We start from the raw sequence: 288,358 nt of genomic DNA, 5'->3' as shown, positions 1-288,358 counted from the left end.
ACACTTGACTACTAACCAAGAGGTTGGCACTTTGAGCCCAGAGGTGCCTTGGAAGAAAGGCCTGGCAGTCTGCTTACAAAAGATCACAGCCCTGAAGACCCTATGGAGTGGTCCTGGTCTATACACATGGGGTTACCATGACTTGAAATTGACTTGAGGACAACTGGTTCAGGTTGGTTTGGGTTTCCCTAGGCCTGTAGTCCCTGGGTATCACAAAAGGTTAACGTGCTCAGCTGCTAACCAAAACGTTAGAGTCCACACAGCACTGCCTTAGAAGAAAGGCCCAGTGATTGACTTTTCCAAAACTTGGCCATTGAAAACACTATGGAGCGCAGTTCTCCTCTAACACACATGGGCTCACACTGTGAATGAATGATATTCCCCCAGCACCAATCACACTGACTTTAAGGACAAGCTAGTTATTTACTTGCCTCTTAATAGCCACGCCAGTAGTTACTGGTACTTCACTTAGACACGAGGGCCACTTTTACAGCTTTCCCAGAAACCATCTACCCTATTCCAGAAGTGTCCACTTTGATGAGGCATCAAACCACAGCCAATGCCTGGCACACATTGTTATTGTTAGGTGCCATCGAGTCAGTTCCAGCTCATAGTGACCCTATGTTCAACAGAACGAAACACTGCCCGGTCCTTGTGCCATCCTCACAATCATTGTTACGCTCGAGCCCATTGTTGCAGCCACTGTGTCATTCCGTCTCACTGAGGACCATCTTCTTTTTCACTGACCCTCTACCAAGCATGATGTCCTTCTCCAGGCACTGATCCCTCCTGATAACATGCCCAAAGTATGTGAGACGTAGTCTCGCCATTCTTGCTTGTAAGGAGCATTCTGGTTGTACTTCTTCCAAGGCAGCTTTGTTCATTCTTTTGGCAGTCCATGGTTTATTCAATATTGTCTGCCAGCTCCACAATTCAAAGGTGTCAATTCTTCTTCAGTCTTCCTTATTCATCATCCAGCTTTCGCATACATATGAGGTGATTGAAACACCAAGGTTTGGGTCAGGTGGACCTTAGTCTTGAAGGTGACATACACCTTTCTTGACTTTAAACCATGCCGTATCCCCTTGTTTTGTTCAAATGACTGCCTCTTGGTCTACGTACAGGTTCCATATGAGCACAATTAAGTGTTCTGGAATTCCTATTCTTCAAAATACCTGTGGTTATAATCCTGTTTGGAAACCCTGGTGGCATAGTGGTTAAGTGCTACAGCTGCTAACCAAAGGGTCAGCAGTTTGAATCCACCAGGCACTCCTTGGAAACTCTATGGGGCAGTTCTACTCTGTCCTATAGGGTTGCTATGAGTTGGAATTGACTCGACGGCACTGGGTTTGGTTTTTTGGTTTTATAATCCCATTTGAGAATGGGTTTTCTTTTTTATGTTCATGAGACAGTATTAGCGTCGGGTATGTTTCCAGTTGATGTCTTTTCAAATATAAAAGAAGATTAAATAAGCAGAGATGCAGGAAGATAGATGTCACAGCAGATGAAGATCACCAAGGAACCAAGAAACAAGGACCTTTCCCCAAAGCCAACAATGAGAGAGAGCCTTTCTCTAGAGCTGGAGCCCTGCCACTTGATCTATGTTCAGGTTCCACAATGAGCACCATTAAGTGTTCTGGCATTCCCAGTCTTTGCAATGTTACACATAGTATATTATGATCCACACAGTCGAATACGTTTGCATAGTCAGCAAAACACAGGTAAACATCTTTCTGGTATTCTCTGCTTTCAGCCAAGATCCATCTGACATCAGCAATGATATCCCTTGTTCCACATTCTCTTCTGAATCCAGCTTGAATTTCTGTCAGTTCCATTTTGATGTACTGCTGCAATCATTTTTGAATTATCTTCAACATAATTTTACTTGCCTGTGATATTAATGGTATTGTGCAATACTTTCCACATTCCATTGGATCATCTTTTTTTTGAAATAGGCGTATATATGGATCTCTCCCAGTCAGTTGACCAGATAGCTGCCTTCTAAATTTCTTGGCATAGATGAGTGACCACCTCCTGTGTTGCATCTGTTTGTTGAAACATTTCAGTTGGTATCCGTCAATTCCTGGAGCTTTGTTTTTCACCAGTGCCTTCAATGCAGCTTGGACTTCTTCCTTCAGTGCCATTGGTTCTTAATCATACGCTACCTCCTGAAATGCTTGAACGTCGACCGATTCTTTTTGGTACAGTGACTTTGTGTATTCCTTCTATTTTTTTAGATGCTTCCTACATTGTTCAATTTTTTGCACACATTGTTGTTAGGTGCAGTCAAGTCAGTTCTGACTCATAATGACCCTGTGTACAACAGAAGGAACCCCTGCCCAGTCACGCACTATCCTCACGATCATTGTTATGCTTGAGCCCATTGTTGCAGAAACTGTATCAATCCATCTTGTTGAGGGTCTTGCTCTTTTTCACTGAGCCTCTACTGCACCAAGCTTGATGTCCTTCTCTAGGGACCGATCCCTCCTGATAACATGTCGAAACTATGTGAGATAAAGTCTCACCATCCTCACTTCTACGGAACACTCTGGTTATACTTCTTCCAAGACAGATTTGTTCTTTGTTTTGGCAGTCCGTGGTATATTCAATACTCTTCTTCAACACCATAATTCAAAGGCATCAATTCTTCTTTGGTCTTCCGTGTTCATTGTCCAGCTTTCATATGCATGTGAGGCTATTGAAAACACCATGGCTTGGGTCAGGCACACCTTAGTCCTTAAAATGGCATCTTGCTTTTTAACACTTTAAAGAGGTCTTTTGCAGCAGATTTGCCCAGTGCAATGCATGGTCTGATTTCTTGACTGCTGCTTCCATGGGTGTTGATTGTGGATCCAAGTAAAATGAAGTCCTTGACAACTTCAGTCTTTTCTCCACTTGTCATGATGTTGCTTATTGGTCCTATTGTGAGGATTTTTATTTTCTTTATGTTGATGTACAATCCATACTGAGGGCTATGGTCTTTTCTCTTCAGCAGTAAGTGCCTCAAGCCCTCCTCAGTTTCAGCAAGCAAGGTTGTGTCGTCTGCATAATGCAGGTTGTTAATGAGGCTTCCTCCAATTCTGGTGCTCCATTCTTCTTCATATAGTCTAGTTTCTTAGATTATTTGAATAAGTGTACAGATTGCATAAGTATGGTGAAAAGATACAACCCTGACACACACCTTTCCTGACTTTAAACCGTGCAGTAACCCCTTGTTCTGTTCGAATGATGGTCACTTGATCTATGTTCATGTTCCTCTTGAGCAGAATTAAGTGTTCTGGAATTCTCATTCTTCTCAATGTTATCTGTAATTTGTTATGATCCACACAGTCGAATACCTTTGCGTAGTCAATAACCACACATAAACATCTTTCTGGTATTCTCTGCTTTCAGCCAGATGAATGATGTTGGATTCATCATCAAAAAGTATATTTCAAGATCTATTCTGAAGTACAACACTGTTAGTGATAGGAAAATTTCCATATGCCTACAAAGAAGATCTGTTAACATGACAATTATTCAACTTTACACACCAACTACCAAGGTCAAAGATGAAGAAACTGAAGATTTTTACAACTTCTGCAGTCTGAAATTTATCAGTCATGCAGTCAGGATGCATCCATAATTACTGGCTATTGGAATCCAAAAGTTGGAAACAAAGAATGATTGGTAGTTGGAAAATATGGCCTTGGTGATAGAAACGATGCCATAGATCGTTTGATAGAATTTTGCAAGACCGACAACTTCTTCATTGTAAATACCTTTTTTCACCAACGTAAACAGTGACTATACACATGGACCTCACCAGATGGAATACACAGGAATCAGATTGACTACATCTGTGGAAATAGACGATGGAAAAGCTTAATATCAGAACAAGGACAGGGGCCAATTGTGAAACAGACTATCAATTACTCATATGCAAGTTCATGTCAAAGAAAATTAGAACAAGTCCACAAGAGCCAAAATACGACCTCAAGTATATCCCACCTGAATTTAGATTAAGACCATCTCAAGAATAGTTTTGATGCTGTGAACACTAATGAACACTAATGACAGAAGACCAGATGCGTTTTACTATAGAATTCTTCAATATTCTAACTGAGGCTGGAATTTTTTCTTCAGCTCTTTCTACTTGAGAAATGCTGAGTGTGTTCTTCCCTTTTTATTTTCCAACTCCAGGTCTTTGCACATTTCATTATAATACTTTGTGTTCTCGAACCATCCTTTGAATTCTTCTGGTCAGCTCTTTTACTTCAGCATTTCTTCCTTTTGCTTTTGCTACTCTGTGTTCAAGAGCAAGTTTCAGAGGCTCTTCTGACATCCATTTTGGTCTTTTCTTTCTTTGCTGTCTTTTTAATGACCTTTCGATTTCTCTACATATGATGTTCTTCATGTCACTGCACAACTTGTCTGGTCGTTGGTCATTAGAGTTCAATGCATCGAATCTGTTCTTGAGATGGTCTCTAAATTCAGGTTGAATGTTCTCAAGATTGTAGTCTGGCTCTCATGGGCTTGTTCTAATTTTGTTCAGCTTCATCTTGAACTTGCAAAGGAGCGATTGATACTCTGTTCTGCAGTCAACACCTGCCCTTGTTCTGACTCATAATATTGAGCTTTTCCATCGTCTCTTTCCACGGATGTAGTTGATTTGATTCCTGTGTATTCCATCCAGTGAGGTCCACATGTGTGGTCGCTGTTTATGCTGTTGAAAAAGTTATTTCCACTGCAAAGGTCATCGGTCTTGCAAAATTCAATCATGTGATTTCTGGCATCGTTTTTAGCAGCAGCACCGTATTTTCCAACTACTGATCCTGCTTCTTTGTTTCCAACTTTTGCATTCCAATCACCAGTAATTATCAATGAAACCTCCAATAAAAGCTCTGAACACAGAAGCTCTAGGCGTAAGAGACAACCAAACTTGTTAAACCAGTAATTCAACATTACACATAGTACATAAATTGGTTCGTGGTAAAATCAGATGAAGCCTAATAAAATGCATAGGCTTTTGAAAACAATTTTCCTTGCTTTGCACTTCATGTTTGGAGTTGTGATCCACATGGTTGAGCCTGTCCTCAACTAGGTATTTTACTGTCTCTTAAATGAGTGACATGTTTTAGCAGACTTTTTGGCTTAATCTGAACTCGGTTATGATAAACTCCTTGTCAGAGTTCCTTTTCTCCATTTTCAATAGCCTCCTTTTTGTAATGCAATTCCCTTGCACTGCATCACACAAGCATTCCAATATGAATTTCATCCAAAGAGATGGTCGTATTCTCATGTACAGATTGCTTAGCACCTGGAAAATCTGGTAACACTATTTCCATTCTCAGATGATTCATGTGAAATGTTGGGTCAGTTGGTACTTCATATCAATGTTTAATAACACGGTTTCAAAAATATTATGGAGACACATACACACATGTAAATGAAAGGATCCCATCTCCTTCCTTAGTTAACCCCCCAAAAAACCCAGTGCTGTTGAGTCAATTCCGACTCATTAGCAATCCTATAGGACAGAGTAGAACTGCCCCCATAGAGTTTCCAAGGAGCGCCTGGAGGATTCGAACTGCCGACCCTTTGGTGGGCAGCCATAGCACTTAACCACTACGCCACCAGGGTTTTCCCTTCCCTAGTTATGTTCCAATATATCAAAGAAAACTTGATTTGCTTATTTCTGGGCAAAGTCCACATCTCTGATTTTTTCTCCTCCAATAAACCAAACCAAAACCAAACCCAGTGCCGTCGAGTCGTTTCCGACTCATAGCAACCAATATCTTACTGTAAAGGAAAAATAAAAAAGGCGGGATAGTTTCACCAGCCATCTGTCAGTTTCTTGTACTATGGTGGCTTGCGTGTTGCTGTAATGCTGGAAGCTGTGACACCAGGATCACCCATGATGGGCAGGTTTCAGTGGCACTTCCAGACTAGAACAGACTAGGAAGAGAGGTCTAGCAATATGTTTCTAAAAAGTAGCCCATGTAAACCCTATACACCACAAAAGCATATGGTCTAATACGGTGCTGGAAGATGAGCCCCCTAGGTTGGAAAGTACTCAAAATACACAACGGTGGCAACAATGGACTCAAGCATACCGACCATAGTGAAAATGGTGCAGGACCAGGCAGTGTTTTGTTCTGTTATACATGGGGTCACCATGAGTTGGAGCCAACTTGACAGCAACAACATTGGGGTAATTAGATGTTGGGTTCTCCTCTTCCCCTCCGTTACAACAAGCTCTATCCAAGCTTCTTACCTCCCCCAGCAGGTCCAGGCTGGGTGAAGCTTCAATCACTGGGCGACCCTTAGAATGAGGGGTACTGTCAGGACAGCTGCTGAGGACTTGGATTGCCAGATTTCACATACATGACCTTTTGTGTGAAAAGACATTCCCAAGGAAAGAAGCCTTTATGAGAACATGAGGATAACTTACCATAAAATAGTGACGAGACGAGAGATATCAGTAAACAGTAAGAGGTAAGGTGGTAGTGCTTATCCTAGAGACAGCTAAGACAGTGGCTGGAGGAAGAGAGATCAGGAAGAACAGAACAAGAGCTGAACATATTCCAGTAGAAACGAGGGAATGGGCAAGAAGGTAGGTGATCAGAAGACAAACAGGAGATCCAAGCAACCATCTACCAATTGGACCATCAAAGGGACAGAGAAAAAGAAATAGCCAAGGCAGTCATGTGCTCAGGAAGGACTCAATGCCCTGCCTCACCCCTCTGACCCCCAAGCCTAGTGTTCACTGGTCAGTTCTGGTGGGGAGGAGGCTGGAAAAGGGGAAAGGCAATTGAAGGGCAAGACTATAGTCTGCACTTCCTTCCCAGAAAGAGTCACCTGGTGGTTATATAGCTTGGTTTCTTCTCCAACATGTCCAGAGAAATCTTCCCTTCAGCAGGGGAGACTGTAACCTTGCAGGGTCTGGGGCTGTGCCTCAAGCTGTCCAAACCACTGTGAAAAGTCTCCTGTTTTCTCTTTAAAATTCGCAGAAATTTTGCATGTTATATCATGACACAACCATGTTTGTTTTAGTAAAAAGAAATTATACTTTTCTCCTGGATCTCTCAGCAAGACCTGACCCTCCGCTGTGATGAGAGCTGTTTATCCTGCAGCTCTGCCTGTTCCCTAGTACACAGCCAAAGGGATGCCTGGATGCGCAGGCCTTGGTCCATTAGTGTCCTGTGGCTGCCATGACAAAGCATCACAAACTGGGTGAGGGGGTGGGCTTGGAACAACAGCAGTGTATTCTCTCACAGTTCAGGAGGCTAGGAGTCCAAGCCGGGGCTTGGCAGTGTTGGTTCCTTCCGGAGCTGTGAGGGAGTCTGCTCCATGCTTCTCACCCAGCTTCCAGTGGTTTCCTTGGTGCTCCTTAGCTTTCGGCAGCATTACTCCAGTCTCTGCTCCCGTCGTCACATGGCGTCTTCCCCCTGCATCTCTTTACCTTCATGGCTTTCTCCTTCTGTTTCTTTCTGGCTCTGTGTCTGTTCTTATAATGCAGGACACCACTGAGATTGGATCAGGACCCACTCAACTCCAGTGTGATCTCGTGTTAACTTAAGTAGTCACATCTGCAAAGACCCTACTTCCAAATAGGGTAAGGGGAGGTTAGGACTTTAACATATCTCTTGGGGGGACACAAATCAGCCCGTGACACTTGGTTTTAGAAGTTTGCATCCACCTGTTGACCAGGTCAGGAAACTAACTAAGCCCACACTTACTTAGACATAGGATGTCCACACAATTTCCCAGTACGTATTGCATCGGGCAAATCTGCTGCAAAAGACCTCTTTAAAGTGTTAAAAAGCAAAGATGTCACTTTGAAGACTAAGGTGCACCTGACCCAAGCCCGTGGTATTTTCAGTCACCTCACATGCATGCAAAAGCTGGACAGTGAATAAAAAAGACCAAAGAAGAATTGACATCTTTGAAATGTGGTGTGGGCAAAGAATATTGACTATACCATGGACTGCCAGAAGAACAAACAAATCTTGGAAGAAGTACAGCCAGAATGCTCTCTAAAAGCAGGGATAGTGAGACTTCATCTCACATACTTTAGACATGTTATCAGGAGGGACCAGTCCCTGGAGAAGGACATCATGCTTGTTAAAGTAGAGGGTCAGCGAAAAAGAGGAAGACCCTCGATGAGATAGATTGACATAGTGGCTGCAACAATGGGCTCAAGCTTAACAATGATCGTGAGAATGGTACAGGACCAGGCAGTGTTTTGTTCTGTTGTACATAGGCTTGTTATGAGTCAGAACCGACTCAACAGCACCTAACAACAACAACATGAGAGACAACACAGAGGGCAGTGGTAGAATTCTCACTCTCCATGCAGGAAACCTAGGTTCTACTCCCAGCCAATGTGTCTCATTCGTAGTCTGTCAGTGGAGGCTTGTGTGTTACTATAATGCTGAACAGGTTTCAGCAGAGCTTCTAGACTAAGACAGGCTGGAAAGAAAGTCCTGGGGATCTACTTCCAAAAATCAGCCAGTGAAAACCCTGTGGATCTCAACAGTCCAACCTGTAACCAATCATGGGGATGGTGCAAGACCAGGGAGTATTTGGATCCATTGTGCATGAGGTCTCCATGAGTTGGGGGCTGACTCAGTGGCAGCTAACAACAACAACACAGGGACAACACTGACCAAGAGATGATCGCTGGTGTCAAGGAACAAGGAGTCAAGGGAACATGAAGAATAAGTGGCCATGGGGCTACCTTCACCTCTTGAAAGACCCTCCATCTCCCACTGCCCAGAGGAGGGTCCAGAGCAGGAGGCCAAGCAATACCTCCAGGTTCTCCTGAGTTAAATGTTCATACCGCCTTTGACAAGGTTTAGCTATCTGTCCTGCCTCACCCTGCCCTGAGAGACGAGCACAGTAGGGACACGGGGTGGAGCCCTTATTAGGAAATGCTACTGGAGGTCTGCCAGGCATCCACAGGACACAGCTGGGGTTCCACACTGTGAGGCATATGTTTAGGAAGAAACTCTCCATGGGGAGTCAAGCCAGAGGGTGCTGTCGGAGACCCACTCTTAAAGACAGGGTTCAGCAGTGTGAGAAGACAGGAGGAGTGGGAGGGGGAAAATAAGTCTTGATTTGGCAAAATTGGAACCAATATAAATAACTAAAATAATCGGTCACCTCTTAAAATTTTGGGGTCCTCTCTCCCCACCTCTCCTACTTAAACTTTAAACCCCAGTATTCCTCCAGAAGTTGTCAAGAATTTCATTTTGCTTGGAGCCACAAGCAACGCCCATGAAAGCAGCAGCCAAGAAATCAAGAGACACGTCGCATCAGGCAAACCTGCTGCAAAAGACCTCTTTAAAGTGTTAAAAAGCAAAGATGTCACTTGAAGACCAAGATATGCCTGACCCAAACCATAGTATTTTCAATTGCTTCATATGCATGTGAAAGCTGGATAAGGAAGACCAAAGAAGAATTGATGCCTTTGAATTATGGTGCTGGTGAAGAATACTGAATATACCACAGACTGCCAAAAGAATGAACAAATCTGTCTTGGAAGAAGTACAGCCAGAATGCCCCTGAGAAGCAAGGATGGCGAGACTATGTCTCACATACTTCGGACTTGTTATCAGGAGGGACCAATCTCTGGAGAAGGACATAATGCTTGGTAAAGTAGAGGGTCAGTGAAAAAGAGGAAGACCCTCAACAAGATGGGCTGATACAGTGGCTGCAACAATGGACTGAAACATAGCAATGACTGTGAGAATGGCATAGGACCAGTGTTTCGTTCTGTTGTACACTATGAGTCACACTCAATGGCACCTAACGATAATAGCATTACTTAATGCCAACTCCAGCCCCTTATTCTGAGGTCGGCTAATATCAGGGGGTGGTCTTTCTGGCCGAACCAGCCCCTCTTCCCTGCAGGTGGTTGGTAACACAAATCAAAGATGCTTGAATTCCAAGGTTTGAATTGCAACGTTTTCTTTTTCTTTTTTTTTTTAGAGATTATCTCTCACAAACCAAGGACAAAGGCCAAATCACTTTATGTATGTCTCACAGAAGGCTGCTTCCTGCCGCAGGCCACAAGCAACTTTGACTCACACCTATAGCAGCCCTCTTCCTTTCTATGGAACTGGGAGAACAGTGTTTGGAATGAGAGAATTTTCTGAAAAGTTGAAATTTTAACCTGAATTGCTAAAATATAAATCATAAACACTTTTGTTTTTGATGACAATCTTCCCACGTGTCCTTACAGACTTTCCTGCCTTAGTGAATAGTATAGATGGCCGCCAGAAGTAGCTCTTGAGCTACTGCTAACGTGTAAAGATGAACATTTTACACTATACAGCCCCTAAGGTGTTCAATATTCATGATTACATATTACAAGAATGCAGCTAGAAGCAAAAAATCTACTTCATAATTACAGAGAAAAGGAACATAGGTGACAAAACCAATAGCAGGAAATCCTTTACCCCTGGTTTTGTTTGTTTGTTTGTTTCTAACACCTCTCGGGTTTTTCTAAGTGGTGTGGTAGAAAATTATGGTAGAAAAAGCCTGGAAGGTTCTATCGTCCCTGACTAAAGTTAAATTATTGAGTTTTCCTACATCAAATATAGCTGAGTAACACTACATTATTAGCTAGATTTATTGAAAGTAAAAAATTCCACCCTTATAAAGTCTTTGCTTTGCTACTGATGGTATCTATGATATGTGTGCAGTATAGCTGAGACTTTCCACTGTCATTATGGCCGAGTTATTAATAAGCCATAGGCTGAGCATTGTTCTGGAACAGAGTGGGGCGGATATGACTGACCATTCGATTCATTCATTTTATGAATATTTATTAACCATCCACCACGAGCCAGATCCATGCTGAATACTGTGGATATAATGACAAAAACCACTTTAGCGCCTAAGGAATTTAGTCTTGTGGGAAGGTAGACATATACACAAAGGGAAATAACATTTATTGATGTTATATGGCCTAGGTACTGCACTGAATTTTTTATATTATTCGTCTCATTTATGTGGACTGCCAGAAGAACAAACAAATCAGTCTTAGAAGAAATACAATCAGAATGCTCCTTAGAAGCGAGGATGGTGAGACTTTGGCTTACTTTCTTTGGACCCGTCATCAGGAAAGACCAGTCTCTAGAAAGGGACATCATACTTGGGAAATTAGAGGATCAGTGAAAATGAGGGAAGCCGCTAATGAGATTGATTGGCACAATAGCCACAGCAATGGTCTCCAGCATACCAATGATCGTAAAGGTCGTACGAGACTGGGCAAAGTTTTGTTCTGTTATATAAGGTTGCCATGAGTCAGAGCCAACTCCACGGCGACTGATAACAACAAGAACACATGCAGTAAGTAATCATTACCCCACAGTGGTTAAATTCTATAACAGTGAACAGGACAGTGAATATAGAAGTGACAATGAGAAGACAAGGACAGATGCAGCCAGCCAATTGGCAGAGGCAGGAAGGTGGCACAAGCTTCAGCAGGTATTTGTAGAATGAACACACACTGGGCAAGTCATCAGGGAGGAAAGGGGCAGGGGAGGGCATCGGGCAGGTGGAACAAAATGGAGAGGGGCTCAGAAGCATGAAAGTGAATACTGTTTAGGAAATCCCAACAGCTGGGTAGGTCTGAAGGTCAAGACTCAGCTCAAGTGTGACCTCTGCTCAGGCGAGTTCCTGCCTGGTCGGGTAGGCACCCCCTCTCGTGCTCTTGTGTTCTGGAAGCATGCTGAACATTCTGGGATAGTAGCAGTTGGATTTCTGCTTTATAATTTGAATTGTTTTATGTTTCTAATAGTAGACCCAGCTTCTAGAGGCTGTTCAGTATCCTGGCTCTTCAGGATGATGACTCAGTAAATATTTGCTGAAGGAATGAAATGTATGCTCTGAGGAAGGCTAAGAGAAAATGGTCCTCACAGGGAGAGATCGCTCACCCATAATACCAGCAGTTCAACCAAAGTCGGAAGTGCATCATAGCAACAAGCTGCCAGATCAGATGGGCTTCTGTTAAAGAGGAGACTAAATCTCTTTCCCTGCATGCTTTTCTTCTATTTGTTAGAGAGGTGGGTATGCAGCTGAATACCAGACACTTACCAGTCTCAAACATTTACAAGTGAACTTGAACCTGTTTCACAGTGGAACTCCTGGGCATGTCTGATAACCATTATAAGAAACCTGGTGTAACGCACGGTTAAACTCTTGCCAGCCCTGAGAGGGTACTTCACAAGTATATGTAGTCGATTCTCATAACTCGCAGATTCCATGTTTGCAAATATGCTCACTCGCTAAAATTTATTTGTAACCCCCAAATCAATACTTGTGGCACTTTTGCAGTGATTTGTGAACAATATGCAGAGTGGCAAAAAATTTGAGTCCCCAGTGCGCATGCTCCTAGTTGAGGTCCAACAAGGTGAGGCTCCATCTTCTTGTTTCAGCTCTCATATGTAAAGAAGTGTTCTTTTCATGGTCTATTTAGTGGCACATGTTTTGCATTTTTGCACTTTTCATTGGTGATTTCACTTTTTAAAATGGCCCCAAGCTTAGTGCTGAAGTGTTGTCTGGTGTTTCTAAGCGCAAGAAAGCTGTGCTGTGCCTTATGCCTTATGCTTGGAGAAAATTCGTATGTTAGATAAGCTTCATTCAGACACAAGTTATAGTGCTGTTAGTTGTGAGTTCAATGTTAATGAATCAACAATATATATAAAAGTATCTTTAAGCAGAAACACGCATAAAACAAGTTTATGTATTAATCAGTAAACAAAAATATGCTTAGAGGCTCACGGGAACCTAACCTTGTGTTTCACCTGGAGCAATAGCTCAGTATTTGCTAACTCAGTGTTTGAGGCAACTTTATAGAACATAACTACTATGAATAATGAGGAAAGGATGTACTATTGGGCCAGCAACTGACTTATTTTTTACTCAGTGCCTTTTCAGGAGATTTTTGTTTACTTTCTGGCAAATATTAAATGTCTTCCTGAGTTGTACAGATTTGATGGTTTGCCTCATTGGTGAGATCATGGTGCCATTGAGTCCAGATGGTTTCTTGGGCATGTAAACTGTGAAGTCACAAAGGACCCCACACTTGGTTTTGTGCTCTGCTCTCACCGTCTTGAAATTCTTAATAATTTTTAAGCCAGGGGCTCTGTATTCTCATTTTGCACTGGGCCCCACAAATGATGTAGTTGGCCTACACTGAGTCCGGGGAAGTTTAGTGAGTCTTCACATAGGCCAGTTATCTTGTATAACTACATTCCCCTCCCACCCCCCAGCTCTGGACAGCTCTTCAAAAGCAGCACTGTGTGAGACACAGTGAAGATGTAAAACTAAATCCATCATCACCAGCAATTTATCAATGGCCAGTGTAGTAGTGGTATCATCTGAGCATATAAAGGGCAGTACATTACTGGTAATTGTCTCAGAAATAGTCTCAATTTTCTCCTTTGTATTGCTCAGTATATTCCATTAAGTGGATATACCACATCTTGTTTAGTCATCACCGGTTGATGGACACTTGGATAGTTTCAGTGTTTGTCATGGATTGAATTGTGTCCCCCCAAAATATCTGTCAGTGTGGCTAGGTCATGATTCCGTTGTATGATTATATGATTGTCTACCATTTTATCTTATGATGTGATTTCTCTGTGTGTTATAAATCCTGTCACTATGATGTAATACAATGGATTAGTGGCAGTTATACTGCTGAGTTCTACAAGATTTAACAGTGTCTTAAGCCAATCTCTTTTGAGATATAAAAGAGAGAAGCAAGCAGAGAGACATAAGGACCTCATACCATCAAGAAAGCAGTGCCAGGAGCAGAGCACATCCTTTGGACCTGAGGTTCCTGTGCTGAGATGCTCCCAGACCAAGGGAAGACTGAGTACAAGGACCTTCTTCCAGAGCTGACAGAGAGAGAGAGCAAGCCTACCCCTGGAGCCAACACCCTGAATTCGGACTTCTAGGCTACTGAACTGTAACAGAATAAACTTTTTGTTAAAGCCATCCACTTGTGGTATTTCTGTTATAGCAGCACTAGATGACTAAGACAGTATTCATCTAATTTTAAGTTTTAAAGAGCAAAGATGTCACTTTGATGACAAAGGTGCACCTGTGACTCAGGCCATGCCATTTTCAATCAACTTATATCCGTGTGAAACCTGGACAATGAAAAAGAAAAACTAAAGAATTGATGCATTTGAATTATGGTGTTGGTGAAGAACACTGAATATATCACACACTGCCAAAAAAACAAACAGTTCTGTCTAGGAGTACCTACAGCCAGATGCTTCTCAGAAGTGAGGATGGCGAGACTTAGTCTCACTGACTTTGGACTTGTAATCAGGAGGGACCACTCCCTGGAGAAGGACATTATACCTGGTAAAGTAGAGCGTCCGCAAAAATGAAGAAGACTCTCAACAAGATGAATTGACACAGTGGCTACAACAGTGGGCTCAAGCATTACAACGGTTCTGATGATGGACCAGGACCAGGCAACGTTTTGTTTTGTTGTATATAAAGTTGCTATTAGTCAGAGCCAACCTGACACCACCTAACAACAACAACTTAGTCCTGTTACCACTATATAATAGAAATAGATCCCATATTCCTTGCCACTCTACACCATCCCTGGCATCCCACTGGGGGGACAAGAATGTTCCCAATAAGGGCTTTGAGGAACAGCCAAGACAGCTGCCTCCACTGGCCCTGGCTGGGGTGGTAAGTCTGAAAAGATAGTACAACAACTGCTTTGAATTTAATACTGTCACTTAATCAAATTAACAACTCCAACTTTTAGAAAAAGAGCCAGTCTCCCAGACCTACAACTGGAGAAAAAGGGACATAAACTCTTGACTTCTCTCTTATTGTCTGTGTCTTCTAGCCAGAAAAAGTGAAAATTCCAGTATTGCTGACCTGATGAATCCATTTCTCTTATTTCAATTATGTATCTCCCCACTGATTTCATTGACTAAAAGAAGCTTTTGTCACTTCATCAGGTTTCATTGAAAAATGATTTTTTGTGAGTGTGCAGGCACTGCTCGGGGTGCTGGGTCCAGAGTGAGCACAGGCTCACCCAGCTCACAGACATCTGCTTTGAGGAGGACTCGGTTCTGGACGCCATTGCTGGCTGGTCATTAAAGCAGCCGATTTTATAGCTCCAGTATCATTCCTCTCTCATGTTTGAGCCCTGAGATTTCATCCCAATTTAAATGCAGGGAGTCTGCTTTAGCAAATACATTCATGTGTTCCACACGTTTAGTGAGTAGTGTTGATAGTAGTGAACGTAAGCAAAGTGTTGAGTCTTAGGTATTTGAAGCAGCCTTAAAAGAAGAGAGAGAGAGGAAAAAAACAAACAAACCTTTTGTTCACGGAAGATTTTCTCTGGATCCTACGCACAAAGCCCTGCTCTTCAGATGGTGGCAACCATTCCTGTTGGCAGGTGTGCCTTCGCTCTTGGAGACTGCCTGGAATTCTTAGGGACGGCTAAAAAACCGGTTGCTGTGGTGTCGATTCCAACTCGTGGCCACCTCATGTGTGTCAGAGTAGAGCTCTGCTCCCTAGGATTTTCAGTGACTGACTTTCTGGATGTAGATCATTAGGCCTTTCTTCTGAGGAGCCTCTGGGTGGACTTGAACCTCCAGCCTTTCAGTTAGCAGGCGAGCACTTAACCATTTGCACCACCCGGAGACTCTAGCCAGTTTTGTTGTTGTTGAGAATATACTCAGCAAAGCATATACAATGTACAATTGAGTGACATTGATTACATTCTTTGAGTTGGGCAAACATTCTCACCCTCCTTTTCTGAGTTGTTCCTACCATTAACATAAACTCGTTGCCCCCTAAATTTCTTATCCAATCTTTTGAGCATCTAGCCAGTTCTTAATGTCCAACGGGCTTTGCTCATAGGCTATACTTAGGATCCGAGGTGGCGTCCAGTCCTCCCTTTGCTTGTGGCCGAGTCTCACGGGGATCATAGCAGTTTAGGCGAAGGCGAGACCAGGTTCCAACCCTAGAGAGCCCGGGCAGCAAAACATCATCCAGCAGTTCCGGGATGGACTTCTTTAGGCTCTATGTGAGGCAGAGTGCCCCTTCTCTGCAGGCTGAAAGCTCCCCTGGCTTCCCTTCCACTCTATTCTCATTCCTTTTCCTAGTTTAAACAAGATGCCAGAGGTGTGCGACTGCACCCTCTATATGGACGGAAAAGCCTTCTGTCGGGTGGTGGTGTTTTCTTAAAAAAGAGCTTTATTGAGATCTAGTCGACACGCCATAACGTTCTCCCACCTCAAGTGGACTATTCAGTGGCTTTTAGTGTATTCACAAGGCTGTGCGGCCATCGCCACTATCTAGTTTTAGAACGTTTTTATCACCTCAGAAAGAAACCCTGTACCCCTTAGGAGTCACTCTTCATACCCCACGCCTTCTGGCCCTGTTGTTGTTGTTGTTAGGTGCCATCGAGTTGGTTCCAACTCATAGCAGACCCTGTGTACGACAGAACGAAACACCGCCCCGTCCCGCACCATTCTCTCAATCATTGTTGTGCTTGAGCCCATTGTTGTAGCCACTGTGTCGATCCATTTCCTTGAGGGTTTTCTTTTTTTTTTTTTTGCTGACCCTCTACTTTACCAAACATGTTGTCCTTCTCCAGGGACTTATCCCTCCCGACAACATGTCCAAAGTATGTGAGACACAGTCTCGCCATCCTTGCTTCTAAGGAACATCCTGGTTGAACTTCTTCCAAGACACATTTGTTCGTTCTTCTGGCAGTCCATGGTATATTCAATATTCTTCGCCAACACCACAATTCAAAGGCATCAATTCTGCTTCAGTCTTTCTTGTTCATCATCTAGCTTTCAAATGAATATGAGGGGATTGAAAACTCCAGGGCCTGGGTCAGGCGCACCTTAGTCTTTAAGGTGATATCTTTGCATTTTAACACTTTAAAGAGGTCTTTTGCAGCAGATTTGCCCAATGCAATGTGTCTTTTGATTTCTTGACTTCTGCTTCCATGGGTGTGGATTGAGGATTTAAGTAAAATGTCATTGGTAGCTGTTGTCAGGTCAGCCCCTGACTCATGGTGATCGCAAGCCCAACCAAACAAAGCTCTGCCCAGTCCTATTCTATTTGCATGATCCGTTGCAGATCAGACTGTTGTCATCCACGGGATTCTCAAGACAACCACTAATCTATTCTCTGTCTCTGTGGATTTGCCTATTCTGGACATTTCGTCTAAATGGAATTGCACAATTTTGCCTCTGGCTTCTTTCACTTAACATAATGTTTTTGAGGTTCATCCATGTTGGAGCATGTATCGGTACTTCACTCTTTCTTATGGCTGCATAATATTCCATTGTATATGGATATGTCCCTTTGTTTATCCACTCATTAGTTGATGGACATTTGAGCTGTTTCCTCTTTTTAGCTATTGTGCATATGCTGCTATGGACATTGGTGGACAAATTTTTGTGTGGACTGTTTTTTTTTTCCCCCCTCTGGGTAGATTTTGAGGAGTGTAATTGCTGGATCGCATGGTAACTCTGTGTTATAACATCTGAAGAACTAGGGCTGAGTGTTTCTCATTCACTTCCCCAAACCTTTTCTGAGGCAAGGAAGCAGTGATACTTTGCATAGATGCCATGTATTTTCCAATGCAAGTCTCTTTGTTATTCAGACCTATGTCAAAATATTATTATAGAATTAATGAAGGCAAATTTTATGCATGCGATGCCAAAATACAGGAAGGAATAACTGTCAGAAGGGCTGCCTGTTCAACCTATAATCATATAGCAGTGATTAGATGGTTGTCACAGAGACAGAGGCTGTGTGCCACCCAGGCAGAGTGTCGCTTTGGATTAGAAATAGCATTAGCTGGTTCTGTTCTGCCCTTGGAAGAGTAAAAGTGGTCTGCTGGTTTATTCTGAGTGTTTGAGCCTTTCTCTTAACAGCTTTGGGACATTCGCTTTTCTGAGCCAGGCATTATATTCCTAAAGATCTCCCACTCTGCCAAAATCTGCGTTCTTGGAAACTTGGAAGTCTTGTGAAGAGCTGTATCTGCAAACGTCTCTGGCCATTGAATCCATTTTCTGTTCTCCCATTTGAGTCAGTATCTACTGATCTTTAAGAATTAAATTGCTGCTGGAGTGAAACTTAGGTCCCAGGATTAAAGAGATAAGTTACCCAGTAATGAACCACCCTTATTTTCCCAGGAAAGGACCAGGCGAAATGGCATCCTGAGGTTTTGTAAGAACATATGTTTTTCCTGTATTCCCCAATACTTAAGTTATTTCTTACTCTCAACAGAGGAGTGAAGGAGATAGAAAGAACACAAGCAGGAAAAAGGTAGCCAATATTAGCTGAGTGGACGTATTATGTGTATAAGTTACTTTAATATTCTTTCAGTTGTCTTATTCTTTGCCTTCAATAGTTTTGTTAGTTACGTGTAAGTACAGCCAGAATGGCGAGACTTTATCTCACGTACTTTGGACATGTTATCAGGAGGGACCAGTCCCTGGAGAAGGACATCATACTTGGTAAAGTAGAGGGTCAGCGAAAATGAGGAAGACCCTCAATGAGATGGATTGACACAGTGGTTGCAGCAATGGGCTCAAGCATAACAATGATTGTGGGGATGGCACAGGCAGTGTTTCATTCATTGTACATAGGGTTGGCAAGGAGTCGGAACTGACTCGACAGCACCTAACAATAGAAGAGGAAACTAAGGCTCAGAGAAGGTAGAGAGCTTATCAGGTTAGTGACCAAACTAAACCAAGTCATAGAACTACCTTGAGCTTCCATTTCCTTGTCTGTAGAATGAGTGTACTAATAAACCGGTGGTCTACTTTATATAATAAAATGATGTACTATATGTTAACATACTTATGTAATCTGAAAAATGCAGTACAAAAGTTTGGTTTTTTTTTTCTTAAATATATTACTGGAGTAATAAGTACTCATGGTAGAATAATTAGAAAATACAGAGCAGCATAAAGAAGAAAATGGATATTTCCCCTAATCTTAGTACCCCAAAACATCCTCCTGAACTGTTCATTTGTTCCACCATTTTTGGAAAGCCATTTGTAAATAGCTAGTATAGGGTCACTATGAGTTGCAGCGGAAGCCCTGGTGGCATAGTGGTTCAGAGCTGGGCTGCTAACCAAAAGATCGTGATTCAAATCCACCAGGCGCTCCTTGGAAACCCTATGGGGCAGTTCTACTTTGTCCTGTAGGGTCACTATGAGCCGGAACTGACTCGAAGGCAACGGATTTGGGTTTTTTGTATGAGTCGCAATCGACTTGACAGAGAGCAATGGGTATTTTTTTTTTTTGGGAAATGGTAAAGGCTTGCATGTGAGAATGGTGCAGCAGCCCCCAGTCCACATTCACTGCCGCATGGTCTAATCGAGAAAAGAAGCAGAAATACCATAAATGTCCATCACTGTGGGTATAGATCAGCATTTGGTGTAGTTATACAAAAGAATACCCATGCATAATTAAAATGACTCAACTAAATGTATGGAACCTCCAAAAACACAGTGTTGAATGTAAAAAGGAAGTCACGAAAGGATACATATATTTGAGCATTATTTATGCACATTTTGAAAACAAAAACATTATACATTGTTGGTGGATACATATACATTAAAAAAAAAGAATAAAAATATAACTGGGGACACTCTAATTTCAAATTCACATTGACAGGTGGTTTCGCTAACTATAAGGAGCCCTGGTGGTACAGTGGTTAAGTGCTTGGCTGCAAACCAAAGGGTCAGTGGTTTGAACCCACCAGCTGCTTGGCGGAAGATGTGGGAGCCTGCTTCTGTAAAGATTTAAAAAAAAAAAAAAAAAGTTGTTGTCGAGTTGATTCTGACTCATAGCGACCCTATAGGACAGAGCAGAACTGCCCCATAGGGTTTCCAAGGAGCAGCTGGTGGATTCAAACTGCTGACCTTTTGGTTAGCAGCTGAGTTCTCAATCACTGTCCTACGAGGTCTCCTCCATAAACGTTACAGCCTTGGAAACCCTGTGGGGCAGGTCTTCTCTGTTCTCTAGGAATCCACTTGATGGCAATGGGTTTAGTTTTTCGTTTGCACTAACTATACTATTTTATTTCTTAAGCAAAGCATGACCAGATATCAGTGTGGTGAAACACATTCAATGTATTTAAAATATTTCGGAAACTTAAAACAAACTTTGATATCTAACCATCCAGGCTTCTTCCATTGTTTTTTGTCTTATAAAAGTTGGCTCATACCATGTATAGCTTTATTGACTTTGTATATTATGAACATTTCTAAATATACTTCCATAGTGTTGTGTTCACTGACCTGTCAGTTTTTTTGTCCTGCCTTAATTATTTTTCAAAGAAAAATTCTTAGAAGACGCAAGACTGCTGGAGTTGCATTTAAAATTTTTATAATTACTTTCAGTTTAGTCATGGATATTTTTTTTCTTTTCTAACCAGTATTTGGTCCCTGACACTGAATGAGCTCATAACTTAAAAAACAGAAACAAAATTAAAGTCTGGTTTAGTCAAGACACTCAGAATCCAATTAAGTTTGTTAGGGAATTCCACAGAGCTTGGAAATTCACAATGGAAGACTTTTTTTTTTAATCAGCTTTATTGAGATATAGTTCATGTACCATACAATTCACCCAATTAAAGTGTACAATTCAGTGTTTGTAGTGTGTTCACAGAGTTGTGTGACCATCATCACAATTAATTTTAGGACATTTTCATTACCCCAAAATGAAATCCTATATCCATTAGTAGTCACTCCCCATTTCCTTCACCCACAGCCCTAGGCAGCCACTAATCCACTTTCTGTCTCTGTTGATGTGCTTATTCCGGACATTTTATATAAATGGAATTATTTACAATATACAGTCATTTGTGATGATGTCTTTCACTTAGCATAATGTTTTCAACCTTTACTCATGTTGTAACAGTTCTTCATTTCTTTTTACTGCTGAATAATATTCCATTGCATGGCTATGCCATATTTTGTTTATTCATCGGTTGATAGGTGTTTGAGTTATTTCCACTTTTTTGTTTTGTTTTGTTTTGTTTAACTTTTATTGAGCTTCAAGTAAACGTTTACAAATCAAGTCAAACTGTCACATATAAGTTTATATACACCTTACTCCTTACTCCCACTTGTTCTCTCCCTAATGAGTCAACCGTTCCAGTCTCTCCTTTCGTGACAATTTTGCCAGCTTCCAACTCTCTCTATCCTCCCATCCCCCCTCCAGACAGGAGATGCCAACACAGTCTCAAGTGTCCATCTGATACAAATAGCTCACTCTTCATCAGCATCTCTCTCCTACCCACCGTCCAGTCCCTTCCATGTCTGATAAGTTGTCTTCGGGAATGGTTCCTGTCCTGGGCCAATAGAAGGTTTGGGGACCATGACCGCCGGGATTCCTCTAGTCTCAGTCAGACCATTAAGTATGGTCTTTTTGTGAGAATTTGGGGTCTGCATCCCACTGATCTCCTGCTCCCTCGGGGGTTCTCTGTTGTGTTCCCTGTCAGGGCAGTCACCGGTTGTGGCCGGGCACCAACTAGTTCTTCTGGTCTCAGGATGCTGTAGGTCTCTGGTTCATGTGGCCCTTTCTGTCTCTTGGGCTCTTAGTTATCGTGTGACCTTGGTGTTCTTCATTCTCCTTTGATCCAGGTGGGTTGAGACCAATTGATGCATCTTAGATGGCCGCTTGTTAGCATTTAAGACCCCAGACGCCACATTTCAAAGTGGGATGCAGAATGTTTTCATAATAGAATTATTTTGCCAATTGACTTAGAAGTCCCCTTAAACCGTGGTCCCCAAACCCCCGCTCTTGCTCCGCTGACCTTTGAAGCATTCAGTTTATCCTGGAAACTTCTCTGCTTTTGGTCCAGTCCAGTTGAGCTGACCTTCCATGTATTGAGTACACAATGGAAGACTTTTACTGCAAATGAATTTGTATCCAGTTTCACCCAAAATGAATTTGTGTTCACCTGTACCTGAAATTAATTTTAAAAAAGAGGATTCCCTCATTTCCATTGCAAGAACTCAGCCACAGGCTGCTGCCCATGGCTACCTTTGACTTTTCCTCAGTCACAGGGCACAGGTCCTTCACGGGGAAGTGGTCCAGGGGCCTCCTGAGGCTTTGACATACTCTATTCCTGTACCCATTCCTGCCTGGGTGCCTGGGACATGTCAGCTAACAAGATAGTTAAAAGTCTCTGGCCTCGGAGGACTTCTGTTCCCTAATTTCTGACAGTCATGTGTCCTTTTATAAACCCTAAAATACTTCCCTTGTCTGCCTTTTCTTCCTCCCGCAGAAACCATCTGATAGGTAGGTGTATAAAATATCAGCGCTTGCAGTGCCCTCATGAGTACCAAGATTACTTCCCTGATCTCTGGATGGTAAAAAGAAGGTCCAGGAGGGGCTTCTGCATCCCCACCTTGGTTTCCCTTGGTCCCACCTGGGATTACAGTGCCTTGAATTAGATTGCAGTTGTTCTAAGGCACGGCCTCCTGATTTTCCATTTGGGTCCTTAACCAATGACTGGGAAAGGCTGATCTGTAGCACACAGCAACATTTTACTACCTCCAAGATCGAAGCAGGTAGGAGGGCCAACAGAACAAGGCAAAGGGAAGAAAGAGCTCTCTCAGCTGGGAGTGCTCAGAGCAGAGCTAGAGCCTTCCTTTGCCACTAACCAGCTGAGCGATGGGACTACTTACTCGACTCCCTAGGAGCCAGTTTTCTATAAAACAAGCTGTTAGAGTACTAATCCTTTGATTCACTTCACATCTTTTTATTAGTATGTAATGTATGATAATGTACTATGAATGAAAGGAGTAGGGAAGGATCTTTCAATATATGCCTTGGATGTTGCTGTTATTAGGTGTCGTCTAGTCAGTTCCAACTCATAGCAACCCTGTGTACAACAGAATGAAAACTGCCCAGTCCCGTGCCATCCTCACAATTGTTGCTATGTTTGAGCCCCTTGTCACAGCCACTGTGTCAATCCATCTTATTAAGGATCTTCTTATTTTTTGCTGACCTTCTACTTTACCAAGCATGATGTCCTTCTTCAAGTACTTGTCCCCTCTGATAACATATCCAAAGTACTTGAGACGGAGTCTCACCATCCTCGCTTCCAAGGAGCACTCTGGCTGTGCTTCCAAGACAGACTTGTTCATTCTTTTGGCAGTCCATGGTATATTCAATATTCTTCACCAAAACCATAATTCAAAGGCGTCAATTTTTCAGTCTTCCTTATTCATTGTCCAGCTTTCACCTGCATACGAGACGACTGGAAATATCATGACTTGGGTAAGGCTTACCTTAGTCCTCAAAGTGACATCTTTGCTTTTTAACACTTTAAAGAGTTCTTTTGCAGCAGATTTGTCCAGTGCAATATGCCATTTGATTTCTTGACTGCTGCTTCCAAGGGGGTTAATTGTGGATCCAAGTAAAATGAAATCCTTGAGAGCTTCAATATTTTCTCCATTTATCATTATGTTGCTTATAGGTCCAGTTGTAAGGATTTGTGTTTTCTTTATGTTGAGGTGTAATCCATACTGATGGCTATAGCTTTTGATCTTCATCAGTAAGTGCCATCTGCATAACGCAGGTTGTTAATGAGTCTTCCTCTAATCCCGATGCCCCTTTCTTCTTCATATAGTCTAGCTTCTTGGATTATTTGCTCAGCATAAAGATTGAATAATTATGGTGAAAGGAAACAATCTTGACACACACCTTTCTTGATTTAAATCATGCAGTATGACCTTGTTCTGTTTGAACGACTGCCACTTGGTCTACGTACAGGTTTAAGTGTTCTGGAATTCCCATTCTTCTCAGTGTTATCCATAATTTGTTTTGATCTACACAGTCAAATGCCTTTGCATAGTCAATATAACACAAGTAAACTTCTTTCTGGTATTCTCTGCTTTCAGCCAAGATCCATCTGACATCAGCAATGTTTTGTTTGTTCTTTTTTGAATCCGACTTGAATATCTGGCAGTTCCCTGTCAATATACTGGCATAACCATTTGTGAATTATCTTCAGCAAAATTTTACTTGTGTGTGATATGAATGGTATTGTTTGATAACTTCCGCTTTCTGTTGGATCACCTTTCTTTGGAATGGGCATGTATTTGGATCTCTTCCAGTCGGTTGGCCAGGTAGTTGCCTTCAAATTTCTTGGCATAGATGAATGAGCACCTCCTGTGCTGCATCCATTTGTCGAAACATTTCTATTAGTATTCCATCAGTTCCTGAAGCCTTATTTTTCACTAATGCCTTCATTGAAGCTTGGACTTCTTCCTTCGATACCATCAGTTCTTAATCATATGCTATCTCCTGAAATGGTTGAACGTCAACTTTCCATCTAAGGAAGATGTATTCCTTCCAACTTCTGATGCTTCCTGCGTTTCAATTTTTTGCCCATAGAATCCTTCAAAATTGCAACTTGAGGCTTGAATTTTTTTCTTTGGTTCTTTCAGTTTGAGAAATGCTGAGCATGTTCTTCCCTTTTGGTTTTCTAACTCTAGGTCTTTGCACATTTCGTTGTAATACTTTATTTTCTGGAGTCACCCTTTGAAACCTCTTGTTCAGCTTTTCTACTGCATCACTTCTTTTCACTTTAGCTACTCTATGTTCAAGAGCAATTTCAGAGTCTCTTCTGACATCCATTTTGGTCTTTTCTTTCTTTCCTGTCTTTTTCATGACCTTTTGCTTCCTTCATATATGATATCATCCCACAATCCATCTGGTCTTCAGTCATTAGTGTTCAATGCATCAAATCTATTCTTGAGATGGTCTTCAAATTCAAAGGTCCTATTTTGGCTCTCGTGGACTTGTTTTAATTTTCTTCAGCTTCAGCTTGAACTTGCATATGAGCAACTGATGGTCTGTTTCACGGTCGTCCACTGGCCTTGTTCTGACTCATGACGTTGAGCTTTTCCATCTTCTCTTTCCACAGATGTAGTCAGTTTGATTCCTGTGTTTTCCATTTGGTAAGATCGACATGTATATTCACCATTTATGAAGTTCAAAAATGGTATTTGCAATGAATAAGTCATTGGTCTTGCAAAATTCTATCATGCGATCTCGATGTTGTTTCTATCATCAAGGCCATATTTTCCAACTACTGATCCTTCTTTTTTCTTTCCGATTCTCACATTTCAATCACCAGTAATTATCAATGCATCTTGATTGCATGCTTGATCAATTTTGGACTGCAGAAGTTGGTAAAAAATCTTCAGTTTCTTCATCCTCGGCATTAGTGGTTGGTGCCAAAATTTGAATAATAGTTGTATTTACTGGTCTTCCTTGTGGGCATGTGGATATTATCCAATCACTGACAGCACTGTACTTCAGGATAGAATGCCTTGGATACAGTTGGTTAAATATTTGGAAGTAAATCCATTTGGGTCCTCACAGAGCACATAGCCAAAAATAAATTTCAGGTAGATCAAATAGTTAAAGATAAAATTTAAACTACAGAAAAACTGGAAGAAATAAGTGAATGTCTACCAGTTTCCCACAGGATGAGAAGTGAGGGTAGAAGGAAGATCTTTCTAAGCTTAGACATCTTGAAAGAAATCGTGGTTCTACATAGTAATTTAATGCTCCATAGCTAAAAATAAAAGCAACCAAATCGGAAAAATTGGTCGTTCTAAATGAAATAAATAGGTAAGATGTTATTCAATATGAAGAGCTCACGCAAGTTGATATGCAAGAGGTGAACGGGCAATAGGTAAAATAAATCTTAAAGGAGAAGCAGTTGCTTAGTTGTTGTTGTTAGTTGCTGTCAAGGCAATTCCAATTCACGGTGGCCCATGAGTTGTTTAAAACCAAAACCAAACCTGCTACCATTGAGTCGATTCTGACTAATAGAGACCCTACAGGACAGAATAGAACTGCCCCATAGGGTCCTTAAGGAGTGCCTGGTGGATTTGAACTGCTGAACTTTTGGTTAGCAACCATTGCTCTTAACCGCTACGCTACCAGGGTTTCCGTGAGTTGTTTAGTAAGTGTTAAAAAAAAATTCCATTTCACTAGTCATCCAAAAAATACAAATTAAAACAATGAGATATGACTTTTAATGTATGAAGAATTGGTTTAGCTCTTTTGTAATGAGAATTCTTATTGCTGAGGAATATTCATTGAAATGCATATTTTTGTATATTGCTTGTAAGAATGTAAATCGCTAAAAACCTTTTGGAAAGCAATTCAGATGGCTTAAAATGTCTATTCCTTGAACCTGAATCTGGGAATTTATTCTAAAGAAATAACCTGATATCAAAAGAAAATTTTATGCCCCAAATTGTTCATTGCTGCATTGTTTATTCTTGCAGGAAAAAAAAAAGAATCTAAATACATAACAATGAGACAGTTGAGTAATAGTTATGTCCAGTATAACTATTCAAATGATATTTATATTTGTAATAAGGATATTGAATGAGGACTGAGAATTTGCATTTACACCCCAGATAGGCTGAATCAGAATCTACGTTGTAACAAGATCCCAGGTGGTCCTTATGTATAACTTCCTGGGAACTTGTCAGAAATGCAAATTTTCAGCAGGGGTTTGAAGCCGGAAGGAACTGGTTTGAAGCCCTGCATTGACTATGATCTCACAATAAATGTTACAAAAAGGAGATATAAAATTGATTTAGCATAAGATTGCAACTATATTTTAAAAAGACTTTATTGGATAGTTTTATCTAATAAAGAAGAAAAAAAAAAGCCTATGCATTCACTGGAGGCTAGAAGACAATGAACCAGATGTTCACAGTGGCCATTATAGGTGGTAAAATGTCTACATTTTAGAACTTTACAAATTTCTTATAATGAATATGCATTACTGTTAAAAGTGTTACCATGGGGGAAATTAGCTTCCTAAGCGACTTAGACAGTGAGTTTAATTTCCCTTAGAGTACTAGATTGGTGTTTTAATAGAACATTCACTGTTGAGGGGAAAAAAAAGGCGCCTCTGTTTCCCAAGCCACATCTCAGCTCTCCTGCTGGGGTTTAAGCAGGTAATTTGCTTCCATTTTAGCTATTTTCCTGTCAGTTTGATATATGCCCTCACGCAATTTCAGTGTTGGTGGGAAGACAATTTGACGCTGGTCATAGAATGTGACTGTTCAGAGCAATCCTGTGAGTTTCTCTGCACGGCTTTTGCTGGGGGGATCAATTGCCGGATTGTCTGCCCTGGGCTTATTGTAGTGGGAAAGGACCTAGGACTTTATCAGTTCATACTCTCACTTTTGTTTTTGATGATTCAAAGTTTTGTTTTGTTTTTTCCACAATTTACACAGCTTTATTCTATTTCTTTGAGGGAAGAAATGATAGTCCAGAATCTAATTGCAAACTATACTGGGATTAGTTACACTGATAGTCTGTGATTGTTATCACAGATTCAGTTCATTCAGTTCTTCACATACTCATTCAAAAATTAAGTATTAAGTGCCTATCATCTCTTGGAAGTGGAGGATCTAAGAGTGACTTAAACAATAGAAAAAAACCTTGCCCCGGAAAACAAGAAGCCTGGAGGCAGATAGTTCCAGGAGGTTTAACCCTCTTCTATTCCATCATCCTAATAATGTTGGCTTGTCGTCCTCGGCTTGTTGCCTTATGGTCACAAGATGGTAGCTGCCACTTCAAGGATGAGAGGTAATTCACAGTTATTGGTAGGGACATTATAGTATTTCATTTACACATTCAGATTGAATAAATGTAAGAGGTTGTGGGGATGGGGTGGTCTCAGGCCTGGAAATATTACTGAGCAAGTATATTAGTTTATTGGGCATGGTTCTGACCCATATAAAACCTAGAGAAGGGCTCAGTAGGAATCTCCCATGCTTACATCCTTACACCTGAATGTGAAAAAAAATGGAAATCCTCACATCTGAGCCCATAAACATCATGATAAATGGTGAAGAAATTGAAGCTCTCAAGGATTTCATTCTACTTGGATCCACGATCAATGCCCGTGGAAGAGCAGTCAAGAAATCAAACAACGTACTGCATTGGGAAAAATCTGCAGCAAAAGACCTCTTTAAAATCTTAAAAAGCAAAGATATCACTTTGAGGACTAAGGTGCACCTGACCCAAGCCATGGTATCTTCAATCACTTCGTATGCATGCGAGAGCTCAACAATGAATAAGGAAGACCAAAGAAGAATTGATGCATTCAAATTGTAGTGTTGGTGAAGAATATTGAATATACCATGGACTGCCAGAAGAATGAACAAATTAATCTTAGAAGGAATACAACCAGAATGCTGCCCACAAGCAAGGAGGGAGTGTTTTCATCTCTTACTTTGGGTATGTCATCAGGAGGAACCAATCGCTGGAGAAGGACATCATGCTTGGCAAAGCAGAGGGTCATCGAAAACGAGGGAGACCCTCACTGAGATAGATTGACACAGTGTCTGCAACAATGGGCTCGAACATAACAATGATTGTGAGGATAGTGCAGGACTGGGTAACATTTCATTCTGTTGTACATAAAGTTGCTATGAGTTGGCACCTAACAATGACACAATAGTCTTGTGTCCAGAAGTCTAATGCAGTGTTGTGTAGACAGCTGTATTCATAAATATGAATCAATTAATTTTTAACTTAATGAATGAATGAGTAGCTCAATGGGCAGACAACCTAATGAATGAATTAACTTATCAATGGGTGAATGAATGAATGCATGAATTTAAGTACACTTGTCCTTGATTCTACTGAACAGAAACCGGGAAGAACAGCACTGTGTTCACCAGCCATCCTCTGTTCCTGAGTGTTGGGACCGAGCAGAAAAAGAAAGGGAGAGAGAAGGCTCCATTTCATGCATTATCACTGCTTGTTATTAATGAAACTTTTCGAGGAATAGCCAGTCCATAATGACCCCAAAAGCATCGTTCATCTCTGAGTACTTCGATATTCTTGTGGCTATGTTTCAGAGCTCTCTAGAAACAAGGATACTGTAAGTCAACTTATTTTGAGCACTCACAGCCAGCAGTTCTGCCTTCAATCAATGATTCATGTCAGGAAAGCATTTAAGTGCATTTGTTTTCTAATAAGTCTCCTCCAGGTCCATTATGCGTGAGTCAAGTCAGAGAAATTGCCTGGGTTCATCTGGCTTCCCTTTATGAAAATCAAAGAAATAAAAAATTTAAAACCTAGCTTTATTGATCTCCCACCTTCCCCACACTCCTTGCCAGAAAAAAAACAATTGGCAGTGACTGGGTCTCCAGGAGCCTCGGAGTCAAGAGTGCTTAGCGGACATAGAGGAGGAGAGAAAGGGATCCACCAGAGAGAAAAGAGCCAGTTACTTATGTCTGAGCACAGAAGAAAAAGCAAGGCCACTTGCTCATTGCCCTCCCCACCCATCACAAAGTACCCGTCTAAGCAGGCTGTCATTGAACCACCCCACTTAAAGTAGGCTCATGTGACAGAGTTTGCCCTCCAAGCTCTGTAAAAAAAAAAAACTAAAAAACTAAACCTGTTGCTGTCAAGTCAATTCTGACTCATAGCGACCCTATAGGACAGAGTAAACTGCCCCATAGAGTTTCCAAGGAGCACCTGGTGGATTCGAACTGCCTAAGCTCTACTCCCCAGTAAATACTCCAGGGGTATGGAATGCTGTGTTGTTGTTTGCTGCTATGGAGTTGGACCCTGATTCATGGCGACCTCATTCACAAAGGAACAAAATGCTGCCTGGCCCTGCACTGTCCCCATGATCAGCTGTGATGGATCCATAGCGTACTCACTGGCTGATTTTCTTCCTAGTCTGTCCTAGTCTGGAAGCTGTGCCCAAACCTGTTCAGCATCATAACAACACACAAACTTCCACTGACAGACAAATGGTGGCTGTGCTTGAGATGCACTGGCTGGGAATTGAACCCAAGTCACCCTCATGGAAGGCGAGAATTCTACTACTGAACCACCAAGGCTGTGTTAGTTTCCATGAATCAGAAGCTGCTGTGGTCGAGGACATGTGAACAAGCTGCTTCATTTCCCATTTTCCAGGTCATAAAGTTGGGACTGGACCTAGATGCCTAAGCATCTGCCCAACAGAGCCCTCACAATGAGGAAGAGGCCCTGGGCTTAATGCCAGAAAGAGAGGCTGAGAAGGGCTAGAGTTCAGAACTGCATTCTCATGGAAAGTGGCTTTGGTTGCAGTAGTTAAGTCTCTAACAGTAGAGACTGGGCCAGGACCAGGCTTAGAAGAAGGCCAGGTCTCAGTGGACATCTGGGAATCCTGACCCAGCCCTGGTGCAAAAAGCCTGGCAGCCAGCCTCCTGCCAGATTCTAGAACTCATTTATTGTCGTTTTTGTTGTTGTTGTTAGGTGCCATCAAGTTGGTTCCAACTCAAAGCAACCCTATGTACCACAGAACGAAACACTGCCCAGTCCTAAGCCATCCTCACAATCGTTGTTATGCTTGAGTCCATTGTTGCAGCCACTGTGTCAATCTATCTCAGTGAGGGTCTTCCTCTTTTCCGCTGACCCTCTACTTTACCAAGCACGATGTCCTTCTCCAGGGACTGCTCCCTCCTGACAGCGTGTCCAAAGCATGTGAGACAAAGTCTCGCTATCCTCGCTTCTATTGAGCATTCTGTCTGTGCTTCATCCAAGACTTTCTTTTAGGGAGGAAATAAGGACAACATCATTTAACTAAAACTTGCGAGTCAACTTTGAGGGTCTTATGAGTCAGTTTGGAGGGCCTGGGTGATACAAATGGTAAAGGCACTCGACTGCTAACCAAAACGTTGGAGGTTTGAGTGCACATGAGGCACCTCTGAAGAAAGGCTTGGTGATCTACTCCTGAAAAATCGACCACGGAAAACCCTACAGAGCACAGTTCTACTCTGACACACGTGAAGTCACCGTGAGTTGGAATCAACTCGACAGCAACTGGTTACAGGGTCATCCTGGAGTTGAGTGGCCATCAGAAAACACATGTAAGTTCAGACCAGAAAAATATTATTAAAACAAAGAAACTCATCATTAGAGACGCAAGTAGAAAAGTTAGTAAGAAAAGATGGTGGAAGATTTGGGGCGGGGGGTGGGTAGAGGTGGGAGAGGCCATCAAAGGAGGAGGAGATGCCCACAGGCAGCTGGAGAGTGAGGTAGGGTCTCGTCTGAGAATGTTCTCTGGGCAGGGCCTTGAGCTAGGTGCTCCCCATGCATGGAAGCTCAGAAATGAGGATGCCTTACTTGTCCAAGATGGCACAGTTGGTAAATGGCGATTCGAAGCCAGTGTCTAAGAGATTCTCCACACTCACTTCTGCCCTGCTGCCTACTTGAAGGCTGTGTGGGAAGGAGAGAAGTAGGCCCTGTTGTAAGGCTGCCAGTCCTCACCACGTCGCCTTGGTGATGGTAGGAGGAGAGGAGGAGGGGTGTATATGCTGAATAAAACTGTCTTCTTTTTTAGCACCATCTGGTGGTGCCATGAGGCCCTGGTGGCACAGTAGTTAAGCGTTTGCCTGCTAATCAAAAGGTCACTGGTTTGAATCCACCAGCCACTCTTTGGAAACCCTATGGGGCTGTTCTACTGTGTCCTATAAGGGTCGCTATGAGTCCGAATTGACTTGATGGCAACGGGTTTGATTTTGGTTTGGTGGTGCATGTAACTCACGCCTGTTCCTATAGACCGAGATCTGGGCCAGTTCCCCACCTTGATATGCCTAAGCGGATAGCTGCCCCCCAGGTATTCTTCAGCTCCCATAGGTTTCCATTCTTTATGAGGATATAAGGTCACTATGAGTCATAACTCCACAGCACACAGCAACAATGGGGATATTGCTGAATTGATGGCCACTGCCCCATGGCCTTAGTAATGATAATGAAGATCACAACAGCAGAGTCAGTTTGCTGTGCATCCTGCTTGCTGTTCATTTTGAAAAGTTTTCCGTACCAATTGGAACATACCCATTTAAAACAGAAAGGTGGAAGTTTCTCCATTTGGAAGATTAATTTTCCTTATTTTATTTCAGCTTTCGGTTTCATGATATTGGGTTTTTCATCAGGACTTGACATAACTTTTTGGAAACTTCCAAAGATTGAACATAATTAAAAAAAAAATCTTCAGAGTATCTTTTAAAATAGCTCACACACTTTTGGTAGTTGGAAATACAACTAGCGAGCTGCTGCCCTCTGACCATGCACAGACACTGTGAGGTACAGGGTCCTCCAGCCCCCGATGGTCACAACCCACCATGACCCTGAGGAGAGCTGGATGTGGGCCTGGAGAGGGTGGACAGTCTGCCTGGGAAGAGGGCAGGGCTGAGGCATCTATGGGCTGCTTGGCAAGCACGCTCAGACTCACAGTCACCTCAAGAGTCAGAAATGGGACCATAGACTGGCATATAGAATGGTCCTCTGAAGTCCAAGGAGCTCTGGTAGTGCAATGGTTAAGCACTTGGCTGCTAACTGAAAGGTTGGCAGTTTACACTGCCAGCAGCAACATGGGACAAAGACCTGGCAATCTGCTCCCATAAAGACTGTGTTGTTGTTAGGTGCCATCAAGTCAGTTCTGACTCATAGTGACCTTATGTATAACAGAACAAAACGTTGCCTTCAACGATGGTCCTTCACCATCACAATCGTTGCTGTGTTTGAGCCCATTGTTGCAGCCACTGTGTCAATCCATCTTGTTGAGGGTCTTCTTCTTTTTCTCTGACCCACTACTAAGCATGATGTCCTTTTCCAGGGACTGGTCCTTCCTCATAACACGTCCACAGTCAGTGGGACAAAGTCTCACCATCCTTGCTTCTAAGGAGCATTCTTCTGTACTTCCTCCCAGATTTGTTTGTTTCTTCTGGCAGTCCATGGAATATTCAGTGTTCTTCACCAACACCACAATTCAAAGGCGTCAGTTCTTCTTTGACCTTTACTTTTCATTGTCCAGCTTTCACATAAACATAAGGTAATCGGGTCAGGCGTACTTAGTCCTCAAAATGACATCTTTGCTTTTAACACTTTAAAGAGGTCTTTTGCAGCAGATTTGCCCAATGCAATACATCGTCTGATTTCTTGACTGCTGTTGCCATGGGCATTGATTATGGATTCAAATAAAATGAAATCCCAACAACCTTAAACCCTACAGGGCAGTTCTTCTCTGTCACATGGAGTCGATATGAGTCAGAATCAACTTGATGGCACACAACAACTGAAGTCCAAGCTCATGGGGAAGTCTAGCCACCTTGGGCTTCTTCTCTCCTCGTAGGCAGCATGATAGTGGCTAAGAGCATGAGCTCAGGTTGCAGACAGATCTGATCCATTGCCAGCTTCCACATTTACTTGTTGTGTGACCTTGTGCACATTACCCACTTCAACGTAACCTCGGTTTCTACATCTACAAAATGGGGGTAACAATACCTTTGGTAGTGGGTTTTTGTGAAGGTTAATGAGATAGTGTACATAACCTACTGCTGCTTGCTATTCAAAAAACCTGTGATGTTTAACTGCAGGTTTTAATCTCGTAGATTCCCCTTCCATCTTTGTTTTTTCTCATGACAGAAAAAGTTATCTAAGTTATCCATCTGTGTTTGCCTCTGAGTCTTGGTTTCCTTGGATTAGATAGATATAAAAGCCCTTCAGAATGTTTTTCTCTTACCAGCTCCTCAGAACCAACTATGAAATATAAACTTAGAAGCATCCATTTTCTATAGACTTAAGTTTTTAATCATTCTAGAATTGGACTTTGGAGAGGGACAAAGGGTTATTTATTACAGGACAAGATGAAAAAGTTGAGTATGACTCATGGCTGTCTTCAGAGTTTGGTTTGTTTTAATGGACACCATGTACCGTACGGGGATATTGGACAAAGGACTGTTCTATAAAATTTTAAAATCAGCTAATTTTATATAGGCTTCTGCCAAACCATTAGATGATTTTCTGATTGAGTAATGTTCTCATTAGAGATGGTTCCAAAGACCGTTCAAGTCAGTCTAGAATACTTTCTCTCCTGTTACGTTTTGGGTCATGGGCCAAACTACCTCCAATGGATCCCAAAGCTAACCTTACATATCAGGACTAAGTGACAGTCTCATGCTTCCACAAGTTAGTTTCCACCCGTGGAGACTTTTGCTAGATTCATGTAACCTAAAGTGTTGCTGGGTGCTGTCGAGTTGATTCTGATTCACAGCGGCCCCATGTGACAGAGTAGAACTGCCTCATAGGGTTCCCTAGGCCATAGTCTTTATGGAAGCAGATCACCAGGTCTTTCTTCTGCAGGGCTGCTGGGTGAGTTCTAACCACCAACCTTTCAGTTAGCAGCTGTCTTAGTTATCCAGTGCTGCTATAACAGAAATACGACATGTGGATGACTTTAACAAAGAAAAATTAATTTCTTTACAGTAAAATAGGCTGAAAGTCCACATTCAGGGTGTCAGCTCCAGGGGAAGGCTTTCACTCTCTGTTGGCCTTTTTGTCAATCTTCCCCTGGACTAGGAGCTTTTCTGTGCAGGAATCCCAGGACCAAAGGACACACTCTGCTCCTGGCACTGCTTTCTTGGTGGTATGAAGTCCCCAACTCTCTGCTTGCTTCCCTTTCCTTTTATCTCTTAAGAGATAAAAGGTGGTGCAGGCCACACCCCAGGTAAGCTTCCTTCCCCTTGGATCAGGGAGGTGACCTGAGTAAGGGTGGTGTTACAATCTTACCCTAATCCTCTCAACATACAATTATAATCACAAAATGAAGGACAACCACAGAATACTGGGAATCATGGCCTAACCAAGTTGATACACACATTTGGTGGGGGACATAATTCAATCTATGACAGCAGCCAAGCACTGAACCATTGCACCACCAGGCCTCTTTAACCTAAAGTAAACCCTAGATCTGAACATTGTAAGATCGGAGCTCCTCACTCATTGCACCCAGGACTGCATCCACTTCCCCTTCCTCTGGGGGCAGCATTGTCCCCACGCCTTGTCTGCCCTGCAGACCAAAACTGGTGGCCCAGAAACAAAATGGACCACGTTACCTCCACGCTAGCCATGCTACTCTCTCAGCTAATGGCTGCAGAGTTTTCCTTTTCTTTTATTCATCTGGTGAAACTAGCCAATTTGGGACCCGTGTTTGTGGATGGGAGTTGGGGAAGAATCAATACTGAGAAAGATGACATTGAAGTAGAAGGAAAGGCTGCCTTGTGAGGCCATCCATTTTCTATATTAGAATCACAGACTATTAGATTTGGAAAGGATCTTGGAGATCACTGTATTGGTCTCCTTGGGCCACTGTAAGAAAGTACTGTAAGTTGGGTGGCTTCAAACAACAGAAATGTATTCTCTCACAGATCTGGAGGCCAGGAGTCTGATGTTAGGATGTGAACATGGCCATCTTCTTTCAAAGGCTCTAGGAGATCCTTTCTTTTCTCTCCCAGCTTCTGGTAGCCTCGGGTGTTCCATGGCTTCTGGCAGCATCTTCACGCTTGTCTTCCCTCTGTCTCTCTCTCAGCGTCTCTTCTCCTCTTTGATAAGGATATCACTCATAGTGGACTGGGACCCCCCCTCCTGCAGTATGATCTCATGTTAACTGGTAACATCTCCAAAGACCCGATTTCCAACCAAGGTCACATTCACAGGTGCAGGGGGTTAGGATTTCAAAGTGTATTTTTAGGGGACACAATTCAATCCATAACAATCACCTGGTCAATTTCTTCCTGAGGATGAGGACACCGCAGTGACTTGCTATTTGTGGTAGTCTTTTGGATCAGGTCTAAACTCCAGGTATTGGGCTGGTGTGCAAAAATGTGTGTGCTTACAAAGATAATGACTATTAATGTTTTGGTAAGCTTTATTTTCTTCCAGTTATCTTTTTCTAGACACAGTTTTAGAATTGTGATTATTGTACGTGTATAATTTCGTGAACTTTGTCGCTTAACATCATGATAAAAATTTATCAATTTTACTACAAACCTCTTATAGTGATACCTTATCTGCTCAATGTGTGTGTTTCCTGTAACTCACTTTATGACTTCCTCATGTCACCAACGTAACTTATCTCTAATTTTTGGTGTTTATCAATAATACTTGTTGAATGTTTTTGTGCATAGAGACTTTTCTGAAAGCTAATTTTGTCCTTAAGATAGTCAGAAGTTGGTTTACTAGATTAACTGGACTGAACACATTTGAGGTCCTCGTATGTGTGGCAAATTGCTTTCTAAAAAGATTATGTGGGTTTGCACTCACACTGGGATTAAAAGAAAAAAAAATTTTAAGGCAAAGAAAAAGCCTAGTTTGGAATATAAAAAATAATATTACTTTAATCTGCATTTCTTTTGTCCCTTTTGTGTGTTTATGAACTGTTCTAGTTTTGGGGGGACCAAAAGAGCCTAAATAAGGTGTTGTTTAGATTTCGACGATGGTATGCAATTGGACATTGGTATTGTTTTAGCAATTGCATTTGGAATGATTTCTTTGGAAGAACGAACATTTTTGCTTCTTCTAAAACCTTGACCTGGCTTAGTGCTGTAAAGTGAATATAAAAAAATAACTTTAAAAATGAGCTAGTGAAAGAGTTAATCCCATTTCAGGGTTAGTCCTTTCTTCTTGGGTGTGAGTGGAGTTCACGCTTATTTAATAAATAGTTTCAGAATATTCCACAAAGCAGACTAGGTAGTCTTAACTAAGGTTCTCTTGTTTGTAGCCTAATTAGATGCTGTAAGCTGACAGCTCTGTGTGTGTATTTAGAGAAGGGCTCAGTTTGAATTCCCTCTTGGGTAGGTTCTGAGCTTGCTATTATTTGCTTATGTTTCCACTCATGGAGGCATGGCAACATATGGTACCATCTGCTTTACCGTACGTAACTCTCTTCAGGAGTAGATCAAAAGCTCTGCCAACGTGTGTACGTCTGCTTCTCTGCATCTGTACAGTTTCACGCCTGAAACGCTACGTGCAAAATACAATGCTGCTGGGAGCATTCTGCTACCTTGCACTTTAAGCTTCTTCTCAAGTCCACATCTTCACCTGCCCGCTTTGAACAGACGGTTACATAGTTAAGAACACAGCACGTGAGTTTTTGTGAACGCATCGGTTCCCATTCTGAGTTGCTAGCACAGCAGTGTAACCTACAGTAGTGTAGGTTAGAAGGAAAACAAATAGGGGGAGGGGAATGGTTTAACATGCTTAAAGGTAAATCAACGAAAACGTCAGGGTCTGAATATGTAGTCAGAAGGAAAACCGAGTCCCTTTAAATCTCATTGGCTGTCCCAGAAATGCCAAAGTAATATATCTTGTCTACTTTCTCGTGGAAGAAGTACAATCAGAAGCTCCTTAGAAGCAGGGATGGGGAGACTATGTCTCACGTACTTTAGACATGTTATCAGGATGTGGATGATAGAGATATACAAATTATTATTTTACAAATCAGAATCATGCTTCTTTTGGGCCTTTTCCCACTCAGTATATTCTAATATATTGAAGAACATCATGCTTGGTAAAGTAGAGGGTCAGCAAAAAAGAGGAAGACCTTCAATGCGAAGGACTGACACAGTGGCTGCAACCATGGGCTCAAACACAGCAACGATTGTGAAGCTAATGCAGGACCGGGCAATGTTTCGTTTGTTGTGAGTTGAAACCAACTCAACAGCACCGAACAACAACAGCATACATATTCTAATAACCTTTAAGGCTCTGTACTAGCTGATTCAGCCCCTTGTTTCCCTGTTTGCTTAGAGTAATTCAACATCCCCTGTGTGGGTAGTCCCCATGTCTCTCCTCTCCTTGTTGGAACAATTCGTATTTTGCATCCAGTGGCGCACAGGGAGGCTCCTGCTGGCTTTCAAAAAGAACCCTCCCAGTATTAATGACCATCTCAGTCATCTAGTGCTGCTATAACAGAAATACCATGAGTGGATGGCTTTAACAAACAGGAGTTTATTCTCTCACAGTCTAGTGGGCTAGCTCCAGGGAAAGGCTTTCTCTCTCTGTTGGCTCTGGAGGAAGGTCCTTGTCATCAAAGGATGCACTGTACCCCCAGTGCTTCTTTCCTGGGGTGGTATAATGTCCCCCTGTCTGTCTGCTTGAATCTCTCTTTTATATGTCAAAGGAGATCAGTTTAAGACACAACCTAATCCTGTGGATTGAGTCCTGCCTCATTAACATAACTGCCTCTAATCCTGCCTCATTAACATCATAGAGGTAGGAGTTACAACACACAGGAAAAGCACATCAGATGACAAAATAGTGGACAATCACACAATACTGGGAATCATGGCCTAGCCAAGTTAACACACATTTTGGGGGGACACAATTCAATCCATAACAATGACAGTTGCCTGTTTTTTCCAACAGCTCTGAACTGGTTTAACATAGACTCATGAAGCTAACGTTTCTCACTGTGCCCATGAGGACCACCAAAGACTGAGTCCAATGGTATTGAAACTCAAAATCTTTAACTGTCAGTAGCCTGGGAAATAGTGGTAGTTTGGAGTAAATTATCCGCCTTGACCCTATTATGATTTCTAGTGACAACTGCTTTTTATCTAAGTTAAAAATGCCGCTTCAATAATTGTCAGGTCATAGGTCTGACTCCACCTTTTGGAAAATTCAGATAATGTATTGTATTGAGCTTTCTTGCATTTTTTCCTATTCTTCTGTTTTCTCTTAGAAGTGCCTTCATGTTTGGGCCATCCCTTCTGCATGTTGCCTTCGTTTGCTGAGTTGTGATGAGCTGTGTGGGAAAAGCTCTTCCTGGGATTTCCACCCCAGAGCCATCCTGTGCTTCAGGCCCCAGTTGTGCCATCTCTCCCCAGCCCCAAAGCTGACTTGTGCTGGTCACCGTAGGCGGATTTCCCCGAATGAACCTGTTGGGAGAGAACACCTACATTTCCCTTCCCCAGGGCTGGTTCTCAAGATCATGTGTCTAAGTTTTGGGAAGAAGAGTAATGAAGGTTAAATGCCACTTCAGAGCTGCCTGTAAGCACCAAAAAAAAGACACACAAAAAAAGCCTGATACCCTTCCGGGACTGATCCCTCCTGATAACACGTCCAAAATATGTGAGACGAAAGTCTCACCATCCTTGCTTCTAAGGAGCATTCTTGCTGTTCTTCTGCTCGTTCTTTTGGCAGTCTGATATTTTTCGTCAATACCAGAATTCAAAGGCATCAATTCTTCTGCAGTCTTCCTTATTCATTGCCCAGCTTTCACATGCATACGAGGTGATTGAAAACGCCTGGCCCACCCAGGGGCGCACCAGCATTTGGAAACCCTGGTGGAGTAGTGGTTAAGAGCTACTACCGCTGCTAACCAAAATGTTGGCGGTCTGAATGCACCAGACACTCCTTGGAAACCTTCGGGGGCAGTTCTACCCTGTGCTTTAGGGTCACTTTGAGTCGGAATCCACTCTACAGCAACGGTTTTTTTGTGGGAGGATCAGGCGCACCTTAGTCCTTAAAGTGACATCTTTGCTTTTTAATGCTTTAAAGAGGTCCTTTGCGGCAGATTTACCCAATGCAATGTGTTGTTTGATTTCTCGACTGCTGCTTCCATGGGCATTGATTATGAGTCTAAGTAAAATGAAATCCATGACAACTTCAGTCTTTTCTCCATTTATCATGATGTTGCTTTTTGGTCCAGTTGTGAGGATTTTTGTTTTCTTTATGTTAAGGTGCAGTCTATACTGAAGGCTGTAGTCTTTGATCTCCATCAGTAAGTGCTTCAAGTTCTCTTCGCTTTTGGCAAACTAAGTTGTGTCATCTGCATATCTCAGGTTATTAATGAGTCTTCCTCCAATCCTGATGCCCCGGTCTTCTTCATATAGTGCAGCTTCTCCGATTATTTGCTCAGCATATAGGCTGAATAAGTATGGTGCAAGGATACAACCCCTGACTCACACCTTTCCTGATTTTAAACCACACAGTATTCCCTTGTTCTGTTTGAACGACTTCCTCTTAATCTGTGTAAAGGTTCCTCATGAGCATAATTAAGTGTTCTGGAATTCCCACTCTTCACAATGTTATCCACAATGTTTTGTGACCCACACAGTTAAATGACTTTGCATAATCAATAAAACACAGGTAAACACCTTTCTGGTATTCTCTGCTTTCAGCCAAGATCCATCTGACATCAGCAATGACACCCCTGGTTCCACGTCTTTTTCTGAATCCGGCTTGAAGTGCTGGCAGTACCTGTCAATGTACTGATGCAGCCACTTTTGGAGGATATTCAGGAAAATTTGGAAACTTTGGTGGCGTAGTGGTTAAGTGCTACAGGTGCTAACCAAAAGGTCGGCAGTTCAAATCCACCAGGTGCTCCTTAGAAACTCTGTGGGGCAGTTCTACTCTGTCCTATAGGGTCGCTATGAGTCAGAATTGACAGCAATAGGTTTTGTTTTTTCAGCACAATTTTACTTGTGTATATTTTTATGATATTAATGTTATAGGGTCACTATGAAGGGCCTGTTTAAGAGGCACAAAAATGGGCCAGCCACTTCAAAGGCAAATTTCTGGAATAGGAAAGATGCCAGATAGCAGAGTAACTTAAATGGAATCCTTTCTTTGGAATAGGCATAATATGGATCTTTTCCAGTGGGTTGGCCAGGTAGCTGTCTTCCGTATTTCTTGGCATAGATGAGTGAGCACCTCCAGCACTGCATCCATTTGTTGAAACATCTCAACTGGTATTCCGTCAGTTCCTGGAGTCTTGTTTTTGTGCCAGTGTCTTCAGTGCAGCTTAGACTTCTTCCATGAGTACCATCGGTTCTTGTTCATATGCTACCTCCTGAAGTGACTGAACATCGATTCTTTGTGGTTCAGTGACTCTGTGTATTCCTTCCATCTCGTTTTGATGCTTTCTGCGTAGTTCAGTATTTTGACCATAGAATCCTTCACTATTGCAACTCGAGGCTTGAATTTTTTCTTCAGCTCTTTCAGTTTGAGAAATGCAGAGCATGTTCTTCCCTTTTGGTTTTCTAGCTCCTGGTCTTTGCACATGTCATTATAATACTTCATCTTCTTGAGCCGCCCTTTGAAACATTCTCTTCAGCTCTTTTACTTCCTCATTTCTTTTTTTTTTTTTTTGGTAAAAATCTAAGACTCAAAAAAACCCAAGGCTACTAGTCTGTCTGATTCCCCTGAAGGCTTGTCTGTCTGTGATCTCCCTTAAACATCAGCAATATTCTGTCGACCCTTGGTTCATTCAGTACTAGCGAGGGATTTATGCACGGGCATGGAGGTTCTCGGGATTTTATAAAGAAAAAAAAGTTAATTTTTCTTCACAATGCCCTACTGAATGCCCTAATAATGGACTGGAACCCGAGGGAAGCAACACTTAAATCCCTGCACTTCTGATAGGAGGCAGTTCTCTTTTTCACTTATTTCATTTAGTGTTGGATCAGCAAAGCAAGGATTCGTCCAAATGCTTTGCAGATGCTGGATGCCAGAAACTTCATGGGGAATTAAGCTTCTTTTGGCCGGATTGTCTTCTCGAAGCTGATCATGGCTCATCAAGACACAATGATTAAACGGCCTCAATATTTAACATCAATCGGGCCTACAGCCACATTGTCAGCCCTGTTCCTGTGGTTCCTGAAAGTCAAGAGCACTGACAGAGGAGCTGCTCCTTGTTCTCTGCCTGTTCCTTAGAGAGAAGCTGGCCACACTGAAACTGAGGGAAGACTTTTACAACCTACAAACGTCCATGGGAAATGCAGTCTGTCAGGGTCCCACTTATCCCTCGGGAATGAGGTTTTTCGGTCCCTGCAGGTTCTGGGTCTGGTGCCAGAGAGCCAGCCACTGGGATAGAGATGATGGGAAGATGTGGCTAAGCCAAGGCAGTTCCAGAGAAATCAGCCCTCAGGCCACTTCCCATTTTCTTCCTGTTAGAAATGTGTCAGAATAACACAGGAATCCAGTATACCTGCAAGGTAGTCTGAGCCAACTGTAAACCTTCTGGAAGAGTGCGCCTTGAGACTGTCCTTTTGCCTGAGTTGGTATTGTTAGCTGCCGAGTCAGCTCTGAGAGTTAGGAGCTGGGGGTTAAGGCTGAGTCATAGGGCTGTTACCGATTGTGGAGACCTTAGGCAAGTCCCCCAGGCTATGAATTGCCTCAGTTTCTTAATCTGAAAAATGGGATGATAATCATACCCATCTCATGCAATGCATGTGGGGCTTAAAAGGAGACAATATACATGAAGCCATTATGCAGATCATTCTTTTTGGGAGGTATTATTAACAAAGATTATAACAAAGCAAGGGTGTCTCAGCATTGCTGTTGAGGAGCTCATCCTGCAGTTTGAGTTTTCCCTGGGGTAGTTAGCAGCCATATTCCAGGGGGCACTGAATCGTCCTCCCTCAGCTCTCGCTCATCAGGGTGTCAGAACCTCCTGCCTTTAACATGTCCTGCAAGCCTTTGTCTGCCAAATCGTAAGGTCAGTTATTATTCCATTTTGGGTTTAGAGACTGATTTCTGGACGGTGGGTCTGGCTATGTTTGCTTTGAGATTCTTTTTGATTTTACAACTCATGAATGTGTGTTAGTGTGAGAGTGTGTGTGAGTATGAGTGTGTGTGTTAAGAATGTGTGTTTGAGAGTGTGTGAGTATGAGAGTGTGTGTTGACAGTGTGTGCGTGTGTGTGAATGAGTTTGAGAGTGGGTGTGTGTGAGCGTATATGAGTGTGAGTATGTGAGTTTGTGAGTGTAAGAAAATGAGTGATTGTGACCGTGTGTGAGAATATGTGTGAAAGTGGGCAAGTGTAAGAGTATGAGTGGGTGAGAGTTGCTTGAGTGTGTGTGACTGTAAGAGTATGAGTGTGCATGTATGTGACTGAGAGTGTGTGGATGTGACAGTGTGTGAGAGAGTGTGGTAGTGTGTGTGTGAGTGTGAGTGGGTAAGTGTAAGAGTATGAGTGTGTGGATGTGTGTGGGTGTGAGAACGTGTGTGGGTATGAGTGTATGTGCGAGTGGGTGAGCATAAGAGTGTAAATGTGTATGTGAATGTAAGAGTGTGTGTGGGTGTGTGTGAGAATGTGTTAGTGTGACGGTGCGTAAGTGTAAGAGTGTGTGTATATGAGTGTTAGAGTGTGTGTTAGAATGTGTAGGTGTGTCAGTGGGTGTATGAGTGTGTGGGTATGTGTGAGAGTGTGTATGACAGTGAGTGCACGAGTGTGAGTGTAAGAAAATGAGTGTGTGTGAGAGTATGTGAGTGTGAAAGTGGGTGAGTGTAAGAGTATGAGTGTGAGAATGTGAGTGTGTGTGGGTGAGAGTGTGTGTGACTGTAAGAGTATGAGTCTGAGTGTGTGAGTGTATGAGTGTGTGTGAGTGTGAGAGTGGGTGAGTGTAAGAGTATGAGTGTGAGAATGTGAGTGCATGTGAGTGTGTATGGGTGAGTGTGTGACTGTAAGAGTATGAGTCTGTGTGAGTGTGTGTGTGATAGAGTGTGTGTGTGTGAGTGGGTGAGTGTATGAGTGTGTGAGCGTGTGTATGTGAGTGCGAGTGTGTATGAGAATGTGTGTGTCGGTGTGAATGTGTGTGAGTGTGAAAGTGGGTGAGTGTAAGAGTATGAGTGTGTGTGTGAGTGTGTGTAAGTGTAAGAGTGGGTGAGTGTAAGAGTATGAGTGTGAGAATGTGAGTGCACGTGAGTGTGTGTGGGTGAGTGTGACTGTAAGAGTATAAGTCTGAGTGTGTGTGTGTGAGTGTGAGAGTAGGTGAGTGTATAAGTGTCAGAATGTGAGAGTGGGTGAGTGTATGAGTGTGTGAGCATGTGTATGTGAGTGCAAGTGTGAGAATGTGTGTGTGGATGTGAAAGTGTGTGTGAGTGTGAGAATGGGTGAGTGTAAGGGTATGAGTGTGTGTATGTGACTGAGAGTGTGTGGGTGTGTGTGGGTTTGTGAGTGTGTGTGTGTTGACAGTGGGTGAGTGTAAGAGTATGAGTGTGTGTGTGTGGGTGTACGAGTATGTGAGTGTGAGAGTAGGTAAGTGTAAAAGTATGAGTATGTGAATGTGACTGTGTGGGTGTGTGAGTATTGAGAATGTATGTATGAGTGTGTGTGAGTGTGATAGTGGATGAGTGTAAGAGTATGAGTGTGTATGTGTGGGTGTGAGTGTGTGTGAGAATGTGTGTGTGGGTGTGTGAGTGGGTGAGTGTGAGTATGTGTGTGAGTGTGAGAGTGTGCGTGTATTGTGGGGAGGGCTCTCTTTGCCTTTATCGTTGATCATTTATGTTTACCGCCGTTCTCGAAGTTCAGAACTTGACCACTGCGTTCATGAAACCACTCCACAAATACTCATTAGTTCCGGCAAGGCGTCAACAGGTGTTCTAGGTTCTGGGGAGACAATGGCTGACTTCAGGATAACCATGGTCCCTGCCCTAGAGAGGCCGACCACCCCGTGGAGGAACCAGAACGTTAAGCGGGCAGTGACAGAGTACAGAATGAGCCTCCCAGGGCTGCAGTGACTGAGTACCACAGACCGGGGGGCTGAGACAGCAGAATCTATTGTCTCTTCAAAGTTCTGGGCCCGAGCTGTCTGAAGTCAGGTGCTGGCAGGACCTAGCTCTCTCCGAAGGTTCTAGGGGAAGACTCTTCCTTGTCTCTCCCAGCTTCTGGTAGCCCCAGGCATTCCCGCAGCATAACTGACCTCACATGGCCTGGCCGTCTTCCCTCCGTGTCTTTTATTAAGATGCCACTCAGATTGGATTAGGGCCACCCCACTCCAGTATGAGCTCATGTTAAGTGATAACATCTGCAAAGACCCTATTTCCAAACAAGGTCATGTTCATAGGTTCTGGGGGTTAGAACTTACCTTCAGCGACACAATTCAGTTCATAACAACAGCACGGGGTGCTTGGGGAGGCAGAGCCCATCACAGGGATAATCTAGGCAGGGCAGGCGGGAGTTGGGGCAAGTCCTGGCGGAAGAAGTGAAGTTTAACCTGAGGCCTGGAGGAGGAGTGCGAGTGGAGGCAGGGGGAGAAGGGTCGGGTGGGGAGATCATTCAGAAACATGCACTCCAACATGGCCACTGGACACAAGAGGCAGCAAAGTCGGGGAGAATGGGAACTTTGGAGCCAGCTAATTAGCGGTGGAAGCTAGAAAACACTGGTTGTGGTTGAGTCAACGTCAACCCGTAACAACACTGTGACAGAGTACAACTGCCCCACAGGGTTTTCTAGGCCATATTGGAGCCCTGGAGGTGCAGTGGTTAAGCTCTTGGCTGCTAAGCAAAAGTTTGGCAGTTCAAATCCACCAGCTGCACCTTAGAGACCTTATGGGGCAGTTCTATTCCATCCTATAAGGTCGATATGAGACAGAATTGGCTCGATGGCAACAGGCTTGTTTTTTTAACCTTTACGGGAGCAGATAACCACATCTTTCTCCTGTGGAGTGAGTGGCTGGTGGGTTCCAAGCTCCAGTCTTTTGGTTAGCAGCCAAGCGCTTAACCATTGTACCACCAGGGCCCCTTGGAGGATATCCAAGTGCTTAATTAACCCCCTGGGCCTTTGGTCTCTCACTTGTAAAATAGGATAATAGTACAAATCTCATAGTGTGTTTAAGGGATTATTATTTGTGAAGGGTTTAAAGCATGCCCAGCCTGCAGTAAACAGTGTATAAATGTCCGATAAATAAAAATAAATCAACACATGTTCAGTGTGTTTCAAGTGGATATTTTTCTCTCAAGAGTTTATTTATTTTTTTCTGAAAACAAAAGCACGTGCTATTTTTCTAACCTTTGGCATTGGTTTCTGTTGTAGACACTGTCCTGGGCGCTGGCCGTTTTTCCCCTCTGGAGATCCACCGCTGTGGTTATTTATTTACTTTCCAACAAAAGCAGCCCCTCGCCATGGACCTCGCTGGATTGCTGAAGTCCCAGTTCCCCTGCCACCTCATCTTCTGTTACGTATTTATCGCCTCGGGGTTGATAATAAACAGCATTCAGGTCTGCACACTTCTCCTCTGGCCCGTCAGCAAGCAGCTCTTCAGGAGGATTAACTGCAGGCTGTCCTACTGTATCTCCAGCCGTAAGACCCTCCTCTGCAATTCCCTGTTGTCACCTGAACGACAGCTGTGCACCCCAGAAGCATGGCTTTCTGTAGCGGTCCGCGAGGCTTTCCTTTAGAGGCGGAGCTTTTGGGGTTTGGTTTGTTTGATGTTTGAAATCACTTCACTTCGTCTTCACTTGTAAAAGTTATTTTTTGAATGATTCATGCAAATGGCACAAAATTCAACAGGCACAGTAGGTATATTAGGAAAAGGACATGTGCGTTCTGTCCCTGTTTCCCTAGTTTTCCTCCCCAGAAGCAACCAGTGTTAACCATTTCTTGGTTGTCCTTACAGTAATAGTACACACACACACACACATATACACCAAGGTCCCTAGGTGGTGCAAACAGTTTGTGTTCGACTACTATATGTATGTACTGTACTGTACAGGTGTGTATTATATATCTAAACATTTACACAGACTCGCACGCATACACGTACACACATAAGAGCCTTGTGTATAAAAAAAATGTATATTAAAAAAAAAAACAACCATTGTCCTTGAGTCAGTTCCGACTCCTGGCAACCTCACGTGAGCTGAGGAGAACTGCTCCGTAGAGTTTCCAAGGCTGTACTACCTTTCAGAAGTAGATCACCAGTCCTGTTTTCCAAGGTGCCTCTGGACGGGTTCACACTAGCAATCCTTCGGCTAGTAGTCAAGTGCTTAACTGTTTGGGCTGCCAAGCAGGGTGTCTCTGTCTCTCTCTCCCTCCTGCTCGACTGTGTTCTCTCTCTGTCTCTCCATATCTATGAATATATTTCAAAATATGACTCTTCCAAATTAAGCAATTTAAAAACCTCAGCTACCTTAGATTATGCCAAGAGTCTAAAAATTATCAGTATCTTTGTGAAAACCTTTAAATGAAGCAATCAAATTTGAATTTGAATCAAAACAATACAAGCTGTGTACGGTTCTCCACCTGGATCACTGCTGAGCCAGAAAGAAAGACAGACATCCTTCTTTGATTTCTTTCACCAAACCTTAACTCACAAGTATGTCTGATATTGTCTGAGGGCTCGAGCTACTGTGTCTTGTATTAGAGTGTTTTACAGAAACATGTCTTGAAAATGCTCATATCATAAAGCTGATTCATAACTGCAAAACAAACAAACTTTAACCTCTGTGCCTGTGGCCTACTGGGGGCAACCGCAGTTTTGTCTGCTCATGCATATTTCCTCATCCTCCAAACTTGCTCCCCTGGTATTTCTGCTTGTACAGTGCTATAGAAAGAAGGAACACACATCAGAGCAGTGCAGAGACAGGAGGAGATGGCCCCAAGGTCGCCACAGGGCCTGTGTCACAGCTGTTTGGAGAGAGAACAATTTGCATAATTGATGGCAGGCGGCAGTTGACTGAGATTTACCTTATAATTTTAAACGCCTTTTACACTCTACTAGTAGGCTTCTGCTTAAGCAGAATTGAACTTTAACAGTGCAATGCCAAGTGCCCTTTTCATTTGAACCTGTGTTTATATGGTTTGCATGCACCTACAGAGATTCTAAAATCTATGTTGTCCTTTTGCAACGTGAAGTCATGTATCTTTGTACTGTCATAGCCCCCATCCAGACTGCAAACAGATGGTTAGAACTGATTTGGAGTTAAGAAGTAAGAAACAGGATCAGGGTCTGAGTTTCTCAGAGTACTCTATCTTGCTTGGGTAGGCAATAGAGAGGCACTGGTGGCTCGGTGGTAGAATTCTTGCCTTCCACGTATTGTTGTTAGGTGCTCTCCAGCTGGTTCCGACTCATAGCAACCCCATATACAACAGAACGAAACACTGCACTGTCTTGCGCCATCCTCACAATCATTGCTATTTTTGAGCCCATTGTTTTGCAGCCACTGTGTCAGTCCATCTCGTGGAAGGTCTTCCTGTTTTTCACCGACCCTCTACTTCACCAAGCATGATGTCTTTCTCCAGGGACTGGTCCCTGCTGATAATATGTCCAAAGTATGTAAGACAAAGTCTCGCCACCCTTGCTTCTAAGGAGCATTCTGGCTCTACTTCTTCCAAGACAGATTTGTTCCTTCTTCTGGCAGTCCATGGTGTATTCAGTATTCTTTGCCAGCACAATTCAAAGGCGTCAGTTCTTCTTGGGTCTTCCTTATTCATTGTCCAGCTTTCACATTCAAATGAGGTGACCGAAAAAGACTAAGGTCAAGCACAGGGTAGTCCTCAAAGTGACACCTTTGCTTTTTAACCCTTTAAAGCGATTTTTTTGCAGCAGATTTCCCTAATCCAAATCTGTATGAGATACTAGCAAACTCCCTTCAAAATGCTCACTTTACACCCCCCGAAAAAAAAATTTTTTTTTCTTCCACTGCAGTACACGAGGGCCTGCTGCTCCACTGTCTCTATGGGTAAAATTTAGAATTTTTCTAATTGATGGGTGAGAAGTGGTATCTCACGGTGATTTTCATTTGTATTTTTCACTCAAAGGTTGAACATTCTTTTCATGTGTTTAAAGACCATTTGCTTTCCTTTTTCTTGTGTGTTCTTGACTTCTGCACTTTTCATCTGTAGGGTGTTTTTCCACCTCAATGTTTAGGTCTCCTCATTAGCTCTTTGGGCTGTACTATACAAACTTTCCCAAGTTTGCTCTTTGTCTTTTAATTTTTCTTTAATCTCTTTTTCTTCCCATTTATCTTTAGCAAAATCAGTGTGTTTGCAGTTGTCAAGGTCAAAGAGAAAAGCTTTAAGAAAATTTTTTACAACTCTGAGTCTTGCTTAGCTTCAGATTGCTAATTGATCCTTTCTTTTTTTTTGAGTGTCCTTGAACATGGCTTAATAAAATAAATTCTCTTTCCAGCATTGAATTTTTCTAACAAGGGAAGAAAGGCTCCGAAAAGGAGAATAATAATAATAATGACAAGTCCCTTGGTGGGACAAATGGTTAACACACTAACTGAAAGGTTGGAGGTTTGAGTCCACCCAGAGGCAGAAGAAAGTTCTGGAATTTACTTCTAAAAAAATCAGCCACTGAAAACCCCAGGGAGCAAGTTTTACTCTGACACACCTGGGGTCACCATGAGTTGGAATTGACTTCATGGCAACTGGTGGTAACACCAAAAAGCAAACAGCTCTTACAGAATTTGAAATTCTATTCACACAGGTAAACTAATAATGCTGGTTGTAACAGGGAGCTTGACCGCCACCACTTGCTGGGCCCTGTGTTAAATGCCTCGTGTGTCTGTCAGAGCTGAGCCTCATAGTGACCCTCTGAGTTAGGTGCTATCATTCTCTCCATTTATGGTTAGGAATTTGAGCCTGAGAGGAAAAACGAGTTGTCTAAAGCCACGCAAAATCGAATGAAACTAGGATTTAATTCCAGGCTGTTTTGACCTTAAACTCCATGATCTCAACTGCTGAACACATGAATAAATGAATGAACAACCGTGCGAATGACACCCCTCAGAGGCCCTGCCTTAGACAGAACCTCCTTCAGGGTTTGACATTAAATCTCCAAACCATTCAGAAAGTCAGAAACCAAGTATCATGTGAGATTTTCCGGTTCACAACCTTGAAATGTAAATTTGCCAGTGATGGCTGTTGTCGATAGCTGCAGTGGAGCCGGCCCCTAACTCATGGTGACCCCGTGCACCACGGACCCAGAGAGTGCCCAGTCCTGTGACATCTACATGATCGGCTGCAGATCAGATTGTCGTGGTCCATGGAGTTTCCATTGCCTGATTTTCTGAAGTAGATGACTGGGCATTTCTTCCCGGTCTGTCTTAGTCCAGAAGCTCCACTGACACCTGTTCGGCAGCACAGCAACATGCTAGGCTCCATTGACGGATGGGTGGTAGCTGCACACGAGGTGCCCTGGCCAGGAATCAAACCTGGATCTCCTGCGTGGAAGACGAGAGTTCTGCCCTCTTCTCCTGCTGAGTGGACCACCACTGCCCCCATCCTCCTCTTTACAGATAGGAAAGTGGCTGCCTCTCTTCCTCCCCCACCCCCTCTACCCTTGTCTTTTGTCCATCTACTTCTTCTTTCCTGATTGTGATTATCCTATGCTGAGCACCACAAAAGCAAAAAAAAAAACGTTGCCATCAAGTCAATTCTGACTCATGGTGACCCCACGTGTGTCAGAGTAGAACTGTGTTCCACAGGGTTTTCAATGGCTGAGTTTTCAAAAGTAGATTGCCAGGCCTTTCTTCCCAGGTGCCCCTGGGTGGACTCCAACCTCCAACCTTTTGGTTAGCAACTGAGCACCTTAACTATTGCACCACCAGGGCCTCCAAACACAAATATAACAAAACCAGAGCTTTACTTCAGGGCATGTGCCTTCACAGCCACCTGGATGTTATTCTTAAATTGGCCTCTGAAACATAGGTGCTAATTTGGAATTTTCCAATGAAGGTCATTTATTGTGCTACCCCCGCCCCCACCTCAAGTAACTGGGCATCAGCTCCACTGAGTCACCAAATCGAGTTTTCAAAACCGGCAGCAACAGCTGGCTAGACCTGCCTGTGACCCACCCTAGCCAAAACCAGGCCAGGCTGCACTCTGGGCAAAGCTGGGCCGAAAGAACATTGATACCCTTCCCTGAGTGGCCAGCAGGGGCCAAAGTGGAGACCACAGACGCTAGCAAACTGAAACTTACAAATGACACAGGGTTTTCAAAGCTGCTGGATTATGTTAAAGAATCCCTGGCTGCAAACCCATCTGAGTTTCTGAGCCTCAGAAGGGCCTGGTGCCTGGCAGGACGTGGGACCTGCCAGCACCCTGCCCTGGAATTCTCAGGTGAACGTGCAGGGGCAGAGGATGTGGGTAAAGTACATGTCAGTCCCAATCAGGGCAGCAGTGGGGTGGGGTGGGGTGGGGGGCGTGGGTAAAGTACCATCAGTCCCCAACAGGCCGCAGAGGGGCGGGGTCAGGTTTTCAGCGCTGCACCCAAGCACCCAGACACCCACCTGGTGGTATACAGTTGGTGGGCCAGGAAGCCCAACTGGCCTCCTCTGTTTACCTTGGCAGTGTGGCATTTCACCTCTTGAGGGTGGGTGGCCCTCCCTTTGCTGTCTTGGGCGCTGGGCATCTGCCTCCACCGTCTGTTCTGAGCACACACAGCCCTGCACCTATAAGCCTGGTCTCAGCTCTGAATAGCGCGGCTCCAGGGTGGGGGCAGAGGTGTACGCGGGGACAGGGTCCACAGCGCACAGGGCACTGGGCCAGTCTGCTTCTGACGCTAACATGGGATGTTCCAGGAGGCCGGAGACAGCCAAAAGAGCCCTGAAGACAGAACTCGGCTAAAATGTGTGTTCTGGAATCCCTCAAACCACTTATGTTATTTATTTTAACCTCATCTGTGTTATTCAGCCCAAGAGGAAAGGAGGCTGAGAGAGGAGGCGAGGTGGGACAGTGGGGGCTCGTGGGTGACACCCAGTAGGGTCCTTCCCAGGGATTCTAAGTCCCCAGCGTCTGTGGCTCCCCTGCCTGGGGGCGCAGCTGGGGTAGAGTGAAGTCAGGGGTAGAGCCAAGGGCATTCTTGGTTGGGGATGGTTTCTTGGGGGGTGGGGGGGATGTTAGGAAGAGGGAAGGATGGCCCCCAGGTTGCTTCTTGGGTAAGGGAACAGAGGTCTTTCTTTGCTGCCAATAGAAGCTGACCTAAGCGATAAAAGTGGGGTTTTCTGAAGAACGCTGGAAGTTCATACAAAGTACCCAAGGACAAGGCCTTGGCGGGGGGGGATGGGTGGCTCCAGAGGTCTAAGGATGTGGAATGAGGATGACTCGATGGCTGTGTATTTCTCACTTTTGGCCTCTCCCAGCCACAAGTGTACCCACTTAGATTCCTGTTCCCAGGAGGGGAGCTGATGGACCAGGCTGGGTCACACACCCCAGCCAAGGGGGCAGGGTGCAGTGTTTCCAACCCACCCCCAGCTCTTGGCCTGGAAGGACCCAGGGAGGTCAAGTAATTTCCAGTTAAGGGGGTTAGATAGCTGTCATCCTCACAAAGACCAGGAATTACGGACTGATGGAGAAGCAGCTAGGCTATCACCTAAATGCTATGGCTGACCCCCGTCTGTCAGTGTGTCGTACGGTGGTGGTTACGTGTTGCTAGAGCCCTGGTGGCACAGTGGTTAAGAGCTCTGCTACTAACCAAAAGGTCGGTACGTCAAATCCAACAGGTGCTCCTTGAAAACCCTATGGGGAAGTTCTGCTCTGTCCTGCGGGGTTGCTATGAGTGGAAATCGACTCAACAGCAATGAGTTTGGGGTTTTTTGGTGTGATGCTGGAAGCTATCCACTGGTATTTCAAATACCTGCAGTCACCCATGGTGGACAGGTTTTGGCAGAGCCTCCAGACTAAGACTGAAGAGGAAGAAAGGCCTGGCAATCTACTTCCAGAACTGCCAGTGAAAACCATATGGATCACAAGAGAACAGTCTCCAATACAGTGCTGGAAGATGAGCCTCCTAGGTTGGAAAGTACCTAGAATACATAGTGGCCACCACAAGGGGCTGGAGCAAACCCGTGATTGTGCAGATGGATCAGGACTGGGCAGAATTTCGTTCTGTTGTGCATGGGGTTGCCATGAGTCAGAGCCGACTTGACAGCAGCTAACAACAACAATATTACCCTTGAAAAGTTCTCAGGAAGGGATGGCCGTTTGGGGAATGACTAGGTAAGTCAACAGATCACCAACAACGTGTGAGCCACACAATGGCAGCTGTTGTCCCAACGCCCCCAGGTCTCCCAAGAAAGTTCCCATGGCCACCCTAACCATAAACCTACAAGAAACGATATTCTGCGAAGGCCGTTCACCCAGCCCACTTAGCACATCGCAAAGCCATTCCGGGGAATTTCAAATTTTCCTCTATATACTTCTGATTGTTTGCACTCTTTTACAATGTGACTGTATTAATGTAGTTCTTGTGAATTAAAAAAAAAATGTTTTTGAAATTGTTTCATGAAAAAACAGGATTACAAAGGAAAGCAAGCTCTCTGGCCAGTGAGACTTTGTGCAGCTGTTTAGTTGGAAACAGCTGTTAAGGGAGAAACCAGGTCCCTCCCCACCATGTCCCACCTGCTCTCTGTACTGGCCCCTCTCGCCTGGGCTCTGTGGTCGCTCTAACTGGCCCTGCCCCTGCCTGGCCTCATTCCACCCTATGTCCACCTCAGCCAGAGTGATCTTTTCAATCTGGGAATCGGGTCCTGGTGGGTTCCTACTTGATCATGCCCCTGTGACTTCTCACCGCCTCTAGGATGAAGCCATATATCCTAACTCCTTGTCCTGGCCCTAAGGCTTGAATGGTGAGCCCTGCACGGCCTCGCGCCTCCCTTTCCTGGCAGCTCTGCTGTGACCTCAGGAGCCTTGTTTCCTTTTCTCTAACTCACCTGGCTCTATCCTGCTTCAGGGCCTTTACACACCCACACACCCACACCCATACCCATACACACACACACACACACGCACACACACTTCTTGCCTGAATTGAAATGTCACTTTCCCAGAGGGGACTTCTCTTATTCCCCAAATTAAATCATGCCCGCCCCCTGCCCCCCGCCACCCTGCTCTCCCCTTACAACCCTCTGTCAGGAGTATGCTCTTGCTCTTGACTTCCTTGGCAGGAACCCTGGGAGATGGGTCCTTGGCTGCTCTTCCTGTTTTGTCAGGAGCCGACAGGGAGCCCCTAGTCCTCAAAGGCGGTTTTGTTTACTTTTAAAGCTTATTTAAAACCAAAAAACTAAACCCGCAGTCCCCAAGTAGATTCCAATGCACAGTGACCGTATAGGACGGAGTAGAACTGCCCCATAGAGTTTCCAAGGAGCAGCTAGTGGATTTGAACTGCCAACCTTTTGATTATCAGTCATGCTCTTAACCACTGTGCCACCAGGGCTCCAAACTTATTTAAAGTAGCCAAGAAATTACCCAGGAAACGCCCACAAGCTGAGGGTATCTGTGTGAGTTCCAAAGGCCTCCAAAGATTTCCCACAAGGAACATTCTGGAATATTGCCGGAGCAGTTTAAACAGGACGTGCTGGGGTTAAGGTGAGGGTGAGGATGAAGCAGGAGAAAACCTCAGGCTGTACACCCAGGGGTGCTGAGTGCTAGGGAGGGTGCAGAGAACGTGTGGCCTGGGCACTGTCTGGGGGAGGAGTCGGCTCAAGAGGCTTCCCCAGGATGCCAGCACCATACCATGGACGAGATGGCGACTTCATCTCAGGACTCCCCTGGAGCTCTTTTTGGTGCTCCATTACCTTGGCCAGTAATGGGCTCAGACTGACCTTACCCATCCTGTGTCTTAGGAGAACATCTTAATCACTTCTAGAAAGCTTTTCCCTTCATCTTCCTGACCTGGGCTGCAGTAGCGGCATCTCTCTAACCAGCCATAATCAACGGTGCCTTGGTCCGGGCGGCAGCTGTCTGGGGGCACATGTGCTCCCGCCCTCCCTGCTGCTCTTAACATTTACCTTTGTCCTTTGACTTGTCACTTCTGGCTCCCACCGCTGTCATTAGCTGGTGAGACAACTGAGTGGAGATTGGTATGTTCTCAACTCCTGAAAACAGGCAGATGCTTTTTATTTTTCACTTCTGGGAGTGTAAGGGGCATGTTTTGTTTATTTTTCACAATACTGATAGAAACCATTAACTCGCATTTACTGAGCAAGTCTACTTTCTGTCTGCCAGTTGGTCACACCATGGTGGTTTGCCCGTTGCTGTGATGCTGGAAAATGTCACCAGTATTTCAAATACCAGCTTGGTGGACAGGTTCCAGGGAAGCTTCAGACTAAGACAGACTAGGAAGAAAGGCTTGACAATTTGCTTCTGAAAATGAGCCAATGAAAACCCTGTGGATCACAGCAGAATATTGTTGGATAGAGTGCTGGAATATGAGCCCCCTAGGCTGGAAGGCACTCAGAATACACAGTGGCTGCAACAAAGCACACCGATGATCACAAAGATAGCACGTTTTGTTCTGTCACACACGGGGTCGCCATGATTTGGAGCCAACTTGATGACAAGTAACAACAACAACAATGTGCTCTGTACTTTAATTCTTACCAAACCCCACTAGACATTGCCATTTTAAAGGTTAGGATACCGAGGCGCCGCCAGGTTAGCCTGTCCACTGTCACACAGTGCTCACTGCTTAGACCCTACACCATGGTGCCTTCTGGAGGGTCCTGGTGCTCCGGTTCAAGGCATCCAGCTTCCAGCACTGAGGAGGAAGGCTCCCAGGGGCAGCTCCTCAAGCCTTTGCAGCTGAGGCTTGGCTCCCAGGGGTTAAGGTCCCCCACTCATCTTGGTTTTAGGGGCTGGGGAACGAGTCCTCAGCCAACCAGTGATTAAGAAGGGGCACGACCTCAGCGGAGGTTTCACGTGCACACCCATCCACCTGCCCAGCATCTTCAGCTTTAAAAGTAAATGAATGAAGCTGAAAAGTCAGTTTCAAAGCTGATTTCAATAGTTCATTTCAGAGCTCACTGCAGCTTTAATCACTGACATCCAGCTATTTTTTCTGGAAAATGCCTATCATTTCTTCCTGAGCCCTGAGCAGGTTGGGAACGCTCACCTGGGTTAGAGGCAGCACTGAAGAATACTCTTAAATTGGTCATTATTCCCTGAAGAAAGAACCTTGATATTTTTCACAAGCCTCTAAAGTACACCCTAACGTTTTATATTTGGGCCTACGGTACAATGATGCGAATTTGTCCTGCCTCCAGGTGCAGGTCCTTTTGCCTCCCTGCTCCAATGCACTCCATCATTCCTGGTGCACTCAAGGGTGGCGCACCGAAGAGAAAGATCTGGCATTTAGTGTTCTGTGATGGAGTTGCTAAGTATCCCAATTAGTCACGTCCCAGGATATTAAGAATTCTGCTCATCGACTCTCGTTGCTGTTCCCAGCACTATAGACACAAGGGCCCTCGTTCTTGGTAGATTCAGGTTTTCTGATTTATTTTCCCCCAAGGTACTTAATCAAGGAATGCAAGCCATTTGCTTTCCCCAGGCTTCCTCTTCTAATCTGGAGATGGTGGTGGAATCTTGTTTTCCTTCTGCCTCTAAACACTTCCAAGGAGTGGGGTCCAGGGGACATGGCCCCGAGGACCGAGAGGCCCAGGGGACATGGCCCAGAGGACCAAGGGGCCCAGGGGACATGGCTCAGAGGACCGAGTGGCCCAGGAGACATGGCCCAGAGGACCAAGGGGCCCAGGGGACATGGCCCAGAGGACCGAGGGGCCCTCTCCCCCACAGAGTTGCCCCCAGCACCATGGCCCATGTACCCCCTGCCACCATGAAGGATGTGGACTAAACATGTCTGTCCTGTGGTTGCTTCCAGAGTTGGTGATGCTGCTGGAGTGGTGGTCAGGGACAGAGTGCACCCTCTACACAGACCCCCGTGACTACCCCAAGTACGGAAAGGAGAGCGCCATTGTGGTTCTGAACCACAAGTTTGAAATTGACTTTCTCTGTGGCTGGACCTTGGCCGAACGATTTGGGCTCCTACCGGTAAGTTGGATTCCACTTACCTGCCTCACACCTTTCTCTTGCTCAGGACTGTAACTGGCCTTCTCACTCTCGTTCATTCAGAATTCGTAGAAGCATCGACAAAATTTCTAACCAACTGTCTTTCATCCTTGCTTGGCATTGGGATTAACATCCTCCTGTGAGCAGTAATAACAGTTATTCAACAATTATTACCTGCAGGCATTTTACAACCAATTATTTAATCCTTACAGAAATAGTTATGAGTAGATAATACTACCCACCTAGCCCCCTTTTTGAAACTAAGTTATAGAGAGTTGAAATATTTTCCTGAAGGACACACTGCTATCAATGAGGTGTGGGTTTGAACTCATGCCCAGCTGGAGTCTGCTTCATAAACTTCATTACTAGCCTTTACTGCTCCCGTGCCTAACAGGCAGAATTCATCTCTCCGTTTTAGTCTTCATAGACTTAAGAACACTGACTCCATAAATGAGAGCTTGAATTCCAGAATTTAGAATTAAATATGAAATTCTGTTTTTCTCCAACTAGCTTGACTTCTTACAGGTAGCATGCAAATGATTAAACTACATAAAAGGTGTAACTATCTTATACCTTTTGTGCTGTTATCTGTGTTAATATTGTTTATAAATATATCCATAAAGTTCAGGGCGATGTACGTAATAAATGGCATAGTCCACATTGTTTAAAAAAGCCCTGGCGGTGCCAGCGGTTAAGCATTCTGCTGCTAACCGAAAGGTTGGCAGTTCAAATCCACCAGCCGATCCTTGGTAACCCTATGGGACAGTTCTATAGGGTTGCTATGAGTTGGAATTGACTCAATGGCAACGGGTTTTTATATTGTTTAAAACTTTGCAAGAGCAGAGTAGTAACACATTTTTTTTTAATAAAATCATATTTTATGTGGAAAAATATTTGGAACTAGGTCTTTTAATTTGACGTTTGTTATCTGTAACAAGCAGAAAAGTGTTTAGTGGTTGAACCTGTGTCATCTAACTGAATCAGAGCTCTCAAGACAGTGAACTATGCCAACGGGAATCAGCATATGTGGTCTAGGAAAGGCTATGACCATGTACCCTGGAAGTTGGAGACGCTGCTTTGCACCTGGGAACAATCCCACACAGACAGAGGGCTGTTCACATGACAGCTGGTTTTGGCGGCCTCTGTAGACAAAGTCATAATGTTTAGAATGTAGAAGACTGAAGATGGACTTGGAGAGAACAGACAGGGCTAGGGGATCCAGCAGCTCTGATCCCCAGGGCGGGTGGCCACAGCCTCTCTGGTCTCAGTCCTGGTCAGCCTGTGGAGTCTCAGAGTGGGGCAACAAAACTTGGGGCCGTGCTGGACTCTGCCCTGTTTGGAAGACCCTAGCTAAGAATGACTAGCTAACCTTGGGATGCCTTTTGTATGTCCTTTTAAACATTTATGTATTTTTTAATTGGGGGCAGAAGGAGAGAGAAGGAAATGTGCTTGGAAACATGTCCTGTTAATGTCTTTAGGATAAATGATGGTGGTGGCCATGCACTTAAACTACCAAAAGGCACCTAAGGTCTTTAGCGTGTTTTCCAGAGATAGACATGATGAGTGAAATCACTGTTGTTGCCTTAAGACTTCTAGAAAATTGTACTGACCGTGGGTGAATGTGCTAAAGGAATTCTTGGAAAATGAAAGGTTCTCCTGCCAATGGTTTTCTCCTTTGTTTTCCTATTCATGCTTCCAGTGCTGACTTGATATTTGCATGTGTGTGTGTGCATATGTGTGCCCGTGTGTGTGTGTGTGCCCACCTGTGTGTGCATGCGCAAATATATTTCCAGGAATGAAAGCAAAGTGTGGTATCTACCTTTCCCTGTTTTAGAGACCCTGTGCAGGGGTCTAAGTTTTGTGGGTTTACTCTCTCTGAGAGGACATTGTTTGTTGTCAGGCTTTGTCAAGTTGGTTCCACCCTATTTACGACGGAACGAAACACTGCCTGGTCCTGCACCATCCTCACAATGGTTGTTATGCTTGAACCCATTGTTCCATCTATCGTGTCAATCTATCTCATTGAGGGTCTTCGTCTTTTTTGCTGACCCTCTACTTTACCAAGCCTGATGTCGTTCACCAGGGACTGATTCCTCCTGATAACATGTCCAAAGTACGTGAAACAAAATCTCGCCATCCTTGCTTCTAAGGAACATTCTGGCTGTACTTCTTCTAAGACAGACATGTTCATTCTTCTGGCAGTCCATGTTATATTCAATATTCCTTACCAATACCATAATCTGAAGGCATAAATTCTTCTTCCAACTTCCTTATTCATATGTCTAGCTTTTGCATGCATATGAGGCAATTGAAAACACCAAAGGTTGGGTCAGACACACCTTAGCCTTCAAGGTGACATCTTTCTTTACTTTTGAACACTTTAAAGAGGTTTTTTGCAGCATATTTGCCCAATGCATGCATTGTTTGATTTCTTGACTGCTGCTTCCGTGAGTGTTGATTGTGGATCCAAGTAAAATGAAATCCTTGACAACTTCATTCTTTCTCCATTTATCATGATGTTGCTTATTGGTCCAGTTGTGAGGATTTTTGTTTTCTTTACATTGAGGTGTAATCCATACTGAAGTCTGTAGTCTTTGATCTTCATCCGTAAGCGCTTCAAGTCCTCTTCACTTTCTGCAAACAAGGTTGTGTCATCTACATAACGCAGGTTGTTAATGAGTCTTCTTCCTCCAATCCTGGTGCCCCATTCTTCTTCATATAGTCCATTTACTGGGATTATTTGCCCAGCATACAGATTGAGTAGGTATAGTGAAAGGATACAACCCTGACGCACACCTTTCCTGACTTTAAACCACGCAGTATCCCCTTGTTCTGTTCAAACAACTGCCTCTTGGTCTATATACAGGTTCCTCGGAAGCACAATTAAGTGTTCTGGAATTCCATTCTTTGCAATGTTATCCATAATTCGTTATGATCCACTCAGTCGAATGCCTTTGCATAGTCGATAAAACACAGGTAAACATCCTTCTGGTATTCTCTGCTTTCAGCCATGACCCATCTGACATCAGCAATGATATCCCTGGTTCCACATCTTCTTCTGAATCTGGCTTGAATTATTGAAGTTCCCTGTTGATGTACTGCCGCAGCCACTTTTGAATGATCTTCAGCAAAATTTTACTTTTGTGTGATATTATTCATATTGGTCAATAATATCCTCATTCAGTTAAATCACCTTTTTCTTTTTTTTTTTTTTAAGTTTTGTGTGAGTGTGTGCTTTAGGTGAAAGTTTACATCTCGTTAGTTTCTCATACAAAAACTTATACGCACATTGTTATGTGACTCTAGTTCCTATCCTTGTAATGTGACAGCACACTTCCCCTTTCTACCCCGGATTTCCCATGTCCATTCAAACATCTCCTGTTCCTTTCTGCCTTCTCATTTTGCCTTCAGACAGGAGCTACCCATTTAGTCTCGTGTATCTACTTGAAATCAGAAGCACCCTCTTCACAAGTATTATTTTATGTGTTATAGTCCAGTCTAATCTTTGTCTGAAGAGTTGGCTTCAGGAATGGTTTTAGTTCTGGGTTAACAGAGAGTTCCAGGGCCATGTCTTCTGGGGTTCCTCTAGTCTCAGTCAGACCATTAAGTCTGAATGAATTTGAGTTCTGCATCCCTTACTTTTCTCCTGCCTTGTCAGGGACTCTCTGTTGAGTTCCCTGTCAGGGCAGTCATTGGTGGTATCCAGGCACCATCTAGTTCATCTGGTCTCAGGCTGGTGGAGTCTCTGGTTTATGTGGCCTTTTTTGTCTCTTGGGCTACTATTTTCCTTGCATCTTTGGTGTTCTTCATTCTCCTTTGCTCCAGGTGGGTTGAGACCAATGGATGAATTTTAGATGACTGCCCACTACCTTTTAAGACCCCAGACATCACTCACCAAAGTGGGATGGAGAACATTTTTTTTTAATAATTTTTACTGTGCTTTAAGTGAAAATTTACATATCAAGTCAGTCTCTCACATATAAACTTACATACACCTTACTACATACTCCCATTTACTCTCCCCCTAATGAGTCAGCCCGCTCCCTCCTTCCAGTCTCTCCTTTCATGACGATTTTGCCAGTTTCTAACCCTCTCTACCCTCCCATCTCCCCTCTAGACAGGAGATGCCAACACAGTCTCAAGTGTCCACCTGATACAAGTAGCTCACACCTCATCAGCATCTCTCTCCAACCCATTGTCCAGTCCAATCCATGTCTGATGAGTTGTCTTCGGGAATGGTTCCTGTCCTGGGCCAACAGAAGGTTTGGGGACAATGATCACCGGGATTCTTCTAGTCTCAGTCAGACCATTAAGTCTGATCTTTTTATGAGAATTTGGGGTCTACTTCCCACTATTCTCCTGCTCCCTCAGGGGTTCTCTGTTGTGCTCCCTGTCAGGGCAGTCATCGGTTGTGGCCAGGCACCATATAGTTCTTCTGGTCTCAGGATGATGTAAGTCTCTAGTTCATGTGGCCCTTTCTGTCTCTTGGGCTCATAATTCTCTTGTGACCATGGTTCTTCATTCTCCTTTGATCCAGGCGGGTTGAGACCAATTGATGCATCTTAGATGGCCGCTTATCAGCATTTAAGACCCCAGACGCCACACTTCAAAGTGGGATGCAGAAGGTTTTCTTAATAGAATTTATTTTGCCAATTGACTTAGATGTCCCCTGAAGCCATAGTCCCCAACCCCTGCCCTTGCTCTGCTGACCTTCGAAGCATTCAGTTTATTCAGGAAACTTCTTTGCCTTTGGTCCAGTCCAGTTGAGCTCACCTTCCCTGTATTGAGTGTTGTCCTTCCCTTCACCTAATCCTATCTACTATCTATTCAGTAAATAACCCTTCTCTCACCCTCCTTTCTTCCCCTCTCTCATAACCACAAAAGAATGTGTTCTTCTCAGTTTAAACTATTTCTCAAGATCTTATAATAGTGGTCTTATACAATATATGTCCTTTTGCATCTGACTAATTTCACTCAGCATAATGCCTTCCAGTTTCCTCCATGTTATGAAATGTTTCACAGAGTCATCACTGTTCTTTATCGTTGCGTAGTATTCCATTGTGTGAATATACCATAATTTATTTATCCGTTCATCCGTTGATGGACACCTTGGTTGCTTCCAGCTTTTTTGCTATTGTAAACAGTGGCTGGGTCTGCATATATCTGTTCGTGTAAAGGCTCTTATTTCTCTAGGACGTATTCCGAGGAGTGGGATTTCTGGGTTGTGTGATAGTTCTATTTCTAACTTTTTAAGGAAATGCCAGATAGATTTCCAAAGTGATTGTACCATTTTACATTCCCACAAGCAGTGTATAAGAGTTCCAATCTCTCCACAGCCTCTCCAACATTTATTCTTTTGTGTTTTTTGGATTAATGCCAGCCTTGTTGGAGTGAGATGGAATCTCATTGTAGTTTTAATTTGCATTTCTCTAATAGCTAATGATCGAGAGCATTTTCTCATGTATCTGTTAGCTGCCTGAATATCTTCTTTAGTGAAGTGTGTGTTCATATCCTTTGCCCAGTTTTTAATTGGGTTGTTGTTTGTCTTTTTGTGGTTGAGTTTTAACAGAATCATATAGATTTTAGAGATCAGGTGCTGGTCGGAGATGTCATAGCTGAAAATTTTTTCCCAATCTGTAGTTGCCCTTTTTACTCTTTTGGTGAAGTCTTTAGATGAGCACAGATGTTTGATTTTTAGGAGCTCCCAGTTATCTGGTTTCTCTTTGTCGTTTTTAGTAATATTTTGTGTTCTGTTTATGCCTTGTATTAGGACTCCTAACATTGTCCCTATTTTTTCTTCCATAATCTTTATCGTTTTAGTCTTTATGTTTAGATCTTTGATCCACTTGGAGTTAGTTTTTGTGCATGGTGTGAGGTATGGATCCTGTTTCATTTTTTTGCAAGTGGATATCCAGTTATGCCAGCACCATTTGTTAAAAAGACTATCTTTTCCCCAATTAAATGACACTGGGCCTTTGTCAAATATCGGCTGCTCATATGTGGATGGATTTATATCTGATTTCTCAATTCTGTTCCATTGGTCTATGTGCCTGTTGTTGTACCAGTACCAGGCTGTTTTGACTACCGTGGCTGTATAATATGTTCTAAATTCAGGTAAAGTGAGGCCTCCCACTTTCTTCTTCTTTTTCAGTAATGCTTTATTTATCTGAGGCTTCTTTCCCTTCCATATGAAGTTGGTGATTTGTTTCTCCATCACATAAAACAATGTCATTGGAATTTGGATCTGAAGTGCATTTATATATAGATGGCTTTTGGTAGAATAGACATTTTTACTATGCTAAGTCTTCCTATCCATGAGCAAGGTATGTTTTTCCACTTATTTAGGTCCCTTTTACTTTCTTGCATTAGTACTTTGTAGTTTTCTTTGTATAGGTCTTTTACATCTTTGGTAAGATTTATTCCTAAGTATTTTATCTTCTTGGGGGCTGCTGTGAATGGTATTGAATTGGTGATTTCCTCTTCAATGTTCTTTTTGTTGATGTAGAGGAATCCAAGTGATTTTTGTATGCTTATCTTATAACCTGAAACTCTGCCGAACTCTTCTATTAGTTTCAGTAGTTTTCTGGAGGATTCCTTAGGGTTTTCTGTGTAGAAGATCATGTCATCTGCAAATAGAGATAATTTTACTCCTTCTTTGCCAATCCGGATGCCCTTTATTTCTTTGTCTAGCCTAATTGCTCTGGCTAGGACCTCTAGCACAATGTTGAATAAGAGCGGTGATAAAGGGCATCCTTGTCTGGTTCCCGTTCTCAAGGGAAATGCTTTCAGGCTCTCTCCATTTAGAATGATGTCGGCTGTTGGCTTTGTATAGATGCCCTTTATTATGTTGAGGAATTTTCCTTCAATTCCTATTTTGCTGAGAGTTTTTATCATGAATGGGTGTTGGACTTTGCCAAATGCCTTTTCTACATCAATTGATAAGATCATGTGGTTTTTGTCTTTTGTTTTATTTATATGGTGGACTACATTAATGGTTTTTCTAATATTGAACCAACCTTGCATACCTGGTATAAATCCCACTTGGTAGTGGTGGATTATTTTTTTGATATGTTCTTGAATTCTATTGGCTAGAATTTTGTTGAGGACTTTTGCATCTATGTTCATGAGGGATATAGGTCTGTAATTTTTTCTTTTTTTATGATGCCTTTACCTGGTTTTGGTATCAGGGATATGCTGGCTTCATAGAATGAATTAGGTAGTATTCCATCATTTTCTATGCTTTGAAATACCTTTAGTAGTAGTGGTGTTAACTCTTCTCGGAAAGCTTGGTAGTACTCTGCAGTGAAGCTGTCCTGGCCAGGGCTTTTTTTTGTTGGCAGTTTTTTGGTTACCTTTTCAATCTCTTTTTTTGTTATGGGTCTATTTAGTTGTTCTACTTCTGATTGTGTTAAAGTAGGTAGTGTTTTTCTAGGAATTCATCCATTTCTTCTAGGTTTGCAAATTTGTTAGAGTACAATTCTTTGTAATAATCTGATATGATTCTTTTAAATTTAGTTGGGTCTGTTGTGATATGGCCCATCTCATTTCTTGTTTGGGTTATTTGTTTCCTTTCCCGTATTTCTTATTCAGTCTGGCCAATGGTTTATCAATTTTGTTAATTTTTCAAAGAACCAGCTTTTGGCTTGGTTAATTCTTTCAATTGTTTTTCTGTTCTCTAATTCATTTAGTTCAGCTCTAATTTTTATTATTTGTTTTCTTCTGGTGCCTGATGGATTCTTTTGTTGCTCACTTTCTATTTGTTCAAGTTGTAGGGACAGTTCTCTGATTTTGGCTCTTTCTTCTTTATGTATGTGTGCATTTATCTATATAAATTGACCTCTGAGCACTGCTTTTGCTGTGTCCCAGAGGTTTTGATAGGAAGTGTTTTCATCCTCATTGCATTCTATGAATTTCTTTATTCCCTCTTTAATGTCTTCTATAACCCAGTCTTTTTTGAGCAAGGTATTGTTCAGTTTCCAAGTATTTGATTTCTTTTCCCTAATTTTTCTGTTATTGATATCTACTTTTATGGCCTTGTGGTCTGAGAAGATGCTTTGTAATATTTTGATGTTTTGGATTCTGCAAAGGTTTGTTTTATGACCTAACGTGATCTATTCTAGAGAATGTTCTATGTGCACTAGAAAAAAAAGTATACTTTGCAGCTGTTGGGCGGAGTGTTCTGTATAAGTCTATGAGGTCGAGTTGGTTGATTGTATCAATTAGATCTTCCGTGTCTCTACTGAGCTTCTTACTGGAAGTCCTATCCTTCTCCAAAAGTGGTGTGTTGAAGTCTCCTGCTGTAATTGTGGAGGTGTCTGTCTCACTTTTCAATTCTGTTAAAGTTTGTTTTACGTATCTTGCAGCCCTGTCATTGGGTGCATAAATATTTAATATGGTTATATCTTCCTGGTCAATTGTCCCTTTAATCATTATGTAGTGTCCTTCTTTATACTTTGTGGTGGATTTAACTTTAAAGTCTATTTTGTCAGAAATTAATATTGCCACTCCTGCTCTTTTTTGATTGTTGTTTTTTTGATATATTTTTTTCCATCCTTTGAGTTTTAGTTTATTTGTGTCTCTAAGTCTAAGTTGTGTCTCTTGTAGGCAGCATATAGACAGATCATGTTTCTTTATCCAGTCTGAAACTCTCTTTCTCTTTATTGGTGCATTTAGTCCATTTACATTCAGAGTAATTATAGATGAGTTTAGTGCTGTCATTTTGATGCCTTTTTGTGTGTGTTGTTGACAATTTCATTTTTCCACTTACTTTTTTGTGCTGAGTTTTTCTTTGTAAATTGTGTGTTCCGCATTTTCATAGTAGTTGAATTTGTTTGCTGAGTCGTTATGTTTTTCTTGGTTTTTATTTTGAATTATGGAATTGTTAGACCTCTTTGTGGTTACCTTAATATTTACCCCTGTGTTTCTAAGTCAAAACCTAACTTATATCATCATATATTGCCTTGTTTTCCTCTCCATATGGAAGATCTATGCTTCCTATATTAAGTCTCTCTTTTTGATTATTGTGATCTTTTACATAATGACTTCAATGCTTCCCTATTTTGAGCGTTTTTTTCTTTTTAAAATTAATCTTAATTTGTTTTTGTGATTTTCCTATTTGAGTTGATATCAGGATGTTCTGTTCTGTGACCTTGTGTTGTGTTGGTATCTGATATTATTGATTTTCTGACCAAACAATTTCTTTTAGTAATTCTTGTAGCTTTGGTTTGGTTTTTGCAAATTCTGTAAGCTTGTGTTTATCTGTAAATGTTTTAATTTCACCTTCATATTTGAGAGAGAGTTTTGCTGGATATATGATCCTTGGCTGGCAGTTTTTCTCCTTCAGTGCTCTATATATGTCATCCCATTGCCTTCTTGCCTGCATGGTTTCTGCTGAGTAGTCTGAACTTATTGATTCTCCTTTGTAGGTGGCTTTTCTTTTATCCCTGGCAGTTTTTAAAATTTTCTCTTTATCTTTGGTTTTGGCAAGTTTGATGATAATGTGTCTTGGTGGTTTTCTTTTTGGATCAATCTTGTATGGGGTTCAATAAGCATCTTGGAGGATATCCTTTCATCTTTCATGATGCCAGGGAAGTTTTCTGTCAACAGGTGTTCGACTATTCTCTCTGTATATTCTGTTATCCCTCCCTGTTCTGGGACTCCAATCACACGCAAGTTATCCTTCTTGATAGAGTCCCACATGATTCTTAGGGTTTCTTCATTTTTTTTAATTCTTTTATCTGATTTTTCTTCAACTGTATTGGTGTCAATTGCCTTATCCTCCAACTCCCCCACTCTGCATTCCAATTGCTCGATTCTGCTCCTCTGACTTCCTATTGACTTGTCTAATTCTGTAATTTTATTGTTAATCTTTCCGATTTCTGAATGCTGTCTCTCTATGGATTCTTGCAGCTATTAACTTTTCCACTATGCTCTTGAATAATCTTTTTGATTTCTTCAACTGCTTTATCAATGTGTTCCTTGGCTTTTTCTGTAGATTGCCTTATTTCATTTCTGAGGTCATCCCTGATGTCTTGAAGCATTCTGTATATTAGTTTTTTATATTCTGCATCTGGCAACTCCAGGATTGTATCTTCATTTGGGAAAGATTTTGATTGTTTAATTTGGGGAGTTGTAGAAGCAATCGTGGTCTGCTTCTTTATATGGTTTGATATCGACTGCTGTCTCTGAGCCATCTATAAGATATTGTAATGATTTATTTTATATTTGCTCACTGAGTCTTATCTTGTTTTGTTTTCTTTCAATATACCCAAATGGGCTATTAGATTGCACTGTCTTGATTGTTGTAGCCTTTGAATCACTTATGTCCTATTACCAGGTGTTTTGGGCTGTTACCAGATATATAAGCCTAAGAGTCCATTCACTATCCTCGAATAGAATCAGCTTAGGTGTTCTGATTTTGGGTCACCAAGTGTATGGTGTAGACTGTCACCTATTAACTTAGAGGACTAGTGGTGATAGTTGTGTGCAACAGATTCTAGTAGCGGCAGGGGGTCACACTCCAGGGAGGGCAGGATACTGATAGCCTTCCCCCACGTGCTGGTGAGGTAAGTGTGTCTCTATTCCTAAAGCACTTTGGTGGGTGGGCTCTGCAGCTGTACCTTAGGCACCCAATGCTTGTACCTCTAAAGACTGGTAGGCGTCAGTATCCTCAGACCCCTTTGGCAGGTGTCTAGGTGGTTTGGTTGGAGCTTCAGCCCTCAGTTCCCCATTGTGGATCAGTGAGGGCTCTGTTTAATAGGTAGAGATATCAGACCTGGAAAACTTATTTTTCCAGTGATCTGCTAAAACAATTACAGTCAGATCTCTATCAGAATTGCCTTTGCATTATAATAGCCACCTTGTTCCCCGTAGGGATGAAAGCCAAAGACTGTGGATCTCATGTGCTTGGCTGGAGCTGATTCTATATTTTTATTCCAGTTTAGGGAAGTCAGGGAAGGATTTTTCATCCCTGGGTTGTTAGTAGCTGCTTCTCTCAAGCCAGGAGAATGGGTTAGGAAAAACAAAAAACCATGGAGCACTTCACTCCCTGGCCCAGGAAATTCCAATGTTAATGAAGCCACCTGGGGCAGGGAGGGGAGATATCAGATAGATAGGAGAGAGTAAGCACCCAACAATATAGACAAAGTTACTTATATTGCTTGGTGATGAGTGTTTTATCTGAGATTCCCGAGGGGCCTGTAGCCTGTGTAGACTGGCTGGGTTGAGATTGCCCCCGAGGGTCAGACCCGTGTCCTGTGCTCGTGCTATCTCAGAAGCCATGGTCAGCTCGTCCACTCCCAGTCCAAAGCCCAGCGCTGAGGTTCCCCAGCTGGGACGCCACACTCCAGGCTCCAAAACCAGTTGCTGCCTCCCAGTTGCTTCTCCTCCTGTCAGCCACGTCATTGCGCTGCCTGCATGTGCTGGCTGGGCTTCCCCCAAGGTCACTTCAGGGGGGCTAGTGCTATGTCCTGTGTTTGCGCTGTCTCAGGAAGCTGTGCTCAGCTGCCCTGTGCCCAGTCCAAAGCCCGGCACCAGGGTTTTCTGACTGGGATGCTGGCCCCAGGCTCTGAAAACAGTCGCTGCTTCCCCGTGGTTGCTCTTTCTCTCGTTAGCCGTGTCAGTGTGCAGCCTGCTTGCACTAGCTGAGTTTCTACCGAGGTTACCCCCCGGGGCTAGGGGTTAGGGCTGTGCCCATGCCTGCCCCACCTCAGCAAGCCGCAATCAGCCCCGCCACTCGGCACCAGGGAACTGGTAGGGCTCAAGGCTGTGGAGCGGGACGCCGGTTCCAGAAGCAGTCGCTGCTTCAGGGCGCAGCTTTTCACTCCCCTGTCACTCAGGTCAACTCTTTAGATCTGTGTTTGATGGTAAGGGTTTGTAGATTGTCATGTATGTGATCGGTTCACTTGTTTTTCTGAGTCTTTGTTGCAAGAGGGATCCGCGGTAGCTTCTCTACCTTATCAGCCATCTCGGCCCCACCTTGAGAACATTTTTTAAATAAACTTTGTTATGCCAATTGACTTAGATGTGCCCTGAAACCATGGACCCCAGGCTTCCTCCCCTTCTACTGTGTCCCTCAAAGTGTTTGGTTGTGTTCAGGAAACTTCCTAGCTTTTGCTTTAGTCCAGTTGTGCTGATTTCCCCTGTACTGTGTGTTGTCCTACCCTTCACCTAAGATAATTCTTATCTACAATGTAGCTAGTGAATTTCCCTCTCCCTCCCTCCCCACCCTCATAACCATCAAAGAATGTTTGCTTCTGTGTTTAAACTTTTTCTTGACTTCTCATAATAGTGATTTCATGCAATATTTGTCCTTTCGCGATTGACTAATTTCATTCAGCATAATGCCTTCCAGATTCATCCATGAGATGTTTCGTGAATTCATCATTGTTCTTTCTTGTTGCAAAGTACTCCATTGTGTGAACATACCATAATTTGTTTATCCATTCATCAGTTGATAAGCACCTAGGTTATTTCCATCTTTTTACTATTGTGAACAGTGCTGCAGTGAACATGGGTGTGCATATATCTATTTGTGTGACAGCTCTTATTTCTCTAGGATATATTCCAAAGAGTGAGATTGCTGGATCGTATGGTACTTTTATTTCTAGCTTTTTAAGGAAGCGCCAAATCGATTTCCAAAGTGGTTGTACCATTTTACATTCCCATCAGCAGTATATAAATGTTCCAGTCTCTCCACAACCTCGCCAAATTTTTTATTTTGTGTGTTTTGGATTAATGCTAGCTGTGTTGGGGTAAGACTGTATTGCATTGTAGTTCTGATTTGCATTTCTCTAATGGCTAATGATTGTGAGCATTCCCTCATGTATCCGTTAGCCACCTGAATGTCTTCTTTGATGAAATGTCTGTTCATATCCTTTGCTCATTTTTTAATTGGGTTGTCTTTTTGTTGTTGAAGTTTTGCAGTATCTTGTAGATTTTAGAGATTAGTCTTTGATTGGAGATGTCATAGCCAAAATTTCTTTTTCCAGTCTGTAGGTTGTCTTTTTACCCTTTTGGTGCTAAGTCTTTTGATGCACATAAGTGTTTGATTTTTAAGAGCTCCGAGTTATCTAGTTTCTCTTCTGGTGTTGGTGCATTGTTAGTTATGTTTTGTATTCTGTTTACGCTATGTATGAGGGCTCCTAGCATTACCCCTATTTTTTCTTCCATGATCTTTATCATTTTAGATTTTATATCTAGGTCTTTGACAGAATCACATTTCTTTGGAAAATGTATGAATATGGATCTCTTCCAGCCCGTTGGCCAGGTAGCTGTATTCCAAAATTCTTGGCATAGGAAAGTGAGCACTTCCAGTGCTGTGTCTGTTTGTTGAAACATCTCAATGGATATTCTGTCCATTCCTGGAGCCTTTTTTTTGCCAGTGTCTTCAGGGCAGCTTGGATTTCTTCCTTTAGTACCATTGGTTTCTGATCATATACTACCTCCTGATATGGTTGAACATCAACCAATTGTTTTTGGTACAGTGACTCTGTGTATTCTTTGCATCTTCTTTTGATGCTTCCTGTGTCATTTAATTTCTTCCCTGTATTGTAACTCAAAGCCTAATTTTTTTCTTCAATTGTCTCAGCTTGAAAAATGCCAAGCGTGTTCTTCCCTTTTGGTTTTTTAACTCCAAGTCTTTGCATATGTCATTGTAATACTTTGTCTTCTCGAGCTGCTCTTTGAAGTCTTCTGTTCAGCTCTTTTACTTCTTTTCTTCTGTTTTCTTTAGTTACTCGATGTTCAAGAGCAAGTTTCAGAGTCTCTTCTGACATCCATTTTGGTCTTTTCTTTCTTTCCTGTCTTTTTAATGAACTTTTGATTTCTTTAAATATGATGTCCTTGGTGTCATCCCACAACTCATCTGGTCTTTGGTCATTAGTGTTCAATGTGTCAAATCTATTCTTGAGATGGTCTCTAAATTCGGGTGGGATATACTCAAGATCATATTTTGGCTCTCGTGGACTTGTTCTAATTTTCTCCAGCTTCAACTTGAACTTGCATACGAACAATTGATGGTCTGTTTCATAGTTAGCCCCTGGACTTGATCTGACTGATGATATTGAGCTTTTCCATTGTCTCTTTCTACAGATGTAGATGATTTGATTCCTGTGTATTCCATCTGGTGGGGTCCATGTGTATAGTAACCGTTTATGTTGTTGAAAAACGGTATTTGCGATGAAGAAGTCACTGGTCTTGCAAAATTCTATCATGCGATCTCTGCCATCATTTCTATCACCCAGGCCATACTTTCCAACTACTGATCCTTCTTTGTTTCCAATTTTCGCATTCCAATTACCAGTGATTATCAGTGCATCCTGATTGCATGTTTGATCAATTTCAGACTGCAGAAGTTGGTAAAAATCTTCAATTTCTTCGTCTTTGGCCTTAGTGGTTGGTGTGTAAATTTGAATAGTAGTCGTATTAACTGGTCTTCTTGTAAACATATGGATATTATCCTATCACTGACAGCACTGTACTTCAGGATAGATCTTGAAATGTTCTTTTTGATGATCAATGTGATACCACTCCTCTTCAAGTTGACATTCCCAGCATAGTAGACCATATGATTGTCTGATTCAAAATGTCCAATACCAGTCCATTTCAGCTTACTAATGCCTAGGATATCTATGTTTAGGCATTTCATTTTTGACAATTTCTAATTTTCCTGGATTCATACTTCGTACATTCTGTGTTCTGATTATTAATGGATGTTTGAAGCTGTTTCTTCTCATTTTGAGTCATGCCACATCAGCAAACGAAAGTCCTGAAAGCTTGACTCCATCTGCATCTTTAAGGTCGATTCTACTTTGAGGAGACAGCTCTTTCCCAGTCGTCTTTTGAGTGCCTTCCAACCTGAGGGGCTCATCTTCCGGCACTATCAGATAATGTTCTGCTGCTATTCACAAGGTTTTCACTGGCTAATTCCTTTCAGAAGTAAACCACTACAGCTCTTTCTTTCTAGTCTGTCTTAGTCTGGAAGCTCAGCTGAAACCTGTCTGCAATGGGTGAACATGCCAGTATTGGAATACCAGAGGCATAGCTTCCAGAATCACAGCAACATGTGTGGGGGCTGAAAGGAGAAGCCCCCTCAAAATACCTTAATCCTTACCCCATCATAGACACCCGTGATTAATGATAAGATCATTCTTCTGTTACAGGAGAAAGGGCATGTGGTGCCTTTCCATCTTGACTATGACAACACCGGCTTTATCACCTTAGATCTAGACTTTTCTGACATGCCAGCCTCTCCTGGAACATCGGCTCTCAAAGTGTATTTAAGGGTCGGTGGTGATTTTTCCGGGGCTTTCCAAGTGGTTTATCATAGTGTTCATGCTTACAATGTGAGAATGTTTACAGTTTGTGGGACAGGAGTCCCTGTGGTATAGCATAAAGTCTACTGGACTTGGAGTCACTTTAAATTCCAGCTCAAGTCCTTGGTGACTTTATGACCATGAGCAATCACACCAGCCACTCTTTCTGTGTGCTCCCACCTGAGTGAGGCTATGTCTAAGCCTTATGATATTGTTATCCGCAATTTATAAGTAAGCTCCAGAGCCTCGTTTTGGTTAAACAGTTTTCCCCAGGATGGTTGTTAGCAAGTCTGATTCCCAAGCCTCTGCTCTTGCCCCTGGAAGGTGTTGGGAGGAAAAGTTGCAGAGAAGCCGAGCTCGAGACCTGCTGCAGAGATGGGCCTGGCATTAGCATCATCAGACAGTGGGATACATGACAGGCGACAAGCTTCCAACACCCCTTCCAAGCTAGAGATGTGCAGGGCTCAGTCTCAGGGAGAAAGTCACCAGGGCCTTCTTCTGGCCAGGGATGGAGCAGGAAGGAACCAACCAAGTAGAGAAGCTTGGAGAAGCCCACAGGAAGTCCAGAGTCTGATGGTGGAGGGGAGACAGACACAAATAAGCAAAAAAGATGAAGCCTGGCAATCAACATGGAGGAGAAGTAGTACATGGAGAGGAAGGGAGTGACACACAGTGCTAACTCCATCCCAGAACCATCTGGGCTTTCACTACCGAAGACTTTGAAATCTGGGGTCATTTTACAACTATGAGCCCAATGGAATATTGTCTCTTTTTATATGTGCTGGTAAACGAATCACTACTGAGCAGAAGGGCCTATGGCAGATTTTCTCATCTCCAACATTAATTTCTTAAATGAATACATTTCTAGAATCTATAAGATTATTATTAAAAAACAACTAATGTTGAGTGTAAAGGGGTATGAGCATTCCCATTTATTTTGGAGAATTTGTCTATAACCTGCTCAGAGGTGGGTCTCAAAACCTTTGCCCAGACTGATGTGTGTCCCACCCTCACTGGGATTTTGAGGGCTAAAATGCTTCCTGAGCCCCATTGGCCTCAGGGGTCCTCCTGGGGGTGGGGAGGGTGAACAGGAGGGTGGTTCACTTTTCCATTTTCTTCACACACTACAGACACATCCAGAGCTGTTGCCCTACACTTTCTAATGAAGTGAAGTGCTGGCAGAGAACAGGCACCCAGGAGAGAGTGAGGGGTGGGAGCCACCAACCTTTTTGGGGAGGTGGGCCAACTCTGGCTGAAGTGACCAGACTGTGGCCTCCCAGGGAATGTCCTCTATATGTAGCAGGGGACGGTGCTGCCGTCTGTGTAGCACTCCTAAAGGAGTCAGGTCCACTGATTGTAGGTGACGTCGTGAGATCCCTGGCCTCTTTCCAAAGTGACCAGTTAATTTCTATTCCCCTTGAAAGACCAAGAAGTGGCTTCCTGTCATAGTAATTGTTCAGCAGTATTTTTTGTCTTAAATTGCTTTCAAACACATACATACATACACCTTATCCATTTTCTTCCTTTTTTAAAAAAATAATACGTGATGTTGAGATCCTCCTGGACCCCGAGGATTTTGCTTTTAAAAGAAGAGAGTAAAAGAGCATTCCTGACCAGTCACTTTTCATCTGCACATGTAACTGCCCAAGAGGAAATGAGTCTAAGTTGAAAGAAATGGGTTTATTAAATGTCAATTTTGGGGGGGAGGGGTGGCAGGAGGGAGCGGTGGGATTTGAAAAAAAAGGCAGCTTTCTGCCTTGAACCCCTGGGGTCCAGTCGCCGGAGGCTATTCCCAAGGCCTTTCCCAGGATGCTCTCGTTGTCCTCAGAGGTGGTACTTGATGCACGACCAGTGCACCGAGGCTGGGTCATGATGCTTGAGCTGTGCACTCACTCTTAATCTACAGGGTGAGGGTCACCTGCAGACAGTGTGTGCTACTAAGTGCTGAAGAGATTTGGGCATAAAATCCAAGAGCCAAGATTCCTGAAGCTTCCAGTCCCTGCTTACTTATCTGTTGCCTCAGTGAAAGATGTCTGTCACTTATCAGTGGCTTCAGAAGGTTTCTTAAGATCCTGCTTGTCAAGCCTCTGAGCTATGCCAGGCCTGTGGTAAACACGCCCTGCACAGTGGCTGTTATCATCCATAGTTATCTGTTGGGGGAACTGTGGCTCGAAGGTCAGTGCTGAGGCCATACGATCCTTCAAGAAGCCATATGCATTAGTCATCTATTGGTGTGTGGCAAGCCCTAAAACTCAGCAGCTTAAGACAGCAAACATGTGTCATCTCAGTTTCTGTGGCATCTCACCTGAAGGTCTGACTTGGGGTTAGGAGGGGGGTATGCTTCCAAGCTCACGCACGTGTTCCTGGTGAGGTTTGCCTTCATTTCCTAGGGTCACCATAACAAAATACCACAAAGGGGTAACTTTAAAGAAAACTTTAAAGAGCAGGAACATAATGTCTCACAGTTCTGGAGGTTGGCAGTCTAAGTTTATGGTGTTGGCCATGTCGATTCCTTCTGAGGGCTCTGAGAGAGGAACTGTTCCATGCCCCTGTCCTAGCTTCTAGTGGCTCCCAGCAATCCTTGGTGCTCCTTTGGGACTTGTACATGAATCTTCACATCATGGCATCTTCCTCCATGTCTTTCTCTCTCTCTGTCCTGATTTATAATACACCACTCAGAAGGGGTTAGGACTAGGACTCATCCGATGCTGGTATTTCCCCAAACAAGGTCACATTCACAGGAAATGTTTCCTTAGGCCTTTGGAGTCTGTGCTTACTCATCTAGTAAGTTCTCCAACAGCCAAGGCAGGTGACCAATCAATTCTGATCATGACCCCTGTGGCCCCTCGCTCTCTTTCAGGCCTCCAAAGTTCTGGCCAAGAAGGAGCTGGCATACGTCCCCATCATCGGCTGGATGTGGTACTTCCTCGAGATGGTCTTCTGCAAGCGCAAGTGGGAGGAAGACCGCAAGACAGTCCTGAAGAGCCTGCTCAATCTCCGTGATTACCCTGAGAAATTTTTTGTACGTAAGATTCCACACCACCTCACTGGCCCCCAATATCACTCACTCCCACTAGGGGCACATCCTTACACGCTCCTAACACCTTCCTTGCCCACCTGTGTCCTCTCTAACTAAGCATAAACCAAACCCACTGCTGTCGAGTCGATTTCGACTCATAGCGACCCTGTAGGGCAGACTAGAACTGCCCCACAGTTTCCAAGGAGCGCCTGGCAGATTCATACTGCTGACCTTTTGGTTAGCAGCCATAGCACTTAACCACCAAGCCACCAGGGTTTCCACCTAACTAAGCATATTGGCTTAAAAGTAAATCCTCGGTGTGCTCCTCTCTCTCCCATCACACACACACTCACTCTCTCTCACACTCCAGTCTCCCTCTCTCACACACAGTCTCACAGTCTCTCACACTCCAGTCTTCCTCTCTTACACACCCGTCTCTCTCTCAACACGCAGTCCTTCTCACACAGTCGCTCTCTCACATGCCAGTCTCTCTCAGTCTCTTTCTCCCACACCAATCTCTCTCAGAGTCTCTCTCAGAGTCTCTCTCTGATGCACAGCCTCACATGATCTCTCTCCCACAGCCTCTCTCCCACATGTCAGTCCCTCTCTTGCACACAAGACCCTCTCGCACACCAGTCCCTCTCACACACCAGTCCCTCTCACACACCAGTCCCTCTCACACACCAATGTCTCTCTCGCACACCAGTCTCTCTCTCACACACACAATCTCACAGTCTCTCACACACATACACTCTGCCTCACACACTCCTCTACTTTTCATGTACCAGCAGATGGGAAGCGCAGTGTGTACAGCTCCTAACAATCTTGAACACATGAAGCACCAGGCTGCCAGAAGGGCCTGCCCTGGGAAGAGCAGCTGGTTACAGAGGAAGCCCTGACCTCTGGGCGGGCGCGCGCAGAGAGGGGCCCGGGCGGGCATAGAGGGGACGGGGCGGGCGCCCGCATAGAGGGGGCGGGGTGGGCATGTGCATAGAGGGGACGGGGCGGGTGCCCGCACAGAGGGGGCGGGGCGGGCATAGAGGGGGTGGGGTTGGCATAGAGGGGGCGGGGCGGGCGAGCATAGAGGGGACGGGGCGGGCGCGTATAGACGGGGTCGGAAGAGCGCGCAAGGAGGGAGGCCGGCGCCCCGTGCCTCGTTGACTCAGCCCCTGTCCCCGCAGTTCCTGATCCACTGCGAGGGCACTCGCTTCACGGAGAAGAAGCACCAGATCAGCATGCAGGTGGCCAAGGCCAAGGGGCTGCCCAGCCTCAAGTACCACCTGCTGCCGCGCACCAAGGGCTTCGCTGTCACCGTGCGGAGTTTGAGAAATGTAGGTAAGGAACACCCCGCGCCTCCCTGTCCCCGCGCCGGAAAGGCAGGACCCACCTGATACTAACAGCTTTTACTTGGCAGTGGCCCCCTGGCACATAGCAAGTAGCCAGGAGAGGCTGCTAAGTTAGGTCCGAGGGAACCTGAAGCGGGGACAGTGTCACACGCGCACACCCGTCCCCCGGGGACCGGCCCGCCGCGCCGATTCCGCTCTTCCGGGCCAACACTGCCCTCTGCTGCCCAGCGCAGGTACTGCAGGGCTGGGGGGCGAAGGTGCTGGAATCGGGCTGAGCACCTGGGCTGGGCCCGGCCCTCACCTGCAGACCCTCACCTGCAGGCCCTCACCTGCAGACCCGCGTTAGCCGTCCCTCCGCCCCCCACACGTCTTTGCAATGGCTGCCGAGCTGTCGGCCTCAGCTGCTTCCAGATGATGAACTCTTTGGCCTTGTGATCTGTTGCAGCGGCCCCTGAGTTTGGAGCCCTAAATTACTACAGATAAAATAAGACTACAACAGAAAATAGCTGTTAGAACAGCAACATCCAGCCTCCTTCCTCGTGGAATGGTTTTCTCCGTCTTATTTCTAACCTCTCTTTAGTTCAGAAACACCACTCTTGCCCCGCATGCAGTCAGCCCTCCTCCCACGGCCCCTGCCCCCATTGTCTCTAAAGGGGCTTGACCCTCGTGCGTCCTAGCTGTAGGGACTCCATGTAGCTTTGAAGCCCTGGAGCCGCCCCATGGGTTAACGGGCCTCCCTCGCCCTGGGCCAGCGCTGGCTGGGAGGGTGGTGGTGGAGGCTGAGTCTCTGCAGAAGCGCCCCTCATTCTCCTTACGGCAGAGAGGAGGGAAGCCCCTAAAGAATCGACTTCTGCACGCACAAGGTTGTCTTTGCCCTGATCCTCAGCCCTCCGCTCCTGAGGCCAGAAGAACAAGCATCAACAGAAGCCTGTCTACAGCAAACAAAACCTGTGGCAATTAGTTTTAACCCTTTCAAGACCCAGTTATTTTCTCCTTCGAACTTTTTGATACTATGTGTTTTCACCAACCAAGGCATGCTGGGTAAATTGCTGAATGATCTCACAGCTGGTGATGCAAACGGTGAGAGCCAGTAGAAGCTGCTGGTTGGAACCCTCCTCAATCTCGCCTAGGCCCCCACTCAACCTGCCTGCCATACCTAAGTGAGTCTCTGGACGGGACAGGGGGCTGCCAGCCCTTCCTCCTCTCTCCCTGGGCCTTGGCAGCATCAGAGATTTAGGAAGGAAGGAAGGGCTAGCAAGGTGTCTTCTGCTGCCCCCTTGAGCTGTCAGAAGCAGGAGGGAGGTTTGTGAGCAGTGGCCCAGTCCCACGCAGCCCACTGGCCCTCAGCAGGCCCACAAAATGAGCCTCTAGAGAGGGGCCTAGACTCTTCACCTTCCACTGTCCCCAGGTGAGTGACCCACATCCACAACCACTGCACTTGGTGGGTTCAGAGCCCACAGTCAGTGCTCCCTGCCCAGCCCCTTAGCCCCCACCCACCCTCAGCCCCTAGGCCTGGAACCAACCCTGCTAGTCTGGCTTCAGGAGCCCCAGGCAGGCTGCCGGTGCTCCAGCCCACTCTCCCTCAGGGTCAGGCTCTGGCCGTATCCTGGTTGCTGGTTGCCTGCCTTCCTCTTGCCCACATTCTACTTTGCTTCCTTGCCCCAGCCCCACCTTCTGTGTCACTGTCGCTCCTGCCTGCTTCTCACTGGCATAGGCCTGGTGCTGCACACAGATAGTATCTACTGTCGGCTAGCTCTCGCTCACAGGCAGAGCCGGAAGGTTCTGGAGAGGCAGCAGCTCACTCAGCTTGCAGGACCTCTGCCCACCAGATGTGGCTGCCTCCAAGCTCCTCCTATTCTGCAGGTGTCTCCCAGGGGGAACCATGTTCCAAAGACCCCTGTTGTCTGCAAGCCTGTTTGGCTTTGGATTGAACCCAGGGGCCAGAAGCCACCCAGCTGCCCCAGCCTCCACTCCTCACCCCAACAACCAGGTCCAAGGATATTCACTTGCCTCTTGTCCTCATCTGCCCTCCCAGACACAAACCATTTCCCTTCCAGATGTACAATAGAGTCAAGGATAGCTTGGGCTGTCAATTCAGAAGATCTAGCATTGAATCTCGCTTCACCCTCACCTGCTGTGTGACCCTGGGCAAGTTACTTCACCTCTCTGATCCTCGGTTTGCTCTTCTGTAAAACCTCTTAGGGGTGCAATGAGGATTAAATGACAAAGTACGATACGTGTGAACCATGCAGCATAAGGCCTGGAACACAATCAGCATTTAATAAGATAGTGGCTGTTATTACCAGCCATCTACTGACCCCAGGTTTATCTTACCTTTTCTCCCTCTCCCCCAGGGGGTGGGTATCCAACTTTCAGCTCTGATTTTCCTGTTCTGATCCATCTCGCCTGGGGTGACAGATGAGACGCCATGGCTGATGTTGGCCTGTGAGCAGCAGTGAGGAAGGCTTCCGGCCTCAGCAGGCTGCCCCCCACATCCCAACTGCCCTCACGGAGGGAATAAAAATGTCCAAGAACAATTTGGGCTGACAGGCATAGGGCTCTTCTGATGGACCAGGCGGTCCTATACACACTAGACATACAGTATCCCCTCACCACACCAATGCTGTAGATTCTGTTTTACTTCCAGTCTATAGGGAACGAAATTCGGCTCAGAAGTTAAGCAGCTTAGCTGAGGTCGCTCAGCTACTACATAGCAAGCCGGGATCCAGGCTGCCTGGCTGTCAGGAGCAAGGGCACCCTGTCCTGCTGACGGGCTCTGCAGGCATGCCCAGCGGGATCACTTTGACACACTTCTTGGGGTTTTTCCTCTGGAAAGTTAGAAAATAAAATTTTTTTTTAATATTTATTTATTTATTTTTAGGGAAGGGACAAATCACTGGTTTGTCTTCTGTTCCCAGGGAATCCCCAGGGGCTGTCCCCAGCCTTGTCAACCAAAGCAGCTCCACATCTGTCTCTTTTATGGTCTGCACACCTGGATAAGAGTAGGGTGCAGGAAAGATGTTTAGGAAACCCCAAAGTAGATGATCCCTATGGCCCTTATTGCTCTCAAGCATTATAACTGTAGTCCAGCCCCTCATAGCCTGAATGGCTTTTCCTCTATGGATGTAAAACATTGTGCTTAAAAACACCTGCAAAGTGTAATAAACACCAAGGTTATTTCCCAACAGCCCTGACCGGGCAGCTCCTCGCTCATGGCAGAGGGTGAGGCCTGTCCCTACAGCGAGGACAGCCCTAGCAGCAGTTCCTGGCCCAGGACAGGGGAGCAGGTCTCGGGTGCCCAGGACCCAGCTCCCAGACTCCCTGCCAGCCCATATGGCTGTGATGCCCCAGAGCTGTGGCAGCACCCCTAGCATAGCATCCATGGTGGTCGAGCCACAGGTGGAAGACATGGACAGTGGTCTTTGAATCTTGGTGCTTCATATTCCCAAACGGACAAGGTGCCTCTCCTGGTGTCCTCCCACTCCTTGTATTAATGTAACTGAACGTACATGAAGTGCGCAGCAGTGTCAGCACAGAATTTTCAGAGCACACACAGGCCCTAGGTTCATGCCGGCCACCATCTCAGACCAGGTGGAGAAGGTAAGAGTCCCACTTCATAGGAGAGGAACTCGGCCCGGGGGGGCTGAGTGTGGCCAAGGGGAGACCATCTGTGTCCACTGCAAACTTCTCTTCTGCTCTTCTTTCATTTATTCACTCATGCACTTTTCATGCATTCATGCAATAAGCGTTTACTGAGCCATGGGCTCAGGCTCACCCCTGACTGTGAAATTGTGGCACACCTTCAGTATGCTCACAGGCAGGGCCGGAGTACCCAACAAGCGAGGGACGCACCGGCCCAATTGTGCTTCCCACCAGTCTGCAGTACGCTGTTTCACTGTCCCCACCACATCACCGACGTGGTGAAACCCATGTGAAATTGCCCAGCACAGATTAGCAAGGAAACACAATTAAGCCTATGCGTACCTTGCGCAGTGCAAACTGGTACATACCGTGCTTGCTGGCTAATCCGCCCCTGGTCACAGCCTGACTCACCACGTGGTAAACCCACTGATCACAGAGTCTGTTTGTTTCTCAGCCACATTTCAACTGGCTACAGTTCAGTTCCTTATGGAATTTCCAGCCAGTGTCTTACCCTAGTTGTGTAGCAGTCTTATTTTTCTAGAGGAAAAAAATGCTCACGGAATGGTTATGGTGCTGTAACTTAGACACATCTTTAGCTAGCATTAAAAAAAAAAAACACCAAACCCATTGTCGTCGAGTCCATTCTGACTTATAGCGACCCTGCTTTAGACTAACAGATCTCTCTGTGAATACTTATTTGAATATCAGTATTTGTTGACCGAGATAGGCTGTGCATATCAGAAAGCTGTGACTCATGATTGTAGTATATCGAGACTGGACATTGCCGTATTGCTTCAGATTGGTCTGGCCTCAGTAATAACTCGGTTTTCAGTTACTGACTTACAGTGTGACTTTCTGATTACAAAAGGTAACACGTGTCCAATATGGAACATTTGGACAATACAGAAAAGCACGAAGACGAAATCCGTAATCCCACCATCCCACAATATGCAGTTAGCAATCTGATAACTGTGTTCCAATGTGTGTATCTACAAGACAAAATTGGGTTCACACGCTATATACTGCTTTGTATTTGTTTTATTTTTTATAGTTTCAGCTGTATATGACTGTACACTCAATTTCAGAAACAATGAAAACCCAACACTGCTGGGAGTCCTAAATGGAAAGAAATACCATTCGGATTTATATGTGAGGTAAGCCAGCTCATTTTCTTCCAGAAAACAGGGTGCACATCTCAAAGCAAATAAATCACAAATGGCCCCCGCCCCCCAGAGGCCAGGGCTTCAAAAGGGTTCACTCTGGTTCAAAACCCTGTCGAAAACTTGCGTTTCTACCAAGTTCCCCCCGCAAAGGAAAATTGCTTTCAAGTTCTCGTAGCAACCCTATAGGGCACAGTAGAACTGTCTGTCCCACAGGTTTTCCAAGGAGTGGCTGATGGATTCCAACTACTGACCTTTTGGTTAACAGCTGTAGCTCTTAACCGCTGCACTACCAGAGCGCCAACAAGTTCCCAGGCAACGTTAATACAGTTGGTTAGGGACTAATTCTGGGAACCATTAGTACAGCAGTGGTTCTCAAATTTTGTTATACATAAGGATCACTTGAGGATCTTGTGAAAATGTAGATTCTGATTCAGTATATCTGGGATGGAAAGGCAAATTCTCAGCAGGGGTCCAAACTGGAATGAACTGGTTAGAAGCCCTGCCTCAGACCTCCCTCCAGGGAAGACTGGTTCATGTCTTCTTGTTTACAGTCTGTATCAGGCTTGGTAAAGTACAGGGTCAGTGAAAAAGAGGAAAACCCTCAACAAGATGGACTGACACAGTGACTGCAACAATGAGGTCAAGTATAACAACAATTATGAGGATGGCCCAGGACCAGGCAGTGTTTCCTTCTGTTGTACATGGGGGTCGCTATGAGTCAGAACCGACTTGATGGCACCTAACAACAACAACTGAGTCATTTGTATCATGCCCAAGAGACATGTCCCTCATTTGAATAATCAGGGGAGCCTCCTTTCCTCTCAGCTGCTTCCTGGTCCTCTTAGACCAGCTTGTGCTTAAAATAGAGCTCGAGCTGGATGCATGGAAGGCAATATTTTGCCACCATTTTGAGGTTAAGTGTGAAGAGCTTTTTAATTGACCCCCTTTCTTGGAAGATGGGTCTGCTATGTAGCAATATATTCAGATAATATACACCTTTTGCAGCATCTCATTTATGTGTTATATTCCAGGGGATTATTGATTTTATTGAAAACACTTTCATAAGATACTAGACAAACCTATTAGCCCTGCCTGTTTACTGAGAGAACCGGTCTAACAGCTCGTCCTCCAGGATGCCATAAAGCTCAGGGGAAGCAGAACTGAAAGGTGCTGCAGATGGTAAACATAATGGCACCTGCCGCACTGAAACCCAGTGTGGCACGGGGTCGGAATGGCATTGGTGTCTTATGCCCTGCACCGTCTTTGCTGAAGGCTCACAGAAAGAGTCTGAAATGCCCGCTAATGGGGACCTAGTGAAGCGGTGTAGAACTTTCTGATTTTTTTTAAGACTTCACGGATGCCCGTGAAACTTCAGTGGCTGAATGAAAAGCCTGGATCCTCCTGGAAGGCATCTTGTGGACTGACAAAATTAAATAGAGCCTTTTCTACCTGAAACTCTTCTGGCTTCCCTATAAAATGTGGGAAAGCAGCATCATGATTGTTAATTGTTTCCTCTCCTAACGGACACATTGCAGTGGGCAAATCTGCTGCAAAGGACCTCTTTAAAGTGTTACAGAGCAAAGATGTCACCTTGAAGACTAAGGTGCGCCTAACCCAAGCCATGGTGTTTTCAATCACCTCATACGCATGCGAAAGCTGCACAATGAATAAGGAAGACCAAAAACTGACGCCTTAGAATGTGGTATTGGCGAAGAATACTGAATATGCCACGGACTGCCAAAAGAAGGAACAAATCTGTCTTGGAAGAAGTACAACCAGAATGCTCCTTAGAAGCAAGGATGGCGAGACTATGTCTCACATACTACGGACATGTTAGCAGAAGGGACCAGTCCCTGGAGAAGAACATCATGCTTGGTAAAGTAGAGGGTCGGCAAAAAAGCAGAAGACCCTCAACAAGATGAATTGACACAGTGGCTGCAACAATGGGCTCAAGCATAACAACGATTGTGAGAATGGTGCAGGACGGGGCAGTGTTTCATTCTGTTGTACAAGGCGTCACTATGAGTTGGAACCGACTGGATGGCGGCACCTAACAACAGCACCAATGGCACAGCCAACAGTCTGCCTATGACTCAATTACACCGCAGAGGAGAAGGAAAATGTCCCACCTTCCCAAAGAAGACCTGTCCCAGAAGCAAAGCCAGGTTCTGTCCCCTGAGTTCCTGCAACTTTGGCAATGGCTCCACCTGTTGCCGGCTGGGCCCGAGTATCTGGGGAAACCCTGGGCAGTGTGCAAGATTATTTTCCTACTACAGGTTACTTATCAGGTGACTTGAACTCTCTGGAGTGTATATGAGAATTAGGGAGTAAACAGCCAAAAAAAATCGTATTGTCAAGTTCACCCACTAAAAAGAGCTTCCTCTCCCTTTCTTACAGAGAGATTACATACATCTTCTCATTACCATTAAAAATATTGAGGCATTTTTCTGTACAGGCCATCCATCAATACAAAGCGTTAAGACATTAAGGGCAATCATGGTAAACGAGTTACTGAGAAGAGCAAAATCCCACTACCCACATAAAGAAAGAGCACGCAGGCTTTTGAACCCTTTTCAGGAAATACATCTGGAGATCTGGTTTCCAAGGCAAAGTCCATCAGAAAGAGCAAAGAAGCAGAGGGAGCAAGGAAGAGTACGAAGAATGGGAAGGTGGACGAGTGTGGCCAGAGGTGCCTACGTAAGAACCAGCTGTAGATTTTTCTGTGAGTTTTAATTCTCACGGCATTGTGTTTTAGCTATGCAGAAAACACACCTTTGTACCACTCTGCCTCTGAAAGGAACCTCTTATTTAAATGGAGACGGCTCATTATAATCTATTGTAAGATTATATCCCAGTTTACTGTTCATTCTCTTAACAGGTTACGGTGTGACGGATACATACTAGATACGCATCTTCTTAGGGTCTCAGGGTTCTTCTCCAGAGAAACAGAGCCAGTGATACACAAACAGAGAGAGAGATTTAGTCTAAGGAACTGGCTCACACAACGGTGGGAGCTGGCAAATTCAGACGGAGATCAGGCAAGAGGCTGGAGGCAGAGTCTTTCTCCCTCAGGAAACCTCTTTATTTTTGCTCTGAAGGCCTTTTGACTGACTGGATGAGGCCCAACCCCACTGTGGAATGAACCTACTTGAACACTAATCACATATAAACACCTTCACAGCAACATCTAGACAGCGTTTGACCAAACAGCTGGAAACAAATGCAGGCCAGCCAAGTTGACACCTAGAACGAACCATCACAGGAACGTGTTCCTGGGGCACAGTGGGGAGGGAAATGGCAAGAGGACAGCGGTGACAGGTACAGAATTTTACCTGGACATTCTCTGACCTCACCAAAGCCAGCCACCTGGGACCACACAGAAATGAATGGGAACTGGCAGCACTGCACGTGACTTCTCCCCTTGTCCAGGATGGTGCGGCACACGAAGGAGCCTAAGCCCTTGCCAGCCCAGCCCAAGCCCCTCTTCCAATCTCTGCTCCACCCCTGGTGAGGGAGGTGAGGCTCAGGGAAGCTCCCCCAGACGTGATCCCTTCATTTGATGCAGAAAGTGCTGCTTACCAGGCCGAAGGAGTCGCTGGTGGGGACACTTTGCTGTTGACATGAAGTCATATCTCCTGGGCATTCGTGCTGTGTGCTGGGTTGTCTCAGCTGGAAACTGACCATGGTGGGCAGTGAGCAAGGAAACTGCCAGGTCTGGGAGCGTGGGGCAGGAGGACAGAGAAGCAGGTGTCCTGTCTCCAGGGGCCCTTTGCACTCGGGCTCTGCTTCCCCAGTGTGGATGTGGGGAACCCCCTCCCCCCATCCTCTCAGGTCAGTGGCCCCGGTCACTGCACGTTATTTCTGCTCCCTAAGTACCGGCTGAAAAGCCGCCAGCAAGTTGCTACTTTGGAACGATCTGTCGGGCACCTGAGTTTGCCTCTCCCTGCCAGCTGCTGTCTTGCAGGCGGATTCCCCTGGAAGACGTCCCCGAGGACGAGGACAAGTGCGCTGCCTGGCTGCACAAGCTCTACCAGGAGAAGGTAAGTGCGCGGGAGGGGGGCGGGGGGCGGGGCGCTCTGGTGGGGGCCGCTGTGTGGGAGAGGGGTGCTGGGGGCGGGTGTGCGGGGGAGGAACGCGGGGGGGGGCCGGTGTGCGGGGGAGGGGCGCTGGGGTAAGGTGTGAGGGGGATGGGCAGGGGGAAGGGTGTGCAGGGGATGGGTGCTGGGAGCGGGGCGCTCCAGTGGGGGCCGCTGTGCCGGGGAGGGGTGCTGGGGGCTGGTGTGTGGGGGAGGGGCGCTGGGGGCGGGGTGCTCGGGTGGGGGCCGCTGTGCGGGAGAGGGGTGCTGGGGGGCGGGTGTGTGGGGGGGCTATGGGGGCGGGTGTGCTGGGGAGAAACGCAGGGGTGGGGTGGGTGTGCGGGAGATGGGCGCTCCCCTTCCAAGATTTTCGTGGCCCATACCGCCTGCGCTGGTGGAGCAGTGGTTAAGCGCTGGCTGCTAACGGAGAGGTTGGTGGTTCGAACCCACCCAGCGGCTCAGCAGAAAAGCCTGGCGAACTGCTCCCCGGAAGCTGACAGGCTATGAAAACCTATGAGGCAGTTCTGCTGTGTCACAGGGGTGGCCATGAGTCGGAATGAACTCCAGGGCACACAATTACGGACCCACTGCGGGCGTGTGGGCTTGCAGAGCGGTGCCAGCCGGTCCCATCTGGTGAGAGCACACAGCTACCACCGATCCCGCAGATGGCGCTGCCCTGGGCGATAGAGGAAGGAACGGAGCCGAGTATTTTTACAGCGGCTAACGGAAGGAATGAAACCCTTTTGTGGGTGAACAGGACGAGAGGAAGTAACCCCTTCCCGTAGCCCGTGCCCCTGTTTTCCAGCCTGCCTTAAGGCACCACATCCCTGGGGGTTCCGGCTGAATTCAAAGGGGTCCCCCACCTGCTCTGACCTCCCCTTAAGGCGGCAGCCTCCTCGGGAGGGCAGGTCCGCATGCCCACCTCCGTCTGTGGCGAGGACCCCAGGCTCCCTTCTGTCCCCCCAGGACGCCTTCCAGGAGGAGTACTACAGGAGAGGCGTCTTCCCGGAGACCCCCATGGCGCCACCCCGGCGGCCCTGGACGTTGCTTAACTGGCTGTTCTGGGCCTCGCTGCTGCTCTACCCTTTCTTCCGGTTCCTGGTCAGCATGGTCAGCAGCGGGTCCTCCCTGACGCTGGCCAGCTTCGTCCTCGTCTTCTTCGTGGGTGAGTGGGGGCGGCGGTCAGGACTGGGGGTCAGTGCACCACGGCTGCTGTGCCGTCCCGACGAGGAAAGCTAGATTCTAGGACGCAGGGCGGATGTGGCTGAGACGGCCTTGCGCTGGCCGGAGCCGCCTCCCTCTCAGGCCTGACCGCTCCTCACCATCCTCCCGTCCTCAGCCTGAGGAAAACCTGCCAACTGGTAGGACGCCAACCCCCTGCGAAGTCCCAGCGGGAGCTAAGGAAGGACTCAGTGCCCAGCAGGTCCAGGCCCGGGGAGAGCTGTCAGCTTCTGCCTTATTGCTGGACTGCAGCTGAGTGGACGCGCTGCCTGCATTCGTTTTTTGTTTTTTTCATTAATTCACACTGGCTGTGTTTGACCAGTGATTTCAAACTGTTGCTGCTTCTTTATGGCACACAGGCTTTCCTGCACTTTGCCACTTATTTTTTGAAGTGGGGAAGCTAGGTGTCATTGCTCAGCGTCCTGCCCTACAGATTGGGGAAACCTGCGAGGTCCCCCTGTGAGAGGAAGTCCCCTCAGGCCCCTCTCAGGGACCCTGTCTCCTGAGTCTTTGCACGGTGTGGGCAGAGTCTAAACTACCTTTCCGAGTCTGAGGAGAAGGCGTGTGGTCAAAGACACGTGGTTACCTGTGTACTTGATTCAAATGGACATATCTTGATTATGTTTGCAAAAAGTAACAATTATGCTCATTGTAAAAGACTCAAGCAATGTAAACACATGTAAAATTTTAAGTGTCTCAGGGCAAAATCCTCCTCCTTCCCAGAAAGAACCATTATTAGCAGCCTGGTGCCTGTTCTTCTGGCCTCAGGTATATACACATATAGAGATCTACGCACATGGAGTTTCTCTAACTTACTGTTTTTCACCTAATAAATTGTGGCCACCTAAGCACGTCACAGCACATAAACCTACCTCATTCTTTTGGATCGAGGCAACCAGTTCTAGACAATTGGGCTACAATAGGCAACCCCAGGCCCTGTTCCAGTTCAGGAACTGGCCCTCGTTCCTGTAAGAGGCCCTAGTGCAGTCTTGTTTAAAATTAAGAAATACACTTTAATGTTAAAGAAATAAAATATTAAAACAAACCCCACTCCTGGACGGGAAAGAAAAGAACAGAAAGAATAAAACGAGAAGAAGCCATCCTCATCTAAGAATTCCATTCCCCAAAGACAAGGCCTACACAGACCCCGATCCTGGCCTTTCCAGGGGAGACTGTAGGTGTGTGGGGTTGGCTGGGCCAAGGGGGCAGGAACAAATGCAGCCTTTCTGCCTTAAATAGCCTGGTACCCAGTAGAAGACTTTCTGCTAGAAGGAGACCCTTGGCAGGAAGGCAAACGGAGACTAGTGTCCACCTGGAGCACACGGGCAGCTCCTTAGAGCTGAGAAAGTTGGGGATAGGGCCTGCCTGGGTGTGTACTGAGGCCCAAAAGACCTGATAGCGCTCCACTCAGGAGACACAGATGGCATCTCCAGGAGCCTTTGAGGAACCTGCTACCCTGGGTCACCCTGAGCACAAGGCTCACATTTTGCCCTGAGTTACTTACTTTGTGTGTGCGTGCGTTGTCTCTCATTCCAAGGTCTTGGAGGAGTGGAGTCTGCATTTCCTCCCCTGCTGAGGACCCACTCTATGGAAGTTCTCCTGTCGGGGCAGCTGTTCGCCTCCAAGCCTCCTTAGGTTTAGCCCCAAGAAGTGCACCCATTTTTACATGACTGTGGGATGTGGGATCTTGGCACCCCAGGCTGCCCCACTGCTGCCTCTGAGGTCTGAGGAGCAGATTACAGACCGCAGTGCTAACGTTTTGTCAACACGCAGGTCTGATTTGGGAGTTTTCATTCATTTATCCACCTGCCCATTCTCGAACATTCCTGCCAAAATGGCTGTTTGCCAGGCATTGTGGTTGGTGCTGGGTGCAACAGGACAACAAAGACATGGTCCCTTTCCCCAGAAGCTCACAGAGCCCACCCTCCCCAGAGGGAGTAGCTAGCTTAGATTCTAGTTCTGGGCGTCAGGCTCCAGTTTCTACTTTTTATTAGTTTCTCATTAAACAATACACATTTTTTTTTGTGACACTGGTGGCCAACCCCACAACATGTCAACACTCTTCCCCCTCTTGACCTTAGGTTCCCCAATACCAGCTTTCCTGTCCCCTCTTGCTTTCTTGTCCTTACCCCTGGGTTGATATGTCCGTTTGGTCTTGTTTTGTTTTATGGGCTTGTCTAATCTTTGGCTGAAGGGTGAACCTCAGGAATGACTTCAGTACTGAGGGTTTCTCCAGTCTCTGCCAGACCAGTAAGTCTGGTCTTTTTTTGTGAGTTAGAAGTTTGTTCTGCACTTTTCTCCAGCTCTGTCCAGGAACCTCTATTGTGTTCCCCATCAGAGCAGTTGGTGGTGGTAGCTGGGCACCATCTAGTTGTACTGGACTCAGTCTGGTGGGGGCTGTGGTAGTTGTGGTCCATTAGTCCTTTGGACTAATCTTTCCCTTATGTCTTTGGTTTTCTTAATTCTCCCTTGCTCCCAGCATGGGATCAGTGGAGCATCTTAGATGGCTGCTCACAAGCTTTTAACATCTCAGATGATACCACAGTAGAATGTAGAACATTTTCTTTATAAACTATGTTATGCCAATTGATAGGCGCCAGTTTCTAGTTCCCCAGAGGTAAACCAGGCTCACATGCTGCCCGAGCTTCCTCTGCTGTGGGTCAAATCCCGCTGCTGGAGAACAGGCTGACAGTGAGGCAGGGACTTCATTTTGCTCACAGATACTTGCACTAAAGCAGCATGGGAAAACACTGGGCACTAAGCAGATGTTTGTGCCCTCGCACTGTGCAGACTCCTGCTGCGTTCTGTGTCATTACTGCAGGGTGTCTGGAAGTTCCTTCCCCCACCCACAGAGGAGTCTTCTGAGCCTTGGGGGCTGGCAGAGGAACCAGAAGGATTTTCTGAGTCCTCATGTACAGCTGGGTACAGCTTACCAAGTTCTGCTTGCCTCCGAGTGTCAAAGGGCTAAACTCCCGGCAGAGCAGCCTTGGTCTATTCATTTTAATGCCAGTTAGTCCAGTAAGTCCCCTGCCATAAAGCTGGGGTGATGACACCAGACACTGGCTGGCGCTGTCAGCTGGCTCAGTGGTGAGCGTCAACAGCCACCTCCCGCTTCTCTGTGGGTCTGCACAGGCTCCCCCTAACACTGCCCTCCCGTGTCCCCTTTCTGCAGCGTCCGTGGGAGTGCGATGGATGATTGGTGTGACAGAAATCGACAAGGGCTCGGCCTATGGCAACGCCGACAACAAGCAAAAACCATGACTGCTAAGGCATCTTCAGAGGGACCTTGGGGACTGGTGACTGTGTGTGAATCTGCTTGTAGGGCACGGTGACACAGCCGGCCGACCTCCGCTGAGAAGAGCCACGTCAGGACCTGGAGCAGCCTGGTCTCACAGCCCAAGGGGAGCAAGATGTGCGGCGTCTCTTGTGCCCACTCGCTTTCCTGGGTTTAGGTTTTCTTCCTTTTCCTGTGTGTGTAAGTGTGTTTGCGTGCGCGTGCCCGCAAATGTGACGGGAGTGAGTGTGTGCTGAGTGTGAGCCTTGTTTAGTGAAAATCCACAGGGATTTAGGCCACAGGGGGAGGGCAGGGATGGGGAGCGAAGGGGGAAAGGGTTCCCCTTCGTCCTTGGTGCTGAGTTTTCTGTAACCCTTGACTGCCAGGAGAATGAGGAGCGTGCTTTAGGTGAGACGGCAAAATTACACCTCCAAAAAAATTAAAGTCTTTGTCTGGCTCATCTGTGATGTGTGTTTACACAGACTGCCCATCCTTCTATCCTGTCCTTCCTCCAGGTGTTTGGTGTCCTTGATGGGAGTGACTGGACAGTGGCCACATGGAGAGAGCAGCCAGGTGAATGGCAGGGAGCCTGTGGGCTGAGGGGGACCGTGCATGCCAGTGGGGGAGCAGCAGCAGTCGTGACCCCCTGGCAACAAAGATGTGCGAGCCTGCCAGCATCTGTGTAGGGAAGTCAGGTTGGGACACAACACAGGGAAAAGCCCTCGGAAGGCAGCTCTTACATCTCAGCCTTTGCTTTGCCCAGTCCTGCGGCAGTGGCAGCCTCCCCTGCATACATCTTGAGGATGAGCCCAACTCCCTGAAGAAACAGATCTTGAAAGTGGACATAAAAAATGTACAAAGCAAGCCTGGGAATCCGATAACAAGCTGAGGGGTGGTCTTACACCTTCTTTGACCTCGGCAGTAAGAGAAGTCAGTTCCCCCAAAATGCAGTTGTACTTTATGAAGACACGGTGTCCTTTCCCCAGCACTCACTGAGATGGCCGGGGCCAGGGTCTACTGGGGCAGACATCCACTGCAGGAGAAAGCCCTGGGCTGTTACTTCAGGTTCCTAAACCACTGGAGAGTCCTGCACGTTAAAGTCTAGAGTGGCCTCTGGATAATAGCCACGATGGAGGACTTCTGCAGACTTGCTAGTCATCAGAGGCCAAATGCCAAAAAAAGGGGGACATTAATACTCACTATTCAAATGAGAACAATTCAGTACCAGACACTATCATCTTAGGCTGAAATGCCACATCAGTTGCCTTGATGGTATCTGTGGGCATGACAGCAGAGGGAAAGATGTCTCCTCCCCTGTGCCCGGTGGTGTCTGTGAGCAGGAGTGTGGAGGGGGGCATTGCCTCCGCTGTGACGGGTGGTGTCTGTAAACAGGAGTGTGGAGGGAAGGCATCGTCACCCCTGTGGTTGGTGGTGTCTGTGGGCATGAGTGTGGAGACATTGTCTCCTCCCCTGTGCTTGGTGGTGTCTGTGGGCATGACTGTGGAGGAGGTGTCTCCTCCCCTGAGCATGGTGGCGTCTGTGAGCATCAGTGTGGAGACGGTGTCTTCTCCTCCTGAGCTTGGTGGTGTCTGTGGGCATGAGTGTGAAGAAGGTGTCTTCTCGTCCTGTGCTTGGTGGTCTCTGTGCACATGAGTGTGGAGACTGTGTCTCCTCCTCTGAGCTTGGCGGTGTCTGTGGGGATGAGTGTGGAGACGGTGTCTTCTCCTCCTATGCTTGGTGGTGTCTCTGAGCATAAGTGTGGAGACTGTGTCTCATCCCCTGAGCTTGGCGGTGTCTGTGGGAATGAGTGTGGAGACGATGTCTTCTCCTCCTATGCTTGGTGGTGTCTTTGGGCATGAGTATGCAGATGGTGTCTCCTCTCCTGAGCTTGGTGTCTGTAAGCATGAGTGTGGAGACAGTGTCTCCTCCCCTGAGCTTCGTAGTGTCTGTGGGCATGAGTATGGAGGAGGTGTCTCCTCCCCTGAGCTGGGTGCTGTCTGTGAGCATAAGTGTGGAGACGGTGTCTCCTCCCCTGAGGTTGGTGGTGTCTGTGGGCATGAGTGTGGAGGAAGTGTCTCCTCCCCTGAGCTTGGTGCTCTCTGTGAGCATGAGTGTGGAGATGGTGTCTTCTCCTCCTCAGCTTGGTGGTGTCTATGGGCATGAGTGTGGAGACGGTGTCTCCTCCCCTGAGCTTGAAGGTGTCTGTGCGCATGAGTGAGGAGATGGTGTCTCCACCCTGAGCTTGGTGGTGTCTGTGGGCTTGAGTGTGGAGGAGGTGTCTCCTCCCCTGAGCTTGGTGGTGTCTGTGAGCATGAGTGTGCAGATGGTGTCCTCTTCCTGACCTTGGTGGTGTCTGTGGGCATGAGTGTGGAGGAGGTGTCTCCTCCCCTGAGCTTGGTGGTGTCTGTGAGCATGAGTGTGCAGATGGTGTCCTCCTCCTGACCTTGGTGGTGTCTGTGGGCATAAGTGTGGAGACGGAGTTTTCTCCTCCTTTATATATGTGCTTGGTGGTGTCTGTGGGCTTGAGTGTGGAGATGGTGTCTCCTCCCCTGAGCTTGGTGGTGTCTATGGCCATGAGTGTGGAAACGGTGTCTCCTCCCCTGAGCTTGGTGGTGTCTGTAAGCATGAGTGTGGAGGAGGGGTCTCCTCCCCTAAACTTGGTGGTGTCTGTGACCATGAGTGTGGAGATGGTGTCTTCTCCTTCTGAGCTTGGTGGTGTCTGTGGGCATGAGTGTGGAGGAGGTGCCTCCTCCCCTAAGCTTGCTGGTGTCTGTGGGCATGAGTATAGATACAGTGTCTCCTCCTATGCTTGGTGGTGTCTGTGGGCATGAGTGTGGAGGAGGCGTCTGCTCCCCTACCCTTAGTGGTATTTGTTAGCATGAGTGTGGAGACAGTGTCTTCTCCCCTGAGCTTGGTGGTGTCTGTGGGCATGAGTGTGGAGAAGGTGTCTGCTCCCTTGAGCTTGGTGGTGTCTGTGGGCATGAGTGTGGAGAAGGTGTCTCCTCCCCTGACCTTGGTGGTGTCTGTAAGCAGGAGTGTGGAGGGGAAGGCATCATCTCACCTGAGCTTGGTGGTGCCTCTGGGCATCAGTGTGAAGAAGGTGCCTTCTGCTGTGCTTGGTGGTGTCTGTTGGCAAGCCTATGGAGGAAGTGTCTCCTCCCTGAGCTTGGTGGTGTCTGTGGGCATGAGTATGGAGGAAGTGTCTCCTCCCCTGAGCTTGGTGGTATCTGTGGACAAGAGTGTGGAGACAGTGTCTCCTCCCCTGAGCTTGACGTTGTCTGTGAGCATGAGTGTTTAGAAGGTGTCTCCTCCCCTGAGCTTGCTGGTGTCTGTGAGCATGAGTTTGGAGACGGTATCTTCTCCTCCTGTGTTTGGTGATGTCTGAGCATGAGTGTGGAGACAGTGTCTCCTCCCCTTAGCTTGGTGGTATCTGTGGACATGAGTGTGGAGACGGAGTCTTCTCCTCTTGTGCTTGGCGGTGTCTGAGCATGTGTGTGGAGACAGTGTCTCCTTCCCTGAGCTTGGTGGTATTTGTGGGCATGAGTGTGGAAAAGGTGTCTTCTCCTCCTGTGCTTCGTGGTGTCTGTGGGCATGAGTGTGGAGACAGTGTTTCCTCCCCCGAGCTGTGTGGTTTCGGTGGGCATGAGTGTGGAGGTAGTGTCCCCTCCCCTTGCTTGGTGGTGTCAGTGAGCATGAGTATGAAGGATGTGTCCTTCCTTGAGCTTGGTGGTGTCTATGGACATGAGTGTGGAGAAGGTGTCTCCTTCCCTGAGCTTGGTGGTATCTGTAGGCATGAGTGTGGAGACGGTGACTTCTCATCCTGTGCTTTTGGTGTCTCTGAGCATGAGTGTGGAGATGGTGTCTCCTCCCCTGAGCTTGGTGGTGTCTTTGGGCATGAGGGTGCAGGAGTTGTCTCCTCACCAGTGCTTTTTTTATCTGTGCACATGAGTGTGCAGCAGGTGTCTCCTCCCCTGAGCTTGGTGGTGTCTGTGGGCCTGAGTGTGGAGGAGGTGTCTTCCTTCCTGTGCTTGGAAGTGTCTGTGGGCATGAATATGGAGGAAGTGTCTCCTCCCCTGGGCTTGGTAGTGTCTGAGGCATGAGTATGGAGGAAGTGTCTTCTCCCCTGAGCTTGGTGGTGTCTGTAAGCATGAGTGTGGAGACGGTGTCTCCTCCCCTGAGCTTAGTGGTATCTGTGAGCAGGACTGTGGAAGGGAAGGTAGCTTCTCCCACAAACTTGGTGTTGTCTGTGGGCATGAGTGTGGAGATGGTGTATCCTCCCCTGAGCCTGGTGGTGTCTGTGGGCATGAATGTGGAGAAGGTGTGTTCTCCTCCTGTGCTTGGTGGTGTCTGTGGGCATGAGTGTGGAGGAGGTGTCCCCTCCCCTGAGCTTGGTGGTGTCTATGGGCATGAGTATGGAGGAGGTGTCTCCTCGCCTGAGCTTGGTGGTGCCTGTGGGCATGAGTGTGCAGACGGTGTCTCCTCCCCTGAGCTTGGTGCTGTCTGTGGGCATGAGTGTGGAGACGGTTTCTACTCCCCTGAGCTTGGTGGTGTCTGTGGGAATGAGTGTAGAGACAGTGTCTTCTCCCCTGAGTTTGGTACTGTCTGTGAACAGGAGTCTGAAGGGGAAGGCGTCATCTCCCCTGAGCTTGGTGGTTTCTGTGAGCATGAGTGTAGAGAAAGTGTCTCCTCCCCTGAGCTTGGAGGTATCTGTGGCCATGAGTGTGGAGACGGTGTCTTCTCCTCCTGTGCTTGATGGTGTCTGTGAGCAAGAGTGTGCAGAAAGTGTCTCCTCCCTTGAGTTTGGTGGTATCTGTGGGCATGAGTGTGGAGGAGGTGTCTCCACCCTGAGCTTGGTGGTGTCTGTGGACATGAGTGTAGAGACAGTGTCTCCTCCTGTGCTTCACAATGTCTGTGGGCATGTGTGTGGAGGAGGCGTCTCCTCCCCTGAGCTTTCTGGTGTCTGTGGGCATGAGTATGGAGGAAGCTTCTCCTCCCCTGACCTTGGTCTTGTCTGTGGACTTGAGTGTGGAGGTTGTGTCTCCTCCCCTTATCTTGGTGATCCCTGTGGGCAAGAGCGTGGAGAAGGTGTCTCCTCCTCTGAGCTTGGTGGTGTCTGTGAGCATGAGTCTGGAGGAGGTGTCTTCTCCCCTGAGCTTGGTGGTGTCTGTGAGTGTGAGTGTGGAGATGGTGTCTTCTCCTCCTCAGCTTGGGGGTGTCTGTGGGCATGAGTGTGGAGAAGGTGTCTCCTCTATTGAGCTTGGTGGTATCTGTGGGCATGAGTGTAGAGACAGTGTCTCCTCCTGTGCTCCATGATGTCTGTGGGCATGAGTGTAGAAGAGGCACCTCCTCCCCAGAGCTTAGTGGTGTCTGTGGGCATGAATATGGAGGAGGCGTCTCCTCCTCTAACCTTGGTGGTGTCTGTGGAGTTCAGTGTGGAGACGGTGTCTCCTCCCCTGAGCTTGGTGGTGTCTGTGGGCATGAGTGTGGAGAAGGTGTCTTCTCGTCCTGTGCCTGGTGGTGTCTCTGGATATGAGTGTGGAGACGGTTTCTCCTCCCCTGAGCTTGGTGGTTTCTATGGGCTTAAGTGTGGAGACGGTGTCTTCTCCTCCTGTGCTTGGTGGTGTCTGTGAGCATTAGTGTGGAGAAGGTGTCTCCTACCCTGAGCTTGGTGGTGTCTGTGGCCATGAGTGTAGAGACAGAGTCACCTCCCCTGAGCTTGGTGGTGTCTGTGGGCATAAGTGTGGAGACGGGGTTTTCTCTTCCTGTGCTTGGTGGTGTCTGTGGGCTTGAGTGTGGAGGTGGTGTCTCCTCCCCTGAGCTTGGTGGTATCTGTGAGCATGAGTGTGGAGAATATGTCTCCACCCCTTAGCTTGGTGGTGTCTGTGGGCATGAGTGTGGTGACTATTTCTCCTCCCCTGAGCTTGGTGGTGTCTGTGGGCATGAGTGTAGAGACAGCGTCTTCTCGTCCTGTGCTTGGTGGTGTCTGTGAGCATGAGTGTGGAGATGGTGTCTCCTCCCCTGAGCTTGGGGATGTCTGTTAGCATGAGTATGGATACCGTATCTCCTCTCCTGAGCTTGGAGGTGTCTGTGAGCCGGATTGTGGAGGGGAAGGCAACATCTCCCCTGTGCTTGGTAGTGTCTGCGGGAATGAGTGTGGAGATGGTGTCTCCTCTCCTGTGCTTGGTAGTGTCTGGGGGCATGAGTGTGGAGAAGGTGTGTTCTCCTCCTGTGCTTGTTGGTGCCTGTGGCATGAGTGTTCAGACAGTGTCTCCTCCCCAGAACGTGGTGCTGTCTGTGAGCAAGAGTGTGCAGGGGAAGGCAGTATCTCCCCTATGCTTGGTGGTGTCTGTGGGCATGAGTGTGGAGAAGGTGTCTTCTCCTGTGCTTGGTGTTTGTGGGTATGAATGTGAAGACGGTGTCTCCTCCCCTGAGCTTGGTGGTATCTGTTGGCATGAGTGTGGAGAAGGTGTCTACTCCCCTTAGCTTGGTGGTGTCTGTGGACATGAGTGTGGAGATGGTGTCTTCTCCTCCTGTGCTTGGTGGTGTTTGTGGGCATGAATGTGAAGATGGTGTCTCCTCCCCTGAGCTTGGTGGTGTCTGTGAGCATGAGTGTGGAGACAGTGTCTCCTCCCCTGAGCTTGGTGGTGTCTGTGGGCATGAGTATGGAGACGGTTTCTCCTCTCCTGAGCTTGGAGGTGGCTGTGAGCAGGATTGTGGAGCAGAAGGCATCATCTCCTTTGTGCTTGGTGGTGTCTGTGGGCATGAGTGTGGAGACAGTGTCTCCACCCTTGAGCTTGCTGGTATCTTTGGGCATGAGTGTGGAGAAGATGTCTTCTCTTCTGAGCTTGGTGGTGTCTGTGGGCATGAGTGTGGAGGAGGTGTCTCCTCCCCTTAGCTTGGTGGTTTCTGTGAGCATGAGTGTGGAAAAGGTGTCTTCTCCTCCTGTCCTTGGTGGTGTCTGTGGACATGAGTGTGGAGACAGTGTCTGCTCCCCTGTGCTTGGTAGTGTCTGTGGGCTTGAGTGTGGAGACGGTGTCTTCTCCTCCGCTGCTTCGTGGTGTCTGTGAGCATGAGTGTGGAGAAGGTGTCCCCTCCCCTGAGCTTGGTGGTATCTCTGGCCATGAATGTGCAGACGGTGTCTCCTTCCCTGTGCTTGGTGGTGCCTGTGGGCATGAGTGTGAAGGAGGTGTCTCCTCCCCTGTGCTTGCTGGTGACTGTGGGTATGAGTGTGGAGGAGGTGTCTCCTCCCCTGAGCTTGGTGGTGTCTGTAAGCAGGAGTATGGAGGGGAAGGCATCATCTCACCTGAGCTTGGTGGTGCCTCTGGGCATGAGTGTGAAGAAGGTGCCTTCTCCTCCTGTGCTTGGTGGTGTCTGTTGGCAAGATTATGGAGGAAGTGTCTCCTCCCTGAGCTTGGTGGTGTCTGTGGGCATGAGTATGGAGGAAGTGTCTCCTCCCCTGAGCTTGATGGTGTCTGTGAGCCATGAGTGTTTAGAAGGTGTCTCCTCCCCTGAGCCTGCTGGTGTCTGTGAGCATGAGTTTGGAGATGGTGTCTTCTCCTCCTGTGCTTGGCGGTGTCTGAGCATGAGTGTGGAGACAGTGTCTCCTTCCCTGAGCTTGGTGTTATCTGTGGGCATAAGTGTGGAAAAGGTGTCTTCTCCTCTGTGCTTTATGGTGTCTGTGGGCATGAGTGTGGAGACGGTGTTTCCTCCCCTGAATTTGGTGGTTTCTGTGGGCATGAGTGTGGAGGTAGTGTCCCCTCCCCTTAGCTTGGTGATGTCTGTGAGCATGAGTATGGAGGAGGTGTCTCCTTTCTTGAGCTTGGTGGTGTCTGTGGGCATGAGCGTGGAGACGGTGTCTCCTCCCCTGCACTTGGTTGTGTCTGTGTGCAGGAGTGTGGACGGGAAGACATCATCTCCCCTGTGATTGGTGGTGTCTGTTGGCATGCGTGTGGAGATGGCGTCTCCTCCCCTGAGGTTGGTGAAGTCTGTGGGCATAAGTGTGGAGACAGTGTCTCCTCCTCTTAGCTTGGTGGAGTGCGTGTGCATGAGTGTGGAGAAGGTGTCTCCTCCCCTGAGTTTGCTGGTGTCTGTGGGCAAGAGTGTAGATACAGTGTCTCCTCCTGTGCTTGGTGGTGTCTGTGGGCATGAGTGTGAAGGAGGCATGTCCTCCCCTGAGCTTAGTGGTGTTTGTGAGCATGAGTGTGGAGATGGTGTCTCCTCCCCTGAGCTTGGTGTCTCGGAGCATGAGTGTGGAGACAGTTTCTCCATCCCTGAGCTTGGTGGTGTCTGTGGGCATGAGTGTGGTACGCTGTCTCCACCCCTGAACTTGGTGATGACTGTGCGCAGGAGTGTGGAGATGGTTTCTCCTCCCCTGAGCTTTGTGGAATCTGTGGACAGGAGTGTGGAGGAGGTGTCTCCTCCCGTTAGCTTGTTGCTGTCTGTAGGCATGAGTGTAGAGACAGTGTCTTATCATGCTGTGCTTGGTGGTGTCTGTGAGCATGATTGTAGAAATGGTGTCTCTTCCCCTGTGCTTGGATGTGTCTGTGAACATGAGTGTGGAGACAGTGTCTCCTGCCCTGAGCTTGGTGGTGTCTGTGGGCATGAGTGTGGAGAAGATGTCTTCTCGTCCTGTGCTGGGTGGTCTCTATGCACATGAGTGTGGAGACGGTGTCTCCTCTCCTGAGCTTGGTGGTGTCTCTGGGTATAAGTGTGGAGATGGTGTCTCCTCCACGAGCTTGGTGGTGTCTGTGTGCATGAGTGTGGAGGAAGTGTCTCCTCCCTTCTGCTTGGTGGTGTCTGTGGGCATGAGTGTGGAGGAGGTGTCTTCCTCCCCTGAGCTTGGTGGTGTGTGTAAGCAGGAGCATGGAGGGGAAGGCATCATCTCCCCTGAGCTTTCTGGTGCCTTTGGGCATGAGTATGGAGAAGGTGTCTTCTCCTCCTGTGCTTGATGGTATCTGTGGGAATGAGTATGGAGGAAGTGTCTCCTCCCCTGAGCTTGGTGGTTTCTGTGGGCATGAGTGTGGAGACAGTGTCTCCTCCCCTGAGCTTGGTGGTGTCTGTGGGCATGAGTGTGGAGATGGTGTCTCCTCCCCTGAGCTTGGTGGTGTCTGTGAGCAGGAGTGTGGACTGGAAGGCATCATCTCCCCTGTGATTGGTGGTGTCTGTGAGCATGAGTGTGGAGAATGTGTCTCCTCCCTTGAGCTTGGTGGTGTCTCTGGGTATGAGTGTGGAGATGGTGTCTCCTCCTCTGAGCTTGGTTTATTTTGTGGGCATGAGTGTGGAGAAGTTGTCTCCTTCCCTGAGCTTGCTGGTGTCTGTTAGCATGAGTGTGGAGGAGGTTTCTCCTCCCCTGAGCTTGGTGGTGTCTGTACGGATGAGTGTGGAGACGGTGTCTTCTCCTCCTGAGCTTGGTGGTGTCTGTGGGCATGAGTGTGGAGGTGTCTTCTCGTCCTGTGCCTGGTGGTTTCTGTGAGCATGAGTGTGGAGATGGTGTCTCCTGCCTTGAGCTTGGTTGTGTTTTTGGGTATGAGTGTGGAGACAGTGTCTCCTCTCCTGAGCTCGGTGGTGTCTGTGGGCATGAGTATGGAGACAGTGTCTCCTCTCCTGAGATTGGAGGTGTCTCTGAGCAGGAGTGCGGAGGGGAAGATATCATCTCCCCTATGCTTGGTGGTGTCTGTGGGAATGAGTGTGGAGACGGTGTCTCCTCCCCTGAGATTGGTGGTGTCTGTGGGCATGAGTGTGGAGAAGGTGTCTCCTCCCCTGAGCTTGGTGGTGTCAGTGGGCATGAGTGTGGAGAGGCTGTCTCCTCCCCTGAGCTTGGTGGTGTCTGTGGGCATGAGTGTGGAGACGGTGTCTTCTCCTCCTGTGCTTGGTGGTGTCTCTGAGTATGAGTGTGGAGGAGGCATCTCATCCCCAGCGTTTGGTGCTGTCTGTGAGCATGAATGTGGAGACGGTGTCTTTTCCTCCTCAGCTTGGTGGTGTCTGTGGGCGTTAACGTAGAGAAGGTGTCTTCTCGTCCTGTGCTTGGTGCTGTCTATACACATGAGTGTGGAGACTGTGTATTCTCCCCTGAGCTTGGTGGTGTCTGTGGGCATGAGCGTGGAGACAGTTTCTTCTCCTCTTGTGCTTGGTGGTGTCTGTGATCATGAGTGTGGAGACGGTGTCTCCTCCCCTGAGCTTGCAGGTGTCCCTGGGCATGAGTGTGGAAAGGTGTCTTCTCCTCCTGTGCTTGTTGGTGTCTGTGGGCATGAGCGTGGAGACAATGTCTCCTCCCCTGAGGTTCTGGTGTCTGTGAGCAGGAGTGTGGAGGGGAAGACATCATCTCCCCTGTGCTTAGTGGTGTTTGTGGCCATGAGTGTGGAGACGGTGTCTCCTCTCCTGTGCTTGGTGGTGTCTGGGGGCATGAGTGTGGAGAAGGTGTGCTCTCCTCCTGTGCTTGGTGGTGTCTGTGGGCATGAGTTTGGAGAAGGTGTCTTCTCCTCCTGTGCTTGGTGTTGTGTGTGGGCATGAGTATGGAGACATTGTCTCCTCCCCTGAGCTTGGTGTTATCTGTGGGCATGAGTGTGGAGGAGGCATCTCCTCCGCTGAGCTTGGTGTCTCTGAACATGACTGTGGAGAAGATGTCTCCTCCCCTGAGCTTGGTGGTGTCTGTGGGCATGAGTGTGGAGGAGGTGCTTCCTCCCCTGAGCTTGGTGTTGTCTATGAGGATGAGTGTGGTGACGATCTCTTATCCTCCTCAGCTTGGTTGTGTGTGTGGACATGAATGTGGAGAAGGTGTCTTCTCGTTTTGTGCTTGGAGTTGTCTGTGCACATAAGTGTGGAGACTGTATCCTTCCCTGAGCTTGGTGGTGTCTGTGGGCATGAGTGTAGACACAGTGTCTTATCATGCTGTGCTTGGTGGTTTCTGTGAGCATGAGTGTGGAGATGGTGTCTTCTCGCCCTGTCCTTGGTGGTGTCTGTGCACATGAGGATGGAGACGGTGTCTCCTCCCCTGAGCTTGGTGGTGTCTATGGGCATGAGTGTGGAGACGGTTTCTTCTCCTCTTGTGCTTGGTGGTGTCTGTGAGCATGAGTGTGGAGGAGGTGTCTCCTCCCCTGACCTTGGTGGTGTCTGTGGGCGTTAGTGTGGAGACAGTGTCTCCTCCCCCGAGCTTGCTGGTGTCCCTGGGCATGAGTGTGGAGAAGGTGTCTTTTCCTCCTGTGCTTGGTGTTGTGTGTGGACATGAGTGTGGAGACGGTGTCTCCTCCCCTGAGCTTGGTGGTGTCTGTGAGCAGGAGTGTGGAGGGGAAGGCATCATCTCCCGTGTGCTTGGTGGTGTCTGTGGTCATGAGTGTGGAGGAGGTGTCTCCTCCCCTGAGCTTGGTGGTGTCTGTGAGCATCAGTGTAGACACAGCGTCTCTTCCTGTGTTTGCTGGTGTCTGTGGCCATGAGTGTGGAGGAGGCATTTTCTCCCCTGAGCTTAGTGGTGTCTGTGGGCATGAGTGTGGAGGAGGCGTTTTCTCCCCTGAGCTTAGTGGTGTCTGTGGGCATGAGTGTGCAGACGGTGTCTCCTCCCCTGAACTTGGTGTCTCTGAGCAGGAGTGTGGAGGCAGTGTCTCCTCCCCTGAGTTTGGTAGTGTCTGTGAGCAGGAGTCTGGAGGGCAAGGCATCATCTCCCCTGTGCTTGGTGGTGTTTTTGGGCATGAGTGTGGAGACGGTGTCTCCTCCCCTGAGCTTGGTGGTATCTGTGGGTATGAGTGTCAAGACGCTGTTTACTCCCCTGAGCTTGGTGGTGTCTCTTGGTATGAGTGTGGAGACGGTGTCTCCTCCCTTGAGTTTGGTGGTGTCTTTGAGCGTGAGTGTGGAGAAGGGGTCTCCTCCGCTGAGCTTGGTGGTGTCTGTGAGCATGAGTGTGGAGGAGATGTCTAGTCCCCTGAGCTTGGTGCTGTCTGTGAGGATGTGTGGAGACGATGTCTTATCCTCCTGAGCTTGGTGGTGTGTGTGGGCGTAAGTGTGGAGAAGGTGTCTTCTTGTCCTGTTCTTGGAGTTGTCTGTGCACATGAGTGTGGCTACTGTGTCTCAACCCTGAGCTTGGTGATGTTTGTGGGCAGGAGTGTAGAGATGGTGTCTTCTCCTCCTGTGCATGTGGTGTCAGTGAGCATGAGTGTTGAGATGGTGTCTCCTCTCCTGAGCTGGGTGGTGTCTGTGGCCTTGAGTGTGAAGCCCGTGTCTCCTTCCCTGAGCTTGGTGGTGTCTGTGGGCCGAGTGTGGAAACGGTGTCTCCTCCACTGAGCTTGGTGGTATCTGTGGGCATGAGTGTGGAGAAGGTGTCTTCTCCTCCTGTGCTTGGTGGTGTCTGTGGCCATGAGTGTGGAGACGTTGTCTCCTTCCCTGTGCTTGGTGGTATATGTGGGCATCAGTGTAGAGGAGGCGTCTTCCCCTGTGCACAGCTGCAGTTGTCCAGCACATACCTAATGTTCTGCTGTGGAGATAGCAGAAGGGATGGGCTGTTTCAGATACAATTTGGCCAAATATTACTTAAAGACATATTGTACTCATGGTTTCATGTGTTTTCTCATTTAGTCAGTAAATGTTTACCAAGCACAACGGAACTCGTTAAGCCACGGCGTCGTAAAGAAGGTTGAAGAAAAGCTGCCTCTGTTGAAAGGGGAGTAATGTACAGCAGATAAAAGTCAGTTTGGGTCTGCAGACGTAGAGGGACCAGCGTGGCTGACTTGTGAGGAGAGCACAGTGAGCTGGTTTGTAAAGGTTCCCTTGACCCTGAGTGCCGTGGTGCTAGGTTACTGTTCCCCCGCCTCAGGCCCATGTTCCCATTTCAAAGCAGTCTTTCAGCTTGTACAAGCACAGGGGTTAGGGGACAACAGCCTGGGACCACGACCTAAGCCACATAGGGGCCCTGGTAGGAGCTTAGGTAGGCATACACGACCCATAGGCTGCTCTGAAGTAGCGCAGTGTACCATCACCAGGCGCTGAGGCAAATCTGCTGTGAGAGGTTGGGCAAACCTGTTCCTGCCCCTGCAAAGTGGAGATGGTAATTCCTGCCTTGGGGACACACTGAGGATCCTCATGCAGGAGATAGGTGAGGGTGGGAGAGCAGGACGCCGCCTCCGTGCTGCCCCTTCTCAGAAACGCTCAGCAATTAGCTCGAGCTTCTACAGCCGTGTTGTGTCCTCGTTGTCACTCTTCCTCTGGATAAGGTGGTCCTCTGAGGTCTAAACCTGCACCCTCCTCCCACCCTGCTCTTGAACGCAGCCTGCAGACATGTAGTTTTCTGAATTGGCCCTGGCGCTGAAAACCAAACACAACCAGCAAACAAAGCAAAACTAAGCAGGGGAACAGAGGCAAAGGAATTCTGTGAGGTAACCGGGCGCTAGGCTTTGAAACTGCCTGAGAACAAGACTGTGGTGCTGGGAGAGATCCCTTCTCATCAGCGTGAGGAAGCCTGCCCCCTGCCTGGGGACCTGCTGCTCCTTTGATCCTAATTCAGACCTTGGGGTGCAGAGCCAAGCACTGGTGCACCTGGACAGATGCCCACCCTCCTGTAGTCTGTGACTTGAGTTCAGGGCTCCAAAATGCTGCAATCACATCAGCAAAGAACTGTTTTGGCTCCCAGGGTACTGATTTTCCTAAGAATTGAAAGTCTATGGTGTGTAAGCCCCCTCCCCGCATTAGTGCAGCGAGGACGAGGAGGAGCTCACTTCCTGTCTGCCCAGCACTTCCGTCTCATCACCTAGGTCGCCTCTGAGAGCCTGTCCTGAGCTTATCGTGGCAGGGAAACGCGCACACGCTCACTCAGCTGGCATTGCAGGGTCCTCGGGCTGAGGGGCTTGAAGGCCGGCCCAGCCCTGTCTGTCTGAGAAGATGCATCGAGGATTGGGAAGGCAGACTCTTGGTCAGGTCTGTTCATAGAAGGATTCACCGTGGGAGAAGAACCACCGTGCTCACGTTTAGTCTACGTCCTTGTTTGTCTCCAGGGAGCCCACGGATGTCTCCTGTGACCAGAGTGACAATGGAATCTCCCTTGAACACCGAATTCTCTAAGTGCATGGAAAACCTTATGCAGTGTAGCTGATGATGCTTAAAAAAAAAAAAAAGTTTAATATATTCATAAGTGGACCTGAAAGAACTGACAAGTAAAATCCAATGCCAATTAGATGTCTAGCCCAAACTTAGACACAGTGTGTGACAGACACAAAGGGGGCCCAGGCAGCTCTTGGTTACCTCTCCTAGTTGGGGGGCAGTGGTCTCGTTAGTCCTGGTTACCTCTCCCAGTGGAGGGGGCAGCGGTCTGGTTAGTCCTGGCTACCTCTCCCAGTGTAGAGGACAGTGGTCTGGTTAGTCCTGGCTACCTCTCCCAGTGTAGAGGACAGTGGTCTGGTTAGTCCTGGCTACCTCTCCCAGTGTAGAGGGCAGTGGTCTGGTTAGTCCTGGCTACCTCTCCCAGTGGAGGGGGGGCAGTGGTCTGGTTAGTCCTGGCTACCTCTCCCAGTGGAGGGGGGGCAGTGGTCTGGTTAGTCCTGGCTACCTCTCCCAGTGGAGGGGGGGCAGTGGTCTGGTTAGTCCTGGCTACCTCTCCCAGTGGAGGGGGGGCAGTGGTCTGGTTAGTCCTGGTTACCTCTCCCAGTGGAGGGGGCAGTGGTCTGGTTAGTCCTGGCTACCTCTCCCAGTGGAGGGGGGGCAGTGGTCTGGTTAGTCCTGGTTACCTCTCCCAGTGGAGGGGGCAGAGGTCTGGTTAGTCCTGGCTACCTCTCCCAGTGGAGGGGGAGGCAGTGGTCTGGTTAGTCCTGGCTACCTCTCCCAGTGGAGGGGGGGCAGTGGTCTGGTTACTCCTGGTTACCTCTCCCAGTGGAGGGGGCAGCGGTCTGGTTAGTCCTGGCTATCTCTCCCAGTGGAGGGGGGCAGTGGTCTGGTTAGTCCTGGCTACCTCTCCCCGTGGAGGGGGGGCAGTGGTCTGGTTAGTCCTGGTTACCTCTCCCAGTGGAGGGGGCAGCGGTCTGGTTAGTCCTGGCTACCTCTCCCAGTGGAGGGGGGCAGTGGTCTGGTTAGTCCTGGCTACCTCTCCCAGTGGAGGGGGGGCAGTGGTCTGGTTAGTCCTGGCTACCTCTCTCAGTGGAGGGGGCAGTGGTCTGGTTAGTCCTGGCTACCTCTCCCAGTGGAGGGGGCAGTGGTCTGATTAGTCCTGGTTACCTCTGTGTTGGGGGCAGTGGTCTGGTTAGTCCTGCTTACCTCTCCCAGTGCAGGGGAGCAGTGGTCTGGTTAGTCCCCGAGCAAATACACAGGGCTTTGCAGAGGACAAAGTGGTGAATAAAGGTAACTGGGGCAGATTCTCTAGTCTGCCTATTCCCTACCCAAAACGAGACTACTCCAGCTCGCTCTCAAGCACTGGTGCAGACTTTTCACAGATTTTCTAGGTTAAAGCTGAAGTAAGGAAAAATAGCAGTCTGGGTTGGACAGGTCTCCTGGGCGACCGACCGCAAGCTGTCTGGGGGTGTATTTAGCGCTACCACCACCTGCTCTGTGTGCTTCCAGGAGCTGGGACGCAGGCCCTGCCACAATTCTGCCGTGTCTGCAGCCCCCAGAAAGGCAGCTGCCAAAGTGTAACCCTCGGTTTACCGTCCTCTCAGGTACCGGTGTTCACCCCCCACTGCAGTTGTGTTCTACAGTGCTTCAACTAGTCCTTGAGTTTTGTCTACAGACTAAAATAAAGGAAACGTAAACATTCAACTTGCTGGCTGGTGTTGGCCTTGTCTCACTTTCTGACACCTCGAGTCTGGGTTGTGACACAGCTCCGTGGGCAGAGGAGACACTGAGCTGGGGTGACAGGTGCCAAAGCGCATCCCTTCAGTATTCAGTAAAGTCACTGATGGAGTCTCAGGAATGCCGTTCTATCCGTATCTTAGCAAATGGTGAGGAAGGAAAGAGGTAGAGAAAATTAATAAAGCTGACCTGAAGTAGAGGGTAGCTGAGATTTTTAGTGGATACAAAATAAGATCACAGAACTACAAAACCCTCAGACTGGTAACAAGTGTCAAAATGGACCTCTGCACCTAAAATGAGCTATTGCTCAAGCAAGGGAACCCCTTTAGTTGCCCTGAGGCAAAGAGCAAGACCGGCCAAGGCCTCCCATGTGTCAGACAGCTGTTCATGGAGACAGAGCAACCCCTCTTTTGCTTTCATCTTGTTTATCAGGAGGATGGAAAATGGGAACTGGCAGAACCAACCCCGTTATAGCTGGGTAATGAGTTGCTCTAAGCGAAATGCCCACCTCTCAGCATCAATCGGTGCCGCAGTTCAGAAGATTACTGCGAGCCACTGGGACGGGGGGCAGAGATTGGTGAGGAAACAGACTTGGAGGGGGGTGACTTACAGAGGGAAGATGGGTGCACTTTATGAGCTGTTCTGGAACAGATCACTAAGTGGGTGGTTTTGGAGTACAGAGAATAAAGCAGCAATGGTAGGAGACAGCCCAGACGCCCCAGGAGTGATGCAGACTGACTAAACCTGCCTTCTCAGATGAGCTGCGAGAACCAGTGGTTCCGAACTTCAACAAGGTGGGTGGCAGGCCCAGGCCAGTCTGACAGATGGGGAGGTGTGGTCTGAGGAGTGGGAGCTTTTCAGTGCAGCAGGACAGAGCGCTGACAACGGGCTGCGAAGTCAGACTGGGTCCTGTCTCTCCGTCATGCTGTGTAGCAATCCCTTCATATTTCTACTGATGGTCTGAACAAAGGAAGATAAAATAGTGTGGTTGACACCAGTAAGGCCCAGCTTAATGGACGGGGTGAACTAAAACACGGAACCTTAATGTGGGGAAAGCAGCTCTCTCCAGCAGCTGCCCATGGTCTTGAGGGAGAGAAGGCCCTGCAGCCACCCTGCCACCCCTGTGGCCTCATCGTGGCCAGGGGTCCTTTGCTGCCAGTGCCCCACGTCACCCACCCCCATGCCTCATCGTGGGCCAGGGGTCCTTTGTTGCCAGTGTCCCACATCTCCCGCCCCTGTGCCTTGTCATGGGCCAGGGTCCTTTGCTGCCAGTGCCCCACGTCTCCCACCCCCGTGCCTCGTTGTGGGCCAGGGGTCCTTTGCTACCATTGCCCCACGTCTCCTACCTGAACACACGTGTGCACTCCTTCACTCTCCTCTATCCTAGCTTACTACTCCATTCCCAGGTCAACTATCACTTCCTCGGATGGGCTTTCCCTTCACTTCCCTAACAGGTCATCTCCCCCATGGAAGCCCCCAAGATGAGAGGCAGACACACTTTCTTACATGTGACCACTTGTTCTGATCAGGCCACATGTGCCACGAACACTGGGCAGACCTGTTTTGCTGCTCTCACGTCAGTACAGATCTCCAACATGGCACATGACATTCCTGCCAGTCAGATCGCACGCAGAATCACAATCAGTTCCGACACTCTTTAAAGGGGCTGTTGACAAACCACAGTGGGGTCTGGGAGAGGCGAGATGGTTTTAGAATTAGAAACTATTACAGAAGGAACCTGAGAGGCTTAGCCTAGAGATGAAGGGCTTGAGAGTGGGGAGGGGGGAGACGTGGCTATGTTCAAACATGTGCAGGAACCGTTGTGTACGTACGGCATAAATTAGCAACAGGAAGAGGTTGATTTTAGATCAAAGTAAGTATTTTTTAGTAATTAAAATGATCCTGAAATGGAAAGGGGTGATCAGGGAAGATGACAACTGAAGAAGAGAGGACACTGCAAACAGTGCCTCCTGGAGCTGTGCCACACGGCCACCTGGCACCTGGAGGAGCAGAGATGATGCAAAAGGGAAGGTGGTGAGAAAATCACCAAAGCTGCGCATGGACAAAGCCAGCGTTACCCTGATGCTAAAACCAAAGACGTCACAGCAGCACATCGACAGGGAGCGGCCCCAAATTCAGGCCGGATTCAGAAGAGGACGAGGAACCACAGCTATCACTGCTGATGTCAGATGGATCCTGGCTGAAAGCAGAGAGTACCAGAAAGATGTTTACCTGTGCTTTACTGACCATGCAAAGGCATTCGACTGTGTGGATCATAATAAATTATGGATAACACTGCAAAGAATGAGAATTCCAGAACACTCAATTGTGCTCATGAGGAACCTGTACACAGAGCAAGAGGCAGCTGTTCAGACAGAACAAGGGGATACTGCATGGCTTAAAGTCAGGAAAGGTGTGCATCGGGGCTGTATCCTTTCACCATACTTATTCAATCTGTATGCTGAGCAAAAAATCCAAGAAGCAGGGCTATATGAAGAAGAATGTGGCATCAGGACTGGAGGAAGACCCATTAACAACTTGCCATATGCAGATGACACAACCTTGCCTGCTGAAAGTGAAGAGGATTTGAAGCACTTACAGATGAAGATCAAAGACCACAGCCTTCAGTATGGATTGCACCTCCATATAAAGAAAACTAAAATCCTCACAACTGGACCAATAAGCAACATCATGATAAACGGAGAAAAGACAGAACTTGTCAAGGATTTCATTTTACTTGTATCCACAATCAACAGCCATGGAAGCAGCAGTCAGGAAATCAAAAGATGCAGTACGGTAGTGTCTTAGCCATCTAGTGCTGCCGTAACAGAAATACCGCAAGTGGATGGCTTTAACAGAGGAACATTTATATTCTCACAGTCTAGTAGGTTACAAGTCCAAATTCAGGGCTTTAGCTCCAGGGGAGGGTTTTCTGTCTCTGTTGGCTCTGGAGCAACGTCCTTGTCCTCAATCTTCCCCTGTCTCCCCCCTCCCCACTCTCAAGCCCTTCATCTCTAGGCTAAGCCTCTCAGGTTCCTTCTGTAATAGTTTCTAATTCGAGGAGCTTATCAGGAGCAGGGACCCTGTGTCCAAAGGAGGCGCTCTGCTCCTCGTGCTGCTTTCTTGGTGGTATGAGGTCCCCAACTCTCTGCTTGGTTCCTTTTCATCTCTTGAGAGATAAAAGGTGGTGCAAGGCCACACCCCAGGGAAAACCCCTTTACATTCGATCAGGAATGTGACCTGGTAAGGCGTTACAATCCCACACTAATCCTAACATAAAATTACAATCACAAAATGGAGGACAACCACAGAATACTGGGAATCATGACCTAACCAAGTAGATACACATTTTTTGAGGGAGATAATTCAACCCGTGACAAGTGGGAAAATCTGCTGCAAAAGACCTCTCTGAAGTATTAAAAAGCAAAGATGTCACTTTAAGGTCCAAAGTGTACCTGTTCCAACCCACGGTGTTTTCAATCACCTCATATGCATGCAAAAGCTGGACAATGAATAAGAAAGACCAAAGACGAGCTGATGCCTTTGAATTATGGCGTTAGCAAAGAGTATTGAATATACCATGGGCTGCCGAAAGAACAAACAAATCTGTCTTGGAAAAAGTACAGCCAAAATGCTCCTTAGAAGCAAGGGTGGCAAGACTTCAACTCTCATAATTTGGACATGCTATCAGGAGGCACCAGTCCCTGGAGAAGGACATCATGCTTGGTAAAGTAGAGGGTCAGTGAAAAAGAGGAAGACCCCCAACGAGATGGACTGACACAGTGGCTGCAACATTGGGCTCAACCCTAACAATCGTGAGGATGGCGCAGGACCAGGCAGTGTTTCATTCTGTTGTGTACAGGGTCGCTATGAGGTGGGACCAACTCAATGGCACCTAACAACAACAACAAATGAAAGAAGCCAAATATATAAAAGATTATCCTATAAGATTCTATTTATATGAAAGGTCTAGAAGAGGCCAGCTTACAGACACAGAGAGTTTAGCGATTGCCTAAGGTGGAGGGTAGGAATGGGAGGTGACTGAAGATGGACGTGAGGTTTCTTTTTAGGGTGACGGGATCTTCCAGTTTGTGTGTGGTGGTGGTTGCACAACTCCATAAACACACTGAAAGTCATTAAACTATACAATTAAAGTATGTAAATTATATCTCAAAAAGTTGTTAAAAATCTTGAAAAAATTCTAGGTGTTCCTAATAGCCCTACTGTGACACCCACATTCCCTGAACACTGATTTCTTGGGTGCACGGTCCACTGCACTGGAGGGAAGGTGAACAGAAACCTGCTTGAGAAATGACTTGCCCACCGTCGGCTGCTGTGTGTAAGGAGTGAGGCAGTAGTCTTCTAATAAGACTTCAGGAAGCCTTGATGTCAATCGTTAGAAAAACCTAATAAAAAATAGCAAACACTAAATAAACAAAAACAAAGGAATACCAATAACGTAGCATTTGGACTATTTAGAAGGCTATGTGCTAAAATGTTTACATTCTGAAAAAGATGCTTTCTTATCAACGCGGCAGCACTTATATTTACCTAGCACCTATCCATTGGGGCTTAAAAATAAACTGAGCTGCAATATGTGACAGCAAGGCCTAACTTTTGTCTGCTAGGCTGTGCTGGTTAACGTAAGAGAACTAAAGAGGTACCTTATATCACCAGTGCTGCGTCATCTCCTCCTTCCCTCCTTGAGGAGCCTGCGGCTGAGGCGCCCGCGTCCAGTGCCTGCTGTGAGCACAAGTCCTTGGGCTCCTCTGTTGAGGAGGATATGACTGACCATGACAGACCGCCACACGATCTGGTGTGTTGGCTTATAAGCTGACAACCATTGAAAGACACTATCACCCAGCTTTCCTAAAATAAACCATTTATTGAAAAAAGAACCTTTTTCTTAAATTTCATGAATCGGCCTTTCGAATAACAAATCTGAAGCTTGCCAACAACAACAAGGGAAGGTATCACAGTCAGTGCACTCGACAAACATTAAAAAACAAGGTCCGGAACACCTGATAACACTACGACGTCTTTTGAACCTAAGAAGGTCAAAAATACTACAATGATGGTACAGTTCTCGTCACACGAGAAACCGAGGACAAGGCGATGGTCCGTGTACAGTAGTAATGGCACTTAACATGCAGCTTCTTCAACCTCGAAGACACCCTCGCACAGGAGGGCCCCGTGCCAAGGAAAACAAACAGGAGCAGCAGGAGAAGGGACGCGTGTCACCTGTGCAGTCTTCAGTCTTGGAAGGTTAAAAAGGCTTATGCTGCTTCTCAGAACAGTCTTTATGTAAATATTACATACAGTAGTGATTAAGAGAATTTTCCGAGTACATACACTACCAGGCCACACACTGATTAGCTTCATTCTTCATCTGTGCAAACCTGTGAGAAGGGATGAGAGAGCTGAACCCTGCTGATACTACACAGCAGACAGACTTACAGATAATCCAGTCATCTTGACCTTCACAGCACTATGACTGGCACGGAAGAAAAAAGCTAAATAAATGAGTAATGTCAGTGCTGTGTTACTGCTCTGAAGTTAAGCCTACAAACTGACTACTGATGACATTTTTAAAACTTGTGTGTACAGCCACAGGTCAATATAATTGTTTATATACTTTATAACTAAGAAATAAAATTTTTATGTAATAACAAATCCCTGGTATCTATGGAGTAAATGCAGTGGTTTGTTCCTGAATGTCCCTCAGCCAAGAACAGCACTACCCTGCTCTTACCAGTAGCTCTGGGCTGGGCCTTTCCATGCTGTTTTCCCCAGGGCTCCCTCCTCGCCCACCTCACCCACCTCGCCTCTCTATACCATCCCAGCGGCAGGTCTGCCTGCCGAATCTGCTACCCCAGCCCAATTCTCTCTCATGAGTGCCGGTCCAAAATACCCACACGTCCGTCTGAAATCTCCAAGCAGATGCTGCAAACATACCTCAAACCTAACCTCTCCAGAGGACGCCATCGTCTCAATGGCCCACACCTCAGCCAGCTGACCTTCTCACCTCCCAATCTGGTGAATGAAATCCCGGAACTCGTGGCTCAGCCAGAAACCCAGGGCCATCCCAGATGCCTCCCACACTCCCTTTCAGATCCAATCAGTTACCCAGTCAAAGCCATTCTAAGTCCTAAATATCTCTGACAACTCACCCTGACCTCCCATTCCTGATCCTTGGCTATGGCAGCAGATTCCCAAACTAGTCTCTTGTCTCCACTGCAATCTTTCTAAAATGCAAATGAAATTCCTTTGTGTGGCTCCTGCCTACTTTTGCAGCCTGACCTTTTGCCACTTTCCACACTGTGTGCTCCCTCAGTATCTAGTATGTACAGTCCTGGAACGCTGCACCCTCTCCTGACTGAGCCTGTTCCTGTCTTTTGTGTGTGTCTACCATTCCCTTACCCCATTCCCAGCCTGGCTAACCCCTCTCTAACAGCTCAGACATCTCATGCTATAGGAAGTACTATCTGAGGTGACCTGACTGGATTAAACTCCTCAGTGACTCTCACGTGGCCTTATCACAGGATTGAACATAACAGTGAGTGGTAACTAGCCTGCCTCGACCCTCCAAATAGACTCTACACTTCCACGAGTAGAAACTATGTCTGTCACTCAATCCCGCTTAAAATTCCATTTAACTATCCCAGGTGTCCCTCAAACTTAACTTATCCAAAATGGAGCAAGGAGGAAAATCCCCGGAACATTTTCTGAATGAAAATATATAAATCCCTGACATAAAACATTATGCATCCTTCCATTTCGGAGATAAACTTTCAGACTTTGTATCGAAGTTTCAAAATTTCCTGAAGTGCTAGTTGCAGAACAAAGTCCCAACAGTGAACATGAGAAGACTAGAGAGCATTTGGCAAACCTTGACAAACGAGTGGTCGAGGAGCTGGCTGGCCGTCCATCTCATCTTTGGGTCACTTTCAAGGCAGTGAGAAAGGAAGTCCTTTCCTTCAGGGCTTAATTTTTCAGGGATTGGTGGCTTATGTCCCATTCCCACTTTATACATAATTTGAAAGTTGTGTTCATACTCATGCCAAGGCCTCTAAAGAGACAGATAAAAATCGGGTTGTTCCCACTTTATACATAATTTGAAAGTTGTGTTCATACTCATGCCAAGGCCTCTAAAGAGACAGATAAAAATCGGGTTTTAATACTACGTGTCAATTACAAACTGCAAACATGCATTCTCTTTTTAGACACCTCAATGTCAATCAATAACAGGAACTGACCAACTTTTTCTTAAAGGGCCCAGACAGGAAATGTTTTAGGCTTTGCAGGTTATATGGTTTTTGTCACAACTATTCAATTCCCCCACTGTAGCATGAAAGTAGCCATAGAAAATGTATAACTCAGTGGGAATGGCTGTTTTCCAATAAATCTTTATTTACAAAAACAGATGGCTTGCACAGTTTGCCTACTCCACTTAGAATGTTCTATTAGTCCAGCGTTATCTAGAAGTCATCAACGTGGCACAGTGGTTAAGAGCTACAGCTGCTAACCAAAAGGTCAGCAGTTCAAATCTACCAGCTGCTCCCTGGAAACCCTATGAGGCAGTCCTACTCTGTCCTATAGGGTCGCTATGAGTTGGAATGGACTCGACAGCAATGGGTTTGGTTTGGTTTTTGGTTTATCATCATGTAAATTAAAAATGTTATGCATAAAAGAATATGAAAATATTAATAAAGCATATAAAATTTAACAGTTATCTTATGGGGACATTTAACACACTACCTGTATTGTTGAATAAGCAGCATCAAACCCTATGACTGCAAAGCTCAGCCTCTTTTAGCAAGATCCCAGAAACAGTGAGAGCCACCGGGGACAGCGTTAGCTTGCACGGCTCTCTGAGCTGTGCGCCACAGCTCAGCTACTGCGGTGTGTGTTCTTCAGCGTGAGACCGCATTCTTTCTCCGACGCATGACTTGACGGAAATAACAGATATCACGGCCACCTTTCCATTTTAATACTAATAGAAATGTTAGCTAATATTCATTGAAGGAGTCCTAGTGCCTCGACAGTTAAACACTCGGCTGCTAACCAAAAGGTTGGCAGTTTGAACCCACCGAGGGTCTCCGCAGGAGAAAGTCCTGGCAATCTGTTACCATAAAGATTATAGCCTAGGGAACCCTATGAGGCAGTCCTGCTCTGTCACGTGGGGTTACTATGAGTCAAAAATCGACTCAACAACATGCAACAATGGCAGGAATATTTTCTGAGCAACGATTCTGTGTGTTCTTTTTCAGCAGCTGCGTGGTAGAGCTGTACGATCATTTACTTAACCGATTTCCTACCACTGACCACGGAAGCGGCTTCTACATTTCTCGCTTCATAAATGATGCTACACACATACACACTACACAAGTGCATGTGTGTGCATTTATACACTGGCCCAACTGTTCGTGAGTAGCATCTTCATCAGAAGATAACTTTCCAGAAATAGGAATTTCTTAGTTTAAGGGCTGTACACATGTAAATTTTTGGAATTATCCAGTTAAAGCTGGAAATGGTCCTCCAGAGCAGTTCTGCCATTTTCAATTTTCATCCACAAGGCTCTTCGGTTTCCCTATGACCTCCTGAACGCTATTACCAATATTTAAAAATGTGACCCTTATATAAATAAATAAATAAAATTTTATTTTTCAATGTATAATTTTGATTAGTGAGTCTCTTTTCCTGTCATTTTTGTAACTGCTTCTCCATGTTGTAATTCAAGCTTCATGCTTTTTTATTTACTTTTAAGCTTCTGACACATCCCTGTTTAAGTATCTCGCTCCCAGGGTGTCGTCTATCTTAGCTTGACTGCCCCTTTCCCCAGGCCACATTCGCATCTTTAGCTCTCTGTTCAGCAGGAACGTGTCAGCAGCGCTGCATCAGTACCACCACGGCTGCTGCTCTGTGCGGGGAGGGCTGGATTCCGCTTACCTTCCCGGTGACCATTTCTATGACGACACAGCCCAGACTCCAGATATCAGCAGCACGTCCGTGTCCTTCCCCTTTAGCTCGGGTGATGACTTCGGGAGCCATGTAAGCTTTAACAGGCACAGACAAAAGGTTCAGTGTGTTACGGACACTGCGCCACACGGTCACAGTGTCAATGGAGAAACTGATACTCTATGTCTGTGGCCCCAGAGGTTTTTTTTTTTTTAAAGGGAAAGCAGCTCTCCTTTTATTACTTTCTGTAATGGTTTTAAAGTCCCCAAGCCCCCACCATGAACGAGCAGCAGGGCTCCAGGGCACATCCCAATCCCCACAGAGTCTTCTCCTCTGTCTCCTCGTCCTCCTTCCCATCCTCCTGGCCTCATTCACTCCCCAGGAGCTGTGCAGCCATTTACTCCGGCACAGGGCACAGCTTTCCACGGCTCCTCCGCTCCTGCCACAGGCGCTGGTGGGGGCGCTGGGCAGGCCTGGGGCGCTGGTGGGGGCACTGGGCAGGCCTGGGGCGCTGGTGGGGGTGCTGGGCAGGCCTGGGGCGCTGGTGGGGGCGCTGGGCAGGCCTGGGGCGCTGGTGGGGGTGCTGGGCAGGCCTGGGGCGCTAGTGGGCTCCCTGCTCCGGAGGCTGGGGCACCTGCACATGATCAGGAAGCAGCACACCAACAGGGTGGCAGCAGCCAGGGCTGCCACCACCAGCTGCACTCCTGGCACCCACATAGCTGCTCCTGCCGCCACCTCTCTGCACTCGGAGTTTACCCCCAGCCCTGTGCCCAGACATGCACAAAGTCCCAATCCGGCTTTGGGCAAGCAGGCCCTGCCCAGCCCACAGCCACACGGCCAGCAAAGCCCACCTCCTATATCCAGTGGATACACAGCTCTCAGGCTTTGCTTGTTGGGCAGGTGGCAGCGGGGAGTGTGGGGGCTGGGCTGCTCCTGCTCCTCAGGCGGGAGGAACAGCAGGCGGGGCTGAGCAACCTGTGACTGCCTGTACATACTGTAATACGGTGTCCACACAAAGTCTAAATCACTTAACGTCCCATTTCAGAGAATGTATCGTGGACACTAAGTGACATATGACTGTAATAGTCTGCACAGAAGAAATGATTTGTTGAGGGGAAAAAATTTCCCTAAGTTATGTAGTATGAGATGTTGAAAACCTGTAGAGGTTTCAAATCAACTTGTTAAATGGATGTCATAGTGTAGAATTCTCTTTTAAAAGACAATTTTTGAATGTGCAAATATACAGATAAACTGCATTCGCAACAAACGTGAAATTCAACCTGCAAAGAAGAATGTGCAATTATGACCCTAGATGATTAAAACAAGTAATTATCATTTAAACCAGAATTTTGTTTCAGCTACAACAGTTTTAACCAACCCAATGCAAACAACAAAATCAGTTCTTCCGGAGGGAAAACTGGCTTTTCCTCCCCACTCCGTCACGGGAACAATTTCACTGACCAACATTACTGCTGGTTTCAGAGAAGCCCAGCGCCCGAGGGGTGGTCACTTTCAGGACAGGAACCCTCACCTGCTTTCCGAGTCTCTGTGGATGGAGGAAAGCTGAACGGAGCCCAGTACCCAGGCCTGTTGTGCCAAGCGACAGAGCAAAGACAGGCCGAGTGACTCCTACCTGCTGTCCCCAGTGTGCTATTCACTTCGCCAGGCATGGTCTGTGCGTTGTTCTTGAGCTTCACTGAGCACCCGAAATCTCCCAGTTTGATGAGTCCAGATGAGGTAAGGAAGATATTGGCACCTAGCAAGAAACGAGCAGCTGTTAAACAGCCTCTGAAACAAAACGTGGGCGTCTGAAAGACTGCGTGGTAATCTGAAGTACCAGGAGCTTTATGCACTAACCTTCATAACACTGAGATTTACGCAACGTTCCTTACAAGGTGTACTGATGTAAAGATTTGTGAGCTCTAGTCACAAACTCTAATAACACAAAGCGAAGAAATTTTCACATCGGTGCAAACAGCTTTGACCAGTGAAGGCTGGACTGAAATATCTGTATAAATTCTACTATTAGAAACCTTCATGGCTGTTTCTAGGAAGCAGCATGGAGACACAAACCGGCACACACACTGCTGTTCTTCAGAGCCGTTCCTGAGGCTGTCACTGGGTTTACTTTAGACTGTGACTGAGAAGAACATTGCCGCTTTGTATGTCTACAAGCTATACACATGCCTAACTGGTACTCTGGCAGGAAGCTGGGGTCACTGCTCGTCTGTCAGGGAAGCTCTGCCTTTGACCATGGCTACAAGATGTCATCACTCCACCTGAGTCCAGTCTGTGGCATTGTGTCTCCTTCAGAAAGCCATGCAGAGCCACTCAAGCGAGACAAACAGCCACAAGCTACACTGAAGTCTAACAGCTAACCCTCAGAGCTTGAGTGCTCCCAGCGTAGATGGGCCCCGCAGTGGGGGCTTCGTATTCTGGAGCTCATCTACGTCTGCGCATCCTTAAGCAGCTGACTCACAAAGAACAGAACAGGGATGCTGGTGAGCTGACTGAGTGAAGGGCTCTGAGGGGTTTTCTTTATACCCATGTGAAGGTGCCACTTTGTGACACTGGACAGAGACCAAATGTGTTGCCTGTGGCTGAACGGCTGGTAACGGGTAGTGCCTGCTGAAGGGCTAAGCAAGCAAAGGCCCAGCCAGCAAAGCAGTGTGGTGGACAGGCAGGCACCCAAGACACTGGCACATGCTGGGTTGACTCAGCGACAACTCCCAGACCCGTATCAAAGCAGACTCGGGTATAATCCAGAACAGCCCCCAGGCTCGGTCCAGTCCCCAGCCTGATGACTTGAAGGAAGGCAGGTCAATTCTACAGTAAATGAGCTCCGGTTGGGCTCAGACCGCACGACAGAATGAAACGCTTCATTCTAGTGCCAATGAGACATAAAAATACTTTCCCACTTCAATTATCTACAAGACTCCCAGATGCAAATGTCAGGGGCATGGTGTGGCTAGGGCTGAGCCGCACAGGCAGTTCTGAGACCGAAGCACGACTCTTCCCCTCATGCCAGGCGGGACAAGTACTTTAATCAACCAGCATGGCCAAATCAATATTGAGCAGAACTCTAATTTGGAGGAGGCTGGTATAAATACACCCTGTCCTTGTGTCAAAGGAGCCCTGGTGGCACAGTGGTTGAGTGCTTGGCTGCTAACTGAAAGGTCGGTAGTTCGAACCCAGCAGCCACCCTGTGGGAGAAGACGTAGCGGTCTGCTTCCATAAAGATCTACAGCCCTGGAAACCCTGTGGGGCAATTCTACTCTGTCCTGTCGGGTTGCTGTGAGTTGGAATTGAGTCAGCGGCAACGGGTTTGGTTTGATCCTTGTCTCCAAAAACGTGAGCTGCACATTAGGACTTAAAATGGTATTTCTAATTGACCGTCCCTTTACTTAATCACAAAATGCAGACACAGGTGCATGAGGACCTTGTCAAGGGGCAAAGAAAAGTTGCTATGATCAGGTGCATACCTTAGGTACACAGAGTATGCCAAATCAGCCTACAAAAACAGCAAATGTTGCTTTGGGGAGATGGACTTCTCCAGAAGCACTCCTGAGGGGATGGGGCAGCTGTAGCTACTCAGGGATGAAAACGTGGGTCCTACAAGGTTCCTTAACACTGAGTTCTTACAGAAGGATAGTTGAAGTAAAGGCATTTCTCAGGTTTAAGAGCTACAGTGTAGGAGTGGGCACTACATCTTCGGAGCACCTATGTGCTGGACACCCTCAGGGGAGCCCAGGGCCTACCTTTGATGTCACGATGAACTATGCCATGCTCGTGGAGAACGTTGATTGCGATGGTGATCTGCTTTGAGTACAGCCTGATGACGTGTTCCTGAAGGCCCAGCCGTGACACCTCCTCCAGCGTGCCCTCGTCACAGTACTCCATAAAGATGTACATTTCTTCCTGCGGAGGAATAAAACACGGCCCTGTGCTTAACGCTTCCCTTGGGTGTATGCGAAGAGAAAAACCTGCAACATGTCACAGGCCACACCCCAAAGGAATCTGCTTTCTAATGGTACACTGTACTTTGTCGTCCTGAACGCTGCAAGTTTTCTTACAGCCATTTCCAGCTCTTCTCTAAGGTGTCTGCCTGCCTTCTCTGTCTGGAACTATACGGCCTGGAGGTGCTGTAACACTACCTCCAAATCAAAGGTGATACGTTTCTGTAATCACGTCTCCTATATAATCTCAGACAGAGACCGACAGGGATGTCCCTATATATTATTAAGTACTGAAACACATCCTTTTCAAATATGAATTTATTTGTAAAAACGTAAAAAAAATAAATCAATATCCAACTTCCCCTGGAAGCGCATGCTCGGACCATGACGCTCAAGTTACACTTTTCCCTCACGGTGTTTATCTCTGAACACCAGGGGGGAACGAATGGGAAGTTCTCATTTTCTCTCATTTCACGATGGTTCCTTAAATACACGTAAAAGAAAAGCCAACTTTACTTAGCAGCATGCTCAATGGTGCTTCAGCAAAAGATGGGGGGAAGGTAGGAAGAGGCTGCATAAGGGACATTGGAGAAGACTCTTCCGGTTGGCAGGATGGGTTTCAGTGCTTTATAATGTCGGGTTAGTGACTACAGTCTACAACTTACATGTCAGGAAGAACTCCTCTAGTTTCAGAGAGAAGGCAGAAATGGTGTAACTCATGGAGATTTCCTGAGAATTAGGCAAAGTTACAGTGCTCTGAAATGAGAAGACCTGTGATGTAGAACAGGACTCCGCTGTGTGCCCTCACTGAGCCCTCACACAGAGTAGTGTGATCAAAGGTGGCTTACTCTGTGAAGCTCCACACCAAAATACCGAACCAGATTGGGATGCTTGATGCCTTCAAATATTTTCAGTTCGTCTGCAGTTTCCTTGATGGTTTTGTGGTCGTTGGGCTGAAATCGGATCTGTGAAAGGAGAATTGTTGATTACTGTTGGTACTGGCACAGGCTCGAAGCACCGCGGCTCATGGAGAAGGCTGAACGCTCTCCAGACACCACCCTTGTGCAGAGCCCCAGGGCTAGGGCCACTGGGTTTGTGACCTAACTTCCAGATTTTCTGTCACTTGTTGTTCTAAGTGAATGAAACATGCCAGCTTTTGAATTTTTGGTGAAACAACTGCTAATGTAGTTATTTTCACAACTGAAAACGAAACTATCAAAAACATTAAATGTTTAGTGAGCAACCTCTTATGTTTAGGTTCTGGGCAAGATAAAAATATACGATTTTGCCCTTAACAAGCTTACGGTCAAGTTGGAGAGCGGACAGAGAAGTGGGGGGTGAGTGCCACACAGGCAGGGCCAGCAAATGCTGCAGGAGTCCTAGTGGGGGAACAGCCCCAGGCGTGGGCAGGACGCGGCCCTCGACAGCAAGAGCACTGGCCCTGTGCACTCCTATTTCCCACACAGCCTCTCCAGATGCCAGTGTCTAAACATCTCCACCCTCCTCTGCCCTCCCCAGCCACATCAGCTGTCCCTCAGAAGGCGACAACAGCCTCTGTCTCCTGGCCTCAGCCCTTCCCGCTTGCTCTTCCTCACTCTCACCTCCAGTGTCAAAACGCTACTCATTTTCTGAAGCTCATGACAGAAGTTTTCTCCTCCCCCAGCAACAGCCCCAGCTCCCAGCCTTCACTTTATTTCTGTCTCCTTCTAAGGCACACATACCTGTGCTGTCTTAGAATCACCTGTTCTCCAGTTTGCACCATCCCTACTGGGATAGCAAGCACCTTTACCTTCCACACAAGATCCGTTTTAAATGCCTCCTCACCACATCTGCTGGGTTGGTCCTATCTGCCTAAATGTTAAAAAGCAGGGCTTATGCCTAGACTGGAAACCCTGGTGGCGTAGTAGTTAGGTGCTATGGCTGCTAACCAAAAAATGTCGGCAGTTCGAGTCCACCAGGCGCTCCTTGGAAACTCTATAAGGCAGTTCTACTCTGTCCTATAGGGTCGCTATGAGTCGAAATCGACTCGACAGCAATGGGTTTAAGCCTGGACCACTCCGTATGGATAGCTCCAAACCAGCCTGGTGCAACAAGAACTTGAACCGCAAACTCATTAGTCCCAAACGTCACTATCAAGTCTATCAGAGGCTGACTTACCTCCTTCATAGCCATCAGTTCACCAGTGTCAACGCTGATGCAAGTATAGACCTTCCCGTACTGCCCTTCCCCTGTGAACATAACAGGCAGATCTTACAATCACCTACGGTGGGTGTCCAAGTAATTCTTGATGTATATTTATATACCTAGAATTATGTTTGCTATATTTATAGGCTCCTATGGCCAGACCCACAATATTTCTGAATGTTGCCTAATAAGTGAAGTCTTAGATAGTAATAAGCAGCGCACCTCTGAGCCTTTGGGCTCCTCAAGGGGGTCGGGGCTGGGGCTGGGAGGCTGCAGGGGGCAGTCAGGGTGAGCCTGGTCTCACGGCTGCATATCCACGAGTGTGTGGAGTGGACATTCACCAACCTTTTGGGACATTAACTAAGGGGATGGATGGCTGAGCAAGATGGACAGCAATAACGAACACAATTTATAAACAATTTATAAGCAGCTGATCGTCTCCAGTGTTCCTCCGCCATCACCGACGGGGCTGACCTTGGAGTCCCCCGAGTCCTCCTTTCAACTGCATTTGCCTATTCAGACCTCAGTGCTGAAAGGCTGACGCATTTAGAAGGGGACGATCTGAGACAGTCGGGCCTCTTCCCTCACATAATCTACTACCAGTTATTTTACTAGACGCAGTTTCACCTGGAAATTGATTACTTAGGCAATGTTTTAGAAAAGGTTTTGCTTTCCCTATCTATATCCAGTCTCTCTTTACATAACATTCTTGTGGGGGGAGAATAAAAAGGTCACAAAAAGGTCACAGACAAGAACAAATGCAGACAATTTTGCAGTTCTCCGCTGGTAAATTCTGGAGTTACCAACCCAAACCATCCAACTTAGGGAACTATTTAAAAATCTCTCTCTAAAAAGGTCACTTTTTACTGCTCTTCTAAGACATTTTACAAATTAAACCAAAAAAGAGAGCCCTCTGCAAAAAGATACAGTGTATTGCCAGGCCTATAAGGGAAAAGGACCAAATATACAGTATTTAACCTAAAGAAGTGTTAACAACTCATCGTAACAGAGAAAACTCTGCTTCATGTTTCTTCATGTCCTTACCAATTTTGTTTCCTCTCTGCCATTTGAAGGTGACCTTCCTCAAGCCAACATGCATGACGTTATCATAGGACTTGGGGGTGTCACAAACTTGACCAATGATATTCTTTCTCCTCATTTCTCGATACCGCTTTTCTTCAAACAATCGAACTGACTTCTGAATAGCTTCAATGGGTCCTTGCTTAGAAGCAGTATCTACAGGGGGAACCGCAAACTCATTAGTCCCAAATGTCACTACCAAGTCCATTTCCAGTAAATAATACATACAGACCAATACACATTAGCACTCCATGATAGCAAGACCTGTTCTTATCTGTTTAGATACAAAGCAGGTGAATTAATAACATCCATGAAACTCTCCTAACTGCAGAGTGTACCACCCATTACACAATGTTGCTGTTGTTGTTGTGTGTCGTCAAGTCAATTCTGACTCATAGCGACCCTATAGAACAGAGTAAACTGCTCCATAGGGGTTTCCAAGGAGCAGCTGGTAGATGTGAACTGCCAACCTTTTGGTTAGCAGCTGAGCTCTTAACCACTGTGCACCAGGGCTCCCCATTACACAACACACACATGGAAACACAGGCTGCTCGGGCAAAAATGATTTCCTCTCCCAAGGTTGCTGAAAGACTACTGCCATCACCTCTCACCTGCCTGTGTCTTCTCTCTGCAATCCACTCTCTTGTCTGCCAGAATTTTCTCACTCAAACGTACAATCTGATCATGCTGCTTTCCTATGTAAATTTGCTTCCTGGTTCCACAGCCTATTAGCAAACTGCAAGCCTATTCATGTGGGACTCCTGGCCCTTCCACGGCTGGACCTGGTTTGTCTTTCCTGGTTCCCTTCTCTGCTCCTATTTCACTGGTACTCGGGGGAACACCCAAAGTCCCCACGTCCACACCTTGGTCTACACTCGTCCACTGGTGACAGCCCACAGCGTCTAGTGAGTACATCTCATTTGTCCCAGCTCAACTTAAATGCCGCCCCCTTCTAGGAAGCCATCTAGGATGAGAGGGGCATTAATTTTTCCCTACCCTGGCAACAACAGAGAGTAAAGCTCTGGAATCAGAAAGCTGGGCTAAAATCCTGCCCTTACCACTGACTAGGTGCTTGACAAAGGGCACGGGAGTTCACTTCTCTACACCAAATCCTGACCTGTGACACGAAGGCAGTGAGGCCTAGTTCCCACAGCTACTGGGAGGACGTGGTCAAATAATGTGTGCGAGGCAGCCAGCCCGGTACCTGGCACATAGGAACACACAGCAACTCCTAGCTGTTATTGACATTATTCCTTCTTTTCCCATTAGACTTCGTATCTTTTTTTATCATGACCAACAGTAGGAAATACTTTTATATACAGATATCTAAAGCCAAAATTTCATGACCTATTACTCTGTATGAGTCCGATTCCCTACTATTCTTCACTAAGCTGATTTTACACCCGCTAATGGGTTTTTTTTTTTTTTTTTAATGGGTTACAACCTGGAACCTGAAGAGGGCTGCTTTGTAAACATCTCTGTTATAGCACTTACCAGACTGTGTCCTAAGTAGCTCACTAAGAGTCTGCTTTTCTGGAAGACAGAGAGCTTCTTGAGGACTGGGACGGCTGGAAGGTGATTTTGGGAAGAGAAATTCCCAAAGATGTACAATGCTCTAATTTCAGTTTCTTAAGACATTTTCTACACACACAGATACTGTTTGTTCCCTGTACCTCTGTCTAGGACATCAAGCCTATCTAGCACTGAACAGATTTAAACAGCTGTAAGGCCAAGGATTCCACTGTCAGATACTTCTGGGAAAGACTGGGTTTGTCTGTGTGTGTGTTTTTTCTTAAACTGTAAGACTCTCTCAAGACTGCTTGGTCTTTAATATGTCGATGAGAGCTGTACCTATCCCCACAGGAACACAGTCCCAAATGGTTGCCACAGGGGCGTGACCACGTGCGTGTTTTGAAAAGCATCCCAAGGACCTGGTCTTCCTGGAAAATGACTGGTACTTGTCAGCCACCGGAGAGATCACTTTCCCTGTCACCCAGGCTCCCGTCTAGAAAATCTCCCTGGCCGAAAGCCCTCTTCACAAGCCCTGACAATTACTGTGTCAAAGTTCTTCCTTGTCTCCATTTCTCTCTCCCTCTTTTTAATCCAGTATCATTATTTTACACTGAATTATCCTACCTGTTTTCAGCACTCCCTCCCCATTTCAGGCTACCAGGTTAATGTACCTCACAGGGTCTTACCTCTCCCTACCCGCCCGCTCCCCACAAACACAGATCAGCTGCTCCAGAGCCTTCTAGCACTGATTCACTCAGCTGGTCACTGAAGACAGCTGCCCTCTACCCTCAGTTGTACCTCTGTGAACTTTTCCACCCCTCAGCCCAGCAGGGCTGGCCTAGTCCTCTCTCTCTCTCCTTTTCCTCTCGGCGTCATGCAGACCTGCCTTTCCCTGGAGGGCCAGCTCACACCTCACCCCTCCACGAAGCCCCTTCTGACCACTCTAGGCCTGGGGGACAGACGCTCTTCTGACCGGGGGCGCAGGTCTCACAGGGTGCTGGGGTAATCACAGCGCAGAACTCAGAGACAGTGTGTGTTCCAGTTGCAGTGCTGCCATGTACTAGCCTGGCCCAATGACAGAACCTCTCTGAAAGGGGTTTATATTTATGAACGGAGAACAAGGGCCATTCCACATGTTGCATGGGATTTCGTGCAACAAAGAAAAACGCAGATGTGTTCTGCAGATCATGAACTGATCAACCAGGGAGTTTCCTATGTATTCTTTTGATGACTCTACTGTTTGCCTGCTGTGCGCCTGGCACTGCACAAGGTGCTGTGTTTGGAGAACCAGTCACAGCTGCAGGAAGATGTCACAGAAGCTCCCATGGGGGCGGGGAGTACGTGGCTGGGACTGCCGGCTCCTCACCTCCCGCTTTAACCAGAAGGGCTCTGCTTTTTTAGTTTTATGTACACAGGCTTCTCCACGTATAACCCTGCCACTTCCAAACTTCCACAGCTACGGACCAAGTTCCATGTTGGAGAAAAGTGTATTACTACACGACTCATGGTGGGAGCTGCTGATAGGGTCACTTTGGATTCACCTACCCTGTAATTAAAGGCACTTCTCAGGGCCTTCAAAGAGTTTGTTTATAAAAAACGAAAAAGAGCTCCTTTGTTGGAAAATAAAAGCTTAAAAATCACTGTGCCAAACAACTGCAAGCATCAGGTCATATATTATCTCATGCATTAATTAGTATTTTAGATGAAAAAGTCTTTTCTCCCCATTTCTCATATCTCTATGGACCACTGCCATTTATTTCTCATATCAGGAACAGTTTCTTGCATCTCTAAGCCCACTGCTGTGGAGTCCACTCAACTCATGGAGACCTCGCATCTCTGCTGCTGTTAGGTGCCATCATGTCAGTTTCGACTCACAGCGACCCTACATACAATAGAATAAAACACTGCCCCGGTCCTGTGCCATCCTCACAATCGTTATGCCTGAGCCCACTGTTGCAGCCACTGTGTCAGTCCATCTCGTTGCGGGCCTTCCTCTTTTTCGCTGACCCTCTACTTTACCAAGCATGACGTCCTTCTCCAGGGACTGGTCCCTCCTGACAACTTGTCCAAAGTGTGTGAGATGAAGTTGCACCATCCTTGCTTCTACAGAGCATCTTGGCAGTACTTCTTCCAAGACAGATTTCTTTGTTCTTCTGGCAGTTCACAGTATATTCAATATTCTTTGCCAACACCATAATTCAAAGGCATCAATAGTTCTTCAGTCTCCCTTTTTCATTTTCCAGCTTTTGCGTGCATGAGGTGACTGAAAATACCATGGCTTGGCTCAGGTGCACCTTAGTCTTCAGGGTGACATCTTTGCTTTTTAACACCTTAAAGAGGTCTTTTGCAGCAGATCTGCTCAATGTAATACATCAGTTGATGTCCTGACTGCTGCTTCCCTGGGCTCACAGCTCTACCGCTCCTAAAATGCCCTTCATATTTTAAATGTCAGATTAGTATCTGACTTGTACAAGTGGAAAAAATGAATAAATGATATAGAACCTTTATACACTCATACAATTAATGTATATTATTACATTATATGAAATGATATACTATGTATCTGTCATGGATTGAATTCTGTCTCCCAAAAAATGTGTCAACTTGGTTAGGCCATGATTCCCAGAATTGTGTAGTTGTCCTCCATTTTATGATTATATGTTAAGAGGATTAGGGAGGGATTGTAACACCACCCTCACTCAGGTCACCTCCCTGATTCAAGGTAAAGGGAGTTTCCCTGGGGTGTGGCCTGCACCACCTTTTATCTCTCAAGAGATGAAAGGGAATCAAGCAGAAAGCAGCACCAGGAGCAGAGCCCTGTGCCCGAGAAGCTCCTTGACCATGGGAAGACTGATGACAAGGACCTTCCTCCAGAGCCAACAGAAAGAGAAAGCCTTCCCCTGAAGATGAAGCCCTGAATTTGGGCTTGTAACCTACTACGCTGTGAAAAAATAAATTTCTCCTTGTTAAAGCCGTCCTCTTGTGGTATTTCTGTTATGGGAGCACTAGATGACTAAGACGATATCATATAATTATCTATTATATAATAGTACATAATGTACAGTATATATATTAATCATTTATGATTAATGCTTTCCTTCAACTTCTTTGCGTAACAAATGAATAATCATTTCACAGATGTTATGTTCCTACCATGTACAAAGAATTTTTAAGCTGCTTCCTGATCCAAGGAAGTCTGTAATTTGTTACAAGACAGATGAAATGTATAATAACACGACACATGATACAAAGTGACATGTCAGGGTCATGAAGGAGATGAGAAAACATGAGCAGGTCTAATAATTCCGAAGCCAAAGCTGAAGGTGCCCTCCTGGTGCGTCACCCTGCGTAAGCCCCACGTCCTCGTTCTTACCCTTCGTCTGGCTGATGAGGGTCCGCAGCTCCCAGCTTCTTCGCGCTGATGCACTTGAATCACCTTTCGGATATGCGGGTTCTGAAGGAAGTATTTTTTCACATGAATTAAGACTTATGAAATAAATATATTTATGTAACTGGAAACACTGAAATGGTGAATGGCTATGGTGAGTTACCATCAACCTGTCCTTTCTGGTGATTAATTTCTAAAGTCTGCTGTGGATGTGAGGAACTGAAGAGAAATCAGATTACCTGGGGATGCCATTTGTGAGGTTCTGCTCCAGAAGACCCAGCGCTACTATAACACAAGTGATTACAGTACTCCTAAGCAAAGACTCCCTAAAAAATTAAAACCCATTGCCTTTGGGTCGATTACAACTCCTAGTGACCCTCTAGGACAGAGCAGAATAGCTCCATAGGGTTTTCAAGGCTGTTATCTTTACAGAAGCAGGCTGCCACATCTTTCTCCTGCAGAGCAGCTGGTGGGTTCGAAATGCCGAGCTTCCAATTAACACCCAAACACTTAACCACTGTGCCACCAGGACGTCTTAAAGACTCCCTAGCTCTGGATTAAATCTCAGCATGTCATCAGCAAACACTGTGTCACTGTTGTATATTTAAAGTGAATAGGAGTACCATGATAAAGTATCAGGAAAAATAATTTTTTTTTAAATAATAAAAGCAGAGGCAGAAAAAGCAGCTGTAGTTTAAAAAAAAGCACCTACATGAAAAACCAACATATTCGGCACTAAGTCTACTCAGAAAGCTATCGCTTTCTTACTCTTTTTTCCTTTTAGGAGGCATTTGCAATAAAAACTGGTGGGCTGAGACAAACGACTGGCAGCTGGAGAACCAGTCAACACCTGAACACTCACCATCACGCTCCTCGGTGGGGCTGGAGTGCCGACTCAGGGACCTGAACTGCAGCTCAGCAGCTATGGAGGCCAGTCGATCGTTCTCTGGGACGCTGGAACCCCTGTTTTAATATTTTTTTTTAATCGAGCTATCAATTCAGTGGAAGTGAAAATGAAAAATCTACGAGATTCCTCTAGAGCAGTGATTCTCAACTGAGGGTAATTTTGTCCCCAGAGGGCATTTGGCAATGACTAGAGACATTTTTGTCACGGCTGGGGGGGTGCCACTGGCGTCTGGTGGGTAGAGGCCAGGGATGCTGCTAAACCTCCTACTGCACACAGTACAGTCCCCACAACAAAGAACTTTCTACCCAAACGGACAGTGCTGCTGCTGAGAGGCCCTTCTCTCGAACGTGGAAGGACTCTGTATTATATCTCAGCCAACACGTGAAAGCTGGGTCATCTCACTGTATGAGACATTGCTTTATGTTAGAAACAACAAAAGCAAAATGGTATTTATATAAGCATTATTAACATGGTGGAAATCTCTATAATTTAAGTCCAGAATGGATAAAAACGTATTAGCCAAATCTGTTTAATACTTAAAATTACCATCAAATTATGTTTATGTACTTAATTCTACTTAAAATACTATAATAATTACATGATCCAAGATTTCAAATCTCAGTAATAAGAAAATGGGAGTATATACCTGACAATTTCTCAAACAGTAGCCAAGCAAGAGTGCAGAAGAGCAGAAAGCTTGATATGTTAAAGAATAAAGTTAGTTGCTTTCCAGAATAAAGTTAAATGTTCAGCAACCCAGAATGAACCCATAAAGAGAAAAACGCAGTATTACAAGGGAGTGTTAACGCTGTAATTCCAGTCATCAAAGAACCCAAAATAAACAGGACATTAGTTTGCTGCTTTTTCAAGAGTTACTTAGTGGGTATTTTCTGAATGAACAACATAATGAAGTATGGTAGCATTTATGCTCTTATCTGCCACCCACTGAATAGATGTAAGATGGTATGGTCCACCGAAGAGACGTTCACAAGTTATGAGGCACGCAACGTTTGCTTTCCTAAGCCTTCCAATCTAATATAGTACCTGTAAGGTCTTAATAGGAGGGTGCTGGCACTGTTTCACAACCTACTTCTCTCCTGAGTAGTACCAAAGACGGTGGGCCTGTGGAAAATCACTTAACACCTCTGTTTTCCCGATTTCCTAAGGAAATTAGCCAATTCCACTTCCTTCTGAAGATTTTTGCAAGGTAAAAGGCAAGAAATATACTAAATCTTTTAGAAAATATAGCTCCAGGGATGGGGGACAAGGGAGGGGGCTGTTCCCGGATCGCAGAATTTGTCAATTCCTGTGGTGTAACACCTGGCTTGCAAAATTCCTGAAACATTAACACTCAGCTCTTGTGAGCTGGTGAGAGCCAGCTCCACAAAGACGCTTTTGGAACAACAGCGAGGCAATTGCACCCAGAACAGATAGTTACTAAGTGGAATGAAGTAAAAAGTATTTATCAAATGCTTTGGGACAAAGTGAAGTTTAATTTGGCTGATGCATCTCTAAGACAGGCAGGGGCTCCACGTGCATGGCTATGAGTCCACGTTTACATCTGAGGTTGTAGGTGGTGTTCTGTGCCCGCGTGGCACGCTCACAAGCCCATGGCCATGTACGAGACTGGCATCTGGGTGTGCACAATGCACCCTGGGATTCAGGAATCTTGATGAGAGCTGTGCATTGTCAGAAGTGACACACAGGTCCCTTACATGGAGTCAGGGTATATTTGCTGAGGCCGAGGTGAAACCAAACATGTGCAAAGTGTGAGCGCAGGGGTGAGTTACACCAGCACCCGCCATCTTAATGTGCTTTGCACACACATTATCAAAGAGTAAAGAGACTGCATTCCTTCGTGAATAGTGGCCTCCAGCACGGCACACTATCGGGGTGTTTTTCTGGGGTGCTGGAGGTGGGGGCTGCACAGCACTGTGAAGGCACAAGTGCCACGGGGCTGTCACCTTAGCACCGTTAGTTGTATGTTACGTGAATTCCACCTCAGTAATAACAACAGCCTGTTATGATGGCATTACATTTCCTAAATATTAAGGACCTTTCTAGAGTATATATGAATTTAAGATGAAAAATATTTATGAAATGTTACTTATGCTGAGAAACTGCTTATGCAAAGCATAGGACGGAATGCATGAAAGGCCAACTGCAGGTACTGAACTCTTATATTAAAATACGTTTAATGTACCATACCATCAGCTTCTGAAGGCCTTAAACAACAGGACAGGAACCTTTAAAAAATGTGATGTTACTACTCCCCATTTTCTAGTCCTGGAGAAACCTCATGTAAACAGATGTGGGGAGCAGGCAAAACAGTTTCAGTTAAGAGTCTCCTCAACTGTGACTGTGTCCTAGGGCTCTTCCCTTCCCGTCACCTCTACACTGCCATTTATAGAAAAAGATGTTTCCATAGTTTGTACAGGGATAGGAAACATACGTGGGAATATTTGCCAAAAAGCAAACAAGGTAAGTGGGACCTTGTTCCAAGTTAACTGTTAATTTTTCAGTTGACTGCCTTAGCTGTAAAATACTTCTGTATTTTGAGGTTACAGACATTTATTACTAAAAATTGGGAATATTATTTATTTTAATGAATCAGAAGACTGGAAGTGTTTTAGAAATTATACACTGTTATAAAGCAAGAAGAAAACATTTTAGTCTGTTTTGAATTCTAAAGCCACAGTCGTCTTTCTGCCAGTGTTATACTAATATGCTTTCAAAGGGGCTTTCGCTAGAGCACTGTGCTCCTTAACGATTTCACCTTTTTTGATCAGATCATTCCCAACCAAAATACTTTTGTTTGACTCTACCGCCTTCCTCACAGTGAGATGGGAACCCTGATAGTGTCCTGCCAGGGAGCTGAAGGGCAACCAGCAGTCCTTCTCCATCGAGTTCATGAGAACCTGATGGAATCTTTGGCCACAAAAGAACTAGAATGGAAGAGACGGCCAGGCTCACCCTCCTAGCCAACTGACACACACACAAAAAAACTAGAATGGGGGAAATGGCCAGACTCACCCCCCTAGCTAACTGACACACACACACAAAAAAAAACTACAACAGGGGAAGCAGCCAGACTCACCCTCCTAGATAAGTGATGCAAAAGGCTGCCCTTTTTTCTGGAGCCTGAAGCATCCCTGATGTCTCTCTGGTCAAGACCTACTCTCACATAAGACACAAATCCCATGAACTCATCTTTGCAATTTTGTAAACTACTTCTAATCAACATGGTTTAAAATTAGGAAATTTGCTTGGAAAACGGATCCTCCTTACCAAAACAAAACCACCCCCTAAGTTATCAGCTAGAAGTCATCTTTGAACTACCTTGTGACTCACCGGGAAAGGCACTGCTTGCTGGTCAAGCAATCAGGGCCCCTTCTATTGTGGAACAGGCTCTTCCCTGAGATACTTTCTCCAAACAGTTGCTATTAGCTCTAAAGAAATAAGTTAAATCTGGCAAATGACTGACTCCTGCTGGCAGGAACTACAGCTCGGTGACTGGCACCCCAGGAGGCCCTGGTATTACTCACATCCCCAGGGCAGGAAGCCCGGCCACGTTCTGTGACCCCTCCTATAGCTCAGCTGGCTGCATAGTGTACCTGAGGTGGCAAGCAAACATGGCACTGGTGGAGGGTGACTACCTGGTCTCAGGGGCACTGCTGGTGAGTTTGGGTGGCGCAGAGTCGCTGCCAGAGGGGCTGGGGCGCCCGGCGGTGGCGGTAGCAGTAGCAGCAGCAGCAGGGCTGCCGTGGCTCCGCGCATCCGAAGGCACGCTCCGAGTGCTAAGGCGAGAAGAAAAGCTTCAGGAACACAGCGGGGAAAAGGGATGGATGGACTCAAAAGCGGCTTTCAACTTAAAATAAAACAAGGCAGTGAAGTGAAAAAAAAAAGTTTAAATATAAAATGCAAATTTTCTTTGATTGAGATTCAAGTCTACTCATTAAAAAAAACTATAAAGCTTTGAAAAAAATTTTGCAGTTCTTTCCTTGCAAATATCGTCAAAGAAAATGAACTTTTTCAAAAGAGAATATACACGGGAAGCCCTCCATTAAATGCAGAAATGCCACCACATTCAAGATGATGAGTTCGAACGTACTATAGTTTCTGAGCTCACGCTGTATCAAGGTTGCTTCTTAATTACATACACATGTGAAAGTCAGGACTAGCCCATCATTCCAGTTTTTGCCCCACTTTTAAACTGATATTTAGTATTGCTTTCTAAATGTTTATCACACTATGCAAACTCAAATTTGTTTTCTTAAGGTGATTTTTCAAAGCAAGAAAAAGAATTACTCCAAAGCTAGAAAGCGTTTAGTAGCTTGCAGTTATAAATAAGCTGAGAAACGAAGTTATCTTGACAGGTACACATCTGTTTTAAATTTTCAATTCAGGCACTGTGATACATCTTCAAGATATCACAAACAGGAGCTTTTGAAACTGTATGCACAAGGACACAGAAAAGGCCCTGAGTTATCAGAAGCAAGCACCCAGTAGGTCTGACAGTATTAGCATGCACATCGAGAAGAATCCATAAGGCAGAAAGCTAATAAGCACCAAATACCTGAACCCCTCTGGAGTGGGGATAATGAGGTGGGGGTTAGGAGGGTCACTGTGGCATCGAGGCACCTTCACAGGACGGGGACTGTTCCGATGGAGAGCTGCCAGTGAAAATGGCAACAAACGTAGCTTGTTAAAGGGTCAACAGAAGACTGTCACAACAGGCAAGTCAGTGTAAATGGGATGTGACCAAATGTTGCCAGTGACCAAAATAAATCCATTTATATACATAAAGGTCACATTACACGTACATGTTACAAAAAATCTATCACTTCTTAAAGGTTAATAAAGTTATATTAAGCATTCAAACTTTTCTCCATCAAAACCATTTTTTTTAAGAATCTTTACCTGCAGTATTCACCCAGTTTTCACTGGGTTTTGGGTATACACAGTGTACGCTAAGAAACAGCCATGCCCATCTTAGCAATAGATATAAATGTGGCTTATCTACATCTCTCTAATACAAACAAGCTCTTTACGTTCTGGGCACCTTGAAACATTCCAGTAAATTATATCTGACAGTTGGCCCAGTCCTGAGGGGTACACTGAGTACACTGAGCTTCCCTTCATGCTTTTAACCCAGGGCAGGTGCACGGGGCATGGCTTTAACTGGACGGTTCTGTCAGCAGAGCAGGTTTTCTTCTCCTCTTTTAAAACTTCTGGGAGGAGGTAAACATGGTACTAGATAAAATGTAAAAAAACAGACATCTTGCTTAGCTGATTACAAAAATGGTGCCAACATCACTCTCCCAGTAACTATATGACGTCGTAACAGACAGGCGTGTTCCGTTTTGTCTACTTCTCCCTACCATGTCTGTCTCTTCTTCTACTTTCAACTTATTGCTTAACATCAATTCAGTTTTTCTTTTTAATGACATATTTTCCCTTCCCTTCTATAATCATTGTAGTGTCCATATATCTGATCCTAAACAGAAACTCCTTCTTCCTGGCAGTTTCTCTTTGTTTGTTTGCTCTTAACATTTCACGGGCGAGGCAGAAGTACCAAAAATGGAGAGACCTGAGGCGAAAACTCACAAAACAAACACTGGGTAGTGGATATCATGCACGTTAACAAAAATTTCAGGGAATTTGTGTCCCCCAACCATGACAGTGCCAAGTGGAAAAAACCCAATAGCAATAAAATGTAGGGAAAAAAAAAAATGATTTAGCAAGACTGGCGATATCTTTGCCTCAACAAAGTTACTGGAAATGACTGAGTCAAAAACTACTACGAAATTTTCCTATGACGATATAAAGACATTCTGTTAAAAACAAAGCACACATGTTTAATACTCGCCATGCATGAAACAGTGAGATAAAGTATTTAAGAGTATGTACATTTAACGCTGTAAAACCGTGATACTTCTCTGGGAGGAGAACCAAATGGCCAATGAGCGTAACATAGATGTTAGTGATGAACATTTATGACAGAGATTTTTTCAAGGCAAAAACAAACAAAACAACCGCTTGGGAGGACAAAATGAAAAAGTTCACATTCTGAACATCTTTAGGATCTGTTGGAATTAATGGGGATAACAGTAAGAATATTCAACAACTGGTGTAAGGAAATGGGACATCCGTAAAGAACACCATTCAGCTGCTAAAAAGAACAAGTTTGGCCTACACCTGTTGACATGGAGGAATTTCCACGTCAGATGACAAGAGCAAGAGAATTACATCCAATGTGGTCTCATTTTTATACTGCAAACCAGATCAGAGAGACACAGAAGAAGGCATCTGTGTGGCTACATGAGCATGTAGAAAGCACACAAGCTTCAACGCCAGGCTGTTATCATTAGTCGCATGGGTAGTGCAGAGGGGAGAGAGAAAGCAAGCAAAAAAAAAAAAAAGGACAGCTGATGTGCTCTCACTCTCATTTACTTTTAGGAAAAAAGCACACAACTGATGACAACTGCCATTTGTAGAACGCTACGGTGTACAAAATGTTACTACTGTGTTTGGTCCTAATTAGGATCTGATTTTAAGCATCAGGAATGGAGGTTCACAGATGCTAAATGATCACCCAACTGCCAGGCAGCCTGCAGTCTGTCTGCACCACAGCCCAACATGAGGATCAGTGACAAAGCAGCAGACAGAGAGCGCCATGAACTCACTGGGTGCGTCACCAGCATTTTGGAGAGGTGGGCGTACTGAAAGATGAGCCCATTCCAAAGCTGGCAGTGAGGACTTCTGAATTGTGGGATTATGAGCAGTGTTATTACTTGGTAATTTTTTCCACATTTGAAGCTTTTCTGTATGTATATGCTTTCTACATTTTTCAACATCTTCACATTATAACTTTTCTACAATCAAAATGATTTCTTATGTAAAAAAATATTTAAAATTATTTTTACTGGATTATTAATAACATAAGGAAATATTTTAGGAGATCAAAGAACCAAAGTCAATTGGTGATAAAATTTTGATAGAAAAAGAATGCCTTGTACAAAATGCTCAAATAATTTTCAGACGGTAACTTTCATTTTCATAACAGCCTTAAGGCAAAAAAGAGGTATAAACTGAGTTTACTTTAAAGATAAAGAAAACCAGTGACTAAAACCCAGTCTACTAAATTTTCTGTAGCTAACAAGAAATATTGTTGGTGCTCAGTAAATTTACCATCTATGAATTATTTTATTTTGTAATTTAAATTGTATAAAATTTCTAATTTTTCTTTTTTGGGTGTTTATTACATATAAATACAACTTTGTTTAATGTGCAGACTATCTCAAGAATGCAGGAAGACACAGCTAATGGAAAAATATTCTTTGGTGCTTAGATATTTTCCCCGATATGTATTTTGTTTTTAAAACTCCAAGATACACACTGAAAAGTATAATTAAGGGGACTGTTATATATTTATGTGATATAAATCCTAACATCTACGCCTGTGGTTAAAATCCCATTTGGTAATGGACTGTCCTTGTTATGATAATGAAGCAGGATTAATACAGGATGTATCTTGAGTCAATCTCTTTTGAAATAAAGAGATTAAACAAGTGAGCAGAGCAGAGATGGGGGAAGAAAGATGCCATGGCACAAGAAGATTGCTCAGGAGCCGAAGTGGAAGACCTTCCTTCAGAGTAAACAGAAAAAGAAAGCCTTCCCCTAGAACTGGCACTCTGAATTCAGACTTCTAGCCTCCTAAACTGTGAGAAAATTAATTTGTTTGTTAAAGCCATCCATTTGTGGTATTTGTCACAGTGGCACTAGATAACCAAGTCAGAATTTGGTATCGGAAGAGTGGGGTGCGGCAGCTCTAATAGATACCTAGAATATGGGAGCAATTTTGCAGCTGGGTAATAGGTAGAAACTAGAAGGGTTCTAAGGGGCGTAACAGTAAAATGCTAGGTTGCACTGAAGAGATTACTGGCAGAATTACGGACGTTAAAGGCAATTCTGCGGAGGGCTCGGAGGGAAGTGAGGAGAGTTACGGAGAACGCCTCTATCGTCTTAGAGAACACGTATGGTGCTGGTAACAGAATGCTGCTAGAAATGTGGGCATTAAATGTGCATCTGGGGAGGCTTTAAAAGAAAATGATGCACGTGTGATTGGACAATGGAGGAGGGGCAATGCTTTTTATGCAGTGGCAAAGAACTTGTCTGAATATGTTCAAATGTTTGGTGGAAGGTAGAACTTGTAAGTGATGAACTTGGATATCTGCCAAATTAGATTTCTAGGCAAGGTCTTAAAGAGGCCTCGAGGTTTCTCCTTGCTGCTTATAGTAAAATGTGAGAGGAAACAGATGGGCTTTAAAATGAACTGTACAAAATGAAATCAGAATCTAAAGATTTGGAAAATTCTGCTGGACAAACTAAGGACAAATGTCCTAGAATCTTCACCAAGGACAAGGCTACACAATCTTTTGTTAAGAGATTAGTCTGTAACTGAAGAAACTAACCAACTACATCGCAGAAAACCCATCAGTACTGACCGAAGGGGACAGAGAAAGAATGAAAGGAAAGAACACTGTTTGCCTCTTGGAATTCTACAGGAAGGAAACAGGCCAAAGAAGCTACATTTGTTGTCCTCCAAGAAAAGAAAAGCACCACCCCTGGAGCATCTCGGAGATCAGCAGAACTGCTGGGAGGAGCACTGGAAGCAGGGCCTTCTCCGTTTCAAAGGGTGGGGCCATGGTCTCCTGGATCTCAAAAGGCGAGACCACAGGCTCCTAGGTTTCAAAGAGTCGATTCTTCACCAACTTGGTTCCAGAGTGTGGGACTGCCATTAAGGTGTGCCAGGGGAATGGGGCTGCCACCCAAAGCTGAGGGGGGTAGGCTGCCATGCCCAAGGGGCAGAAGAATGGGGCCTGCCAGGTCCAAGGGAGTGGTGTTGGACTAGGAGAATGGGATCACCTAAAGTCAGGGGTACAGAGTTGCCATTTCATAGGGCCTGAAGTGGGGCTGAAGCCCAAGGCTGAGGGCCCTCCATCCAGAATCCAGAGGATATGGTCAACACTCAAGAGTCTGGAGGGTAAGGCCATTGCCCAGACAGTCTCAGAAAACAGAGGATTATTTTTAAGACTTGAGAGCTAATGTAATTTGTTCTGCTGGGTTTTGAGCTTGCTGGATGCCTGTTATCCCTTCTTTCCCTCCAACTTCTCTCATTTGTAATGGAAATGTCTACCTTGTGCCTCTTCTACCATTGTACTTTGAAAACAACTCATATTCTAGATTTCACAGGTTCACAGATAAAGAGGGATTTTGCCCCAAGATGGGCTGCACCTAAAGTCTCATCCATATTTAATTTAGATGATTTAGAAGATGAGATTTTGGAGAATTGATTTAAGGCTTTTGGGATGATGTCATGGGGTGAATGTGTTTTGCATGTGGCAAGGACATGAATTTGGGGGGGCCAAGGGGTGGAATGTTACAAATTGAATTATATCCCCCCAAAATATGTGTTGTAAATCCTAACCTCTATGCCTGTCGTTATAATCCATTTGGGAATGGGCTGTCTTTTTTACGTTAATGAATTGGATTAGTACAGCGTGTATCTTGAATCAATCTCTTTTGAGATACAAAAGAGATTAAAAAAGCAAGCAAAGCAGAGACAGGGGAAGAGAGATACTAAGCTAAATGAAGACTGCCCAGGATCAGCAGCTCAGAGGAAACAAGGACCTTCCTCCACAGCCAAAAGAAAAAGAAAGTCTTTCCCTAGAATAGCACCCTGAATTCAAACTTCTAGGCTTCTAAACTGTGAGAAAATTAATTTCTGTTAAAGCCAACCACTTGTGGTATTTCTGCTATATCAACATTAGATAACTAAGACAGTGATGCATATGGTGGCCTAATGTATTTTCACTTTTTTTTAGTAACACTACATTGGAATTTGCCAGTTAGTGGGGAAATGAGTATTGAGGAAAGCTGTAAAGAAAAATAAAAGGACCTCTCCTTCAAAAGATGAGGAAGGAGGGTAGACGATTCACCTGCAGCAGGAGAGGCTCTTGCTCCCTGACAGACACCTGCCTTTCTTGAAGCACAACCCCACCCACTCCATTTCCTGTGAGAAAAGGTTTTAAAGGGAGAGTAGAATGGTAGTATTAGTGTGCTAAAAAGAAACCAAATTTGTAGTTCATCGCCGCTGGGTAGCATGAAGTTGAGAAACCTCGTGCTGACATTTTCATCTAAATCCTGTTGGAATCCTCGGCATACATACCTCCTTTTGGGAACTTTCACTGTCACCTTCCTGAACTTTCTCAAAGAACCTCTTATGCCGCTTTAATTGACTGCAATCACAAGGATGATTCACTTACTCAAACAAGTATTTCCTGGGAGAATGCTAGTAACAGCTGTCTTACCAAGGTACAAACCTGTAACAGGACTGTGCGGCTTTCCTATGACATGGCCAATGCATTCGTTCATCAAGGCTTGTAGATTCTGGAAACCACAGGAAAATAGCAGAGGAGAAGTGAAAGAACGTATAAACTTTTAATTATATAAGTAGCATAAATCAGGTTTTCAATGTATTTAAAAGAAACATGCTATCCTTAGTAAACATTTATAAAAAGCTAGTTTAAAAGAAAGTAAGTGTAAATATAAAGTAAGGGTAAAATCTACATCATTTACAATAACATAGGAAACAACTCAGTTTTTACAAATGAAAGCAAATTAACTTTCCACTCCTCATAGTATAATGGTGTGCATAAGCCAGGGACTTCTCATGTAACCAACTCTACTGCCTAGAGGATAAGGTGAAAGCGTTCAATATTTTGAACATCTTTATGATCGGGTGGAATTTTGGGGGATAACAGTGATAATATTTAACAATTGGCACTACGCTCTCAAATGACTCACACTGAAGTGAATTAGCTAATCCCTGTTTCTCATTAAGCTGCCAAAAAGCAGCAACCAAGTTGGTAGTTTTTAAAATACAAAACTAACAAATATTTTTTAAGTGTCAAGGTTTATAACCACCTACTCACTAAGTCAGTTGCACAATACTGTTATAAAAAAAGAAGAGTCCTGAAACTTATAGGCTATTAAGAGTGCTCTAACTTCTCAGCATTACATTACAATTATGTAAAAATGATTTAGAACCACTATTAAAAGATGAATAATTGAGGAATACTCAGTGATTAAATTATTTGTGTTTTAATAAAAAAACCTTCAGAAAATGTCCTACCAAAAAGTCATCTTCTGGTAAAGCTGAAATAAAGGCAGGTTCAATGGCTTGTAGAAAATCAAATCCTTGAGTTGCCCACCTGTTAAAGGAGAAAGTTCCATAATCGTAAAACAACCAAGAAAATACTGCTGCATTTTAAATTATACAATACTGAAAAGTAATCCAATTGGAAAATTACTAATTTAGTACAAAACACATTTTTGTCTATATGTAAGTACTGGGGTTAAATAAATTTATAGTGTGATCCTTTGAGAAAGAAGAATAAAACAATATCTTAATAAACAAACTGGTTACCAGTTTGTTCTCTATGTATACTTACTAACAGGAATAAATTTCACCAGGGAGAAAAGAAAGAAAGATCAGCAACCAGGAAGAATTTATTCAGGAGAATGCAAACTCCCTTAGAGGTAACTCAGTTTGAAACAAATTTAAAAAAAAAAAAAAAAAGGTTTTCAAGAATTATAGGATTTTTTACAGAAATATTTTCATTAAAAAAAACTGGTCATCAAAGAGTTCAGAATCCTCCTCTTTGTGTCATCTGCTCAGGGACGGATACCCAATAAGCAAGGTAAGCATGTGTTTGGGGCATCAACAAAACAGGGGCACCAGCTGTCCAAAGCAAAGACTCACAGACACCAAGCAACTATCCCAAGCAGACAGGGCTCAAGGCAAAGCGAGCGCACAACGATTCAAGAAAGACTCGATTCCTTATCCTTACTATGTGTGGAAGGAGGTTACTGCTCAACAATTCCATTGTGACGAAGTCACTGAAGAATTTTTAAGAGCAAAGAATAGAAAAAAATGTTTTTAATTATAACACATCAGAGATGTAAGATCTAAAAAATATAGTAATTGGTTGTAATATTTGTTTTCTGATCATTAAATTTTCATTTGTTCATTTATAACATTTATTACAAACAAGCATCAAAATTAAAGTATGGGCAGTTTAAAGCAGAACTGGTGACAGTCCATTTTTCATTGTGGGAAATCAACAGAATTTTACATTGATTGTTGAAACAACTAAGTTCACTGACTCATTTTCTTTGTTGTAGAATACGTGGAATATTCTTTTAGTAGAAAATGTGCTATATCATAAAAATCTCAGTACCCTGCACCCACTAAAAATGTCACGATCCAGTCCATCTCATTCCGCTAGAATGGCACACACCCCTTCTGCTGCGTTCAATTGTTAATATTGTAGTGGCATTTAAAGGGAAGAAGTTACACCATGGAGAGCTAAGACACACACACACGTAGACACATGTAAATATATAACACACTCCGAATGCGTGAGCAAACAGAGCAGGGGGCATCAGAGATTATCAGCGCTTAGGGCCCTCACATGCCTTAGTCCAGCATGCGTCTGCTGACACACCCCACACACCATGGAGAGTAAAACAACACCAACCCACCTGCCTCACAAATGCAACATGCTTACTCGGTCATTACCTGGGTCTTGTACCTCGACCACTCTCACATTTAGTCAGGACGTAATTCATCCATTTCCGGGCAAAGCTTATATATTTGTCTCCTATCTTCTGTCTAAACTCTCCAGACATCAAGCGAACAACTTCTTTATGATACTGTAGGATTTCACGTATATCAAAATTAAGAAGAAAACAACTATTAGAGAAATGCCTAAACACTATAATGCCTGCCTTCTTTAAAGGTCATTTTCTAAAATCAAAAGCAAAATCCAATTAATATTTACATATTTTGAAAAAAGTACAGAAGAGTTAAGAGTCAAGTGTCTCAAAATGCAGTTTCGTAAATGTTTTACTCATCAGTTTAAAAAAAAAATCACTAAAGAATGTCTTATTACAACAGTGAACATTCTGTAAAAGATTTTCAATGTACGTAGATAGCTGTTAACACAAAATAGAAATTGGACAACCACCTGACAGGTTTTTAAGCTTTTTAAAAGTAAGTTAACATTTCCGACGTCCAGCAGGTGTAAGATACTGTTTTGGACTACGCCGTGATTACAATGAGCAATCGAGTTTGCCAAACAATATTGATGGTACGTTTTGTAAGCAAGCTGCAAAGCAACTGCTAACATGCACTGTGTTTTTCCTCCTACGCTGTACCCACCTCAAAGCCAAAGTTGTACCCCTGAATCATTGCTTCCCGGTAGTACTGCTGCAACGTGACAGACTCAGACTCGTCGACTTCGGCATCAAACTCGGATATGAACATGCGGTCCACTTGGTCAATGGCATCACTTATTCTGTTGCATAGCTCCAATGCATCATTCTAAAGGGTCCCAAAACACAACCATTCCAAAACGCAGCAAATTACACGGTGCTTACTGTATTTAAGGGCAGACTTCTCTCATCCCCACAAGGTCATTAACCACTGCAGTACATTTCAGCCATGTTTACTTTGATTATTCAGCGGGCATGGCCAAAAATAGAGGAAATTATATTGTTTTCATTGTTATTTGTATTAGGCATTCTTTAACATCAAGAAATCTGTCCTTCTGAAACACAAGAGGAAAGATCCATTTAAAATGACAATGCCTATTACAATCTTGTCTTTCAACAGATGCTATGTTTTCAATGTAGCTGCAGACCAGCCACCTATAGGCTTTCCCCCAGGGAAACAAGCATGGTTTCAATTCCAGAGTGAGAACACAGTCTATTCCTACATGACCTCACAATGTTATCAAGTCAGTACTGGCCTTCTTAATTATTCTGTTGCCACTCCCTTGTTCAGGGGGTCTTCACCGAGCTGATTTTGCCCCCTAGGGGACATCTGGCAATGTCTGGGTACTACTGGCATCTAGTGGGTGGAGGCAAGGGATGCTGCTAGATATCCTACAATTTCTAGCAGAGTTGAACTGCCCCATAGGGTTTCCAAGGAGTGGCTGGTGGATTTGAACTACTGACCTTTTGGTTAGCAGCCGTAGCACTTAACCACTACACCACCAGGGCTTCCAGGTTAGGAATAAAAAAAAAAGGAATAAGGAGACCTAAATCCTAATCTCGACTTTGCTCCTAACCAGCCACCTCACTGTTATGAGGTCACGAAGCTGCTCCATTTTCTATCCCTTGCAATTCTAACATTCCACAGTTCCAGCTAAGAGCCAAGAATTTATTTTATAATTTAGACCTGGGAAAATGTGTATGTTGGAGGGAGGGTGCGAGTGGGGAGGACAAGCTCAGGTTCCCTGAATGATGCTTCATTGTAACTGACTGCTTCTTCTGTAACATTCCATTTAATGAACTCGGGCAGAGTGGACGGTGAAATACCTTCAGCTGCTGCAAAGCTTTGGCAATGACTGGTTGGCTGGACGTCTGCTCCTGGCGGAGAGTCATGAGTCCGTCGATGGACTGCTGGAAGGCTTTCCTCTGGATCGTCAGATGGCCAGACTGCATGACAACTAGTAAGACATTATCCACCTGGGAGCAAAACCAAACACAGGGCATAAAATCAGATCTACTTACAGTTCTCCCTCTCCAGTTCAACCCCCAGTCCAAAAACAACGTCGACTTTGGGGACCACCAGGCCAGTGACCACCTGATTAGAAAGGAGAGTTCAACAAAGCTGTTCCTACAGAGCAATTTGCTACAGCAGGCACTGATTTCTAGGATTTTCAGCACAGTGGAGAAGAACCCCATGGAAACGATTCCTAGCAGCTAAGCGGAGAGCCAGGGATATACTTCAGAAAGCAGGACTCTAAAGTGACAGGATGAGAGCATTCGACAGTACGCTCCTGTGAGACTACTTCACTGTCACAGTCATAACCTCACGGCTCTGGCTGGGAAGCACGAAAGCTAATACCACAGAGTCGGCTAATTACTCACGATACCTAGTGGTGACGGGTACCTGTGAGTGTGACCGAACCTGATACATCAGGCATCTGAACAGCACAGGGAGGGGAAAGAGCAATGATGTGGGAGGTCTGAGTTTTATCTCACCCCCGTCCCCACCTATGGAAACCATGTCACTTGACTTCCAAGCAGTCTGGACTAAAATGCTCAAGTTCCTTTCACTCCAACATCCTACCAATCTGTCCTTTCGTAATGCTTAATATCACACTTTGTAGGGCACCAAAGTTTTGTTTGGATATCATTATAGGATGATGCTTTATATAGAAATGAAACCCTACACATTCAAAATCTCTAGTAATTCAGATGAAATTACACTAAAATTTGTCTCTGTGAGAATGAGCTATATAAATATTAGAAATAATACAGAAAAGAAAAATTTGCTTAAACTGCTCAGGAACCTAAGTTATTTACAAGTACCCATTCAACTGTAACTGCTATCCTGGTACCAGCAGTTAATTCATGTTCAGTAAAACCTGTGAATTTCCAGTGAGTATATACCCTTGACATTCACCGAGCTACAGTCACTGAACACGCTCTATGTAAAGTCCACCCTGTAACTCAGACGCATCACCAAGCCACACTGCGTCTCCCTTACAGGTTTAGTGATTTTTACTGTACGAATGTAGTTACAGTTTGAGGTAGTCACATCAGTGAGACAAAACCACGGAAGTTACTTATAAAGCCAAACTCTTCGAATCACTAGCACATCCGACACTTCTGCTGCAGGCGACTTGACCTGGCTCACGGTGACCCCACGCGTGGCGGAGTAGAACAGTGCTCCACAGCGTTTTCTGTGGCTGACTTTTCAGAAATAGGCAGTCAGGACTTTCTTCCAAGATGCTGCTGGGTGAACCCAAACCTCCAACCTTTTGATCAGCAGCCAAGTGGGTTAACCATTTGTACCAGCATACAATAAAGCCTAATTTTTATAAATATTATAAGGATACAGAGGTACACGTATTTCAAAGAATTCTATAATTACACTTTTCATAAATTTACTGCCTACTCTGCCCATCTGGAGCCCTACTGGCCCAGTGGTTAACAGCCTGGCTGCTAACCAAAAGGTTCAAATCCACTAGGCGCTCCTTGGGAACACTATGGGGCAGTTCTACTCTGTGCTATAGGGTCGCTGTGAGTCAGAATCAACTCGATGGCAACAGGTTTAGTTTTTTGGGTTTGCTTCCCATTACAGTTAATTCTAAAGAGATTTTTGTTCATATTCCCAGATTAACATGCTGTTGCTGTCGTTAGTTGCTCTTGAGTCGATTCTGAACTTGAGCGTATACCGAAGTCCAACGCAAGCAGAGCAGAATTGCTCCACGGGATTGTCAAGGCTGTGATGTTTCAGAAGCAGGTTGCCAGACCTGTCTCCCAGGGAGCCTCTGGATGGGTTCAAACTGCCAACGTTTTGGCTAAGAGTTGAACACTTAACCATCTGTGTAACCTAGAGAGCCTTCCAGATTAATACAGTTGCTAATATTTAAAAGAAAAAAAATTGTATATATATACATACACACACACACAGATATAGATATATAGATATGCCAAGAATCAAACAAACTATTTTTTGGACTGCACATACTATCTCTTCCCTCTATTAGAAAAGAGTCCAGAGTGAGTTAGAATGTCTTTTTAAATAATTTTTTTAATGTTTAAGTTCAGGCTATTATTTTAAACCTTTATTTCTCAGTAAAATAGCTTTAGAGATCACAAATATCTTCACTGTAACAAAACAGAAGTACAAAATATTCATCAGAAAAGGGCACTGGCACATTTAGATAAAAAAGAAACATCTCAAAACCGCAAGGCAGAGACCGTCACTGTAGATTACGTATTTCAATTTCACAGATAAGACTTAGATCCTGATGAAAATAAAAGCTCAATTTGATAAGAAAACCCTAAGGTGACGGATTTAACAGCTAGCCAGCGGGTACAGACCAAAGTGTTCATACAGGAAAGTGTTCGCCACTGGGCTACAGAAAGCAGCTGAGTGCTGAAGATGACTCACTTTCCCACAGAACGGTATTTGCCGGAACGGTGAGGTAAGTGACAGTGCCTATACTGGTGGCGTATTGTCTGACTGCTAAATACAGTGCTCACAGAAATGATTTTAATGATGTGGGAACATGATCAGGATACACCGAAAAAAAATTTTAAAAGTTGAATTCAAAGTTGCATAAATACAGCATGAACCATATTAAAAAGTGCATATTTATTTTTCGTGTATGTATGCGTAAGACAAAGGCTTAAGGGCATAAATGACAAAATTCACCAGGGTTATTCGTGGGGGCAGGATTATGGATGCCACTCACTCTTACATTTTCCTAATTTTCTGCAATGTTCATGTGTTGTTCAATCAGGATAAAACAAATGTTTATTTTGAAAAATATGACCCTAACCAATACCAGACTGCCCTGGTACAAATAAAAGGTCCCACAATAACTGACTTTCCTGACGGCCTGGTCTCAGACCAAGTCACTCAGGCAGGAATTGGGATAATTTCATAAACAGCGCATGTCACAAAAAGCTGAATCCTTCACGCAGGTACTATTCCATAAGCATACATACGTTTCTTCCTCTTAATGTTTATTTCCCGTGTTCCTAGGCGCCTACAGAGCTAAGACCTGCTGGCAGACTGTCCGAGGACAGGGACCCGAGGCAGTGAGGAGTGTGGTGCATTGGAGGACCAGAGACCAGGCCCATCTGGCTGGTGGTGAGCCAGGTGGGGAAAGAGGCTGGGCGAGAGCAGTGCTTCCAGGTGAAACAGACAGAAAATAGCACATCTGAAAAAAAGCTGGGTGTAAACTGATCTTCTCTAGCAAGATCCGAGGGCTGACCTCTGACTTCTCTATGCATCTAAGAGTGAGACCAGCCGCAGTTCACAGACCCCAGCAACAGTGGAGGCTGCCAACACTGCTGGCAGGAGCCAGGGCCGTGGGAGTGATGATGAGGAAAGTGGCTGTTTCGGATGATCTTTTGAAGTATGGGCATCAAAACTTGCTATATGCACAGAAAACGGCATGGATCTAGCAACCTCAGGTGGGCGGCAACTGCAGATTACATGTCTAGGGCAAGATCTACTGTAATGAGATGGACAGGAAAGGGAGCTGGGAAAGGTGCACACAGGCTCTGGGACTGGGCGGCCCGGACAGCTTTGCCAGATCTACAACTCCAAGTGCTTCAACGCCCCTGGAGCCGTGTGTGCATGTGTGTGAGAAAAAGTGTGTGAGTGTGGTGTGCATGTGTGTGAGAAACTGTGAGAGAGGGAGAGACAGTGTGTGTGTGTGAGAGAGAGGCTGTGTGTGTGCGTGTGCGTGAGAGAAAGCGTGTGAATGTGGTGTGCGTGTGTGTGAGAAACTGTGAGAGAGAGAGAGACAGGGAGAGACAGTGTGTGTGAGAGACAGAGAGACTGTGTGTGTGTACATGTACGTGAGAGAGAGAAGATGTGTGAGTGTGGTGTGTATCTGAAGGTGTGCGTGCATGCGGTGTGCACGTGTGTGTGTGAATGTGGTGTGTGTAAGTATGTGTCCATGTCAGAGTGTATGTGACAGTGTGTGTGTGTGAGAAGAATGTGATGTGTGTGAGAGAGGGAGAATGCGCATGTGTGGTGTGCATGTGTGAGCGTGGTGTGTGTGAGTATGTGAGAGAGAAATTGTGTGTGTGAGAGACAGGGAGAGACAGTATGTGTGAATGTGCGTGAGAGAAGGTATGTGAGTGTGGTGTGTGTCTGAAAGTGTGCGTGCATGCATGTGGTGTGCGTGTCAGAGTATGTGAGAGATGAAGTGTGTGGGTGTGAGACTGTGTGTGAGAGAGAATGTGTGTGTGCATGTGTGCTGTGCATGTGTGAGTGCATGAGACACTGTGTATGTGTGTGTGAGGGCGTGGTGAGTGTAGACTGAAGCAGTTTGTGAGTGTGCACGTGTGTACACACGCGCATGTGTGCGTGTGGACTGAAGCAGCGTGTGAGGACAAAACATGCAGGAGTTTAAGAGTGGAACCAGAGGAAGGAGGGGCTTCGTACGAAGTATTAAATGGTGACTGTATGAGTTTTAAAGTGATGGAGGGCCGTTTCAGTACTTTGAGCAGCTCTCTGATGTGATTAGAGATACGTATGAGAACGATCACCCTGGCAGTCCGAAAACACACACACACTAGAATACAGAACTGGGGGGAGTGGGGTGGGACTTGACGCAGGAAACTGGACGTAAGAAGCTGCGGTGGTCCAGGAAAGGGAGGGTGGGGTTCTTGTCAGGAGTGGGTGTAGAGATGCATACAAAGGACCATTGACCTGAAATGCTTAGGGCTTGGCAGGGTTTGTGATTAGCCAGAAGAGGACAGGGACTGATTCTATACTAATTATCACATTTCTGGTTTAAACAACTGAGTGAGTAGATGGAGTGCCATCACCGAGGCAGGGGTACATGAGAAGGAGCAAGCAGCCTGGAGCCGAGGGAGACACAGGTTCCACCCCGGTCAGGTGCAATCAGAGGCGCACATCCACACCGACCGTCACTGCCCTCCAGCCGAATGCAGACAGCACAAGGTTCCTCAGAGTTGTGATTAACGTGAATTACAGAAATGCTCATGGGATCCCGCTAGGTAAGTGACAGGTTTTACTCCAACAGTGAAAACTGAAAACTGAAACACCAGAGTACTGGTGAAATGAGAAAGAGAAGATAATTTCCTTTAGTTCTTGAGTATACAGGCCTAACTACATGGCAAAGCTAGGAAAAGGCATAAATAAAATTGATGGTTTATTTCAACTACTCCAGTATACTTTTACATACTTGCAGAACTTTATGAAATATTTTAGTACAAGTTATGCTATAAAATTAGCTATCAAAACGTCAAGGCATATTGTATGTTTGAGACTTCCATGGCAGTTAAACCAATCATTCCTGAGCTACTAATAAGTCCTTTTTTCTGTAAGTATTTTAACTAGGTAATGCCCTTACATCATAGCAACCCTATGAGTCGGAACTGACTCGACGGCACTGGGTTTGGGTTAATGCCCTTACAGGTGGGGGTGGAACCTAGAGCCAAGCATACCTGCACATTCCTCAGTGTATCAACAGTCTCCGCCTGAGGCACAACTTTCACAGGCGGTTCTTGCCACGTGCCCCAGCCATCATCTGAGCCCTGGTCAGGATCGCTGCGCTTGGTCAGCAGCAGATGGGCGTCAATCACTATGTCCTCTGAGTCTTTGGAACAGTCCTTTCCTGCAGCTGCATTGAGTAACTGCAAGATAATGCTCTTCTCCTCAGCAAGACTGTCTGGAACAAATACCTGCAAGTTTTCTAGCCCAGGGATTTGTATCTGGAAAGGAAACAACCCAAAATTTCAATTAAAAAACATTGTACGTTACAGAAATCTACATGGTTAAAAAAAACAAACGGGATGTTCAGGAGTTTCAGATTTCAAAACATACATATAAACGCGGGTTCTAGTTTAGTCAGGGACAGTGACGTAGAATGTTCCCTTCGGCAACTCAGTTGAAAAGCTATGTAATTTCGTAAGTTTAATTCACACGGAACTGTTTCTGGCTGATAATTAATTAAAAACAGAACACTATTCTTCAAAGCTACTGTTATTTACCAATCTGAATTCCTGGAGCAAATGCCATGTTTATAAAAAGAAAGCAAAGATGGTAGTCAGTTTAATTTAAATAAGCAAACACAAATTAAAAACAATTTTTTTAAGGTTATATAAGTTTTTTAAAATGCTGTTATAGCTTCAAGGTCGACTTCATACAATCACAAAGCTTTTCTTCTTTTTTTTAGCATCAAGGTTACGTCAAGAAAAAAGGAAAGCACGTCACGCAATATCGTTCCCAAGTAAGGAACACGATGAGTCTGCCATTTAGTACATTATTTGAGAGCAGTGGGATGCCAACGTCATTTCCTCACCTCAAAGTCCACAAACCCTCGCAGCTGGTAATTTTAAACAAGAAGTACATACCAATTAAGTAAGTGAAACACAGCTGGAATTGGTCAATCTGAGACTAAGCATTTCTTTCCTTTTCTTAAATAAATGACCTCAATCATTGAAAACAATGATTCTGTTTTCAAATTTATAATAATGTGTTCTTTATTAGTTATACTGTATTCCATTTCTTATGATTATTTTCTTAAAATCTGGATATGAGGAATGTAATGTTATTCAAAGAACACTTAGAGCTTTGACACACTATTTTTTTTTACATATTATCTTTTAGTATTTTTATATTTGGTAAAAACTTGTCTGAATATTGATTTCGACTTTGCGAGAGAGAGAAAAAAATACTCCTCAACCCCCTTGACAAAAGAAAAAAGATGCCTTTAAGAAGTCAGGAAAAAAGAACATTGAGAAAAAGAGAAAATGCAAAGAATACATTTCATGCAACATATGACTGATGACGCTGCTACTCAGAAGAAAATAAGACTTTTGATTCTTTTTTTCCAACAATAAAAGAAACCTGGGAAAAGTAGCAAGGGAGAGAATGGAGAAGAGAACTGCAAGCCTGGAGCCAATGCTCCACTCTCCAGTTTTCTTCTTGCTCAATTCTTCTCTGGCCACTTTTCCCCAGCCTTCTCAACAATTATTGCCGAAAGAAGAGAAAACTCAAAGGTAAGGAATGAATCTTTATAAAGTACTGAAAGATGAAAAAGAGTTAACCTAGAATTTGTTATTGGTGTTGTCAGTTAGGTGCCCTCGAGTTGGTTCTGACTCATAGCGATCACACGTGCAACAGAACGAAACATTGCCCGGTCCTGTGCCATCCTGGGCAATTTTGCTGTGTTTTTGCCCATCACTGCAGCCACTGTGTCAATTAATCTCATTGATGGTCTTCCTCTCTTTCACTCTACCAGGCATAATGTCCTTCGCCAGGGACTGGTCCCTCCTGCTAACGTGTCCAAAGTGTAAGAGGCCAAGTCTTCCCATCCTCATTTCTAAGGAACATTCAGGTTGTACTTCTTCCGAGGCAGATTTGTTCATTCTCCTGGCAGTCCATGGTATATTCAACATTCTTCGCCAACACCATAATTCAAGGACATCAATTCTTCTTCGGGCTTCCTCATTCATTGTCCACGTTTCACATGCATGAGGTGACTGAAAATACCATGACTTGGGTCAGGTGCACATTAGTCCTCAAAGTGACTTCTTTGCTTTTTAACACTTTAAAGGGGTCTTTCACAGTAGATATGCCCAATGTAATGTGTCTTTTGATTTCCTGGCTGCTGCTTCCATGTGTGTTGATTGTAGATCCAAGTAAATTGAAATCTTTGATGTCAAACTTCAATCTTTCCTCCAGTCATCATGATGTTGCTTATTGGTCCAGTTGGGAGAACTTTTGTTTTCTTTATGTTGTGGTATAACTCATACTGAAGGCTGGAATCCACACTATAGAATTCTATACCCAGTGAAAATATCCATCAAATATGGAGGTGAGATAAAGACTTTTTCAGACAAAAAGGTGAGAGAACTCTTTACCAACCGACATATGCTACAAAAAATTTTAAAGGCAGTCCTTCAGACAAAAGGAAACAAGGGAACAGACGGAAACTTGGATTTACAAAAATGAATAAAAAGCATCAGAAATAGTAGCTATGTGAGAAAATAAAATTTTTTCTTCCCATTTTTAAAGCTATTGATTAATAACTGCTTAAAGCCAAAGTGATAAAAACATTCATGGGTTGATAGACTCAACATTGTTAAGTACGTCTGTTGTCCCCAAACTCATTTATACATACAATACAATCACGATTAAAACCTCGGCAGACTTCTCCAAAGAAACGGAAAAGCTGATGAAATGTAAAGGGCCCAGAACAGCCCAAACCGTCCTGAAAGTGAAGAACTAAGTTGGAGGAATGACACCTCGTGATTTTAAGCCTCACCATAAGCTACAGTACTGACCCCCTAGCTAATGACAGGTACATTCAAGCCTTGAGATGAAACTGAAATTTACTTTGAAATGCATCAAAAATTAAGATGGATAGATATTTGATAAACAAAAATAGTAAAATATTCTTCATAGAATCTAAGTGGTTGACACATCAGTGTACACTTTAAATGTCCTTCAACTTTTCTATATGCTTGAAGTTATTATAAAAGGTTGAGGGAAAATGAACTACTGGTACACACAAATAATGGATGAATCTCAAAAGCATGATTTTAAGCAAAAAAGAAAGGGAAAGACTGACAGCTGCTGTCGAGTAAACTCCAACTCATGGTGAACCTCTATGTACAACAGAAAGAAATGTCTCCCCGTCCTGCATTATCCACACAATTGCCGGAATGTCAGAGTCATCATTGAGGCTATTGTGCCAATCCATCTTACTGAGGGTCTCCATGGCCATTGCAATATACACGATGTCTTACTTCAGCAGTTGATCCCTCCTGACGGTGTATCTAAAGCAAGCTAGCTGGACAACGTTCTGTCATTGTCCATACGCGTTTCATTGGCTCATTTTCAGTAGATCACTAGGCCTTTCTTCCTAGTCTGTATTAGTCTGGATGCTCCAATGAAACCAGCCCACTATGTTGGTATTGGAAATACCGGCAGCACGACTTCCCGTGTCAGGGCAATACGCAAGCCGCCACGGTATGCCACAAACTGAGAGACAAGTAATGGTGAGAAAAAGAAGCCAGGCACAAAAGATTCCATTTCTATAAAATTCAAAAGCAGACAAAACCAGTTTATGGAGAAATCAGAGACGACGGTTGCCTGTGGGGGTGGGATTAATTAGAAGGGGTGCCAGAAAAATTGAGTTAATGAAAATGTTCTGTATCTTGATAGAGACGCCACTTAAATGCATTCATACAATTGCTAAAGCTCATCATTTGTACACTTAAGACCTGCCCATCTAATCATATGGGAACTTTACTTAAGAAAAAACACACACGCAAAATCTGTAACATCATTTTCTACTAACTTCACTGCCAACTAAAAGTAAACACAGCGCAGGTCAACAAAGAGACAACTGAAGACACAGAAATCAGAGCCCAATTCCAAATCTGTCTGTGACGTATTTTTGATACACTGAACATTAATGACTGAAGATCAGACAAGTTCTGGGGTGACATCAAGGATATCACACATGAAGAAAGCAAAAGGTCATTAGAAAGACAGGAAAGAAAGAAAAGACCAAAACAGATGCACAAGAGACTCTCAAACTTGCTCTTGAATGTAGAGCAACTAAAGAAAATGGAAGAAATGATGAGGTAAAAGAGCTGGAGAGAAGATTTCAAAGGGCGCCTCGAGAAGACAAAGTAAAGTATTACAACGACATGTGCAAAGACCTGGAGTGAGAAAACCAAAGGGAAGAACACACTCAGCATTTCTCAAGTTGAAAGAACTGGGGGGGGGGGGGGGGGGGGCGGGAATCAAGGCTCAAGTTGAAATACTGAATGATTCTATGGACAAAAAATTGAATGATGCAGGAAGTATCAAAAGGAGGTGGAAAAAACGAACAGAGTCCTGTACCAAAAAGAATTGATTGATGTTCACCCATTTCCAGAGGGAGCATATGATCAAGAAACAATGATATTGAAGGAAGACGTCCAAGCTGCATTGAAGGCACTGGTAAAAAAACAAGGCACCAAGAACCGACAATACCAACCGACAATGCAACACTGGAAGCACTCACTTGTCTATGCCAAGAAATTTAGAAGACAGCTACTTGGCCAACTGACTGGAAGAGATCCATACCTGTAACCACTCCAAAGAAAGCTGATCCAACAGAATGCAGAAATTATTGAACAATATCATTAATACCACATGTATGCAAAATTTTGCTAAAAATAATTAAAAAATGGCTACAGTCGTACATTGACAGGGAAGAGGACGTGAGATGAGGGATATCACTGCTGATGTCAGATGGATGTTGGCTGAAAGCAGAGAATACCAGAAAGATGTTTACCTGTGCTTTACTGACTATACAAAGGCATTCAACTGTGTGGATCGTAATAAATTATGGATAACACTGCAGAAAATGGGAATTCCAGAACACTAAATTGTGCTCATGAGGAACCTGTACGTAGATCAAAAGGCAGTCGTTTGAACAGAACAAGGGGATACCATGTGGTTTAAAAATGGAAAAGGTGTGCACCAGCGTTGTATCTTCTCACCGTACTTATTCAAGCTGTATGCTCAGCAAATAATACGAGAAGCTGGACTATATGAAGAAGAACAGGGCATCAGGATTGGAGGAAGGCTCATTAACAACCTGTGTTATGCAGATGACACAACCTTGCTTGCTGAAAGTGAAGAGGACTTGCAGCACTTGCTGATGAAGATCAAAGACCACAGCCTTCAGTATGGATTGCGCCTCAACATAAAGAAAACAAAAGTCCTCACAACTGGACGAAGAAGCAACATCATGATAAATGGAGAAAAGACTGAAGTTGTCAAGGATTTCATTTTCCTTGGATTCATAATCATTGCCCACTGAAACACCAGTCAAGAAATCAGAGTATGTATTAGGTTGGGCAAACTGCTGCAAAAGGCCTCTTTAAAGTGTTGAAAAGCAAAGACATCACCTTAAGGACTATGGTGCACCTGACCCAAGCCATTGTGTTTTCAATCGCCTCAGATGCATGTGAAACGTGGATAATGAATAAGGAAGATCGAAGAAGGGTTGACGGCTTTGAATTATGTTGCTGAAGAATACCGAATATACCATGAACTGCCAAGCCAACAAACAAATCTGTCTTGGAAAAAAGTACAGCTAGAATGCTCCTTAGAAGTCAGGATGCCGAGACTTCATCTCATGTACTTAGGACATGTTATCAGGAGGGGCCAGTCCCTGGAAATGGACATCATGCTTGGTTAAGTAGAGGGTCAGTAAAATAGAAGAAGACCCTCAACAAAGTGACACAGTGGCTGCAACAATGGGTTCAAGCATGGCAAAGATTGTGAGGATGGCGCAGGACCAGGCAGTGTTTCGTTATGTTGTGCACAGGGTCGGTATGAGTCAGAATTGACTCGATGGCACCTAGCAACAACAACAAGGAAGACCAGTTAATACAACTATTATTCAAAATTACACACCAACCGCTAAGGCCAAAGATGAAAAAACTGAAGATTTTTACCAGCTTCTGCAGTCTGCAACTGATCGAACACGTACATAGCGTCGCTATCAGTTGAAACTGACTTGACGGCACCTATCACCCACAAAACCATACAAGGGGCAGTGGTGTCTCAGTGGTAAAATTCTCGCCCTCCATCTGGGAAACTCCAGTTCATTTCCCACCCAACACACTTCATGGGCAGCTACCACCCACCCGTCAGTGGAGACTGGTGGTGGTGTTACAATACTGAGCGGGTTTCAGCAGACTGTCTAGACTGAGACAGACTAGGAGGAAGGGCCTGGTGACCTACTCCCTAAATCCAGCCAGTGAAGACCGTACGGATCACAAAGGTCCAGGTCACAACCTATCGTGGGGATGGCAAGGGACCTGGCGGTGTTTCGCTGCATTTAACCAACTGTAGGGATGGCACGGGACCAGGCGGTGTTCCGCTGCATTTAACCTACTGTGGGGACAGCACGGGACCCGGTGGTGTTTCGCTGCATTTAACCTACTGTGGGGACGGCACGGGACCCGGTGGTGTTTCGCTGCATTTAACCTATTCTGGGGATGGCACGGGACCCGGTGGTGTTTCGCTGCATTTAACCTACTGTGGGGACGGCACGGGACCCAGCGGTGTTTCGCTGCATTTAACCTATTGTGGGGATGGCACGGGACCCGGTGGTGTTTCGCTGCATTTAACCTACTGTGGGGACGGCACGGGACCCGGCGGTGTTTCGCTGCATTTAACCTACTGTGGGGACGGCACGGGACCCGGTGGTGTTTCGCTGCATTTAACCTACTGTGGGGACGGCACGGGACCCGGCGGTATTTCGCTGCATTTAACCTACTGTGGGGACGGCACGGGACCAGGCGGTGTTTCGCTGCATTTAACCTATTGTGGGGACGGCACGGGACCCGGCGGTGTTTCGCTGCATTTAATCTACTGTGGGGATGGCACGGGACCCGGCGGTGTTTCGCTGCATTTAACCTACTGTGGGGACGGCATGGGACCCGGCGGTGTTTCGCTGCATTTAACCTACTGTGGGGACGGCACGGGACCAGGCGGTGTTTCGCTGCATTTAACCAACTGTGGGGATGGCACGGGACCCGGCGGTGTTTCACTGCATTTAACCTACTGTGGGGATGGCACGGGACCCGGCGGTGTTTCGCTGCATTTAACCAACTGTGGGGATGGCACGGGACCCGGCGGTGTTTCGCTGCATTTAACCTACTGTGGGGACGGCACGGGACCCAGCGGTGTTTCGCTGCATTTCGCATTAGGTCGCGAGGAGCTGAGGGCCAACTCAATGGCAGCTAACAACAAGAAGTATATAAACTACTGTTAAAAATTCCTATTCCAATAAATTAGGCCAAACTTTTGTCAGAAGATCATAGTGGTTATTGACAGCCTACAATATGTTTGTAATTTGCTGATAATTTCTCCCAGCATGAGAGGGCTCCTAAGTGAATAATTTCTTTCATAAGGATCAGCACAAAGCTGGTTCCTATGAGGCAGAGGTTAAAGATGTCCCAAATGTCCAACTTTTCCAAGCTGCTAGACCACTCCACCATCTCTAAACACCAACTACTCCCTCTCCCCTCAGTACTCTCCCTCCTGGCTTTGGGTTCCCTAATTGGCTGCAACGTCTCACAGAACTCACAAACCATATAAGGAAATGGCTCATGTGGTTATGGAGGCTGGCAAGTCCCAAACTCGTGGGTCAGGTGTAGGCTTCCCTCTGGCCCTTGGTCTCTGAGCAAAGGCACTCAGCTTTCTTGCTCCGTGGACCAGGAAGCCCACCAAGCTGTCTCCTGCGGGTCTCTCCTTCTATGGTGGTGGTGGGCTCTCCCTCTCTGCTCTGGAATTGGCTCTCTTTTAAGGCAAAACTGATCAATCCCCTTGGTGGGCCACAATTAGTCCATCACACAATCACCAGAGTGGGACTCACAAGACCATGGCTAGAAAGACCACACACAAAAGTAATGAATCCACCGCAGCTCCCCTCACTTTATTCGTAGGTGATTGAAAAACTAGCATCGTACAAAGTGTGTGAGCTCAGCTAATCACGCATTTGTTTCGTGGTTTTATTTTCTATATTAAATTGGAGACTGAAGATCTATTTTATTTTCCATCTTAAATTCAAGATGGAAGATCTTTTTTATCTGCTTAATCTTTACTTGTCCATAAGGCCACTAAATCTAAAAGTGGGAGCTTTGAGAGTTTTTAAGATTTGATCTAAAAAATCGCACTTTAGAGGAGGGCCTGGTCTGCCTCCTGTTTCTGTGAATAAAGTTTATAAAATGAACACAACCACATTCACCCGTTTACTTATTGTCTAGGGCTGCTTTGGTCTACAGCGGCAGAGTCGAGTGGCTGCAGCATAGACTCTTTAGCTCACGCTCCTGAAATATTCACTGTCTGGGGCCATTCCAGAAAAAGCCAGGTGGCACAGGCACTGACATGGGCAGGCAGGGGCCTGAAGGAGGGAGGGGGAGAGAGCTTATGAGTATACTGGGGAGGGGTCCTTGTCAAGTCTCTCCAACTCCAGGGCATTCTCTTCCTTGTTTCATTCTAAAGAACAAAGAAAACACTCTATAGGGAGACGTCCACCTGAAACCAACTCAGTCAGTGCTAGTTTGGAATGTTCTAGAAAGTCACCTGACTCAGGAAAAAGGCAGAGCGTTACCACGGATGCAGTGATTACCTTTGGGGGCATGATAAAGAGCCTCTTAAAGGTCATTTAATAAGGAGCACATACACAGTTGGGTCACACACACCACCTGACGTATGTGGGTGAAATACATCTGTGGGTTTGGGGTAAAGTTTCCAGAGACATCATACACAGAGTCTAAAAGTGCTAAATCTCAAACAACGTAAATGGGTAACAAGACGACGACTCCAAAAGTGGCTCCAGTGATGGCCGGGACACGATGTCAGAGATTTAAGTACAAACAAGTGTGCCTTTCTAATCACTTCTCGAGAAATTATGAGACAGTCTTGCAAATGGATCAAAGCGTAGTGTGCAGAGCCTAAAATATTTACTGTCCAGAGCTTTAAGAAAGAGTCTGCCTATTTCGGAACACAGTAAGCAAAGGCAAAATATTTCAATCACATCATCAGAAATAGTTACCTTAACATACTGCTTTGATTTCAGAACATCCAGCAGGTCTCTAACAGGGGCCGAAAGCATGAATTCTGCTGCTATTTCCAGGTCCTAGGGTCACAGTTACAGAGACACTTCTTAAGGGTTAGATTTTTAAAGAGTTAAGATAAGAAATATATAAAAAGAAAAAAACATTATCAAGGATTGTTAGCTCACCTTTCTTAACATTTTAGCAAATCCAAGCGCCTTGGAGGCCCTTTCTCTGGCTTCGTGGAAGAGTTCCTTCAGGGCTCGGCTAATCTCTATGACAGATCGCCTGGAAAGTGGATGGGAAGCAAGAGATGTTCAACATTAAAAAAAAATTTTTTTTTTTTTTTTAAGATGAAGCAAATTACAAATCACGTTAGTAACTGAAGACTGCAGATTTTTAAAATAGCAACAAGCAATTATTATGAATGTAAAGCTTGCCCCTCACTGTTTTCTAGAAAACACTTGCTTTCTTTAAATATAAGTGGGGTACATTAAACGACCTTCAATTAAGAGTAAATTCAATTTTCTAAAGATTTTATTCTGCTCATTTTTTGGAGTCTGAGACAAACCAATTAAGAAGGAATATATACAGCGTGTGCTGGTCAGGGGCAGATTAACCAGTAAGCAAATTACACACGGGCTTACATTAAGCAAGGTATGTACACGCGTGTGCTTAGTTACTAATCTGGAGTGCACAATTTCACGTGAGTTTCACTACATCACAGATATGGTGAAAAACAGGTGAAACTGTACACTACAGATTAATAAGTAAGCACAAATAAGCCCATGCATACCTTGCTTACTGGGTAAAATCCATCCCCAGTGCTGGTAAACGTTTAATAACTGGCTCTTCAAAAATACTGCCTTGTGTGATGTTTGCTGATTTCCATGGCGTAAATGCTCCCATCACAGCTGATTTCACGGTAGCAGTATGACATCGCTTGAGCAAGGACTTGGGAAGACATACACACCATCAGCTTTCTCAAGGCAGCACAGGTGAGCGCTAGCATACCCCTGTACACACGCCCACCTTTCAGATCCATCCCTGGGAAACAGCCAATTAGAGCATCCTCAGAGTCACTCCCTAGTCTGCCATCTTAGTTCTTAAAGTTCCATTTAAGACAGTCAAAATTATTTCTCATGAAACTGGGTGCTGAAAGAAAACACTTCAGCTCTGGCAAAGTCAATTGTACCCAAGCATTTAACAAGATTAAATGATATGATACTGCTCATATATGGACACAAAATGGAGTTATGGCTGGTATCTACACCACAAAACCAGCAATTTCATATGGCTCAACCTATAAATACTATCTGCATAGAGTTGGAGGAAATGTCTTAGATAAGTAAGACATGGTTTCAGGTACTTAAGCTTTTTTTTTTAAGCTTAAAGTTGAATAGGAGGGATAAGCATAAAAACACTCAAAATATACTAAATGTCATTAAACGTATTAATGGACAGAAGAATCATGTTTAATTAGAGACATTCTAGAACCTGTGGGTGGAGGTGATCCTACTCACCTTTATTTAACTTAAACTATCTATTTCTTTAAGACACAATTTTGTTGTTGTTATTAGATGCTGTTCAGTTGGTTCTGACTCATAGCGACCCTATGTACAACAGAATGAAACCCTCACCAGACCTGCACCATTCTCACAATCATTGTTATACTTAAGCCCACTGTTGCAGCCACTATGTCAATCCATCTCGTTGAAGGTCTTCCTCTTTTTCGTTGACTCTCTACTTTACCAAGCATGATGTCCTTCTCCAGGGACTGATTACTCCTGATAACAATCACTATTCTTTGCCAACACCACAATTCAAAGGCATCAATTCTTCTTTGGTCTTCCTTACTCATCGTCCAGCTTTTACATGCATATGAGGCAACTGAAAACACCATGGCTCAGGTCAGGAGCACCTTAGCCATTAAAACAATGTCTTTGCTTTTTAACACTTTAAAGATGTCTTTTGCAGCAGATTTGCCCAATGCAGTGCATATTTTGCTTTCTTGGCTGCTGCTTCCATAGATGTTGATTGTGGATCCAAATAAAATGAAATCCTTGATCACTTCAATCTTTTCTCCATTTATCACGATGTTGCTTATTGGTCCAGTTGTGAGGATTTTTGTTTTCTTTATGTTGAGGTATAATCCATACTGCAGGCTGTGGTCTTTGATCTTCATCAGTAAGTGCTTCAAGTTCTCTTCACTTTCAGCAAGCAAGGTTGTGTTATCTGCATAAGGCAGGTTGTTAATGAGTCTTCATCCCATCCTGATGCCCCATTCTTCTTCATATAGTCCAGCTTCTTGTATTATATGCTCAGCATACAGATTAAATAAATATGGGGAAAGGATACAACCCCGATGCACACTTTTCCTGGCTTTAAACCATGCAGTACACTCGTGTTGTGTTTGAACAACTACCTCTTTGTCTGATTACAGGTTTCTCATGAGCACAATTAAGCGTTTTGGAATTCCCATTCTTCGTAATGTTACCTATAATTTATTATGATTCACATAGTCAAATGCCTTTGCAAAGTCAATAAAACACAGGTAAACATCTTTCTGGTATTCTCTGCTTTCAGCCAGGATCCATCTCATATCAGCAATGATATCCCTGGTTCCACATCTTCTTCTGAATCTGACTTGAATTTCTGGAAGTTCCCTGTCAATACACTGCTGCAGCAAAATTTTACTTGCATGTGATATTAACGATACTGTTCGATAATTTCCACATTTGGTTGGATCAACTTTCTTGGGAATAGGCATAAATACAGATCTCTTCCAGTCAGTTGACCAGGTAGCTGTCTTCCAGATTTCTCGGCATAGATGAAATGAACACTTTCAGCACTGCATCTGTTTGTTGAAACATCTCAAATGGCATTCAGTCAATTCCGGAAGCCTTGTTTTTCGCCAATGCCTTCTGTGCAGTTTTGGACTTCTTCCTTCAGTACCATCGGGTCCTGATCCCACGCTACCTCCTGAAATGGATAATAAACATTGGCCAATTCTTCTTGGTATAGTGACTCTGTGTATTCCTCCTATCTTCTTTGGATGCTTCCTGCGTCATTCAATATTTTGCCCGTAGAATCCTTCAAAATTGCAACTTGAGGCCTGAATTTTTTCTTTAGTTCTTTCCACTTGAGAAAATGCCAAGTGTGTTCTGCCCTTTTGGTTTTCTATCTACGGGTCTTTGCACATGTCATTATAATACTTTGTCTTCCCAAGCTACCCTTTGAAATCTTCTGTTCAAGCTGTTTTACTTCTTCATTCTTCCTTTTGCTTTTGCTACTCTATGCTCAAGAGCAAGTTTCAGAGTCTCTTCTGACATCCATTTTGGTCTTTTCCTTCTTCATATATGATGTCGTTGATGTAATCCCACAACTCATCCGCTCTTTGGTCATTAGTGTTCAACATGTCAAATTTATTCTTGAGGTGGCCTTTAAATTCAGGTGAGATATCCTCGAGGTCGTACTTTGGCTCTCATGGACTTGTTCTAGTTTTCTTCAGTGTCAACTTGTACTTGTAAATGAGCAATTGATGGTCTGTTCCATGGTTGGCCCCTGGCCTTGTGACTGATGATATTGAGTTTTTTCATCATCTGATTCCACAGACGTAGTCGATTTGATTCCTGTGTATTCTATCTGGCAAGGTCCATATGTATAGCCACAGTTTGTGTTGGTAAAAAAGGGTATTTGCAGTGAAGAAGTCACTGCTCTTGCAAAATTTTATCATGCAATCTTCGTAATAGTTTCTATCACCAAGGCTGTATTTTCCAACTACCAATCCTTGTTTCCAACTTTAGCATTCCAATCACATCCTGATTACATGTTCGATCAATTTCAGATTGCAGAAGTTGGTAAAAATCTTCAATGTTTTTCATCTTTGGCCTTAGTAGTTGGTGCGTCAATTTGAATAATTGAATCAACTTGTCTTCCTTGTAGGCACATGGGTATTATCCTATCACACTGGCACCACTGTACTTCAGGATAGATTTTAAAATGTTCTTTCTGACAATGAATCCAACACTGTTTCTCTTCAAGCTGTCATTCCCAGCATAGTAGATCATATGACTGTCTGATTCAAAATGGCCAATACAAGTCGTTTTCAGCTCACAAATGCCTACGACATCAATGTTTATGCATACCATTTCATTTTTGATGACTTCCAGTTTTCCAAGAATCACACTTTGTACAATCCACATTCCGATTATTAACGGATGTTTGCAGCTGTTTCTTCTTAGAGTTGTGCCACATCAGCAAATGAAGGTCCCGAAAGCTTGACTCCATTCATTTCATTAAGGTCGACTCTACTCTGAGGAGGCAGTTCTTCCCCAGTTGTTTCGAGTGCCTTCCAACCTGGCAGGCTCATCTTCCAGCACTACATCAGACAATGTTCCACTGCTATTCATAAGGTTTTCACTGGCTAATTCTTTTCAGAAGCAGACCGCTGGGTCCTTCTCCGTAGTCTGTCTTACTCTGGAAACTCAGCTGAAACCTGTCCTCCACGGGTGACCGTGCTGGTATTTGAATACCCATGGTATAGATTCTAGTGTCACAGCAATACACAAGGCCCCACTGTACGACAAGCCGACAGACACGTGGAGGACAACTTCAATAGGCTAAAAAAATTTTAACTTCACCTTGAAAGGAACTTTCACAAACAAACTATAACCGAGAGATCATATAAAGACAGAACAGTCATAAATAAAATCCTTTAGGTCTACAACTCAAATTCTTAAAGTTCAAGAGTTTGGCTTGAACGAGGCTCATTTCTGGCTCATTGCCAAGAGCACAGCTACATGAAATAAGAAACTGGAGGGGAAAGTGCAACTTCCACCTGATTTCCTCTGCAGCACTGCTGTCGTCAGCACAGCTCTCCTGTAAGCCAGATCCCAAAAAGCTGCCTGTTGACTTCAACAGCATTCCTGCAATGTCACTAGGGGAACAAAAATAACAAAAAATAAAACACAGAAGGAAAACGTTCTTCCCTCATATTCTAATCACTGAGTAAGAAGCTAAAAGACTCAGCTATTGCTCCAATAGTTTAAAAATGCACAACAATGGAATTTTTTTCCTTCTAGTATAAAATCATTATTGTCAAAAAGTAGAAATCTCAATTATATATCTCCCACTGTTTTATTTTCAGTTTTTCATCATAAACCTCAAAACTCTTAAATTCATAGTAGCTATGCAGTTATTATACAATTATCAGAGTCGAGAACCCAGATGTAAATCCATCCAACAAGAGTTTAATTTCTAAAATCTAAAGAATACTTCAAAACCTCAATAGAAAAAGACAATACAATTAAAAAATGGGCAAAAACTATGAACAGACACTATGAACAGACTACTAGAACTAATAGAATGATTCAGTAGAGTAGCAGCATATAAAACTGACAAAAATCATTTAGATTCCTATACACCAAAAATGAGAACTGCATAAAGGACATAAGCAAAACAATACCACTTTTAATAGCCTCTAAAAGATAAAGTACTTAGAAATAAATCTAACCAGGGATGTAAAACACTTATACAAAGAAAAGTAGAAAACACTATTGCAGGAAACCAAAAGAGACCTCAGATACCTGTATAGCAAGATGTTTTTTGAAAGCTCACTAAACCAAATTGTAACACAAGAAAACAAAGCAAATTCCTTAAATGTAACTGTTTTTAAAAATTCCCCACACGTTCAGCTTTTTATAGTCAAGAACTATGAAATATTCTACCTAGTTGATGTTTCTTGTTGCATACACAACCTAAATAAAAAAAATACCAGTGTTAAAATATAAACCCAAGTGCATAAAATAAGTCAAAATCATACAGCTAAAATTCAACAATGGTTTATTGAGCTCTACGATGTTCAAGGCCAGGACCTTACGATTGAGTAGAAAAGAACAGGCAAGTACACAACCAGTATTAGCTATGGCAGAAGGTAAATGCTGGGCGAGTCATCAGAGGAGAAGGCACAAAGTCATGGGAGGACCAGGCCAGGCTCCGTGGACAGGAAGCACAGCACCAGGTAGAGCAGTAAGGGGCAGAGGGAATCTGACAGGGACAGAATGGGGGAAGGAGAAGGACCATCCAGGAAGATCAATAAACATGATGAAAGGCACAAGGATGTGGTAAGCAAGGGACCCAGTAAGCATGTGTATGAAAAAAAGAAACACTCCAATCTGACAGAAGTAGGAGATACTTATGCTACAGAGCATGGTGGAATAAGACTGGGAAAATAAACTGGGACCACACTAGAGGGCCCCGACTGCCACGCAAATTCGCTTGATCTTAATTTGATAGTCAAAGGCAGGCTTTAAAATCTATGAGTGGAAAGTGACTGGATTAGAAATGTGCTTTTAAGAAGACAAGGATATACATGTTGTATTCATTTAACAAATACTTATTGAGTGCCTATTATGTACTAAACAGCAGGGAACAAAAGGGATAAACTCTTCCGGTGAATGCAGAAAAACAGTAAGAAAAATGAAAAACGAAAACATATAGTATTTCAGACATTGGTAAAAGCTATGGAGAAAATACCACGGGGGAGAAAGCTACGGAGTACTTGCAGGTAAAGATTTCAGTTTTAGGTATTCTGAGAAGGCAATATTTGGACAAACACCGGAAAGACATTAGAAACTGAGTCATGAAAAAAACTGGGAGAAGAGCAGTTCAGATAGACCAGTAAGTGCAAAGGGTCTGAGGCAAGAACATGCCTGGCCAGTGAGAAACAGTAAGGAAGCCACTAGGACTAGAGTGGAGCAAGCAGAGGCAGAGGAGACGAGGACAAAGATATAACAAGGAGTCCGAATGTGTCAGTCCCTGGCCACTGTTTAGGCACTCTCGCTTTTACTGAGTAAGAAGGAGTGTTTGGAGCAAAGTAGAAACCTGGTTTAACAAGATCACTGGGCTACTGTACTGAGCATAAACTGTAGGGGGAGAAGGGCAAAGCAGGAAACCTACACAGGGGGCTGCTGCAATACTACAGGGGGGAAAGGACAACCTGTAAGGGTGGGAACATGAAGTAGAGGGCAGATACATCCTGAAGGGACAGCCGAAAGGATCAGGGGTCGTGTGTGAGAGAAAGAAAGAAGTCAGGGTGGATTTCGAGACTGACTGAACCAGGAGAATCAGCATAGGAAGGAGAAAGCTGAACCAAAAGAGCAGAAGTGGGTCAGCTGACAGAAGGGGTGGTGAGAAAAACCTGGGGGCTTCTCAGAACAAGGAGCGAGAGGGGGAAGACCAGAGACTTGAGGAAGCTCAGAGGCTGCACAATAGGGAATGTGAAAGACACGCCAACGATAAAAGTAAAATGACGGACAGGACGAAATGAGGCTATGGTGAAATTACGTAACATGTACTTGTATAAAGCTAAACAGTATCCTGTTTTTTGTTTTTGCTTAGTTTCTTCAACAAAGCTCAACAGCCTGGACACAGAAAATGCACACAGAAAGAAGTATAGGCAAAGAGAATCATGGAAGATGAAGGCAGGGAAAGATTTTGAAAATGGCAGCAAGTGTATTTTTTTAAAAGGCTGACTATGGGAACCAGGCCACGTGGGCAAGCAAGGGAAGTCAGGTCGGGGATTGTGGTCAGAGGGGCCAGGGGAGTTCTCAGACAAGAGCAGGTTCACTGATTATTCAAAGTAAGATACACAAGACCTAAAAGAGAACTGGAGGTTAGGGCCAGAAAAGTACATATAAACTGCTGAGATACTGAGTATGGGACAGGGATCACTGGAGTTGAGAATAGTGAGGCTCTGAAGTTAGAAGAGTACTCTCTATGTGAAAGCTGAAGTCAAGAATGTACTCGAAGGGCAAGGAAGAAGACGTGAGCTGGGCATAAAAGACCCTGTAAGGAGACAGAAGAAATGAAATGACTACCGAGGAAAATGAGGGAAGGTGGCACAGAGAGCAGCAGAATCCAAGTCAAAATTAGTCAGGGCGAGTGGGCACCAGTAAAGACCACTCAAAAGTACCCTGTAATCAACACGTGTGGACCTGTCCTCAAGAATTACAGCCATTCCTAGAACAGACCAGCCAGTGACCACACTGCCTTCCTCATGCCGTTCCTTGGCTTATTACATTTCTATTCTTTCACCACAAGTAAACTCAGTTTTTAAAGAGATTCTGTGATTAGCGTTACATTTCCAAAAGGGCTAGCATGAAAGTATAGACTTCTTTAGTCCCTGTGGTCCTCACCCAAACGGATGCACGCAGGTCTAGTCTGCCCTTCAGAGTACTTAGGTTCTCCTCCTTTGTAGATATAACCAAAAGGATTTATTCTGAGGCAGAGCTTCTCAACCTCAGACTACTGACATTTCAGGTGGATTCTTCTATGTGGTGGGGGCTATCCTATGCACTACACTGCATTTAGCAGCACATGTGACCTTGACCCACTAGATGCCAGTAGCATCCTTCCAGTCATGACAATCAAAAACGTCTGCATATGTTGCCCAAGGTCCCCTCGGGGGCAGAATCACCACTGGTTGAGAACGACTGCTGTAAGGGTAACAAAACTTGGGGAAAGGGGCACATACCAGATAGGAATGATTATAATTTTAATATATTAATCACTGAAGCATGTAGAAGCGAACTGGTGAGCAAACTGGGAATGAAGTTGAAAAAGTAAGGACACCATATTCAGAAACAAGAATTCCTACCAGAAAAGCTTCCCGGCCTGTGCTTCTCCTCCCCGTATGTAATGAGTTATTTCTTTGGTGAAATTCCATTCTTCTTCTAACAGATTTTTTAAACTATGGGAAGCTTGAGGTAACTGCTGTAGCATTTGGATCCAGCTTCTCATGTAATCAAAATATACCTTAAACACAAAAATGTAAAAGGAGACGTTTGAGAGTAGAATTCAGAAACTCAAACTTTCCCCATGTGAACATGAAAGCTATTCATCAAAGGGAAAGACTTAAAAGCATGCAACCCTGAGAGACGCAAGACCCTTCATCACTGTTAGCTGATGTCTGCATGAGGCTCTGTTAAGTTACGGAACTCCTCAGCAACTTAACACATTATTCACAATCCCTTGGAATTCTGAAGAAAACAACTAAATGATCACAATGTCCAGAAAACTACAATAAAAAACAAAAGTAAAAACAAAAAAATCAAAATAGCAGTACTCAGAAATTTTCATTATTAATATACTCTGAACACTGTTCCTTTAAGAGGTTGTAACCACTCCTTGTTTTAGTTACATGTTTTAACATTAGACAGTATCTTATGTGCTGAGAGGAAACTAACAGGGTTCTACCATCCCTCCTTCACATCCAGATTTCTGTGATATCATTCATACATTATATTTTATTATAAATAATATATTTACATTTATTGTAATTATTATAAGGCTTATGACATATATATTGTGACCTATAAACAAAACACCCAATTGTTCTTAAGTGGGATCTATGCCCACCACAAGGCCTATTACAACAGTTTTCCTATACCTAAATTCTTATTTGCATTGATCCATTGATTAGAAAAGTTTCACCATCAAGGAGTTGCTGGGTTTTTTTCCCCAAAACAGGTTCATAATTGCTATATTAAAAAAAAAAAAAAAATTTACTGCCTTTGAACTTTTACTGAAAGGGTAACTTGATGGGGTACTTAATACTTGAGTTACACGTTCTCTCCCTCAGACTTCTGAGACATTACTCCACCTGGAAAGTGACTTACTTGCTCTCTCTGCTTAGATGTTTACAGGATTCTCCCATCTCAGTTATTTCACCAAGCTGTCTTAGTGTTCACTGTTTGGAATGATTTTTTGCTGAGATCTAGTATTAACTTTCAATAAGTAATTTCAAATCTTTATTTCAGGAAAAATTTTCTTCAGTTATGTCTTGAATAATTCGGGGTCCTCCATCATCCAGCCAGGTAGCGTGAACCTACAGTCCTGGGCCATTATGAATACAGCTGTGTGTGTGGAGCCTACAATTTACGGGTCTGTCTTATTCAACTGATACAAGTCCCTTAAATACCAGGCCCAGAACCTCCCTCTTACTTCTTCTGTTGCTCCCTCATTTCACTGACTTCCCTGAGAGCTGGCTTTCTCCCAAAGTCACCATTTCTCCCTTACAGCCCCCTCAAGGGGCGACTGTCAGTCTCACCACACACCTCAACATCTGAAAATGGCTGCTATGCTCTGGATCCCCACTGCTAGTTTCAAACCATGACCCTGATACATTCTTATTAAACAAACCACCTTTAAGGTTTATGTCACCACAATACCACTGTCGCCCCTCTTCAGACTGTCATCCACTGACTTGGTCAGACTCATGGTCAGGCTCTGGCACCTGACTTACAGGTTTCTCTCCACCCAGGCTCAGCCAGTGTGCTGTGGAACTCAACATCCATGGCTGACCCATCTATGCCATGTCAATTCAGCTCTTGGACTGTCTTCACTTCCAAAGACACTTCCGCTTGAGTTTCACCTTGGATCTTGCAGTATCACTGCTTCAACCCCAAAATCACCAGTTCATATACCCTAACCCTAACCCCCGCCTCCCTGCTTTCAGTGTATGTGTTCAACTGCTACTACAGTGGTTCTCTAAACCTCACCTGGAATTCCTGTCCCAACAACTTATTTTCTTTCTCCAATCTCCTCCTGCCTCCCTTTTTTTTTTCCTCCTTATTTGGTTTAGATTCCATGGGTTTATGGGTTCAACAGCACTCTTGTCAGTACACTAAATTCCCATCACCATTCTATACCCTGCCACTCTTAACTGCCTTTTTGTCTCGCCTTTCAGTCAAACCCCAAAGCTGACTCAGCCCAATGATCCCATTCCCCATGCCCACACTCAAGAAACTGAGGGCCACTAGAAAGGCACATGACAAGGAAAAATGGTTGTTCTACACAATCACAGTCACCAATCACATGGCCCATCTCATTTCTGGTCTCCGTCTCTTCAATTTAAAAATCCTATTGGACTGTCATCTCCACTATTTACCTGGCTGCGTGAGTCAAATACCCAGCGGCCACCCCCATACCTCTCCTCCAATCACTGAGTCTTGCCAATCTCACCTCCCATGTTCCTTTTAAAGCCTTAAACTTCTTTTTAAATATACGATACACCACCCAGTCCAAGGCTTATCAATGTACTACTGTAAAGCCTCTCATGGTTTCTCATATCTGTTCTTCAGACTCAGCAAGAACGGTCCCTTCAAAAGGCTTTCTTTGGAAGCTTCTCTCTAGCCACTCTCCTTCCCCCCACAGATACTTTGCATCTGCCGCCTTCTCTGTCAGACACAATACATCACAAATAAAGTCAAGTTCTCCTGTGGTTCTCTCTTCAGTCCTCTTTCCTCCCCCTTCTCCCAGAGACAACAATTATGAAAGTAGTATGCTACCTTCAAGTTTATATGCCTTCTAAGAAAACCTGTTGTTATATAAATTACAATACAGAGTATAATGTTTTGTGCAAGTTTCAAAAATGTTACATAAACTGGATCATAACATACGTATCAACCTTCACAGAAATTCCAAGTGCCGCATCCTCAGAGAAGCTTTCCCTAACCTCCCACACGAGCTGAAAGCTTATTGCCAGTCTATAAAAGGCCTTGTGCCTCTCCTTTGTAGCGCTTCCCATAGTTGCTGTGGTATATCTTCGTGATTACCTCATCAATACCATTTCCCCGTTATTCTTAAACCCCATGTGGCGTGAGGCTCCGAGTGGAATCCTCAGTACCTGCATGGTGTCTGGCAGAGTAGGTACCCGAGACACACTTGTGGAGGAAGGACTGGTTTTTTCTGCTCCTTTTTTCTTTTTCTACAAGGAACACGCATAGGCTCGGTCTCCCTGTGTGTCTTCTACAACTGTATGTCTAATAAGACTCACTTGCATATTTTTATTCTTTTAAAAGTTTTAGGTGGTTTCCTTAAGTCTGTCTACCACATGTTCCCACACCATGTATTATGTTCATTCTTCTGGTTATTCTGTGGCCAGGAGCAGGGAAAATGTGCTGAGTTCCCAACTTCAACTTAGGTTTGTTGCCTCAAGTGTTCACCATGCCTCGTCCTTCCTTTGTTCTGCATGCACGGATGCCTCAGATTTTTTAGAATGGAAGGTTGATAAAACATGGAGGAAAGCCCCCTAAGTCACAGGCTTTCTGTATTCTGCTAACCATTGCTACCCCTCCCTCTTTTAGCATTCGCCAGTCTTCCTCGCTAACAGATTGGCTGCAGATAATAAAAATGTCTCTACTTCCAATCCCTCTGCCCTAGAGGTCTTCAGTCTACAACAAGATGTCTACAGGGACCCTCCTGACACCACGGTTCTGACTTATCACTGCACAGGCCCACCAAGTCTACGGAATACACTTACAGCTTTGTGTCCGTCCTCATTTTAGGCTAAGCTTCAAGGCAATTAACTAATAGTTTTATTACTTGGGGGTGAGTGGCGGATACTGTGGCCAATTGCCTTCTTTACTGAAGAGGCAATTATCTCCTTTAGACTTCATGACTTTTGCTGCTTTTGGGAGGTTTCAAGGGAAGGGTGTTGTGGTGAACTTAATTTGATTGCCTGCCTAGCAGCCATGCTCCTCCTCCTTCCTAACAAAAACACTCATTCTGTTTGGCTGCTCCAAGGCCTCAAAACAGGCCCTGCCCTGCTCCTTCCAGGGCACTAGGGGGCACAATTTTAAAACTATTGGTCATTTCTTGTGTCTTCATTTGTGAAATTGAAGAGATGAAGCTAAGGGAGATTGGGTCTTATGCAGACCATTGGTAATAAAGTCAAAACCAAATCCTAAGCATTTTTAACACTAACCAGCTGTGGACTTTGGTAATTCCCATAATGCAAGCTCCAGACTCTCACAGGCACACCCAGGGCGCTCAAACTGGATGGCCTAAAAGGTATATTACCTGCCTAATTCTACTCCTTCCTGCCTCCATGACTAGGTAATAAAAGCTGTTGTATGTGTCTTTGTAAGACCATCCATAAACAATATGAAAAGCAAAGCACACCTTGTTTTTTTAAACCTCTGGTTTAATTTAATGTAAAAAAAAAAAAAAACCAAAACCAAACCCAGTGCCATCGAGTCAATTCCGACTCATAGCAACCCTGTAGGACAGAGTAGAACTGCCCCACAGAGTTTCCAAGGAGCACCTGGCGGATTTGAACTGCTGACCCTTTGGTTAGCAGCCATAGCACTTAGCCACTATACCACCAGGGTTTCCAATTTAACGTAAAGAGAGAAAAAAAATAATTTGTTTATTGCTTTCTACCCTAACGTCCCCGTGATAAAGATTTTTCTGATATAAGAAATGTATAGTATTTTACCCGCTCTGGTCCTTTATGTAGAAACCCTGGTGGCACAGTGGTTAAGTGATATAGCTGCTAACCAAAAGGTCAGCAGTTTGAATCTATTAGGCACTCCTTGAAACTCTATGGGACAGCTCTACTCTTGTCCTATAGGGTTGCTATGAGTCAGGATTGACTCAACAGCAACGGGTTTGGTTTGGGTTTTTTTTGGTCCTTTATGTATTCCCCCCAAATAATTATGAAATAATTTCAAACTCATTAAAATTGCTTCTCATAATTTTCTCATTCCCAATCACATTCTCCCTTCTCTACCTTTACTACTGCAGCTAGAAAGCTAAACATTTCACTCTCAGCCTCCATTACAGTAACAAAGGCCATGAGGAAAGTTTGGGAAAATCGACTGGGTGGGGTGTCCAGGAGAGCTCTGGCTGTTTGGATAAAAAGGGTTTAGCCTTGGCTGGCTAGGTCCTTTGCCCCTCGGCCCTTCCCTTTCTTCCAGCCTAGAAGGCAGAGGGCAGGGAGGGGTGAAGGGTGGTAGTGGTGGTATCTGAAGGTTTTGTCACAGTCATCGTGCGGCAGGGGACCATGGGGATGTCAAACAAGGATGAGAGCATTCCTAAAGCAATATACCTACACACGCTGCGGTTTCCATATCATTTCATCAACCTGCCACATTATGTAATCGTCCACCCTAATGAATCTATTAACATGCATTTACTGTATAGTAACACTCTACCAGACCTTGTGAAAGACAAAAGAATTTCAAAACATCGCCACTGGCTCATGAAGCTTCAATCTAATTAGGAAAGCCTGAGAACAAAGTAGTAGTATATCGTTAAGTGTTATACAGTATATTTCTAATTAGTATAACGCTCTAAGAGAAGGGATGGATAAATCTCAGCTAAGGTTTTAAAAAGTCAGATAAAGCTTCCTAGAGAAAAATAAAATTTGCAAGGAAGTCTTCAATGCGCAAAGAAGAAGAAAAAAAGACATTTCCAGCAGGAAAGAATAGCGTGATTTTGCAAAAGTACAGCACATAGGTACAATGCACATAAAAAGATAAGAGGGTCTCTTCTCAGGAATAAAAAGACATCAGCTCCTGCAAATCAAGCTACTGACAACTGTCAGAACAAGGCAGCTTCCTCAGCTGACTTCCAGCTCACTCTCTGAGATTCGGCTTCCTCCTGGGAAGAACTTCCTGGCTGTTCCAGGCCACTCCAGGTCTCCAGTGTCCATGCCTGCAGTGTGTCTCCCGCACAGTCCACACTGTGTGGCTGGACCAGGTACAACGTTGGACAAGGTGCTGCTTCTTGTTCAGCACTGTATTCTCATAGCTGTGCAAGGGCCCCAGCACCTCCCAGCCACTCAAAACACGGCTGTTGCCAGATGGCTAAATAAAACAGGGTCAGCTTATTATTCTACTCTGAGCCATTCTGCTAGAGATGAACTACCCTACAATTATACAATGAACTAGGGTAAGATTTGTCACAATTTGTAATTTAAAAACAATCATGTGGATTTAGGAGAATCAAATTTAATCTAATACTAGATGAGAAGAATCGGGTCACAGGCCCCGCACCTCCCACCCCCATCACGCACAAGATGAGCACTTCCGTCTCCTCACCATCAGCATTTTATGCAGATCCTCCTCGAAGGCATCCATGTTGCGGTCTGTCTGCTCCAGGCCGTCCAGGAGCTCGTGCAGCATGAACTGGTAGTACTGCTTCATCAGAAGGCCGCCCTTCAGGACCTCCTTACACTCCCTCACCAGCTACAAGGGGACAATCACAGGTTCTATTAAGCATAGGCCTTTTTTTCACCAGTCGCTAGGAGTCGGAAGCCACTCAAAGGCAACGGGTTTGGTTTTTTTTTTTCCTTCACAAATCACTTGTCAATTTTCACACATTCCCACTTAAGATTCAATAGCAAGGGCACCTTGCCTCAGAAAAATTTAAAACGTTCTCCACACTCTTTATCAGTTTATTTCATTTAAATATCTCCGTATGGCTCAAGTGAATAAGAACAAAACAGTGCAAATAAAAAACCATTTAATATTAAAGCACGAAGAGTCAGAGAAAATATCACACAGGCAAACAGTTGTCTGCTAAATATATCTTCCTAGAAATAAATTTATATAGAAAATAAACTGCACAGAATAAAATCCATTTTCCTATTAATTTACATTATAAGAAAAGAGATACTACAGAAACACTTCCTAATAAAACTGGCAATTTTTTTTAAATCAAAAGTGTAATAAAATAGTATTTAAATATACTTATATCCCACAGAGCACAGCTGGCTTCGTAATAATTTAACATAGTTCACCTACTGTGATGTGTGGCCTCTACCTCAATAAAACTCCAATACTCACACACACACACACAAAACAGTGAAGTTAAAAAAGTGCAAAACACACCAAAAAAACAAAACGAAACAAAACAAACACCAAAATTAACCTGATGAAATTAAATGAAAGTCAAGGAACAAAACAGAAAGGTGGACCAAACAGTTAATCCACAGGCCCGGCAGGTGCCAGTACAAAGAAGGAAAAGAGGACTGGGGTGAGACGGACTGTGGGCGCTCTTCCCCAGCCACGCCCCAGGACATAGTTTCCTGAGAACTCCAGCAACAGGAGCTGGGGGTACGTGGTTACAGTTACATCGGTTCTAACATGTATTAGTCAAAAGACAAACGGAACTCCACTGCTGCTGCTGGGGAAGGTAAACTGGAACACACGTTCTTGAAAAAAGAAATAAAAAAATACAATGCGGGGATTGCAACCAACGTCATAAAACAATCTGTATAAATTTCTGAACAAGAAACTAATTTGCACAGTAAACTTTCACCTACAGCACAATAAAAAAATTTTGTAAATACATGACTAATTTACTTTAATAAATTAGAGGACGTGGAACCAGGGACATCATTGCTGATGTCAGAGGGATCCTGGCTGAAAGCAGAGAACACCAGACAGATGTTTCCCTGTGTTTTATTGACTATGCAAAGACATTCGACTGTGTGGACCATAACACAACATTGCAAAGAACGGGAATTCCAGAACACTTCATTGTGCTCAAGAGGAACCTGTACATAGATCAAGAGGCAGTCATTTGAACAGAACAAGGGGATATTGCATGGTTTAAAGTCAGGAGAGGTGTGCATCAGGGCTGTATCCTTTCACCATACCTATTCAATCTGTATGCTGAGCAAATAATCTGAGAAACTGGACTATATGAAGACGAATGTGGCATCAGAATTAGAGAAAAACCCATTAACAACCTGCAGTATGCAGATGACACAACCTTGCTTGCTGAAAGTGAAAAGTACTTGAAGCACTTACCGATGAAGATCAAAGACCACAGCCCTCAGTATGAATTACAGCTCAACATAAAAAAAATACAAAAATCCTCACAACTCAACCAATAAGCAATATCATGGTTAAGGGAGAAAAGACTGAGGTTGTCAATGATTTCATTTTACTTGGATTCACAAGCAATACCCATGGAAGCAGCAGTCAAGAAATTAAAAGACGCATTGCTTTGGGCAAATCTGTTGCAAAAGACTTCCTTCAAGTGTTGAAAGGCAAAGACGTCACTGTCACTCTGAAGAAAGACTAAGGTGCAGCCTGACCCAAGCCATGGTGTTTTCAATCGCCTCACATGCATGTGAAAGCTGGGCAATGAATAAGGAAGACCGAAGAAGTGATGCTTCTGAATTCTGCTGTTGGTGAAGACTACTGAAAATACCATGGACTGCAAAAAGAATGAACAAATCTGTCTTAGAAGAAGTACAACCAGAATGCTCCTTAGAAGCAAGGATGGTGAGGTTTTGTCTCACGTATTTTGGATGTGTTATCAGGAGGAATCAGTTTCTGGAGAAGGACATCATGCTTGGTAAAATAGAGAGTCCCAGAAAAGAGAGGAAGACCCTCAACAAGATGGAATGACACCGTAGCTCCAAAAATGGGCTCAAGCGTAACAGAAGCTGTGAGGATGGCACAGGACCAGGCAGCATTTCGTTCAGTTGTACATAGGGTCACTCTGAGTCAAAACTGACTTGATGGCACCTAACAACAATAATTTCCTTTTATGATTTTATATTCAAGAAACAATCAGAGATGCAGATTAAGATTTATATATACAGTAAAACCTGCGAAAGTTGGAACCTATGTCAAGGCAGAAGCCTTTCAAGAGAAGCAAAACTCTAATATTCTCCACTAAAAGAACTACAGAAAAGTGGTAAGACTACACCCTGTCAAAGGCAGAAAACTTGTGAGACTCAGAATAACACGGCAGTCTCACTGAGTTCCAGCTCTCACAGGTTTACTGTAAACATATTCATCAGCATCATTTAAAACAACCAAACCAACCCATTGCAGTCGAGTCAATTCTGACACAGCAACCCTATGGGAACAGAGCTACCTGCCATCCTGTCCTTCACAGATCCAAGCAGCTCCTGGCCCTGTGGGATGTAACGCACATTTATACAAAGTCTGAACACCACATTACAGACAGTGAGTGCCACTTAGGTAATCTCACAAAGCATGAATGGCCACTCTTCACCATTCACTCTGCTCCCAGCCACTGCTGTTTCCCTGCACTATCAAACTCCCTAAAAAAGCCCTTCCAGAACAAGAAACAACTAAGAAATCAAGAATTGTCATTATTGTTGACACCACACAATGGCCTAAGCAAGCACAAAGTCCAAATATTTCCCTCCATATACTCTAAAGATATATATCTGCTTACAGGTAGCTTAGACAGGACAAAAAAATTAAGAAACTTAAACTGTTACCTATATGAATGAAATTTAAGTTTTCAGTATTCACAGACTGATATTAACAGCCCACAGAAAGTCACATTTTGATATCCTTTTAGAACAGGGAGGTAGATGACGTAAAGACTGAAGTGCAATCTTATCTTTGAAGGCTGCCTATAAAGAACATTTTACATTACCTTAAAAAGAATAGCTTAAAGACACTGACATATACTCATTTTCCACTATTTGCAAAAATTAAAAGAAAAAGAAATCCTCAAAATAAAATTTGTAAGCCTGTGGGGCATTGTAATAAGTGCTGAAACTTTTAAACAGCCTTTGAAACAAACCTGCTTAATGCTCAGGAGGGATGGCTCTCCGGCAGGCCGCTGCTCCAGTCGTAACTTCAGACACTCATGTATCACATTGAGGAGGACACGGCAGAGGACTGAGAAGGCAGGTTCGAATGAGGGCAAGTCCATGGAGTTCAGCTCCTCCCAGGAGACGGCGCTGCACTTCTGCTCAGAGGAAGGGGGTGTGCTGGACAACTGCACGTAATCCGAGCCCCACATGGGATCCGGAAACTCTGAAAACTATCACAAAAATTAAACAGGCTAAATGAGAATGCAGGAGGCTGCCCGGAGGTTGCGGTTCTAAACTATTCTCTGTAATCTGCTGACAAAGCTACAGAATTTTAATTTTACAGGAAAAGTCATCTTTAGAATAATCCAACATTTTGAATATAGTCCCAAGACGTTCTCAAAGTGTTAGAAAACCGTAAGAAGAACGAAAATCAAATTGTAATATATAGTACATTATAAAAAGAATCAAGTTCATCTTTAATATTTTTTCATCATAATTAAAATGATCAGACACTTTATTTTTAAGGTTATATACAGTATTATCCACAATATCTCTAAACTGAGAAAACCACAGAATTATTGGAATTTGAGAAGATATTATAAAATCAGGTAATTAAAAAAAAAAAACCAAACCCGTTGCCGTCGAGTTGATTCTGACTCATAGCGACCCTGTACGTCAGGGTAGAACTGCCCCATAGAGTTTCCAAGGAGAGCCTGGTGGAGTTGAACTGCCGACCTTCTGGTTAGCAGCTGTAGTACTTAACCACTATGCCACCAGGGTTGCCAATCAGGTAATAGTGTACCCTAAACAGCCATCTATTGGAACATAAAAACTAGTAAATTCAACGAATTCTTTTATCCATTTGCTCTCCAGATGTAATGAACGATGATTAAAAAAAAAAAAAAAAAAAAAACCACAAAACTGGCCCGACTGGTACCACTCAAATATCTTGTTATTTAATGTTTCCTGCAAATGCTGGTGTCGCTTACCCATTCTTTTAGTTATTCTCATTAAATCCTTGTATCTATCCCACACTGTCTTTAAACGTTCCAGCTGTACCAGCCTGAATCATATTCAAAGACCCATCTTCTCTTTTTACAAAAAGGCCATCAAAACTTGAAAACCTCAACTTGTCTTCAACTTGAGACGTCACCAATTGTAACTCTTCTCCCTCCAAGTTTGCTCACATTAACCTTCCTGTCATTTGGTAAGCTCCTAACTGCTCTCCCCCCGCTCATATCTGGACCTTCTTCAATCTGCTCTCCACACAGGAGCCAGTGAGCATTTCAGAACATAAATCAGCCATGCCTGTGAAACCCTTGGAGGGTCTCCACAATACTGGAAAAATCTTAACTCAAGCCTTGGCCTATGAGGACCGATGCAGTCCACCTCTGCCCGCCTTCCAGGGTTTCTACTGTACCATGTCCTTCACTCGCCCAGCCAGCCCTGGCTTCCCTCCAGGTGCACCGGCCTGTCCAGCTCTGTACACAGCCCTCAGCGGCAACCCCAAGAGCACTGCCTGAGTCTCCTCTCAGTCAGTTCTCAATTACTCACCTCCTGTGAGCCCTTCCCAGATTACCCCCCACTCCCGCTATCTTCCACCAGAGCACCCATTCCTTGCCATCCGAGTAATTCCACAATTTGTAATCACTTGTTTATGGACAGCTTCATGAAGGCAAGGACTTAACTGCCTTACCGCTATACTTGCAGTGACCATCTCACACCTGGTATTTAGTACAGGCTGTCAGTTAATGTCTGCTGAGTAAATTAATGAACGATACCCTCATCTAAAATTTTCAAAGACTCCCCCCATCTGCCCATCCATGAAACAAAGCCCAAAGAACTTAGCCGGATATTCAGACCCTCCATGGTCTACTTCTGACCCTCCTAGGTGACGACCTAGAACCCCACAGACCCTGGGCATGACCTTCCCCACTCCTCTACCTCGGCTCGCCCTGGTCCCCCACCTAGACACACTCCTCTCCTCATTCCTCAACATCCCACTCTTCTTTGCAAGGCCCACCTCACAGTACTTTTCCAATGGCTCTTTCTTCTCTCCCCACAGCATGCTGACGACAACACTCTCACCCGAGTTCGTTTTGACTTTCATTATAGTTAGAGACAATGTGCTTCCAAGGAAAAAATCAAGGACTCCAAAATCAGAAAGTCTAGTTTCAAGTCACTTAATTTGCCATGTGATTCTGGAAATATTAGCCTCTCAGGCTTGATTTCCTCAGTTTAAGAATAGGGCCAGCCTCCACCACAGTGTTATTATAAAGATTATAAACAGAACGTGTATGTGAAAAAAAGTACTTTTAAAAACATACTACTATTTGCAAAATTACTACTATTAACACGTCTGTCTCTCCCACTAGATCATCAGTTGTTTCACAGTAAACACAGGCAGCCTCACCCCGGGTCAGACTTGTGCCGACCCCATGTCAGGGGCTCCCGGAGCACCTCCTGCTCAGTGCCTGAACTGCCAAGGCCTGAGCTGCAGACAGAGCCCTGAGTTGACAGCTCCCATCTCCAGCTGACAGTTGGCCCTCATGTCAACGCCCACACAGGGCTGTTCTCCTCCTTGATTCACACATGCAGACTTTTAACCAGCCTTACCAGTTCTACCTCTCAAAGATTTCGCAAATCCATTTTTGTCCTTTATGCCTTATCTAGGAGCCCTGGTGGCACAATGGTTAAGTGCTCGGCTGCTAACCAAAAGGCCGGAGGTTCAAACCCACGGGGGAAAGATGGGGCAGTCGGCTTCTATAAAGATTACAGCCTTAGAAACCCTATGGGGCAGTTCTACCCTGTCCTATAGGGTCACTGTGTGCAGGAATCGCCTCAGTGGGAACAGGTAGGTAGGTAGTATACACCTTATCTGCCTTAATACACACTGGCTTTTCAACTGCTTTTCCTGATTCCAGCATCTGATGCCTCCAAAAGTCATTCTGTTCTGAAAGGCATGTCTTACCCCTTCTGTTTTAAGATGCTTCACTGGCACCACAAGTATTAAAAAAAAAAAAAAAGCCTACTGCTGTTGAGTCGACTCCAACTCATAGTGACTCTAAAAGATAGAGCAGAACAGGGGGTCCAAGGCTATAATCTTTTACAGAAGCAGACTGCCACATCTTTCTCCTACAGAGTGGCTGGTAGATTTGAACTGCTGACTTTTCAGTTAGCAGCCGAGCACTTAATCACTGTTGCTACCAGGGCTGGCTCTATGCATATTAGGCAGCTTTATTTAGCCTCCTGGTCTAGTCTTTACATAGATCTTGATTCCTATCTCCCCCATCTCCTCCTCCTTTATACATAAACGTCTTACAGCACCCTGACTTCAGCAAACAGGCCTCTGTGCCTTTGTACAAATTAACACTTCTCATTATCAGAGGTTATTACCTACAGAGAATGTCCTGTCCCCGATGAACCCCTGTGTATTTTTTGGCTAGGAAGGAAGGAGTTCTACGAGGAAACTCAGATGGCACCCTCCGAGATAAGGTTTTCTATGATTACCTCAGATAACATATTTAATCTTTCCTTTTTCTCATAGTATGTGTGCCTTGAAAACGCTTCCAGAGCTATATTTATCATGCTTTACTACAATGTGTTATTTTACCTACTGGATTTCCCTATTAGACCATCAGCCCCATGAAAAGGGAGGCTGTGTATCTCTAGTTAACTAGGACCTCCAACACTTAGCTCAGTACCTGGCAAATCACAGGTGCTGAACAAATGTTTGGGGAGTAGATTAACAGATAAACACTCCCAGGAAATCATCAGTGTCTTCTCTCTCTGTTAGCAATCCAACACTGAAGACAGAACACCTGACCAGACCAATCTGTCCTCAGATTTATTACTGTACTACTTGATGACAGGGTGACATCTTAGTGATAAAGAAGACAAGGTCAACAGTTTTAAAAGTAGATGCTTTGTTTTTTTTTTTTTTTTTTTTAGTAATACTTACATATGTGGTGTAACAAAGATATATTTAATGAGAAAAGGCAGGACATGGCTTTCTTCTTAAATGGTGTAACATTCCCCACTACCTTAAATGAGTGATTCACATACGTCTGGGGAGAAGAAATTTCCTTCTGCTCCTTAAAAGCTAGACATTTAATCTATAGTGAAATATACCCTGACATCAAACAAATGTCAGCACAGAACCACGAAATGTAAAACTAGGGGCAAGCTGAGTATTTCCACTTACCAGTGGGCATCAGCACTAAGGAACATGAGACGAATTTATCCTTTTATGTTCAACACATATTTTTGTATTTAAATTAATACATACTTTGGTTTCCCATAACAGGCAAGCATTTCTAAAATAGGCACATCATTTAAAAAAATGATGACTTGTGATAAATGTGGTCAGGGTTAAAACATGCCTCTTTAAAACCTGAGGCACTGTAAATGCCTTTTTTTCCTGCTACAGAGAATGACATCAGATGAAATGTTTCCCTCACGTTCTGTAACATTCAGGAAACTTTCTCTGTATAATTCTGAAGAGTTTTTCGGCATCTTCTCCAGTCCCCACCTGCTCACCAGGAAACAGAGCAGCCCCCTGCCCGCCTCTCAACAATGTCAGACAGCACCGCCTGGGAGAGCCCCACAGGCTGACCATACAGCCGCTGAGGACACGCTCTCCTGTGTGGTACGTGGCAGGGCAATGTGTGCAGGTCCACACAGGCTGACTACACAGCTGCTGAGGACACGCTCTCCCGTGTGGTGTGTGGCAGGGAGATGCGTGCAGGTCCACGCAGGCTGACCACACAGCTGCTGAGGACATGCTCTCCCGTGCGATGTGTGGCAGGGCAATGCGTGCAGGTCCACACAGGATGACCACACGGCCGCTGAGGACACGCTCTCTCGTGTGGTATGTGGCAGGGTGATGCACGAAGGTCCACAGAGGCTGACCACACAGGCTGACCACAAAGCTGCTGAGGACACGCTCTCCTGTGTGGTATGTGGCAGGGCAATGCGTGCAGGTCCACACAGGCTGACCACACAGCCGCTGAGGACATGTACTCCCATTTGGTGTGTGGCAGGGTAATACATGCAGGTCCACATAGCTGCTGAGGACATGCTGTCCCGTGTGGTGTGTGGCAAGGCAACGCGTGCAGGTCCACACAAATGGGAATTGACTTTTAAAAATTACTAAGCTCTTCAGGGGAAACAGCAGTTTTAGTGAGGGGCTCAGGGTGAAGAATCAGGATAGCTGGTTTCAGTTGAAACCGGTTTTCTGTACGAAACAGGAGAGAATCATAAAACTACTCTAAAACAACTCTTCACTAAAGCCCTCTGAAATAAAAATGAACAAACCAAGAGTTTTAAATTGAAGCCAACAGAGGCAGTGAAAACAGAAAGAACATTGTCAAAAACTGGACTAACAACTTAGAAATTAACCACAGAAATGATCACTATAACACAAAGCAAAAGGAATGGAAATGCCGAGTGAAAAATAAGAAACACGAAGTCAGACCTAAGAGCTGTAACATAACAGGAGTTCTAGAAAGAACAAAAGAAGAGATAAAGAAGAGTTTTCGCCCAGTCGACATATCACCAATATATGAATAACCCCTCACTAAAAAACAAAAAAAGGAAAGAAAATGATTCTTTGAACTAGATAAGAACTCAAAGTACAATTCATTTACCTTCTCTAAAAAACTACTGAAGAATGTATGCTAGAGTCTAGCCAAATGAAACAGAATAAAGATCTCAAGACAGGGAAAGAAAACAACCTAGGAAGTGACAAGCAGTAAATCCAGGAAAATTTACAGGTAGATCCATTTATGTGCTAATCTGACTACGCACTGTACTAAATTTCTAGAAAGGACTATTTGAAATACAAAAATAGCACGCTGTAAGAAAAAAGCCTGGATCTTAAACTCCAAATTATCTCAGTAAAATAAAGAGAGTGGGGCAAGAGGCATTAAGTTGCAAGAATGGGATTATTTCCTATTATTTCATTCTTGAGAGAAATACAAGATTAAATATGGCATAAAAATCCCAATCAATTCAGCCAAATTGGTAAGACTCACTAATAAAAGGAAATGAATAAAAATACAATATAGTTACAATAATAATCTTAATGGTATTTTGTGTCAATTTGACAAATTTTTAATAAAGTAAAAGAAAGTAATGTGCAAAAAACAAACAAAAGAATACAGCCCAGAACTTTCTGAAAGAACAGGGAGAACTGGTCTCCGGCACAATTAATAAATCAATCAACTGGTCAATCCTGAATCTGTAAAGCAAAACTATAAAACTTCTAGACGATAACACAGGAGAAACTCTGGGTGAACTTAGGTTTAATTATGGGTTTTTAGATACACCACCAAGAGCAATCCATGAGAGAAAAGAACAGAAGTTGAACTTCATTAAAATTAAAAACTTCTGCTCTGTGAAAGGCACTGTTAGAATGAATATACAAGATTGGAGAAAATATCTGCAAAACACATTATCTGATAAAGACTTGTGTCCAAGATACACACAGAGCTCCTAAAACTCAACAATAAGAAAACAAACAACCCAGTTAAAAAAGGAGCAAAAGACGTGAAGAGACACCTCCCCGAAGAGGAAATGTGGAAGGCAAATAAGCATGAGATGTTCAACATCACATGTCACTACAGAACCAGAAATTACAACAATGAGATACCATGACACACGTCTTAGAATGGCTAAAATCCCAAACACTGGCAAAACCAGATGCTGGTGAGGATGTGAGGCAACAGCAACTCTCACTCATTGCTCCTGGGAACCCACAATGGGGCAGCCACGTTGAAACACAGTTTGACAGGTTCTTACCAAGCTGAACATAGAATTCACATCCAATCCGGCAACAGCACTCATGAGTATTTACCCGAGTGAGCAGAAAACAGATGTTTACACAACCACTATTCAAAACTGCCAAAAATCAGAGGCAACCAAGATATCCTTCCCCCACGTGTCTGTCAGTTGGTCGTACTGTGGGGGCTTGTGTGTTGCTGTGATGCTGGAAGCTATGCCACCAGTATTCAGGTACCAGCAAGGTCACCCATGGAGGACAGGTTTCAGCTGAGCTTCCAGACTAAGACAGACTAGGAAGAAGGACCCAGCAGTCTACTTCTGAAAAGCATTAGCCAGTGAAAACCTTATGAATAGCAGCAGAACATTGCCTGATATAGTGCTGGAAGATGAGCCCCCCAGGTTGGAAGGCACTCAAAGGATGACTGGGGAAGACCTGCCTCCTCAAAGTAGAGTCGACCTTAATGACGTGGATGGAGTAAAGCTCTCGGGACCTTCATCTGCTGATGCGGCACGACTCAAAATGAGAAGGAACAGCTGCAAACGTCCGTTAGTAATCGGAACCTGGAATGTACGAAGTATGAATCTAGGAAAATTAGAAATCGTCAAAAATGAAATGGAACGCATAAACATCGATATCCTGGGCAATAGTGAGCTGAAATGGACCGGTGTTCCCATTTTGAATCGGAAAATCATATAGTCTACTATGCTGGGAATGACAACTTGAAGAGGAATGGCGTTGCATTCATTATCAAAAAGAACATTTCGAGATCTATCCTGAAGTACAACGCTGTCAGTGATAGCATAATATCCATACGCCTACAAGGAAGACCAGTTAACAAGACTATTATTCAAATATACGCACCAACCACTAGGGCCAAAGATGAAGAAATAGAAGATTTTTATCAGCTGCTGCAGTCTGAAATTGATCGAACGTGCAATCAAGACGCATTGATAATTACTGGTGATTTTAATGCAAAAGTTGGAAACAAAGAAGAAGGATCAGTAGTTGGAAGATATGGCCTTGGTGACAGAAACAATGCCGGAGATCAAATGATAGAATTTTGCAAGACCAACGACTTCTTCATTGCAAATACCTTCTTTCACCAACATAAACGGTGAATGCACACATGGACCTCGCCAGATGGAACATACAGAAATCAAATTGACTACATCTGTGGAAACACGATGGAAAAGCTCAATATCATCATCAGTCAGAACAAGGCCAGGGGCCGACTGTGGAACACACCATCAATTGGTCATATGCAAGTTCAAGCTGAAACTGAAGAAAATCAGAGCAAGCCCACGAGAGCCAAAATATGACCATGAGTATATCCCACTTGAATTTAGAGACCATCTGAAGAACAGATTTGACACATTGAACACTGGTAACGTAAGACCAGACGAGTTGTGGAATGACATCAAAGACATCATACATGAAGAAAGCAAGAGCTCATTGAAAAGACACGAAAGAAAGAAAAGACCAAGATAGATGTCGGAGGAGACTCTGAAACTTGCTCTCAAACATCGAGCAGCTAAAGCAAATGCAAGAATTGATGAAGTAAAAGAACTGAACAGAAGATTTCAAAGGGCAGCTCGAGAAGACAAAGTATAGTATTATAGTGACACGTGCAAAGAGCTGGAAATGGAAAACCAAAGGGGGAGAACACCTCAGTGTTTCTCAAGCTGAAAGAACTGAAGAAGAAATTCAAGCCTCAAGTTGCAATAGTGAAGGATTCCATGGGGAAAATACTAAGTGACACAGGAAGCATCAAAACAAGATGGAAGAAATACAGTCATTACACCAAAAAGAATCAGTTGATGTTCAACCATTTCGAGAAGCAGCATATGATCAGGAACCGATGGTACTGAGGGAAGAAGTCCAAGCTGCTCTAAAGGCATTGGCGAAAAACAAGGCTCCAGGAATTGATGGAATATCAGTTGAGGTGTTTCAACAAATGGATGCAGCGCTGGAGGCGCTCACTCGTCTATGCCAAGAAATATGGAAGACAGCTTCCTGGCCAACTGACTGGAAGAGATCCATATTTATGCCTATTCCCAAGAAAGGTGATCCAACTGAATGCAGAAATTATCAAACAATATTATTAATATCACATGCAAGTAAAATTTTGCTGAAGATCATTCAAAAATGGATGCAGCAGTATATTGACAGGGAACTGCCAGAAATTCAGGCTGGTTTCAGAAGAGGACGTGGAACCACGGATATCATTGCTGATATCAGATGGATCCTGGCTGAAAGCAGAAAATACCAGAAGGATGTTTACCTGTGTTTTATTGACTATGCAAAGGCATTTGACTGTGTGGATCATAACAAATTATGGATAACATTGCGAAGAATGGGAATTCCGGAACACTTCATTGTGCTCATGAGGAACCTTTACATAGATCAAGAGGCAGTTGTTTGGACAGAACAAGGGGATACTGAGTGGTTTAAAGTCAGGAAAGGTGTGCATCAGGGTTGTATTCTTTCACCATACTTATTCAATCTGTATGCTGAGCAAATAATCCAAGAAGCTGGACTATAAGAAGAAGAATGGGGCATCAGGATTGGAGGAAGACTCATTAACAACCTGCGTTATACAGATGACACAACCTTGCTTGCTGAAAGTGAAGAGGACTTGAAGCACTTACTAATGAAGATCAAAGACCACAGCCTTCGGTATGGATTGCACCTCAACAGAAAGAAAACAAAAATCCTCACAACTGGACCAATGAGCAACATCATGATAAACGGAGAAAAGACTGAATTCGTCAGGGATTTCATTTTACTTGGATCTACAATCAACAGCCATGGAAGCAGCAGTCAAGAAATCAAAAGATGTGTTACATTGGGTAAATCTGCTGCAAAGGACCTCTTTAAAGTGTTGAAAAGCAAAGATGTCACCTTGAAGACTAAGGTGCGCCTGACTCAAGCCATGGTATTTTCAATCGCATTGTATGCATGTGAAAGCTGGAGAGTGGATAAGGAAGATCGAAGAAGAACTGATGCCTTTGAACAGTGGTGCTGGAGAAGAATATTGAATGTACCATGGACTGCCAAAAGAACGAATAAATCTGTCTTGGAAGAAGTACAACCAGAATGCTCCTTAGAAGCAAGGATGGCCAGACTGCATCTTATATACTTTGGACATGTTGTCAGGAGGGATCAATCTCTGGAGAAGTACATCATGCTTGGCAAAGTACGTGGTCAGTGGAAAAGAGGAAGACCCTCAAGGACGTGGATTGACACAGCGGCTGCAACAATGAGCTCAAGCATAACAACGATTTTAGGGATGGAGCAGGACCGGGCAGTGTTTCGTTCTGTTGTGTATAGGGTCGCTATGAGTAGGCGCCAACTCGACAGCACCTAACAACAACAACAAGATATCCTCCAATAGGTAAATGGATAAATTGCAGTAGATTCATACAATGGAATGTTTTTCGGTGATTAAAGAAAACAAACAATCCCCCCAGAATGACAACTCAAGCCATGAAAAGACATGGAGGAACCTTAAATGTATACTGCTAAGTGAAGAAAGCCAGTCTGAAATGTACGAATCCAACTATATTACATTCTGGAAAAGGCAAAACTATAAAGATGGTAAAAACAATCAATGGTTTAGAAAGAATTGGTGAATAGGTATAGCACAGGGCATTTTTAGGACAGTGAAATGATTCTGCATAATCCTGTAACGGCGGATACATGCAATGCATTTGTCAAAACTTACAGAACTTTACGATACTAAGAGTGAATCATAATGTAAACTATGGACAAGTTAATAATAATGGATCAACTGACGGTTCATCAATTGAAACAAATGTACCGCAGGAAATCAAGATGCTAATAATAGTGGTTAAGCATTCAGCTGCTAATGAAGAGGTATGATCCACCAACTGCTCCTTGAAAACCCAATGGGGCAGCTCTACTCTGTCCTATAAGGTCACAATGAATTGGAATCAACTCGACGCCAATAGGTTTGGACAGGGGAATAGAGAGCATTTAGGAACTCTGTACTTTTTGCTTCATTCTTCTATAAACCTAAAACTGCTCTAAAAAATAAAGGCTTAATTATTTTAAGTAAAGTAAATTTTAATGAAATGTGCAAAGACCTAGAGATAGAAAACCAAAAGGGAAGAACATGCTTGGCACTTTTCAACCTGCAAGAACTGAAGAAAAAATTCAAGCATCAAATTGCAATAGTGAAGGGTATTACGGGAAAAAATACTAAATGATGCAAGAAGCATCAAAAGGAGGCGGAAGCAATACACAGACTTGCCGTACCAGAAAGAACCAGTCCACCATTTCTGGAGGTAGCATATGATCCCAAACCAATGGTAATAAAGAGGTCCAAGGCATACTGAAAACACTGGCGGAACACAAGGGTCCAGGAATTGATGGAACACCCACTGAGATGTTCCAACAAATATACTCAGGGCTGGAGGTGCTCACTCACCTACGCCAAGAGATCTGGAAGTCAGCTCCCCGGCCAACTGACTGGAAGAGATTCGTTTTTGTATGCATTCCAAAGAAAGGTCACCGAAAATAATATGAAAATTATCTAACAATATCATTAATATCACACACAAGTAAAATCTTGCTGAAGACCGTTCAAAACTGGCTGTCCCGGTACCTCGACGGGCAACTGCCAAATTCAAGCCAGATTCAGAAAGTGCAGAAACCGAGGGATGTGACGGGCTGAAAGCAGAAAATACCAGACAGATGTTCACCTGTGTTTAACTGACTATGCAAAGGCATTCAACTGTGTGGATCATAACAAATTACGGATAATACTGCAAAGAACAGGAATTCTAGAACACTTAATTATGCTCATTAGGAACTTGTAATTAGACCAACAGGCAGTCATTTGATGAGAACAAGGGGATATGGTGTGGTTTAAAGTCAGGAAAGGTGTGCTTCAGGGTTGTATCCTTTCGCCATACTTAATCTCTATGCTATACAGTAAATAATCCGAGAGGCTGGACTATCAGAATTGGAGGAAGACTCATTAACAACCTACGTTATGCAGATGACACAACCTTGCTTGCTGAAAGTGAAGAGGACTTGAAGCACTTACTGATGAAGATCAAAGACCACAGCCTTCAGTATGGATTATACCTCAACATAAAGAAACAAAAATCATGACTGGACCAATAAGCAACATCATGATAAACAGAGAAAATACTGAAGTTGTCAAGGATTTCATTTTACTTGGATTCATAATAAATGCCCATGGATGCAGCAGTCCAGAAACCAAACAATGCAATGCACTGGGCAAATCTGCTGCAATAGACCTCTTTAAAGTACGAGGCAAAGATGTCACTTTAAGGTGCGCCTTGACCCAAGCCGCGGTGTTTTCAATTGCCTCATATGCATGCAGAAGTTGGATGATGAATAAGAAAGACTGAAGAAGAATCAATGCCTGTAAATTACAGAGTTGGTGAAGAATGCTGAATACATCATGGATTGCCAGAAGAAGGAACCAATCTGTCCTGAAAGAAGTACAACCAGAATGCTCATTAGAAATGAGGATGGCAAGACTTCATCTCACATCCTTTGGACGTCTTATCAGGAAGGAGCATTCTCTGAAGAAGGACATCACAGTTGGTAGAGTAGAGGGTCAGCGAAAAAGAGGAAGACCCTCAACAAGAAAGAGGCCCCACGCCACTAGAAATGCAGGAGGCTAAAGATTAAATTCAGATTATATTTTTTACTAATCAAGGTTATAAAAATGAGGAAAAATAGGATTTCTCCTATGTTGTGAGGAAAGCGTAAATTAATACTGCCTTTTTGGAGGGCAATTTGGCAGTATCTATAAAAGATTTAAATGTATATACCCTATGACCTATAAATTCCATTTTAATCAACCATTCTTAGAAAAATAATAGCAAAAGCTCAAAAAGGTCTATTACAAAGATATTTGTAACTACATTTCAAGAGTAAAACAGAAAATGAAAAGCTCATTAAGAGTGAAATGGTTAAATAAGTTATGGTCCATTCAAATGGAATACCACTATAGTTTTTAAGTGGAATTGAAGCAGAGCTATGTATACTGGCACGGAAAGGTCCAAATGGGGAACATGTTATGCTAGAATACAGATGGCGTTACCTTTGTCTGAAAACAAAACAAAACATACATTATATGACAAAAATACATCTATTCATATAATGAATGAGAAGAAAGAACTGCAGACATCTATTAATAATTGGGATACAGAATGTATGAACTACAAATTTAGGAAAACTGGAAGTTATCAAAAACGAAACAGAACACATAAAGATCAATATCCTAGGCATTAGTGAGCTGGAATGTACTGGTATTGTCCCTTTTGAACTGGACAATCACATGGTCTACTATGCCAGGAATGACAACTGGAAGAGGAATGGCGTCACATTCATCGTCAAAAAGAACATTTCACGATCTGTCCTGAACCACAATGCTGTCAGTGATAGGATGATATCCATATGCCTACAAGGAAGACCAGTTAATATAACTATCGTTCAAATTTACACACCAACCACTAAGGCCAAAGATGAAGAAATTGAAGACTTTTACCAACTTCTGCAGTCTGAAATTGATCAAACATGCAATCAAAATGCACTGATAATTACTGGTGACTAGACTGCGGAAGTTGGAAACAATGAAGGATTGGTAGTTGGAAAATATGCCCTTGGTGATAGAAATGACACCAGGGATTGCATGATAGAATTTTGTAAGACCAATGACTTCTTCAATGCAAATACCTTTTGTCAACAATAAACGGCAACTATACACATGCACCTCGCCAAATGGAATACACAGGAATCAAATCGACTGTATCTGTGGGAAAAGACAATGTGGAAGCTCAATATTATCAGTCAGAACAAGGCCAGGGGCTGGCTGCATAATAGACCATCAGCTGCTCATATGCTAGTTGAAGTTGAAGCTGAACGAAATTAGAGCAAGTCCACAAAAGCCAAAATATGACCCTGGGTACATCCCACCTGAATTCAGGATTATCTCAAGAATACATCTGACACACTGAACACTAATGACCAAAGACCAGATGAGCTGTGGAATGACATCAAGGACATCATACAAGAAGAAAGCAAAAGGTCACTGCAAAGAAACAAACTAAAATGGATGTCAGAAGAGGCTCTGAAACTTGCTCTTGAACTTAAGAGTAGCTAAAGCAAAGAGAAGAAATGAAGAAGACAGCTGAACAGAGAATTTCAAAGGGTGGCTTGAGGAGACAAAGTAAAGTACTATAACAACCGTGCAAGACCCAGAGTTAGAAAACCAAAAGAGAAGAACACACTTGGCATTTCTCAAGCTCAAAGAACTGAAGAAAAAATTCAAGGCTCCAGTTACAATACTGAAAGATTCTATAGAGAAAATATTGAATGATGCAAGTAGCATCGAAAGAAGGTAGAAGGAATATACAGTCACTGTATCAAAAAGAATTGGTTGGTGTTCAACCATTTCAGGAGGTAGCATATGATTAAGAACTGATGGTACTGAAGGAAGAAGTCCAAGCTGCACTAAAGACATTGGCAAAAAACAAGGCTCCAGGAATGGACAGAATACCAATGATGATGTTTCAACTAATGGATGCAGCGCTGGAGGTGCTTATTCATCTGTATCAAGAAATTTGGAAGACAGTTCCCTGACCAACCAACTGGAAGAGATCCGTATGAGAACTCATTCCGAAGAAAGGTGATCCAACAGAACGTAGAAATTATCTAACGATATCAATAATATCGCACACAAGTAAAATTCTGCAGAAAATCGTTCAAAAGCAGTTGCAGCAGTACATCAACAGGGAACTGCCAAAACTTCGAGCCCATTCAGAAGATGTGCAAAGAGGGATATCATTGCTGATGTCAGGGAGGTCTTGGCTGAGAGCAGAGAATACCAGAAAGATGTTTACCTGTGTTTTATTGACTATGCAAAGGCATTGCAGCGTGTGGATCGTAACAAATTATGATAACACTCCCCAAAACAGGAATTCCAGATCACTTAATTGTGCTCGTGAAGAACCTGTACATAGACCAAGAAGCAGTTGTTCAAACAGAACAAGGGGATACCGTGTGGTCTAAAGTCAGGAAAAGTGTGCCTCAGGGTGGTATGCTTTCACCATACTTATTTAATCTGTATGCTGAGCAAGTAATTCAAGAAACTGAACTATATGAAGAAGAACGGGGCATCAGGACTGCAGGAATACTCATTAAGAACCTGCAACATGCAGATGACACAACCTTACTTGCTGAACATGAAAAGGACTTGAAGCACTTACCGATGAAGATCAAAGACAACAGCCTTCAGAATGGATTATGCCTCAACACAGAGATAATAAAAATCCTCACACTAGACCAATAAGCAACATCATGATAAACAGAGAAAGGACTGAAGTTGTCAAGGATTTCATTTTACTTGCATCCACAATGAACATCCATGAAAGCAGCAGTCAAGAAATTAAAGGACACATTGCATAGGGCAAATGTGCTGCAAAAGACCTCTTTAAAGTGTTGAAAAGCAACAATGTCACTTTGAGGACTAAAGTGCACCTGACCCAAGCCATGGTGTTTTCAAAAGCCTCATATGCATGTGAAAGCTGGACAATGAATAAGGAAGACAGAAGAAGAACTGATACCTGAATGATGGTGTTGGCGAAGCATATTGAATATACCATGGACTGCCAGAAGAACGAACAAATCTGCCTTGGACGAAGTACAGCCAAAATGCTCCTTAGAAGCAAGGACTGCAAGACTTTGTCTCACATATTTTGGACAAGTTTTCAGGAGGGACCAGTACCTGGAGAAGGACATCATGCTTGGTCAAGTTAGAGGGTCGGCAAAAAAGAGGAAAACTCTCAATGAGATGACACAGTGGCTGCAACAATGGGCTCCAGCATAGCAAAGACTGTGAGGATGGCGCAGGACCAGGCAGCGTTTGGGCTGGTTTTACATGGGGTTGCTATGAGTTGGAACCAGCTTGATGGCACCTAACAACATAAGCACAGAAAAGACTAGAAGTTACAAATCAAATGATTACTACTCTGGGCAGGGGTAGTAGAGGACAACCAAGGACTTATGGTTCTTCATATACATTAATAAACAAATAAAACAAAAGAAAGCATGTTATTGTAAAAAATTGAGGATTAGACTAAAGCAGGCTTTACTTGACGCCCTGGTGGCACAGTGGTCAAGAGCTACAGCTACTAACCAAAAGGCCAGCAGTTCAAATCCACCAGCCTCTCCTTGGAAACCTGATGGGGCAGTCCTACTCTGTCCTATAAGGCTGCTATGAGTCAGAATCGACTCAACAGGAACGAGTTTGGGTTTTTTCTTGTTTAGCCTTTACATGACCCTTTAAAATTTAGTTTCTGTGATTCTGCACTAGGGGTCAAACCCATACAGAAATCCCTACTGGGGCAGGTAGGCTATGTAAATAAGTGGATTAGGGTTGCTGGAAGGTAATAGGAAATGATGGGAGCCTTGGTGGTACAGTAGTTAAGTGCCTGGCTGCTAACCAAAAGGCTGGCAGTTCAAATTCACCAGCTGCTCCAAGGGAGAGAGATGGCAGTCTACTTCCATAAACATTACAGCCTTGGAAACCCTATGGGTCAGTTCTTCCCTGTCCTGTAAGGTCTCTATGAGTCAGAATCGACTCCATGGCAACAGGGTTTTTTTTTTTTTTTTTTTTTTGGAGGGGGGGTCTCCAGCCAACTAATACCATGTGAAAATGAGCACTTAGCGTGGACAGACCTTCCAGCATACCTAGAGACACCAAAAATCCAGGCTTTCATTTAAAATCTTCCAATTTTTAAGTGCTATGAGTTGGAAATGACTCAATGGCAACTGGCTTTTTTTTTAGTCACTAAGACAAAAAACATTTAAAACCATATGCGGGGCAAAATGTAACTTTTGGAGGCAGTGTACGGTGATGGTTTAGAGCATGGTTTTACAGCCAGGCTTCCCTCGGCCACTTACTGAAGGTGCCACGGTGAGTGAGTTATCCAGCCCCCCCGGGCACATAGTAGCTGCTCACTTAGTTAGCCACTCTTCTTCATAGCCAGGCTTCCCTCGGCCACTTACTGAAGGTGCCACGGTGAGTGAGTTATCCAGCCCCCCCGGGCACATAGTAACTGCTCACTTAGTTAGCCACTCTTCTTCATAGCCAGGCTTCCCTCAGCCACTTACTGAAGGTGCCACGGTGAGTGAGTTATCCAGCCCCCCCGGGCACATAGTAACTGCTCACTTAGTTAGCCACTCTTCTTCATAGCCAGGCTTCCCTCAGCCACTTACTGAAGGTGCCACGGTGAGTGAGTTATCCAGCCCCCCCGGGCACACAGTAGCTGCTCACTTAGTTAGCCACTCTTCTTCATAGCCAGGCTTCCCTCAGCCACTTACTGAAGGTGCCACGGTGAGTGAGTTATCCAGCCCCCCCGGGCACATAGTAACTGCTCACTTAGTTAGCCACTCTTCTTCATAGCCAGGCTTCCCTCGGCCACTTACTGAAGGTGCCACGGTGAGTGAGTTATCCAGCCCCCCCGGGCACATAGTAACTGCTCACTTAGTTAGCCACTCTTCTTCATAGCCAGGCTTCCCTCGGCCACTTACTGAAGGTGCCACGGTGAGTGAGTTATCCAGCCCCCCCGGGCACATAGTAACTGCTCACTTAGTTAGCCACTCTTCTTCATAGCCAGGCTTCCCTCGGCCACTTACTGAAGGTGCCACGGTGAGTGAGTTATCCAGCCCCCCCGGGCACATAGTAACTGCTCACTTAGTTAGCCACTCTTCTTCATAGCCAGGCTTCCCTCGGCCACTTACTGAAGGTGCCACAGTGAGTGAGTTATCCAGCCCCCCCGGGCACATAGTAACTGCTCACTTAGTTAGCCACTCTTCTTCATAGCCAGGCTTCCCTCGGCCACTTACTGAAGGTGCCACGGTGAGTGAGTTATCCAGCCCCCCCGGGCACATAGTAACTGCTCACTTAGTTAGCCACTCTTCTTCATAGCCAGGCTTCCCTCAGCCACTTACTGAAGGTGCCACGGTGAGTGAGTTATCCAGCCCCCCCGGGCACATAGTAGCTGCTCACTTAGTTAGCCACTCTTCTTCATAGCCAGGCTTCCCTCAGCCACTTACTGAAGGTGCCACGGTGAGTGAGTTATCCAGCCCCCCCGGGCACATAGTAGCTGCTCACTTAGTTAGCCACTCTTCTTCATAGCCAGGCTTCCCTCAGCCACTTACTGAAGGTGCCACGGTGAGTGAGTTATCCAGCCCCCCGGGCACATAGTAGCTGCGCACTTAGTTAGCCACTCTTCTTCATAGCCAGGCTTCCCTCAGCCACTTACTGAAGGTGCCACGGTGAGTGAGTTATCCAGCCCCCCCGGGCACATAGTAGCTGCTCACTTAGTTAGCCACTCTTCTTCATAGCCAGGCTTCCCTCAGCCACTTACTGAAGGTGCCACGGTGAGTGAGTTATCCAGCCCCCCGGGCACATAGTAGCTGCTCACTTAGTTAGCCACTCTTCTTCATAGCCAGGCTTCCCTCGGCCACTTACTGAAGGTGCCACGGTGAGTGAGTTATCCAGCCCCCCCGGGCACATAGTAACTGCTCACTTAGTTAGCCACTCTTCTTCATAGCCAGGCTTCCCTCAGCCACTTACTGAAGGTGCCACGGTGAGTGAGTTATCCAGCCCCCCCCGGGCACATAGTAGCTGCTCACTTAGTTAGCCACTCTTCTTCATAGCCAGGCTTCCCTCAGCCACTTACTGAAGGTGCCACGGTGAGTGAGTTATCCAGCCCCCCGGGCACATAGTAGCTGCTCACTTAGTTAGCCACTCTTCTTCATAGCCAGGCTTCCCTCGGCCACTTACTGAAGGTGCCACGGTGAGTGAGTTATCCAGCCCCCCCGGGCACATAGTAGCTGCTCACTTAGTTAGCCACTCTTCTTCATAGCCAGGCTTCCCTCGGCCACTTACTGAAGGTGCCACGGTGAGTGAGTTATCCAGCCCCCCCGGGCACATAGTAGCTGCTCACTTAGTTAGCCACTCTTCTTCATAGCCAGGCTTCCCTCAGCCACTTACTGAAGGTGCCACGGTGAGTGAGTTATCCAGCCCCCCCGGGCACACAGTAGCTGCTCACTTAGTTAGCCACTCTTCTTCATAGCCAGGCTTCCCTCAGCCACTTACTGAAGGTGCCACGGTGAGTGAGTTATCCAGCCCCCCCGGGCACATAGTAGCTGCTCACTTAGTTAGCCACTCTTCTTCATAGCCAGGCTTCCCTCAGCCACTTACTGAAGGTGCCACGGTGAGTGAGTTATCCAGCCCCCCCGGGCACATAGTAGCTGCTCACTTAGTTAGCCACTCTTCTTCATAGCCAGGCTTCCCTCAGCCACTTACTGAAGGTGCCACGGTGAGTGAGTTATCCAGCCCCCCCGGGCACATAGTAGCTGCTCACTTAGTTAGCCACTCTTCTTCATAGCCAGGCTTCCCTCAGCCACTTACTGAAGGTGCCACGGTGAGTGAGTTATCCAGCCCCCCCGGGCACATAGTAGCTGCTCACTTAGTTAGCCACTCTTCTTCATAGCCAGGCTTCCCTCAGCCACTTACTGAAGGTGCCACGGTGAGTGAGTTATCCAGCCCCCCGGGCACACAGTAACTGCTCACTTAGTTAGCCACTCTTCTTCATAGCCAGGCTTCCCTCGGCCACTTACTGAAGGTGCCACGGTGAGTGAGTTATCCAGCCCCCCGGGCACACAGTAACTGCTCACTTAGTTAGCCACTCTTCTTCATAGCCAGGCTTCCCTCGGCCACTTACTGAAGGTGCCACGGTGAGTGAGTTATCCAGCCCCCCGGGCACACAGTAACTGCTCACTTAGTTAGCCACTCTTCTTCATAGCCAGGCTTCCCTCAGCCACTTACTGAAGGTGCCACGGTGAGTGAGTTATCCAGCCCCCCGGGCACATAGTAGCTGCTCACTTAGTTAGCCACTCTTCTTCATAGCCAGGCTTCCCTCAGCCACTTACTGAAGGTGCCACGGTGAGTGAGTTATCCAGCCCCCCGGGCACACAGTAACTGCTCACTTAGTTAGCCACTCTTCTTCACATTACTGTTATGTGTTCTTATCATGGGATCCACTTCTCTTTCATAAGCTGACAGCTCCTGTTCTCTCTCTGATGTTTTCCATCTTATTTCCATCTTATATCAGGTTTGATCCAACTGGATCACTGCAGTCAAAAACAAGGTAGCCCAGCTTCCTATTTCCCCTCATATATGTATGTTTCTTTTAAGAAGACAGAAAACCTACAGGCAAATGAACAAGTATTTGCTTGTTAGGTTGTCACTCAATTTAAAAGGATGTGTAATTTTATTTATGTAATCAGACAGCCGATGATTAGAACCAATAAAAAGCTAGCTATAATAACTACATTAACAACCCTGATCGCAAAGCCTAATTAGTGTTTCCAGTGCTCTGGCTACAACTGAGTACCTCAGAACTTTGTCAAAAACATCCACGCTAATGTCCTAGCTTGGGAGGTTCCGACCTGCCCTGCTCTGGGCAGGCGTGTGTGTGTTCAGACTCCCTGGGTAATGGTGATATGCAGCCAGGTTTGGAAACTATTAGCGTAGAGTTTCCAGTATCTGCAGCCTGGCTCTGGAACCCTGCGCCAGCAATTTATAGCTCCATGATTTTGTGAAAGTTATCTACTCTCTCTTAACTGTAAAATGGAGACATAACAGCACCAGTCCAGAGGGTTGTGCTATCTACCACATAGTATATCCCCAACAAACGACAGTTGTTATTATATATTTCCTAGTTAAACACATGGCTGCTAACCAAAAGGCTGGCAGTCTGAATCCACCAGGCACTCCCTGGCAACTCCATGGGGCAGTTCTACTCTGTGCTAGAGGGTCGCTATGAGTCGGAATCAACTTGATGGCAATGGGTTTCTTTCTTTAGTTTCAACATGCTTTGTCCATTCTGACATAAAAGGCAGCCTCTTCAGGGTTTCTTGTGTTTATATATATGAAAAAAAAAAAAGCAAAATTATTGTTAGAATCCAAAGACAAACAATATTATATTGGCTAATAAACTTAAAACTACATGATCATTTCTAATGCAAAATAACAAGAAAGTGGCCAAAAATCTTACCAAAACTTAAGGTAACATGCAATCGTTCGTACAGAATATTAAAATACAAATTTTCATTTTATCTTTCTCTTCTGAAAATACATAAATTTCAAAGGGAAAGCAAAAGAGAAGGCAAATAAAATAACCATATCACAACTTACAACTCAAATATTTTATGGGTATTTAAAATAAATGGACAAAACCCATAACACTGTACAACACAAAGAATAAACTTTACTGCACGCAAGTTTAAAAAAAACCAACCAGGGCGCTGAGGGATCCCAGGATAGCATGTAGACTGTGATAAATGAAGCTAACCATATCATAAACGTCTGCTATGACCACCTTGAAGAGGATGGGGGAAGAAGTGTGTGTCTGTGAAGTACTACGGAAAACTGTCGTGACTATATACTATAAGGCTAATGACAAAAAGAATCGTATTTAAACACTGCGCTCTAGGTGAAAGAAACTTCGCAACCATAACAGGAAACCGCGTAACATCTATAAAATATAAATAGCTACACTGGTGACTGATAACCCAGCAGAAAATGGGCAAAATAAATAAAACTCAAAGGAGAGGATAACATGTAACAAAACTTCAAAAACAAAGTTTATATTTGAATTATAAAGCATTTTATCATTATACAAATATCTTTTTAAACCTCACAACAACCCTGTGAGGTAGGCAGGAAGGTATTTTTTATACCCATTTTACAGATGAGAAGACTTAGGTTTAGATAGATTAAGTCATTTACCCAAAGCTATGTGGTTAGAAAGAGGCATAGCAAGAAATAGAGCCCAGTTATTCCCTGACACACTTAGTTAAAAAAACTAAAACAAAACAAGCCAGCCCAGGGAGTACACATACATTCATACACATATATATACATATGCCTTCCCCTACAGAAATTATCTTCCTGAAAATGGGAATAAAAATAGAACCCTACTTTCCTAGTCTGTGAATTATAATTTCAAAGCCTCCTCTTTTTAGTTTAGATTACTCTCCAATATAGAATCCCAACCTTAGTTTTCTGCTTCTCTTCCATTACTTGACAAATATGTAACATTTTATAAACGAAAACTTAAAACAGGAGCTTCTGTAGTTCATTTTTCTGAACAGGAAGCAACCTACAGATAATTCTAATAAACAGTATCTAGTTCATGTGTGTTATAAGCTTTGAATTCCTGTGTTTCTTTTCTCTACAAAGATAACCTCTTCCGTTAAACCTCAGTTACTCAAACCAAAAGAACACAACCTCGACGGGATTCCAAAGCGATGGGGATACCCCGCTGCAGTCTGCAACTGTCGGTTTCAACACGAAAGTCAGCGCACTTGTTCACGACCTTTTTCTTGGTCCATCACACCTCTGGGAGGCAAAGCGCTCTCATCAGCAGCAATGGTTAATCGAGGGGAGAGGAGAAAATCGGGGGGGGCCACGCAGGCAGACAAAGCAGTCCTGAGGTGCTCCCGGTGCCCTCAACACATCAGTCCTCTCTTCTGTGACAACCATGGATATGGAGGCAGCTCAGACTGCCAAGCCTCTTTCACCCCTTTACTGCAAAACCAGCGCTTCAAAATAAAAATTACACGTCAACCCCGTTTTGCCTACACGTGTCCTTGATGAAGCTGAACCAGCCCAACTAAAAACCTAAGACGGAAAGTTAGCTATTTACCATCTGAAGTACATGACAAAGCCCTTATTACGTGTCCGCAGTTTTGCTTCACCAATTTTGAAACCTGCACTACAATAAAATCTAACTATAAAATAGCCATTCATGGACTAAAAGAAAAAAATCCATGTGCTCTAACAAAAAAGTTACACATAAAAACCATTCACAACGCTATTCTTCGATAGGAACGATAGGTACGTATAAGCTCATTTAAATATAATCAAAATAATATCCAAAGTAAAGGAGCCACTTAACATACAGCAACAATGTATTAATTCATTTTGTAAACATCTCACTAGATTTCTGTGATGCTTGCCCTCTCCCCTCTAAGGATTCATCATCTAGCCATCAGATTAACAAGAAATCTCACAAACTCAGGTTCTCTCAGGTGGGGAGTACTTAAGAAATCTCTTCTGTTCTATCATTTCAGACTCCAAAGCAAGCCAGATCATACAGCAAAGTGAAGCTGTAAACATAAAAGTACATGCAGACACACACGTGCGCATATGTATGTATACATAGCTACTAAAATTTAGAATCACAGACTAACACAGGTATAAGGCAACACGAAGCTCTGACTACAGACTTACCACAACAGAAAAATTACCTGTATTTTTTTAGACTCTCCATAGCAATATCCCCATCTCCCTTTCCAGCTTTACCAGCCTGAACAGCAGGAATTTCTGATCTCAAGCTATCAAAACGAAATGTGTACTGTCTTGAAGCCACTTCCTTACAAAAATCTTCCCTTATCAAAACACATACTTAATAACAATGAAACCTTCCCTTAAACTTCTATTACTCAGGCTAAACACTTTAACCTTGCGAAATAGTGTGAACTTTTTCCTTTGCTCATTCTTACATTTTTCTACAATTCACATCTACTTAAAATACAGTGACCAAAACTGGACATGCTGCTCAGAGAGTGGTCTAGTGTGAAAAAAAAAAAAAAAAGAGAAAAGGCTAAATCTATGACCTTGGATGCCATATTCACGTGAAAAGATTTCAGTATCATGGTGACTGTCCTACTGGCTCATACTCAGCTTGAGGTCAACCACAACTGCCGCTGTCTTCCCTCTTACACCTAGGCTGTCCTTCCCCACCTGCTGTTTATATGGCTGGATTTTCTTCCCTCTGCGTACCACTCTGCCCTTAATCACAAAGTTTCAAACTGTTCTCATACACGCATTTCCCCATTCATCACAGCACTCAATAAAAAAGAAAATCCTAAATCTGAAATTTACACCTAAAATATATGAGGAATAATATGAAAGCGCGTAACAATTCACCCAGCACACCATGTAATTTACATAGATAACGGCACTAAGGACAACTTAGACTGCACTATGCCTACCAGAAACGTACCTCCATGGGATGATCGCTCTTTACCAACGCTATCCGCGCCCTTTGCAAGGAGCCGTCCATCAGCTTGTGAAGTCTTAGAATTAACTTTCGTAAGCCCATCTGCTTCAGGGCTTTGTCTACAAACGGTCTATAGATAGAAGTCCGACAGTGTCTGCTGAAGCCCACTTCCGTACTGCCGTCTGGGGCTCCCCAACCAGCTGAGTCCTCTTCAGACTCGAGCCGTTCAAGCTTCTTTGGCACACAGTCCTGGGGCTGGATGTCGACACTGTTCTCTGGGGGCTGTCTGATCTCCTGCCCCGTCCGACCAGGGGTGTGTTCTCCTTCACTCTCATCTGCACTGCTTTCCAGCTCTTCCAAGTCTCCTTCTGGGTCATCTCCCTCATCCTCTGCTTCATTGCCTTTGGATGGTCGAGGAGAAGGGATTTCAAACACTGGCCAGCCAATGTCTGACAAATTCTTGATGCCCAAAACGGTGCCCATAATCCTTAATTTCTGATTTAAGTCTTTTGTGATGTTTAACCACAAACAGAGTGCCTGCACCCTGTCCTGGAAGTCCTTTGCAGCATATTTCTCGTAGTCCTTTTGAAGGGCCTGCAACGATGGATAAAGTGCCTCTATGTACTCTAGCAGCTCCATTATCCGCTTTACCTGCTCAAATGAGACCCTCTGGCGTTGGAGATGCTCGTGATACGTTGAGTAACCCACAGTCTTTGTTTCATGGGGGGCATTGCACTGCCCTTCTAGTGAAGTACCATTAAAACTAGCTCCATTTCTAACAGAGGCAAAGCTCCCATAGTTAACTTTGAAAGTAAGGATTTCATTGATGATGTCAGGGATGGCTTGACGGGCTGTGTATAAAAAGAGGTCCTGGTCATTAATGGTCCGCCCTGCATGCCAGGCTTGGAGCTCCAGCCAGATCAGTTCGTTAGATCGGTTAAACCAGAAAGCAGTATTTTCTTGTCCTCTTTGCTCCCTGTCCTTCTTCTTTGAGACTGAGGTAAGCTTTAGAAGAAGTCGTAATGTTTCAAAAAACTTTAATCTATCTGCTGGACAGTCGGTCCTAGAGGTCTGGCGTGCAGTTCTGGCTATAGGCATGGGCATAGACACCGGGAGCTTAGCATTGCTGCAGCCGAGGCTGAGGTAAGGCTTATGGAGATCCACATCTGGAATTGATTTTTTCGGCAATGACCCACCCACTGAGTCTAACATGAACGAGCACTGTACGTTTTTTTTATGATCACGCTCTGTTGTTCGAAGAGTTGCTCGGATCTTTTTCTCCTGCTTATAGCTGTATTCTTCGACGTTCTCCACTGTTTTTCCAGTGTCTTTGTGTGGAGACTGATTTGGTGCATTCATTTTTTCTATTTAAGAAAAAAAAAAATTACTCTAAAATATGACGTTATTCTGAATAGTTTCAATAAAACTGATATTAGCATGTACTTATATTTTCAAGCTATTACTGGGGAAAAGAAAATACCATATTCTGATAATTAAATGAATCAGAACATATACATAATATTTCTCTTTAAAATTTTTAAAAGATTTTATCCATTTTCTCTGCTATATTCTCTTATATTCACCACTATTAACCTAAAACTAGATATCTGCCTCTATAGTACAAAACGTAGTTACCCTCTGAGTCAAATCTCCCTAAGTGATCACCTACAACTGAAGAAGAGAGAGAGACAGAACACTGCTACATCCAAGAAGTCCTGAAGGTATAACGGTTAAGAGCTCAGTGCTGCTAACCGAAAGGTTACTGGTTCAAAGCCATCCAACAGCTCCACAGGAGCAGGACCTGACAATCTGTTTCCATAGAGATTACTGCCTAGGAAACACTATAGCGCAGATGTACCCTGTCATATAGTCACTAGGAGTCGGAATCGACTCAACAGCACCTAACAACTACATGGTACATCCACGTGATGATGTCTGATACATGGGTCTGGAGAGAAATCCAGAGACACAGATTTGGAAGTCATCAGCACACAGAGATACTACTTGATGCCATAAAAGCAGAGACATCAACCAGGCTACTCTACAGAAGAGATACAATGAGGACCTAGACCAGAATGCTCTATCAGCTAGTATGCGTGTCCAGATACAGGATTGAGTCAGAGGACAAAATAATTAAATAATGAAGAACAATTTTTTTTTTTTAAAGCTTACAGCTTAGGATCGAATAGCAAAAGCCTTTATAAAACTAACGTAATGTGGTATTATTATTGATGTGACCACAGAAAGTTGGCATACAATTTACAATTTGACAGTGATCATAGTAAACAGTGCAAAAGTATTACTTTGTTTATATAACTCATTCATGTTCCTTTAATTCATGATTTAAAGGTCCTAAGGGAAACAAGGAAACCCTGGTGGTGTAGTGGGTAAGTGCTATGGCTGCTAACCAAAAGACTGGCAGTTCGAATCCACCAGGGACTCCCTGGAAACCCCATGGGGCAGTTCTACTCTACACTTTAGGGTCGCTCTGAGTCTGAATCGACTTGACGGCAACGGGTCTGGTTGCTTTGGTTAAGGGAAACAAAGGGTTAACTGAGAGGTGCTGGGTAACCTGGACAATTCCAGATGTATCCAACTCAATGTTGTATTTCAAAGCATGAAAATATTAAAAGATGCAGCCTCCCAGCCTTGCTCTCATTCCAGCAACTAATAACACTGAAAGGAGAAAAAAATGCCACGATTTCATTTTCTATGTACGCAGACTCACATTTTAGCAAGCTTCAAAACTAATTTTTTGTAGGCGACATACAAATCTTTTAAGCCTACCTTGTGGCATGCAAAACAGTATACTGCACAACTTATTGAAATGTTCTTGATTACATAAAGCAAAAGCCAAAACCTGTGTAAGGTGGAAACCTGTCAGAGAAGGAAAGGTCAAATATTTTCCACTAAAACAGGTGACAGGAAAGTGGAAAGACAAAATGGCCTGGTACTGGAGCAGCAACAGACACGTAGGCCAACAGAACAGACCTGAGAGTCCAGAAATAATCCCACATACCTACAGTCAACTGAGTTTTGACAAGGGTGCTAAGTCCATTCAACGGTGAAAGAAGAGTCTCTTCAGTAAATTTTGTGGGAAAACTATTTTCACATGTACAAAATGAAACAGGATCCATGCCTCACACCATATACAAAAACAAACTCAAACTGGATTAAAGGCCTAAATGTGCAAACCAAAACCATAAAATTCTTTGAAGAAAATGCAATGGCGATGCAGTTGGGTCTAGCTTTAACAACGGATTACCTAACAAAATAACAAAAGTACAAATAGTGAAAAACAAAACAAAGCAATGGGACTTCGTAAAAACGAAAAACTTTTGTTCACCAACAAGAGCCCTGGTAGCACAGTAGATAAGAGCTCGGCTGTAAAACCAAAAAGTCAGCAGTTTGAATCCACCAGCTGCTCCTTGGAAACCCTATGGGGCAGTTCTACTCTGTCCTATAGGGTCGCTATGAGTCAGAATTAACTTGATGACAAGGGGTTTTTTGTTTCTTCGGTTCATCAAAAGACTACCAAAAAAGTGAAAAGACAAGCTACCAACTGGGAGAATATCTTGAGAAACCATATATCCGATAAGAACCTAATGAACAAAATACATATAAAACTTCAACAACTTAACAACAAAAAGAAATACAACCCAATCATAAAATGGGCTATATGAACAGGGTATCAGGATTGGAGGAAGACTCATTAACAACCTGTAATATGCAGATGACACAACCTTGCTTGCCGAAAGTGAAGAGGACTTGAAGCACTTACTGATGAAGATCAAGGACCACAGTCTTCAGTATGGATTATACCTCAACATAAAGAAAACAAAAATCCTCACAACTGGACCAATAAGTAACATCACCATAAACGGACAAAATACTGAGGTTGTCAAAGATTTCATTTTACTTGGATCCACAATCAATATCTATGGAAGCAGCAGTCAAGAAATCAAACGATATATTGCGTTGGGCAAATCTGCTGCAAAAGACCTCTTTAAAGTGTTAAGGTAGTGACTTACCAACCATACAAAAGTTCAGTCTTAAATAACACCTCAGTTAAATTCTGTTACACATCAAAATATGAAACGAGGCCTAGTCAAGGAGCTAATTCAAAAGCTAAACTGGTAGGTTACATAGGTCAGGATGTCGTATTGCCTTTTTTTTAGGTAATAAAGAACTAGCCATCCTTATCTAGATATCCTATCACTGTTGTTACAGCTTATAAAAGCAGAAGTTAGTGCTTTGAAAACCATTGTCTTTAACGTTCCTAGGAAACAAAATCAGGAAAACGCAAAAAATAGAAAGATAGTTTTGTACAATTTTTAGCCGGCAAGCATTGTAAAGTCTTATCAATACAAAGAAATGACATATTGTAGGCAATGCTGACCTCACCTTTGTCTACTATGCCCAGTCCCCTCCCCAATACCTCTCAGGGGCAACCACTAGGACAGGGTTTGTTTTGGTCTTTCCTGTCTGATTGTTACACGTCTGCCTATTAGGTAAAGAAACCAAAATGGTGAATGACGCGATCCACTGCAGGACTTGCAACTCCATGTAGGACTTTTAGTGTCCATTCATGGAAATGTCTCTGGTCTAGTTCCAGAGTCCATTTGCTGGGTCAGGGATATACCCACCATCAATCTGGCTGTTTTAATCAATCACTTCCCACAGGGGCTGAGACAATTTACACTCCCATCAGCCTGTATGAAAGCTGTCATTTCCTCCCAACTCTGCTAGTGCTTAACAGTACTCAGTATTTCAGTTCTGGGAGGTTAAAGACAGAAACTAGAGAGAGAGTAATTGCTGATGTTAGGTTATAAGCCTGTAAGTCTAAATAAGTTAAAAACTAGCTGCCACCAAGTCAATTTTGGCTCATGGTGACGCCATGTGTGTCATAGTAGAACTGTGCTCCGTAGGGTTTCCAGTGGATTTTTTCAGATCACCAGGCCTTTCTTCTGAGGTGCCTCTGGGTGGACTTGGACCTCCAATCTTTTGGTTAGCAGTCAAACGTGTTAACCATTTGCACGACCCAAGAACTAAATAAGTTATAAACTCTGTAAATGAGGTATCCTATTGACAACTAAGTGAAGGAACCACTGTAGATGGTTTGGGCCCATCAGACGCCATGTGGAGAACTGAGACTCCAGAAACAGGGCCCCTGACGAGCCATGACAACCATATCCAGCCAACTGGGCCACTCCAGCGAAGAGATCATGGGATAGAGATAAGCTGTGCCCTGCCTCAACACCTGACCAAGACAGTTGTGAGCACAATAAAAATCATGGGCTCTTTTATACCACTACACAGCAATAGAGAATCACGAAATTGCAAATATTACTGGTGACTGAGTTGGAGTTGACTCGACGGTGATGGATTTTGCTTTTATTATTTATTAAAAAGATGAGTTCAAATATAAAAATGGTGTTGGGGCAGCATCTGACCTCCTCTAACTTCACAAGTGGGAAGGAGAACCAAGATTAACAGCTCAAGGCAGATTCCCATGAGATGGAAGTTAGACGTGCCACTTCTGTCTGCCATCTTTACCAATTCTGACAGCAACTGTCCCTCCCACGGCACTCTCTACTTCTCTGCTGGGTCCAGTAATTCACCGCAATGGCTACACAGAACTCATGGACAATACTCACGATACAGGGTTTAGAAGGAAGTAACAGATTACAATTCAGGTTCAGGCACACTCAGGATACAGATGGACAGCCTCTTCCCAGCCACCTCTCTCTGACCTTTCTTCCTGTTTCTCTGCCGCCACCTCTCATCGTCTTTAGTGTTACAGATCTCTCTCTCAGTCTCTCCCTCTTGGTCTCTCCCTGTCGGTCTCCTGGTCCTAGGAGCTTCTCAGTGCAGGGATCCTGGGTCCAAAGGACGCACTCCGCTCTTGGCTCTGCTTTCTTGGTGGTGATAAGGTTCTCTCCTTCCCGCCTCTGGGATGGGACAGGTTAACCCTAGCAGGATGGCAAAACTGACCAATCCCCTTGGTAGGCCACAATTACCTTACTTGCACAGTCCCACCTAATCACTTGGATGGGAGTTACAAGACCATGCCAAGAAACGCCACACAAAATTGATCCATCGCATCACACCAACTTTTTTTTTTTAATTGTACTTTAGATGAAGGTTTACAGAACAAACTAGTTTCTCATTAAACAGTTAGTGCACACATTATTGTATGACACTGGTTAACAACCCCACAACATGTTAACACTCTCCCTTCTCAATCTTGGGTTCCCTATTACCAGCTTTCCTGTTGTCTCCTGTCTTCCAGTCCCTGCCCCAGGGCTAGTGCGCCCCTTTAGTCTTGTTTTGTTCCATGGGCCTGTTCAATCTTTGGCTGAAGGGTAAACCTCAGGAGTTACTTCATTACCGCGCTGAAAGCGTGTCCGGGGGCCATACTCTCAGAATTTCTCCAGTCTCTGTCAGACCAGCAAGACTGGTCTTTCTTTTTGAGTTAGAATTTTGTTCTACATTTTTCTCCAGCTCTGTCCAGGACGCTCTATTGTGATCCCTGTCAGAGCAGTCAGTGGCGTACCACACCAACTTTGAATGTTGTATATTTTAACGGTATGATTCAGAGAGCCTTTGCTTGCTGCAGTGAGAAAAAAATAATGTTCTAGTTCTTATTCAGCCCCCGTGGCACAGTGGTTAAAGTCCTCGGCTGCTAAGGAAAGATCGGAAGTTCAAACCCACCAGTCGCTCTGCAGGAGAAGGATGTGGCAGTCTGCTTCCGTGAAGATTTACAGCCTTGGAAACCCTATGGGACAGTTCTACTCTGTCCTACTCTGTCACTATGAGTTGGAATCAACTTAATGGCAGTGGGACTGTATTTTTTTTTTTAAGTACTTATCTCCATGGAAAGCTTTTTAAATAAAGCTGACCAATTAATTCTAAAAAGGTCTTCAAAATACTGAGGCACCAGTATATCATTGTCAGTCACATGCTAGTTTGAAAAGCTGGTTTTCCTGACTCAGCCTTCAGGTCACAGCACAAATGTCACTTGTTCCAGAAGTATTCCAAGCCCCAGGTCTTCTCATAGCCCGTCCTGTGTGTTCCTGGAGTAGTCTCCATCCCACTCTACACCACATTATATTGTACTGCCTGTTTATTTGTGTGCTTCCTATGAGAGATGGGACTAAGTCTTATTCATCATCTACAACAGAACACGGCCTGTGGAGTCACTCAAACTCTAATTCAATGGAAAGAATGAAGGAGAAAGGGAGGAAGGAAGGGGGTGAGGAGGAGAGAGGAGGGGGATAGAGGAAAGGAAAGAGAAAGAGAGAAGGGAGAAGAAGGAAAGAAGAAAGGATGGAAGCAAGGAAGGAATCTATGTTGGCAGCATATACAGTGGGGACAAAGAAAAGGAGCCAGGAAAGCTACAAGGAAACTTGTACTCCTAGCAGGACAGGGCCAGGCTGGAGTCCTAACTCCAGAACTTAGTAGCTATATCACTGGAAACAATCATTTGCTCTAAGACTCAGTGTCCTGAAAATGGGGACACTAATATTAGTAAGGATATATTAAATGATGTATTTAATTTCGCTTTAATGCTAGAAAAAACAATAAATATTGGGAAAGAAATCTTTAGTGTACAATAATGATGAGAGCTAATACTTACTGAACATATAATCTTCACAATAACATTATGAGGCAAGTCTTCATTTTACAGATAAAGAAAATGAGGCACAGATTTTGATATCCTGAAGGTGGCAGAACTGGGATTAGAATCCAGGTAATCCGGAAACCAAGTTGATGATCCTATTCACCATGCTGCACTCGGAGAGCAAATAAACTTTCAAGAACTATCCCACCATCACAACACAAATACCATATTATCAAAACATTAAATGGCCCACATGCCCACCACGGGTGCTTCATTGACATCTTTCCTTGGTGTTTATGAGCCAGAATTTCGGCAAGAAATGGTTCACCAGATGTCAAATATGTTAAGCTACCTTCTATCATATGCATGACTGGGGCACTTAAAGCTAAACATCACTAGGAACTCTCTGAGCTCAGCTTCCTAAACTGTCAAATGGACACTATGTAAGACCCCCTTGGGTTATCATGATGAGATCTCAGAGGAAATTCTTTTGAAGTGCTAAGCACAGTTCTTAGCACCTAGTAAGCAGGCAACGAATGTCAGTGGTAGCTGTGAAGATGCTGCTACAGATGGCACGGCACCACCTGAATCAGAAGCACAGGCTGCTCTACGACGTTCAGCGTCTGTGGGCATCAGCTTTTTCTGAAAAGCGGCAGGAATTAGGGTCAATGGTCTCTTAGACTCCTTCCAGCTCTAAAATTTTAGGATTTTACGAAATAAACAACGGGAAGAAGCTGAGGAGGAAAAAAAGACAAACACCTGGTCACTGGCCGGCTGACTGATGCGTGAACCACGATACAGACACCTCACGTGCTGCGCTCTGACAAGCTTACCCCTTGGTCGCTTGTAGGAAAAACTTCAAACCGAGTACCAGGAGAACTATTCTAAAAATAATCCTGCCACAATCTTAAGCCTCCAGCCTTAAGGAAGTTGCTTTAAAACCAAGGGCCTCAGTTTCTTAATATACACAATGGGGTAATTGTGCTCTCAAATCCTGTTCTAAAATATTATAGACCAATGAGTAAAGGAAAAGGTATGTACTATTAGCATCTTCTCACCTTACTATCACGTAGCAAATATTTATTAACCATTTAATACTGACTCGGGAGATACTGCTACATCTGAGATGTTTCTTTGAGAAAATGGATAAGAGTTGGTTTTAAAGATGATAAATTGCAATGGGAAGCTATTAGTTGCAAACATTCACAGGTTACCATCTTACTAAAATCAAAGCTTAAAAAAAAAAAAAAAAAAGGAAAAGATCCTCTTCACAGTGGGAAAGACTTCTTTTGTCTCTAAAGTTCATTTACTTGGTTGTTGAGAATATACATAGCAAAACATACGCCAATTGAACAGTGTCTACATGGACAATTTAGTAACACTGATTACATTCTTCGAGTTGTGCAACCATTCTCACTCTCCTTTTCTGAGTTGTTCCTCCCTCATTAACATAAATTCACTGCCTCCTAAGGTTCCTATCTAATCTTTTGAGTTGCTATTGTCAATTAGACCCCATAAAAATAGTTCTTAAAAGAACATAATGCTCAAGGCAGACATTTTTTACTAGTTAAGCTGAACTATTGTTTGGCTTTAAGATGACTTCAGGGAATATTTCTGAAAGCAAGACTATCACTTAGGGAATCCCTCCGTGGATAAGATTTCACTCCAACAAATAACTACAACAAAATCTACTTCTCTTGCCCTCTTTCTTTGTTGAGTAAAGGGTATGACAGGGACACAGTGAGCATGCCAACTTACGACCACGAGAAGTCAAAATACTGAAGAAATATGTGGAGAGAGGAACCTGGCCAAAGAGGAAAGAAAACAAGAACACTGGCTGAAGAAAGAGGGGTACGGAAATGAACCTGATGTCAATAGGGAGAACACACAACGGGAAATTTCTCAGATGAGATTAAAAAAAAAAAAAATGAAATCCCTATCTTGTGAGGTAATAGGTGGATGAATTCCAGGATGCTGTAGGATCTGCTTTAGGGCGGGCAGTCTGTTAAATTTAACAGGGGAATTCTAAAACCTTAAGTTTTCAGTGACCTGTGGCTTCCACGCCATGATGGAGGGTACAAGGGGGCAGGAGCCCCACATGATTCACTCTGTTTACAGGGAAAGAACAGTTATGACCTGCTAGGAGGAAGTAGATAATAAAAACGGAGATATTCTCGGCTTCTCAGAGCAAAACACTCTCTGGGCTTTGGGATTCTAAACAAAGAGAAAAGTAGAAAACAGGTTCTGTCCATGGAAGTATGGGTACCATCTAGTCACAGTGCTTAGTGAGAAAACAGGGCCCCAGACACTAAAGATAGCTTTATGGTCATTGGCAGAGAACATAGATCTCAGGCTTGCTAGGGAATACTGAGGAAGGAAAGCTGCCCCTATCTCTTCCAAAATGTCTAATTCATCTTTTCTGGGCAGACAGAGTCTAGAAATCCGAGCCTAAGAGACTAAAAGAATAAAACAAGGATATCTATCCCATATAAACAAAAGCAACAGAAATTTCTCATATCACTGACTTTAATAACTACTCAGAACATCTTCCTATCTCTGGAGAATTATTTTCTCCTTTATTAACAACATTGGTAATGATAAGAATTCAAAAATTAAAAAAATGAATTACAAATAAGCATTAAGATCAAATTTAAGATAAAAGGAGTTACTAGCATTATGGTAGAAAGGATCAATCAATAATTACCTGTTATGAAAAGATTGTGTACCAAAAAGTGTCATGCCCTCTTCTTGTGTGTTATCTTTTTAAGACTCACCTTTCAAATTTGCCCTGCTGGCAGGCCTCCCAGCATTATTCCTCTGGTGTTTGGCTGACATCCGTTTCATCTGCCGAGGTGTGCTGGGGGGAGAGGTGCCATACAGATTTTCTGCATTTATTTCATCTGAAAAATCCTCTAGGTCAGATTCAGAATTCTTACAACCTGTGTCTCCCGACTCGTATTCTTGCCTATGAAAGAGAGTAAGAACAGAAAATACTCAGTAAAACATGTTAAGTAAACTTGTATTAAAATGACTTAGAATTTTTGTGTGAACTCTTTGTAAAACTTTTCTGCAGATATGCGTCTTCCTCGCATTGGGACCTTCCTCCTCTGTGTCTGCTTGTGGAACCTCACAGACAGAACTTTTCTTTCACTCACAGGGAGGAAGGTTGGCGGCTGCTGCTACCAGGAACAACCGGGGATGCCCCAAGGGTAAAATTGATAGGTCGGTTTTGTTGTTTACAGAACTGCTTCTAACATAAATGAAATTTAAAACTCAAAACTTCTGGATTTAAAAAAAAAAACAAGCGAGGGTGGGGGAGGAAAGGACCAGAAGATACAAATCAGACAGACTAAAAATGTACTTGTCGGCTAGATGCTGACAAGCTTAACTGATGAGCGGGCAAGTCCAGCCCTGCCCTGGGCCTCAGAGCCGTGCTCCTATCTCTCTGGAGCCCAGACAGAACAGAAAGTAAAGAACCCTTGACGACAGCCCACGCAGCAGAGCAGAGTACTGACAAAGTACGGCAGTCAATGTTTCTGTGTTCTCTGATGAACACCACGGCGCAGAGCTCAGATTTGGGGAGGAGGGCGGGCACTGTGGAAGAAAAAAAGGGATTATGTCATCATCTTCTTCAAAATGCAATTCCTCATTAACTGGTTCTCTTGGAAACACGTGCCACCAATTCTCTATCCCCAGCAGCTTCTCAAACAATACACTATTTGGATAAAGCTCTATCTTTGCAAAGATAACAAAATAAAATTTAATGACACAAAACTGAAAAGAAATACAATTCCAAAAAAACAAACTATAAGGAATCAATAACAAAATTCCTTCCAAAAATGTATCACCAAAGTCTACCTCATTCTGAATATTCCTCATAAAAATACTTCAAACTTCACAAACATAACTTCAAACTATATACAGGATACAATCAGTTTTCATCTTGGCAATTGATATCCTGATATAAGATCAAAGCTGTTTCAAAATCAGGAAGCAAAAGGAAAACCACCCTACCAATCTTTGTCAAAAAGCACCTTGGAAATCTGATGCTTTATAAAAGCCATGGTACCATTATTGTTGAATCAGGCTGACAAAGCTTCAGGAGTTATCTTTCAAAAAGTAAAAACACTGTAGAATTACACAAATTTACAGTGCTGAAATCTGTAAAGAACGCTTTTGACAAGTCAAAACCTAATTTTTTAATCGGGCAAGACTGCTCTAGACACTGTATAACGTGCCCCATACGTGAACGCACAATAAGACATCCAAGTTAAATGCCCTAAAAGCTAGCTAAATAAAACCACGCACAAATTCAGAAGTAAGTTTAAAATGCATTTATTCCCTTAGGCCTACTACATTTACTATTCAAGTATCATAAATGAAGTCATAAAAGAAATAATACACCTTATAGATTAACTTGGAGTCCTGGTGGCACCGTGGTTAAGAGCTTGGCTGCTAACCAAAAGGTGAGCAGCTCAAATCCACCAATCATTCCCTGGAAACCCTATGGAGTAGTTCTACTCTGTCCTATAGGGTTACTATGAGTCAGGATTGACTCAACGGCAACTGGTTTGGTTTTGGTTTTATAGATTACCTTGAAATATCTTATATTCATTTCTTCTATTAAAAAAAAAACAAAAAACCATTGCTGTCAAGTCGATTCCAACTCATAGTGTCCATACAGGATGGTGTAGAACTGCCCCACAGAGTTTCCAAGGAGCGCGTGGTGGATTCAAACTGCCGATCTTTTGGTTAGCAGCTGTAGCACTTAAGCATTACGCCACCAGGGTTTCCATTTCTTCTATACTCACTGCAAAATAGTTGATTCAGATGATTAAAGGATATGGCTATAAATGCCAAGGTCACTTGCTTCCCTTCCACATGGGGTGTAATGTTTTAAAGGTTAACAGCATAGGCTTGGAGTCCCTAGATGGCACAAATGATTAACACACCCAGCTGCTAACCAAAATGTTGAAGGTTTGAGAGTCGACCCAGAGGCACCTCGGAAGAAAGGCCTGGTGACCTGCGTGAGAAAAACCAGCCACTGAAAGCCCTATGAAGCACAGTTCTATTTTACACACATGGGGTCACCATGAGTCGGAACTTACTCAACAGCAAGTGGTAGTTTTAGCGCAGACTCTGGAAAGATTAACAACACAGGCTTTCTGGTGTGATGGACCTAAGTGTGAATCCTGGCTGTGCTGCCTACTCGCTGTGTGGGCCTTAGATAAATTATTGAGCATCGCCATGGTCTACATCTACAAAATAAGGATAATAAACACTTAGATTTCACATCTACAAAGATTAAGTCCGATAATGTATGACTAACACAGGGAGGGTTCACTAAATGGCTGATGTGATCACTTTGTCTTTCCAGGCCTTGGAAGTCACTGCACGCCCTCACCATCCCCCTGAGAGGACCCTACTCATCAGCTTAACACTAACAGAGCAGGCCGCTCGTGAGTTCAGCACAGCATGGGACTGAAAACCATTTTAATATTTTTAACATCTTCCAGATACTTTCAAACTCAGGATGGTAAGTTTGCATTTCTTCTTAATTTCCCCACTAGTATACTGAAAGTCAGTGCTAAGGAAGGACTTCGTATTTTATCACTTTTCTGTCTCCGATAGTTTCTGCATGGTGCTCAAAAGTCTTCAGTTTTTGCACAGTAATGTATTTCAGATATTAGAATGATAATCACTAGAAAACCACAGTGCAAACATGTAGACGGTTAAATGCATCTAGGCCAGACAGAAGGGAATACCAGGAAAAGCAGAACATGGAGTCAGATGGGAAACTGCAAACACGAAACCCCTCAGCACATGCCTCTGCAGCTCAAAGACGGCATCTGAACTGGGGTTCAGAGACCTCGGCCACGTCCAGCCTCACTGGATGGGTCACTGGACAACTCACTCTTTCACTGACTAGTGAGAAGATGACTAATTTAGAATTGGCAAGGTCTACAATCTAAAATATTTCAGGAAGTTAGTTGTGAAGATTAGAACAAAATCATGAAAATATAAGGCTATGCAAAATGCTAAAGTACCAAGCAGACACATAAAAATGTATGTTTTACGAGTATCAGGCAGTAAGTACGGTGTAGATTAATGAATTAATGAAATGCAAAGTAAGAACCAAAGAGAATTTTTCTGACGAGGCACTGACAATGCCCAAACTTCAGTGACCCATGTCTCTGAACAGCAAACTCCCTGACCAGAATACAGAGAGTTTATTTTTCAAAAATAAATTAGTGAATACCTCTGTCTGATCTACATATCATGGAAATGAGTCCTGTGCTTTAGCAGATAAAAAGAGTTTTAAAAAGCACAAATTATAAAAAGGTTAACTTTTACGAAGATTTTAACTTGGGAAAACAAGAATAGATATTTACTTGTGCTGTACTGCCTTCCGACTGTGAACAAATTATTTCTCCATACATGGAAAAAACTTATTAGGCTGCATTTCCCAAGTAAAAGCAGAACAAACCCCTGTAATAATTCGACGGAAGTTTTATATCTCGTTTTCAAATCTGCATCTATTACACCAGAAAAAGCCATCTTATTCTTTATACCTTCACATGGATACAATTAAACAATTGACTTCAAAGTGTTTCCAAATTATTTAATTATTCTAATAGCAACCATTAAAAAAATCACATTGAAGATGAATACTGTCATAAACAGTATTTTAAAATAAGATGAAACATAATACATTTCATCCCACCTCAGTCATCATGCATCAAAGAAAACAAGGAAGAAAAAATGCCATGTGGTGCTGCCAGCCACTATATTTAATGAATTTATTAACATAAATATGAATGTATAATTAATTATATACTTTAACATGTAAACATAATTAAATAAATTAGAATGCATATATTTTTAAATGCATCTTAGGGCCGGCATCACACAAAGGTGAAACCATGCATTTAACACTTTTCTAGGGTTTTGCTTAATTTAGTCAAGATGGTATTCATACTTGTCAGAAATGTCATTGGTTTACGTGGCATCCAAGTAGCTTAGTAACTTTATGATATGGCAGAACAAAGTCCAACATTATTTAAGGGAATTGAAAAAAAAAAAAGTCTAGCGCCTAATAAATAAAATTCACAATGTCTGCCATCCTATCAAAAATTACCAAAGAAGCAGGAGAATACGACCCAAACCAGGGGAAAAATATGTGAATTAGAAAAAGACAAAGAAATAACTCAAATGGAACTTAGAGAGATGAGAAGTGTATCTGAAATGAAAAATATTCTGCATGGGTTTAACAGCATATTAGACATGGTGAAAGAAAAGATCATTAAACTTGATGTCACAGCAATAGAAACTACCCAAAATAAAGCAGAAAAGGAAAGACTGGGAGGAGGGGGTGAGGGCAGAAAGCCAGAACGTCCATAACCTTTGGGACAATATCAAGTAGTCTAACATACGTATTATTGGAGTTAAAAATGAGAGAAGGGAGGCACAGAAAATATGTTTGAAGAAATAAGGCCTGAAAATGTTCTAAAATTGAAGAAAACCATAAGCACACAGATTCAAGAAGCTCAGTGAACCCCAAGCAAAAGAGTTATACTAAGAAAGCCATACCAGTGGATGTCATAATCAAATTGTTGAAAATTCGTGATAAGGACAAAATCTTAAAATCAGCCAGAGAAAACAAATACTGGCAGCAAGTTTGACAGAATTTGTGCCATTTCAACTAACAAACCCAAAATATCCAAAACCTCATTTTGTAATAGTTCACAGGAGATGAGCCCATGTGGTCAGCTGACTGGTTCTGAACGTTTACATGGTCACCGATGGCTGTGGGTAAGCAAAGCAGTGAAAGGTCTGCGTCAGCTGCTCTCAAACCTCGTTCTGAACGTTTACATGGACGCCGATGGCTGTGGGTAAGGAAAGCAGTGAAAGGTCTGTGTCAGCTGCTCTGAAACACCTGCCCCACTTGTGTTTAAAAACGTACAAATACAAAACGTCCTTCTGGTACTAAACTTCCGACAGCCACATAAAATGATGTTTCAGTCTTTTAACATAGAAACCTCACTGGGAAAATATTCACTTTATACTAGAATCTGGTCTATGAAAAGTATGTCTTGAACTCAATCCAAGGGGGTTTGGTACAGTTTTCGAATGAAAAATGTGTGGCAGAAAAACAGAAAAACAAAAATCCCAGCACTGTGGGGTTTAACAGCTCTGCTCTGACATGTCAGGTAAACCACGATGGGGCCTGAAACAGCTCGTCTGTAAAAGGAGATGACGCTGGACTCGATGAGTTCTAAAACGTGTGTGGCTCTGCAAAAAATCTTTAAAAAAAAATTAACTTCATTTAAAGTTCTTTAGCCAAGTTCTTAGAAATAAAAGGGTATTTTACTCCCTTATGAAGTACAGTACTGATCTGAGATTCTCCCCATCACCTCCCCATTAACTTGTTCTTTACTGTGTGATAATTAAAGGGAGACTTCTGCTATTGAGGCAAAGGTATGCAGAGGCAGTAGATTTTCTAGATTTCTTTTTTAAAAGAATGCATTGAGTTTGCTTGGCCTACAGTACAAATAAAGGGAGCTAACGTAAGTTTGGGAGGGTGTATGGCTGGCACATATTGCCAGGTATTAATAAGTCAGCTGATCTTTATTATCAGCCTATAGTTACATGTTCACCAGCTAACCGCCACGCGAACCATCAAACCTCAAGCTCATCCAACATTCATCATTTAACTTTTGCATTGATTTGGAGTGCAGGGTCTTTACAAACCTATCTACGCTCGGTTACTTTTTAGGACAGACACTCAGACTTTATTTTTAACTAAAATCAACCTTTTTTAAAAAAGAATTATTTAAAAAGTTTTCCTACAGGAATGAATCAGAAATGAACCGGAAATGATTTCCCCACCCAAATCTAAGCCCCATGAGGACAGGGCCTTGTCTGTCTTCTTTCCCACTGTGTTGCCAGTGTCTACACCAGTGCCTGGGGCAGATTACGTGCTCAATAACCACCTGTTAATAAATGAATGTCCCAAATTAAATACACGTATCTGTGATACTTTAGCTAGAGTCTACTAAAATATAACCACATTTAATTATTTTGAGGAATTTAATTTTTAAAAGGCTACAAGAATTACAGAGGTGTTGGTATCCAACAATAATGTTACTTAAGTGATACTATAACCCTGGCTGCCAAGATAACTATCTAGTGACCAAAACAACAGTAATGTGATGTAATGTAAAGAATAATGGCTTTGGGATCAGAATAACATGAGCCGAAATGCTATGTCCCGATGCTTATTAGTAAGAATATGAGCTTTGAGCAAATTATTATAAGTTTTCTTGCAAACACTTTCATTTAGTAGAATCTTTTTCATTTAACAGTGCTAATGGGTCTGGCGGTTGGTCGGTCAATTAAGAAAATGTATTAAAAGCTTTAAAAACTAAACATGCAAATAAAAAACTGAAACATACTGTGGCAGGCTGTTACTTTGGTGACCCTCAATGAACCATGCCTCCTGGTATTCACACCCCTGTATAATCGTCTCCTCTTGAATCTGGGATGACCCTGTGACCTGCTGTAACCAATGGACTGTAGCAAAAGTGACACCGAGCCAGTCCCAGGCCTTAGCCTTATGAAGGCCACCTTTGTACTCTGGGGGACGCTAGCCACCACGTAAGAAGTCCAACTGCCCTGAGACTGCCGTGGTCTTCGAGCCCAACCTAGGAAGGTGGAGAGGCTGCATGGAGGAGGATGTGGCTAGGTCAATGCCTAAGTGAGCTCCAGCTGAGAGTCAGCATCAACTTCTTAGTCCTGTGAGTGAGGCTATTTTGGACCTTCCAGCTGTCCCTAGGCCCCAGGCAACACCACGAGAAGCATAACCACCCAACTCCATGACAGATAAATGGTTTTTATTTTAAGCCATTAAGTTTAGAAATGGCTTATTACACTGCAATAAATAACTGCCACACATACGAACCTTAAACATTTTATTTTCACTCAACCCATGAATACACATTCATTCAGAAGAGGGCCATTCAGTGTGGACCTACTGATGGAAGGTACAAGTCACACTTTGTTGTGTATACCACAACCACAACGTCATCTACTATCTCCACTTTCTATTTTTTAAAAACAGGACAAGAATTTAAAGACTTTTGTAGAGCAATTTGTATTTTTATGATTTTTCTTCTTAAACATTTACAGTTCTCTTCTACACCTAGTTTGATGGTCATTTTTTGTGAGTGTGTGATTCACCTATATTGAGACTTTCCCAAGTATTCCAAATTAATTTATACAGGAACTACAATTCTTTTTTCCATTTACATTTCACACAATTGTATAATAGTTTACTAAATTATGTAATTACAATTGAAAAGTACAAGAGGCTTCAACAGATTTAGGAACAAAGATAAGGATAAAGTTCAAATGGTGGGAACCGAAAATCACAGGCATTCTAGAAAATAGCCTGCCTGGCTTAAGAGACCTCCTAGTATAAGGCTTTTGTTTCACTCAGAGACCTATATAAAGTATACCCTATCAGTCCTAACTAAGTAGAACAAAAAAGAATACATAAAGATAGAAAACAAATATAAGTACAGAGAAAAATCTCCCCATACGCACAAACTTTCCCATCGTTAGAAATAAAAAAAATTATAAGGTGTGTATACTGAATACACCACGGACTGCCAGAAGAACGAACAAATCTGTCTTGGAAGAAGTACAGCCAGAATGCTCCGCAGGAGCTAAGATAGAAACACCTTGCATCTCACATACTCCAGACATGTCATCAGGAGGGATGAGTCTCTGGAGAAGGGCATCATGCTTGGTAGAGTATCAGCAACAAAGAGGAAGACCCTCAACGAGATGGGCTGACACAGTGGCCGCAAGGATTGGCTCAAACACAGCAATGGCGGTGAGGATAGCGCAGGACTGGAGAGTGTTTCATTCTGTTGTACACAGGGTCACTAGGAGTCGGAACCAACTCCCCGGCACCTAATGACAATAAGACCTCCAATGCCCCAGTGGTGCAGTGGTAAAGGACTTTGCTGCAAACCAAAAAGTTAGTGGTTCCAACCTATCAGCCGCTCCACAGAAGAAAGATGTGGCAGTCTGCTTCCGCAAAGTTTACAGCCTAGGAAATCCTATGAGGCAGTTTTACCCTGTCCTATACGGTCGCTATGAGTCAGAACTGACTCGACGGCAAAGGGTTTAGTTTAATATCTCCAAAAGATGGATAAGTGTACCTATAACTTTATTCAAAACTTCAAGAATCAATACTAGATGGTGTGTGCACAGATCAGCAAAAAGACATGAAACATGACTGAAAACCCTTCTGAAATGCACTTGACCATAAAGAGGAGAGTGAAGAAGGGAGCAGGGGTGGGAGGAGGCCATTTAAGCACGAGAACTGACAATAACCACTGTCTCAGTTATCAGTGGGAAATCCTGGCGGCGTAGTGGTTAAGTGCCACGGCTGCTAACCAAAGGGTCGGCAGTTCAAATCTGCCAGGCACTCCTTGGAAACTCTATGGGGCAGTTCTACTCCGTCCTATAGGGTCGCTAAGAGTCGGAATCAACTCAACAGCACTGGGTTTTTTTTTTTTTTTTTCTTTTTTGGTTTTCAGTATCAGTGTAGATGGGTTATACAAGGAAATTCCTACCTAAAACAGTATTTTTTAAAAAGCAACTGATTCAAAAGGCTGTTTTAGGCTTAACTGAAGAGGACTATGGCGCTGATACAGGAAAATTTGTAAAATGAAAATCCTTATCAAAACTGACAGGAAAAACAAAGGGCCCTGCACTATATCAAATACACACAAAGCATTAAAGAGTTGTAAGAGAAATGAGAAAACAGAAACTTTCATGAACTAAAGATGCAAAACAGAAAAAATGAAGCACTTGAAGCACTATGATCTCCCTCTACCCACTCTCTTTCTTACAAGTGAAAACATTTCTTAAAATCCCCCCTAAATGGAATTTATTTGTGGAAACACATTTTATGCCCTGAATTACTTCCCAGGCATTCTTAGAAATCAAGCAACTAAAGGACCACTTTCTGAAGGAAACCGATGAGCTAAGGTACCTTCTGGTCATCTGGATTTTGACATTAGTTCACTGTCAACATGTCATGTGAGGCACATCAGACATTGCAGAGACCAAATGCAACTGCTGGGAGGACAAACCTAGGGAAACAAGGCTGTGAGGTATTCGCCCAGGGTCTTCAGTGAAGGAAGATGGAGAAAAGGGCGAGAACAATCGGAAGAATTCAGACAGTAAATTTCCCACCTCAGCTTTGACCTAACACAGAAGTAACGCATTTATCTGGGGGCCAGATCTTAGTTTCTAATACCATTCTCCAATAAAAGGATCAAGGCCTCCTTGGAGAACTGGCTGATTCTGGGGAGGGGAATATACAAGGTGAGTCTGGGGCACCTCAAAGTGCCAGACACAGAGGAAGTGCTCAAAAAAAACAAAACAGGGTGGCATGTGAAAGGGCTGAAGGCAGAGTATACCAGAAAGATGTTTACCTGTGTTTTACTGACTATGCAAAGGCATTTGACCATGTGGATCATAACAAATTATGGATAACACTGAGAAGAATAGGGAATTCCAGAATACTTAATTGTGCTCACGCAGAACCTGTACACAGACGAAGGGGCAGTCGTTGGAAAGAGCAAGGGGATATACTGTATGATATAAAACCAGGAAAAGTGTGCGTCAGGACTGCATACCCTCCCCATAGTTATTCAATCTGTATGTTGAGCAAATAATCCGAGAAGCGGGACTATATGAAGAAGAATGTGAGATCAGGACTGGAGGAAGGCTCATTAACAACCTTTCATATGCAGATGACACAACCTTGCTTGCTGAAAGTGAAGAGGACCTGAAGCACTTACTGATGAAGATCAAAGACTATGGCCTTCAGAATGGACTACACTTCAACACAAAGAAAACAGAAATCCTGACAACTGGATCAATAACCAACATCATGATAAATGGAGAAAAGACCGACACTGCCAAGATTTAATTTTCCTCGGATCCACAATCAACGTCCATAGAAGTAGCAGTCAGGAAATCAAACAACATATTGCATTGGGCAAACCTGCTGCTAAAGACCTCTTTAAAGTGTTAAAAAAGCAAACATGGCACTTTGAGAACTAAGATGCACCCAAGCCATTGCATTTTCAATCGCCTCACATGCATGCGAAAGCTGGACAACGAATAAGGGGAGACTGAAGAAAAACTGATGCCTTTGAATTATGGTGTTGGCGAAGAATAGTGAATATACCATGGACTGCCAGAACAAACAAGTCTGTCTTGGAAGAATTACAGGCAGGACTCCTTGGAAGCGAGGATGGCGAGACTTCATCTCACAGGTGGGACCAGTTCCTGGAGAAGGACATCATGTTTGGTGAAGTAGAGGGTCAGCAAAAAACAGAAAGACCCTCAACGAGATGGACTGACATAGTGGCTGCAACAATGGGCTCAAACATAAGAACGATTGTGAGGATGGTGCAGGACCGGGCAGTGTTTCGTTCTGTTGTACACAGGGTCGCTATGAGTCAGAGCCAGCTCAATGACACCTAACAACAACAATAATGTTAAAGGAACACAGGAGCCAAATGAAAGTGCTCCCACTGGCCAAAGCAGGAACAATCTGAGTGACAAAAATAAATGATATAGTAACCATGAGTCCAGGAGGCCATGTAGATATCACTATTGAATGAATGAATTAATAAAGAAATAAAATAAATAAATGGGAGAAGAGATAAATCTCCTAAACAGAAAAATTCCAGGTAATTTATGAAGCTACATCCCTCTCAGAGAAGTGGGGCTTGGCTCCCAGCCCCCTTACTACAGGCTGCACTTTTAGGGACTTGCTGCCAAAGAGCAAAGCATGAAAAGGTGGAAGGCAAATAACTTCAAGGGGCAGAAAGGAGACAATCACTAGGTAAGATCAAGGTCAACATCACCAGTGATCGGCCACGTTGATAGCACGTCTCCTGATAGATGTAGTGAGAAGGGCACTTCACCTCTGTGGTTTCCTCCTGCAAACCTGTAACCCCAATCAAACTGTGACAAAAACATTAGACTAACAACAAATTGGGAGCCCTGGTGGCGCAGTGGTAAAGAGCTACGGATGCTAACCGAAAGGTCAGCAGAATCTCCTATCCGCTCCTTAGAAACCCTATGGGGCAAGTTCTACTCTGTTCAGTTGGGTCACTATGAGTCGGAATTAACTCGGTGACAACAGATTTGGTTTCTGGTTTTTCCAAATTGAGGGACATTCTATAAAATGCTTCACCACTACTCCTTAAAACTGTCAAAGTCATCAAAAACAAAGAAAGTCTAAGAAACTGTCACACTCAAGAGGAGCCTAAGTGGACATGACAACAGAATGTCACATGGTGTCCTGGATGGGGCTCTGGGAACAAACCAACATTAGGGGAAAACTAATGAAACTGAAATTATGAAAACGAATAAGTACGAAGGTTAGTTAATAATACTGTGTCAATATTGGTTCATTAGTTGTGACAAATGTACACAGTGATGTAAGATGTTAACAGGGGAAACTGGGCACAGGGGATATGGGAACCCTCTGCACTATCTTCACAACTGTCGACAAATCTAAAACTACTCTAATTTATTTAAAAATAAATAGTTGTTTGTGTGGAACAGTTCCTCAACAATGCTGAATAAATTTGATGTTAGGGTACAGGTATAAAAGAGTAAGAACCAAAAACCCAATCTGCTGTCTGTGAGTCGATGTCAACTCACAGACTCACAGCGACCCTAGGGAACAGAGCAGAACTGCCCCATAGGGTTTCCAAGGCTACAAATCTTTACAGAAGCAGATCGCCTCATCTTCCTCCCTGAGACCAGCTGGAAGGTTTGACTCTCTCAGCAGATGAGAGCTTAACCACTGCCCCACCAGGACGCCTTAGAACAGGAGCCAGGAATTAAATGAAAAATTTAACATTAATAATAAAATTAAACAATTCTTTATAAATAGATGTGATAACTACAGTTGTAAAAAATGTTTAAATAGTAGGTGAGGAAATGCAATTTAAAAAAGTGGCTCCCAAAACTGGGCTGTGCATCAGAATTCCCAGCCTTCTTGTTACAAATGCAGACTTCAGTGTCTTCTACTTCAAGCTCTGATCAAAAGGTGTGGGAGAGAGCTGGAAACATTTATTTTTAACACACATTACAGGAGATTCTGATCCATGGACCAGTGCATAACCAGTGTATCAAACTATCATAAATAGTGCATCTTTTATTCTCCTTTTCCAATGACATGTTCTACTCTAACAATCCTGTGGAGAAGTTCCCATTCCTCAGCCAGTAGCTGGGTGAAGACCACTGCACAGGCTATGAAGAAACACAATCTAACAATGCTGATTCACAGCTCTGGGTCAACCTGATGGACAAGCACAATCACTAGTACAGTGTTTTCATAATGTGGAATAAGGTACACGTATCATGTGTTCAGGTCATTTATTTTTACAGTTATTTTCTACTTAGGGGAAAGTTATTTTGTTGTTAGTTATCATTGAGTCGGTTCCGACTCATGGTGACCCCATGTGCAACTGAATGAAATGCTACCCAGTCATGCACCATCCTCACAATTATTGCTGGGCTTCAGCCCATTGTTGTAGCCACTGTGTCAGTCTATCTCACTGAAAGTCTTCCTATTTCATGCTGACCATCACTTTACGAAGCATGACATCCTTTTCCAGGGACTGATAACATATCCAAAGTAGTTAATATGAAGTCTTACCATCCTCACTTCCAAGGAGCATTCTGGCTATACTTCTAAGACAGATTTGGTCATTCTTCGTCCTTCTCCAGGGACTGGGCCTTCCTGATAACATATGCAAAGTAGTTAATATGAGGTCTCATCATCCTCACTTCCAAGGAACATTCTGGCTATACTTCTAAGACGTTCTTCTACAAGCCCCCTGTACATTCAGTACTCTTTGCCAACACCAGAATTCAAAGGCATCAATTCTTTTTTGTTTTTTTCTTATTCACTGTCCAGCTTTTGCACGCATATGAGGCAAGTGAAATTACCATGAATTGGGTCAGGCCCACCTTAGTCCTAAAAGTGAAGATTTTGCTTTTTAACACTTTTAAAGAGGTCGTCAGCAGCAGATTTTCCCGATGTAATATGTTACTTGATTTCTTGATTGCTGCTTCCATGGGCATTGATTGTGAATCCAAGTAAAATGAAATCTGTGACAACTTCAATCTTTTCTCCACTTATCATGATGTTGCTTATTGGTCCAGTTGTGAGGATTTCTTTTTTTTTTTAACGTTAAGGTATAATCTAGGTATAGTCTTTGATCTTCATCAGTAATCGTTTTAAGTTCTCTTCACCTTCAGCAAGCAAGGTTGTGTCGTCTGCATATCACGAGTTGTTAATGAGTCTTCCTCCAATCCTGATGCCATGTTCCTCATACAGTCCAGCTTCTTGGATGATCTGCTTAGCATACAGACTAAGTTTGGTGAAAGGATACACACTTGACTCACACCTTTCCTGATTTAAAACCATGCCATATCCCCTTTTGTTGTTCTAAAAACTGCCTCTTGGTCTATGTACAGGTTCCACATTAGCACAATTAAATATTCCGGAATTCCCGTTGTTTGAATGTTATCCATAATTGTTACGATCCACAGAGTCAAATGCATTTGCTGTTGCTGTTGTTAGGTGCCGTTGAGTTGGTTCCGACTCATAGCGACCCCATGCACAACAGAACGAAACACTGCCCAGTCCTGCGCCATCCTTACAATCATTGTTATGCTTGAGCTCATTGTTGAAGCCACTGTGTCAATCCACCTCATTGAAGGTCTTCCTCTTTTCCGCTAACCCTGTGCTCTGCCAAGCATGATGTCCTTCTCCAGGGACTGATCCCTCCTGACAACATATCCAAAGTATGTAAGACGCAGTCTCGCCATCCTTGCTTCTAAGGAGCATTCTGGCTGCACTTCTTCTAAGATAGATTTGTTCGTTCTTCTGGCAGTCCATGGTATACTCAGTATTCTTAGCCAACACCACAATTCAAAGGCGTCAACTCTTTTTCAGTCTTCCTTATTCATTGTCCAGCTTTCACACGCATATGATGTGACTGAAAATACCATGACTTGGGTCAGGAGCACCTTAGTCTTCAGGGTGACATCTTTGCTCTTCCACACTTTGAAGAGGTCCTTTGCAGCAGATTTGCCCAATGCAATGTGTCTTTTGATTTCTTGACTGCTGCTTCCATGGCTGTTGATTGTGGATCCAAGTAAAATGAAATCCTGGACAGCGTCAATCTTTTCTCCATTTATCATGATGTTGCTCATTGGTCCACTTGTGAGGATTTTTGTTTTATGTTGAGGTGCAATCCATACTGAAGGCTGTGGTCTTTGATCTTCATTAGTAAGTGCTTCAAGTCCTCTTCACTTTCAGCAAGCAAGGTTGTGTCACCTGCATAACGCAGGTTGTTAATGAGTCTTCCTCGAATCCTGATGCCCTGTTTTTCTTCATATAGTCCAGCTTCTTGGATTATTTGTTCAGCATACAGATTAAATAGGTATGGTGAAAGAATACAACCCTGACGCACACCTTTCCTGACTTTAAACCACTCAGTATCCCTCTTGTTCTTTCCGAACAACTGCCTCTTGATCTATGTAAAGGTTCCTCATGAGCACAATTAAGTGTTCTGGAATTCCCATTCTTCACAGTGTTATCCATAGTTTGTTATGATCCACACAGTCAAATGCCTTTGCATAGTTAATAAAACACAGGTAAACATCCTTCTGGTATTCTCTGCTTTCAGCCAAGATCCCTCTGACGTAAGCAATGATATCCTTTATTTCACGCCCTCCTATGAATCCAGCTTGTATTTCTGGCAGTTCTCTGCCAATGTACTGCTGAAACAGTTTTAAATTATCTTCAGCATAATTTTACTTGCCTGTGATATTAATGATATCGTTTGACAGTTTCCGCATTCTGTCGGATCATTTTTCTCTGGAATGGGCACAAATAGGGATCTCTTTCAGTTGATTGGCCAGGTGGCTGTCTTCCAAATCCCTTGGCATAGATGAATGAACACTTCCAGCACTGCGTCTGTTTGTTGAAACATCTCAACTAGTATCCTGTCAATTCCTGGAGCCTTGTTTTTCACCAATGCATTCAGTGCAGTATGTACTTCTTCCTTTAGTACTGTTGGTTCTTGATCATATGCTACCTCCTAAAATGGCTGAACATCAATCAATTATTTTCCATCTTCTTTTGATGCTTCTTGCATCATTCAACACTTTGCCCATAGAGAAGGATTAGTCCGAAGGACTAATGGACCACAACTACCTCAGCCTCCACCATACTGAGTCCAGCTACAGCTAGATGGTGCTTGGCTACCACCACCAACTGCTCTGACAGGGATCACAATAGAGGGTCCTGAACAGAGCTGGAGAAAAATGCAGAACAGAATTCTAACTCACAAAAAAAGACTGGACTTACTGATCTGACAAGGGACTGGAGAAACCCCAAGAGTATGGTCCCCAGATATCCTTTTAGCCCAGTAATCAAGTCACTCCTGAGGCTTACCCTTCAGCCAAAGATTAGACAGGGCCATAAAACAAAAGACTAAAGTGGCACACCAGCCCAGGGGCAAGGACTAGAAGGCAGGAGGGTACAGGAAAGCTTGTAATAGGGAACCCAAGGTCAAGAAGGGGTGTTGACATGTCACAGGATTAGTAACCAATGTCACCAATTTGTGTACTCATGATTTAATGAGAAGCTAGTTTGTTCTGTAAATCTTCATCTAAAGCACAATTTAAAAACTTTGCCCATAGAATCCTTCAATATTGCAACTCGGGGCTTGAATTTTTTCTTCAGTTGTTTCAGCTTGAGAAGCGCCAAGTGTATTCTTCCCTTTTGGTTTTCTAACTCCAGGTCTTTGCACATTTCTTTAAAATACTTAGTCTTCTCAGGTTGTCCTTCTGTTCAGTTCTTTTATTTCATCATTTCTTCCCTTCACCTTAGCTACTCTATGTTCAAGGGCAAGTTTCAGAGTCTCTCCTGACATCCATTTTGTTTTGTTTTTCTTTTCTGTCTTTTTTATGTCCTTTTGCCTTCTTCATGTATGTCATCCCAAAAGTCATCTGTTCTTTGGTCATTAGTGTTCAATGTGTCCAATCTCTTCTTGAGATGGCCTCTAAATTCAGGTGGCATATACACAACATCGTACTTTGGCCCCAATGGACTTGTTTTAATCTTCTTCAGCTTCAAAAAAAAAATTTTTTTTTTCAACGTGAGCTTGCATATGAGCAACTGATGGTCTGTTACACGGTTGGCCCCTGGTCTTGTTCTGACTTATGAAATTGAGCTTCTCCATCATCTCTTTCCATAGATGTAGCTGACTTGATTCCTGTGTATTCTATCCAGAGAGGTCCACATGTATAGTTGCCATTTATGTCACTGAAAAAAGTTATCTACAATGACTAAGTTGTTGTAAATTCCATCATGCAAACTCCAGAGTCATTTTCATCATCAAAGCCATATTTTCCAACTACTGATTCTTCTTTGTTTCCAACTTTCACGTTAATCACCAGTAATTATCAATGCATCTTGACTGCATGTTTGATCCATTTTAGACTGCAGAAGTTGGTAAAAATCTTCAATTTCTTCATCTTTGGCATTAGTGGTTGCTGCGTAAATTTGAGTAACAGTTCTATTAACTGCTCTTCCTTGTAGGTATATGGATATCATCCTATCACTGACAGCACTGTATTTCAGGACAGGTCTTGAAATGTTTTTGACGATGAATGTGACGCCATTCCTCTTCAATTGGTCATTCCAGTGTAGCAGGCCATATGACTGTCGAAATGGCCAATAACAGCTCATTTCAGCTCGCTGATACCTGGGATGCTGATCTTCAAGTGTTCCATCTCATCTTGGACAACTTCAATTTTTCATATTTCAGACTTAAGTTTTCCACGTTACCATCATGATGAAGTTTCCTCTGAAAACAAATATGCTTAAATAAGAATCAGTTTAATAAAGATGATTACATAAATAGGATAGGTGGGACCTGGATGCAGAAACAATGATACAGGGATTACACATGTGATGACAGACTGTGACCCACTCCACTAGTTAAATCTCTGATGCCCTTTTTGATAAAACACAGGAAGAGACAGATTAAAACCCAAATTACAATGATTTAAAACTAAGTCAACAGTCAAAACCAAAAAGATAATTATTAACAGTAAAATAAAATTTATATTTGTTTTTTAATAACCTATATAACGTGTTACACAGGAATGAACAATTTCACTAGACCAGTCTAACTGCTATTGTTTATGAAGAGTACTGACCATTTGTAGTACATACCATACCTAATCTCATTTAACCCTACCAGGGCCTTACAAAGTGAAGCTGTTAGCATTTGATGGAAAATTTCTTTCCCCAGAAGGCCAATTCCTGTTGATTATAAGAGGTAAAAAACTCATTATCAAATGGAGCCCTGGTGGCACAGCAGTTAAGAGCTTGGCTGCTACCTAAAAGTTGGCAGTTTGAATCCATCAGCCGATCCTTAGAAACCCCATGGGGTCGTCCTACTCTGTCCCTATATGGTTGCTATGAGTCAGAAACAGGTTTGGTTTATTATTATTATTATCAAATATCTATTACATACTAGGTACTCAATTAGGCACTGCACAAATGTTATTCCACTGAATCTTTCCAATGGCCCCTTCAGGTCCTTTCACAATTCCTATTGATAAAACAGGAAAAAGGATTGAAAGGTAAGCTGATCTGGTCAGCCTGAAAGTGTCTGGGCCACACCTGAAGTCCTGGTCTAACTGGAAGGCCCAAGCTGCCTCCATTCGTGACCACCGCTCACTTCTAAGTCACTATACTGTTCTACTCTCTTCCAGCCGCAGACACAGAGGAGTGCTCCTCCTACAGAATGAAGTCCCTGCCAGCAGGGAGTTCAGGGATCTAGTTCTCTGATCAGCTCTAGGGCTCACATGTTAGTTTCTGGTGAAGCTTTTTAACCACTCTAAGTCTAAATTTCCTCAGCTATAAACAAAGGAGTTAGCCTGGATAAGATATTGAGTCTCAACTGAAACCTAGCTTAAGCGAGAGAAAGGAAGAAGGAAGGAGAAAACAAAACAAAAAAACCTGGGGAACTTGCTTGGCCTGCTTCTCTCTCTATATCAAAGGAAAGGTCTAACTAAAGTCCCCACTCCTTCAGATAGCTACTCACCTTCCCCTAAGCACAGGAACTGCACTTGCCTTTCCGGCAATGCCCACTTTCTACCTCTAATCCAGCACTAACCAGTCCAGCTTATGTTTCAGTTCACTTTGTGTAAGCCTGTATGCGTTGATGTCTAGAGAGTATCAAAATACCCCCTCCAAAACCAAAACCAAACCTACTGCCCTCGAGCCGATTCCGACTCTTAGCAGAAACCCTGGTGGCGTAGTGGTTAAGTGCTATGGCTGTTAACCAAAAGGTCGGCAGTTCGAATCCACTAGGTGCTCCTTGGAAACTCTATGGGGCAGTTCTGCTCTGTCCTATAGGGTCGCTGTGAGATGAACTACCCCCTAAAAAAAAAAAAGATTTTTTCTAAGAGGGAGAGAAAATCAGGCCTTTTATATTAGAGAACAGTAATTTGGGATTAACAACAATTAATTTTTTTTTTTAGTTAAGAATAGGATTTTGTATAAGAGATGGGATAAGAAGACAGAAAAAGATGTCTTATATGTATGTTCTTTTAATTCACTTTTTAAAAAATTTCTTGGGTCTTTAGTCTAATAATTTGATTTGTTTATTTCCAGTTGGAATACTTCATTGTGTGTACAGGCATGTCAAACAGCACCATTAGCTCCTCGAGAGCAATAACCATGTCAACTCATTCTTTCATTCTATGATGGCTACTACCTGAGGAGTTTTGTGCTCGGAGTTGAGAAAAGAATACATTACTGAACAGTATGGTCACCACTCCTGCCCTCACGGGGTGTACAATCTGGAGAGAAGTGAATATTGATCATAAATTACACACCCCAGTCTTGAAAGTGTAGCTGTGAATTATGCTCTGAAGGAAGGTCACGGGGAAGAGCACTAGGACACGTACAGCGGCAGGCAGGACCTAGGCACCTAGCCTGGAGACTCAGAAGGACGACAAAGAAGGCTTCTCTGAAGAGGCAACGTTTAAACCAAGAGTTCAGAGCTCCAAAGGCACTGAACAGAAGTGGGGGGGGGGGGGGCGGGGAGTGGCTGAGACAGAAAAAAACAGCATGTGCTAAGGTTCTGAGTCAGGGGAGAGCCTGGCATTTTTGAGAAACTGAAAGAAGGTCATCATGACCTAGGGTGCAGTAGGCAAAGCGAACAAAGGACCAAAAGGGCGGGCAGGAGCCAGATCACACTGTGTGCCTGGCAGGCCGTGGCTTTTATGCCAGCAAACATGTGCCGCCATTGAGGGGCTCTACGCAGGAGAGCGGCATGAGTCAATCCACCATTCCCTTCAAGGTATTTGCTCTATCACCTCAAACTAGCAGACAGGCACACAAATATATACAATTTTCTAATACTAATTTGACTTTTTCCCACACGAGGCTTTTTAACTATCCAATCTGATCGTCAGCTTAAATAGCCATTCCATCTACACTATCCCCACAGGCAAGACCCATTAACCTGTTGGTAGACATTTAGACAACAGGGAAGGTTAGCGTGAGAAGAACAAAGCCCTTAGGAGTTACGAAATGGTTAACGCCTGAGAGGTAAAACGCTACTGCGCATCAAAAATGTAACTTTAACACACACACACACATATAAATAAAGGCTGTCCCATGAAAAACATACCTTTCTTACTAATTAAAAACTATGTAAACTGGGAATATTTTTAAATGGATTTAGAAGAAAAAAGAAAGACTCCTGTTTCTAACTATACAGCTTTCTTCACCAAGGAGAACACGATTGGTAATTGAGGCAGAATACACAGGGCCAATGCAAAATTTACTGGAAAGGTGCGGCCCCATGTATTCAAATTTAAACACCACTTATGGTTTCAGAAAAGAAATGCTTCACAGCGTGTAACTAAATGCAACATGTACAAAACGCAGGGATGTAAAGGAAGTTCATGTTACCAAAGCTGCATCACTTTATGTCTCAACCATGGGGACGACGAGGCCCCTGAAACTGAAAGCGGATTTGTGTTATGTGCGCTGGGGCACGCTTCTGAGTCAGAGGCCCAAAGTTTCATCGGATTCTCAATGCACAATGACCCAAAGAAGGTTATGACCCATTCACCTAGATAGTATTTAGCATGGTTCTCACTTTAAAACAGCTCCTCCTAGCATGTATTAGACACTTACGGGATAAAGGGTCAGACACATAACTAACTCAAAATCAAGTCTCTTCCACACTAGCCAAGAGCAGATAGACCACCCCGCCCCACAGACTGGCTTTGCACAAAACTGACTTAGAAATCATGTAAATGTAACGAAATTCTTCCAATAAGATGGTTATTTTCAACCTTTTGTGACACATTATTGTTTTATGCTCAGAAAGGCACTATCCTCCCTTCCTCCTTATAAATGTAGTTTTAAAATAAATTAACATTTAATTCAGTAAGAGAGCTAAGAATTAGAAAAATCCTCAAGTGGTTCATAGTCAGGGTTGTGAAAAATTCAATGAAGTACAAAGAAAATATACCAATTATTTTTCTCTTTTCAGTTTTTCTCACTTACGCTTGTTCTTAGTTTTAAACCTCCATGTAATTCCTTAACTTACCTGTTACACGAAACACCCCGTGGACAGCAGTCACCCATCTATGATGGCTTGATGCAAACTAGTTATAGTTACTATGACCTGTTAGGAGTTTGGTACAGTTTCAAGTAACCGGACTAACATTTTAGCTTATCATTCTGCTACTGCAATGATTTTCTCCAAAATCACAGGCCGATTTTTCTGAGCTTGAATATAAATTTTAAGTCTGTCTCCAATTAGAAGAGTATGCCACCTTTTTGCTGATGAACCTCAAAACAATTTAAAGCACTTTCCTTAAACTTTTGGTTATTTTTCAGGCAGTTGTTAAAACTGTTTTCAAGTAAAAATTCAATTGTCCCTATAAATAAATCAATTAGAAAGCAAATCTCTCAAGCAAGGAAAACAAAATATGCTTTCAAAAGTACTATACTGTAAAGAATACAGCTATATCAAATTATTGGAAATATGAATACTACATAAATTAAGATATTAATCAAATATTCTAAACTCTCAAACTTTTTTTAAGAGCATCGATCCTACTAGCCCTCTCTCTGCAATCCTCTAATGATTCCCATTTGACACAAAATTCTGCTCTTTCCCTCTAAAAGCAAAAGGTTAATTTTGAATCAACATGACCCTGGGTCTCCTGCTAGAATCGGCCACACAGATCTTAAAATCTACAAACTGAGGTCGCAGAAGCTCCTAACCTAGCCTAGTTGCCAAATTAAAGCTCTCAAATTAAAATCTCTGCATAGCTAACTGACAAAATAAGACAATCTCTGACAGAGAAAAGAGTATTTTTAAAACACACAACAACAAAAAAAAAGGCACTAGATTTTTAGAAAGTCTGTGGGAAAGGAGGAAGGATGAGTTTGGGGAACTAACCATAACCTTCAAGAAGCTGTACAGAACACCTTGGATGTGTGGCATTTTTCTGGGAAAAAGGACCACAGTTTTCATCATATTCTTTAAAATGGTCCACAGCCACACCCCTCCATAGGGTTAAGAAATACTAATTTAAACCGAGAGAAAAAAAAAAAACACAAACCATGAAATTAAATGAATTCAAAGAGTACATTATAAAAGTACCCTTTTCATTAAATCACAATTCACTGGGAAAACGGCAACAGCGCAAACTTCAGTTTGTCCCTTAGCCTCCTGAGACAACGGACGGCTTCCCAGAGAGAGACCTAAAGGACAGTGGTTGTAAGGAAAGCACTGATGCGAGCAGGGAGGGGACCAGGAGGAGCTGGCTCAGTAGGACTGAAGGAGGGAGGGGAGGACAGTTGATGAGTGCGTTGGTGGAGGGGTCCTTGTCAAGTCTCTCCAACTCCAGAGCACGCTTTTCATTGTTTCATTTTAAAGAACAAAGAAAACCCTCTTGAGGAGCACATCCATGGTTATGTTGTAAAGGTCACACATACCACTGGATATATGTGGGTGAGATAAAACTGTGGGCTTGGGGTAAAATCTCCAGAGACAACATCAAATATGGATTCTAAAAGTCATCAATCTCGAACAACATTAAAGTGGCCCTAATGACCATGATCTCAGGGAATATCTAGCTCAACTGCTGTAACACAGTTGATAAAGAAAATGTCCCACATTCTACTTTGGCGAGTAGGGTCTGGGGTCTTAAAAGCTTGTGAGTGGCCATCTAAGATGCTCCACTGGTCTCACCCCACCTGGAGCATGGGAAAACGAAGAAAACCAAAGACACAAGGAAAAGATTAGTCCAAGGGGCTAATGGACCACAACTACCACTGCCTCCACCAGACTAGATGGTGTCTGGCTTCCACCACCCACAGCCCTGATAGGGATCACAATACAGGGCTCCAGACAGAGCTGGAGAAAAATGTACAACAAAATTCTAACTCACAACAAAAAAAAGACCAGACTTACTGGTCTGACAGAGACTGCAGAAACCCCAAGAGTATGCCCCCCAGACACCCTTCTAACTCAGTAATGAAGTCACTAAGGGGTTCACCCTTCAGCCAAAGATTAGAAAGGCCCATTAAGCAAAATGAGACTAAACGGGCACACCAGCCCAGGGGCAAGGACGAGAATGCTGGAAAGCTGGTAATAGGGAACCCAAGGTCAAGAAGGGGAGAGTGTTGACATGTTGTGGGGTTGGCAATCAATGTCACAAAACAATATGTGTATTAATTGTTTAATGAGAAACTTGTTTGCTCTGTAAACCTTAATCTAAAGTATAATTAAAAAAAAAGTAGCCCTCGTGATGGCCAGGATACTGATGTCAAAGATTCATGAACAAAGTCTGAACTGCTTCAGGAAATGTGAGGTGAAAAATAATTATACAAAATCAATTATTTTATATACATCATTTTAAATACATCCTTCTTGTTGTTAGCTGCCTTTGAGTCGGTTCCGACTCATAGCGACCCTGTGCACAACTGAACAAAACACTGCCTAGTCCTGTACCATCCTCAAGATCGTTGTTATGCTTGAGCTCATTGTTGCAGCCACTGTGTTAATCCACCTTGTTGAAGGTCTTCCTCTTTTCTGCTGACCCTGTACTCTGCCAAGCATGATGACCTTCTCCAGAGACTGATCCCTCCTGACAACATGTCCAAAGTATGTAAGACGCAGTCTTGCCATCCTTGCTTCTAAGGAGCATTCTGGTTGTACTTCTTCCAAGACAGATTTGTTCGTTCTTTTGGCAGTCCATGGTATATTCAGTATTCTTCATCAACACCACAGTTCAAAGGCGTGAATTCTTCTTCAGTCTTCCTTATTCATTGTCCAGCTTTCCCATGCATATGATGTGATTGAAAATACCATGACTTGGGTCAGGCGCACCTTAGTCTTCAAGGTGACATCTTTACTTTTCAATACTTTAAAGAGGTCCTTTGCAGCAGATATGCCCAATGCAATGCGTCATATGATTTCCTTACTGCTGCTTTCATGGCTGTTGATGGTGGATCCAAGTAAAATGAAATCCTTGACAGCGTCAATCTTTTCTCCGTTTATCATGATGTTGCTCACTGGTTGACTTGTGAGGATTTTTGTTCCCTTTATGTTGAGGTGTAATCCATACTGAAGGCTGTGGTCTTTCATTTTCATTAGTAAGCGCTTCAAGTCCTCTTCACTTTCAGCAAGCAAGGTTCTGTCATCTGCATAACACAGGCTGTTAATCCTCCAATCCTGATGCCCCATTCTTCTTCATATAGTCCAGCTTCTCATATTATCTGCTCAGAGTATAGATTGAATTTAAATATGTATACATACCTAATTAACTAATTTAAATACGTATACACAATTAAATTAATAGTATGAGTAAACCAAAAACCAAACCCATTGCTGTCAAGTCAATTCTGACTCATAGCAACCCGACAGGACAGAGTAGGAACTGCCCCATAAGGTTTCCCAGGAGTGGCTGGTAGATTCAAACTGCTAGCCTTTTGGTTAGCAGCCGAGCTCTTAAACACTGTGTCACTAGGGCTCCACTTTGAGTGGACATTTCATTATTTTTATCTACTTTCTTAAAACAAGTTAATATCATCAAGTATGAGAATGCCTACTTATTTCACTGAAAAAAATGTTGAGAGTCTTACAATTGGTCAGTGTATACTCAAGTATATACAGTAAATGGTATCTGAAGCCATGGAAATAAATGAGATCCCAAAGAAAGAGCTTCTGAGTGGTGGAAATGGTTAACGTGCTTGGCTGCTAACTGAAAGGTTGAAGGCTCAGCTCCACCCAGAGGTGCCCTGGAAGAAAGATCTGGCAATCTATTTCTGAAAAATCAGCCACTCAAAACCCTATGGAGCACAGTTCTATTCTGACATACGTGGAGTCACCATGAGTCGATGGCAACTGGTTTATGGAAAAAGTATGTGGGTCCAGTATTTATCTTTAGAAATATCAACATTTAAGGACAAGGGAGAGGGAGAATTTACCGATACTAAGAGAAACAGAAAGAATGGAAGAAAACAGAAGAGTTCTCAGCCTTTAATGGGTATCAGAAGTACTAGTCAAACTGATATAGATGCTTGAGCTAAGGCTCAGCCACATTCATCTGGAAAAAGCAACACAGGAAATTCTAATATATGCCCAGGTTTGAGAACCAATAGTGTGGTGCCAGAGAAGGAATGGTTGTCTTCCATCTGTAAAAAAAGGAAACCAGACCCATACCTCATACCAGACAGAGAAACTAACTCAAAATGAATCAAAGACCTAAATACAAAACCGAAAGCTATAAAGATCATGGAATTAAAAATAGTGACAATGCTAGGGGCCTTAATAACCAAAAACCAAACCCAGTGCCCTCGAGTCGATTCCAACTCATAGCGACCCTATAGGACAGGGTAGAACTGCCCCATAGAGTTTCCAAGGAACATCTGGCAGATTCAAACTGTTGACCCTTTGGTTAGCGGCTGCAGCACTTAACACTATGCCACCAGGGTTTCCAGGGGCCCTAATACATGGTATAAATAAAATGCAAACCATAACTAATGATACACAAACACCAGAAGATAAACTACATAACTGGGAGCTCCTAAAAATTAAACAGGTATGCTCATCAGAAGACTTCATCATAAGAGTAAAAAGAAAACCTACAGTCTAGGAAAAACTTTTGGCTACGACATATCCAACAAGGTTCTAATCTCTAAAATCTATAGAATACTTCAATATCTCAACAACAAAAAGACAATCCAATTAAAAATGTGCTAAGGATATGAACAGACACTTCACCAAAGAAAACATTCAGGCAGCTAACAGACACATGAGGAAATACTCGTGACCATTAGCCATGAGAGAAATACAAATCAAAACTACTATGAGATACTAATGCCCCACATTACTGGCACTAAAAAAAAAACAAATATTGGAGAGGTTATGGGGAGAGTGGAGCTCTTATGCACTGCTGTTAGGAATGCAAAATGGTACAACCACTATGGAAAATGATATGCTGCTTCCTTAAAAAGCTAGAAATAGAAATACCATATGATCCAGCAATCCCACCCCTAGGAATATATCCTAGAGAAATAAGAGCTGTCACACGAATAGACATATGCACACCCATGTTCACTGCATTATTCACAATAACAAAAAGATGGAAACAACCTAAGTATCTGATATGGACTGAATTGTGTCCCCTAAAAATATCTGTCAACTTGGCGAGACCATGATTCCCAGTATTGTGTGACTGTCCACCATTTTGTCATCTGATGTGATTTCCCTATGTGTTGTAAATCCTATTTCTAGGATGTTAATGAGATGGGATTAGTGGCAGTTATGTTAATAAGGCAGGACTCAATATACAAGATTAGACTGTGTCTTAAGCCAATCTCCTTTGACATGTAGAAGAGAGAAGTGAGCAAAGAGACATGGGGAATGTCGCAGCACCAAGAAAGCAGCACTGTGAGCAGAGCAGGTCCTTTGGACCTGAAGTTCCTGTGCAAAAAGGCTCCTTGACGAGGGGAAGATTGATGACAAAGACCTTCCTCCAGAACCAACAGAGAGAGAAAGCCCTTCCCCGGAGCTGGCACACTAAATTTGGACTTCTAGCCTACTAGACTGTGAGAAAATAAATTTCTCTTTGTTAGAGCCATCCAATTGTGGTATTTCTGTTATAGCAGCACTAGATAACTAAGACAGTCGCACCAACAGATGAACGGATAAACAAATTATGATACCTACACACAATGGAATACTACGCAATGATAAAGAACAATGATAAATCTGGGAAACATCTCACAACATGGATGAGTCTGGAGGGAATCTGCTGCATGAAATAAGTCAATCACAAAAGGACAAACATCATAGGAGGCTACTATTAGAAAAACTCATGAAAAGGTTCACACACAGAAAAAAAAAATCTTTGATAGTTATAAGGGAGCAGAGTGGAGGAGCGGAAATCACTAAACAGTAGATAACTGAACTCTGGTGAAAGGCAAGACCACATACAGTACAGGCGAAGGCAGCACAATTTGACCAAGGCAAAGTCATAGAAGCTTCCTAAACACATCCAAACACCCTGAGGGACCAAGTTACTGGGGCTGAGGGCTCAGTACCATGGTCTGAGAAACATCTAGGTCAGATGGCATAACATAGCTCATGAAGAAAATGTTCTACATCCTACTTTCGTGAGTAGCGCCTGGAGTCTTAAAAGCTTGCGAGTGGCCATCTAAGATACACCTACTGGTCCCATCACATTCGGAGCAAAGGAGAATGAAGAAAACCAAAGTGACAAGGAAAATATTAGTACAAAGGACTAATGGTCTCCACCAGCCTGAGCCCAGAAGAACTAGGTGGTGCCAGCTACCACCACCAACAGCTCTGACAGGAATCACAACAGAGGGCCCCAGACAGAGAAGAAAAATGCAGAACAAAATTCAAAATTCACAAAAAAAGACCAGGCTTACTGGTCTGACAGAGTCTGGAGGAACCCCCAAGATTAGAGCTCCCAGATACCCTGCTAAGTCAGCACTGAAGCCACCCCCAAAGTCCACCTTTCAGCCAGATTCCAAACCCGTTGCAATACAGTCAATTCCAACTCATAGCCAAAGATCAGACAGACCTCCAAAACAAAGAGTAACACTTGTGAGGAATGTGCTTCTTAGTTCAATCAAGTATATGAGACCAAATGGGCAACACCTGCTCAAAAGCAACACTGAGAAGGCAGAAAGGGACAGGAAAACTGGACGAATGGACACAGGGTACGCGGGGTATAAAGGGAAAGAGGAAGAGTGCTGACACATTGCAGGGACTGCAACCAATGTCACAAAACAATGTGTATAAATTTTTGAATGAGAAACGGTTTGTGCTATAAACGTTCACCTAAAGCACAATAAAATTTAAAAAAGAAAGAAAAACACGCACAAAAAAGAAATGATTGTCGACAGGATCAAATGGCTGAGACTGACAAGTGCTATGAGAGGAGGTCCCTGGTGGGCATGGGAAGCAGCATCTAGGGAACATAAGAGGCGGAAGAGGAAGGAGGGGGATCTGATAAAGAGTGAACGGAAGGTGAGGAAGATTTTAAAAGATATTTTAAGGATAAACAACTACAAGTATGGCAAACAAATTTATCTTGTCAAATCAATGAGTTTATTAATAATAGCCTATTCTGATTAAAAGCATTATATACAGCAAGTAAATTAACAGTACTCAAAGTTCAAAATATAAATACTTAACGTTAGGATCAAACCAAACACAATCACTATTTGGTATGTGTCTCCCTCTTCCTAAAAAAGCCTTTCCCCGAGTTATTCTCCTAGCAAATTCCTACTGATAGAGTCAACCGAGTTATTCTCCTAGCAAATTCCTACTGATAGAGTCAAGCATCATCCCTACAATGACACCTTCCTTAACTCTCCCAGGCAGCTAGCCACACTGAGCATATTCCTAACTTTATAAAAACCAACCCGTCAGAGCACTCGTCACACTGCCCTTATTCCCTTGTTCCATAAACACCGACTGAGGGAGGCCAAGCCTGTCTGCACTGGGTACTGGGGCTATACCAGGGACAACAGGGCTGCTCTGATGGAGCTGACATTACAGTACGGACAAGATACATTCAACAGTTTATTATGCGATTTTCAAACTGTAATTGTGTCCAAGAATTACAGAATGCTATGAAAATATTTTAACAGCAAAGACTAAGTCAGATAATTAGAGAAGGCATCCTTGAGAAAGTGTCACTTGAGCTAATGTCCTAAAGGAGGAAAAATAACAAATTTATGATTTGCAGAATTAAGAGAGGATACTCCAAGCACAGGGAACAGCACCTGCCAAGACTCTAAAATAAAAAACTTGGTGTTTGTGAGCAAAGGAAAGACAGAGGTATATTTATTTGTCTATCTACCAACAACCGAAGAAGCTCCTGGAAGGAAGGAATTCGTATTATTTATTTCGGAGTCTCTATGAAGTACGTAAAGAATTTAAGTAGAAGGCAAGTCCCTATTGGATCAATAACAAGGGCACTAACTAAAATCTAGAAAAAAGTCTGACAAGAAACATTAAGGGCACAGTTGAGACTGGAGGTCACAAGTTTGTAGTGCGGTGGCTACTCAGTAAAGAAATTCTATTCAGCAGCAGGAACAGAAAAGGTAGGTGAAATTTACTTATTCACCAAATATTTGAGACCTACTATGTGTCAGACACTATATCTTTTCATAGAGCCAACAGTCTAGTTGAGGAAGAAAGACTATCACACAATAGCAAGCACAGTGAAGCAAATAACGCGATGTGGGAAAAGTGGCTGGGTGGTGACATTAGATTAAGTGGTCAGATGGCATCTGAGCAGACCTGAAGTCAATCAATCGGCCATGCAGAGACTGGGGGGGAGTAGGGGGGAAGCTTCCAGGAAGGCAGTAGTCAGCTTACTGTGCATGAGGAAAAACGTGGCTGGAGTGTATGGGTGGCAGTAGAGGAAGGATGATGGGAAGGCATTGGAGCTGTTAGGCTGAAAACCGATATGACCTGATTTATGCTTATAAAAGAACACTCTGGCTGTTGTGTGGAAAATGGACTGTAAGGGAGTAAGTGAAGACCAGTTAGAAGCCTACTGTGGCACTTCATGGGAAGACGGCGGCTCACCCTAGAGTAGGAACACAAGGGGAAGAGAGCAAGTACAGTGAACAGATTTGGGATCGATTTTGGAGACTGAGCCCTCAATTTACTGATTAACTAGATGAGAGGAAGGAGGAAAGAAAAGACTAAAGAACTTACAGTGTAAAACCCAGAACCATAAAGTTTCTAGAAGAAAACACAGAGCATGTTTGTGATCTTGGAGTAGGCAAAGATTTCTTAGAACACAAAGGCAATAACCACAGCAGAAAACCACCTAGTCAACTTTTCTGAAGAACTGTCCACCGATAATCAGCATCTTTAAGCCTTCTCTTCAAATCAGGCTTCCAATTCAAACCACAGACATTTACAGTGCCTCCAAGCCAAGTAAAGTTCTTAGATAAAAAATGACTAAGATATTAGCTATGGCAATAAGAAAATTAGAATCTACATAAATTATCTGATTCCTCATTTAATTTTTTAATCAAAGATATTGAGGTATAATTTACATATAGTAAAATGGAAACATTTTAAGTGAAGTTTGATGAGTTTTGACAAATGAAAGAACCACATAGCCACCACCAAAAACAAGGTATAGCACACTTCCGTCCTTGTGCCCCTCGTCAGTCAATCCCTATCACCCACCTCCGGCCCAAGACAATCACTGTAAGCTTTCTATCATTATGTTTTTGCTTTTTCTTCCCCAGAGTTTGATACAAATGGAATCATAAAATGTGTATTTTTTGTTATTGATTTCTTTCACTTAGCACGTTTTTGAGGCACACCGCTGCACGAATTAGCAGTTTGTTCTTCTTTGTTGCAGAGTAACATTCCAGTAAATGAATATTCGGCAATTTGTTCACCCACTCACCACCTGATGGACATTTGGGTTGTTTGCAGGTTGTGGCTATTGTCAGTAAAGCTGCCATGAACTTTCGTGTGCAAATCTCTGTGTAGACACGTTTTCATATCTCTTGTATAAAAAGCTCAGGAAAGAATCACTGGTCATACAGCAAATACGTATGTTGCTTTGTAAGAGACGGCCAAACTGTTTTCCAGAGCAGTTACCACACTGGACATTCCCAGCAGCAGTGAGAGAGTTCCAGTTGCTCCACATCGCCCATACTTGCCGTGGACGTTCGTTTTAAAGCCATTCTGTGGGTGTGTAGTGATAGCTCACTGTGCTTTTTATTTGCAGTTCCCTGATGACTACTCATATTGAGCATCTTTATACGTGCTTATAGGCTATTCGTATATCATCTTTTGAGATGTATCTGTTTAGGTCTTTTGTCCATTTTTTAACTGGGTTGACTGTCTTCTTAATGCAGAATTGAATACAAGTCCTTTATCAGATGTATGTATTGCAAATATTTTCTCCCAGTCTGACTTGCCTATTCATTTTCCGAATGGGGTCTTTTACAGATAAAGTTTTTTTTTTAATTTTGGTGAAATTCAATTTATCAATGTTTTCTTTTATGGTCATGTTCTAAGAAATGTTCATGTCCTCCAAAAAAATGCAGATTTTGTTCTATTTTATTCTACAAGTTGTACAGTTTTAAGTTTAGGCCTGTTTGGTATGAAGTAATGATCAAGCTTATTTTTTTTCATATGGCTCTCCAGGTGCTCCACTACTATTAGGTGAAAAGACTACCTTCTTCCTGTTGAACTACCTTAGCGACTTTGCTGATAGTCCATTCACCACCAAATGTGTAGACCTATTTTTAGACTCTCGAGAAAACTGATCTCTGTGTCTACACTTTCACTAATACTACACTATTGATTATTGCAGCTTTACAGTAAGTCTTAAAATCAGGTAGTGTAAAAAAGTCTTCCAACTTTGTTCTTTTTCAAAACTGTTCTGGCTAGTTTAGCTCTTTTGATTTCAGTTTGAATTTTAGAATGTTTAGCTCTTTTAATTTCAGTATGAATTTTAGAATTGGCTTGTCAATTTCTACAAAAATTTTTTGCTGAAATTCTGCACGAGATCGTGCTGAATCTATAGCTCAGCTTTGGGGGAAGTGACATTAACAACATCAAACCTCCTGTTCCATTAACATGGCATATCTTTCCATTTACTTAGAACATCTTTGATTTTTAAGTTGCTCTTTCTTGTCTAATTTCTTAAAGTGGAAGTCATTGAGTGCCACTGAGCTGGTTCCAGCTCACTGTGGCCCCATGTGACAGAGTAGAACTGCTCCACAGGGTTTTCTTGGCTGTAATCTTTAGGGAAGCAGACCGCCAGGTACTTCTCCCATGGAGCCGCTCAGTGAGTCCAAACTGCTGACCTTTTGGTTGGCAACCAGACACGCTTACTCACTGCACCACCACCAATATTGGATCTTTCTTCTTTTCAACATAAATATTTAGAATTATAAATTTCCCACTGAGCACTGCTTTACTGGCATCCCACATTCAGCTCTAGTTTCTACTTTCCCTTGTGACTTATTTGACCCAAAGGTTATTTACAAGTGTACTGTCTAATTTTCAGATATTTGGGTATTTACCATTATCTTTCTGTTATTAGCATCTAATTTAATTCAACTCTATTCAAAGATGTAGTCTGTATGACTTCAATCTTGTTAAATTTTATAGAAACTTATTTTATGACCCAGAAGATTGTTGCTGGACAGAGCATCTTATACATTAAGTTGGTTATGACGTTAGTTTTAGGGTTAAGTTGGCTGAAATTGCTAGTCAAGTTCTCTATATCCTTACTGTTTTCTATCAATTACTGAGAGAAGAATGTTGAAATCTCCAACTAAAATTGTCAGTGTATTTTAACTTTCAGTTCTGTCAATTTCTGCTTCATGTATTTTGAAGCTCTCTTTCTTTTTTTTTTTTTTATGTGCATACACATTTTGAACTGCTGGGGTGTTTGTTCATTTGTAGGGTGCTTGTTCATTTATTTTTTGATAAACTGACCATTTATCATTCTAAATGTTCCTCGTTAACAATGGAAATATTCCTTGTCCTGAAATTTATTTTGCCTGTTATTTATACAGACTGCTTATGCTTAAAAGTTTTCATGGTATAACTTTTAATCATCCTTTAACGTTTAACTTACATCTATCTTTATACATAAGCTTGTTTTTTAAAGACAGCATATAATAAGATCCTGCTTTTTTATCCAGTCTGATGAACACGCTCTACCTTTTAATAAAAAGTAGTAAGCCCATTTACATTTCATGTAGTCACTGATACTGCTTAGTTGAAGTCTACCATCTTGCTTTTTGTTTTCCATTTGTCCCATCTGTTCCTCTTCCGTCTTCTCCCTCTTTTCCTGCATTCTTTTGGCTTAATTAAATATTCATTAGGATTTCATTTTCTACCTTTGTTGACTTATTAGATATACCTCTGCTTTGTTCTCTTTCTTTTTAGGGGTTATTCTAGGGTTTGCAATATGCATCTTTAACTTACCACAGTCTACCTTCAGATTGTATCATTTAATGTACTGTACTAAGAACCTTATCACAGTATATTTACATTTGCCTCCAGACCAATAATTAAAAAGTTTCATTACTCTACCTCTTCTCCTCAACTAGCAATGACCAGAGATATACAGAATTATACAGAGATAGGAAAAGATCCTTCTAGACTGGGGTGGGCATGAGATCTTACTTTTGCATTAAACATACTGTGAGCATTTGCAATACACGGCTCTATTATATTCCACTTTATGGTTATACCATAATATAACCATTTAATTTATTACCAATTTCTGACTATTACAGGCAACAATGCACTGAACCTCTTGGTATATAACTCCTTGTCTGCTCTTCAGGTTGCTTTCTTAAAATAATTTCTTGAAAGTATGAATGAGTTTGAATATGTGTAAGGATTTTAATATCTATTGCTAAATATTTCTTTCTAGAAAGATTGTACAAATGAATAGGTAACTAATAGTGATTTATTCTGCCAGAGAAACTTGCTTTAAAAGCGTTACTTTAAAAGCTTTCTAAAACCTCCTTTTCAGGAGCCTATTAAGACAGAATGTTATCTTGAGCAATGTAACATCTTGCTTTCTACCCACCTTCTCTTTCCTTTGTAGTCCTTGACTCCTTCTGCCCTCTTTCTCGCCCTTCTTTTTCTTATTCATTTAGCCACTCTCCTTACAAAGACTTCTAGAATTACACATCAATGAAGTGTCTAAAGCCAAAGTACCATAAGTGCTGCATTTATCATTTTAGTGGCTGACTTATGATACTCTAAAGTTCATATTATAAATACCCTAAGGAACAAAAGGGACCAAAAAAGCACAACTAAAGCTACACACACTAACAATAATCTCACAGCATTAAATGAACTCTACCTCAAAATTTCCTGAGTTGTGAATTCAAAAATTTCATAAAATTCTTTGTATCCAACACCTACATGTGGCAACACAAGTTCTTTTTAAACTTTTCAAATAATTAAACTGTTAGTGTTGAGCAGTTAATAAAGGTTAACGATAGTAAATACAGCAAAGTGATTGGTAATACGATCCCAAACCTAAGACTTGAGTATTACCAAGCTTATTTTATCTACCTGAAAGAAAATAAAGGGTAGGCAGCTGCACTATTATTTTAGATGGGCTGTGGACTAATTAGGAAAAAGAAATTTAACACATTAAAATGACTTTTATTTCAAGTGAATTTTCTAAGACAGCCTATTTGAGAGGAAAAAAAGGACAGTGCTTTAACCTAAGAAATGCAAAGAAATAGCCTAAAATAGGGATAATTTCTAATCAAACACTACTGGAGTCTAATAATCAAATTCTACTTTAGACTATTTATTATGCAACCATTTTAAGAAACAGTTTCTGAACAGGTCATGTTGTAGCTTTTAGGTTCCGCTGAGTCGGTTTCAACTCATAGTGACCCCACGTACCACAGAATGAAACACTACCTGGTCCTGTGCCATGCTTACAATTGTTGCTATGCTTGAGCTCCCTGTTGCAGCCACTGTGTCAATCTATCTCATTGAAGGCCTTCGTCTCTTCCGCTGACCCTCCGCTTTATCAGGCATGATGTCCTTCTCCAAGGACAAATCCCTCCTGACAATATGTCCAAAATATGTAAGACGCAGTCTCGCCATCCTTGTTTCTAAGGAGCATTCTGGTTGTAGTTCTTCCAAGACAGATTTGTCCGTTCTTTTGGCAGTCCATGGTATATTCAATATTCTTCGCCAACACAATTCAAAGGTGTCAATTCTTCTTTGATCTTCAAACAGGTCATAACAAGCCAAAAAAAACACTCTAAGCATCCAATTGTATAAGGTACCAATACATCCATATATAGATGTATTCATTCATTTACCACACACATCCTGGGCATCTCATGTGGTAAGCGTAAATAGTAGGCACTTCAGGATGCCTAAGATGACAGCTAATGCTTACCCTCAAGTAGTTCACAGTCAAAAGATATGAATAATTTTTAAAACATGATAGAAAGAAATGTAAATAGCTGACTGACATAAGACAACATTCAACCTCAAAAGAAAAAAAAAAACGCAGATATTAAAGCCAGGAGTTTTGTTTGTTTGTTTGTTTTCTTCTAAGCCTACTAAATTGGCTGATTTAAAAATCACAATTGTAATAAAAAAAAAACAATCATATATTCCTAGTGGAAGTGTAAATTGGCACAAATTTCCTGAAGAGCAATTGGGCAACATGAATCAAGGATCTTTAAAAGAAATGCATACTTTCGATGAAGCAACATCTTGGATGTACGTAAAGATTGAGCTAAAAACAATGCTCGAAACATTGCTATTTATGCCAAAAAAAAAAAGGAAACACCCTAAATGTCCAAAGAAGAACACATTACATTAACTAAGATTACAAAGGGCTTCCTGGAAGAGAAACATTTTGAAAACACTCTACTCAATGGGAGCCTATACTCAGTTGCTACACAACAGAGGTCCTTACTAGGAGACTGAGATTACGCCAAATGTTGTTGTTGCTGTTGTTGTTAGGTGCCGTCAGATTGGTTCTGACTCACAGCAACCCTATGTACAACAGAACGAAACACCGCCTGGTCCTGTGCCACCCTCACAATCCTTGTTATGCTTGAGCGCATTGTTGCAGCCACCGTGTCAACCTATCTCATTGAGGGTCTTCCTCTTTTTTGTTGGTCCTCTGCTTTACCGAGGCATGATGTCCTTCTCCAGGGACTGGTCGCTCCTGATAACATGTCCAAAGTATGTGAGAAGTAGTTTCACCATCCGGTTTCACTGTCCTTGCTTCTAAGGAGCATTCTGGTTGTACTTCTTCCAACACAGATTGTTTGTTCTTTTGGCAGTCCACGGTACATTCAATATTCTTCACCAACACAGTTCAGAGGGGTCAATTCTTCTTTAGTCTTTATTCACTGTCCAGTTTTCATACGCATATGAAATGACTGAAAACACCAAGGCTTGGGTCAGGTGCACCATATTCTCCAAGGTGACATCTTTGCTTTTCAACACTTTAAAGGGTCTTTTGTAGCAGATATGCCCAATGAAATGCATCTTTTGATTTCTTGACTGCTGCTTGCATGGGTACTGATTGTGGATCCAAGTAAAAAGAAATCCTTGATAATTTCAACCTTTTCTCTGTTTATCCTGATGTTGCTTATTGGTCCAGTTGTGAGGATTTTTGTTTTCTTTATGTTGCCAAATGTTACTGAATAAAAATCACTGCATTCCACTTTCATTCTACTCCACAGTCTTTGTGAATTATGGACAGGAAGCCAGCAACTTTATCCTGTTGTGACTATCACGTTACCGTGGGGGGTGGGGGGGAGGGGACGACACTGCCTTTGAGTCGATTCTGACTCAGAGCAACTCCATAGGGCAGAGTAGAACTGCCCCACTGGGTTTCCAAGGTTGTAATCTTTAGGGAAGCTGACTACCACATCTTTCTCCCCCAGAGCAGCTGGTGGGTTCGAAATGCTGAATCTTTGGTTAGTAGCCGAGCGCTTAACCAAAGCACAACCAGGACTCCTTATATATCATATTAAAAATTCTAAAATAGCAAGAATCAAAGCTTTACCATATTTCACTGGTTCTAAAACACACATTTTGCTACAATTTAACATCTCTGTTATTACACAGCATCCTACAACCAATATAAAAAAAGCACCGTCATAGTCTGGAGCCCTGGTGGTGCAATGGTTAAGAGCTTGGCTGCAAACCAAAAATTTGAATCTGCAAGCCACTCCTTGGAAACCCTATGGGGCAGTTCTGCTCTGTCCTATAGAGTTGCTATGAGTTGAAATTGACTCCATAGCAATGGGGTTTTTTTTTTTTTTTTTCTTTTGGTTACTCTCTAAAAGTTCACTTTCAAGAAATTAAATGCAACAGCTAGAAATTAAGTCTATTTAAGGGCAAAAACACCAAAATAAGTATAAACCAAAAACATTTTTTTATAAAACAACATTTTCTTTATAGATTTTCTGAGGCTAAAAAAAAAAAAAATTTTTTTTTTCCTATAAGGATTATGTCCAGATATTTACAATTAAGGAAGTCACTTCAAACTATATGGTGTTTGATGTTATAAAGGACATGGTAAAGTGGGTACTTACATGCATCACTTGTGACAATATTATCTGAGCCTTTGCTCCTGGACAACAGCAGTGAATAAGAAATCTCCCTACCACTTTATGTTCCCAGAAATGACTAACCTCAAAGAACCACCCATCCTCCCATATTACCAGATAAGACCCATCTTTAGCCTTCCTAAATAGTTCCCATGTTTTATAAAACCCCAAGTTTTCTCCCTCTTCCTTGAGACATTCCTCACTAATGAACATGCTCCCTATTGCAACAGATTTATCCAAAATCACCTCTTAATTGCCAGTGCATGTTCTCTTTCACAGCTTTGAGGCCATGAATCAGATAGGATTAAGCCCTGGCTTTCAGACCAGCATTTACTCCACTCAGACAAGAAGCCCTCTCCCACCCCTCAGCACTGCATTCCTAACCAGTGATTCAGGGACCCAGGGGTGAGTCTGACTCTTGGTCCTGTGCTCAGGACCTCTGTCCGTTAGTGGTACAGTAAGGAACTGATTCTGATTCTTTATTATTTCTGGTGCTGGCTCATTCTGTGTCCATGATTCTGGCCATGTGTTGATCTCTTTAGAGAAATTAATGAGTAATAGTTTGTCTCTGGTGGATAAAAATGACAGAGAATTATGTCTTGCTCTATTTGTCTATTTTGAGTTCAAATCAATTAGAATTTTATGCCCACAGGGAAGTGGAACTCTGACGGATGAATTTTGTATTTCTCTGGAAACGCTGGTGGTGTAGTGGTTAAGCACTGTGGCTACTAACCAAAAGGCTGGCAGTTCGAATCCACCAGGTGCTCCTTGGAAACTCTACGGGGCAGTTCTACTCTGTCCTATAGGGTTACCATGAGTCAGAATTGACTTGATGGCAATGGGTTTGTCTCTTTTTTTTTTTTTTTAATGCTTGATCTATGGCTAGAATTTTAAAATTGAAGCTGTAAGCTTTCCCTATGGGTCTGTCTGTGAGGGTGTATTTTCCTACTTCCTGATGGTATTACCAAATTAGATTATAAAATCTCTCAAGAGAGTTCTATTGTGACTGGCTTACAGATAAATAAGTGCTTATGTAAACTGAATATTCCTAAGATTCTCAGAAATTTAAGGAAACTGAACCTGTAATACTTCCAATGTGGGGGAAAAAAGAGATGTTTCTCTTAGAAACTAACTCAGAAACAGTTTAAAAATTCTGGTTCACATAATTTAGGTAAATCTTTGGCAAATGAGAGTAGTTTCATATTATTGGTTTAATAAAAACAGCTACGTCTTCTCTGATTTATCAGTGTTAAGTGTAATATACGTGTGGATTTTTATTCTACTTGGGAAGGTACTTCCTAAAATTTTACAGGTTTACTGATCAAATGGGGCCCTGGTGGTGCAGTAGTTAAGAGCTACAGCTGCCAACCAAAAAGGTCGGCAGTTTGAATCCACCAGCCACTCCTTGGAAACCATATGGGGCAGTTCTACTTTGCCCTATAGGGTCGCTATGAGTCAGAATTAACTCGATGGCAATGGGTTTTGTCTTTTTTTTTTTTTTTGGTTTTTTGATCCAAGAAGCTAGCACTACTTATACTTAAAGGACAGAAAAAGTACATCACAGAGGGGTCTAAAGTAGAGGGTCAGAGAAAACAAGGATAATTCTCAATGAGATGGACTGACACAACGGACACAATAGTGAACTCAATAGCAATGACCATGAAAGAAAGTGGCACATTTTGTTCTGTTATACGTAAGGTCACCGTGAGTAAGAGCCAACTCCCCAGCAACCAACAACTTCCACTTAACATAAGATTATGGAAAATGTAAATCTATGTTTCACTAAATTGAATCATTATTCTGACAAACTTTATTTCAACAGTAACCCTGTCATCTCGAAGATAATTTCCAGTATCTTCAGATTACTTACCGGTTGTTATTAGCTGCCACGGAATCAGCTCCAACTCATGGGGGATAACAGAATGAAAGCTTTGCTTGGTCCTGTGTCACCTTCGTGGATCTATACTAAACTGAGTTAATTAATGGTTACTTGAGATGCTTCAACAAACAGATGCAATGCCGGCAGCACTTACTCATCCCTGCCAAGAAATCTGAAGACAGCTATCTGCCCAACCAAGTGGAAGAGATCCGTATCTGTGCCCATTCCAAAGAAAAGCGAGCAAATGGAATGAGGAAATAATCTATCAAATGTTGCAAAGTTTTGTTGAAGATAATTCCGTAATGACTACAGCCGTACACTGAGAGGGAACTGCCAGAGGTTAAGGCTGGACTCTGAAGAGGACGTGGAACAAAGATGTCAGATGCATCCTGACCGAATGCCGAGAATACCAGAAAGCCATTTACCTGTGTTCTATTGACTGTGCAAAGGCATTCGACTGTGTGGGTCATAACAAACTACAAATAATATTACAAAGAATAGGAATTCCAAGACAATTCCACAATCACGCTCACGCAGAACCTGCACCCACAGAGCCAGCTTCCCAACAGCACACGGGTATACTGCGTGATTCAGAACTGGGAAAAGGTACGTGGCAGGGGTGAATCCTTTCACCTTACTTATTCGATATACACGCTGAACAAACAATCCGAGAAGCTGGACTACATGAAGACGAACACAGCATCAGGATTGCAGGGAGAGTTTAACAACCTGTGATACGCAGATGACACAACCCTGCTCTCTAAAAATTAAGATGACTTGAAGCACTCAAGGATGAAGGTCAAAGATCATGGCCTGAACATGAAGAAGCCAAAAATCTTCACAACTAGACCAATAAATAACATCACAATAAATGGAGAAAAAACAAAGCTATCATCTATTTCATGTTACTTGCATCAATAAATGTCCGTGGTAGCAGCAGTCAAAAAATCAAACGACATATTGCACTACGCAAATCTGCTGCAAAAGACCCCCTTAAAGTTTTAAAAAGCCAAGATATCACTTTCACCTCATGTACACGTGAAAGCCGAATGATGAAAAAAAGACAGAAGTGACGCATTCGACCAGGGGTGCTAGCAAACACTACTGAATATACCTTGGTCTGTTGCAAAAATGAACAAATCAGTCTTAGAAGAAACACAACCAGAATGCTCCTTAGAAGCGAGGATGGAGAGACTTCAACTCACTTACTTTGGACACATCAGGAGAGACCAAACACCAGAAAACGACGTCATGTTTGCTAAAGTAGAGCATCAATGAAAACAAATGAGCTGGACTGACACGATGGCCACCAGAGAGGACTCAAACATGCCAACCATCATGAAGGCTGCACAGGGCTGGGCAACATTTTGTTGTCATACATTCAAGGTCACCATGAGTTGGAGCCAACTCAAGGGCAACCAACAACAATTAGATACCTAGATCATTTACAAACAAGACAAAGTACTAAAGCATTAATTACTAAACATAATTCAAGTTTATATAGTTTTGTGTCTCATCTTTATATGCTACAGAGTCTATACATATTTGAGTCTATTAATGAACACGTTCATTTTTGCCGCTTTGAGAAGCTGTACTCTAAGTGCGATATGTATCAATACAGAAAGTTATCATGTCAAAGCAGCTAGGTTTATTAATGGATTTTTTAATAAGGTTTTCAAAAAGAGCTTTAGTATCAAATATTACACTCATGCAAAAGTTGAGTTTGGTTTTCTCTGTTAAAATGTCAAAAGGTTTTTTAGATTATTGGTCTACTCTTAATAAGACGTTGTAAAAGGTTATTCTTTACCTTCTATGTAATCTGCCTGGGTAGCAATTCTGTGTCTTAGCAGAATAACCCTCTATGATTTATAGACTTTATTATGTCCTTAACTAAGGAAACAAAATGTCTCTCTCTTAGGAAAGATCTAAGGTTTTTTATAATCATGTTATTGCCTGTGTTTACTTTTAAAATCTTTGTTGTCACTTTGGTTAAATATATAGCCAAATGTTACACTTCTTGGTAATCCATGTTCTTTTTTTTTTTTGAACTTTAGATGAAGGTTTACAGAACAAACTAGCTTCTCATCAAACGGTACAAGGACCTTATCTTAATCAACATGTTCAAATCTCCTGACAACTTTTGATATTTTGCCTTCCCAAAATCAAATCCTAAATGATATCTTTTGCATCCAAAACTGTCTTTGAGATTTCCCAGAGGTTCCCTGGAAAATCACAAGGGATTTGTTCTTTCACCTTGTAAAAAGGAAAATGCTAAAAAATAATTAGGCTTATTTGATATGTTATATTGCTGAGTTCTCAATTCAGAAGAGATATTCAGTTTTTCCTAGGTTCAATCTATATACGCAAAATGTTAGAAATATTTCAGAAATTGTTTGCTGTATGAGAATCTCCTAGAGAACTGCCATTGCTCTCACTGTCTATATGCTTCCACTTATCCAAGTCCTGTTGCTGCTTTGCCTAATATTAGGCACAAACAGCACAGTGTTACCGGTCATAATTTCAGTCTTTTTTTTTTTTTTTTTTTTTAATGTTTACTTGGTCTCAACTTCTTTCATCTGAATCCAATATCTTCTAGGACAGTGGTTTCAACTGGCGAGTCACATCATTTCCCTAAGTAGTTTTAATAATATACAGATGTTTAGGACGTACTCCGTATCTACATAATCTCTTTACTCAAAATTCCTAAAATGTTCTTGGTAGAGCCTACTATATGCTTGGTATATTCTTGGCCTGTTATGTCAGGATTATTATAAATTACATATGAAGATTTTTCTCTTCTGTAAAGATTATGTGTTTCCGTTTTATAAATTAGATGTAATATCCACTCTTCTTTGAATACAGGGCTAACTACTATACTTATACTTTGTGTACAAATTTTTTGGATTGACTTTTATCTTCTTTGCATGCCACAGAAACAACCAAATTGCCTTATTCTTGTAATGAGCCCTTATCGGCTCTTTCACTTTTGAAAGTTATCATTAATAAGCTAACCACAGCCTTTTAAGTTTTCTGTCATCTACAAGTAGGTGTACTTCTCTTTTTTTTTAATCTGATGCTTCCCTGAAGGCACCTGCAATCAGCTACAGGTCCGAGTGCTTTGTCTTCAACAAGGACTGTCTCAGAGCTCTGTGGAAAGGACTATGCTGAGAACAGGCTTCTGATGGCATCTTTTAAACAACTCTGAAAACATATTAGTGGACTCTGTCAGGATTTCTAGAGCTCTAGTCATGAAGCAGAAGGAGTCATTACATTGCCAACCGAAGACAGAGCAGTTAGTTTTACACAGGACTTAATGAACTGATAAAGGGGAACTGTGGATTTTGCTTGGAATATTGTTGATGAATTAATGTTTAATTTTCTGAATACATTCTCTTTTCTCATAAGCTATCTGTAACTCACAACAATGTAGACTATGCTTTTGTGAAGAACGGGAATCCCAGAACACTTAACTGTGCTCATGAGGAACCTGTACATAGATCAGGAGGCAGCCGTTCAGACAGAACAATGATATACCGCCTGGTTTAAAGTCAGGAAAGGTGTGCGTCAGGGTTGTATCCTTTCGCCACACCTATTCAATCTGTATGCTGAGCAAATAATCTGAGAAGCTGGACGATATGAAGAAGTACGGGGCATCAGGATGGGAGGAAGCCTCATTAACAACCTACTTTATGCAGATGACACAACTTTGCTTGCTGAAAGTGAAGAGAACTTGAAGCACTTACTGATGAAGACCAAAGACCAAAGCCTATGCGTTATACCTCCACATAAAGAAAACAAAAATCCTCACAAGTGGACCAATGAGCAACATCATGATAAATGGAGAAAAGAGTGAAGTTGTCAAGGATTTCATTCTACTTGGACCCACCATCAACACCCATGAAAACAGCAGTCAAGAAATCAAAAGAAGCATTGCATTGGACAAATCTGCTGCAAAGGACTTCCTTAAAGCGTTGAAAAGCAAAGATGTCACCTTGAAGACTAAGGCGCGCCTGACCTAAGCCATGGTATTTTCAATTGCATCATATGCATACGAAAGCTGGGCAATGAATAAGAAAAACCAAAGAACTGATACCTTTGAATTGTGGCGCTGGCGAGGAATATTGAATATACCATGGACCACCAAAAGAACAAACAAATCTGTCTTGGAACAAGTACAACCAGAATGCTCATTAGAAGCAAGGATGGCGAGACTGCATCTTACCTACTTTGGACATGTTGTCAGGAGGGATGAGTCCCTGGAGAAGGACATCATGCTTGGTAAAGTACAGGGTCGGCAGAAAAGAGGAAGACCCTCAATGAGATGGACTGACACAGTGGCTGCAACAATGGGCTCAAGCATAACAAGGATTGTGAGCATGGCGCAGGACTGGGCAGTGTTTGGTTCCGTTGTACACAGGGTCGCTATGAGTCGGAACCAACTCAAAGACATCTAACTACAACAACATGCTTTCGTAACTGAAACCGGCCAGTGTATTTCGCCTTTCACACTGATGCGAATGAAGCAATTTAGTACCTTTATAGAAAGCAGTGTGGCAAGATGTCTCAAGAACCTTAATGCTCTTAAATATCTTATGACCCAGGAATCTATCCTAAAGAAATAATCCAAAATACCAAAAATTCTGCATTAAGATGTTTATCGAGTCATTAGTTACAGCAGGAAATAAGTAGAAACAGCATATATGTTATAAAACTATGCAAGAACAATTAGTTAAATTATGACATATACACAAAGAGAAATACTGTTTACAGCATGGAAACCTGTTCATTTATTCAAAGAAACTGTATTTATTATAACCCACAAAACAAAAAAAGGGGGGGGAATATACTCTCTCTCTCTCTCTCACACACACACACACACACACACACACACACACACACACAGAGCAATAATGCCCAGGAAAGAAATATGTCCAAATGTTAACAGTAACTATTTTAGATGGCAGGATTAGGATTGGTTATTCTTCATACTTTTCCACAATGGACATACATTGCTTTTATAATCAGACAGATTTCTGATTAGTTTTATTCAGCGAACTGGTATCATTTACTTTCTGATGCAGCAGTTAAATCAACCTGGCAAATATTACCCTTAAATATAGGGTATAACATTAAAAAAAAACTGAAAACAGTATTAATCTAAGTTATAAAGACATGTCAAAGTCAAATTACATAAACAACTAAACAGAACTCCCAAAGAAAAAGAATGACCTGTGCCTACTGACTAAACAAGTCGTTCAATCTGACTGAAGTCAGCAGTGTTACGCCTCCGAACTCAGTAGTGTGATTTATGACCCTGCAAGGGCCAGTCAGGATTCTAAACACCTTTAGAAGTAATATGCAAAATAAATCACAACTGAAGCAAAAGAGGGAATATGGAAAAGCCAGGTACCAAAAAACACCTTCTCCTCACTTACCGGATTCTGAAGACAAAGGCGGAAAAAATGTTTCTTTAATGATCCAGATTATTGCAGCTATTTAAAAAAAAAAAAAACTACCTCAAAGCATATTTGATGGCTTTTTAGGAAAATTAGTTACAATTGGACTTCCCTCATTTCACCTTAAATCAAAAAGGAAGGAAGAAAAATGTACTCGTGATAGCTTACTGCGCACTTACTGTATGAACGGTACGATGTCTCTGGAGAACGACATCACGTTTGTTAGGTAGCGAGCGGGTCAGCAAAAAAGAGGAAGACCATCAACAAGATGGGTTGGCACAGCGACTGCAACAATGGGCTCAAACGTGGCAAGGACTGTGAGGATGGTGCAGGGCTGGACGCTGTTTCGTGCTGCTGTACACAGGGTTTCTAACAACAATTTAATCTTAGTGACAATCTGGGAAGTAAGTGCTATTATTGTTTCTGTTTTTCAAATGAGGAAACTGAGTCTGAAAGAGGTTAAATAACTTCTCCAAAATCATATAGCTGGTAATCTAAGGCAAGATCTAAAGTCTGTCTAACACCCAAACCTATGCTCTAACCAACATACTCACTACCTCCTTCATCCAACAAATATTGGTCAAGAACCTACTGTTGGACACTATGCCAGGCACTGGGATATAAAAGTAAACAAAACAACAGACAGTGCTCCTGCCCTCACAGAGTTTAATTTCTACTGAAGATAAGAGACAATAAACAAATATTCACACGAACGTGTATTTACCGATGGTGATAAGTGCTATAAAGGAAAACTACAGGGGCTATAAGGACATGTAACAGAAGGACCGGATCTAATCTAGGTTGAAGAGGGGAAGATATCAAGGCTTACCTGGAAGTAAGCAATGCCTGAGAAAAGATATGAAGGAAGAAGAGGAATTAACAGGGCAAAGAAACAATATTCCAGGTCATCTTTTCCTTAAAAATACACTTTGCTTCAGTGTAAACGGCCGTATCCTAACACTTGCATCAAGTAAGTGAAGGGAAAATCATTTTTATTATACTTTTTTTTTCTTGAAGACTGTTCTATTTGAAAAACTTTAACTACAGAACAATTTTTTTTTTTTAAGAAAACTACCTATCAGATAGATATTGCACCTTCGATTTTACTGTAAAGTAATCTTAAATTTTGAATTGGTCTTTACAATTACTGCATTTTAAGGATAAGCAACCAAGAACAACCCTGAGAGATAAAGATGCATCTTATTCTTGCCTTTGGGTAACAATGTCGTTTTCAAGGAATAGAAAGCCTAGTGCCTTAGCTTCTTAGTGCCGCTGTAACAGAAATATTACAGCTGGATGGCTTTAACAAACGGAATTAATTTTCGTGCAGTTTAAGAAACTAGAGATTGGAATTGAGGGCCCAGGTGCTAAGGGAAGGCTTTCTCCCTCTGTCGGACATTGGGGAGGTCCTTGTCTCTCTTCTGCTCCTGTTCCTCTGTTCCCTGGCAATCTTCACCTGGCACATGCCTTCTCCTCTATTCGTGCCTCCTTCTCTTGAGTCCCTGCCAGTCAACCCTGACTCACAGTGACCCCCAGCAACAGAGTACAGCTGTCCCATAGGGCTTCCTTGGCTGTGATCTTTACAGAAGCAGATCACCAGGTCTTTCTCCTGTGAAGCTGCTGGGTGGGTTCCAACCACCAACTTCTTACCGTTTGCAACACCAGGCACCTTCTCTGTGCCTTATCTGCTCTTTTTATATCTCAAAGGTGACTGGCTTAAGACAGACTCCTTAATTAAGAAAGGAAACTATTCCCAAATGGGATTACATCCACAGGTATAGGGGTTTAGAATTTATAATATAAAACATTTGGGGGGGGGCACAATTCAATCCATAATACCTTCTTCAAAATTACTTTTTATCATCAGTGGACAAGTACCGTACTTATTTTCCTGACTCAGTCTCAAAGGACAAGGTACCAAGCGTATTTAAAACAGACTGGAAAGAATAAAAATTGTCACAGTGCATCATGTATTACAAGGTCAAATACTGTTACGTAAGTTTTTTTTTTTTTTTAGTTACGCAGCATACAAACATATTTGTGCAAGCTGTATTCTTACTATGGTACACAATCACATAGTCATGACCACAGTTGCAAAACCACTACCACAGAAGTTAAAATCTTACTGCCTGGCTTGATCGAAGCTCACAGAAAAGATGGGGAACGTGGAGATAAAAACATATCTAAAAAGGTTTGAACACCGCCTCCTCTTCTGTGAACTTGAAATGAAGTTTCATCTAGAGAAAACAAGCTGTGTTCAATGAGTTTGGGAGAGATTTTGTATTTTTTCTTAGCATTTTTTTTTTTTTTTCTGAAAATAAGTCTTCCACACCTGCTCAATTCTGTAAAGCATAATTAATGCAGAAAATAGACTATTCCAGAGCTACCGAGTAACTGGTCATGTGGACTAGAGTCGAAGCTGGAACAGGTAAATCAGGTGGATGAAAATCACCTTTAGCTTTGGACCTTAACCAATAGAGCACAGTGTGATATCAGGCAAACAGCACCCAGGGCCTGGAGGCTTGACCCTAAACCTGCCTCTGGCCCTTACTGTGGCCTTGGACAAGCCGTAACTTTTCCAGGCTGGTTTTCTCATCCCTGGGATGACCACCCTGGACAAGATGATCTCCACGTTCCCTTCCAGCTCTAAAATCTAATTCCATAAGCAATGGCTGAAAGTTAAACTAAATGAACACGGAAAGTCCTTCCACCCACAGGACTCTGACTGTGGCTGTCAGCTACCCCAAGTCGGCTCCCCACTCACGGCGACCCCACGCACACCAGGACAAAATGCTGCTGGGTCCTGCACCACGGCAGGCTGCGGATCAGACTGCTGCGACCCCCAGGGTTTCACTGGTTGATTCTCAGGAGTAGGTCACCAGGCCTTTCTTCTCAGCCCATCTTAGTTTGGACGTTCTGCCGAACCTATTCAGCATCACAGCAACACTCCAGCCTCCACTGACAGATGGTGGCTGCGCACGAGGAGCGCTGGCAGGGCATTAAACCCACATCTCCCACGTGGAAGGTGAGAATTCTACTGCTGAGCCACCACTGCTCTCACAGGCTGTCACTGTTGTTACCAGGTGCCATCTAGTTGCTTCCAACGCATAGCAACCTTATGTACGACAGAATGAAACACTGCCTGGTCCTGCACCATCCTCACAATTGCTGTTATGCTTAAGCCCGCTGTTGCGGCCACTGTGTCGATCCATCTCGTTGAAGGTCTTCCTCTTTTTTGGCGACCCTCTAGTTTACTAAGCGTGTTGTCCTTCTCCACGGACTGATGCCTCCTGACAACACGTTCAAAGTACGTGAGGTGAAGTCTCGTTATCCTCGCTTCTAAGGGGCATTCCGGTTGTACTTCCAACACTGATTTGTTTATTCTTCTGGCACCAAAAAAAAAACCCCAACCCATTGCCGTCAAGTCAACTCCCGACTCACAGCGATCCTATAGGACAGGGTAGAACTGCCCCATAGAGTTTCCAAGGAGCGCCTGGTGGATATGAACTGTTGACCTTTTGGTTAGCAGCCATAGCTCTTAACCACTATACCACCAGGGTTTCCATTCTTCTGGCACTCCACAGTATATTCTTGTCCATCACCACAATTCAAAGGCATCAATTCTTCTTCAGTCTTCTTTATTCATCGTCCAGCTTTCGCATGCATATGAGGCGACTGAAAATACCAGGGCTTGGGTCAGGCACATCTTAGTCCTTAAGGTGACATCTTTGCTTTTTAACACTTTAAAAAGTTTCTATCATTATAGCAACACACAAGCCACCACAGTACAACAAACTGACAGACGTGTGGGGAGACTTTCGCTAGTAAGTTTTAATTCCTTATTTGAAGAAGAACTAAGTATTTATATACTCGAAAAACTACCTCTAAGGTTGTGTAAGAAAGTTGTGTAAGAAAACCAAGTTATACCTACATTTTTATGTTCCTCCATAAAAGACTTCACGATTTTAAATGGTACTATAAAAATAATGGATGTATTAAATGTTCTTCCAAAATTTCTCCACTGAAAGGCTAAAGAGGTCAACAATTTCTACTAACTCTACATCTACCTCCAAGCTAAATGTCCTCTAACAAGCCCTGTTCAGAGAGTGCTACAGTTCAGCAGTATCCTCAAATAGCCCGCTCGTGTGCGAAAAAGCTCCCACTGAAAACATCAAACCTTATCAGATTTAAATCTTAGCGTCTGTTTTTCTCAAGAGGAGGCTTATTTCTTCCGAAATAGTGCTGAAATGATACCCACTCAAGAAACATCTTTGATGGAATGCCTAACATATCCTTAAGCTTCCTCTGCTGCTTTATAAACACACGAGATCCATCTGATCCGTGAGACTAACACTTCTGCTGATGTCTGCAAAATACAGCAAAGCTATATTCTTACAGATCAGAAGGAAACTTTCACTTCACCTATGCTGCCGATGAATAAACATGTAGAGGCAAACTGCACTCACTACACGAGGATGAGGTCCGTGGGAAGTGTAAGAACGTACCCACCACACCTACTTTCCAGAGGAACGATGTTTCTTTTAAAATAGTGCAGTTTCAAACATGCCTCTTCAAAAGGGGACAATGTTTTAACCTAACACACGTTGAGAAAGCAGTTACAGATTCTAAATATTAGTGCTAGAAATATGAAAGGCCCCCATAAAGCCAGCCCCTGGTTAGTCTGTTTTGTTACCGTCAACACTGTCTTTAATCTACAAGCTCTGTTACCCAGGATGGATTAAATAATTAAATAAAACCAGCTCGCTATAGTCAGTTCAGACAGTTCAGATACCAAAAGATAAACATTTAAGTCAATTTAGCAATCTGGCAAGTACGTACTCTTTATGTAACATATGGAATCTCATCAATTCCAACTGGAGTAACAGTTCAAAGTAGGGAGACTTAAAATTATAAATGTACTAACTGAGAATTTGGGCTTTACAGCTAGCTTTTTATTGTAAAATAAAAACATGTAATATGCTATTATTAAAGATTTAGGGGAAAAGTTAGTATCTTCCAATCTTCTCACTATGCACATATACACTTTTTTAAAAAAAAATGGGATTACACTATTAGTAGAAACAACTCAAATTATGAACAGTTTAAGCAAAAATGGGGAATTTATTAGCTCACATACCATATCAAGAAAAAAGTGGCAGTGGATCTAGCACAAAAGGCGACTGGCCAAGGGCCTCTTTCAGCTTCTCCGCTTTTCTCCAGGGCTTTATGCCACTGTCTCAGAGCTATTTCCCTATGAGGCTGTGACCACAGCTTCAGGGAGCTAGCACTAGGTTCATGACTTCACAGTATGTATTTCGGTCTTCAAAACGAGAGTTTCTGTCCTCCAGTTGCAATTTGAAAAATCCCAGGAAAGAACCTCAATTGCCCCAGCTTGGGCCAAGTATCTATCCTCATAGCCAGGAGTCTGTAAGAAAAGGGCAGCTCCAGTCTGTGCCATGTAGCTGGGGTGGAAAGAAGCATTCCCCCAAACTAGGGAGTGGGAAGAGGGAGGTACCACGGACACAGCAGGCAGAGAAATAGTTACGAGCTGAGCAGCTACCTCCACAAATACCGTTTTATAACCCATTTTTTCCTGGAATGCAGTGGTGAGTATGTACACATCAGAAGTACTTGAGAAACCTTTTAAAAACGAAAACGTAGGTCTTACCCAAAAGGACTTAGATCATGGGCATTTTTCCATGTTAACTGGGTTACCACTCTTTAACATGTTTTTTAATAGCTGTAGAGAAGTCTAATGTGGTTCTAAATTTTTAATTTGATTCTATGACTTAAATTCAGAAAAACCACATACCATCATCACTTTTTTTTAACACAATACTCACCAAGAGTCAAAAAGTATTTTATGAAAGTACCAACCACTGACATCATCTTTGCCACACCTTTTTCAGAAATTCTGCCAAAGAAGACTTTGCACAGGGGGACCGGAGGGTGTGGAGCCAGGAAGGTGACCTTCTGAGACTTAGCATTAGTAAAAATCTACCACTGGGTTTTCCTTTTAAACAAACGTCTTTAAGGGACAAGGATACAACATACCCCGAATTAAAGCCAGAAGACCAAGGTAGGTTTGTCATAACTTTAATTAAAGTAAGACTAAAGATTAGAAACACACAGTGACGGAAGTTTGTGTGAAAAGAAATAAAGCAGCCTGTGCACAACATAGGAACTTGGAAACCTAGGAGTAAGACTTCGTCACAGCGCCTCTCAGACTAGCAGAGGGCACACCCGATAGGGACACGGGCCAGCCACACTAGTTTGTTAACAGCAGTCATTAAGATCATTCAACTAATCTCCCTTGCTGATGTCATGCTTACCAATCAATCTCTTAATTACACTTTAGCTTTCTACAGGCAGGAGAATGCACTGACCTACCAGGTGCACAGACAAAGCTGGGTATATGTACTGAGAAGCTGGACCGGGACCTTGGTTATCCTCCCAAAGCAGTGCCAGCTTCTAAAGACCCACAAGGTGTCATCAGCCAATCTCCTTTCTGACATCTTTTCCATTTTCTCTTTAAAGAGGCCACTTTCAACGTCCTACGGACTAGCAACATGATGAGTGTCTTTAAGAAGAATACACACCACCTGATCACGTGAGAGGGCTGAGACAACATAGTGCTATGAGTAAAACGATAATCGTTGAGGAATGAGGAATTATTAAGTAGCAGGAAGTTATTAAGGCAAATGAACCCACTAAGCAGTCAAGACCTTATATCCCCATATTTCAGCAGAGCTCAAAACGAGACACGCAAGACACCGAAAGAACCCATGTGAAGGAAGCAAAAGCAACTTCTAACAATATGAACATTAAAGGGAGCCACAAAGTCCTTCCGGAGAGACCAGGTGTCCCCATTTCAAAACAATGAACAGCATCTGCCATCACCAGTGCCCTGTGTTGCTCCTGCTCGGTCACTGCTTCTCTCTGCCTCAAGCCGCCAGTTGCCAGGGGTGTCTACTGTTACAGTGGTCACCACGAATGATGCAAGGCTGGTCTTGCTCAGGAGAAAAGGGCGCCTCCAACGTCAAGGCTGAAACAAGCAGGCTACCGTGTAGAAAGCAAATCACCTAGGAGTGATGTGACACTCAAGTATTTTTTCAGTAGTGAAACCATTTTTTTTCAAACAAACTTACAAGAATCATATTATACAAAGTAGATAACAGATAAAGTCATCAGTACAAAAGTTATTTTTAAGTTCATGCAACATTTTAAGTGACATCTTATGACAGACAGGAGCACTCTTATGTCAGTTTTAATATCAAATTTATTCTGTTTTTTAAGTACACAGATTCAAGAAATCACAAAGGTACATTCTACCGAATTATTTTTAATAGTTCTCCTTGTAACCTCAGGATCATCCTAAAATTGGCCCAGAGGCTGAAAGAAATTATAAGGAATGTTTATTTCGAACTTTCATCACTAACAATAACAACTGCTATCCTTATTAGGAATTCTTTATCAAAAATAAGGACAAGTGTCTGTAATTTAGAGTAGGCAGTGACCCTGTAAGGGAGCACTGTAACCTCTCGACCTGTTGTGTGTTCCTCTGTCATTGCACAACTCCCACGTCAGGAGGAGAGCATGCACCCGGCAGATGTGCTGGGCTGGCATCTGCTCTCGTCCCGCACTTGCCTACAGCTTTGTGGGCCAACGTGTGCAGGCCTGAATTTTACAAAAGACCTGTGCATTACAACAACCTTCCTAATCAGAGGCTCATTTACATAGAGTACAGGCACAAAGATGGCAGACAGCGCTTTATTCTGGTCTTTCACAAAACCAGTTAACCTGGTAACAGAAATGATCCCATTACTGGTCTCCAGTGTGTAAAGATGTGGCATTTACCACATTTTGAGAGTACGTGCACGTAAGGTATCTTTAAAATGGTTTAAAACAAAGATAAAAGAAATGCAGATAAACAACTGCACAATCCCTGAAGCATCTTTTACGGATGTTTGAAAATCAATGACCCACAGTTTGTCAGAGGTTAGCTCTGTGTATTGAAAAGGAGGTGGAGACCATGAGGGCAGAAAAAAGGGAAAACAACAGCTTTGTCAAGTAATCAGTTTTACAGATTTGCTATTGTAAATTAACTGCAATGTTGCTAAGAAAAATATTTCTAAGATCTTCGTGTTCCATACACTGTAGTTCACTTAAAGTCGGATAAGCCCATTATCCTGGCCTATTTTTATTATAACAAAGACAGACAGAAACCTGGCTGAAACATTAAGGTTTCCTTTTATCGTTCCATAAGTAATCATTTTTACAGCACATTTCCGTCTCTCTCTGCCCTTTTTACTTTGACCTAAGAATGTTCACGTCTATTTTTTCCACCAAGTACAGTTATACCGCATTATAGCTTCTGACATGCCCATTTGGATAATGAAATCACACCTCCCCTCTATAATGGAGCCAGACCTGAGTTCACTTACTAGCTGTGAATTCTTCGACAAGATTCTAACCTTTTTGCTTCAGCTTCCTCATTTGTCAAACACAGATAATAACAAGCCCCACCTCACAAGGTTGCTGTAAAGATTAAATGAGTTAGTAGAAATAAAGGCAACAGCACATATTAAGCACTTGTGTTTGTTATTCTTTGTTATTGTTTATTATTTTTTAAGAAAAATTTAAAGGACCTACAATTGCTCAAAATTTAAATTTACATAATAAATTTTCTGACAATACGTCTAAAAAGCTAAAACCAAAACAAACAAAATGCCACCCCGCAGTTTCCTCTAAAAACCTGGAGGCATTAAACGAACAAAAGGAATTCACATTGCACGTTGAACCATTATTTAGAGAAGTTGTTCCTTAAAAGTTCACAGAAGTATCTAAAAAGTAAAGAAAATGAAGCAATGACTTTCTTCACAGCTTAAAAGCAAATCTGTTAGGCCCGCCGGATCATGACAAGCAGGACTGTGGTTCCTGCGTTCAGTTCTAACTCCATCGATAGAAGCTGTTTAAAACTTCCTCAAGCATTACAAAAAAGAGGACACTTAACGGCCTATTCCTGAACTACATACGGAGCAAGACCATTCGATGCAAGACGAGCCCTGGAAGTATTTTCATTCTAGGGGACAGGGGGCGGTAGTTGGCAAGTTTACCCTGGGATGCAAAGGGCAGGGGATAAGAGGGCATTTGAACACACAAACATAGGTATATAAGAAAAGAGAAATTCTTATTTAATTACAGTGCGCTTGTCTTCCCTCAATTAAAAAAAATGAAATTAATTAATAGAGCCTCTAAGGAACAGAATGCCACAAATGCTTTGGGTACCAAAGTTTCATCTTAGGGCTTCCTGCGGGAACGAAGTTTTAGAAAAATCAGTTCTTCCTTTAAGTGCACGTGTGCCGGAACGCTGCACGATCCTACCACAAACAGCCGGCAAAGCCCTCAGAGAGGCGCAACCCTGCCTGTCTGCGAAGTCTACGTGCCCCTTCTCCCAGGGCAGAGAGCAGCACTCTTTGGGGGCTACAACGGTGGGCAAAGGGAGGGAAGAAGGAGGAACAGGAACGGGCCAGTGTACATCTGCTTCACAGGCGTCGACTTTGTCACCCGAATGGGGGCGGAGGGGAGGTACCGTCTTCGTGCAGCAATGATGAGAGACATCTCAGTGTGACCCCTCTTCAGAAGCTCGCGCCCCGGGGAGGGGGTCCCCAGCTCCCACCGGACGGGGGCGGGGGCACCGCACTCCCACCCGCCCGACTCCCGCTTTGCTGGTGCATTCAGGGCGACCCACCCAAGCAGCCTTCTTCCAGGGCGCGCGCCCGAAACACGCAGTGCCAGCAAGCAGGCGCTCCGGGAGAGCCCGCGGCGCCCGGCACCGGTCCCTCGGCGAAGCCGGCCGCGCCCCCTCGTTCTGGGGCTGCACGCGCCCCCTCCGGCCCCTGCCTGCGGCGCCTGGATGCTTCCCGCACCACCTGGCGGGAAAAGGAGGCTCCCACTCCCCCTGGGCTCCGACCGAGCTCCGGCCAGGGAAAGACCCGCGTCCTGCGGTCAGTCCGCGGCGGCGGCCACACTCACCTCGCCGCCAGGCAGCGCTCAGGTTCGGATTCAGGCTCCGGTTCCGGCGGCGGCAGCGGTGGCGGCGGCGGCTCCTCCATGGCGGCGGCAGGGGTGACGGCGAAGGCGGGAGGGGGGACCAGCTCGGCGGCGGCTGCTTCTCTCATCCGTGCACGCAGCCCCGCATGGCAGTGGAGGGCACTGAGCTGCAGCCGGGCTCGGGGAACCGGCGCCCCAATCTGCGGAGTGACTCGGCTCCGCCTCCGCCTCTACCCCGCTGCAGAAGCCGTTCGCGCCGCGGCCATCTTGGAGACGGCGACCAGCCGCGAACCGGGCTACGGCGGGCGGCGAGGGACAAGCCGTGCGGACGGCGGCGGCGGGCGCTGAAATCCGACGGGCGGGGGAGGAGCGCGCGCGCGAGAGGCGGGGCGCGGAGGGCTCCGGGCCCTACGTTGGGCCACCGGGCGGCGGCGGAGGCGCCGCGCCGGGCTCCCTTGTGGCTGCCTAGCGCGCCGGCCTCGCCGCAGGCGTCAGGTTTCGCTCGTGGTCCTTACCCTCGGGGGTTCGATGTAGACTTTACGGGCGCAGCGGGTACAGCGCCCGTGCGCCTTCTGTCTGGTGGCTCGTGCTAGTCCGCGTGTGCATAGCTCCGAACGCACACCAAGGACATCAGGGAGTGGCTATATTGTCTTGGTTGGGCAAACCAAAAACATTGGGCAGTTATTGTTAATGAGCTTTTAAGGGCTTTGTAAACTTTGGCAAGTGGATCACCACCAGGCTAGATGCCACCGTCAACCCCATTTTTCAGAAACAGAAGTAACCGAGGCACTCACAAACTCAGGCACGGAGGCTTTGGGGGAGCTGTGGAATAAAAGCACTGTCCTTCACTTTATACGTAAAACGAAGATTTCGGGAACTATTAAAACAAAGTCTCCGGAAACTCATAATATTAACGTTATTCCCACATCAACCTGGCAGAAAAGAACACTGTTCTAACCACGGTATCACAAGGTTAGGTCACGATCTTGCTTCCAGAAACCTGGCTTGGACTGCTCCTACACTGAAGAAAAAATAACACGTTCCAAAGATTATTTCATAGAAATTCTGTTGAAATTCCACTGCTATTTCCTCAGAGAACATTTTAAGCTTCACACTTTTAAGGTGCAAATATTTACAAAATTGCCCATGGCTTATGATTTAAAAGGCCTGAGTTCACTCAAAAATAACATCATTTACCCAGCTGAAATAAAAAAGGATCATAACAAAATACTATGAAATTTTGTCCTCCAACAAATTTGAGAACCTAGAGGAAATTTCTAGAAACACACTACCTAACTAAACTAACACAAGCTGAAATAGAAAATTTGAACAGACCCATAACAAGAGATTGAAGAAGTAATTTAAAAAAACTCCCAACAACAACAACAACAACAACAAAAAAGCCCTGATCCCAACAGCTTCACTGGAGAATTCTACTAAACATTTAGAGAAGAGCTCACATCTTTTTTTCACATCAGTGCTACTCAAACTATTTCAGAACATAGGACAGGAAGACAAGCTCCTGAATTCATTCTATGAAGCCAGTGTAACCCTGAGGCCAAAGCCAGAGGAAGACACCACCAAAAAAGAAAAGATCTCTCATGAATATATATGTAATAATTTTCAACAAAATTCTAGCCAGTAGAATTCAGCATCATATGAAAAAAGTAATACAGCAAATGGGATTCCTGCCAGGTATGCAAGGATGGTTTAGCATTAAAAAAATCAATCAAGGTAATCCACCATGTAAATAGAACAAAAGAAAAGAGTCACATGATCATCTCAATTGACACATAAAAGGCATTTGAAAAAGTTCGAAACCAATTCCTGATAAAAATTCTCAATAAAATAGGAATAGAAGGGAAAACCCTCAGCATAATAAAAGGCATTGATACAAAAGCAACAGCAAACATCATTCTCCATGGAGAGAGGCTGAAAGCATTCCCCCTGACAAGGGGAGCAAGACAAGGATGGCATTTATTATTATTATTTATTTATTATTATTATTGTGCTAGAAGTCCTACCTAGAGCACTAAGGCAAGAAAAGGAATTAAAGGGCATCCAAATTGGAAAGGAAAAAGTAAATCTATTGATATTCACAGATGATATCATTCTGTACATAGACAGCCCCTGTGATGGTTAAGGTTGTGTGTCAACTTGGCTGGGCCATGATTCTCAGTGTTTGTATGTGATCGCCCCCATGATGGAATCTGCTGTGAGTAGCCAAACAGTTAGAAGGGATTTTCCTTGGGTGTGTGTCCTGCATCTGAATATAAGTGGCTTTTGCCTGCTCTGGATCCTGCAGCTACCTCCTGTTCATCTGACCTCTGGTTCTTAGGACCTGAGCTAGCAGTTTATCTGCCGATCTTGGGATTTGTTGATCTTCACAGCCTGTGAGCAAGAGCCCTGCTCTCCAACCTGCTGATCTTGGGTTTGCCAGCCCCTGCGGCTACATGAAGCAGGAGAAGCCTTTCTCCTGATCCAGACTTGGAATGTTCCAGCCTCTACAATTATGTGAGCCGTGTGATTGTAGAGGCTGAATATAAATCTTTCTCTCTCTCTGTCTATATATATATTTATACTCTTTACTGGTTTTCCTTCTCTAGAGAGCCCAGCCTAAGACAACCCCAAAGATTCCACAGGAAAACTTGAACTAATAGATTCAGAAGAGTAGAAAGGTGCAAGAGCAAACTTACAAAAATCAGTTGGATTCCTAAACACCAACAAAGAGAACCTTGAAAACAGAAACAATACAATTTATAATAGCTCCTAAAAAGATAAAATATTTAGGAATAAATCTAACCAGGGACGTAAAAGACCTATACGAAGAAAACTACAAAACATTATTGCAAGAAACCAAATGAGACCTACATAAATGGAAAAACATACCATGCTCAGGGGTAGGAAGACTCAATGTTGTGAAAATGTCAGTCCTACCCAAAGCGATCTATAGTGCTGGAAGATGAGCCCCCCCTTTTGGAAGGCACTCAAAAGATGACTGGGGAAGAGCTGCCTCCTCAAAGTAGAGTCGACCTTAATGACGTAGATGGAATTAAAACTTTCAGGACCATCATTTGCTGATGTGGCATGACTCAAAATGAGAAGAAACAGCTGCAAACATCCATTAATAATCGGAACCTGGAATGTACGAAGTATGAATCTAGGAAAATCGGAAATCGTCAAAAATGAAATGGAACGCATAAACATCGATATCCTAGGCATTAGTGAGATGAAATGGACTGGTATTGGCAATTTTGAATCGGACAATCACGTAGTCTACTATGCTGGCAATGACAACTTGAAGAGGAATGGTGTTGCATTCATTGTCAAAAAGAATGTTTCAAGATCTATCCTGAAGTACAATGCTGTCAGTGATAGGATAATATCCATACACCTACAAGGAAGACCAGTTAATACGACTATTATTCAAATTTATGCACCAACCACTATGGCCAAAGATGAAGAAATAGAAGATTTTTATCAGCTACTACAGTCTGAAATTGATCGAATGTGCAATCAACATGCATTGATAATTACTGTTCGTTGGAATGCGAAAGTTGGAAACAAAGAACAAGGATCAGTAGTTGGAAAATATGGCCTTGGTGATAGAAACAATGCCGGAGATTGAATGATAGAATATTGCAAGCCCAACGACTTCTTCATTGCAAATACCTTCTTTCACCAACTTAAACAGCGAGTGTACACATGGACCTCGCCAGATGGAACACACAGAAATCAAATTGACTACATCTGTGGAAAGAGACAATGGAAAAGCTCAATATCATCAGTCAGAACAAGGCCAGGGACCAACTGTGGAACAGACCATCAATTGCTCATGTGCAAGTTCAAGCTGAAACTGAAGAAAATCAGAGCAAGTCCACGAGAGCCAAAATATGACCTTCTGTACATCCCACCTGAATTTAAAGACTATCTGAAGAATAGATTTGACGCATTGAACACTAGTGACCGAAGACCAGACGAGTTGTGGAATGACATCAAGGACATCATCCATGAAGAAAGCAAGAGGTCACTGAAAGGACAGGAAAGAAAGAAAAGACCAAGATGGATGTCAGAGGAGACTCTGAAACTTGCTCTTGAGCGTCGAGCAGCTTAAGCAAAAGAAAGAATTCATGAAGTAAAAGAACTGAACAGAAGATTTCAAAGGGCCTCTCAAGAAGACAAAATAAAGTATTATAATGACATGTGCAAAGAGCTGGAGATGGAAAACCAAAAGGGGAGAACACGCTCAGCATTTCTCAAGCTGAAAGAACTGAAGAAAAAATTCAAGCCTTGAGTTGCAAGTGAAGGATTCCATGGGGAAAATATTGAATGATGCAGGAAGCATCAAAAGAAGATGGAAGGAATACAGAGTCGTTATACCAAAAATAATTAGCCGATATTCAACCATTTCAAGTGGTAGCACATGATCAGGAACCGATGGTACTGAAGGAAGAAGTCCAAGCTGCTCTGAAAGCATTGGCGAAAAACAAGGCTCCAGGAATTGATGAAATATCGATTGAGATGTTTCAACAAACAGATGCAGCGCCGGAGGTGCTCACTCCTCTATGCCAAGAAATATGGAAGACAGCTTCCTGGCCAACTGATTGGAAGAGATCCATATTTATGCCTATTCCTAAGAAAGGTGATCCAAGCAAATGTGGAAATTATAGAACAATATCATTAATATCACACACAAGCAAAATTCTGCTGAAGATCATTCAAAAATGGCTGCAGCAGTATATTGACAGGGAACTGCCAGAAATTCAGGCTGGTTTCAGAAGAGGATGTGGAACCAGGGCTATCATTGCTGATGTCAGATGGATCCTGGCTGAAAGCACAGAGTACCAGAAGGATGTTTACCTGTGTTTTATTGATTATGCCAAGGCATTTGACTGTGTGGTCATAACAAACTATGGATAACACTGTGAAGAATGGGAATTCCAGAACACTTAATTGTGCTCATGAGGAATCTTTACATAGATCAGGAGGTAGTTGTTTGGACAGAACAAGGGGATACTGATTGTTTTAAAGTCAGGAAAGGTGTGCATCAGGGTTGTATTCTTTCACCATACCTATTTAATCTGTATGCTGAACAAATAATCTGAGAAGCTGGACTATGTGAAGAAAAACAGGGCATCAGGATTGGAGGAAGACTCATTAACAACCTGCGTTATGCAGATGACACAACCTTGCTTGCTGAAAGTGGGGACCTGAAGCACTTACTAATGAAGATCAAAGACCACAGCCTTCAGTATGGATTGCACCTCAACATAAAGAAAACAAAAATCCTTACAACTGGACCAATGAGCAACATCATGATAAACAGAGAAAAGATTGACGCTGTCAAGGATTTCATTTTACTTGGATCCACAATCAACAGCCATGGAAGCAGCAGTCAAGAAATCAAAAGACGCATTGCGTTGGGTAAATCTGCTGCAAAGGACCTCTTCAGAGTGTTGAAGAGCAAAGATGTCACCCTGAAGACTAAGGTGCGCCTGACCCAAGCCATGGTATTTTCGATCACATCATATGCGTGTGAAAGCTGGGCAATGAATAAGGAAGACCAAAGAAGAGTTGACTTCCTTGAATTGTGGTGTTGGCGAAGAATATTGAATTACCATGGACTGCCAAAAGAATGAACAAGTCTGTCTTAGAAGAAGTATAACCAGAATGCTCCTTATAAGCAAGGATGGCGAGACTGCGTCTCACATACTTTGGACATGTTGTTAGGAGGGATCAGTCCCTGGAGAAGGACATCATGCTTGATAGAGTACAGGGTCAGTGGAAAAGAGGAAGACCCTCAACGAGGTGGATTGACACAGTGGCTGCAACAATGAGCTCAAGCATAACAACGATTGTAAGGATTGCGCAGGACCAGGCAGTGTTTCGTTCTGTTGTGCATAGGGCTGCTATGAGTCGGAACTGACTCGACGGCACTTAACAACAACAACAACCCAAAGCGATCTACAGATAGAATGCCACCCCGATTCAAATATCAATAGCATTCTTAAACAAAATCGAAAAACTATTCATTACTTTATATAGAAAGGAAAGAGGCCTTGAATAAGCAAGGCATTATTGAAGAAAAAAGAACAAAGGAGAAGGCCTCACACTACCTGACAGTAGTCAAAACAGCCTAGTACTGATTCAACAACAGACAAGTGGACCAATAGAACAGAATCAAGAACTCAGGTATAAATTCATATACCTAAAAAAAATTTTTTTTTTATGGTCAGCTGGTCTTGACAAAGGACCAAAGTTCATTAAATGGGGAAAAGACAATCTTTTTAACAAACGGTGCTGATTTCCTTCTGTAAAAAAAAGAAACAGGACGCATAACTCACATCAGATGCAAAAACTAACTCAAAATGGATCAAAGACCTAAATATAAAACCTAAAATGAAAAAGCCCATGAAAGAAAAAATAGAGGCAATGCTAATACATGGCATAAATAAAATACAAACCATAACTAACAATGCACAAACACGAGATTATAAACGAGATAACTGGTAGGTCCTAAAAATTTAATAGCTATGTTCATCAAAAAACTTCACCGAAAGAGTAAAAATACAACCTACAGACTAAAAAGAAAAAAAAAAATTTTTTTTTTTTTTTACAGACTGGGAAAAAAAATTTGGCTACAGTATATCCCACAAGGGTCTGATCTCTAAAATCTATAGAACACTTCAACACCTCCAACAACAAAAAGACAAACAATCCAATTAAAAAATGGGCAAAAGACAGGAACAGACACTTCACCAGAGAAGACATTCAGGCAGCTAACAGAGACATGAAGAAATACTGGTGATCATTAGCCATTGGAGAATACGAATCAAAACTACAATGAGATACCAACTCACCCACACATTACTGGCACTAATCAAAACAAAACAAAACAAAACCCAGAAATTAACAGATGTTGGAGAGGTTGCTGTGCACTGGTGGTGGGAATGTAAAATCATACAACCACTATGGAAAATTACATGGTGTCTCCTTAAAAAGCTAGACATAGAAATAACATATGATCAAGCAATCCCACTCCTAGGAATATATCCTAGAGAAATAAGAGCTGTCACAGAAATACACATATGCACACCCATGTTCATTGCAGCATTATTCACAATAGCAAAAAGTGGAAGCAACCTAAGTGCCCATCAACAGATGAATGAATAAATAAAGTGTGGTACATACACACACTGGAATACAACACAACAATAAAGAACAATGATGAATCCCCAAAAATTCTCACAACATGGATAAGTCTGGAAGGCATTATGCTGAGTGAAATAAGTCAATTACAAAAGGACAAACACTGTATGAGACCACTAGTATAAAAAACCATGAAACAGTTTACACAAAGAAAAAAAAAAACTTTGATGGTTAAAAGGGAGTGGAGGGGTAGGGAGGGGAAAACACTAACTAAATATTAGACAAGTGTTAACTTTGGTAAAAGAAAAGACAACACACAATACAGGGTAAGGCAGCACAACTTGACCAAGGCAAAGTCACAGAAGCTTCCTAGACACTTCCAGACACATTGAGGGACCAAAGTTACTGGGACTGAAGGCTGGGAACCATGGTCCTGGGGGACATGTAGGTCAAATGGCATAACATAGTTCATAAAGAAAATGTTCTACATCCTACTTTGGTGAGTAGCATCTGGAATCTTAAAAGCTTGGGGTTGGCCATCTAAGATACATCTATTGGTCCCATCACATTCAAAGAAAAGGAGAATGAAGAAAACTAAAGACATAAGGAAAATATCAGTCCAAAGGACTAAAAGACCATTACTACCACAGCCTCCACCAGCCTGAGCCCAGAAAAACCAGATGGCGCCTGGCTACCACCACCGACCACTCTGACAGGGATCACAATAGAAGGTCCCAGACAAAACAAGAGAAAAATGTAAAACAAAATTCAAATCCACAAAAAAAGACCAGACTTACTGGTCTGACAGACTGGAAGAACCCATGAAACTATGGCCCCCGGACACCCTGCTGACACAGAACTGAAGCCACTCCCAAAGGCCACCTTCCAGCCAAATATTAGACAGGCCTATAAAACAACAAATATGTCAGCGTGCAAGCAACATGCTTCTTGGTTCAATCAAGGATGCAAGACCAAATGGGCAACACCTTCCCAAAAGCAAAGATGAGAGGGCAGGAAGGGACCGGAAAACTGAATGAATGGACCCAGAGAACCGTGGTGGAAAGGGAAAAGGGGAGAGTCCTGACACATTGTGGGGATTGCAACCAATGTCACAAAACAATTTGTGAATAAAGCTTTGGAATGAAAAACTAATTTATGCTGTCAACTTTCACCTAGAACACAATAAAATTTTTAAAAAATCATTTAAAATTATGTTTCAAGTCATTCGAATACTAATTTTTAAAACCATTCGGTTGAGCTTTAATATATAAAATTACATGTTTTGAACAAATATTGGTGACAAAACTGGGCAAGACAGAAAAATTTAAATATGATTAGGTTATATTTAAAAGCCAGTTGTGAACTTAGCTATGTTGTACTCAAAGTTCATTACAAAAATTTCTCTATAGTTAAGAAAACTACTTCATTCTTTTTTGTTGTTGTTGTTATGACTGTGACCTGATAGCTGAATTTCTGAACTGATATTCATTTCATTCCTGTAACAACATTTGTTCAACACGTACTTATTCAGTAGGCCTATGTGCCAAGAACTGTACCAGATGCACTGCTGTGGAGTTGGTTTTGACTCAGGCAGCTCTGTAGGACACAGTGGAACCGTCCCACAGGGTTTCCAAGGCTATAAATCTTCACAGAAGCAGACTGCCACGTTTTCTCCTGTGGAGCAGCTAGTGAGTTCAACCCACTGACATTTCAGTTAGCAGCCCAGGGCTTAACCACTGCTCCACCAGGGCTTCTGTGCTGGCGACATAGCGGTGGATAAAACAGCCCAAGTTTACCCTCAATATTTTCCCTGTGGAGGCAAAACAACATTATAAGCTCTGAGCTCCCTGAAAGCCAGCCCAACATCTGCAAACCGCTGTGGCTGGCACTCAGTACATCTATTGTTGCAACTTGACATTTCACAGTTTAAGAAAATAATTTTAGCATACAAATTCTTCAATTTTATATTTATCTAGCATAATTTATTACTTAATTAAATGTCAATTTATTGCATTTAATTCAATAAATAAGAATTTATCATTTTATTTAGAAATGGCGTTATTGCCAAGTCATTTAACTCTATTCTCACTAACTCTTTTTAAATGTTTTAACATTTTTGATAAGTCATAGTTCACAAATAGTTCCTGAAGGCAGTTTAAACCTTGGGTCCATCCTCACAAGCTTTTACAAATTCTTTGATATCTGCAAGTGATAACATCTCTTCACTACAGAATTCAGTTCGTTGTTATTCATGTTCTCCTCCTGTTCTGTCTGTGCCACTTAATTTCAGCAATTCAGTGTTCAGGATCTCAACACCTGAATGCATTCCTTCTCCCCTGCACTGACCTCAAGCCTGTTCCTTGCCTGCATTATCTGACTTAGTGAATGGCAGCCCCCGCTACCAGTTGCTCAGATCAGAAATCTGAGCAACTCCCAGCCTCCTGGAACCAACGGATCCGTGATCCTGTCGAATTCTACCTCCCAAACCTCTCTGGAATCTACCCACTTCTCTCCATCCTCCTAGGTCAGGTCACCCTCGTACCCCGCCTCCATGACTACAACGGTCTCCCGGTTCCCCTGCCTCGATTTGGGTGCCTGCTTTCCAACCCCATCTGCTCTCGACCCTGCACCCACAGTAAGCCTTCTAAATCTCGATCTGAACATGTCAGTTTGTGCTTAACTCATTTTCTCAGCATCTCTTTGCTATCAGAATGAAGTCCACGAAGAACATTTTTCAGGTTCTCAAACGTCCCACACTTGCTCTTGCTGCTAGGGTTTTCCAAAGGAGACTCCGTTGAGCCTCGGGTCTGCCTGCTGCTTAGCACGCCTTCCTTGACCCTTAAGGCAGGAGTGAGATGTGGGAGCTCTGGGAGCTAATAATCGGCATCCATTCAAATGATCATTAAAAACTACCTGTTCAAAAGGAGTCAATTCATTTTATCATAATAAAAATTATGTATAAGAGCAGAATAGCTTGCTAATTTACTTCTAGTGTGTGAAGAAAGCTCAGCAAAGCTCAAAACTGTGATTCTAGTTCTCTCTTCAGTTTTCCTTTGCACTTTTCTGAAGCAGAACTGTTCTTGGAAGCTATATTAAAAAACAAAACACCAGACATTGCCATCGAGTTGATTCTGACTTGCAGTGACCCTATAGGACAGAGCAGAACTGCCCCATAGTGTTTCCAAGGAGCAGCCGGTGGATTTGGAGTGCCAACCTCCTGGTTAGCAGTGGAGCTAACTGCACCACCAGCGCTCCAGCATACGGGAGGGTTTAAATGTCACATAATTAATCCCTCTTGAAGCTGCACTGTGCCATGTATTATCTGGCTTTGGTCTTCCAGCTACCTGTGACTACCAACTTTAAGCGCGCTGACATGCACACACACGAACTCGAATCACAAAAACATTCGGCAAATACAATCAGCATTCGAGAGAAGTGTTGTTGTTTCTTAAATTTCCACTTGGGGGTACTGTCCCTATTGGCTGGAACCAAACAAAGGTACATTTTACTAATCAGGTAAGGCAAAACTGGTAGAAAGCTGAATTAACGTGTACCAAATGTGCAATTTAAATACAATGACTTTTTAATCCCACCCCCTCCTCCACCCTGGTGCAGACTGGGTTCAGGGAAGCTGTTTATCTGCCTGGCCCAGTGTAGTCCTGTCCCCGCCACTCCCTCTGGGTCTCCACGGCTCCCCTCCAGGCCCTCTCACAGCACCCACGCCCTCCGACCAGCAGATTCCTCTTCTGCCTTCTCCACTAGAGTATATGCTCCTCAGGACAGGAGCCATGCTGCATCATCTGCCGTGTGACTCCCAACCACACAGCTACAAGGTCGTGGAGGTAAAGGGGAAGCCTTTTCATCAGCTATTTCTGGTATCTGGTACAATGTCTGACCAAAACCAAAAACCAAACCCCTTGCCACTGAGTCGACTCTGACTCGTAGCGAACCTATAGAACAGAGTAGAACTGCACCATAGAATTTCCAAGGATCTCCTGGTGGATTCGAACTGTGGACCTTTCAGTTAGCAGCTGTAGCATTTAACCACTACGCCACCAGGGTTTTCCACTGTCTGGCACACAGTAAATATTGTTAAATTCATAATGTGTGTTTTTTAAACATAAACATAACAAACTACTATTCCATGGATAAGAACATAAATCCAATCCCCAAGATGCTAAGATTAAATCAAATTCCCACTTTCCCACTTCTCAGTCATCTCTGACACCAGCTGCCCACGCAGCGCTCTCTCTCTCTCTCCCTCTATGGCCTTAGCTACCTGGAGCTGAGTCAGAGCTCACAAGTTAAAAGGACACTGCCTGTCAGACTGCCAAATAGGTAAAAGCCAGCCACAAGCTCAGGAGTCCACAGGACGCTCTTACTGCCGACCTGCTGGCTGCAAATCTGGGGCTTTCCCACTATCCCTTCAGGATGCCATCCCCAAGCCTGGGGGCCTCCCCTAGGCTCTCTCAGTTTCACAGGCTGGCTCCCACTACTCCTTTGGATTCATCAGTTCACTGGAAAACTCACTGAAAGCACTGTACTTATGACTGATTATAGGAAAAGTAAACAAATCAGGGTCATCACAAGGAAGAGACACACAGATGATGTCAGGAAGGGTTCCCGGTTTGAAGCTTCCGTGTCCCAAAAGGGGTACACCACCCTACCAAGGGTATCAAAATCTTTCATGAACCAGGAAGGCCTTAGAGCTTCTGTGTCCGGATCCTTTATTGGACCTTCATTGCGTAGTCATGATTAGGGGTGTCATTGCATAGTCGTGATTGGTTAAATCATGCTTTCCGCCCTCCATGAAATCAGCTGATATCAGGCCACGTGGTGGTCTTTCTGGTCAGGCTAGCCCCCACTGGTTAGCACAAACCCTCAGGGATGGTTTAGATACGAAAGGCACCTCAATTACTCAGGAAATTCCAAGGGTTTAGAGTTATCTCTCAGGAAACAAAGGCAAAGACCATATTACATTGAGTAGAGTTAAATGCTTTACCCCACCACTATCATAATTTGATTTTTGTCTTAAAATTTATATCACCATGTAGAACATGGCTGGTCTCATTTCCTTTAAAACAAAAAATTAAATCTTCAGGGGATTCTTCTCTCTACATGTCCTTAAGACTAAATTTACATAATCTGTTGTATGGAATTGACTCTCACTCTTAAAATGAGTTACAAAATCTGGATTAAAATTTTATAAAGATCCAGTTTAGGCTGAACTATATAACATTCTTAACTTCGCTTAATATTAATTTTAGGGCCAATTTTGACACACATATTATATTTGACTTTACGCATTCATATGCAAGGTCTGTCTGTCTTCTCAGAAAACTCACAAACCTTGGATAGATGCTACCAATATTGTGAACTTTCAAACCATTGTACAGGTCAGGATAAAGGGCATCACTGTAGCTCGTCAGCATCTTATTAACAGACAGGCAATTTTTATGGGCTTTGTCCCAAGATAATTCAAAAATGAATTTTGTATCAAGCTATGCTGTGAAGGGAAACCCTGGTGGTATAGTGGTTAAGAGCTACAGCTGCTAACCAAAAGGTCAGCAGTTCGAATCCACCAGGCATCCTTGGAAATCTTATGGGGCAGTTCTACTCTGTCCTATCGGGTTGCTCTGAGTTGGAATTGACTCGACGGCAATGGGTTTGGGTTTTTTTTTGTTTGTTTGTTTTTATGCTGTGAAGAGGCCCATGCCTTTGTTGTTCAAAAAAACAAAACAGAAAACCCAGCAATTCTAAGGCTATAGGTATTCGTTTTGTTTTGTGTTTTGCTTTTTACTTTTGACTTTGACTTAAAATTTCTAACTGTGTAGTATTCATGGGTTCTCCCACCCAGATTTCTGTGTGGACTTTCAGACAAGATTTCACAAGCCAGAGGCCCGGTCCACCCTGTGTGGCTTCCTGCAGCTCCATCCAGCTCTGCAGAGGCAGAAGGACTGTGAGAACCAACATCTCCATCCATTCCTGACCAGAGGGTGTTGGTGCATTTTCACTCCTGTACACAGAAAAAGGCAGAGACTCAGGGAAAGAAAGCAACACTCCTGGTGTGGAGAAGCCGTGCTGAGCATTACGCACAGAGATTCGTTTTCCCAGGATGATGCAACGACACCTACAGCTACAAACCACTAAAACAAAGAAATACTGGATACGTGCAAAAGATAATTACCACGAAATAGTCCTTGTAACATGTAAGCCTCATCCTTCCCTTTAGAGCAGTAGGAGGTTAGATGAAGCCCTCACAGGTTTTCCTGAGAGGTGATTTGCCCATATTTGTTATTTCTCCACCAGAGTACATTTCACCCCTTTTTTCAGACATTCTCCCCTGGCTCTCCTCTGTACAGACCAAATCAACTGCCGTGGAGTGGACACCGACTCATGGCAACCTCGTGTGGGTCAGAGCATGGCTGCGCTCCACAGGGTTGTCAATGGCTGATTTTCAGTAGATCACCAGGCCTTTCTCTGCAGGCACCTCTGGGTGGACTCCAACCTCCAACCTTTCAGTTAGCAGCCAAACACATTAGCCGTTTGCGCCAACTTTTTTTATGATTTCTCTGCGTAAAGGCTCTAAAATGAGCCCCAGAGGGGTCTGAATCATTAAACAAAGGATAGAAAGTTCCTTTTTTTTCTTGTAGCGTTTAGAACAGTGTGTCTTAACCAAAGGAATGAAACTAATAAAGGGAAGGAAGTGGCCTCTGACATATAACAAGTTAGAACAGAGAGGGTGGGGAGGTATGCTGCAGGAACCAGGAAGGTGCAGAACACGCCACTTTGTTTTTGCTTCCAGGCAGGAAAATTCAGGAGAGCCCACTTTTCATTCCTGCTCCGACACTTTAAGGCATCCCTGGGTGGCACAAATGGTTAAGCACTTGACTACTAGCCGAAAGGTTGGTGGCTCGAACCCACCCAGAGGCACTTCAGAAGAAAGACCTGGTGATCTGCTTCCAAAAGGTCACAACCTTGAAAACCCGATGGAGCACAATTCTGCTCCGCACACACAGGGTTGCCATGAGTCCAGATTGATGTGAAGGCAACCAACGACAGCAACTGAGGGGTCAGTTGCCTCCTGAGCACCCTGCCTGGGCGAGGAAGGGATAACCTTAAGAAAACAAATCCTGAGGGAACTCACCCTTCTTATTAGGCAAGAATTCCTATCATTTCCTCCCTAAAACCTCTATGGAACTTCCCTGATTCTCTTCCTTTCGCTTCTCCTTCAGCCACCCAGGTGTAAGTTTTAGAGGAGTGTGAAACCACAAGCTGCAGTTCCTAAATTATTTTCAGATCCCTTCAAATCGACAAGTGTGTGCCTGGTGGACACACAGAACTACGTCCCCAGAAGAGCACAGGGATGCATAAACCTCCAGGAGCCCCTAGCCCCTCACCTAGAGGCCTCTGCCCTCCGCGCTCCATTGGCAAAGTCACTTACCCTTCCAGGCACAGTTGAGTGTCTCCTACCCACTCCGGGAAGACTTCTCTGGGCTCCACCACCAGCTGGCCCAAACCTGACAGTTAGGTGCCCCCCTCTTCCTTAGGCTCCCCATAACACCTTCGGGAAACTGTTACTTCAGCACTGTCTACCTACCTATCTGGAGGCCCTGGGTGTTGCAAACAATTAACCTACTTGATTGTTAACCAAAAATTGGAGGTTTGAGTCCACCTCAGAAGAAAGATCTGGCAATCTGCTTCCAAAAAATCATCCAGTAAAAATCTGGTGGAGCATGGTTCTACTCTGACACACATGGAGTCACCAGCAGGTGGATACAACTCCATGGGCAGCTGGTGGACCTGCCTAATCTACGTATTTAGTTAGTTACCTGTGCATTGCTTCCTTTGTGATCCTTTTTTTAAAATTGTATTTAAAGGGAAAGTTTACAAATCAAGTCAGTCTCTCATACAAAAATTTATATATACCTAGCTATGTACTCCTACTTGCTCTCCCCCTAATGACACAGCACACTCCTTTACTCCACCCTTCTCATCTCCCCTCCAGACAGAAGGTGCCCACGTAGTCTCACGTGTCCCCTTGAGCCAAGAAGCTCACTTCTCACCAGCATCATTTTCTGTCTTGTAGTCCAGTCCAAACCCTGTCTGAAGAGTTGGCTTAGGGAATGGTTCCAGTCTTGGGCTAACAGAAGGTCTGGGGACCATGACTTCCAGGGACCCTCTAGTCTCAGTCAGACCATTAAGTCTGTTCTTTTTACGAGAATTTGAGGTTGCATCCCACTGCTCTTCTACTCTGTCAGGGATTCTCTGTTGTGTTCCCTGTCAGGGCAGCCTTTCGTTGTAGCCAAGCACCACCTAGTTCTTCTGGTCTCAGGCTGATGTAATCTGATTTATGGGGCCCTTTTTGTCTCTTGGGCTCATAATTACCTTGTGTCTTTGGTGTTCTTCATTCTCCTTTGTTCCAGGTGGGTTGAGACCAATTGATGCATCTTAGATGGCCGCTTGCTAGCTTTTAAGATCCCAGGTGCCACTCACGAAAGTTGGATGCAGAATGTTTTCTTAATAGATTTTATTATGCCAATTGACCTAGATGTCCCGTGAAACCATGGTCCACAGATCCCAGTCCCCGCTACTCTGGCCTCGAAGCATTCAGATGTATTCAGGAAACCTCTTTGTTTTTGGTTTAGTCCAGCTGTGCTGACCTCTCCCGTATTGTGCGTTGTCTCTCCCTTCATCTAAAATAGTTCTTGTCTACTATTTTTTTTTACTATCTTTTTAGTGAATACCCCTCTCCTCCTGTCCCTCGCCACCCTTGTACTCATCATAGAATATTTACTTCTTTGTTTAAACTATTTCTTGAGTTCTTATAATAGTGGTCTCACACAATATTTGTCCTTTTGCAACTGCCTAATTTCACTCAGCATAATGACTTTCAGATTCCTCCATGCTCTGAGATGTTTCACGGATTCATCATTGTTCTTTATCGTTGCATAGTATTCCATTGTGTGAATATACCATAACTTATTTATCCATTCGTCCGTTGATGGGCACCTTGGTTGCTTCCAACTTTTTGCTATTGTAAACAGTGCTGCAATGAACATGGGTGCGCATGTATCTGTTTGTGTAAAGGCTCTTATTTCTCTAGGATATATTCCAAGGAGTGGGATTGCTGGATGGTACGGTAATTCTATTTCTAGCTTTTTAAGGAAGCACCAAATTGATTTCCAAAGTGGTTGTACCATTTTACGTTCCCACTAGCAGTGTTGAAGTGTTCCAGTCCCTCTACAACCTCTCCAACATTTATTATTTTGTGTTTTTTGGATTAATGCCAACCTTGTTGGAGTGAGATGGAATCTCATTGTACTTTTGATTTGCATTTCTCTAATGGCTAATGATCATGAGCATTTCCTCATGTATCTGCTAGCTGTCCGAATGTCGTCTTTGGTGAAGTGCCTGTTCATATCCGTTGCCCATTTTTTAATTGGGTTATCTTTTTGTTGTTGAGTTCTTGCAGTACCATGTAGATTTTAGAGATCAGACACTGATTGAAAATGTCATACCTAAAAAGTTTTCCCAGTCTGTAGGTAATGTTTTTACTCTTTTGGTAAAGTCTTTGGATGAGCATAGGGCTTTGACTTTTAGGAGCTCCCAGTTATCTAGTTTTTCTTCAGCATTGTTAGTAATGTTTTGTTTACTGTTTATGCCATGTATTAGGACTCCTAACCTCCCTATTTTTTCTTCCATGATCTTTATCATTTTAGATTTTCTATTTAGGTCTTTGATCCATTTTGAGGTCATTTTTGTGCATGGTGTGAGGTATGGGCCTTGTTTCATTTTTTTGCGGATGGATATCCAGTTATGCCAGCACCATTTGTTAAAGAGACTGTCTTTTACCCATTTAACTGACTTTGGGCCTTTGTCAAATACCAGTGGCTCATATGTGGGTGGATTTATGTCTGGATTCTCAATTCTGTTCCATTGGTCTATGTGTCTGTTGTTGTACCAGTACCAAGCTGTTTGGACTGCTGTGGCAGTATAATATGTTCTAAAATCAGGTAGGGCGAGGCCTCCCACTTTGTTCTTTTTCATTAATCCTTTACTTATCTGGAGTCCCTTTCCCTTCCATATGAAGTTAGTGATTTGTTTCTCTAACACATTAAAAAATGTCATTGAAATTTGGATCAGAATTGCATCGTATCTATAGATCGCTTTTGGCAGAATAGACATTTTTACAGTGTTGAGTATTCCTATCCATGAGCAAGGTATGCTTTTCCACTTATGTAGGTCTCTTTTGGTTTCTTGAAGTAGCGCCTTGTAGTTTTCATTGAATAGGTCTTTTACATCTCTGGTTAGATTTATTCCTAAGTATTTTATCTTCTTGCTGGCTACTGTAAATGGTATTGATTTGGTGATTTCCTCTTCGATGTTCTTTTTGTTGGTGTAGAGGAGTCCAACTGATTTATGTATGTTTATCTTGTATCCTGATACTCTGCTGAACTCTTCTATTAGTTTCAGTAGTTTTCTTCAGAATTCTTTAGGGTTTTCTGTGTATAAAATCATGTCATCTGCAAATAGAGATACTTTTACTTCTTTCTTACCAATCTGGATGCCCTTTATGTCTTTACCTAGCCTAATTGCTCTGGCAAGGACCTCCAGCACAATGTTGAATAAGAGTGGTGATAAAGGGCATCCTTGTCTGGTTCTCTTTCTCAAGGAGAATGCTTTCAGATTCTCTCCATTTAGGATGATGTTGGCTGTTGGCTTTGTATAAATGCCCTTTATTATGTTGAGGAATTTTCCTTCTATTCGTATTTTGCTGAGAGTTTTTGTCATGAATGGGTGTTGAACTTTGTCAAGTGTCTTTTCTGCATCAACTGATAAGATCATGTGGTTCTTGTCTTTTGTTTTATTTATATGTTGGATTACATTGATTGTTTTCCTAATGTTGAACCATCCCTGCATACCTGGTATGAATCCCACTAGGTCCTGGTGAATTAATTTTTTGATATGTTGTTGAATTCTACTGGCTAGAATTTTGTTGAGGATTTTTGCATCTAAGTTCGTGAGGGATATAGGTCTGTAATTTTCTTCTTTGTGGTGTCTTTAGCTGGTTTTGGTATCAGGGATATGGTGGCTTCATAGAATGAGTTTGGGAGTATTACGTCATTTTCTATGCTTTGAAATACCTTTAGTAGTAGTGGTGCTAACTCTTCTCTGAAAGTTTGGTAGAATTCTCCCTTGAAGCCGACAGGGCCAGGGTTATTTTTTGTTGGGAGTTTTTTAATTACCTTTTCAATCTCTTCTTTTGTTATGGTTTTATTTAGTTGATCTACCTCTGATTGTGTTAGTTTAGGTAGGTAGTGTGTTTCTAGAAATTCATCCATTTCTTCTAGGTTTTCAAATGTGTTAGGGTACAGTTTTTCATAATAATCTGATATGATTCTTTTCATTTCAGTTGGATCTGTTGTGATATTGCCCATCTCATTTCTTATTCAGGTTATTTGCCTCCTCTCCTGTTTTTCTTTTCTCAGTTTGCCCAATGGTTTATCAATTTTGTTGATTTTTTCAAAGAGCAAGGTTTTGGTCTTGTTAACTCTTCCAAATGTTTTTTCTGTTCTCTATTTCATTTAACTCTGCTCTAATTTTTATTATTTGCTTTCTTCTGGTGCTTGAGGGTTTCTTTTGTGCTCTCTCTGTTTGTTCAAGTTGTGGGGATAATTCTTTGATTTTGGCCCTTTCTTCTTTTTGGATATGTGCATTTATTGCTATAAATTGACATCTGAGCACTGCTTTTCCTTTGTCCCAAAGGTTCTGATAGGAGTTGTTTTCATTCTCATTGGATTCTCTGAATTTCTTTATTCCATCCTTAATGTCTTCTATAACCCAGTCATTTTTGAGCAAGGTATTGTTCAGTTTCCAAGCGTTTGATTTCTTTTTCCGGCTTTTTCTACTTTCATGGCTTTATGGTCAGAGAAGATGCTTTGAAGTATTTTGATGTTTCGGATTCTTTTAAGGCTTGCTTTATGACCTTATATGTAATCTATCCTACAGAATGTTCCATGTGCATTAGAAGAGAAAGTATACTTGTCTGCTATTGGGTAGAGTGTTCTGTATATGTCTGTGAGGTCAAGTTGGTTGATTGTGGCATTTAGATCTTCCGTGCATTTACTGAGCTTCTTTCTGGATGTCCTGTCTGGTGTGTTGAATTCTTCTACTATTATTGTGGAGCTGTCTATCTCACTTTTCATTGCTGTTAGAGTTGTTTTATGTATCTCGAAGCCTTGTCACTGGGTGTGTAAATACTTAATATGGTTATATCCTCCTGGTATATTGTCCCTTTAATCATTATATAGTGTCCTTCCTTATCCTTTGTGGTGGATTTAACTTTAAAGTGTACTTTGTCAGAAATTAATATTGCCACTTCTTTTTTTACTGTTATTTGCTTGATATATTTTTTTCCCGTCCTTTGAGCTTTAGTTTGTATCTTTAAGTCTGAGGTGTGTCTCTTGTAGGCAGCATATAGATAGATCATATCTTTTTACCCATTCTGCCTCTCCATCTCTTTATTGGTGCACTTAGTCCATTTACATTCAGTGTAATTATGGGTAGGTATGAGTTTTTTTTTGTGAGTTTAGTGCTGTCATTTTGATGTCTTTTTTGTGTGTTGTTGACATTTCTTTTTGCCACTTGATTTTTTGTGCTGAGTAGTTTATATATTTTCTTTTCCTCTTATTCATTGCTATTGATTTTGCTTTTGATGAGTCCTTATGTTTTTCTTGTATTTTATCTTGATGTGTAGGATTGTTAGTCTCCTTTGTACTTACCTTAATATTTACCCCGATTTTTCTAAGTTTAAATCTAACTTTTATTTCTTTGTATCACCTTGGCTTCCTCTCCATATGAAAGATCTATGACTACATTTCTTAGTCCCTCTTTATCGTTTCAGTATTGTCTTCTTTTGCATAATGACATCGCTGTTTCCTTTTTTGAGTGTTTTTTTAATCTTGATTTATTTTTGTGATTTCCCTATCTTGGTTGACATCTGGTTGCTCTGTCCTGTGTTCTAGTCTTGATTCGATATCTGATATTATTGATTTTCTAACCAGGGAACTCCCTTTAGTATTTCTTGTAGTTTTGGTTTGGTTTTTATGAATTCCCTAAGCTTCTGTTTATCTGGAAATGTCCTAATTTCACCTTCATCTTGGAGAGACAGTTTTGCTGGATATATGATTCTTGGCTGGCAATTTTTTTCCTTCAATGCTTTATGTAAGTCATCTCACTGCCTTCTTGCCTGCATGGTTTCTGCTGAGTAGTCCGAGCTTCTCCTTATTGAGTGTCCTTTGTAGGTGACTTTTTGTTTATCCCTAGCTGCTCTTAAAATTCTCTCTTTATCTTCGGTTTTGGCAGGTTTGGTTATAATATGTCTTGGTGACTTTCTTTTGAGATCTGCCTTGTGTGGGGTTTGATGAGCATCTTGGATAGATATGTTCTCATCTTTCACAATATCAGGGAAGTTTTCTGCCAACAAATAATCAACAATTCTTTGTATTTTCTGTTATCCTTCCCTGTTCTGGAACTCCAATCACTCATAGGTTATTTCTCTTGATAGAGTCCCACAAGATTCTTAAGGTTTCTTCATTTTTTAAAATTCTTTTATCTGATTTTTCTTTGAATATATTGGTGCCAAGTGTTTTATCTCCACTTTCACTAGTTCTGCAGTCCATTTCCTCAGTTCTGCGCTTCTGACTTTCTATTGAATTGTCTACTTCTGTAATTTTATTGTTAATCTTCTGAATTTCTGATTGCTGTCTCTCTATGGATTCTTGCAGCCTATTAAATTTTTCATTATGTTCTTGAATAAGCTTTTTAATTTCTTCAGCTGCTTTATCTGTGTGTTTCTTGGCTTGTCCTGCATTTTGCCTGATCTTCTTCCTGATCTCTTAAAGAGTTCTTTTGTATTCTACATCTGGTAATTCCAGGAATACATCTTCATCCGAAAGATTACTTGATTCTTTCTTTTGAGAGCTTGTTGAAGCTATTGTAGTCTCCTTCTTTATATGATTTGATATCGACTCTTGTCTCCAAGCCATGTAAAGTTACTGTATTAATTTATGTTATGTTTGCTTACTGTATCGTAGTTTCTTGCTTAGTTTTGTTTTGATATGTGCAAATAGGCTGCTCCAGTGAGCTAGCTTGACTATTTATGCCTTCGAAGATTTTACGTCCTGTCACCAGATGGCTAGAGCTGTTACCAGGTATATAAGCCTAGGAGTCAATTCACTTTTCTTGTATGGATTCAGCTCAGTTGTCCAGGTAGTTGGTCATCAAATCTGTGGTTTGGGCTCTGTCCTCCAGTCTTAGAGCAACAGGGGTGATTGGTGTAGGCACAGGTATCTGGTTTCAGCAGGGGCTCATGCTCTGAGCAAAGGCAGGAGGCTGACACCTGTCCCCCTAGTGTCTTAAGGAAAGCGCGTCCCTGTTCCCTACAGCACACAGGTGGGTGGGTTCTGTGGCTGGACCGTGGGCACCCAATGCTTTTGGTCGTAAGGACTGGGAGGCACCGCTTATCCTTGGACCCCTGTCAGGAGTTGCTAGATGATGTTGGTGGAGCCACCAGTCCTCAGGCCACTGATGTGGGTAAACGATGACACTGTTTAATATGTGAAGTGGTGTGAAACATCAAAAACCCACCTCTCCATCCCACAGCTGAAACGGTTGAAGTCAGACCTCAAACACATACACCGTTGCAGTAACAAGGGCCAAATCTCCTGAAATGGGCCCACACAAGGGTGAAAAGTATTCAAAGTCCGTAGACTGTTTGTGCCTGGACAGGAACCACTTCTGTCATGAGCTCCTCAGCTTAATGGAGCTGACAGATTATCTTTTGCCCCCAGTTGTTAATTTATTCCTTCTCCAAGGCTGGGGGAATGGCTCAGAGCACACAGCAGGACCTATCTTAGGCCCAGGAAAATTAACAGCCACTGAAGCTGGCTTGAGGGCTGGGGGGGCACAGAAAGCAAGTACTTAGCTTTTGCTGAGAGCACTGTTCTTCTCTTGTTCCGGAGGTGTGAGTGGACTGTACAGCTAGCTGTCTGTCCCTGAGGAAACCACATTCCCACTGCCAGCCCACTGCCGTTGCTCCAGGGAATCATGCCTGAGGGGCCCAGTTTCCTGCTGAGTCAGGTCTGGCAACCCCTCGCCCCTTCTGAACCATCTCTCCCTCCCCCTATGGCTCAGTCAGATTTCCTAAATTTGTCTTTGATGTTCAGGGCTCCTAGGTTGTCATATATATAATTGCTTCACTTGTTTTTTCAGGTCTTTGTTGTAAGAGGGATCATTGGAAGCATCTGACTATTCCACCATCTTGGCCCCACCTCCTGTGATCATCTTAAGGGCAGGCAATATTTCTTGTTTATCACATTATATCCTCAGTACCTAAAAGGACATCCTGCATGTAGCAAATGGTCAGTAAAACGTCTGTTGAAAAATGAATTGGATAGATGTATGAGTATGTGAATGGATGGAGAGATGGATAGACCTTAGCAGGAAATTAAGCCTAAAATAAAAACTATTGTAATAGGAGTAGACTAGAAAAAGTATCAACAGAAAGATATATTTTAAAGTGCAACAGGTATTCTAAAGAGTCAGAGACAGCCAAGGTGGACACAAACAAGGAAGGGAAACAATATAAAAAATCAACATTTCATGTGAGGGGTAAAAGCAATGCTAACTCTATAATATGGGGAGATTTTTATCACAAAAATAGTAGAATGGACAGAAAACCTGGACTCTTATGTTGGCCATGGAAAATCATTAGGGCTCTCTTGGCTGTTTTGTGTATATACTTACACACTAAAAAACATAAGGCTTCTCAATTATTCTGATTGGAATAAGAGGAAAGTTGTTGTCATGTGCCATCGAGTTAATTCTGACTCATAGCTACCCTATATGACAGAGGACAGCTGTCCCATAGGGTGTCCTAGGCTATAATCTTTATGTGAGCAGATCTCCAGGTCTTTTCTCCCAAGTAGCCACTGGATAGGTTCAAACCTCCGACCTTTAAGTCAGCAGCCAAGCACTTAACGATTGTGCCACCAGGGCTCTTTAAAACATAAGCAGTACAAGGTAATTATGAGCCCTAGAGATAGAAAGGGCCACATAAATTAGAGACTGCATCAGCCTAAGACCAGAAGAACTAGATGGTGCTCGTCTACAACTGATGACTGCCCTGACAGGGAACACAATAGAGAATCCCTGATGGAGCAGGAAAGCAGCGGAATGGAACTTCAAATTCTCATAAAAAGACCAGACTTAATCGTCTGACTGAAACTAGAGAGACCCCAGACGTCATGGTCCCCAGATCTTCTATTAGCCCAAGACTGGAACCATTCCCAAAGCAACTCTTCACATAGGGATTGGACTGGACTATAAGAAAATGATACTGGTGAGGAGTGAGCTTCTTGGCTCAAGTGGACACATGTGACTACGTGGGCAGCTCCTGTCTGGAGGGGAAATGAGAAGGCAGAGAGGGACAGAAGCTGGCTGAATGGACACAGAAAGACAGGGTGGAGTAAGGAGTGTGCTGTCTCTTTGGGGGACAGCAACTGGGAGTATACAGCAAGGTGTATATAAATTTTTGTATGATAGACTGACTTGATTTGTAAACTTTCACTTAAATCACAATAAAAAATTTTAAAAATACATAGAATTACACACACACACGCGCACACACACACACACAAATGGGCTGATAGGTATTGGCTTAGGAGGCTCCTTCGGCTCAGGGCACAGCTCTTGCTCTGTCATATATTTTTACAACTATTTTTCAGGAAATAAATGGTCATGAGAGGAGGGGCCAAGATGGCGAAATAGATGCTTCTGGAGAGCCCTCTTACAACAAAGACCCAAAAAAACAAGTGAATCGAGTATATTCAGGACAAGCTAGGAGCCCTGAACATCAAAGGCAAGGTTAGAAAATGAACTGATGGGCAGGGGAGGAAGAGATGGTTCAGAAGCGGAGAGGATTTGCCGGACCTGAATCACCGGGAGCCCTCAGGCACCATTCCTGGGAGCTGCTGCAGTGGACTGATACTAGCATTCAATTGAAGTTTCCTTAGGGAGAAGCAGCCAGCCACACAGCCTACTCATACCTCCGGAACCAGAGAATAACAGCGCTTTCGGCAAAAGCTAAGTACTTGCGTATATTTTACCTCGCCCCCCGCCTCCAAGCCAGCTTCAGTGGCCGTTGATTTCCCTGAGCCTGAGATAGGCCCTATTGAGCACCTAGAGCCATCCTCCAGGCCCTGAAGAAGGAATAAATTCACAATTAGGGGAAAAGATAATTTGCAAGCTCCACTAACCGGGGGAGCTAAGAATAGAAGCAGCTCCTGTCCAGGCATAAACAGTCCATGGACTTTGAGTACCTTTCCCCTCTGCATGGACCTGTGTGGGCCTGTTTCAGGAGAATAGGCCCTTGTTGGCAGACTACAACTGTTTCAGCTGTGCAGTAGAGAGGTAGGTATTTGATGTTTGACACCACTTTGCCTATTAAACAGGGTCCTCACCTACCCACATCAGGGGCCCAAGGACTGGTGGCTCCACTCAGGTCACCCAGCCACTCGTGACAGGGGACCAAGGATAACCGGTGCCTCCCAGTCCT

General features: G+C 43.5%; 2 protein-coding genes across 12 annotated transcripts in view; one reads left to right on the top strand and one right to left on the bottom strand.

Moving 5' to 3' along the window:
- AGPAT4 (1-acylglycerol-3-phosphate O-acyltransferase 4) overlaps positions 1-89,927 on the top strand; it is a 100,231-nt gene extending 10,304 nt beyond the window's left edge. The window contains exons 2-9 of one of the 2 annotated variants that reach the window (XM_010598850.3): positions 45,671-45,937; positions 56,241-56,410; positions 74,603-74,764; positions 75,943-76,096; positions 80,801-80,903; positions 84,863-84,952; positions 85,955-86,153; positions 89,382-89,927. In XM_010598850.3, the coding sequence (XP_010597152.1) occupies positions 45,760-45,937; positions 56,241-56,410; positions 74,603-74,764; positions 75,943-76,096; positions 80,801-80,903; positions 84,863-84,952; positions 85,955-86,120 (1,023 nt within the window). In that variant the 5' untranslated portion in view covers positions 45,671-45,759 and the 3' untranslated portion in view covers positions 86,121-86,153; positions 89,382-89,927. The remainder of the gene's footprint in view (positions 1-45,670; positions 45,938-56,240; positions 56,411-74,602; positions 74,765-75,942; positions 76,097-80,800; positions 80,904-84,862; positions 84,953-85,954; positions 86,154-89,381) is intronic. The other variant, XM_003419229.4, reaches the window with a different exon arrangement.
- Positions 89,928-109,205: 19,278 nt separating this feature from the next.
- Positions 109,206-263,881, bottom strand: MAP3K4 (mitogen-activated protein kinase kinase kinase 4). Of its 10 annotated transcripts, none has more exons than XM_064293072.1 (27): positions 209,144-209,275; positions 206,385-206,536; positions 198,749-200,109; positions 174,805-175,047; positions 171,324-171,470; positions 165,095-165,252; positions 161,276-161,374; positions 156,624-156,723; positions 156,435-156,518; positions 147,304-147,570; positions 141,673-141,822; positions 140,513-140,674; positions 139,871-140,004; positions 138,422-138,500; positions 137,598-137,676; positions 131,801-131,897; positions 130,881-131,021; positions 127,180-127,280; positions 126,303-126,383; positions 121,382-121,573; positions 120,311-120,381; positions 119,002-119,118; positions 117,956-118,115; positions 115,831-115,953; positions 114,189-114,295; positions 112,129-112,308; positions 109,206-110,638 (listed from the first exon to the last, which is right to left on the bottom strand). In XM_064293072.1, exons 2-27 carry the CDS (start codon positions 206,389-206,391, stop codon positions 110,618-110,620), a joined length of 4,461 nt encoding a protein of 1,486 aa, XP_064149142.1. In that variant the 5' UTR covers positions 206,392-206,536; positions 209,144-209,275; the 3' UTR covers positions 109,206-110,617. The 10 variants fall into 10 exon arrangements, 8 of the variants coding, with proteins under 8 accessions (XP_064149142.1, XP_064149109.1, XP_064149118.1 ...); XM_064293039.1 differs by lacking the exon at positions 206,385-206,536 and adding an exon at positions 263,572-263,879 and having other exon boundaries at positions 109,208-110,638; positions 209,144-209,334; XM_064293048.1 differs by lacking the exon at positions 206,385-206,536 and adding an exon at positions 263,572-263,879 and having other exon boundaries at positions 109,208-110,638; positions 137,610-137,676; positions 209,144-209,334.
- Positions 263,882-288,358: the final 24,477 nt, after the last annotated feature.

The sequence above is a fragment of the Loxodonta africana genome, chromosome 1 (genome assembly GCF_030014295.1).
Source record: "Loxodonta africana isolate mLoxAfr1 chromosome 1, mLoxAfr1.hap2, whole genome shotgun sequence".
Classification (NCBI taxonomy): Eukaryota; Metazoa; Chordata; class Mammalia; order Proboscidea; family Elephantidae; genus Loxodonta; species Loxodonta africana.
The sequence above is the reverse complement of the archived record's forward strand: the minus strand, read 5'-3'. Positions and strand labels throughout refer to the sequence as shown.

Excerpts from the sequence above, each read along its gene's own strand:
- MAP3K4 (XM_064293039.1), bottom strand. The coding sequence starts at position 263,717 with ATGAGAGAAGCAGCCGCCGCCGAGCTGGTCCCCCCTCCCGCCTTCGCC. Across the intron at positions 131,022-131,800 it reads CCCACTCCAGAGGGGTTCAG|CACTCGGAGCGTGCCTTCGG; the intron begins GTATTTGGTGCT and ends TTCTCGCCTTAG. Across the intron at positions 110,639-112,128 it reads TCGACCACTCGTTTGTCAAG|GTTTGCACAGATGAAGAATG; the intron begins GTTTGCCAAATG and ends CCCTTCTCACAG.